Source organism: Lutra lutra, chromosome 5, assembly GCF_902655055.1.
Source record: "Lutra lutra chromosome 5, mLutLut1.2, whole genome shotgun sequence".
NCBI lineage: Eukaryota > Metazoa > Chordata > Mammalia > Carnivora > Mustelidae > Lutra > Lutra lutra.
In genome coordinates, this window is record NC_062282.1 from 138,842,387 (window position 1) to 139,130,744 (window position 288,358).

General features: G+C 38.9%; 1 protein-coding gene, 1 long non-coding RNA gene and 1 other non-coding gene across 13 annotated transcripts; 1 reads left to right on the plus strand and 2 right to left on the minus strand.

Moving 5' to 3' along the window:
- Window positions 1–100,871: 100,871 nt before the first annotated feature.
- On the minus strand, window positions 100,872–218,428 carry CSNK1G3 (casein kinase 1 gamma 3). 11 transcript variants are annotated; one of them, XM_047729989.1, is made up of 14 exons: window positions 217,981–218,428; window positions 180,651–181,078; window positions 173,166–173,206; window positions 168,622–168,691; window positions 146,340–146,488; window positions 144,459–144,693; window positions 130,517–130,602; window positions 130,312–130,396; window positions 128,356–128,504; window positions 126,862–126,957; window positions 123,054–123,143; window positions 112,534–112,640; window positions 111,902–111,925; window positions 100,872–103,325 (listed from the first exon to the last, which is right to left on the minus strand). In XM_047729989.1, exons 2-14 carry the CDS (start codon window positions 180,826–180,828, stop codon window positions 103,271–103,273), a joined length of 1,365 nt encoding a protein of 454 aa, XP_047585945.1. In that variant the 5' UTR covers window positions 180,829–181,078; window positions 217,981–218,428; the 3' UTR covers window positions 100,872–103,270. The 11 variants fall into 11 exon arrangements, with proteins under 11 accessions (XP_047585945.1, XP_047585944.1, XP_047585942.1 ...); XM_047729988.1 differs by having other exon boundaries at window positions 123,048–123,143; window positions 128,356–128,501; window positions 217,981–218,427; XM_047729986.1 differs by having other exon boundaries at window positions 123,048–123,143; window positions 217,981–218,427.
- A 32,122-nt stretch (window positions 218,429–250,550) lies between these two features.
- LOC125099949 (uncharacterized) lies at window positions 250,551–254,099 on the minus strand. The gene is made up of 3 exons (XR_007127405.1): window positions 254,015–254,099; window positions 251,624–251,721; window positions 250,551–250,663 (listed from the first exon to the last, which is right to left on the minus strand). It is a non-coding gene; the product is annotated as an uncharacterized LOC125099949 (long non-coding RNA).
- Window positions 254,100–256,316: 2,217 nt separating this feature from the next.
- On the plus strand, window positions 256,317–256,389 carry TRNAK-CUU (transfer RNA lysine (anticodon CUU)). Its single transcript has one exon. It is a non-coding gene; the product is annotated as a tRNA-Lys (tRNA).
- Window positions 256,390–288,358: the final 31,969 nt, after the last annotated feature.

Sequence of the window (288,358 nt, forward strand, 5' to 3'; positions counted from 1 at the left end):
TAACTTATCCTAAAGATATTTGCCGTGGCTAGAGACAGTCTTTGTGGGGCAATTGGCCTTTAAATAGAGAAAATAATGATCCAAGTTTCAGATTCCTGCATTAGGGTTTATTACATGTAATGTCTGGGTTATATTAAACTCCTGGAAATCAGGGTTTATAATGGAATGGCTGACAGACCCTTAACTTTAATAGCCTTTCCAAGTACTGCAATAGTGAGCATTACTTTTTAATGTCATAAAATGATGGTTAAAACACTACAGAATTTTCTCAAGACAGATAAGCAGGTGTTCAAGAGAGCAGAACTATTTAAACTTCATTGATTTATGGTCTATCTTATATTGAAGGCCAAAAGTTTTATTGAATTCCCACAATAGATACCCTGAACCTAATTTCCCAAAATAGTAGGACTATTTCAGCATTCCCCATATGTATTAATTTCTTCATTTGAACGCTTGTGCTTCTGTGTTTTTAAAGTTACTAGGCATAATGAAACAGAAGCCACAGCCAAACATAGAATAAGTTGTTCTATGTTTTCTTTTTATTGGTTGACTTTTCCGAGCACATTGTGTATAATAAAACCCAAAGCATAGCTACTAAATCATATAATCTAGGAACACTAGCCGCCATCTAATCATTTAATCTTCACAGTATTTCTGTCACCCTTTGAATTGTGAATATGACCTAGCTTCTTATTTAGCGTGAATGAATGTCAAGGCATTTGTCATAACCCCTTCCCTCTCCCAATACCCATTCAACCCACCCCGATCCAGTATCTACAAACTTTATGCTCCCCGACAGAAAGCAAAGTGGCCATCAGGAAAGCCCCCATAAACTATCAAACATTTATATGATGTGTTAGCACTTTCTGCTGGTTTACATAAAAATCAATACTCTTATAACTGTAGGACCCAACCCTAGTGATTTAGTGAAAGTTATGTTTACTGTGGAAGGAAACAGAAATACCATTAGCTCTCACAACCAAATTATATTAGAGAAAGCTAGAAGCAAAATAATTACTATTATGTAGACATGTGGATACGAAAGCACCTGATATCCCAACTTATCTTTAGTACGACTTCAATAGCAATAAATTCCTTTTCTGGAAAAACAGCCAGAAGGCAAGGCAGACGGTGTTTGAAGAGATACATGGCTCACCGTGCCTTCACTCCTTGGCTTTCGCCTGACGTTTCCAAGCTCAGGGAACAAGAGTCAAACGAAGAAAATAAAGGTGCTAGAACCACAGAACCAAGAATAAAGTGGCCACAAAGTGAAGGGTTTTGTAATCACGTAATCATATTGTAATCATGATACTGTAATCAGACAGTCTCTACACTTGTGGTGACCAGAGAATAGTGTAGAAACCTGTCAGATCACTAAATTGTACGCCTGAAACCAATGAATGTTGTATGTCAACTCTACTCAAAAACCCAAAACCAAAAAAGACAAAAAAAAAACAAAAAATAAAAGAAAGTAAAAGAAAAGAATAAAATGGCAATATGTAATCAACAAATGGAAAACTTAGCCAGGAGCAGTTCAGGAAAACTTAGAACACAGTTTAATCGACATATCTATGTAATGTCCACCTGTGTGAACAGATTTGTAACAATCCAAGAAAACTGCCAAAGACGTGTCCCTTTAAAAATAAATACCAACATACAGTTGTTTAAAAATAATGCACTCAATGCCAGAGTGCACTTTGATACTCTTTTAACAAAATCATTGGTAATATTTACTCAAAATCAATCTGTTACATTGAAATTTCTCATAGTTCATCCAATTCCAAGAACCAAGCAGCTGCATGGAAAGGGAAGCCTCAGTTTTGAATAAATAGGAAAAGTTACATAAAACTGTATAACTTTCTTCTTGGTCAGATCGTAAAACATAAAGCTGATTGATTTAGACACATGGTTATTCATTATTGTTTATAAGATTCTGTGTCCGATTTCTCTAAAAATATCATGCACCACGAGTTAAGATCAAACTGAGCTGTCGTCCCATAGAAAGAGCCAGTCGTTTGACCAAATTCAGATAACTTTATGTTCCCATCTGCCTTGTCCAGTAAAAGGTAGGCTTCCAGCACAGTGAGAAACCCACAGGTACCAGAAGCTGGAATTCTACCCCTTGCTTCCTCAGCGTCTGTTATGGGAAAACCCTGCAGGAGACCAGTATCATTTCGCCACCTAACAATACTCACTGTGACCCAAATTTTCAGCTTTAACACCCCTCTCTTCTACAGGCAATTTCAATAGTCAACTGCGCTAAAACAATCCTCCACTTTCAAAATTGTGCTTGGATACTTAACTAGCAAAAGTTTTCCAGCTTAATAAACCTTCACTCTGCTTTTTATCTCAAGTGAAATTTCAGACTTTGACCATGTAAGTCTCATTGTTTGAACTTCAGTGTGGAATTACTGGGGATGGAAGAAGGGCTAGCTTGCCTTTTCGCTTTGAAAATATATGGAGAAAAGAATGAATAGCCACATTTGCTATTTATCTAATTTGAAATAGGTAATTATATAATAATTCTATAATCAAATGCTGACTTTATATGCATATGCTTTTGAAGTTTAGAAGTGTATTGTTGTCCCAGAGGACCCACATTAATAGAAGTAAATTTTAATAGCAAGTATGCAACAGGGAAGACTTTCTTCTTTGGTATCCTTATCTAGGGTTTTCAAGATAAATAGAAAGATAGATAGACAGATAGATAGATAGATATAACAAAAAAAGAATGAAAGAATGGAAGGAAGGAAGGAAGGAAGGGAGGGAGGGAGGGACAGAGGGAAGGAGGGAGGGGGGAAGAAGGGAGGGGGATGAGGGAGGGAGTGGAAATAGATACATAAATATTATAAACAATTGGCTGAAAAGACTATAGTGCCCCTCCAAGAGAAACAACTGTTGCTAATCTTTAGGAAACTACCTTAACAACTGATAACATCTGAAGAATGGGCTCACTCTATATGGACAAACTTTAGGGGAGAAAAGGTCTTAAATTACTCTGTGTCATGAAGTAAGACAGAACTTGGAGTTACCCACCTGTGCATTGAGAAAGGAGCTAGGACCGTGGAAGAGGGAACTGGAACAAGGGTCAAGAAGGTGGTAGCCTACCACATGGCACAGAGCCAGGGTACCCAGAGGGGCATCACTGTGCAAGAATTGTAGGTAAATTTCCAAGAATAATATTGTGATTGGAAAACATGTTCTATCTATGTGATATGGCTTCTTTTCTCTCCCCTAAGCCTTTAGCAAAAGGCTGTTCTAAGCAGGGACACTGGCAAAGTGAGCTGGGCCCCAAGGAAGAGCTTCGGGGATGGACCCAGGAGAGAGTGGTGCAGGCAACAAGTACAGTGAGTTAAAGTGACTGAAGAATGGATGCGGGATCATCCAACCCCCCACCTCCCTGCAGGGGGGCGGGTGTCCAGAGGGGAGGGAGAGGCTACATCCTGCAATCCAGAGCTACAGTCATTTTAGTCAGCAGAAAAGGAAGTTATGAATGGGGAGAAGAGGGTCCTAAGAAGAACCTAAACTATGTCTTCTCCTGGAGCTGAGAAACATCTCCGAGTGTTGGGAAAACCAGGAATGTAGGCATGAAAGAAACCAATCTTTCTGAGGAACTAGTGTGCCTTTGACTTCTTGTCAGCATATAAACATGCTCACATATCCACCCCCTTAAACACACACACACACATTCACACCCCACTCTATTAAGACTTTAAAAACCATATTGTTCTGCTCTTCATCAGAGTCCAATGTTTAATTTTTTTAAGATTTATTTATTTATTTGACAAAGAGAGATATGGGGGGCGGGGAATGGGCATGGGAGAGAAGTCAAGTCAAGCAGACTCCGCACTCAGCACCGAGCCCAATGTCAGGCCCTATCTCATGACCCTGAGATCATGACCTGAACTGAAAGCGAGAGTCAGATGCTTAACCGACTGAGCCACCCAGGCACCCCCAGAGTCCCATATTTTAGAAGAGGTGTCTACAAAAGCTACCTCCACTTCCCCATCTCACACCCGCTTTTTAATCCATAGCAACCTGCTTCCATTATCATTGCTTCCCTAAAATTAATTTCAGTAGGTTCATGAAATGATCACCTTTGAAATTCCATACAGTAAATACCATTTAGTCATTGTCTGTTTTCACATAAAGACAGAGACTCAAACAATTAATTTTTAAAAATAAAAAAGTTACTGATACAATTTTGTATTTATATAGTAGGTTTATATATATATATATTTGTATATATATAGTTATATATATTTCTGTTCACAAAAACTAACAGGCACCTTTTCATTCTTCTCTTACTTTCCCTCTCAGTTGTACTGAGGATTGTACTGTACTCAGGACCCCTCTATCCTATTTTGAAACTCTCTCTTCAACTTGTTCTAATCATCTTAGCTTCTTTTTTTTTTTTTAAGATTTTATTTATTTGACAGAGATCACAAGTAGGCAGAGAGGCAGGCAGAGATAGAGGAAGGGAAACAGGCTCCCTGCTGAGCTGAGAGCCCAATGTGGGGCTTGATCCCAGGACCCTGGGATCGACCCTGGGATCATGACCTGAGCCAAAGGCAGAGGCTTAACCCACTGAGCCACCCAGGCGCCCCTAGCTTCTTCTTTTCAACTTCATTTAACTCCTCTTGTGTAGAGGAAAAGAAGGTAAGGCAGGACTTCATGAAAGACCAGCCGGATGGGATAACAGAGGTAAGCCCCTGAGGATGTTATAAGATTAAGATAGTCAGGTTTTTCCCTCAGATCAGCGGGTAGCCGTTGCAGTAGGTGATGATAAATATGCAGTAAAATAATGAGATTTCTTATTTTGGAAGGTCACTCTAGAGAAAGTACTGAGGGTACAGAGATTAGAGGTAGGACACCAAGGAAAGAAATGTGGCCATGGTGCAACCGTGGTCAGGACATACATACATTCTAGGGAAATGAAGATTAAAAAGTGACAGACTCAGGAGATATTCTGGATAGGGTACCTGGGTGACTCAGTCGGTTAAGCGTCTGCCTTTGGCTCAGGTCATGATCTCCAAGTCCTGGGATGGAGCCCCACATCGGGCTCTCCACTCAGCAGGGGGCCTGCTTCTCTTCTCCCTCTGCCTTCCAATCTTCCTATTTGAGCTCACTCTCTATCAAATAAAGAAATAAAATCTTAAAAAGAGAGAGAGAGATACTCTGGGAGCAGAATAGATAGAAATGGGTGATTGACTGAATAAAGAAAAAAAGAGTAGACAAAACACTGATGATTCTGACTCCTGCTGAGGGTAGCCAAGTAGATATACGGGCTACCCACCAAGATAACATATATGGGAGGAGGAGGGGGAGACTCGGAGAGGTGGGCTTATGATTAATTAAGTCTGGGCATGTTACATGTAAGGCCCCTCCACCCAAGTGGAAATGTCTGGTAAGCAATGGGACATGTGCATCAGAATCTCAGGAGAGTTATTTGGACTAGAATATACTTTTGGAAATCATGAAAATAAGTAGAGACATGAATCTGATGATTGAGTCTCTCCTTTCCTGTATTTACCTCCTTCGTGTGAAACTAAAGAACATAACCATGGTTGAGTAGGACTCAAGACTCTCTAAGTCTTGGGGAGGAGTGAATAAAAGGGATCCAACTGAAGCTTGAGAAGCCAAATCTTGACTACGTTGCAGATACTGCATACATGCATCTATAAACATCGAGAGGGGCCAGAATGAACCAACAGAACAAGGACCTCAGAAGGACCAAAGATAATTCATAGTGAAAAAGAGAAATGTTCTAGAAATTCTCAGTGATATCATCAAGGCTTTGAGAGTATATCATATCCCTTACAAAGAAACAAATTAAAAGCAGAAGCTGCTATGACAGGAACCATCAGAGAACAAGAAAACATTCCTCAAAATGAGAAGTATTAGTATCAAAATTAAAAATTTAATAGAAATTCTGGGAGAAAAAATTTGAGTAAATTTCCCCAGAATGTAGAATAAAAAGGAGGAAACGGGATATATGAGAAAAAGCAGTTAGGAGACATATATGATCAGTTCAGGAGGTCCAACATCCAATTAATTTACTCAAAAATACATTCAGATGCTCAAAGTAGCTTCTTTATTTCTTTATAGATAAATAATGTGACCACCCTCATGCAACCCTATCTCATCAGTTGCAGAAACCTATATTTTAGTCCAAATCAATAAATTCAATCAAATGCAACAATTTTAAAGCTCCTTGGGTAAAACTCCACCCTTTTAATTTCCTCTCCTTCCCTCTGTTCCCCCATGATGGCAGCTGGGGAAGGAAAAGTGTGACACATCTGGGGCTTCAAGGCAGCGTGAGACCAGACAAGATGGCATCTTTACAGCCACAAGCATCCCCTAGACTTTTGTTCATCTCTACTACAGAGTACCAGGATTGGGGGATCCTGGGGCTGCTCATCATAATGGTTGTTCTTATCATGTCTCCAGGTATTCTAGAATCTGCTCTCATCCATTCCTTGTGTCTTTTAGCTAAGTGGGGGCCAGGCCTACTGATGCTCCCTGGCTAGTGTTGCCTCACTCCAGGTCTTAAAGACATGGAATTCCCTTAGCCTCCTTTTGTGCCTGACTTGGATGCTGGTCCTCATAGCTTCTGGACCACATGGCTTCTCCTGCTGGGGATCCTACCCCTTGCCACAACAGGCCAGGTCTGCAACTCAACCAACTTCCATATTTCCTTTGGGAACTCAGGATTGCTCAGAATATAAACCCTGGCTACATTCTCCCAACCTTGTTGGGACCCTGAGCTTATTTTAGTGTTGTGAACCCCCACATTGTTTCCAAAGTTCATGAACACCTTGTTCTACTGCCCCAATAAGGAACAAGCATTCACCTCAACTATTTAACACGATCTCCCCACTGCACTGACTTGCCCAGTGTCTTGCAAGTCACATTGCCTGCTGTCTCCTGTACTCGGCAGTCAACCTATAGGAACCAGAAGAACAGGTTTGGGGCATTCCCTCTTTCTAGCTGGACTCTCCTTTGCCCTGTTTTAGGCATATAACTCTCTATAGTCTTATCCACCAAGCCCACCTTCTGATGTGTGAGAAGAGTAAGTAAAGGAATTTAGAAAGTTTCTATCTCTCTGAGATCAGTAGATTTCAAGCCTGTCACTTTGCTTTGACATCAACTATCCCTTGCTAAAGTTCAGGAGCTGAATAAAGATTCATTTTTGTCTCTTTGCATTTCTACTGTAAAAATTCTAATCCTACTCCCCTAGGCAATTTGATACCTCAAGTTAACCAGAGAAAGGGCCATAGACACAGAACTGTAAAATGGGAGAGAATATTAATATAGTTCAAAAGAGGGCGCCTGAGTGGCTCAGTGGGTTAAGCCTCTGCCTTCGGTTCAGGTCATGATCTTTGGGTCCTGGGATCAAGCCCCACATCAGGCTCTCTGTTCAGCGGGGAGCCTGCTTCCTTCTCTCTCTCTCTCTGCCCGCCTCTCTGCCTACTTGTGATCTCTCTCTCTCTGTCAAATAACTAAGTAAAATCTTTATAAAATATACATATGTAGTTCAAGAGATAAACCCCTTTCATATTCATATCCTCTCTTGAGAACCTAAAATATTTTCTTGAGCCTTGATGGCTACCTCTGGAAGTCTGGCTGACAGGGAGCAAGAAACAATAGGAGAATTTACAGTCGGAAATTTTTCTTGTGCTTCATAATATGCCTTACTTTAATACTTTACTTTTTTAAGATTTATTTATTTATTTTACAGAGAGAGAGCGCACACTCATGAACAGGGGGAGGGGCAGAGGGAGAGGGAGAGAAGCAGACTCCCTGCTGAGCATGGAGCCTAACACAGGACTCGATATCACAACCCTGAGATCACGACCTGAGCTGAAATCAAGAGTCTGACGCTAACCGTTAGAGCCACCCGGGTGCCCCTTTTAATACTTAAATTAAGGGTTTTGGACCAGGGGGAAGTGGGAAAATATGCGTGCCCATACATTGAGCAAAGACCTCTTCCATACCAGAAAGATGGCGCTGAGGGTGGGCCGTGGCCCACAGCTCCAGTGCTCAGCTAGAATAGAAGAGCTGCCATTCAGAGGGGAGATCATGTGAATATGATGAATAAGCCCAAACAAAGACCCGAGGTGCCCCTTCTTGAGCACATATGGCGACATATCCTGGCCTTGTAAATAGCTAAGGGACATGTCTCAGATACGTAATCCTGACATGTGAACTACTGTGGGCTAGCACATCTATAGTTTGCGTTACAATCTACCCTCTCTTCTAGATTAATCTCAAAGTCCTCTTTTTATTATCCCTCTACCCTTACTACCACTCAGGCCTTTATCATTTCTCACCATCAGTGGGCTGTCTGCCATTCCATGCCTTGTCCCCAGCTTCGCATCTGTCACCCTCCAATGGTACTGAACGAACAAATGAGCAAAAGGCTACTGACTTGCATTCATCAAAATCTATTTGGGACTCTCCAACCTCGTGAACCTCCAAGTTATTCAATCAAGAAAGGTAACATTCATCATAAAGCATTTCTTCAGTACTTGAGACTTTGTTTTTCTACTATAAAGGGAAATTTCTACTTAATAGGTAATACACATTTTTAAAATCACATGAGCATATTTTCAAGACTTACACATGTTATTAAATTATTTACTTAAGTACATAGATATTTCTGTACTCTTTTCTTGATCATTACCTCTCCCAAATAATTCATTTGACCAATTAATATAAAATTTAAGTAAAGGGGAAAAAATATATCCAACCAATTTTTTAAGTGTTGAGATAAATCAAACAGCAGCTCTGGAAGATTTAAAGTATGCTACCTCATAGGCTGTTATCTTGCTTTGAAATAAAATGATTCCTAAATCTGGGCTAGATAGTAACGTTTCCTAGCAAACGAATGGAATTACCTTGTAAGAGGAGTAGAAATAACTCAGCAGGCTTCTGAATAAAAACAGACTTTGAAAGTGGCTTAGAAATTATTATTCTACTGAATTCTGCTCATCCCTGCAGGAACACATCACATAAGCACTCTCTCTCCATTTCTCTCCCTTTCTCTTTCTCCCTCTTTCTCTCTTTCTCTCAGTCTCTCTTTCTCTCCCTCTATTTCTAACTTTTTCAGGTTTATAATTTGACATTTGGAATTTCCCTGTGACCTTCAGAAAAAATTCTCCAGAGGGCTGGATTGGGGAAATTGAGATTATTAGTACTATTCATAGAATGAAACATGTAGAGTTGCTCTCAGAGTTCCATCAGGCCACAGAATTAGTCACTAGACTTGCTGGCAAATTCTCAAATCGCAAGTCCTGATTCCAGGACAGAAATATAGACTTATTGAATCACCATTCATAGGTAAAGGAGTCAAAGGCTTTATCCTTTCCATACTCTAGTTTTGAAACAATACGTGGCCAGGTGATTTTTTTTTTTTTAATCTGTCGGTATGATGTTTCTTATTTTTATAGGACACTTTCTGCCAGCAGGGGGATTAATGATGCATGTGATGTGTAACAGCTATCCCCAAAAATCAGCATAGCTGGCAATAACTGGGGAGTAATTTAGATGCCTTGAAATCTCTGACATACTAAAGCCATTAGTTCATCCAACTCTGACATCATTCAGTAACACTATTCTTTTTTTTTTAAGATTTTTTTTAATTTATTTATTTGACAGACGGAGATCACAAGTAGGCAGAAAGGCAGGCAGCGAGAGAGGAGGAAGCAGTCTCCCTGCCAAGCAGAGAGCCCCATGCGGGGCTCGATCCCAGGACCCCGGGATCACCACCCAAGCTGAAGGCAGAGGCTTTAACCCAATGAGCCACCCAGGCACCCCAACGCTATTCTTTTTATCAGTGAAATCGCTTGGTTCCTTCCAACCTCTGGCCTCCCACATACGCTATCGAGTATTCTTCAAAACGTGTAGAGATTTTCTGAAAGATAATTACAAGAGTCTCAAGCAAACCGTGATGCTCGGCCCTGCACACCAATCTCCCCGTGATTGAATTAATTATGGTGTTCTTTTCACCTTCCCCAAATGGTCTCTATGAGGCTGCCTCTTCTTCAGAGAGGAAAACCCAGTTCAGAACAATGACATGTGCTGATCAATACTGGGTTAAAAACAAAAACAAACAAACAACCGCTGAGACTTCAGATATAAGAACTAAGGAACCTGGACCCTACCATGGAATCATCTAAATGTAGGAATGGGAATTCTGATTAAAAATCTCCTTTTGAAAAAAAAAAATCTCATTTTGAAATTTGAGCTGAATCAAGTACATAGCTGTAACTTCCTGAGCATTTGTCTGGAAAACTAATTAGAAAATCTGGAGATAGTACTTGGTATTCCTAACATGTCCTGGAAGCCTTTGTGTGAGTTCTTTCGATTCCAACCTCCCATTTGGAAGCAATCCAGAATCTAACAATCAGACGAGCTTGACTCACCAAGATTCACTTTCTCAATGTATATCACTCAGCGAGGACAAGAGGACAATAACTTGGGGAGCGGCGTGAGAGGCAGAAAGTAAGAAAAGGTATTCTATTACAATGACTGTAAAACAGATCCCTTGTCAAGAGTACCTTTGGCTCTTTGTAAAACAAATGTGTTGTTCCTCTGCTTTTGTACACAGAAATGTCTTTAAACATGCAAGGGGAACCACACGGAGTAAGTGGAAATCAATCATGTCAACATTAGGCTCTGCTTAATTCTAAACCACAGGCTGAAATTCGGCTAACCTAAACTTGACGGAATGTTCATGTAACAGCTGGCAAAGGGAACGTTGGAAAGAAAAAAAAAGGGACTCTGAGAGTAATGAAAATAAAACTATAACCCATGACATTGATCTAAGTTTTGACAGACGTTTTTGGTCAGCATGACCTATGAGCTCAGAAATGAAGCTCCAGCCATGTACCTTTCAGAAAAAGACTTCCTGTATAAATAATGTTGTTAGAAAATGACTAGCAGCATCATACCCTCCGCGTCTTGGCCAATAAGAAATTGAACATTAATGGAAACTGACTCTTCCTTCCATGTCCCCATGAGCTGATAGATAAAACATCCAAGGCATCTGGAATTACTTTCTCTCTTATGGGCTGTCATGCACTTTGTCATCCCAGAGCCAACTGGACGTGGCTGGTGCTCTTAGAAGCCCCAGGAACTCTTCGGCCAAACTCAAATTCCATTGGGAGCACAAGCAGCATGGGCTGGCCATCAGGACAGGTGGAAAGAGAAGAGACTTGAAGAAAACTACATATCTCTCTGCAGTAATAGGCACAGAAGAGAAGAAGGCACCCGGCTCATTTTTCTTAAATTGTGTTCAGGCAGCCTGTCAGTATTGATTGAAGAATCCAGCGGCATTGAAAAGAGTCATGTCTACATTCACAGATGAAGGGGCAGACATCCACTCTCGTCTTTGTCACCCGGCTGGGTCAGTCTCTCATTTTTTAAGTCAAAGAATAATAAAACTCATGAGCTTCTTAGGGTACCTCTAAAGAAAATGTCACTACCACCACAACCCCCAACAAATGTAAAAAAGAAAAGAAAGAAAGAAAGAAAGAAAAACCTAATAGTCCTCCTACCCTTCATGTAAAAAGGCAATCTGACGTGAAAATGTTTTTTCCTAAGTGATGGAATGTGTGGTCATGCACCAGCAACCCAGCCCTGACTATCAGCTCGCCTGTTCTGGAAGAAACCACTCTGGGGTTGGGCAGCACGCACGGGTGCTAAGAGAGACACGTCAGTACTTGAGGGGAGGCTGTGCACTCGATTTCAGAAGATGGAGGTTTATCTTCCTGCGTCGGGCTTTGATGTTATTCATATGCTAACAATATCAGCATTTCCTCACAGCACTCCATACACAGGGAATAAAAGACATCATTTGCTGACATGGGGCTCAACACTCGCCGTCCAGCATACTGATCAACAATCTGTATTCAGCTTCCGCAGCTAAGCCTGCCACGTAACCTTTAAATGGTTCTCTTAGCACTCTCAAATTCTGGTCAAAATAATTTCCCATTTTATCGAATGAAATGATGAAACAAAGAATCCTAACTGCATTTTTCTCTCCACTCCTCAAATGTCGCTTCAGGGCCCCGAGGGCTCCTTTCATCTCATCTGAGGGCTGGCATATGATGTGATTGTTACCAGAGCTGGCCACCAGATGAAGCAAATTCTTGAAACGGCCAAAGTTCCCACTCTCTTTCCAATTTAAACATCAATTTAACACAGAAACTGAAGGGTATTATGAAAGCTTTAATAGGAACCATTTCAGACGTGAGGAAAAAAAAAAAAGCACTGCAAGGGTTTTGCAAACAGACAAACAAATATGCAATTTTTTTATAAGTCGGGAAAATGAATGGAACAGCAGAGTGTACAGGGTCTGAGCTCTACGTAACAGTGATGGAGAAGGACTCCTTTGTCTCAAAGAAACGTGCTTTTCAGAACAGGGGAGGATTTGACCCAAGGCAATAATCTGGGGGAACTGTTAGGTCATTAACTAAACACAGTGATCGGGGGCAAAGTGAAGACTTCTGATGTAAAACATTTCAAAATGCGTCTCATCAGTGTGGACAATCTGGAATGTTTTTCATAGTCTCCTCTGAATTATTAGGATCCTTTTCAATAGATGACTCACTTTTCTTGTGAAAATGGTTTTCTCCGTTTGGATCCCTAGCTGTTAACAGAATGTGCAAGCATATGTACTACATAACTCTTTGGAAATGAGACCACTTCATAGTTACTTCATAACAATAGAAACTGACGCTCTCACACACGAAATAGAACACTTCTTATATTCCCCATAAATTAAAGCATACACATTTAAGCCAAAATGATGTGAATTACCAATCTTTTGAAGACTTCACAATACAAATGGCATTAACATGCAAGATGCATAGAGAGATTTATTCACAACTCTACAAGTTTGCCCTTATCAAAATATGAGATTGGAAGACTTGAAACAAGATTTGAAAAGTCATAATTAACTAAGATTTGGTAAAGTACAAGTTGAATATGTATGATTTTGTCAGCCAAAAACATTCCTGAAAGTTAACAACATTATTATAGATTTTCCTCTAGAAAATAGTATTCTTTAGAGTCAATTTGTTTTAAATAGACAGATGATAGATAGATAGATAGATTGATAGATTAGATGATAGATAAGTTAGCCCTTTTACCATACAGAACTGCTCTAATCATCATTTCCATCTTAAAAGTACAATTTGGGAAGGCATAAGACTATTAGAAACACATGCAGTGATTGTACAAAACATTAATTACACTCTAGATAAAAGTAAACAAGATATCACCATATAAGGATTGCATGGCTGTTCCCATATGGATTACACAGGGAATATTATTGACAAATTCAGAACAACCATATGCAATACTTGATGGCACTTCCAAACACAAAATACAAATACAGTACTTAATACATTTACAGCATGTCGCATACCAAATGATCAAGAAATTTACCGAAGATGAGCATCTAAGAAGCAAATAACACCACAAATACCAGATGCACCTGTTAATGATTTATTGTTTATGCTGGTGATATTCATGAGGTTGATCGTATGCTAAAAACAAGTTTTCAGAGAATTTTCTGGCCCAGCTCTCTTGGTGGTAAATTAAAGGAAAATTATAGAACCATCTTGCCAAAAGGGACCTTTGAGATCATGTGGTCTTATTTTAAGATGGAAAAACTAAAGCCCCAAAGTGTCAAGCTGCTCGCCCAAGATTACAAAGTCCATTCATGGCAGAAACCCAGGTCTCCTGGTTCTGGGCCAGCCCCCAAATTAAAGCTACCCTAACTTGCTCATGTTTACTCAAAACACATATGTATTTTAAAGTCTTCATAAGCTCATCGGTTGTCCAGCACGTCATCTGAGTGCTGGGGAACACCCAACTCTGGGCCTGACAGCGTAACAACAGTGCTCCCTTCCCAGTGTGATTTCACTGACAATGACTCACACTTCCCTTGGATTCACTGGGGAAGAGAAGGAGAGGTTGACCTCAACAGAAAAACAGACATGGCTCTATCAATATCATAACAGAGCCTAAGAGTGTTTAATCCTAAAACGAACTCCATGGAAATTGCCTTTAAAAGGATGGGGGTTTTTTGTTTTTTGTTTTAATATTTTATTTATTTATTTGACAGAGAGAGAGAGAGAGAGTCCAAGCAGAGGCAGAAGCAGGCTCCCGGCTGAGCAGGGAGCCAGATGCGAGGCTCGATTCTAGGACCCCGGGACTACAACCCGAGCCGAAGGCAGACACTTAACCACTGAGCCACCCAGGCACTCCAAAAAGGATGTTTTGATCTTCTCCAGAGCACTTTGAGAAACATAGTGCATAGGCCAAAGCCCCCTCCCATCCTGCTGCCACCACTCCCACAAGAAGCCACAACTAGAAGGCAAAGAGAAAAAGCCTGAAAACTAAAGCGAATGTATGGCTGTCAAGCGCGCTGTCAAGCGCGCATCGCACCACTATGTAACTCTCCATCCCTCCTCTCTACTAGTCCATCTGCCCCCAGCATAAACAAGACAAGCTTCCCCCCGGACCCACCACCCCTGAAAAGTGTTAAACCAAATCACTCAAGTGAAATTACAGACATCTACCCAGATATAAAGTATCAACTTTAAGGAAACCTGGCCAATCACTCAAAATGCATTTTTTCCCCAACAGGGGAACTTTCTTAACACTGAAATGTCAAGTATCCAGACAGATTCTTAGTAAATTAAATCAGGACAATAACTATTTCCTCTTGAACATCATTTTCATTTCAAGGCAAATACAGCTCCAACCTAGAACATTCCCTCAAAACCAGGATTATAATAGGAATTTAGGGTGTTCAAACTGAACCAGTGAAAAATCATGCCTGAGTTTCCAGTGTAGGATTTGGGGAGGGAGAAAGTTAATTTTTAAATATTACCAAAGCAGATGGTTTTTACATTTATTACAAAAGTACCGGGTCTTCTATGGATTGTGGAAATTGTGGATCCTTTACAAGGCTTACAAGGACTTGTTATTAAGTTATAAAATCATTTCCCAACCATCTAATAATTCAATATCCAATACTGTTCATAAGATTCTAAGTGCTGTAAATAGCCAGATGTATAACAGGGCTCTGCTCCCAGATTAATCACTCTAATTCCTTCCCTGGCTCAGTAAAAACCACTCTTCCATCAAGCCAATTGTAGTGGAAATTATCCTGTTACTTTAACTTTGAATAAGATATTTCTAATAGATTAAATATAGTGCATAGAAACATCTATAGGAACCAAGCTACGTACTATCTATGTTGTTATACATTGACAGTTTCAAAAAAAAAAAAAAACAGTAAACCTGAGAGTGTAGCAATTATATGAACAAAGCATGTACCAACTTTGCCTGCTAACAGAATGCAATCGCTACACAAACCAAATTTAATGTTAATCATCAGTAATGGGACACTGACCTGCTTACACAACAACGGCACTGCCATCTAGGCCCTGAGATTTCCCTGACCAGTGATAGCTGTTATATCCCTTTTTGATGTGGTATACAGTTACTACTCTGGGTTCCTTTAAGTCAAAGTCCACAGGGCAACAATGAGATCACAGGTGTGGATATAGCCATTTCGAAGACAGCAGGTCAAGTAGGGATAGATGACATCAACAATGTCAGAGGTACTATGTAGATTCAGACAACTGGAAATGGAAGGGAACCATGCTCTCACAGATATCTTTCTAGGGCATTCTCCAGATCAGTTCTGATATATCTTCCGGTTAATTATACTGAATATTTCCTCAAAGGAATACGGACCAATAAGCATTGCCCTGGCATGGAGAAATGGAGGTTTAGAAAATGTCTCTGAAGTAAGGTCCAGGAAGAGACATGTTATAGATACACATTGATCCCCACCACCATCTTGTTTTTCACGTATCTGTACTTGGGTTTCACTGATATAACATTGCATCGATATGATTTGTTCTGAATATTGGAGTAATAATTAACTTTTGTTCTCAAAGGATGCAGAGAAGAGACTTTCTTAAATTCACCATATTCCTTGGCAAAAGAGGAACAAACTAGCATTCTGTATATAACTACCTCCTTGCTAGTTGAAGTGTGTATCCAGGGATCGGCACTGCGGACATCACCTGAGAACATGTTAGAAATGTAGAATCTCAGATACCACTAGATCTCTTAAAGCAGAATCCACTTTTTAACAAGATCCCCAGGTGATTTATATGAACACTGAATTGTGAAAAGCACTGATGTGGTTGTGTTTATGATGTTAGAACCAAAGAGAAGTATTGAACCCAACATATTATCTTTATTTCTTTCTTATAGCCCATGGAAAATGTCAACTTACATTTGATATATATCATAAAAAGTCCCAGGACTGAACAAATAAAAGCCAAAAGATCTCCCTGATACCACTCAAGAAACCTGTTTTCTCAAACCATCAAATATTTTGAAACAGGAAATGCACAGCTGAGGATCAACAGATCCAAACACCAGCTCTCTCTTGCCAATATCTATGGGTTCTTGGGTAAATCAGTTTCCCTTTCTGTGTCCACTCTGTACTTGATACTGTGCAGGGTTCTTGGGATTCAACACTGGACAGGCCAGACATGGTCTCTTTTCTTCGATTTTTCATAAGCACAAGAGGATTTGAGGCAAAAATGAGCACAGATATAAAATGTCATGAATAGTTCAAAGAAGAGTAAGCAATTGTTTTGTGTGGTGTGGGATATATGGTACATATTCTGGCATGAGAAGACCTGTGTGTGCTTTGTTCAGAAGTTTGGTCTCGGGCAAAGGGAGAGCCATCACTAGAGTCTAGAAATAGGAATGAGATGAGAACAACCTGAAACTTAGAGCTATTTCCCTGGCACTGACTGGAAGGATCCACTCAAGAGAGAAGAGGCTGAACCCGGGATATCTGGTTAGGAGGACACAGAAGTACACCAGTGAAGAGAAGGTAAGAACCTGAAGGGAGACAAGCGGCCCGTATGGAATAGTAGGACTTCAAACTTAAGGCAAGTGTATATGCGGGGTGGGGCTGGCAATTGGCGGGGGGTGGGGTGCTGAGGGTGATGAGTAGAAAAAGGAAGAGTTACAGATAAGATCAAAGATTCCAGGAGAAATTTCTGGCAGCAATTGAAAAGAATGATGAGGTCGTTAGCCGGGAGAAAGAACACAGTAGGAGGAATGGGTTCTGGAGCAAGAAAGGAAAGGACAGAGACCATCAGTCATGGAGTCCACAGACTTTGAGAGGCCTGAGGCTATTTCAGGGGTGACGTCAATAGACATAACGGAATGAGCTTTTGCTCCTCAGACAAGATGACAGATGAAGGGCAAACCAAACCAAACCCCAGACTGGAAACCAGACATTCTAAAGAACAAAAATACGGAAGTGTGTGTGTGTGCAGACGTCTCAGAAAGAGCAGCAAGACAGGCAAGGTAGCACAGATTCTTCCACCTCTAAGGAAAGGACCATGAAAACAGGAGTGAGAGGAAACAAAATCAGAGTGACGGAGACAAGGGGAGAAGCAGCGAGTAACCACTCCAGCAACGGCAACAGCACAAAAATGTGTTCCACAGACGTCAAGAGGGATGGATAGAAAGCTTTTATTCTCTCTGTATTCTGTCAGATAATGACTTGTGTTTTTGTAATTTCTAGACTTGAGAGGTAATAATCTCAATGTGGCACACCTTTACATTTGTGTGGGGTCGCCAAGTGTTGGATGTTTTCCTCTCTCTACAAACGATGAAATACGTTCCGAATGCCCAAACCCCCATTTCCCAATAAGGCGCCTTGTCCATTAGCTATCACTATATTGATGCACGTGTGCCCCTCTGAATACTAAGCCCACAGGGTCTTCACTGAATACCAATGACTAAAGGGGAAGTAGGAGAGAGGACTGCGAAGAGAGATAACCTGCTCCAATTCCTGGCCCAGACATGGACTCATCTCCCTTACTGCGGAGCTAGAACAGGGGGGACAATATGAGAATCCCTTGCCTATTCAGTGCAGAGATGCAAAGGTAAACCCATTTAGGATAACCTGATGTTCTTTCCAGCTGCAATCTGCCTCTTGATTCACAATCTCAGGGCCCACCACTAAAAGGACTGCAGAAGATCGGATCTGATGAAGCATCACATCCAGCATTTTATTTAAAATTACCACTGTAGTCAGTCACCGAGCATTATCTGCCCGTGCAAATCCACTACGTACATACACTTGCTTCAGGTTGAAGAAGCACAAGACCCTCTGTCCTCAGAGACAGTTTCAGGACTCTCCCTGGGACATCAAATTCTGATTCAGAGTCTTGGGGGCAATAAATACCTTGATGGGACTTAGAGAAATATGCCACAGTTTTATCTCTTGCTTACCAGCTTTAAAGCCTACTTGGACTCCTACAGAAGAAACGGCCATTTGGTCAGCCACCACAAAAACTCATCACAAGGGGCACCTGGGTGGCTCAGTGGGTTTAAGCCTCTGCCATCAGCTCAGGTCACGATCCCAGGGTCATGGGATCGAGCCCCACATCGGGCTCTCTGCTCGGCAGGGAGCCTGCTTCCCCATCTCTCTCTGCCTACCTCTCTGCCTACTTGTGATCTCTCTCTCTCTCTGTCAAATAAATAAATAAATAAATCTTTAAAAAAAAATCACAGGTACTGAGTATACTTCCAATGGGTGAGCTAAAGAAGGGCAGTTTCTCTCCCCTTCCCCAGCCCCCACTAACACACACACACAGTAAAGAGGAATAGGAACCATGAGAAATTCTAAGGGCACCATGGGAGCCAGAGTAGGTTGCTTCTGTCTCTCATTCGTGGGAAGGAACAGACAGTAAGGAGGAAGGAGCAGAGAAGAAAAGCAGGGGGGGAAGGTAGCAGGACCTGGAAGGCAAGTGGGGGACAAAGAAGTGGAACACCGCAATAGCAGAACCCTGACCCCCTCACTAGTCCAGAAACAAGTGGTCATAATGGATTAGTGAAGAAAAAAGCAAGTAGCTTGAAGTCGTTGAGATCCACAGTGACTATGAGACCAAGTGCTGAAGTCAGCAACGAAGCAGGCGGAAATCAACTCCACAGACACTATTTTTCAATCTGACGTTAAGCTAAGCAGAGGGAGCAGAGGAGCCTTCCTCTTTGCTCCTTAGTCTTGCCGCCCTGTGGCCGGCTGCAGAGGGAGGGTAGGGCGGGAACCCATGTGGCAAGGAGGGGCCGCATGCAGACCTAGATGGGGAGTCCTGCCTGTCCACTTCCTAAATAATTGTCGGACCCTGGATAACTCACTTTGCGCCCAGCCTCGTCTTTGTTGCGCGGCTGAGGCCTTAGAGGCACAGAGAGCCTTAGTAACAGTCCAGGAATTGGACCCTCCAACAATTTAGCACTAGAGTCCGCGTTCTAAAAATTATGCTATATTATCACAATGGTCCTTAGAGCAAATCTGTTCAACTTCGGCATTTTACAAAAGAGGAAACTAAGGCTTTCGTGGGTGCTATTCTTTCTTTTCTATGACAAAGCTGGTCAGGACCATCAGCCCTTTGCTGGAACCAGAGAGCCCGGTTCAATCAGAAACACTCCTCAACCCCAAACGAATAATCCAGGGCCCGCCCTGAAGGCTGACATGCTTGTCACATTTTATCCAGTCACTTTCCTCCGCAGAAAATGCAATGAGTCATGTTATTTATTCATATCGGATTCATAGTTGGGATGGCATCTTAGTCACAAAACGTGATGAATTTGCAACTGATGATATTTGATTTTATGCTTAATCTAAAAGAACGGGAAGAGAGGAAAGGAACCAACTTTTATTAAGCCATCACTGAGCTTGGCACTCTGTGCACCAAGCCTCACAGATACAGAAAGATCCTGCGGCCAGCAGGGTCTAGTAAGAGTAACAAATTCTTCTTTCAGAGGCTACAAATAAGGCATAAGCAACTGTCTTCTTTAGTTACATTTAGTTGGCCAGGGCAGGGCGGAGACAACCATTTCTACTGAAGTGGAAATCTGGTTATCACAGCCTTTGGAATTCACTCAAATTGCGCAGCTATTTGTTGGTTTAGAGGGTGAAGAAGAGGAAGCTTACTTGGTACAGGGCACGTTTCTTCTCACTGAGCATGCTCAGTTACAGGGCGCGTTTCTTCGCACTGAGCATGCTCAGTTACAGGGCGCGTTTCTTCGCACTGAGCATGCTCAGTTACAGGGCGCGTTTCTTCGCACTGAGCATGCTCATACAAGCCGCAGGAGCTTTACCTCAAACCGGCACCCACCACCACCCTCGCAGGAGGCTCTCAACTTCCAGGAGAGAATTTGTCTCAGGTCACAATGTAGGCAAAGGGACAAAAAGAAGAAACAATTCCATCCAGAGAGGTGTCTGTCCTCAAACTTCCTTGGGAGAAACAGTTCCAAATCAAGGATTATGTCCTTCTTCAAGCCTCTCCTTGCCCAACTTCCTATAAATCAGGTCCGTACCAGTAGCACTGAATTTTCTAAGCTGAGAAGGCACCAAAATTCAGCCTCAGAACCTCAAGGGATACTTCCTAAAATAGAGACTCCAGACTCTCTGCACAAACCTCAGATGGAGCCTTTACAAGCTGGACCCCCATGACCCCACTGACCCCGGCCTGAGACAAGTTACGACTATGCATGCAATCTGTTTCCTGCTGTTGCTCTATCCTGTCCATTCACCTCGAGTGGACTTCCCCCTGAGCCATTCCCTTAATCTTCTGCATTCCAGCTCAGGTGTAACAGCAGGGGTGTGGGTGACGCAAGACAATCCGAATATGACGCACCAGTACCCTACGTCTCCACCAGTCCAGGAGCAACCTGGAGGGGCCTCGGCAGGGACCACCCCCCCCCCCGCCCGCTGGCACCCCATCTTATGCACCCCGTGTCTTCCACCAAAACAGGAGTGTTTCCAAGTGCTGACTCTGCCGAACCTCAAGACCTCACCGAGACAAGTGTTACGAAGAGTGATTGATTGAAATTCAGAGCACTTTGCAGAATGATTTGTTTGACATTCCCAGTAGGAAACTCTTGTTTGTTGAACTTATTATTCATTCATGTATTCATGAAAAAAAATACAATAAATGCATAATCTCCGCATAGTGCCTCAATGATCACATTGAAATGAACCCGGAGCTTTGCAGTGCTAAGCAAGGTCTTTAGTTTGCAACAGAACGATTTTACATCGCAATATCATTAACTGTGTCTAGAGTTTACATTATGCTTATAAATCAGCAAGGGAAATTTAACCTGCATTGTAATTTAAGGTTATACAGAGAATCAGACATTAAAAATGCATATGCATAATAATAACTCCTTGTGTGACTTTTTTTGTTGTTGTTTTCCTCTTACTGAGCGATTTAACAATTACCATGTTGAGATGTAACTGAGTCTTTTCAGCTAGTGTTTGTGTTTTGACTTTTTGACAACCAGAATACAAGCCAGGGGAAATGCAGAAATTATTTCCAACATCCATGGGTAACTTGGGAAAATGGCTCTTTAAATAAGTTATTAGAGGAGGGGGAACATACTATGGTATTGGGAAAACATGAGCTGTCAAATGCTGCATTTTAAAACAACAGCTCTTTCGAAGGCCTAAAACAGTGAGGTCAAAGTGTTACGGCGACACATTCTCAGTCTGGTCCTTAATGTCTGCTTTTGCAGCTGCTACGGTGACAGTCACTGGTCCTCCTAGGGAGAGCGAGTGCAGGGAATAAAGGAATGGATCGTCACATCCTGGTGACCTCCTTTCAAAAGTGAACGTTCCTCTTGGTCATCAGAAGGCTAAAAAGAACTGAAGAGCTATATCACGCACACTCTTACCCTCAGCTTTCTTTCATAAAGATAGCCTTTATTCTCAAATATCCTTCGTGAAAGCTGCTAGAGACCATATTCTTTTTTTAAATTTTTAATTTCCCTGACATTTCTCCTGTTCACATGGTAAGAGACACCTGCAAACGTCATCGCCCACTCAACTTTCAGGGTAGAAACAGCCAAGAAGAGAAAACCATCACCCAGAAGTGCTCTCTGAAGCCTGAGGTAGCCAGACCCTTGAGGTCCCTGGTGACCCTGACTATGGTCCTGCATTTGATTCATGTCTCAGGAATATCTGTAGAATTGTGCACTTACTATCTCATATCAATAACACCTCCTGAGCCAATCCCAGCTAGCCCTGCACAGTCTCCATCAGGCAACTCTAACCAAATTCTACCCAAATTCTTCATCCATATCAATGATGCCACTACTCGGTCCCCAAACTCTTGCCACTTTTCAGTGGGCTTCTTCTTAAAAGCTCCCTTTTCAGGGCACCTGGGTGGCTCAGTAGGTTAAAGCCTCTGCCTTCAACTCATGAAGGGTCCTGGGATTGAGCCCCACATCAGGCACTCTGCTCAGCGGGGAGCCTGCCCCCCCCCCGCCTGCCACCTCTCTGCCTTCTTGTGATCTCTGTCAAATAAATAAATAAAATCTTTAAAAAAAGAAAAATTCCCTTTTCCCCACCCCTAACCCCACACACACATATTCAGAGTCAGTACACACCACATACTCATCACTAACACATTTTGGGTCTGTCTTTCCATTTCCCAAGTGACTCATTTCCCAAATGATGCATTCCCAACCCATGTTCTCCCCTGACCTTCTGCAGCAACACTCCAAGAAGACATCTACGCCTTCAAAAGCTGCACAGGTTGATCTACCTAAAGCCTGTGAATATAACCAAAGTCTTGTTCTGCTATATACCTCTGAAGCTTATAAACATTGCATTGTTGTCATTATCTAATATTTACATTTAGAAATTTCTTCCCTAACTTTTCTTTCTTTATGGTATTTTATTTTTTATTATTTATTTTCTTTTTTAATTTATATTTTATTTTATTTTAAAGAGAGAGAGAGAGCATGCACACTTGAGTGTGGGAAGGGGCAGAGGGATAGGGAGAGAGAATCCTCAAGCAGACTCCAGCTCAGGACCTTAAGATCATCACTTGAGCCAAAATCGAGTTGGAAGCTCAACTGACTGTACCAGCCCGAAACCTCTCTTCCTTAACTTTTAAGATACTTCTCAGAATTCTTCACCCCACTTCCTTCTTGGCCCCAGCTCTCCCTCCCTTGCCCACATGCCTGTGTGGGTGTTGACTCTCTGCACATAATCCTGTCTTCCCTGTTCAGCCCAGCCAGTTTCCTGAACTTCACTAAAAAACACTCATCCACTTCAAAAATATAAAACTGTATGATCTGAGAAGACAAACATAACCGGCAAAACTGTGGAAAAAGCAGAGAAGAAAAAAAAATTAAACAGATTTTAAAACATTAGAAATGAGAAAGGATCCTATGTGGAGAAGTATTGAAGATTTTCAAAATAATGAGGGAATTCTATATTTAAATACATAGGAGTGTATTTAAATTTTAAAACAGATGAAATGCAAAAAAAATTAGCAAAAAATGTTAAAAAGAAGAGATAGAAAATCCAAATGTATAAGTAATAATATATTTCAAAGGTAAGTGAAGATATCAAACCTCTTCACCTCCTAAAACCTTTGATGTAGATATTTCATGGGGAACCTAATAAGCAACATATAAATCCTATGTTTTGTTTTGTTTTTTAAAGATTTTATTTATTTGACACAGAGAGAGAGAGATCACCAGTAGGCAGAGAGGCAGGCAGAGAGAGATGGGGAAGCAGGCTCCCCACCGAGCAGAGAGCCCGATGCAGGATCCCAGGATCCTGGGATCATGACCTGAGCAGAAGGCAGAGGCTTAACCCACTGAGCCACCCAGGTGCCCAAATCCCATGTTTTTAAAAGTATTCCAGAGCGCATGAAAAACTTTTAGGTGCCCTAAATAAATTTACAAATTATCAGAAGTGATAGAATAGTCAAAGAAAAATAGGATTTAAAAATACTATAAGCCAATCTCACTTACAAATGCAAACACAAAAACCTTCATTAAAATGCTAGCACAATTATCTAAAAAATGTATTAAATGAGTAACAGATCATAAAAAGTAAGATTTTAAATATCAATGTAATTATTAGCAATGGAATTCAGTACATTAATAAAATTAAAAATCAGGAAGTATACTTCCACTTCTGCAGGGAAGGAATAATTGGTAATAGAACTGCTCTCTCACAATAAAGAGAAAACTGGAAAAATTCCAAGCAACTGTCTTCAGACACTGGGTAACAGGCAGTACATGAATGTGATCCCCAAGGAGAGGAAAAATTCAGGTCACTCTGTCTTTCTGCCTGAAGACACTTTGTGGAGCACAGAACATAGAGGGGAAATATAAGCAAATCACACTTAATGAATTAAGGTAAACATCAACCAAACCAGGCAGCAAAGAAGTGGGGGAAATTCAAACCTAAACAATCTCCAAGCCCATGCAGACCTGAGAAATGTTCAAGTTCTGGTAAGTCTTAGCATGGAGACCTCATTGAGAATCTCCCAACATGTTGAGGAAAGATTTCCAAGGAGTTATACCTGAAGGGCGGGACTGAAGTAGTTGAAAGGCTACTGTAGGTCACTGTGGCAGAGCTTAAAGTAAGCCTGGAAAAGATCAAGGTGAACACAAAATCCCATACCTTTGAAAGGAAAACTAGAAAACCAAGAACTTCAACAAAATGTCTAACATCTAATAAAAAATCACTATACAGGTGAAGAAGTCAAAAAACCATCCACTTGAAAAAGTTCTGTTTTTATCTCACATCATTCATAAAAATAAATTCCAAATAATCATATCTATGATAAATACATAAATATGAAGATAATATAAAGAATTCATATATCTGAGGTAGAATATACTGAATTATAAATATTATATGAACATCTAATATTCATAAAATACTGATATTATAAGTAGTTATAAGGAATATATCATATAAATAATACAATGAATTCATATAAAATAACACATATAATACATTTAATGACATGAATATATGAAAATATAAAATGTTTTTAATAGTCTTGTCATAGAAAAAGCTTCTCTAAGCAAGACATAAAATCTAGAAATGTAAAGGAAAAATGGACAAGTTTGACTGCTTAATTAAAAAAAAAAAGCTTATAATAGGAAAGATGGATAAATGAATTTAAAAGACAAGAAAGGAGGTGCCTGGGTGGCTCAGTCATTGGGCATCTGCCTTTGGCTCAGGTCATGATCCCAGATTCCTGGGATTGAGCCCAGTGTCTGGCTCACTGCTCAGCAGGGAGCCTGCTTCTCCCTCTCCCACTCCCCCTGCTTGTGTTCCCTCTCTTGCTGTCTCTTTCTGTGTCAAATAAATAGATAAAATCTTTTAAAAAATAAAAAATAATAAAAGACAAGAAAGACATTAAGGAAAATGTTTGAAACATCTGTAACAGGCAAAGGTCTTCTGCAAACTATTGAGAAATAGGACAACCCAATAAAAGTGCTCAAAAGTATAAACAGGCAATTGACAGGAAATAAATTCAAATGGCCAATGAACATGAGAAAAACTTAACCACATAGCTTATTAGAGGAAATCAAATTAAAATAAGTTATGTTTTGGGGCACCTGAGTGGCTCAGAGGGTTGAGCCTCTGTCTTCGGCTCAGGTCATGGACTCAGGGTCCTGGGATCGAGCCCCGCATCGGGCTCTCTGCTTGGCTGCTTCCTTCTCTCTCTCTGCCTGCCTCTCTGCGTACTTGTGATCTCTCTCTGTCAAATAAATAAATAAAATCTTTAAAAATAAATAAATAAATAAATAAAATAAGTTATATTTTATTTTCATCCATCAGTTTTGACAGCAACTGAAAGAATTAGTAATATCCACAGTTGACAAGACTGTGAGAAAATGGGCAATTTCATAGAACCTGAGTGAGCATATAAATTCATACTGTTTGAAGATCAATTTGGTCAATATCTACCAATATTCCGAAATGCATATGCACTTTGACCCAACAATTGTACTTCTAAGACTCTATAATATAGAAATGCTCTAATGTGCACACAATAATAAGGCAATATTTAATTGAGGAATCTATAGTATGAAAACTTTATGTTCAAATCCTACTTCCAACTCTGGTCAGTGGTGGGACCCTGGGAGAGATACAGCATCTCTCAATCTCACTTCTCTTATCTATAAAATGGGAATAGGAATAGGATCTAGTTTACGAGCTCACTGCAAAGAAAGAATCAAATAATTCACGTGAAGGACTTAACCTTTTCTGAACCTTTTCCTCCTTCTCTGCTGCCTTTCCCAGAACTTAACACAGTGCCCATGATAATGGAGCTTCATAAATATTTGGTGAGTGAATTTCTTATTATTTCTCCTGTAGGCCTCATTTCCTGTGAGAAGTCATCTCCATGGTGGGAGCTGTCATCTCTCTGATGTGTCCCTCAAAACCCTCTCTTCGAGACCAAAAGACTCATTATCCCAACTCTGGGTGATGCAACCAGCAGTCTGCCCTTCACTGTGGATTCGCCCTAGCTGGAACTTCCTTAGCTGAAGAAAGCTACCTGGTCCAAAGGCACACCCCCACCCCGGGGCAATCCACATCAAGTGACTTAATGACAGGAGGACTAAAAAGCCTAGACCTCCCATCCTAATTTAGCAGAGCCGACATCCCATCTTTGAAACTCCCCAAGGGGTCACCTGAGGTTTCCAACGAGACAAAATTACAGTTCAACCTTTCGCTCTACTGAATCCTGCTTCCCCGGTGCTGACCCCATGCAGTGCCCTGATCGAGCTTCTTTAACTAACCCAACCTTGGGACAGTGTGTGACGCCTAAATCTAAGTTAGCAAAAGTGCCTCTTTTGTAATACTCTTCTTTCCCCTTCATAAGCTGTGAATCATAAGTTTATGATCATTCCATAGCTCCTTGACTAGGCTGTAAGCTAAAGAGATGTTCTGCTTTTGTTTCAAATGTTCATATTTTATCCACAGTTACAAACACTTCTTCTCATCCTGGTCCCCATTCTGACGGGAGTCATCTCTTTATTATTCTCATTTCGTGCTCATTTTTACCACACCTAAGGTAATGTCTGACACACAGTAAATGGTCAATAAAATAACAAAAAAACTAAATGACTGAAGTGAGTGCAAAGTTCTTCACTGCATTGCTGTTTGTGACTAGAAAAAAAAATCAATCAAGAAATGAAAGTTTCAATACTCTGCTATGTAAATTTCTCAGAGAAAACTGACAAGATCCGCCCACACTCACATATGCTCACATGAGAAGAGCTCTGATACATACCGACAAGTGAAAAAGCAAATTGCAGAATAATACCTATAGTGGGACATGATAGATAGATTTATACATAGAAAGATAGATATCTGAATAAATACATGGTGTGTTCCAGAGTAAGGCTCCCAGAAGTTACCTTCAGTTGGGTGGAAATGTGTCTGAAGAAGGATGGGAGGGGAAAGTGATATCCAGTAGTATATATGTAGCTCTTAATTGTCTAAACTTTCAAAGAGCGTGCACAGTAATTTTTAAAGTTTTATAAAAAAATTTAAGAAAGGTTTACCGCCTTTAGGGACTCTTCGTGGGTGGAAGTTTACTGCATACCTTTAACTGGGAGTCTCCTGCCATGGAGGAAGAGGCCTTCACTCTTTTGCAAGATGCACTGGAGGCTCAAGTAAGTCACATCTAGGTATATTCTGTCTCCCCATCAGACTGAAAATTCCACTGAGTCTGAGGCTGAGGTTCTTTCCAATAATGTCTTTCCAATAAAGCAGTTCAATACTATTCTACCCAGTACTCTACTGATTACCTTATAAACGTGAGGCCACGTGGGTCTGATTCATTGTATTTGTATATGGTATGCTAAGGTGTTCCTGTGGGATTTCTCTTTCTGTGCACACGAGAAATTACAAGGAGTACTTCACTGAACCAAAGTTATAAAAACAAATAAAAGCCATACTTAAATAATTCTGTAGGATACCTTCCCACAGAAGCTTCTATGCACCAATACCACTTACACTTAAACGAATACAATACCATAGGATACCAACCTAATGCCAAGCTTTAAGAGACAGGACTTATGATACAACATTCAATCAAATATGGCATCAAATAATCTCTTTTATCTACAAAATTTTCCAAAAAGTATTGAGTCACATTAAAGACAACAATAACTGATGACAGATTTTTCATGACCTCTCTCGCCCTTTCTTCTAATTTCTGACTCTGGAGGTAGTTCAGCAAGTTCCTTGAGATCCTGGAATTCTCAGAGGGCATGGATGGGTTTACGCCCTATAGGCAGGTCTGTGAAGATTCTGAGAAGACAAAACTGGCTTCCAAAGAACCAAAGCCACGGAGCTTTACCTTTATGTTTCCCTTTGTAAATTTCCCCCAGCTCCTACCTATATTGAATTACACTGGGACCTATTTCTTCCAAGTTGACATATGTTTGTACACAGCCTGAAGGGAATGGAGCAGGTCCGGACATGGGTTTAAATCTCTGAATGCAGAGAGATTCAAGGTAATTCAATCTGACTACAATGTTACCTGTTGGCACTGCAATAAATTTAGAGATCAATTACCTTTAAAATGTCACTGTTCCCAAGCTTGCATTCAGAATTAGACAATCCTCTCATCTATAGATTGATTGTAAAACTATTCGGATTCTAAAATTTGTAAGGGAGGATGGGGCGGTGGGGGGTGGGGGGAGAGAGTGTGCTAGAAAAAGGAAGTGGGGGAATTTTACAAATCTGGCCTCTGAAAGTTATAAATCTTAAAAACTCATTTTAAATTCTAGCTAACACTAATCATCTTTATTTAATGCTCCTATTAAAAATGAATGTGATACAACTGCAAACATGCTAAGATTAACACAGATACTTAGGACAGCAGAAAACAGTCACAATTTTCTGGTTTACAATGAAATAAAGATGCTTCAAAAATTTTTTTAAGGAAAGAGTGTCACTTGGCACCAACCCTTTATTCATTATCCATCTGTCATCACCGTACTTACTGTTTTTCAAGCAACCCAAATTCCTTTGTACATTTTACATTTCTTTTCCTGAAAGGTCAGTGACAGTGCAGATGGTTAAGTCCATACAATCATAAAAGCACAAAGAGAACAGATAGCCTCTAACATACCATTTACCAGCCAAGGCCCAATGCTGCTTGGAATCCCTTAGACCCAGTGTCACTCTGAGAAATTCTGGTTCATTTGAATAAGACTCATGGCATAATCAGGCTGGAAAGACAGAGGAGTCAGACAAAAAGGAATGTGAGATCAGATTACAAACTGGAGAAACCCATACTTCTCAAACAAAAAGGTTGAAAGGCCATGTTTTGGATATACCGTGTTTTATAGGAGAATATGCAAAAAAAAAAAAAAGGCTAGGGTTCTACTTTACAGCTGAGGGTTTTTTGTTTTTGTTTTTTTTTAAAGATTTTATTTATTTATTTGACAAATATAGATCACTAGTAGGCAGAGAGGCAGACAGAGAGAGAGGAGGAAGCAGGCTCCCCGCTGAGCAGAGAGCTGACATGGGGCTCGATCCCAGGACCCCGAGATCATGACCTGAGCTGAAGGCAGAGGCTTAACCCACTGAGCCACCCAGGTGCCACACAGCTGAGGGTTGTTTTAAGTGTCTCTTTCCCTGAATGATTCAAAGTAACAACTGAGGGATTAAACCTCTCCGCCCATCCTTAAGACAGTAAAGTTAATAAATAGGTTTACAAATAATACAGCCCAGAGAACATTTCTAAAACCTCCTTCCCACCCTCTCTACAAAACCCTCAACTTATATCCTGAGGAATAAGGAGCCACGTTTCTCATGTTACCGGAAGCGAATCCTAGATGCAAGATAACACACCCCTTGAATAGCCATTCTACCTCCCCATATACGGAATTCGTTCTGGAAACATGATGTAGCAAAGACTGAGTAAGGACTTTGGCATCAGAAAAACATAGGGTTTTTGCTTTTACAGTTTTCTAGTCTTCAACCAGTCATTTGCCTTCGTGAAGCCTCAGTTCCGTCATCTGCGAAATGGAGCAGTAACACTTCCCTTACCACACTTATGGCTCCCATGAGATGCCCACACAGTAAAGCACATTCATGCTACCTGAGGTTGCTCAGCAAGGCTATTTCTTCCTCTTGTTTTCTTTTTCTGGGATTCTGTCTTTCCATAACATGGTGTATTTCTTCATACCGACGCCACCAGCACTGTGTGTCAGGCTGGGAAAGTTTCACAAATATTAGGCAGCATCACAGAGCACTAAACTGGTGAACTCTGAATCACCAAAGAGACGAACAAAATAATCCACTAGGATAAGGGCTCAAGCCTTTGAAACCAAATTAACATTTTTCTGTTCTAACTAAGGGTGCCTGGGTGGCTCAGTGGGTTAAGCATCTGCCTTCGAGTCAGGTCATGATCTTCAGGGTCCTGGGATCGAACTCAGCATCCACATCGGGCTCCCTGCTCAGTGGGAAGCCTGTTTCTCCCTCTGCCTGCCGCTCCTTCTGCTTGTGCTCTCTCTCTCTCATGTCAAATAAATAAAATCTTTAAAAAAAAATCTTCATCTGTTCTAACTAGGTAACTAAATGGATAAATTGTTGGGGAATGTTGAAAGAAAAGAAATTGCTATTAAGCAAATATGATTTTGATGAAATGAGCTGAGCGTCTGTGATTTTTGCTTTATGATGTATGCAAAAATATACAAGTCAGTGAATTGCTGCTAGGCTCCTTAATGTTCCATTTTGGGGATCCTTTCTCAAGTGGTCCTTCTTTATAAAACTCCGATTTTAGCTTGCTGCTTAGGACAAAATGTCATAATGACAGTAAAATATTGCAACCCTCCATTTATTGGGAAGGTAACAAACACCACCAATGAATTCATAAATAATACAAACCAGAAAACATTTCTGTAAATTTCTTCCTCTGTTCCCACTGAACCATCACCTGTCTTCCCCGAGGCATTTGAAAGAATGACCGGGGTATTAAAGAATAAAAGTGGAGCAAGGTAAGCAAAAGAGAGACAGCTGACTGCCCTGAAAAACACAGGTGTCAGCATTCACCGAAATATGTGTTCCAACGAGCACACACCAAAGGAAACTTGTGCAGGGTTCTTGGCTTTCTAAATACGGAAAGAAAGGAGACGGAGCATGCATTCGCCAGTCACACACGTCTCGTTAAAAGCCATTTGGCTCGGGAAAGACAAGGCACTTCCAAAAGAGCAAATCCGACCTTTTCAGGCCCGGCACCCAAAGTCTCTCTGACCCAAGAGGCCACAGCATGCCTGTTGAAATGACGTGCTTCCCACCTAGGAAATGATATAGATGGCCATGCCCAGCTGGGTTTAACAGTGGTCTAATGGCAGGTTCTGAAGGCTGCTTTATTTGGTAATTGTTTGGGAATAGGTCTCTATACTAGCTACATAATTTCTCACAGGGTTGCTATATCATCTGAGGGCTTTAAGCTCTATTCACCTGGAAAATGTAATCTACAATGGGGGGAGGGGCGGCATACAACAGCATGACCATGAGTCTCTACAAGGCAAAAATGCCAGCAGTAAAAAAACCACACACTGATTTAAGCGCTCCTATCAACATTTGCTTCCCCGGGGGCCCTGAGGACCAATACACTCTTGCAGGGAAGCAAATTTGGGTCTTATAGACAGACAAAGCTTCTAGAACTGATTATTCAGTCAAGTCCCCAGGAACTCTTAACACATTTCTTATTTTTCAATTTGGAAGAATGGTACTACTTATCTAGAATAGTAGTATTCTCCTTTCTCCTAGAAATATAATCCATCAACAAAAATAGCAGCAAACATCAGCAAAAAAGAGGTGGGAGAGGAGAATTAAATATCGGCCTATTTACTGTTTTCTTTTCGGTGGTGTCCCACACATTGCTATATGACTAATATCCAGCCATCCATCTAAAACAAGATCATTGCCTCAGCAGGGAGCCTGCTTCCTCCTCTCTCTCTGCCTGCCTCTCTGCCTGCTTGTGATCTCTCTCTGTCAAATAAATAAATAAAACAAGATCATTGCTTGGTGGAATCGTTCTTGCCAGGTGCAATGAATGACTCAGTAAAATGTTGCTCAGCTGGGATCTCAGATTTTACCAATTCTGAGAAACAGCTTCACAACAGGAATCATCCCTGGACAGTCTGTGTTTAGAAAATGGATCTAAGGCAAAGGCACTAAAAGAGCTGGATATAAAAATTCAAGTGGTTCAGATGGGCTTTAGTTCTGATATCCAAGTTCTGAGACACAGGTTAACTTAAAATGTGGACCATGACTTTTGATATTATCACCTGGAATTCACCAGTTGTTTTAATGTTATAAATTGTCCTGATGCTCTTAGCCAACGACTCAAACCATGCTTCCAGAAGAAAGAGCCTTAAATACATTGTCACTCTTTAAATCTGACATATAGACCTACTCTACCAAGTTCTACAAACATTTAAAAAATCTGAAGCAGAAAAAAACAAGTAACAATGAGAAACGACACATATAAATTGAAGTGAGAGGGAACTGATTGATCAGAGAACTCTGGTCTGGGTCACAAGAGAGTTGATAGAGCCCAAATGAACGATTCAGTGGACTGAAACAAATTTTTGCATCATTTCACTTCACATACTCGGTTCCCTTTAGGATCCACCATTGTCCTAGCCCAAGGGATACATATTTGAAAAATGCCTTACTCTCAAAAAACTTTCAGTTTACTAACAGAGAGGAGATGAAACACAAACCTTTTTAAACCTCATTCGAAGGGTATTAAGAGAGGACCATCCGAGTAGTGAAGGAAGGAGACAGGAGGGAGACCTGACTCATTGCAGAGGACACAGGAAGTGTATGAAGATTTTTTTTTTAAAGATTTTATTTATTTATTTGACAGACAGAGATCACAAGTAGGCAGAGAGGCAGGCAGAGAGAGAGGAGGAAGCAGGCTCCCCGCAGAGCAGAGAGCCCGACGCGGGACTCGATCCCAGGACCCCGAGATCACGACCCGAGCCGAAGGCAGCGGCCCAACCCACTGAGCCACCCAGGCGCCCCAAGTGTATGAAGATTTAACCAAGCCTCAAGTACAGAGGAACTCACGCTTCTCATGTCATAAGGTAAGTAAAGACTCTGCCTCGGAAAAGTGATAAGGGGATCAAATGATGTCATTTGTAGCAATGGATGAACAAATATCTCATTGTTGACTTAAAACCTGTGAGCACAGTAACGTGACCAGATTGCCTGGGAACAGGATAGGAGCTCAGGGTTCTGCACGCCCAATCCACCCTTTTCTACCAGGCACCATGAAACAGGTACATCATCAGGTCTGGCCAAAGCACAGTGAGCTGCCTTCTTTTATGCCACGAGGTATGTGTTGGGATGTGCACCCAGGGGACTCAGAGAGATCTCACTGCCCAACCCAAAATGTCATTGAAACAATGATGCTACAGAGATCATACTCTATCTCCTCCTTTAGCTCCTCATGGTGCTAATTTCTCAGACATCATGGCAGTGATCTCATTGGGTAGAATTGTTTGATTAAAGCAACTCTTTCCAACTGAAGTCTTCACTTAAGTAACTCACGACAAAACTTGTTGATTTTCCTCAGTAAGCTGCATTGTATGAACCCATCACTATTTTTTTCTTTCTCCCTACCATTTTATACCCCCCAAGGAAGCCCTCATCAAGTCATGAGCAATACAGAGTAAACTCAAGAAAACCTCAATTTTAGATCTGAATGAAGTCCCTCAAGAAAATATTTATGGTGATTTCCCATAAGATTGTGACTGACGTATGGAGCACGCTTATCAAGCTTATCCTTCCCTCCCTGTCTGCCAGTCATCCCCTTTCAGGACAACCATTGTGATAATATGCTCAATTATGATCCCTAAAAAAAGGAAATAGGAGATAGAGATAAAAGTCACCAGTGGTGGGTATTAAGGAGGGCACGTATTGCATGGAACACTGGGTGTGGTGCATAAACAATGAATTTTAGAACACTGGAAAGTAACAAAATAAAATAAAATGGAAAAAATTAAAAGCAAAACAAAACAAAAAAAAAAAGTCACTGGATATTCCCAACCAATCAAATTGCACCATTTACCCTCACCCATTCACAGTCATTTCCATTATTATCACTAAGATCTCTTTCTAAAGGCCCATGGTAATGGGCCCTGTGACATACATTACTGAAATGAAACAATTTTTTCATTTTCACAAGAAAAGATGGGGCTGGTGTGAGTTTTGTTCTCATGTAAAGTATTATAAGGTATGTGTGAACTTATAGAGACATGAGCTGACTCTCAGAAAGAAAAGAACAATGAACACTTAAAACTCCTAATTAAAATCCCCTTGCTTAGAAATCATGCTTACTCATGCTCTACACCAGAAATCCCATTCACACTTTGACTCATTCATTAATAAAATTAAATAACTATTATGTAGTAGGCAGTGTCCCAGATGCTTGGGGTAGACCAGTGAACAAAACAGACCAAGATCTCTGCCAGTAAAGAGCTCTTCCAGAAAACAACTCTGGGTTTAGGACAGAAGTGGAATTACGAAGAAAAGAAATGATAAGCCCATCAATAACTAGTGTGGGAACCATTGTTCATCCACCTGAAATAAAATAAAATTAGATCCCTGACTCACACTAGATATAAAAACAATAACAATAACAAACTTTCAGACTAACGTGTGAAATGTACTCTTTATAGGAACTTAAAGTAGGAAAAAATGTCTTAAACGGGAGACAAAGCAAAATCCATATTGTTCTATTTGATTGTATAGTAATATAAAGGTTCTGCAAGAAAAAACAACAGCAAAAAAATCAAGCCACAGGTTGGAAGAATGAACATACATAATCAGGAAAGCATCTGTATTCAAAATACACAGAGCGGTCCTACAAATCAGTGGGAAATGAAGATTAAAAGCCCACTTTTTAAACTGGGAAAACAACATGTGCAGTGTATTCATAAAAGAGAAAATCAGGGGAGCCATAAACCTACAAAAAAGTGATCAACCCCTAAAGTTACAGGGAAAACGCAAATAAAGCAACAAGGAGATGTAATTTTATACCCATTAAATTGGCAAAAAAAAAAAATTTAAGATTTTATTTATTTGAGAGAGACAGCAAGAGAGAGTATGAGAAAGAGAGAGCATGAGCAGGGGAGGGGGAGAGCGAGAAGCAGACTCCCCAATGAGCAGGGAGCCTGATATAGGGATTGATGAGGGGCTCAATCCTGGGACCTCAACATCATGACCTGAGCCGAAGGCAGGCGCTTAACTGACTGAGCCACCCAGCTGCCCAAATAGACAAACATTTTAATGTCAGACAATACCAAGCATGGATGAAGATATATAGCTATAGGACAGTGACTGCTGTGGAGAGAGGAGACTGGTAAGGATACATCTTGGAGCAACTTGGTAACATCTAGGAAACAGCTGACTCAGGTGCTCAAAGAGACCTGCGGCAGAATGTTCTTTCCTTCCCACTACAGTGTAATTTGAGCAAAACGAGAAACAAATTAAATGCCCCATGAGCAGGAAACTACAGAGATTATACCATATTCAGCAATGCAAACCTGCAGCTATTAAAATGAATAAACTGGAGCCATATTTAATTAACATGGAGAGTCCTCAGAAACACAATAGTCAAAGACCATGAATTGCAGAAGGAAAGACAGAGTATGATAACATATCCTTTCAAATTTTACAAAAAAGAGCTAAACATTTACAGAGGTTCAAGTTTCTATAAAAGTATTTATAAAAGGAGCATCTGGGTGGTCTGACTCTTGATTTCGGCTCAGGTCATGATCTCAGAGTCCTGAGAACAAGCCCTGCATGGGCTCTGTGCTGGGCGTGGAGCCTGCTTAAGATTCTCTCTCTCCCCTCCTTTTGCCCCTCCCCCCTCAAAAAGTGTTTCTGAAAACCATTAGCATGAAAGTCATTAAATTCATAGCAGTGGTTATTTCAGGAATGGAAGTCAAGGAATAAAGTTGGGGAGAAGCATACTGCTGTCCTCAACTCTAATTGCAATGTCTAAATGCATTTCTTCTTTAAAAATATCTCAAGTAAAGATCACAAAAATCTTCAGATTTAATAAATCTGATTGGTAGATACATACATGCTCCCAGTGGTAGCCTGTACTAGTCTATACTTGTCTACAAATGTGATATATTTCCTAACAACATTATCAGTTTTTAAAGAAGAGGAAAAATAAAATTAAATGAAATTTGTTCCTTCTGTCCCTGAAATGAGGTGCGTGCACACACACACACACACACACAAGGAAATGAGACCATGGCCTCACACTGTCCATTCAGAAATAAAACAAATTAAAAGAACTGGGCTATGCTTTTTCTACTGTCCGCTTCCCCCTGCCCTCACTCTCTGAGTATCACATTCACCTGCTTGTCCCTGCAGTGATTGGCTGCTGGTGGCTGACTGGGCACAAAAGGCCTTTGCTCACGATCTGTCAGCCCAAGGACTGTCTGGACCTATGGAGAAGCCCACCGTCAGGAAGAATGTGGAAGAAGACAGGAAATAGTCTGCTAATACTCAACCTTGCAATTAATAGGAAATACAAATTTCATTGAGCATTCTGTCTCTCGGTGTTTTTTTAATTCCTACTTTGTTGCAATTATAAAAAGAAAGAAAGAGAAGTACCTGGGTGGTTGTTTGTTAAGTGTCTGACTTTGGCTCAGGTCATGATCTCACCGTCCTAGGATCGAGCCGCACTTCAGGTTCCCGCTCCTCAGGGAGTTGGCTGCTTCTTCTCCCTCTTGTTCTGTCCCTCTCCCCACTCGTACTCTCTCTGTCTCTCTCAAATAAATAAACAAATAAAATCTTTTTAAAAAAATATATAACATGATCTTGGCTTGAGAGAATAAACATGACGATGATTTTTGGCAAGCCATGGAATAGAAACACAAAGTAATAAGACTAAATCATTTGCTCCCCCATCTTCTTCTTTTCAGACATGTGTTTCACCACTACTTAAAATATTTTTTTCTACAATGGTTTTATATATTCCCTTTAATTTCTATAGCTAATAAGTTCATGTGTCATCTTGTCTTAAGCACTTCACACCATTTCCTTTGAAAAATGATCCCACTCTTAGAAAGGTGAGGAATTGAGCACAATATTTTCCACACGATGCTGATCTTGGCCAAAATAACTTAGGATTTAAACATAAATTACAGTTTTATTACATTTTTATATTATACATAGTATCTTCCAAGGATAATTTTTAATGCTCAAGCATTATCTAGACAGTTCTTTATGTTTAACTTGTACCAATGAATAATAGAATCCTTTTTTACTCAGATCTCCTCAATTTTTACTTCTTATTTTTTACTTTTGATCATTAGGAGCTGTGCTTTCCAAACTTTAATGTATGTAGGAACCACCTAGGGATCTTGTTAAAATGCAGATTCTAATTTTGGTAGTTCTTGGGAGGGGCATGATACTCTGCATTACTAACAAGTTCCCAGGTGATGCTGATGCATCACTTTTGATCAGCGAGGAGCTCAAAGTAAATTTCTCAGTGATACATAAGTAGTGTGTTTTTGCATCTTTGTATATTTGGGAATGTCTTTCTATTGTTCATACATGTTAATAACATAATCACTAACAATAGTATACATGAAGCACAAATGTTTTCCACACATCTCTTTAGTAGATGATCTATTATCTTTCAGGGTTCTGCATTGCAGGGAATATCAAGGCTCACCTTACTTGAGCCCTTGGAAATACAGCACTTTTTCCCTGCCTGGAAGCTTGCAAGAGGTTTTCTTCTATCACAAGAATTCAAAATTTTGCCATAATAAATCTAGCCGTGTTGCTACTTTCATTTCATTTGGTGAAGATTACAGTGAGTATTTTTAATTTTAAATATTTTCAAGCTTATGAAAATACTTTTCTTCATCCCTGATGAAGACATGTGCCCTATACTTTTTATGTTTATTTATCTATTTATCAATTCTTATTTTCCTTAAATTGGATCATCTCCTTTATTCTTTATATCTATAGATTCATCAATTGTAGCTAGAGATTTTAATACCTTACTTTCAATAATTGATAGAACTAGACAGAAAGAGAGTAAGGTTATAATAACCTGAGTAGTATCAACCAACTTGATATAGCTGACTTTCATACAACCAACACTATACATTCTTAAAATAAAATGTTACAACATTGAAAATGAAAATGACAGATGTATGGCTATACTTGCAAGCATCATTGAATCTTAGAAACAAGGTTGAGGAGGGGGAAAGTGTTTCATAAAAAAGGGGGGGCTTCACTATGAAACTATTTTCATAAAAATAAGCAAAACTAAATAATATATTAAGGACTATATATATATTTATATATATAAAATATGTACATATTATATGCATATATATTATATATAGTAAATTTACTATAAATTTATAGTAAAACATACTTTATATATAGTATAGCATGTACTAAATTTACTAATATATAGTCTAAATTTACTATATATAATAGTAAATAGTAAGGAAAAGCAAAAAAAAGAGGAATACAACACAGTTCAGTATACTATCTACTTCTGGAATACATAGTATATTTCAAGTTCTTAAATGTTCTACTCCTTAAAATAGGTAATAGATTTGTTATTTTTATTCCATTACTATCATAACCACATTCAAACATTAAAAATGCCAATCATGGAATCAACTCCTACTAAGATAAGGGAAAGTAAAATTCAGAAAGCGGTGGATGGAATGATGGCATAAAAATCTGTATAAATCAGAGCACCTGAGTGGCTCAGTGGGTTAAACCTCTGCCTCAGCTCAGGTCATGATCTCAGAGTCCTGGGATCAAGCCCTGCATCAGGTTCTCTGCTCAGCAGGGATCCTGCTTCCCCTCTCTCTCTCTCTCTCTGCCTGCCTCTCTGCCTACTTATGATCTCTGTCTGTTAAATAAATGAATAATATCTTTTTAAAAAAAAAGGATCTGTATAAATTTGCTTCTGCATAAAAGCAGAGAAAAACCTAGCACAAGTTGTCAAAATTAACTTTTCAGAATATGAGAATTTAATCAAAGGCTTGCAACCATCTCAGGAATGTTCACGAAACAGTCAAAAAGTATTGCAAAATCACAGTAAGAATTACAGGAATTTTAACTTGACTTACTCCCATCCTCTTTCCGTTTGCAAAGAAACGGAAAAGTATGGCCAATACACAGGGAACATAATAGTTGTCAGAAGCTGATCTGAAGGGACCCTAAAATTAGATGTACTCAACAAAACTTTCAAATTAGCCAATATAAATAATTTCAAAGAAATAAAGAAAACCATACATAAAGAATTAAGGGACCAAGAGAATGAGAAGACAAACCATAGGCTGGGAGGAAATATTTGCAAAAAGCACAGCTAATAAAAGACTATTATCCAAAAACAAACAAACAAAGACTGTTATACAAAATATATATGAGAAACATTAAAAGTCAACAATAAGAAAAGTGACAACCCAACTGATAAATCAGCAAAAGATCTAAACAGATATCTTACAAAGGAAGGTATACAGATGGCAAATAAACAAAAGAAAAGATGCTCAACGTCATATGTCATTAGGGAATTGCAAATCAAAACAATGGTGAGATACCATTACACACTTAATAGCAGGGTACAAATCCAAAACACTAATAATACCAGATGCTGGCAAGAATGTAGAGCAACAGGAACTCTTTCATCTGCTGGTGGGAAAGTGAAATGGTATAACCACTCTGGAAAAAACAGCTTGGGACTTTCTCACAGAATTAAGCATACTCTTGCAATATTACCCCACAGTCATGCTACTTGTTTTAACCCAGATGAGTTGAAAACTTATGTCCACACAAAAACCTGTTTGGTTTTTTTTAAGATTTTATTTATTTATTTTTAAGATTTTATTTAGTTATTTGACAGACAGAGATCACAAGTAGTCAGAGAGGCAGGCAGAGAGAGAGAGAGGAAGGGAAGCAGTCTCCCTGCTGAGCAGAGAGCCTGATGTGGGGCTCGATCCCAGGACCCTGAGACCATGACCTGAGCCAAAGGCAGAGGCTTAACCCACTGAGCCACCCAGGCGCCCCAAGATTTTATTTATTTATTTGACAGAGATAACAAGTAGGCTGAGAGGCAGGCAGAGAGAGAGAGGAGGAAGCAGGCTCCCCACTGAACAGAGAGTCCAATGCAGGGCTCGATCCCAGAACCTTGGGATCATGACCTGAGCTGAAGGCAGAGGCTTTAACCCACTGAGCCACCCAGGCACCCCTAAAAACCTGTTTTTTTTTTAAATATGTGTTTATAGCAGCTTTAGTCATAATTCCTAAAACTTGGGAGCAACTAAGATGTCCTTCAGTAGGTGAAGAAATAAATGCACTGTGGTACATCCAAAAATGGAGTATTATTCAGCACTGAAAAAGAAACGAGCTATAAAGGCACTAAAAAACATAGATGAACCTTAAGTACACATTACTAAGTGAAAGAAGACTGCATACTATATGATTCCAACAATGTGACATTTTGGAGATGATAACACTGTGCAAACAACAGAAGAATCACTGGTTACCAGGATTATGGAGGGGAAAGGGATGAAGAGGTAGAACAGAGGGAATTTTAGGGCAGGGAAACTGTATGTGATATCACAATGGTGGATACATGTCAAAATATAAATTTGCCAAAACCCTTAGAACATCTAACACCAAGAGTGAAACCTACTGTAAAGTGTGGCTTTTGGGTGATAATGATGTGTCAATGTTGGTTTATGGAGTTTACACTCTGGTGCAGGATGTTGATGGTGGAGAAGCATGTTTGCTGGGAAAAGGAGGGAGTCTATGACTCAATTTTGCTATGAAACTAAGACTGTTCCAAAAATTAAGACCCCGTATAAGACAAACAAAAAAGAACTAAAGGAAAGAATGACAACAATGTCTCACAGAAAAGCAAATAGCAATAAAGGATCAGGCATTATAAAAAAGAATCAAATAGAAATTCTGGAGTTGAAAAGTACAATAACTGAAATGAAAAAATTCACTAGGGAGAGTCAAGAGCTGATTTTAGGTGGCAGAAGACAGAATCAGGAAGCTTTATCCAGTCTGAGAAACAGAAAATAAAAAGAATGAAGAAAAATGGACAGAGCTGCAAAGAGGGGAAACAACAAAGCATACTAACATACGTCTAATGGGAGTCTCAGACGGAGATGAAAGAGAAAAAGGGGCAGAAAAAATATATGAAGAAATGATGATTTAAAACATCCCAAATTTGATGGAAAAGATTCATCTACAACCCAAGAAGCTCAATGAATTCCAAGGAGAAAAAAAACTCGAGGATATCCACAGCTAGACACATCATAATTAAACTGTTGAAAGACAAAAACAAAGAGAAAGTCTTGAAAGCAGCAAAAGAGAGACAATTCAGGATATACAAGGGATTCTCAATAACATTAACAGCAAATTTCTCATCCAAAACCAGACAGGCCTCAAAACAGCCTAATGACATAATCAACCTGCTGAAAGAAACAGATGGTCCACCAAGACTTCTACATACAGAAACACAACCCTTCAAAAGTGAAGGAGAAATTAAGACATTCTCAAGTAAATTAAAACAGAGAACTTTATTAACAGACTTGACTTATAAGAACACTGAAGGGATTCCTTCCTTAAAGGAAGGAACAGGAGAGTAACTTGAATCCATATGAAGAAATAAAGAGCACTGGTGAAGATAATTACAGCAGTGAACATTGGAAGTATAAATACATTTTCATAACATTTTCCTTCTCCAATGCTACTTACAAGACAACTTCATAAAAATGGCAACTGGCTTAAAATTTGTGGAAGTGTAATGTGATGAGAGTGGCACAAAGAAGGGGGGCCAGGATGAAATTACGTAAAAGTTAAGTTTTGTGTTTTCCTGAAGTTAAGCTGGTACTCATGGAAACTAAATTGTTTTGAGTCAGATGTTAATTTTAATTCCAGAGCAATCACTAAGAAAATAAAAATATCAGATATTTTTAAAATATATATATTTTGGTAGAACAGATTTTTTAAAAATATGATCCAAATATATAAAACATACTTTAAGCTCAGAGGCAAAAAAATTGAAAGTAAAAGAGTAGAAAACAATACCACACAAGCAGGAATCAAAAGAGAATGAGAATGGCTATAGTAACATCATACACAATATACCTCAAGACAATAATTGTTGGTAAATTATCTTAATTTCACTAGTAAGGGAATCAAAACATAGAGAAGTTATCTAAGTGGTCCAAGATTACAAAACATACAAGTGAGAGGTAGGGAATGAAATTGAGGAAGTCTAGCTTCCAGAGACATGATGAACTTAGAGGAACTTAGAGGAAAAGATGCAATTCTTGGCTTCTGAATTTTCAAAATGAATGTTTAAAATTCATACTGTATATACCAGGACTTGGCAAGCATTTGACCCTGGCCTGTTTTTATAAGACCCATGAGCTAAGAATAGTTCCTAACTTTTTAAACAGTAAAAAAAAAAAAAGTGAAGAACATTTCAGGACACATGAACGTTGTGTTAAACCATTGTCAGTTCTCTGCATTTTGTCAGTTTTGCAATCAAAGTTGAATATTCTCACGTCATACCATACAGCAGTTCCATGGTTTAGTAGAGATGAAGTTTCATTTCCATTTTTTTTTTCATTTAAATTCAAGTTAGTTAACATATAGTGTGTTATTAATTTCAGGGTAGAATTTAGTGATTCATCAGTCACATATAACACCCAGGGCTCATTATATCACTTGCCCTCCTTAATGCCCATCACCCAGATACCCCATCCCCTCACCTCTCTCCCCTCTAGCAACCTTCAGTTTGTTTCCTAGAGTTAAGAGTCTCTTATGGTTTGTCTCCCTCTCGGTTTTTATCCTATTTTATTTGTCCTTCCCTTCCCCTACGTTCACCTGTTTTGTTTCTTAAATTCCACATATGAGTGAAATCACATTGTCTTTCTCTGACTTATTTCACTCAGCATAATACCCTCTAGTTACTTCCACATCATTGCAAATGGGAAGATTTCATTCTTTCTGATGACTGAGTAATATTTCATTACACACACACACACACACACACACACACACACACACACACACACCACCTCTTCTTTGTCCATTCATTGGTTAATAGACATCTGAGTTCTTTCCATAGTTTGGCTATTGTGGACATTTCTGCTATAAATATTGGGATGCATGTGCCCCTTCAGATCACTATTTTTGTATCCTTTGGATAAATACCTAGTAGTGTAATTGCTGGGCCATAGGGTAGTTTCCATTTTCAACCTTATGAGGAACCTCCCTACTCTCTTCAAGAATGGCTGAACCACTTTGCATTCCCACTAGCAGTGTAAGAGGGTTCCCCTTTCTCCACATCCTCACCAACATCTGTTATTGCCTGAGTTGTTAAATTTAGCCATTCTGACCCCTGTGAGGTGGTATCTCTTTGTGGTTTTGGTTTGTATTTCTCTGATGATGAGTGATACTGAGCACTCTTCCAGGTGTCTGTTAGCCATTTGTATGTCTTCTTTGCAGAAATGCCATTTCTATTTTTTGAGCTCAAGGCCAAGACTGAAATTTTTCTGAATGAAAGGAACTACCTCCAACCATGATTATCCAACACTGAATGGCTTTTGAAATTAGTTTTGCTGAAGACTCTATCATGTTTTTACAGGTAAAAGCTTTCCCTCAGATTTTTAGCTCTGGCTGTGACAACATAGATGCTACTGGACTAATCCTCCTACAGAACATAATTATGTAAGCAGGACGACACAATTTAAAATTGTTTGAAGGCATTATAGACAGTCAGTGCAGGCTCTACTTAAAGGGCTTTGCTTTCCTTAAGAAAAGGAAAACATAGGAAATGAACTCTACACTCACTTTGGCTTTTTTTTTTCCCCCCCTATGGCCACTCAGTTTACAGAGGTAAGGAAGGAACGGTGCTCAGGCTAAAACAGGGGTCTTGCTGGGCTGACAAGGCAGAGGCCCAAGTCAGAGCAGCCACAGAGGCTAAAATATAAGGGCAAAGTTTCAGAGGCCAGGGGACTACAGAGAAGAGAACTTCAAAATTTGTCAACCAATCTCCCTTTTGTAGTCAGCCCGAGGTTTTATGTGTACAGAATTACAGCACACATTCACACGCATACAGCAGAAGACAGTAGCTCCGAGTCTAGAAAGCTAAGCACAGAGGTGAGCAGCCTCTCAGTGCTGGGAGACAGGTGTTAGAGTTCCAGGCTCACGCCAAAAGAGAAAGGCTAGAATTTCTGTGTACTTAGAGAGCTACACCCTTACTAGGAGTAAGGGGGAAAAACCTAAGCCCCAAAAAAGACAATTTATAGGAACAAAATGATTTGCTATACGCATCTCCCTGCCAAAAAATTTAAGCCACTTTGATTCACTTTTTAGCTCATGGTCTATCTTGGTTTGGTCTATTATCAGTCATGTGCAGGTAAAAGTTTCACAACCAGCTCTCCAAGGGCAAATAATCCTGAGTACTAGCATTTGCCCATTTCTACTGTGTACATATTCCCACCATGACCCATTTCAAGCTACCAGTATGCCATCACTGAACACAGATTTGGGGAGAGATGTACAGGAGTGACTCTCACCAGCCAATGTGAGAGGACCCCAGCACGCTCCTGAAACCATGCAGCCTAATCCCTGGAATTCACTTCAAACTCAACAAAGAAGTAGGAATGACTTCATAAACCCAAGTACATCTCATAATTCAGCATTTGTTTTAACAGTTGGAAATGTTGAATTTATGTGACTGTCTCTTCAGAGATTTTCTTTTCTATAAGGTAAGACCTGCAATATAACATTACTCTTGAACATAATCTCTTCTTTGGACTGCACGATGAGTCTCTCTCATTCAAAGACAAACAAAAGAAGTGTGTTGGACACCAGTGAAAACTCTTTTCCGTGGGTTTTACCTTAAACTCATGCTGATGGAACATAGTTGGATTCAAGAAACACTATGGATCGTGTTCTCTAAAGCACTCTGCGGCGCAGTGAAGGGTCTCTTACCTCTTCAATTGTTCTTATCAAAACAATATTCAACGGTCTAAAAGAAAAGTCAACATAAGGAAATTTGTACTTTTCAAGACTATAGGGAGTGGGGTCTGGGGATGCGGGGAACCCAAAGCAAAGAGCATACATAAGGTTGAAAGATTAGAAAATGAAAATACTGGAATCCAAGTCTCCATCTCTTGTCAGTTTAGTAGCATATGAACTCAGTTCGAAGCCACCTCCACAATGACCCATGACCAACAGGGGACACATTTCCTTTCTGGCTTCATGAATTGGGGATCGAATTACCTTACTTGTGGCTCTCCTCCCCCACCAGGGAAGAGTCAGCCAAGTTCTTTTGGGCTGTTCTCATATGTTTAAATCACCCATTTCCTGGCACTTAGGAAACGTATTCTTTTTTCTCCTAAAACCCTGGTCTTATAATGAATTTACGCCATAACATAGTGTCTCTTTGAGGGAGGAAAAAAATCTTACATGATTCTCTAGAGGTGATGGCTTCACTTCCCTTTGTATCTTGATGTATAAAAACATGTATTCTAATATTACATTCTTTATCCTGCTGAAATGCAGTATTATGTTTGCCTTGGCTTATACAATCCTGCTTGGGCTAACTCCTGATTAGCTTTCTTAAACTTAGTTTTTCAGACATAATAATATGCGAAAGTGTACTGGTTTCCTATTGCAGCTAAAAGAAATTACCATAAAGTTAGTAGCTTAAAACAACACAAGTTTATTATCTCACAGTTCTGGACATCAGAAGTCCGAATTGGTGTCTCTGGGTTAAGACTGTGGTGTCAGGATGGCTGAATTCCTTCTGGAGGCTCTAGGGGGAGAATCGTTCCTTAGCTTTTTCAACTTCTACAGGCCATGTGTCCCATTCAGCTTACCCATCTTCAAAGCCAACAATGACCACCAGGTCTCTCACACCTCATATCACTCTGACAGTGACTGTCCTGTCTCCATTCTTCACTTTTAAGGATCCTTGTAATTACACTGGATCAACCAGGACAAACCAAGATAATCTGCCCAACTCAAAGTCAGCTAATGAAAACCTTCATTCCCTCTTTGCCATATAACAGAACACATTCATAAATTCCAAGGATGAGATGTGGACAGTATAGGAGGGCCATTATTCTGCCTACCACCAAACAGAAGGGAATAAAAGTTAGAGAAAGACCAAAGAAAATGGAGAACATTTTTACGAGTCCATTTGTTCTCAAAAGAAGTCATGACATACTGTCATCGCAAAACTAAAATATATAATTTTTAATGGTCAGTCACTCTCTCCTATGTTTGTGTGACTGAGACCTGCTCTTTTCACAAAAGGAACATCCTTAAGAGTGTCTCTTAAGCATTTCTACAACAGAGAGGTGCTTTGTCTGTTGGCTAGACTTCAAAAGTTGCCCCATGCAACTCCAAAGTTAAAGCATAAAAGCCACTCATCTCACAGACAATGAAACAGTGGTCCAAAGAGGTGAGAAAACTCACCTACATTTTCACACTAAGCAAGCCAGAGATGGCCTCAGAAACCCAGTCTCCTGATTCTCCATTCAGGGTTCTTGTCCTATCCAAGGCCACACGCCAGTGGACCTAGGGTCTTCAATAACTTTCCTACTGTCAGCGTGAGGGAGAAGTTGAGCATAAAACTCATCATTCTTAAAAATGAAAATGATGCCATTCCCTCCAGTGTGATAAAAACTCATCCCACTCTCATCTCAAAGCTAGACAATTTACAGGTGCAAGGAGATTGAGTAGATCATAAATTATTTCCCAACATTCCTCTGGCAAACAGTGTTGACTCTATAACAGTTGACTCTATAACAGTTATCCCACATCCCCTCAGAGAAAAGAGGTTGGAAAATACAAATGCTGTTTGTTTGGTTTTCTTTTCTTTTCTTTTTTTTAATGCCATTCCATGAGAAATAGGAATTCTGCCAAAGGGATCAATGGTGCCCTGTGAAAGCTTTGCCTTCATGATAAACGGACAGTCAGGCCTAGGTTGTGTCGCCTTTTGTATTCCTACATGGAGGACAAGAGCTTTTGTGTTCGTTTGCTGCTCTGTTCCAAGCATTAGAAGGCACCTAGAACACACATAAATATTTTCTGAATAAATAAATATGGTTGAACAATGCCAGCAGTTACACCATCGATGTGAAATACAGAGAGAAAATCAGATGAATCTCAGGGAAACCATCCTTGACATCACTATGCCACTGAATTAATACCAACAGATTCCTGTCTCCCTGCTATTATATGACAAGATTTAATTCTACTTGATATTCACTGGATGCCAGGTTTTCTGTTACTTGCAGCCAAAAGCCTTACCTAGAGAGTCACTTTATGCACCACAAGTCTGCAAATCAAACATATGAAAACAACTGTCTAGGGCACCTGGGTGGCTCAGTTGGTTAAGCATCTGCCTTCTGCCCAGGTCATGATCCCAGGGTTCATTCCGTCAGGCTCCCTGCTCAATAGGGAGTCTGTTTCTCCCTCTTCCTCTCCCCCCTGCTTGTGTCCTCTCTCTTTTGTTCCAGCTTTCTCTCAAATAAATAAAACTTAAAAAAAAAAAAAGAAAGAAAGAAAGAAAAGAAACAGCTGCCTCTAGCATAGGGCAAATTTATAAGGTGACATCAAACTCTTGATGGGGTGAAAATGTTCAATATCTTGATAGAGGTTCAAGTGTGCAATTTTCAAAACTCAGTAAATGTATATTTAGGATTCATATATAATTGTTTCTAAATTTTAATGAAGAGAATAAAAGCTATAAACAAATGTCACACTCTGGCTAATGACATGCACACTAAAGTTTTATACACCAGGCAGTGTGCTGATATCTGCAATTTGCCTTGTAGGGCATCAGAAGATAAAATACAGGGGCATCTGGGTGGCCCAGTGGGATAAAGCCTCTGCCTTCGGCTCAAGTCATGATCCGAGGGTCCTGGGATTGAGCCTCGAGTCGAGTCGGGCTCTCTGCTCAGCAGGGAGCCTGCTTCCCCCACCCTCTCTTCCTGCCTCTCTGCCTACTTGTGATCTCTGTCAAATAAATAAATAAAATCTTTAAAATTAAAAAAAAGAAGATAAAATACAGATTGACAGAAGGATTCGTGTATGGTAAAGCAAGTACAGTCGAATGTTAGAGGCAATGAGTGGGTACTTAGGAGTTCACCATCCAATTTTTTCAACTTTGAAAATATTTTAACTTTGAAAATATTCTTAACAGCCCTATCTTATTAATACATGTGTCATACCTGAAAGAAATGGTGGTTTTGAAATTTCTACTTATATGAGACAGAGTAGCTCTCTGACTAGGGGGTAGGAGGACGTAGCTAGAGGACATCTCCTCCAAGTGTGTTGCAATCATAGTGTTAATGCAATAATGAAATTCTTGATGGCATTTTCTTTTTGACCTTGACAAAATTAAGACAAAATTTTCCTAAAAGAATGACCAGATAATAGTAGTTAGTAATTTGGGGTGGAGGGGGAATCAAGTAATGATGAGGAATTTATTCAGTTGCCTACTGAAACAAAATAGAAAGCCAATAAGGAAGCATGTACCCTGACTGAAATTTAATATACTCCATTTCTGGAATTATGGTATGTAGGATATATCTTTTAAAAGCACGTGGGAATACTGGATTAAACGTAGCTAGCATCACCTTACAGGCATAGGTGAGATATGAAAGTCTCCAGAAGTCAAACTAAGAAACACCTGCAGAGCCCTCACCATCTGACAGAGTCAAATACATTTGGCCAGTGATCAAGTGTGAGAACAGAGACACCGAAAGGAGTAACTATAAAGACAAATGATTTCATTAAATACACTATATACTATAACAAATATCTGGAAAATAGTAACAGCTTTATGGGCAAGTGCAGAGATGATTGTTTAAATAAGTAATCTTCAAAATATCTGAAATTACACTTTGATTAGGAAAAAACAATTATTGATCATGACCTCTGTAACTGTCAGCATTCTCCACGGCAACAGAAGCAATAGGATAGATAAAGATATAAAGATATAGACATAGATATGCATATATATATACATATATACAAATACATATATACTCATATACATATAGAAAAAGCTTTATTATGAGAGATTGGGTCAAACAGCTGTGGAGGCTGAAGATTCCTTTGACCCACCTTCTGCAAGCTAGAAGCCCAGGAAAGCTGGTGTTATAGTTCCAGGCCAAAGCCCAAGGCCTGAGAATGGGGAGGCCACTGGAGCAGGTCCCTATGTGTGTCTGAAGGCCCAGCTACCAGGAGCCCAGAGGTCTTAGAGCAGAAAGAGCTGGATGTGCCAACCCAAGCAGAGCAACACTTCCCCCTTCCTCCACCGCCTCATTCTACCAAGACCCCAGAGAAGGGACGGTGCCCACCCACTTTGGTGAGAGCTGTTGTCTTGATTCACTCTACCAATTCAAATGTTAATCTCTTCTGGAAACGCCCTCACAAACACACCCAGATGTAATATTTTATCAGTTATGTGGGAATCCCGCAGCCCAGCCCAGTTGACAAATGAGTCACCAGCATAGCTCCTATATGTTTATTTATATATCATATACCTATACTAAGTGCTAACAAACTATCTGTATAAAACAATACCCAGAAATGTTAAATTTAAGACATGAGATCGGATGTGTGTCTATACGTGCATGTGTATGTACTCTTTTTTTTTAAAGATTTTATTTATTTATTTGAGAGAGAGAGAGAGAAAGCATGAGCAGAGGGGAGGGGCAGAGGAAAAGGGAAAAACAGACTCCCCACAGAGCAGGGAGCCCGATGTGGGGCTCGATCCCAGGATCCCGGGATCTTGACCTGAGCCGAAGGCAGTTGCTTAACTGACTGAGCCACCTGGGGGCCCCCCGTGTATGTATTCTAACATGGATTATCTTGAGCACCTTCTGAGATACTCACGTCCCCTCCCTCACTTTGAAAGCAATTGGTCTACATGAGTCGCTACCATATGAAGTAAGAATGAGATGGTTAGAAAGCCCCATGTCCTTCCTCCACTTTCTAGGTGATGCCCAAATTTCTATTCATTTCCTTAGTTTTAGGACTTAGCATAAACGGCTTCTAGTTCCCTTTCAGAGAGCACTTTTATTTAGAGAAGTGGAGAGCACAAGAAGACAGCAGCTAACTCCGTGGGGAACAGATCAATATGAAATGCCAAGGGGAGGGCTAGAAGTTATAGAGCTTCAGAGAGTAAATATCCCTCTCTTAGGGACATGAAGCCATTTACTCAGAAAGAATTTATAGCACATACTTAGTAAGACTGGAATATTGTTCAGTTCTTACAAACTCTGTTTTTAAATAAAATGTTTAACAATCTGCCCACTTTCTTATTCCAAACATAAAGTGAGTAAGCCATAATGTCTTCCACCCCAATGATCTAGAAGATGAGTTCTGTGCAGCTGGCTGGACCAGCCCCCTCTCCCACATTTGTCATGCACATTCTCTCCACACTGCTCACCTGGTCAAAGACAGACAAGTCCCAGAGGAAGAAGGGAGTTCTTTGCTCAAGACCTTCTAAGTATCATGTTTCTTTCGCACCAGCTAAATTGAGGACATGGGGTTGTTTTTTTTTTTTTTTTTAATTCTGGAATTTTCCATACTTCTAATCCTCCATAATCATTAAAAACAATCCTTTAAAAAGCAATCTTTGGGTGATTTCAAATCTACATGCTTTCAATTATTTTTTGTGCTCATTTCTTTATTAGATAAACAAGTACGTGTCAATTATATTTGCTATTTTATACCCATTTTATACTTCAGAAGATGTAGTTTTAGTTTTGAATAAATGTTTTGAATAAAACCAAAAGTAAAAGCTAATAATTTCTGTAAGCTTTTACAGAAAATGTAATCCTAGTAACCAAATGAGGAGAAGAAATGTGGGGCAGGGGGGCAGAGTTTGATTTCTTTTTTCTTTTTTTTTTTTTTTCTTGTTATTTGTTTGTGAATATATAGAAATCTCCATTCTTATTTTCAGGTGTGATCCTAAAGCAAATGGTACAAGTTCGGGCTGGAGCAGGTGGAGTGACATACTGGAAGCTTCCATTCCACTGAAGGTACACATCTGTAGATCAAATATAGCCAGTTTGAGCTGGTTTCCAACCTCTCCCTTTAGCTGCTCAGGAAGCCAAGTTTTGTAGGTAATGGACAGTATAACCCTTTGTGTATTCAAAAGGTTTTAATTTTCATTTATTTGAGTTATTGGGTTGCCACACTTTCCCAAAATGGATTTCATGTTCTTTTTTTTAAATAATTTTTTAAGAGATTTATTTATTTGACAGACAGAGATCACAGAGAGAGAGAGAGAGGAGGAGGAAGCAGGTTCCCCGCTGAGCAGAGAGCCCAATGTGGGGCTTGATCCCAGGGTCCTGGGATCCTGACCTGAGCCGAAGGCAGAGGCTTTAACCCACTGAGCCACCCAGACACCCCTGGATTTCATGTTCTTAGTCAAATGATATCAAAGGTAACTGGACATCTTCTTGATAAAATCAGCACAATCATGATGGCTACCAATGTCTGTATTCACCCCAGATACCTGTTATTCTTGAGTTCACATTTACCTTCTACCTGTTCTTGCCCCTTGTCTCCCCAGAGCTGCAACACTGTAGGCTTCTCTTGTTATGAAAGTCCTTGTGGATAATGTATCTGATTGGAGTAGTTCTCCTACCAGGCAGAAATCCACACCTTCCCTATGAGACCATCACTTAGAAAACAAAAGCCATCTTATTATCAATTGTAGTGTATTGGCCTTACAGGAGAACGTTAAAGGTGTTCCCATAGGAAGAGTGCAAGGGGCTGTTACTTAATTCGGTTGCTTATCCACTTCTTGGTTCTACCGGGTTTTCAGGCATAATACCAATATGTGAATGCTGGGTAAGTCAACTATCACTTCAGGACTAACCCTCGGAATATTCATGTAATAGCCCAGAGTGTATCAGTATTTGAGTGGAAAAGTCAAGGCTTTGAGCAAAAAGTTCCTTATCCAGATGACATCAAGTCCATTAAGATACTAAAGACTGAACTCATATGTATGCTAAGTGAATCTGTTTCTACTTGGAGATTAATAGACACTGTGGATTCTGATTACAAATTACTCAGTTTGCAAATCTAACCCACAATCTTTAATACCTCATTTCGCTCCGTGCCTTGGAATTTCACTAAGAGCTCCTTAGACATGACTGTAATGCCAGAAAGCCAGGATGAGGTCAACCCCTAAATAGAGATGTAAGCAAAAGAAACAAAGAGTGGTGCACGAAACTAGCGGGGAATAATCACGTATCCTTGAAACCAGCACTTTACTTCAAAAGGTTAAAGCAATTTTTTCCGTCTACTGAATTACCAAGATCATAATTCCAACTCTTCACTTATTTCTACTTTGCCAGATTTGGTTCCAGACAGAATGGTATTGATGCAAAAACACCAAAGCGAAGTGACTTGAAATTCAAGCATTGAGAAAAGCATCACAAGTAACCAGCAAAAAGGAGAAAAAGAAAAAAATCCCTCACAAAAAAATAACAAACAAAACCTTTGCTATCCATTCCCTGGATTTCCAGAACACGTAAGCAGTACGCAATTATAAAGCCAGAGAATCCTTCTATATAGTAAAACTCTGCCCCCCCCCCCCCAGGGAATTTCCACACACCAAAAATAACCCACCTGACAAATTAAAAAGACAGAACTGGGTTGCACAATTCTAGAATGGGCAGGAAAGCATCAGGTGTCATCTGTGTCATTAAGACGTTTAGGTTCTCAAGACTAACCAATCAGAACTTTGACAGATGCATTTTGCTACCTTCCTGTCTTTAGTAGAGTTCTATGTTCAGAAAAAAATACCAAACAAAAGTATTTTCTATTTATCAATTTTGGAACGTTTGTAGTATATAAAGTACCTCTTTGTTGCACAAAAGCAGACTCTCTGAAGGGTGGGCTTCAGCCATGAAATGCAAAGACTGCCCACTGAAAAATATGTAGTATATGTGTAAAATGCTATGCCCATAATGTTTAAGAGCGGAGGACTCGTGACTCATCCTACATCATCTTCAGTTCTTATCTCCCTAAACAGTACTGTTAACCAGACTCTCCTTCCCGTGCTGCGATGGAGAATAAACTAAGTATAACATAACGTACAGGAGCAGGGACAAGGGGGGTCGAGGAGGTCCAACCGAGCACAGTGGCTGCATTTCAGGAGGCTGCATAATCCAACACCAGAACACGCACCTCCGCACGCCAAGAAGCAAAGGGCAGCCAAGCCATTTCGTTCAGTGAAATAGGGTCTTTTGTCCTCCAAGCAAGACTATGGTGCAGAGTAAACACATTATAGGGTCAGAGTTTCAAGGAAGAAAAAGGATGCTTTTCCCTAGGGCTGGAAAACAAGGTGATTTAGACATACGTGAAAAGCCCAAAGAACCTGGCTGACTCTTTCCTGACAGAAGGACAGCCACAAATCAGGTAATAAAATTCCAGTTTCATGAAGTCAATGCTAGAGAATGGAAAGATGGCCTATTTTCACTGTGGGTCCCTGGCGGGCGGCAGGGTTGGTGGTGGTTTCAAGGGCCAGCACCAGGGAATTCACACAACCCAATGGGAAGAGTTTCGAGGGCCATCGTCGGGGAGTTCACACAATCCAACAGGAACAACAATGAAGACTTAGAGTGGCAGTATTGCAAATCCTTCATGGGAGCTCTATTTGCTTCAGGGATCTTTCTTCCTCTTCTGGGCAATTTTAAGTAAATAGACTCTTTCTCTAAAGTTTCTTACATGGTAGCAAAACATAATAGCTTGGTAAGAATAAACGAATGAATTAAATCTCCTCCTTACTAACGGAAGTGCCTCCAATATATGGAGTGTTCCATAAATATTCATGGACTCCAACTTCACTAGATCAACATCTGTTTGAGGCCAATAAATGGAAAAGGTGTTTATCAGGACCCAGCCCATACCCACTGTTTGACTTTGGAGGAAATTCGCTCCTGCTCTAGTCCAAAGATGGTTGTATTCATGAGTATTTATACACATACCACTTATTAGGGGGAGAAAATTAAAAAGGAGAACAGATGGCAGGTGCTCTCAAAAACCTCACCCTTCCCTCCATCTACAATTTCCAACACAAATTCCATCTCACAATTCTAACCCGCTGACTTTTAAACTTCCCCCCATGTGGCACTGAGCGTGGATTTTCTGCCACAGTCCCAGCCCAGCTCTCTTGAAGTGTACCATGCTGTCCCCTGGAGAAGGGAGACCTAAGGACACCCCAGGCCCCGTGGAGCCTGGGTTTCATCCACTGATGATCTCTACCAAGTAGATCCATTTCTTACGATGTGGGAGGGAGACAGGAGACAGGATCTGAGCTCCAACATGCACAGCCATGGAAGGTCTTGATTTTTCTATAGCAGAAGCAATAAAGAACCCACTGTCTGGTCCTGAGAATTGGGAATGTGAAGAAGAAGGACCAGAGCATCTGGTTTCAAGGTTTGGATCATGCGTGAGGTGACAAAGCCCAGAAACACCTTCGGGGCTGAGTCCTCATCAGCTACAATGATGAGCAGTTCCTGGTACTCCTCTGATTGATTCCTGGAAGCTCAAACAGGAGTTGTTTCTGGCCCTCTGGCTATTTCCTAAGCACCTAATTAAGCATTTTCTGCTTAACTAGCTATTAAAACAGTTCTCTTCATGTCTTTTTCCTTCTCCTTTTTCTTTGGTTTGAAATAGTCAGGCAAGCTAAGGAGGGCACAAAAAATATATTTTTTTTTCTAAGAAACTCAAAGCATTATACGTCAAGATCTAAGCATAGGCAACTGTAGCATAGAATTTTTACAATGACTCATACAATAAGAAAAAGGAGGGTGTGAAGTAAAGAAGTTCCTGCCACAAAGGACCCAGTAAGCCTCTCCAGGGACCAGGAGAGAAGCAGTGGGCAGAAGTCAAGACAGAAGGTATCCAGACTCCAGGTTCCTCAATCACTATCCAGAAGGTAAAACAACTAGAAAAAAATCTGTGGAAAGAACTGCCCAGATAGTTGAGGCCTGAGCTGATAAACATCAGGGCTGATGCCTCTTCTCTAATCTGGGAAGACAGCAAGCTTCTTAGAAAAGTCCCACCTTCAACATTAAAGAGTTAGAGCAGCAACTGCTGAGAGCAGGTGGGCATAAGGACAGCCATGTAGCTTCTACTCTAGGGCTGCAGAAAAAGTTATCAAGAGTTCTTGACCCTGCCCCCCAGGAGGGAAGAAGAGTTATATGGGGGTTGGGGGTGGTAGGTAAGCAGGAAGCTGTCTGAGGTCAAGAGAGGGATAGCTGCCAATGTGAGAGCTTTTGCAGTTGGAGGCAAAGGCCAACTGCCACCAAAGCACCCCAAGACCAGCTGAGCCAACGACACCTCAGCGGATGCCAGGCCGGGAAGTTCAGGGAACAGGCTCACTAAGGAACCCCACTGCAGGTGCCACAGTGACAGAAACGGATGTCCCAAGTCCAAGCAGGACAAGAAAACTCAAGCAGAGGCCAACACACCATATATTACCTTTCTCAAGCCAGAATAACACATAACCTCTTTTGTGAAAATAGATCACCCGTGAGTGGAAAAGAAGGACAAAAAGGAGGCACAAAGACAACATAGCAAACTGAGACTATACACAGGGTGGGGAAGGTAGAAACTGGACACTGATCCAGATAATATTTGAGTTTAGCTGAGAAGTCATGAATTGGACTGAAAATACCTGAGTGGGAAAGAGTAAGTTGTCAGGTCAAGGCTGGGAGACTCAAGGACAAAGCGTGCTGAGTTATACAGAAAGCAGAATTTTCTTGTGGAAAAACCCATCAGTCATCATGTGTAAATTTTGACCCCACTCTAAAAGCTAGAACTGATTGAGCGGCTGCCATGTGTCAGTCACTGCCCCAATTAAAGGCAATAAACGTTATTTCATTTAATCTTGGTGCAGCCTAACTACCTTCACTTTACAGGTAAAGAAACTGACTCTCACACATACCAAATAGCTTATCCAAGGGCGAACAAAACAGGATATATGACAAATATTTGATAAAGCCATATCTACAGCCAATCCTACAACCAAATCTACAGTATTTCACAAATGACCCCAATGAGCAGTCAAATACTTCAAATGTTTTCTTCCTTCCTATTCCATCTGGCCATCAGACACTGTGTAGACGGACCCTGAGGACTGCTCTCTGCATCGTGGGCTGGAAAGGAAGAAGGAAATTCATCTCACCAAAGCTATTTTCTTCCCATAACTGGAGTGTGATTTCCTGGCCCTTTTCTTAACTATATTTCCAACTTAGTAGAAGCAGACACTAAATAGAAAAAAGAAAAAAGACCAAAAATGCAGGTATTTGGATCTGGACAGGTGGCAGGAGCTATTAGACATCTCTCATGTTTCCTTCTAGACCAATTCACTATGTGGTTAATTCACATAAAAGGGACTGGCTATCAGATATTCTTCAACTCTTAGTTCTGAAGCAAGATTTATGAAATCAAGCACACATTTTTTTAAAATCCTATGCAACATAATTTTGGCGTGCCATAAAACTTAATATCAAAGAACTTGCCTGTGGCATTTCCTTTTCCTGCCACCCCTTGGGACTAAGCCCAGATGCAGTGTTTTCCAGTGTTCTCTAATGGAACCCACTCACTCATTCCTGTTCCATCATAATTCTGGAAACCATTGCTTATAGCACCCAAATCCGACCACACAGGCTTACAGAAGATATCCCACATTGGACACATCTTATCCTGCCCTGTCATCCAGATTCTATTCTCTCGTTCTTTGCTCACCAAGCCATCCCTGAAGCTCGGGAGGCAGTCCTTGGGCACTAGGAGCCAGCTCTGGATTGAAGAGCCGGACCTGGCTCAGGGCCGTCTAGGAGCCCAGCCACCAACCTTCCCCAGCCAAGCAGGGCCTGAACACTCTGCTGAAAGCTTCCAGGGCACAGCCAGTGCTATTGGGTATGGATGATTGTCTCCATAACCTGTGTTGCTACCGCCATACCACTGGGCTGGGAACCCTTCTCAGGGGACCAAAAGCACATTTCACCCCAGTTTCTGTGCTCTTTTGCTGCATTTACCTTGGCACTCAAAAAACCAGGAATTCCTACACGTGTTTTGTTGCCTTTGTATATCCTTAATATAGAGCCTGAAATAGAATAAGCACTCACGCCGTTTATTTGAATGAATGAATGACTTAATGAAATAATGAATGAATGGTGGAATTAATCAGAAAAGCAAGCAGAACCTTGTAAAAGTGGATTTAATTCTAAAATAGCTTTTCTCCAACCTGACATCACTGTCCAGATGCCAAGGATTGATGCCCAGTGCTTCTCAAACTTCCATCTACTGAAGAATCACCCAGAGATCTTGTTCCATAGGGCAACATTTGATTCAGTAGGTCTGTGAATGTGCATGAGTCTCTGTGTGTCTGAAGGTCTCCCAGGCGATTCTATTGGCTCAGACCACTTTGGAGTGGCGATATCCTAATCAGCATCAACTAATTGGTCCTACCATCATTAAAATCTTATTGACCTTCTCCAGCGAGGCAAACTTACCTATGATGAATAGTATAACATATGTGTCTTTGCACAGTAAGCAATCAATAAAAAAAATTAAATCAGAATTTCATCAGGAAGACAATGAACTTGTTTCATAGAAGGGACAAGGAAATGGACCTAGTAATTCAAGAGGAGAGTTTAAATGAAAAATCTTCTCATTCCTATGCCTTAAAATGAATTTCAGAACTTTGTATCAAGTTAACACAGTGCGGTGAGCTTTGAGCCAGCTTAAATATCCAGCCAAACCTTTGTTGTTTTCTTTTGTTTTGTTTTTAAGTTTTTATTTATTTGTCAGAGAGAGAGACAGAGACAGAGAATGAAGGAGAGGGAAGTGGCAGGCAGAGGGAAGAAGCAGAGGGAGTGGCAGGCAGAGGGAGAAGCAGATTCCTTGCTAGCAAGGAGCCCAGTGCGGGACTCAATCCCAGGACTCTGGGATCATGACCTGAGCAGAAGGCAGACGCTTAAGCAACTGAGCCACCCAGGTATCCCCAAACCTTCAGTTTTAAAATATCCTCAGACCAAGGTATAATTCCTTCAAACTTCTTTGTGAACTTCATTTTCAAGAAAATGGAAAAACTAGTGAAAACCTGATCATTAGCCCACAAGAGTTTTAAAATGTTAACTTTGGTCATTGACAAGGAGTAAGAAAGTACTGAGCAAGATGAACTTCAACTGAGTAAAATCACTCACAAAGTTGATTATGGTTCTCCAGAAACCAACACCTTAAGACAGAATGCAAAAGAAAACATATTCCCATCAATAATTTAAAGCATGATTTTAAGGGCCCCTGGATGGCTCAGTCAGTTGAGTGTCCAACTCTTGGTTTCAACTCAGGTCATGACCTCATTGGGTCCTGGGATGGAGCTCCACTTGGGGCTCACCCTCAGCAGGGAGTCTGCTTGAAGATTCTCTTCCACTGACCCTCCCTCCCCCTCACTCAAATAAACAAATAAATCTTCTTTTAAAAAAAATAACAACAATGATTTTGGAAGAAGGTACACATTTGTTTAACAATGACATCAGAATTCTGGTATACAGTGGCTTCTAGAAATTAGGACAGGACAATCTCTACTTTAGGACAATCTCCACTTTATTTCCTGGCAACAATATATAAAATCATGGCCAGGTACATAATTTGGAGCTGGTGTGCAAACAAACATCTTAATGGAACTTAGCTAATGAGAAATGCAGAGAACTGAGCTGGTAATATTCCCAAGCTCCTGACACAGTCATCACCAACTGGCCATGCAAGGCCTCCATCTTGATTCGTGTTCTTTTTCTTCCTTTACTTCAATCTCCTTCAATCCACTCCTCCATCTGTAGGAAATCACTCTAACGTGTTTAACATTTTTCCTGGACCACTTACGTATATCTGAAACATGGTACTGTTTTTTTTGTGCGTGTCTTAAATTTGCCTAAGTAAATCATCTTATAGGTCCTGTTACCTCGCCTTTTCCTCTCAACATCATGTCTGAAAGATTTCTCTCTCTAGAAAGATTTCCTAATGCTATTTCTAAGTTGTTGCCTCTATAAGTACCCACAATACTTAACCCATCTATTTCCCTAGAAATAGATACCTAGATTATCAACCATACCCTGCCCTACAAATAATACTTAATTGAACATCCTTATATGTGCCTCCTTAGGGACCGGAATACAAACTCCACAGGAATGGAATGAACATGACATGAAATCCATGCAGACTAAATTAAAAGAGTATCTCCAGATCATTCTCCAGGTTAGCTTTTTGAGTCTACAGTCTCAGCTTTAGCCATTGTTCTGGATTTCTCTTTTGTGTAACATTTTTAAAAATATTATAGATATTATTCCTTGTCAGTTTTTGACTTCTCAGATAATGTTTCCTAGCCAAATCCCTGCCGTTCATTGAATAGAAATTCAAAAATGTTTACATAGCTGGATTTATCATTTTTTTAATCTTGTGCCTTGTACTTTTGGGGTCCTATTTAATAATTTTTCTACAACTCAGAATTACAGAGATATATTTTCTGATGTACTTTTTAAAATATTTTACTTATTTATTTTTGAGAGGGAGAGATCACAAGTAGGCAGAGCGGCAGCAGAGGGAGAGGCAGAAACAGACTCCCCGCTCAGCAGGGACATGGGGCTCGATCCCAGGACCCTGGGATCATGTCCTAAGCTGAAGGCAGATGCTTAACGGACTGACCCACCCACAAGCCCCTCTAATATACTTTTTATTCAGTTTATGGTTTTAACTTTCATTCTTAAGCCTGGAACTAATCAAAACTATATTTTTGGGAACTAATTTTATCTTTCTCTAATACTGGTTTGTTTTCCCACTTTCATGTAATAAAAAAAAAAAAAAAGAATCATCCTTTTCTATTAGGTCCACTTCTACACGTATCAGATTCCCATGTAAACCTTGTTTTTGAGCGCTTAAAACAAGACTTGATTTTGGGGCGCCTGGGTGGCTCAGTGGGTTAAAGCCTCTGCCTTTGGCTCAAGTCATGATCCCAGGGTCCTGGGATCGAGCCCTAAGTTGGGCTCTCTCCTCAGGAGGGAGCCTGCTTCCTCCTCTCTCTCTCTCTCTGCCTGCCTCTCTGCCTACTTGTGATCTCTGTCAAAAAAAAAAAAAAAATCTAAAAAAAAAAACCCCACAAAAACCAAAACTTGTTTTTGGGTACTTAATTCTACTCCACAGATCTACTGCTATGTTTCTGAACTATACTGTTTCTTTTCTATAGTTTTGTAGTAATAACCCCTTTCAAGACTTACTTACATTTTTCTGAAATAAACTCAACTACGTTTTGATTTTTTTGTAGTAGCTAGATTCAATTTACTAACATTTGGGTAAGAATTTTTACATCTATACTCACATGTGAGAGACACAGAAATTACTCTTCCTTGAACTGACATGATTCCCCTACTTGTAACTGACATGATTCCCCTACTTACTCCTGGCTAACAGAACATAGACTCTCACAGAGATAGATCCCTTGATTTTAAGAGAAAATAAGTCTCTCTGACCCCAGAGGATGAATTTGATTGATTTAATCCAATCAAAGGAATTCCCCTCTCTCTACCAGGATTTCTCTGGGTATCAGTGTGTGATCCATTTCTGGCCAAGAGATAAAATAGGATGTGTATTTGAGACCCTCCCTTCTTCCTGCATAAATAGCTTCATTTGGGGAAGGCCTCCCCCTACCTGTTTCTTTCCTTGCGAAGTGTAAGACTGTGAGGCCATAAGTCACAGTATGAGCTAACAACCATGAAGACAAAAGGACAGTAACAAAGTTGGTAAGGAAAGTGAGAAAGAAACTAGGGTTCTAATGGCATCAGTAAGTAAGTAAATCAATTCCATCAACTGCACTTCCTTAAGCACTATCATTTTTGTTATGGGGGAAAAGTAAACCATTATTTTTTTAAGGATGGTGAAGTTTTTTGACTTGAAGCTGAATCCTAAATCATACACTTTGTTTTATTGTAGGTTTTCCCAGAAGTAGACCCTAAAGTAAGGATTCAAGATGTAAAATCCCATATAAAATATTAACAAATTAGGGGCACCTGGGTGGCTCAATGAGTTAAAGCCTCTGCCTTCAGCTCAGGTCATGATCCCAGGGTCCTGGGATTGAGCCCCGCATCAGGCTCTCTGCTTGGCATCAGGCTCTCTGCTTGGCGGGGAGCCTGCTTCCTCCTCTGTCTATCTCTCTGCCTGCCTCTGTGATCTCTTGTGATCTCTGTCAAATAAATAAATAAAATCTTTTTAAAAAAATTAACAAAGTATTAAATGTGTAGATTGCTTTAGGTAGCATAGACATTTTCACAATATTTATTCTTCCAATCCTGGAGCATGGAACATTTTTTTTTTAAAGATTTTATTTATTTATTTGACAGAGAGAAATCACAAGTAAGCAGAGAGGCAGGCAGAGAGAGAGGAGGAAGCAGGCTCCCTGCTGAGCAGAAAGCCCGATGTGGGGCTCGAACCCAGGACCTGGGATCATGACCTGAGCCGAAGGCAGCGGCCTAACCCACTGAGCCACCCAGGTGCCCCACATGGAACATTTTTCCATTTCTTTGTGTCTTCCTCAATTTCTTTCATGAGTACTTTATAGTTTTCTGTGTATAGATTCTTAGTCTCTTTGGTTAGGTTTATTCCTAGGTATCTTATAGTTTTGGGTGCAATTGTAAATGGGATGGACTCCTTAATTTCTCTTTCTTCTGTCTTGTTGTTGGTGTAGAGAAATGCAACTGATTTCTGTGCATTGATTTTATATCCTGACACTTTACTGAATTCCTGTACAAGTTCTAGCAGTTTTGGAGTGGAGTAAAAAGGTCTATGAAAAGGACAATATATCAAGATAAAATCTGGTTTATTCTAGTAATACAGGCTGCCGAATGAACCTTTAAAAATCAATGTAATTCACTACATCAAAAGATTAAAGAATCACATGATCATCTCAGTAGATGCAGGAAAATGATTTTATTAAACATCTATTCATGATTTTTAAAAAGGCTACTATACTAGAAATAGAGGGGAAGAGCTTATTGTGTAAAAAGCTGTCTAGGAATTCTACTGCAAAAATTACATAGAATGATAAAATACTGAAAGCTTTACCTCTGAGAATGAAGACAAGATATGGGTATCTGCGGTCACCACTTCTAATTCCCACTTTCCTAGCTACTACAACAAGGCAAGGCAAGAAAAATTTAAGAAAAAGACTGAAAGAAAAAATTTAAGAAAAAGACTGAAAGTATATCCTACATGATATAATAAGTATATAAAAAATCAAAAAGACTCTATAAACCACTAGAATAAATACAAGAATTCAGAGCAATCACAATATTCAAAACCTGTTTGATGTCTAAATACTAACAAGCAGAAGTTAAATCCTTAAAATTGAAAGAGCATTTATAATAAGATGTGAAAAACACCTAGATTAGAGTAAATCTAACAAAAACTATGCAAAAACACTACAAAATACTACTGACAGAAATGAAAGAAGACCTAAGAAAAGAGTGAGATGTAGTCTGCTCATGTATTGTGAATTAATGCTGTAAAGATATCCATTTGCCTGCCTGACCTATAGATTCATTGAAATTCCAAACAAAATCCCAGGAGGTATGTGTGTGTGTATGTGTGTGTATACACGTGCATGTGTGTGTACACGCACGCATGTGTGGAAACTTGCTGGCTTAAATGTGATATGGAAATTAAAAAGATCAGTAATAGCCAGGACTTCTTGAAAAAAACAAACTGGAAAACTACTACTGTATATAAAGCTACTTTAATTAACACAGTGATGTATTAGTTCAAACACAGATAAAGAAACCAGTGTAATGGGGCGCCTGGGTGGCTCAGTGGGTTAAGCCGCTGCCTTCGGCTCAGGTCATGATCTCAGGGTCCTGGGATCGAGTCCCACATCGGGCTCTCTGCTCAGCAGGAAGCCTGCTTCCCTCTCTCTCTCTCTCTGCCTGCCTCTCCGTCTACTTGTGATCTCTCTCTGTCAAATAAATAAATAAAATCTTTAAAAAAAAAAAAGAAAGAAAGAAAGAAAGAAACCAGTGTAAGAATACAGTCCAGAGCAAGGTGGCAGAATATGAGGCTTCCAACCCTCTTTACCCCCACAGAGACACTGACTCAACAACAATACATGGACCAATTCTCATTTGTGAGAAACCTAGAAACCAATATAGAAATTCCTGTACCCCCACAAAAGCACAAAAACAGCCACAATGAAACCAGTGGGTAAATTCATGTCACTAGTTACCTTAGTTCTTCCCCCTTTTGAAAATGGCACCATCAGGGGAAAATTCCCAGCTCCCAGCTTCTTCCTGGGGAAGAAATGAGAAGACTGAAACATGTGTCTAACATTCAGACTTGTGAAGGGGCTGCCTGAAGGACTATTTCCTCAATTTGAGAACTGAGAGGAGAGAGTACCATATTGGGGACTGAGGAGAACAAAGGTTTAGAGCACTCACTTGGCATATTCCCTTCCACAGCTCAGTGTGGAAAGAGTTGGAACCTATGTCTAACATAGGTTCTCTGTCTTTTCTGGAGGTTTTCTGAGGAACCTGTGTCTGTCTCCTGTGTCAGAGCACTGATAGGACATAATGTACTCTAGATGTGGGCATCTAGATGGAAGAGCTGACCAGCTTGACAATGATTCTGAGGACAGTTTCTACAGCAGATGGGATGGATGATACAACGGGATGATTCCTCTCCTTTGAGGAAAAAGAAGAGGGGGAAATGTGTCCAAAATTCTGACTCAATGCTGAACCAAAAAAACAAAACAGCAACCAAGAATACGATATCCAGCAAAACTATACTTAAAAATGAAGAAAAAATAACACTGAAGGAATTCATCATCAGTAAACTTGACTTCTAAGAAATACAATTTCAACTTCATTTATTCACCTGAGAAAAATTTGTACCTATGTACACCAAAAGCCTTGGAAAAAAATAACTTTTATGGCAGCATGATTATAATAGTTAAAATTTGGGGGAAAAATCAAATGTCTATAAAGAGGAGAATGAATAAACGACAGTTTACATAACAGTGTAAAATACAGCAATAAAAATGAACAGATCTTCTCTACATGCAGCATCACAGATGAATCTCATAAGTGAAACATTGAGTTATAATGGCCAGACACAGAAGAATAATTTCTGTATTATTCTGGTTTTACAAAATTTTTAAAGTCAAAACTAATCTATGGTCCTTAAACTCAGTGGTTACATTTATAAAGGACAGGAAGAAATTATAAGCACAAAGGGAATTTCGGGAGTTGAATCATATCCTAGTCTTAATCTGAGTGGTAGTTACCTGTGTGGATCATAATTCATCAAGACAAAAGCTTATGATTTCTGCATTTTCCTATGAGTATGTTAAGAAAAAGTAGACACTAAAAAGTGTACACATACCACTGACTCTTAGCCACTTGGTGATCATATCTACCATCTGACCCAGATCTACTATCTGACCCACTTTTTCCTTTTTATTGCCCCACTCTGTGCTTTGTTGTTTCCTGTTTTTTTAATTAAGCTTTTTATTTTGATATATAGTTGACATTTGCACAACCTGGGATTTAGGAATGCTGGCCCACTGCAGCCAAAAATCTATGTATAAATTTGGGGGCACCTGGCTGGCTCAGTCAGTTAAGTGTCCAACTCTTGATCCCAGCTCAGGTCTTGATCTCAGGGTTGTGAGTTCAAGTCCTCCAGTGGGCTCCACACTAGGCGTTAAGCCTAGGTCCCACAATGACTTTTACAAATACACCCACTTCCCCCAAGTCTCAACCCGTGGTCCCACCAATACTTTTCTTCATTTCTATAGTTTTGCAGTTTGGATTATGTTATATAATATAAATGGAATCCTACATTACGCAACCTTTTGGGAATAGCTTTTTTTTCACTCAGCATCATTCTCTGGAGATTCACCCAAGTCATTGTATATCAACGTTTCTTTCCATTGTCTATAGTTCTTTCCATTTTACTGTAGAGTAGTATCCACAGTATGGATATTCCACTTACCTGTTATTTAAAGTCCTGGGATGTTCTGAATAAAGCTGTCAGACATACTTGTGCACATGTGAACATAACTCTTCATTTCTGTAGTTTACACGGACATGAGCGCAATTACCAGGCCATACCATAGCTATGTGTTTAGTTTCTTAAAGAAACTGCCCAACTATTTTCCAGAAGACCATTTTAGATTCCCTTAAGCAATATTCAAGTGACCCAGTTTCTCCACTTTCTCACCAGGATTTGATGTTGCCACTAGTTTTTATTTGAGCCTTTCTGCTAGGTGTGCAGTGATAATATCATAGAGGTTTTCATTTGAATTCCCCTGTTGTCTGCTGATGTTGAGTCCCTTTTCATGTGCTTAATTTGCCATCTGTGTATCTTCAGTGAAATGTCTAGGCCTTTTGCCCATGTGATAATTGGACTGTTTGCTTTTTTTCACTGTTGAGTTTTGAGAGTCCTTTATATACCCTAGGTACTAGTCTTTTGTCTGACGTGCAGTTTGCTAGTCCTTTGTCAGATATGTGGGTTTTCTCTGGTTCCATAGCTTGTCTTTTCATCTTTCTAACAGAGCCTTTCCCAGAGCATATTTTTAAATTTTCATAAAGACCCATTTATCAATTTCTCCTTTTAGAGGTTGTGTCTTAGTGTCAAATCTAAAAACACTTGTCTGGCCCTCGATCCTGAAATCTTTCTCTCGTATCTTCTTCGACAGTGTTTTAGTTTTATGTTTTACATGTAAATCTGTAATTCGTTTTAACTTTTTTTATAAAGTGTGAGGCTTAGGTTCAAGGTTGTTTGTTTGTTTGTTTGTTTTTTAACCTATAGCTATCCAATTGTTCCAGCACTATTTGTTGAAAATTCTAAGTCTATTAAATTGCTCTCGCATGTTTGCAAAAACTCCATCAGGCATGTTTGTGTGTCCATGTTTGTGTGTATGTCTGGGTTGTCTATTCCCATGATCTACGTGCCTAACCCACCACTGATAGCACATAATAACGATTATTATAACTACACAATCACTCTTGAGATTGGGTAGATGGATTTCTGCCACTCTATTCTTTTTCAAAATCCTTCTAGCTACTGTAGTTCTTTCTCTTTTCCATATAAACTTTACATAATCTTGCCCACATCTAAATATATATATATACATATACATGGATATCTCATATACATATATATACACACATATCTATCTCACTGGTGTTTACATAGAGTTTGTATTAAAGCTGTTTATCAATTTGGGGAGAACTGATATCATTATTTTGTTGAGTCTTCCAATATAAGACCACAGATAACAGATTTTTCTCCATTTAGATAGATCTTTAATTTCTTTCATCAGTATTGTATACTCGTCAGCATACAAGTCCTGTACAAGTTTTGTTAGATCTCCACTGAAGCATTTGATTTTTTTTTTGAGCATGTGTACATGACATTTTAATTTCAGTGTCCATGTGTTCATTGTTAGTATATAAACATATAATTAATTTTATATGTTTATCTTGTACCCCGCAACCTTGCTGAATTTAAGTTTTTAGACCTTCTATTTTACTTACTTATTCTCATTCTTCTCATTTTTGAACACTGAAGTCCTTAAGTATATAAATAGGTTACTTCTATAATATAAATATCTTTAAGAAATTAAATCTGAACTTCTTAAAGGCCTAATTCCACTGGCCACTGATTCTTATGCATGGTTGATTACTTCCACGTATGTGTTATATTTTAGAGATTGTGATCTCCACTTCAGTGACACATTACTAGCAGGAATTCAATGTAACCTGACTGATGCAGTTTGTGTAATTTTATCTTTTCTTCTAAAGCACTCCAGGGGTGGTATTATCTTAGGACTGATTTTTATGTTAATTAAAAACATACACGTGCATTATAGCACATTCATAATTAAAAATTATTCGAGAAGAATCTTTTCTTCTATGAAAAGAATGTTTCCTTCTATGCTGGTGAATTAACAAAGACTAGAAAATGCCAGAATTTTTCTAGTCCATTTCACACTCAAGGTGTAGCTCTTTAAGGGTTGAAACGTTAAACACCACCAAATTCAAACTTCCTACATCATTTGGCATGTTTGGTTTGACCAGTAAGACCAATTCCCAGGGCGCCTGGGTGACTTAGTGGGCTAAGCCTCTGCCTTCAGCTCCGGTCATGATCTCAGAGTCCTGGGATCTAGCCCCGCATCAGGCTCTCTGCTCAGCAGGGAGCCTGCTTCCCCCTCTCTCTCTCTGCCTGCCTCTCTGTCAAATAAATAAAATCTTTAAAAAAAAAAAAAAAAGACCAAGTCCTTTGGCTAATGAGACTTGTCCCCTGACTAAGGCAATTACAACATCAATGCATATTCGTTTCTTCCGTTTTGCATCCCCACCCACCTTCATCCCATATTTCTAATGATTTCCTTTACTTTCTTAGAGCTCAGTTACCCATTTAGGGTGATTGGTTATACTTTTCCCAGTGTTTCCGGATTTTTTTGTCATATGAACACTTTAATTCTATGAAGATAGATGTAATGCTAGCTATTATTGTTTTGAATACGCTACTAAATTCTCTTAATTGATACTTTACTTAGAATTTACCATCCAGACTCGTAAGTGAAATAGGCTTATAATTTTATTTGGCTTTGTAACCAAGATTACAGTAGCTTCTAAGTGAGTTGGGTGGCTTTCATGTCTATTTTCTAGAACAAACTGTATAACACAGAGATTCTATTACTCAATTTCTTGGTAAAATTCTCTTACTAAGTATTCTGGGTACGAGACTTTAATGGTAGGAGGTCTTTGATCTCCACTGATGGGTTTGTTTGTCTTTGTTTTTTGTTTTTTGTTTTAAAGGATTATTGGCCATTCATATGCTCCTTCCTCATACCAATTCTGGCATTTTCAGAAATGACTCATTCCCCTATGTTTCTTCATAATATTGCTATTGTTTTAAATCTGTGCTACCTGTGATTATTTGAAAGTTTTTTCTGTATTTTGTCTTCTCTCTTCTTGTCTAGTTTAGACCACTCTTGATGGAGGTTTGTCTCTTATAAATCGTTTCTAACCAGCTTTTGATTTTGTTCTGGACTAAAGACCTTTAGACTCAATAATAAAGTTAATGTCTTCCAGACATTTTTGTTATAAAAATGTTTTGTACAACTATAAATCCAATATATCATAAAGCAAATCAAGAACTTACTTAAATCTAGATAGTGCTTGAGATCAATAGGGGTCTCTTTGCTATTAAGGCCAGTATTTTTACTAGTCTAGCCCTTCCACACCCACTAATCACCTCAATCATGCCATATGTATTACCCATTGTTATGATAAAGAAACCACTAGAACACTGAGTTGCTCATGCTTGACTCTGGCAGTTCCCACATCATGATGAATAGCATTTTCTGTAATATAAATCATGTTCCCTCAGAAAACAAAAAACGTCATTTCTATTTTCATTGATAAAAATGCAAGCAGGGAGAGACCTCCCTGTACATACTTTCTTTAAAAAAGACAGAAAGCAAAGTGAACTCTTTCTGAATGTCTTCAGAGGGGAATGAAACTATGACCCACAGGATTTTAAAATAAAAGTGACCCAAGTTATCAGATAGTTCATCACCCTCCTTTTGCACTTGAAGTGTTGGCAGGGAAAACTGACATGCCTGGATGACCCTGGAGAGCCAGTGGCGATCACTGATCACAGACTGATAAGGAACTGAGTTGGTTTTTTCCTTACCGGAACATGCTAGAAAAAGAACAAAATTCTGGGCACCTGGGTGATTCAGTCAGTTAGGCAACCGACTCTTGATTTTGGCTCAGGTCATGACCTCAGGTCAGGAGGTTGAGTCCCACCCCTTTGCGCTCCAAGCTCAGCAGGGAGTCTGCTTGAGACTCTCTCTCCCTCTCCCTTTGCCCCTCCGCCCCTCCCCCCTGCACGCACAGCTCTCTCTCAAATAAATAAAACTTAAAAAAAAAAAAAAAAAAGGAGGGCACCTGGGTGGCTCAGTGGGTTAAAGCCTCTGCCTTCAGCTCAGGCCCTGATCCCAGGGTCCTGGGATCGAGCCCCTCCTCAGGCTCCCTGCTTGCCGGGTAGCCTGCTTCCCTTCCTCTCTCTCTCTCTCTGCCTGCCTCTCTGCCCACTTGTGATCTCTGTCTGTCAAATAAATAAATAAAATCTTAAAAAAAAAGAAAAGGAACAAAATTCTAGACACTAAGGACTTGGTAGTGATCAAGGGAGGATGGAGAATGGAGTGGGGCGGGGGTGGGGGATGACAGAGGAAACAGAACTTAGGGAAGAATCCTACAAAGCAAATTACTGGGACACATTAATTTGAGAACACTATTGAAATTACCGTATGATAGTAAATGAGAACCAACCTTTCTCTTCATGTTGCTTTTATAAATCAAAGCCAAAGGTCCCATTTGTATTTTATTACCCAAGGTGGTATTATCGTTCTCATTGTTCAAACAACGATATCTTTTCCTGCAAGTTATCTTTGTAATTATGGAGGGTGGGATGCCAGAGAGAAGGCAAACAGAAAATAGGCATCACATTTCTTCTACTAGAAAATGCTAATGGTTGCCAGTATTTCTGGTCTGTCACATTTGCAATCTAGGAGGGCAAGGGAAAACATGTAATGCCATTTAATTTAAACTCAGGGCCCAATCATCAATGACCTTTACACTCTGAAACCAGGGAGACTGCCCACATGGTAAATGCAATCATGAGATTTGATTTCCTATATGTTGTAGGCACTGCAACTGTTTTAATTGACACTGATGTATATTTGTAATAACTTCTGTATAAATTAAAAATCAATGTCAATTTCAACTCTCTGGGTTTTTTTCTTTCTTCTTCTTTTTTTTTTTTTTTTTTAACGAACAAAAATTTCACTGAACATCTGCAAATGGCAAAACAACAAAACAAGAGATTTGACACAGGGCTCCTCTGCATGAAACCCAGGAAGGAGCTTCGGCTCCAGGGCTGACCCAACCCACTGGGCAACCTTGCAGGACCTGAGCAGGCTTCAGGCTTCAGGGAGGTTTCCCAAATGGCATGACAGGTGAGGGCCCCTGAGGGAGTCCCCTGCACCGGCTCTCCACCCCCACCCTCGGACTCAGCATGGTCTCGGCTTCATTCTCGTTTCTGAGACGGTTCTGCTCTGCTTTAGCTCAAGTCCAGCTGAGCAGGTAGGCGCAGTCCTCACCCCAGTCTGCGTACCCGTGTTCAGAGCCGGCGCCCAGTTCCAGGGGGTCACCCCGCAAGCACGCACTCCGGGTCCAGCAGCGCAAACGTGCGTACACTCACACACGCGTACACACGCGCGCGCGCGTGCACATAAAAGCACACACCTGCACGCGCACACACGCGCATGTGCGCACACACACATACACATACCCCCACGTCCCTGGTAAGAGCTGCGGTGGCTGTTTCAACTTCCCGCGGGCGTATGCCAGCAGGTGGCTTACAACACCTTGCCTCACTGGGGAGGGAGACAGCACTGCAGGGGGGGGGGGGGAATGCCAGGGCACCCACAGGCAAGAGGAAAAGCAGGCTCTGCTGCAAAAACCACCGCCCCCTCTCAAGTGCATGCACTTAAACTCTTCCTTCCTTTTTACGCTGCCAGCTAGAATTTACAGCACGTTCCCTACAGCAAATGCTCGGGATCGGGAAGGCTGTCAGGGCTATTATTTCCTTTTTCTTTTCCACATTGATTTCATCTGAGACTGAACATATCAGCAATTATGCCTGTCAAATCCAGACCAAAACTTCCTATACAATTTTTAAACTATCCCCTGTTGACACCAGGCCATCTGGAGTTCGGTCTTCTTTAGGAATCCTCATACGTACACAATCAGACCCGGCGGGTGACTGCAGGGGTCTCGTTTCAGGGCTCCTCCTCCAAGGGTGCAAGCCAGGTAGTGCTCCTCATAAGGATAAAAACGAAAATGAGAAGGACGTGCTTATGAGAAAAAGAAAAGGAAGACCAGTAAATGGTGTGGCAGTAAAAGTTGTATTCAGCTGGGTCGGGAACACTTGCTCAAAACGAATGTGTGATCCAATGTTTGGTGTGCGTGTGTGTGTGTGTGTGTGTGTGTGGTGTGTATGTAGACACACATATGTATAACTAGAAGACTATAAAACTCAAACAAAAGCATGTTAAACGTTAGGTTTTTAGGGGCGCCCTGCAGGGAGGGGGGCACAGTCAGTTAAGCATTGGAGTCTTGATTTCAGCTCAGGTCATGATCTTGGGGTGGTGGGATTGAGTCCCCAGGTGGGCTCTGTGATCAGCTGGGAGTTGGCCTGAGATTCCTTCTCTCCTTCCACTGCCCCTCCCCCCCCCACTCACTCTCTCTCCCTAAAATAAATAAATAAGGGGGAGCTGGGTGGCTCAGTCCTTAGGCATCTGCCTTTGGGTCAGGTCATGATCCCAGGGTCCTGGGATGGAACCCTGCTCAGCGGGAGGCCTGCTTCTCCCTCTCCTTCTGCCCCTGCTTGTGCTCCCTCTCTCATTGCCTCTCCATTGCTGTCAAATAAATAAATTAAAAATCTTTTTTAAAAATAATAAATTAAATAATAGTAAATAAATCTTTAAAAAGAGAGAGAGAGATGTTTCTATGTACTTTTCAAGGCGCCTGTTTTCCAAGGTCTCTATGGTAACCTGTATTGCTTTTGTTATAAAATAACAGAAAAGTTTTAAAGGAGCATGAGATGGGCTGCAGAGAAAGTGTGTAAGGAACAGAGGTCTCCTTACAGAACCCAAATAGCCGAGTGTATAAAAACAGAAGGAAAAGTACAATGGTATGTAAATAAACATACAGGGAGTTCAGGAAGATAGAGCTGAGCTGGTGAAACTGGTAGAGCTGGAATCACCACCCCAGAATATTTCCATCCACACCCACAATGATATTTACATAAACTCACCATCTGAGACGTCTCATGTTACTGTCTTGCCATTTAAGCAGCCCTGACACTCCAACAGAGTCTTCTTTACAACCCTATATTGAGCACCTTAACCTCACTCTGGCAGATTAATTCAAACGGCAGTAAATTATAACACGGGGAGTCTCTTTTGGTAACAGCTCAGAACAGAAGAACTCACCAAACTTTTCCATATGCCCTGATTTTTTGCAGAGAGAGAAGGGACCAAGGGAAAAGACGAGATGGTTTAAAACAAACACAAACAAAAATACCATTCCCTCCTTGCAAGCCAATAGCACTAAATCGTAACTGCCTTGTAAATCTCTCCCAATTTATGCTCCATGGAAATCTCCAACAGGAGTTCTCTTACTGAACCCTCCCCTAGAAAGTGCTTGACAGGATGTTTATAGAATCATTACTGGAACATTTTTCTCTGCAAGAAAAAAAAAAGTCGTGGCCGTGGTTCCATTCTTTAGGGGGTACAAAAATGTATTTCAGGAGGCAGTAAGCCTTTTCATTTAAAAAAAAAAGGGGGGGGGGGGACTCAAGTTCCAACCGTAATTATATTCTCACAAAGAAATTGAGAAATGGGATTTTCTTTTTTTTTGGTAGATCAATGGCTTTATCCAAGCAACAGCTCATGAATAAATCTCTTTTTAAAGATCTAAAATGTGACACAAGCTCATTATTAGAAAATATTCAAATAACTAAGTATATAGCTTTAAGGGGGAAATTGTGGTACAGTGTTCTGAACAGGAGCTGCATTCTCAATGATTTTTTTTTAATTATTGGGAAAGTACATTTTTGGTTAGATTAAAGTGTATCTTCTCTGAGATCCCTTTTCCTACATATTTCAGCTGTAACAAAATAATGCAACACTAATCTCTAAGACTTTTTTCGGTAATAGATGTTTTTCCTCAGTAAATCAATGCAAAGGCTAATCGGGGTGGAAGGTGACTATCTCTTGTGGTTATAAATACATTTGCATTGCTATCAATCTTTTCCACTACCAACGTTAAACGAGGCTGAACCACCTAGGGGGAGAAAGAAAAAGAAAAAAAAAAGTTCAACGCTAGCACGTAGTAAATGCTGCCATCAAGTGGCCAAATAGAGAGTTGCCGCAACAACAACAAAAAAGTTGTCCACAAAATTGCTAACACAATGTTTCAACCTGGAATTAATCTTACTCAGTATGACGACCATCTTTATCATAAACGGGGGCCTTAAAACTGACCTCTGGGTAAAAGGTGCCCAATAGCCTGTTTCAAACAGACCGCAGGCTAAAAATGTGGTCCAGAGGGGCGCCTGGGTGGTTCAGTGGGTTAAACCACTGCCTTTGGCTCAGGTCATGATCTCAGGGTCCTGGGATCGAGTCCCACATCGGGCTCTCTGCTAAGCAGGGAGCCTGCTTCCTTCTCTCTCTCTCTGCCTGCCTCTCTGTCTACTTGTGATCTCTCTCTGTCAAATAAATAAATAAAATCTTTTTTTTTTTAATGTGGCCCAGAAAGCCAAAAAACAAAAAACTACAATAACTCTCTACAAGTGAATATTCTTTAGGGTATTAGCATTAGTAGCTTATTACTAAATCATATGTCCTCACCGCAAAACCAGTCTAAGGCAATGCTGTATGTTGGTGGCATTGAGCTTGAACTATTAAATATTAAAAGGCATTGAACTCTATCTTCCGATGTTAAGAAAGAAATTGTTTTAATAATGTTAGCACCTAACATGGACAAACGGTTTTAAGAACTTTCATTGTTCATTGTCTATAATTAACATTGAAGAAGATAGAATGTCTGAGTGATGAGAAACACCTTGCATGGAACTCAGCCTGATATATTCCCATAGTGGGTGGTGGGAGGTACAGGTTTTTAATGTGTAAAAGATGAGTTCCCATATCTCTATGATTAATTGTAAATTAACTTATTTTCATTTTGCGTGGTGGGGAAGAAAAGTATGAAATAGAGGTGAGAATTACAAAAACGCGCAAATTTTTGAATCAACAGATATTAACGATGCTCGTGAGAAAATCATTCTTTTCTTTCACGCCAGTGAAAGCACTGAGCCCAAGTGGGCATGTTTATTCTCAAAGAACTTTTTTTTTTAAGATTTTATTTATTTATTTGATAGAGAGGTCACAAGGAGGCAGAAAGGCAGGCAGAGAGAGAAGGGGAAGCAGGCTCCCTGATGAGCAGAGAGCCTGATGCGGGGCTCGATCCCAGGACCCTGAGATCATGACCTGAGCCAAAGGCAGAGGCTTAACCCATTGAGCCACCCAGGCGCCGCCTATTCTCAAAGATCTTCTAAAGGATGCAGGCAATTAGATAGTTCATCGTTGCTCAATGAACAAACACATTTTAAATATACATTTCATAAGCAACAGAATTTTCGAAGAGCTTGTTCTGAGGTTCTCAAAATTCTATAAAACCTATGACATAAAGTAGGGTTCTCAAATTTTGGTCAAAAGACGACCTGCAAAGGAATCACATCAAATACTTACTAAAAAATGGGATTCTTAGGGGCATCTGGGTGGTTGAGATGGTTAAGCATCTGCCTCTAGCTTAGGTCATGATCCCTGGGTCCTGGGATCAGAACCTCACGTTGGGCACCCTGCTCCTCCTGCTCAAGCTCTCTCACTCTCACTCTCTCAAATAAATAAATAAAATATTTTTTTAAAGTGGGATTCTTAGACCTTATCTTGGACCTATGGAGTCAGAATTCCAAGGAGGAAGCAATGGAATCTGAATTTTTAACAAATCCCTTAAGTTACTTTTATGACATTATAGTTTAAGAACCTCATCATTTTAGTAAATGAGAGACAAAAATGAACACATTTTCCTAAGATCACAAAGTTAGGATTAGAATTAGAAACAGAAACTAGTCCTCTGCCCTTCGGCCCAAAATTCATTATCCTATATTATATAAACTGGGAAATAATTTACCATATCAGATCTCAAAATCTTGCACGATGATAGGGAGCTACTGACTGCATACAGAAGAGACACTTCATAAGTATGTCTTATGCTCTTTAATAAGTTTTTTAAAAAGGAGCTACATTATTAATAAGAAGTTATAACAGGGGGCACCTGGGTGGCTCAGTGGGCTAAGCCTCTGCCTTCAGCTCAGGTCATGATCTCAGGGTCCTGGGATTGAGTCCCGCATCAGGCTCTCCGCTTAGCAGGGAGCCTGCTTCCTCCTCTCTCTCTCTCTCTGTCTGCCTCTCTGCCTACTTGTGATCTCTGTCAAATAAATGAATAAAATCTTTAAAAAAAAAAAAAGAAGTTATAACAGCATGAGTTCTCCCTGCTCACTATGCATCACCATTAAAACTAATAATAGCTGACATTTCTGTGAAGACAACAGTACAAAATGGTCTCCACTCCTTTGTTGACTATGAAGCAAACAAAAACAAGGGCAAGAAACAGAAATCAAAAGATGAACCTACACAGGTCGGACTATTTGCCCAAAGAGAGGAACAATAATTCCTTCCGAAACTGAAGACCAGACATAGTGTGACTTTGCCAGCCCTTGAAACTGGAATGGTCTTCTGCCTTGCTTTGACCAGAAGAATATAGCACAAAGGGTGCTTTGAGACTTCCTCAGCTCAGCCATGAGAAGTCTTAAAGCTCCTCACCCTCTCGGAACGCAGAGGGCATCCCACGATGAAGAGAGCGAGGGTGAAAACCATGTGGAGAGGCCCAGGCAAGCCAGCTCTCTCAGCCCTCACAGTGGCATCTCCAGCCTACCACAGCCACATCAGTGAGCCCAGGTGAGACCAGCAGAACTGCCCAGGCAACCAACAGAATGAGAAGCCGTAACACGTGGTGGTTGATTGAAGCCACCCAGGTTTGGGGTGGTTGTTACCTAACAACAGATAATTAATACTCCAAGGAACAAGCCTAATCCTAAACCACAGCATATGAAGCAACAATCACAACTTTCAAGCACAGCTGCTGCCGAGTACAATGAAAGTGACACACACAGAGGAGGGCTCCGGGGAGAGACCCGAGCCCCTGTAGGCTCCAAGCAGAGTGAGGCATTTGTCACACTAGGTGGCGGGAATAGACCAAGACAGTATCACTCTTCACCTGAATGGCCAACTGGGTTTATGAAGAAGCTATGGGACCCTCAGTAAACCTTACTTTATTTGACAGGGTAGCAGAATACCCAGGGTATTCTGGGTATTAAAGAATACCAGCTGGGTATCCAGCTGAGTAAGAAAGCATACACATGTGCCATCTTTTCAAGAGCTACTGCAAATAAAACAGGGTGTTGGAGAAACTCTCATTGGCAAGGAGTCCTGCAGAGAAGCAGGGAAAATCACTATGAGAAAAAGGAAAGAAAGGAAAGAAGGAAGAAAAAAAATTTGTGGATTCACTGCATGCCGAGAGACTTCTGGCTAACTCCAAGAGAGTTGATTTAAATACATAGGGTAGAACATTAGTGAGAATGTGCTCAAAAGCCATGGCCTATATAAAATTCAAATGTCTTGCCGCACTCTACCTGGGCCTCCACTGTACTAGCCATCATCAAAGAGCTGATTCAAGAGTGTGTTACAGATGAATAGTAGAAAAAAAAATCAGCTGGAGCTTATACAAAAGTAGTACCAAAAGCCTGAGAAAAAGAATATGGCAAGCAGAAGGCAGATAAGAAGTTGCAATACTCTAATACACATCAGGCCAAAAATAATAAACACTGTACTCTTCAAATAAGTTACTTCTAAAATCACAACCCTTCTGAAGCAAGAATTTAGACAAGATACAGTAGAACTCAAGGGGGGAAAAAATCACAAAATAAATGTAATGAAAAGTGATGTGTCAGAGTCAAAAAAAAAAGGAAAAGAGAAAAATGCAACTATTACATAAATGAAGGTTACAATAAAGGTATTAAAAGGAGAAAAACAAGCCATTTCTAAAAATACAGAAATACAGAAGAGCATAGGTATTTTTTTTAAGTATATGAAAGGAAATTACTGTTCTGGAGCCAAAGGAGATCCAACACGTATATAATTGACATCGCTAAATAAGAAACATAACAATAAATATTCAAAGACATAATAAAAGAAAAATTCCTGAAACAGAGGAAGAAACAAAGATGTAGATAAGAATGAGGACACTGCGGGACGCCTGGGTGGCTCAGTTGGTTAAGCAGCTGCCTTCGGCTCAGGTCATGATCCCAGCGTCCTGGGATCGAGTCCCACATCGGGCTCCTTGCTCGGCAGGGAGCCTGCTTCTACCTCTGCCTCTGCCTGCCACTCTGTCTGCCTGTGCTCGCTCTCGCTTCTCTCTCTATGACAAATAAATAAATAAAATCTTAAAAAAAAAAAAAAAGAATGAGGACACGCATACCAGAAAAACAGTTGCTAAAGAATGATCAGCACATAACCTGAGAAACTTACTGGAATATAATGTTACAGTATTCTACAGGGGACAAGAAAGAATAGATTTTTCCTAAAAGAAAGAATAAAATTTGGCTGGCTTCCAAGTTTAAAAAAAAGGTCACTGTAGAAGGCAACAGAGGGATATCTACTAAGTCTTCAGGGAAGGAAAAAAGAAACCAAGAATGTTCAATCTAAAAAGTTTTCATTTCAAGTATAAAGTCATTGACAGCTAATAAGAAACATACAAGAAATCAAGAACACAGCTCTTTTGAGCTCTTTTTTAAAACAATACCTGCAGCATGATATCCTATAAATTTAGAGATAAATGGAGAAATTGTTGTATAGACTGTAAGAATTATCTGTAGAACAGAATAAAAATGTAATAGACCACAACAATTTAGAAATAATACAACAATCTTACCTCAGGTGACATAAGGGAAGGAGAAGTAGAGAAGTTGGAAGAAAGAGAAAACATACTCATCTCTCTCTTTGAAGATGAGTCAAATAGATATTGAATCTTAAAGCAACAGCTCATTAAATCACTATTTAAATATATAAACACTTGGAAAAAATATGAACACCTCAGACCAAGTAGCAAATAAAAATGATCAAAAAATAAAAGCAGATCGGGGCACCTGGGCAACTCAGTCAGTTGAGCGTCTGACTCTTGATCTCAGTTTGGGGTCTTGATCTCAGGGTAATGAGCTGGAGTTCTGCACTGGGCTCCGCATTGGGCATGGAGCCTACTTTAAAAAAACAAAAACAAAAACAAAACTAAAAACTGATCATAAAAAAATGATAGATTCAAAATTAAAACATGATTGTCAAGACATTAAATAGGAAAAAGCAAAAAGTACCCGCTTTATTTCTGTATCTAATTTCCTTATTAGATCAAAAAGGAAAAACCATCCTCTAGGGATCAGAGTGATTCCACAAAGACCAAAGAAAAAGAAAAGGAAAGTCCTGGTCAAGGAGGAGCCAGAAATCTAGCCAATGTCCCTGGATCTCCTCTTCCTTCCTCCATGGTGAGAGCAATAAAGCCCATTCCCCTCCTGCAGAAGGTACATCATCCAGACTAGGAAACCAAAATTAAACAATTATAATAAATCACAGCCCCATTTCAATACACCTCATTGCCTCATTCGACATTTATTCAACAGAATTAATAGTGTCAAAGAACACAAAAGACACTTTTCACTATAATTGTATTCATAAGTCAATTTAAAGTAAGAATTTAGATGAGTCTATTCAGAACTTTTTTAAAGATTATTTCTTTCAACAGTTGCCTTTCAGGGTTGCTTTTACAAAAACACTACCTTCTTTTATGTAATTTTTTTTTTTTTTTAACTATCTTTCATTTCACTGGCACAAGGGTCAAGAGAGGAGAGGACAAAGGAGTTCCTCTGAGAGGTGATGGTACCAGGTTAAGTTTGACATCCTTCCTCTCACCTTTGCATGATTTTCACAACTTCTTTCTTTCTTTTTTTTTTTTTTTTTTAATTTGACAGAGAGAGAGATCACAAGCAGGCAGAGAGGCAGGCAGAGAGAGAGAGGGGAGGAAGCAGGCTCCCCGAGGAGCAGAGAGCCCGACACGGGGCTTGATCCCAGGACCCTGAGATCATGACCTGAGCCAAAGGCAGAGGCTTTAACCCACTGAGCCACCCAGGCGCCCCTCACAACTTCTTTCAATGATTGTTCACAAAGAGTTGGAGTGGTGGACCACCCTGGAAAGCTGTGGTACAGACTTCTAGGAAAGGATGTCCTGATTTTATTCCAAGCAGCCGTGAAGAACTGGTAGGCTTGTGGAAACTATTAGGTGTTCCTGAGACTAGAAAACCACAGGACCCCCAGTGGCAGCTTCCTCGTTCTCCATTAACTTGGGGGTGATGGCTCTTCCTCCTGAGGAAGCCATGGCTGCAAGTGACAATCTAGGTCACCACTTGGAGCCAGCACAGGAAGCCACTAGGATATGAGTGAGGGAAGTTTTCCCAGGGAGATGGCGAGTTCAAAAGAAACCACAAACCTCACAAAGCTGGACATACTAGTAAAGCAAGAAAACCTTGACAGAAAATTCTAATATGTACTGTGTGTACCCAAAGAGGGGAATAAATGGTCTCGGTTGGTTCAAGTAACTAAGGTAATAAATATTACAGTTTTGTATACCTAACCATAAGCTCTTAAAATTCCTTCTAGCTAAGCTCTAACATTTGAAAGTGGATTCACTTCAACATTTCCACTAAAATGGATCCAGCAGGTTTTGAGTGCTGCTGGAGCCCATAAAACAGAGATGAATCACCAGGAAAAGCTTATCTCTTGTGATCCTTTAAAAAATTACGACACAGAATCACACTACTTTCAGGAGCTGATTAATCATATCTAAATGAACTTTGAAAATGCATCACTTGGGTGTTATGCTGTGTGAGATTAGCTAGGAACATTATGTCTCTTGCTGTCTCTAGGACAAGGGACCCAAGCGGCATACTTAAAGAGGGAGGTGGCCACAGAAAGAGTAAAGGCAAAGACATCAAAGAATGACAAACTCAACAGTGAACTAACACTTGACTTTCCCTTACCAGCTAGACGTGCATGGAGCCAACAGTTTACTTTTAAGCCATGAACACCTTTATCAGAATCACCTGCTTGAGAAATTGCTTATGCCTTCATTTCACACAGTTCATCACACTAGAAAGAGAAGGCTAGCTGGATTTCATGTTCTCAGGTTTTAGGGTTTTCCTTTTCTCAAAGGAGAGCTAAGGACCTTTATTTTGAAAATACTAAGACAAGTGGCAAACGATGATCATAATGAAAACATGGAGGTGGGGCGCCTGGGTGGCTCAGTGGGTTAAGCCTCTGACTTTAGCTCAGGTCATGATCTCAGGGTTCTGGGATCGAGTACCGCATTGGGCTCTCTGCTTGGCAGGGAGCCTGCTTCCTCCTCTCTCTCTCTCTCTCTGCCTGCCTCTCTGCCTACTTATGATCTCTGTCAAATAAATAAAATTAAAAAAAAAAAAAACATGGAGGTACTGCATGTGGCAGTCCTTCTCACACACGCTACCAGCGTGTAATTCACAGTGAGCACATTCAAGGGCTTGAAAAGGAAATGGGGTTTTGTTTTAAGGGGTGGGGTTGAGGATGGGCAAGGGAATGACTGGAAATCTCTAAGTTAGGGATAATGGTTTTCTCGAATAGAAGAGACCTCCAACACAGTACCTTGGTAGAACAGAATGTGGAAATGATTAACTATAGGAGCTATGGCCTTAGGGGACCACCAAAAAAAATGTAGTGGCTTAGTTTTTCCTAGGGGAAATAGATGTTCTGAAGAGCACACTAATTCCCTTTTAAACGTTCCAACTGGCCCCAAACCATGAGCAGCTTCTGATCAACTATGAAGACCAACTATGAAGACCAGAGCCCTTACCCCCAGATTCCTGGCCTAATTAGACTTCCAAACACTTGTTCAACCCTAGAGTTGGGAAGAGCCTTTCAATTAAGACTGATAGTGGATATCTTGCCAACCTTTGTAAGCAGGGGATTTAATTTGATTTAGGAAAATAAAGCAATATCATATTTTGTTATCTTCTACTTAACATAATTTTAATAAAACTTGCTGCATTTTAATACCTTACATGTGAGTATTATAGAACAAATACATCTCTACCTCATGTGGCTTTCAGTGATACAGTCGACACAACCTTTCCCTCAGCAAAAATGTGTTATGCTCAAATAACATCACTGCATTTAATTTAACTACTACCCAATGGCTTTAGCATACCATCTTTCTATTTGGACACTGTCCACAACATGGCTACTAAATGAATTTAAGTGTTAAGAAATATTGTGATCTAATCGCCATGAGATGGAATCTAAATGAGAGTGGGACAGAATTCTAAATTCCAGGTGAATCACTGTGCCCGCTTCGGACTTTCTGAAACCGACAGTCAATATGGTGGATGTGGATAGCTTAATGGTGCTGGTAGGCACTTCCCTTTACAAGCCAGCTCTATCTATGTATAATGGCTCACACACTTGTTGGGAGCAGTTAAACTATGTCACGGGCAAAAGATAGTAACACTGTAAGTAAGGACAGTGTCTTCTGACCTTAGAGCATCCCTCTAAGCCATACCCAACCTGATTCCCAGAACCTGTAAATGTTCTCTTATATGACACAAGGGACTTTGTGGATAATCAGGTGAGGATCTTGAGATGGGATTACCTGGGTTACCCAGGTGGACCCTATGTAATCCTAAGTGTCCTTATGAAAGGGAGTTAGGAAATCTGAAGGTGAAGTTAATGTGACTTTGGAAGTAAAGAGGGGAGAGATGTAGCCACCGGCCAGGGATAAGGGGCAGCCTCTAGAACCTGGAAAAAGTAATGAATGGCTTCTCTCCTCGAGCTTCCAGAAGAAACCAGCCCTGCCAACAACCTGATTTTACCCCCATGGACTTGATTTCAGAATCCTGTCCTCCAGACAACTATGGCAATAAATTTGTGTCATTTTCAGCCACTAAGTTTCATAATCAGTTACAGCTGCCATTAAGAAACCAGTACATATCTCTCCTTTCCCATATGCATTCAGAGTACTGAATCCTGACTTTATGGTGCCTAATAATTTACATTGTGCTTTTACATGGCTGGCCTAAGAGTTAAACTCGTCTAATGCTGAGATTAAATTATCTTTTGGGGGTGCCTGGATGGCTCAGTGGGTTAAAGCCTCTGCCTTCAGCTCAGGTCATGATCCCAGGGTCTGGGGATCGAGCCCCGCATCGGGCTCTCTGCTCGGCGGGGAGCCTGCCTCCTCCTCTCTCTCTGCTTGCCTCTCTGCCTACCTTTGATCTCTGTCTGTCGAATGGATGGATAGAATCTTTAAAAAAAAAAAATTATCTTTTGGGATTCAAGCAAGTACTAGAGAGAGAGAGACCAGAAACCCATCCCCAGTGATCGTAATGAAAACATGGAGTTCCACCTGGGCCGGGCTTTCTCACACATACTGTCTGATGAGATCCTTGCTAGACCTTTGAAAGGCAGGAGCTACTTTCTCAGGATTTTATAGAAGAGTAAACAGGCCAGAAATGGAAGAACCTCTACATCCCCCTCAAACAACACCCCTGCCAAGGAGCTTTCCCTGAATGCCTCTCCTCCCTCCGAGGGTTGAGTAGCACCAGCTCTGCTTCCCTGAGCTCCCACTGCAGCATTCTAATGAGACTGAGTCCTCAGAGCACTCTGATTTTTAGTTAGTGTACCCTCTGGCTCCCCGTGCCCACCTTCTCTCTTGACACAGCCTTGGAGACAATAACGAGGCTTCCTTTATCTCTGTATCTCTAGATGAGCAGCTGGTATTTGGGTGGGATTTAATAAATGGGTGACAAAGGTAAGGATTAAGTAAGGAAGTACAAAATTCCCCAAAGGAGGAGGACGACGTGTGATCGCTCATCCACCTTTCCAGATAGGACATTAAGGATCTTCGGGTTCTCCTCCAAGAATTCAGGGCTCCAACCAGCCTTCTCACTTAGGAACAGATCCAAACAATATACTTCAAACTCAAAAATCGGGCAGGAGGGTGCCTGGGTGGCTCAGCGGGTTAAAGCCTCTGCCTCCGGCTCAGGTCATGATCCCAGGGTCCTGGGATAGAGCCCTGCATCAGGCTCTCTGCTCAGCTCAGACCCTGCTTCCTCCTCTTTCTCTCTGCCTGCCTCTCTGCCTGCTTGTGATCTCTCTCTCTCTCTGTCAAATAAATAAATAAAATCTTTAAAAAGAAAAAAATCCAGCAGGAGATTAAAAACAAGTAAATAGATGGGGTGGGGGCACCTGGGTAGCTCAGTCAGTTAAGCATCTGACTCTTGATTTCAGCTCCGGTCCTGATCTCAGGACCCTGAGCCCTGCCTTGGGCTCTGCGCCCAGCAGGGGGTCAGCTTGAGGTTCTCTTCCTCTCCCTCTGCCCCTCCCCCCTCTCTCAAATAAACCCATGAGTCTTTTTTTTAAAAAAAGATAAATAAATATCTCTGATTCTTATTTCCAGTTGTTTCTAGCTAATAATAACTGTGGCTAACTTCAACATTACGTCAATTGTCCCTCCTAGGCGGTCCCCTAAGATCCCCAGCACTTATCTAAGGGAGACTATATACCATCTCTAGATAAAGTGCTTACACTATTTTTTTTGACAACCTACCTGGTTGATAATATTTCTAGTCATTAATTTTCAGGTTCGGGAAGAGGCAATTCAGCCATTTTTCACAGGCCCAGAGAAGTCATACACATTTCTGCTGAATTGAGCACAAGATAATGCTGCAAGACCCACTCAACTGAAACCCATCACCTCCGCCACCATACGTTGCTAACTATTAAAACAAAATGGGAATCGGTTTTTCAGCTGATAGTTTGGCTAAAAGTCTCTCTTAGGCAGGTTTGACCTTTACATTATGAATTTCATTTTGCTGCGAGCTCTTACATTTAGATTACTGCTTAACATGCACTCTTCATAGAAACCTGCCCTAACAATTCCTAACTGTATTTATTCACGCTGAGCATTCTGCTTAACTACTCGCCTCAAATGCAGTACAGCCAGCAGAAAAATAATATTTCCTGTTATTTCGGAACAGTGAAGGTCAGACCAGCTTCATGCACCTGGAAATGAAATGTTTTGTGTCTTTAGGCTGTGCGGTCTAATTTCAATGCTCTCCTTGCCGTCCATGGGAGTGCCTTCACCTTCACCGGGTCCTCCTTTCACTGTGTTCTCTGTTGTCCTCCTCTGCCCTCTCCCCGGTGCCTTTTTAACTGAGCAAGGTGACTTCTAACGCCCCACCGTCCACAGGAGGGAGGCAACATGCACAGCACCGAAAATTTAGGCTAAGCACGGCCTTTGTTACCAGAAAGCAAGAATTACGTTCATGAAATGGTTCTGCAAAGTTCTCTAATCAGCGAATTAAGCCATTCAATAAAATAAGTTATTTCCTCCTCTATACTATTCAGAGGAATGAGATGATCTCACAGATTGCCCCCTGTTGGTTTCCAATTAAACTTGCACGCAATGGTGACATAAGCCCATCCCCAATTTAAGGGGCCACCTTCCAAAGAGCCTTACAGCATAGTGGCTCAATGCTTGGGCTCAGAAAGACCCAGACTGGAGACTTAGCTCTAGTCGGTTATTTGCTGACTACCTTCTTGGTGCTGCATTCAGCAAAATGAATGCCCACTGTTTTATTATGGTGACCCCTTTGCTTATGGAATTGTGGCAAAATAAACCTCAGCACAATTGCAGAATTTGCAAATATTTTCTCCATTGAAAAGGCACTCTGCTCTGAAATCAGGTCAGGACCCTCAGAATATGAGAAGGGAAGTTCTATAGGACCAGGCAGTGTGTTGAAGTCTGTGCCCACACACAGGGTTGGCAACCTGCAATGCAAAAAGAACAGAGCAAGCTTAGATGGGTCGGGGACAAGGATAAAATCAGGTGGTTCCAACCTTGCCTGAGAGGCAAAGCAACAAGTAAGATCCCAGGGATCTTCAAAGACAGGCATGTAAGTGGCCTGACAATCGTCCACTGGCTTCCAACCCCCACTATCACAATTCACTGTTAGGTTAGAGATCAGAGGGCAAGAAGGACCTGGGGCTGTCACTACCTCCTTAAGAATTTGATCTACATCCAGCTTATAACTCTCCCATACATCATCCTATTACGTATGGACATGAAATGTTCTCCAATGTGTTTTCCACAGTGGGTTGAAGTGTGGCTCCCAAAATATCTATCTACCCAAAACCTGTGGCTGTGACCTTATTTGATAAAAAGAGTTCTTTCCGTTGCAGTTAATGATCTCAAGATGAGATCATGCTGATTGAACAGGTGGGCCCTAAGTCCAGCAACAATGTCGTTACAGAGAAGAAGACAGAGACACCATATGGAAGGCCATGAGACAGGAGGCGCACGCACAGGGTCCCAGAGGAGCTGTGAGGCTGGAAGCCTGACTCCAGTCCTAGAAGGGAATCCAACTATTCCTTTATTCAGCAGGTCTTTTATGGAGGGCCACCTTTGATGGGTATGCTCCAGTCATTTCATGTAAGGTGGGGAGTAGGAAGCTGTTTCTGCGATTTGTCAACCACCTGAATACCTTGGACAGCACTCCTAACTCCAGGTCTTACCAAACAATAGATCTGAGAAAGTTAACATCTCACCTTGTTAAGGATTGTGTCAGGAAACACAAGTACAGCCGTTAGGAGAACACCCAGGTCTTTCACTGGGAGAGTCCATGCCTGGAGCAAAAAGGCAATACTTCTTCCCCTTCAGGCAGTTGCCTCTCATGCTTCCCTGGCACTTTTCTGTGGCCGATGATATATGGTAAAAATAAATTCAGACTCCAGTGTTTCTGACTTCAAGTGCCGTCATGTCATTAACTCAGTATCTCCCTTCTAGGAGGTGACAAGGACAGTGAGTATCAGTCCTCAGTGAGAGAGAAGGCTGAGATTAGTCACAGGAGTTTGCAAACCTCCAGCATTACGGAGAGGTCATCAGATGAGGAGTGAAATCAACAACTCCTTCCTTGCAAAGGCAAGATCTGGGGACATGATGAAGCACTGGAGAGTCCCTACAGCCTCCTGACAACCAGCCCTAGCATGACAGATGGGCTAAGTAAGGAAAAAGTGACACACCCAAAGAAAAATCTACCTGCCAGAGTGAGAAAAGACAAGAGAGATGGAGGACAGGAACCAGTTCCTGGTGAGATGAGATGTACATGGGAAGTTAGAACGTGAGAAATCCTGGGGCACAGGAAATTTCAGTGCAACACATCAAGAAGTTCTGCAAGATCACGGAATCCAAATCACAAGCGGTGGTTTGGATTGTATACATCATCTGCGAAGCCCACGAGACAATTAATTAATCCAGCTCACTCTTATGGCCCTTCCACTCTACTCTATCGTCAAAGAAATAGATGGCCCACTAGAAAAAAATGGAATCCCAAGGCTCTTCTATTCATCACTGACTATATTTTCATGCTGTCTACTCTGTTCTTTGCAGTGTCTAACATTGTCTTGATTTCTCCTAGGGCTTTATTTTTCTCTCCCATTTCTTTTTGAGCTCTACCAGTTCACTATTCATCTCTTCCTGCTGTTTTATTATTTTGCCTTAGTGCTTTTTCATCTCTTTGCAACACTCCTATTTCAAAAGCTCGTATCTTCTTTATTTTGCCAAGTGACTCAGTTTTCCCTCCCCTTTTTTTAAAAGCCTTAATTCCAATATAATTACTAGAAATAAGCCAACATGAAATATGTAAAGAGATGTTCCAAGAAAAAAAAAATCCTAAAATATATTAAAACTCTTCAAGAAGAAAATGTAAAAGACAACCAAATACTACACCAGAAACACCATACCACAAAATATATATATGTAATGGTACTATATATATATATATATATACATATATATACACACACACACACACATATATGTCACCATATATTTAATATATCACTATATACACACATCACCATATATTTTTATCACTATATATACACACACATATGTCACTATATATCACTCTATATACACGTATATGTCACCATATATATGTAACTATACATATACACACATATGTCACCATATATATCACTATATATATAAACACACACATGTATGTCACTATGTTCACTATATACATGCATACACACATATGTTACCATATATACATCACTATACACACACACACATGTTACTATATATATATAAACATATATACACACATATATCACCATATATATACATACACCTATATGGCACCATATATATATACATACACACATATATGTCACCATAAATATAACTATATATACACACACATATACGTCACCATATATATATCACTATATATAAACACACAAATATTTATCACTATATATACATAAACACATATATCACTATATATACACACACATATATGTCACCATATATCACTATATATATATATACACACATATATGTCACTATATATATATATATATATGTCACAAAACAAGCAAGCAAATTAAAAAAAAAACAGATGAAAGTCATAGGGACCTTTTATATAAAATTAATGAAATAAACAAAAAATAAAATTGTACATTTTATTTTAATAAAATCTAATATTTAATAAATAATAAATATTCAATAAATACTATTTAGTTAATAGTTAATAAATATTATATTAATATATTATATAATAAATAAATTTAATATTTTATAAATGTAAAATTGTACGTTTCAAATGTAAAACATACATTTACATGTATGAAACATGAGAAGCATCAAAAAAGAGCCCTAACATGACCGAAAACAAAGTCATGAATAGGGAGAACCACACTGAGAACACCGAGCAAAACAAAATGAAAAAGACAAAACAATGCACCAATAGGAGACTGAAGATGAAAGAATATGACAAATAGACAAAAGAGTTCCGAGACAGGAATCATCGATGCTGCTGAAAAAGGAAACGAAACAAATAAAACAGAAGTTTGCTAAAAGGAAAAAAAAAAAATTTTCCTAAAATAAAAGTTTGAAAAGGTGTGTTTTAGGGGCACTTGCATGGCTCAGTCAGTTGAGCCTCTAACTCTTGTTCTGAGTTTAGGTCATGATCACAGGGTCGTGAGATAAGGCCCCTGTCAGGCTTCATGCCCAGCATAGAAACTGCTTGAGATTCATCCTCTTCCTCTCCCTTCTGCCTCTCTCTCTCCCTCACTAAAAAAAAAAAAAAAAAGAAAGAAAGAAAAGAAAAAAATAAAGATATATTTTGCTCCTCCAAACCTGACATAAAAAGATGAACCCCAAGATTTCAAAGATGAACTTAAAAGATTCTATGAGCACCAGGCAAACAAACCCATCAGGTCTCCTGTGGGGGGTGGGGAATGGAAGAAACTGAGTCCACTTCCCACGGAGCTTCCTCCATCAACAGAAGACAGTGAGGCAGGGCTAGACGGCCCAGGGGCCAAAGGCTGATGCAGAAATTTTTTTCTCCATCAAGCTATTTTTCACAAGTTAAGGCAAATAACATAAATTCTCAAATGTGAAGGGACTCGAGAATAACTTGAAAAATAACAGCCAAGGAACTAGCGGAGTAAATTGATTGCAGTCAAATTTTAAAACTGTGGAAACTTTGGTCAAAGAAAAGAACACAGATGTTATACATCATGAACATGTTGGAAAATAATGAATACTGAGAGGAAGAAGGAAGGAAAGAGTACGGTATAAGGAATATAAGCACATAGATTTTTTTACAATTTTGCAAGATTATCACCAGATATTGTTTCAAGCTGACAAATGGGGTAATGGAGATCATCTTATTTTAGAATATGAAGGGAAACACTTTAAAGATGATAAAAAATTAATGCGACCAGGTAAATTAAAATAATATGCATACCCCATTTTATAAGACTCTTATTTTAAATCTCCATCAAATCAACTCAAAAATTAAGTGTGAAAAAAATTAAGTGTGAGTTCAGAAAAAGAAAAGTCATAAAAATTTTTCTACGCCAAAAAAGTGAATTTTAAGGTCAAAAATTATACACACAAAGGCCAACTGTATGGTGATGAGTAGTAAGTAGACTTCTTGCAGTAATCATTTTGTAGTGTATATAGATACTGAATTACTATGTCAAACATCTGAAACTAGTATAACACTATATGCCTCAATAAATTTTACCTCCTAAAAAAATTCACCCATTAAAAAGAAAAGAGTAAACATGCAAGTAGTTAACCTAATTTGACATTAAGACATAGTACAACAGCATGGTAATTAAAAAGCTAAAAAAATTAGGTGATTAGACAGAATAGAATCCAGAATAGATATAGATATAGATATATGAAATTTAGTATATGTTAAAAAACATACATTTTGGAAAAGCAGAGAAAGACTTCCCCAATAAGAGAGTATTGGGGAAAATTTGCACCCATCTGGAAAGGGATCAGGCTAGATGCCTATAACACTCCTATCAAAATAAATTCAAGTAGATCAAAAGTTTTTTAAAGTTGTAAATAACATAGTTGGGTGTTTTGGGGGTTTTTTTAAGATTTATTTTTTTGAGAGAGAAAGAGAGGGAGAGTGAACGTGCTCAGATAGGGAAGGGGCCAAGGGAGAAAATCTTCACTCAGACTCCCCACTGAACGTGGAACCTGACACAGGGCTTGATCCCATGATCCAGGAAATCGGGACCTGAGCCAAAACGAGGAGTCGGACACTTAACCAACTGAGCCACTTAGACACCCCATATATATTCTTTGACCCAGCAAGTCCAATTCTAGAAATCTGTCCAACTTACATAGATGCTAATAAGTAGTCCTTATGCTAAAATGAAATAATTTCTAGGATCTTATTTTTAAATAAAAAAGCAAGGGACAAAACAGTCGGTTCAGTATGCGTCTACTTAGAGCAATATGAGATATATGATATGTGTTTATGTAAATGTGTATACACGCACACACATATATATATAATCCATATGTATAAAGTTTACACATGCATAGAACATTTCTATTTAGGATAGGCAAGAAACTTAACACTGGTTGCCTCTGGAGAGGAAGTCTGGTGAACTGCTTGTCTGGCATCAGAAGGAGACTTCCCGTTCCCCGTACAAGCATCTGTACTATATGGGTTTCCATCACTGACATATATTGCTGTTTGATTTAATAAAGGACACTTAGACGCTCCAAGGAGCACAGATAAGCTGGGTCCTGAGCTGTACTTCTTGGAATCCTAGGACCACAGTAACAATGGGCTCGTTAACGTAAGTCATTAAATGCTTGGCTAATTATAAAAGATGCATGGAGTCAGAGTAATATTATACTGTTCTAATATATCATTTTCCAAAGAGTTAATTTCAGAGTCAATGGCCTAAAATCTTAATACCAGGTTGTGAAAACAGAAGGATTATATTCATTACATGTACTCTAAAAAACAAAATACAGTTTAGGAAATTACGGAATTATATAACTCACTTCAGTGTCATATGTGATCTTCTTTACTGGAGATAGATGCTGTGATTTCAAGACACAATTAGGATAAACTGTGAAAAACATTTGGTATATCTGAGGTCCCCAAATACAAGTATCACAGCCAAAATAACTCTTGTGTGACCCAATTAACACAAATATTTAATTTTCCTAATCGATTTACAGGTGCTTAATGAGAACAGATCCTAGTCAAGGATCAGTTAAGACTGTCACCATCCTTAGTGATACCTCCTTAGACATCAGGACTCCCAAAATAAACTCGAAGCCATAATTTGACATGAACTTAATTGGACCCAGAAAGAAATTAAGGCCTATAGTATAGCCCACATGAAAATGACATTCCCATTCACTTATGCCTTTTTGTCCTGAAAACATTTTGCAGAAGAAAGCTGAGTTTTTAAGGCATACGATGACAGAACATTCAACTTGGTGAAGGCAAGAGGAGTGCGGGGCCTCATCACCACTTGGGTGTAGAAATCCAAAAAGAAATCTCTTGAGAACTTTCCACAACTTAACAACCCGTCATCTCCTAAGGGGACTACGTTTACAGAGAGAAGAGCCACTAGCTTCACAAACACGTATAGTGTAGGGATTCCAGAGGTGAGATGCAGTAAAAAGCAACAGAAATGATCACATGATGAAATGTTACCAGGCATCAGCTAGGCATAAACTAGGGATAGGCATGAAGTAAGCATGAGCTAGGAATGAAATACTGATATGTGGTACCACAGGGATAAATCTTGAAGACATGATGCTGAGGGCAAGAACTATTTTCAAAAGGTTGTGTGATTTCAGTTGGATGAACTATCTGGAGTAGGTAAGTTTACAGAGACCCAAGTATGGAAGAGGTTTGCCGGAGGCTGGGATCAGGGGACATGGAAAGTGACGGCTTAGTGGATGTGGGGTTTCTCTTTACAGTGATGAAAATGTCCTGGAACCAAGTAGAGGTGTTGGTAGCACAACACTGTCAATGTACTTACCCCCACAAAACTGTACAATCTAAAATGCTCAAAATGATAGATTTTTGCAACGTGAATTTGCTCTCTGATACATAGGTAGGTAGGTAGGTAAGTAGGTAGAAAGAGATAGGTAAGATAGATAGGATTATACATCTATGTTCGCATAGAAGAAACCTACAAAAATTGGCCTATTTTCAGGATTTTTTGGTAAAATCCGACAATAACATCCTTCCAATGACAAAATGTCTAGTAGGAAGAACACTTTCAGATTAGCAATTAAAAGCACTCCTCATCTGCATTCATATTCTTTTTGACCCCCAAATGTCTTATCTTTATTTAGCATTACCCATGTGTTATTCACTCTAAGTATATTAATAAAGCAGAAAAGATGGAAAGAGATAAGTAAAATTTAATTCTGTCCCCAGTTGAAGAAATTTCTTATGTGCAAAATATACGAAACTCACTTGCCTTGGTGACTTAAGACTCTAGCTCGCTAAAACATACAATTTGTTTTTTTTCTGAGACCAAATGAAATTTCAAATGTATATTTTTAATCGATAGAAAGCATATAGCAGAGTAATCAAGTTAATTTCCTGTTCTCTTTCATTGTTTTCCATTATTTTCTTCCTCTACTAGCAAAATCAGAAGCAATAGAATTTTGTGCACTTCCCTTGTTTTCATTTTGGGTAACATCAGATTTAGGAAAGCTTTATCCTTCGTGTATAATATTCACAATGTAAATACATGAAGATCACAATTTATGGTCTACACATACCTGAAAGCAAAATATTACGTTGTATCGGCAGAGAATGTTTCAGTCTCAAGCTAACTAGATTTCTATATCCATGCCAAAAGCAATGGAAGATGATTAATATGAAACATTTATAAAATGTCACCAAGATACATAATACAACTTATATTACCAAGGACTCTTTTAAAAAGGACCAACATGCTTGCATAACACTTCTTAATCAAAAAGCTCTTTTTAAAAGTGGATTAGCATTAAAACAGCATGGGAAAGAGTTCTTTCACTTAAACTACAAGTTCGTAATTAAATAATGCGTATGTCAGTAACTTTACACATTGCCTAAAGGAAAACTGAAGGTCAGGGTAGCAGATATTATACAAAAATGAAGTTTGAAATAATTACGTTTGGTCTTTGACTTTTTTGAGAACCCCCAGTCTCCTGATGGCTCCATTTTTCTTCCAGATAAAAAGCAACCCACAGGGAGCCTCCTCTCTGCCTCACCCACATCTCAAGCCAACAAGGACAGTAGAGCCATTCCTTTGAATAACTTTCTCACCCCCCTCGACCCCACAGACAAGTCATCTCCACAAAGCTTAATCTGATCAGCCCCTTCTCCCTCACTTGCCCCTTTCTTTGGATTCTTAGCTCATCTCCCCAGAGATTTCCTTTCCTTCATGTCATTCTTCCTCGCCAGTGGCTTCTGCCTCATCCCAAGGATTGATAGATTCCACCCCCAGTTAAAAAAAATACCCATCCAAGCTCCCCCAATCCTAAAGCCACAAGCAAAACACTCTTCTCCCTTGATGCTGCTCCCCTATCCAGTCCTTTCTTCATCACCTAACCACGCCTTCCAAAACAAGAGTCTGTATCCAAAGTCTGTTTCCTCGTCTCTCCACTCCTTTCAAGGCTTTTAATCCTTCATTTGCAAAACACTTTTTTAAAAGTCTAAAACACAAAATTCATTCATGACCTCACTTTTTAAGAAGAGCTATTTTTTTTTAAAGATTGTTTTAAATGTATTTGCCAGAGAGAAAGCACAAGCAGGGGGAGGGGCAGAGGCAGAGGGAGAAGCAGGCTCCCCGCTGAGCAGAGAGCCGGATGCAGGACTCAGTCCCAGAACCTCAGGATCATGACCTGAGTGGAAGGCAGAGGCTTACCCTGACTGAGCCCCCCAGGGTGTCCCAAGAAAAGCTATTCAAATTAATAAACAAAATCTCCCCCTCTCCATCCATGCCGATCTCTGTCAGGGGAATCTAAGAAAACCCTGCCAAAGCTGCTAGACCTCTAGACAAATGGCCATCCTTCCTTACTCTGGTATAAAGTTAAGCCATCTCCTGAAGCAGCTGTAACACACAGTGTATGCTTTGTTCCCCAGGGCTAACGTATCTAGCTTACAACTAGGGGAGGCAACAAAAACATGCAGTCATTGTCAGTCATCTCAGCTTTCTCTCTTGCATGAGAACTGATGCACGCTTGCCTGCTTTGAACATTTCCATTAGGGAAGATAGGAAATTGACTTCTTGGTGTTCTCAACGTGAAAGGGAAAGTTGGACATGCATGTAGTCATTGCTGATGATCTCTGCTATAGAAAAAGGACAGCAGGGACCAGATGGTATGCAGAAGCTTTATCACCAACAAAGGTTCGTCAGACCTAATGTTTAACACCTTCGGAGAGAAATCTTCCTACCTACTGTTGACTATGTAGAATACAGTTTTCCATTTCCTTAAGCACCACGTAAGGAATAAATGTATTTCCCAATTTAGGGAAGCATTTATTAAGCATTTTATTTTAAACAGACCCTTCATTCCAACAAAATTATTCCTAGAACCCCAAGGGCTCAGTCAGTTTCAGAGAAGGAAGGAGATGGCACAAAAAGGGGTGGGAAAGGAGTGTCCTAAGTGGACTATCGACAGGGGTGTGGCAGGGCTGAGGGAGATCAGAAGGAGCTGAACACAATACCTGAGGTGCGGTCCCTGTGGGCAGGTTGTGGGTGGCCAGCTGCCTGTGGGAACGTGGCCACAGGACTGTGGCACCTGCCGTCCAGCTGTCGGCCACAAGTGTGGGGCTGTCACTGATGTGCTTGCCATCAGAGAGCTGGAGTGAGGCTGCCATCCACCTCCTTGTTTTCAGAAGTATGGCCACTGGTGATGTCATCGATTTGGCAGAGCTGGTGAATTAATCTGAAGGTATCTTGAATTAACTGTATATGTGATATATATATCACATATACATATGATATATATGATACATAAATTATATATGTATATATAAAATATATATGTTGATGTATCATATAAATTTATAATTTGTAATTTTTATCATTTTGAAAACAAAGCTGCATAGAGAATATCAGGGCATCCTGACAAGGTAATATGGGACACAGGACAAAATACAAAGTATAAGAACTGAGCGCTTTTCCTACTCATACAATGTTTTAAAATGGGATTTTTCATTTCCAAAGCACAATTTAAGATGGCTTAGAGTGTTAACTTCATGAGTTCCGAGGAAGGGCCTATTTGACTTGTTAATGTCATTTTTAAACTGAAAGAGGATGAAGGTGAAAAGAGCAGATAAAAGCCACGGAAGGTTAGAGATGGCCAAGTAACTCACTCAAGCAGAGACTTTAGCGGTAATCCTAAAAATCGTACGCAGCCATCCTCACGTGAAAGCACAGATGGAAGCCACAAACAGGAAGAGTCCAGTAAAAATGGAGCACAGTAAATATGACCTAGGAGTCACTGCCACTGGGCGTAAGATTTCTGACTGGAACATTCACGTGAGAAGGGAGGCACAGGGCAGTCTACTGAGACAATACGCACCTGCAGTGAAGTTAAAGACACCCAAGGTAAAATCCTGGGGCAAAGAAGAGAGGAAAAACTGGGTCACAGTTATAAAAACATAGTACAGAATGCCACGACAGAGAAAGAAAGTCAGATTGGGCACTAAGTGTGGAAAAAAAAGGAAAGAAAAACGCTAAATACATCAACTTTAGTTAAAAGAACACAAAATACAGAAACATAAAACTTAGTAGTTGATAGAGAACTCCCAATGTCCAAAGAATATCTTTTCTTTTCCCTAAAAGCAGAGCATCTGACAATTTTTATATGCCAGAAACCTAATCTTTAGGAAGTGGAGATAGCAAAAATCTACTCTAGACCACAAAAATGACCGGCAATAAGGAATTGAGTGATAAAGTGGAAGTGTCAGGCGCCCAGAGAGAATGTGAGCGACTCATGTTAAGATCTCTGATACCTCATGAAGGGAGCTCAAGACTGTGATTCCAGCTCTGCTATTAGAAATGATCCTGAAAAGAAAAAAGGAATAAGCTTGCCAAAAAAAAAAAAAGTGTCTCTTCTGACAAGCTCAGCTTTTAAAAGCATACATACAAGAGCTGAAACAGTGTGCATTGCCAATGAAAATGAAAAAAGGTAAAATCTCAGTTGAGATTTTTGGAATTAGTTGAAGATGTCTTTTAAAAAAATACTGAAGCCAACAAAAAAGGGTTTTATAAACCACATGTCAAGCCAGTTGAAGACAAGGGGGGAGGATGACAAAAAGAATATAAGGCTTAGCCTATTACAGTTTCATTCTACTATCTTTTTTTTTTTTCTAATCAAGAATAACCTGCACCTAGGAAAGTTAAGGGGGAAGATACACGGCAAGAAAATGAAGCCCATCACAGGCACAGATATTTAAAAAGGAAATACGTATGGATATATTTGCAGATACACAGATATTTAAAAAGAAAAACTGAGTATCCAGACCTGGACAGATTTCATACAGAAAGACTGTGTGGGGGGTAAATGGAACAAGACAGAAGAGAGATGAGACATGAAATTTTTATTTTAAAAAATAAATTAAAAGATGGATTATGTAGCTTACAGATTGATAAATAATGTTGATTCTAAGTAAGATTAGACTGGATTCGTTAAAAGTCAATTTGTAATATTAGTAATAGAAATAGTGATTGTTAGCAATAAACAAGGATTCATTAGAAAGGGTCCTATCAGACTAAATCCAGGCCCCCACTCCCCCTTTTTTTTTGGATGGGATAATGGAAATGGCCAAAGAAATTACCTAGCTTGCTCCTCTGGATTTCCACAAAGCATCTGTAAGAAACCAATGGCAGTAATGTGGAGGACTGTCTTACATTAGAACACTTAGAGGTTGTGATATCGGTTCAATGACTTAATACTAAACTTCAGCTAGGATTACAGGGACTCGACGCAGAGTCCGGCACTGGCTCTCCGCAGACTGACATTTTCATCCATAAAGGAATAGAGTTGATAGCTAAGAATTTATCAATGCCATTAAGGGAGGCAAGATGGCTAATGGTGCAACATGACAGGATTAGGGTACAGACATTTCTCAACAGATGGGAACGATGGCTTCCACCCCAGACAAAGTTTGATAAATACCAGGCCTCATTCTTGTCTCAGAACAGAAGCACACTCTCTGGGTGAGAAGTCAAGGTGTCGCTCAGTTGTAAACTCTACTTCATTATAAGGGTGAGGGTAAAAGGTACCTTGAATTAAGAGCAATTATGAACATTATTGCTAATCCTCAGAGCCAGGCTGCAGAGAAGGCATTATCCACAATTTGAGGGGAGGACACTGATGTTAAGAAGTCAAATCACTTTGCTGTTGTTCTTGCAAGAGAAGTGAAGAAGTGAGATTCAAATTAAATCTGTCTGATCTCAAAATCCATGCTCTTTCCTGCTTCAACATCTAACTTCGTAGGGCAGACAGACACCTCACTGGCTTTACTTCCAACTCCCGCCTACGCTGTGGTGTATTTTCTTTACTGCTATCCTCGTTCTTGATGTCATTGAAAAATGGCCCTTTCTTTCACAATGGGAGGATAGTTACCTTTTGGTAGGTAGTGGCATTCAATCAGGGACCAAAATAATTTACTTCAAATACCCAATTCTGTCCAACGTGCACTAGAAGAGAGGTTGGCCAACGATATCTGCAAATCAAATCCAGCCCACCGCCTGCTTTTATCTGGTCCACAAGCTAATGGTATTCACATTAATAAAAGGCTGGGGCGGAGCGGGGGAAGAGTATTTCATGACACGTAAGAATCGTATGCAATTCAAATTTCAGCGTCCATGAATAAAGTTTTATTGTAACACAGCCAAGCTTGTTCGTTTACATAGTGTCTATGGCTGCTCCCAGGCTACAAAGGTAGAGGTGAAGGATTGTGACAGAGACCATCTGTGGCATTCTCATCACTACACAGTGCCGTTCAACACACTCCAAATCTCCATGATGCACTTAGAATTCAACAGCATTTCAAGTGCCACACAAATTGTCACACAGACATTTTTATTATTTATTATTAGTGCATATTAATCATGTAAAAAAAAAGGAAAGGAAAGTGAACTTTAAGTGTAGCACTTTTAAGGCACAGTGGACTGTGATTATTTGTCATACAATTACATGGCAAAGCATCCCGTTTATTATGCAATGACACTTCAGCTGTGTGAAAAGAATACAATTTATTGTGACATTACCAGACTAAGCACTCATCACAGTATCCCCAGCTTATAGGAAAGCAACAGTCAGAAGAGAAAACTTACAACAGAGGATCTCATCACAATAGGAGAATTCTTTCACACACTCGAAAAAATGAGAACAAGGGGGCGACAAACCAGTTACTTCCCACGGGGCTCACTGTTAGCCAAGCAGAGCTATTTATGGATGGTGAGTTCAGGTTAATCGTATTGCAGCAGCCAGAAAGCACGCGCAGAGAAAATAAATTTGTCGAAGGCTAGCTTTTTAGGAAGGACAGGTGCTTGAAGCCTCAAAGACACCAACAGGCAACTAAAAAGCAAGGCAAATGATTTCAAGCAGCTCTCCTTAGCTTGTGATGAGCCAACAGACATTAGCAATACTGCCCAGTCTTTGTTTACTAGAGAAGTCAGTGCTGAGCTTGAAGTGACTCAAGAATTAGTCTTTAGGAAGAGCCTCTCTAGAACAACTGTTTTAAAGAATATTTTTGAGGAACTTGGGAAAACACCAACTCAGTGCAGAATCAAGTGGACTTTGCTAAGATGTGTTGCAACAGAGGGTGGTAAAAATGTGGGCAGCGGAGACAGGTGTACTAGACAAATTCACAAAGCTTGTCAACATGTAAGATGCTTAAAGTCAGTGTTTATACTTTGTACCACTTGTCAGCAGGGGTTTTGTGGACTATACCTGAATCTGTCAGGTTACTGAACCAGTAGTCAGTGGTGTACTTCATTCACCCTTGTGGCCTTAGCCACCATCGCTTCCATGAAGTCGTACCAGAAACAGAAACTGAGGAACCTGATTGGCCCAGTCGTACAGCAGTTTGATGACAGCGGTAAAGTGTTATGGCAATTTTTTTCAGCTCAGGACCAAGACTGCAAACTTGCTGAATGAGAATCACCTCTGCCTATTATAGATGAACCCTGGATTCTGCCTGCGCTGCAGATCTGATCATGCTTCTTAATAAATTCAACTTAAAACTACAAGGCAGAACAGCACTTCTATGGGAAACTTACACTGCAGCAAAGTCAATATGGTGACAACTCGCGTTTAAATCATGAGTGATGTCAAGCTGCTTTATATAATTTCCCACATGGTCAGATTCAAAGGGAACAGGAGTTCCATTCCCACACTAATTTGTAGTATATCCACTTTCCAAACTGAACCACAGTTCTGGCTGGACTTCTGGATCTCAAAATCCATGTAACTGTACGACTGAAGAACACTTACTTGGCCTTCAATTGGAAGTGACTGTACCTGCAAAGGAATGATCTACCAAAGGCCAAATATCAAGAGGGGAATCTAATGAAGTTCTGTAAGTACCTTGCAAGTGATAAATACACTCAATGAAAATCATACATGTGAGAACTGGTAACAGTATTTGATAGTGTCTATCTGCGGGAAGAAATTTTCAGAGGAAATATGGAAAGTCACATTACCAATTAGTATTTAACAGACGAATATTTGCCATTGATTTCAAACCCCAGGTAAGTGAAATAGTATTCCCTCAAAATAATTCAATTCTTACCATTACTAGACTTAGATTTTTTTTTAAATTGTACTCAGGCATTAATATATAATTTGGATTCCATTAATAAAAAATTAGTGGAAATCTGTTTTCTTTCTAGTTACACAAGTGTTTATGAGTCTCAATTTTGCCTCTTGGCCCACAAAAAGTTTGCCAACTCTCGCTGCAGACGAGTACAGGTGTGTTTTTACATTTAAATACAATTGCAATACAATGAACCTTCCTCTGAACAACTGGTCTTTCTAGCAAAAGCATTTTCATATCCCAGTAATACTACCAGATGATACCTACTTCTTTCCTTGGTTATGATCATGTATTCTCATTAAGTCAATTTCCTAAGAAAATAACATGTCAGTCTATATAAGATTTAGGCAGAGAAGAAACTAGTTATCCTGAACATCCACAAAGCTCTGTAACTCCACTTACTTGTAACCCTGCAGGGAAAAAGCAGCTTTTTACTCTACTAATCCAGCTCTATCACCAGCACCTTTCACGCTCGACAAAAACAAAAGCACGCCAAAGATACTGGGGACCGCCGTCTTTACCGGAGTCTAGAACATTTTTTCAAATCTTTTTACTTACTATGCATCATTTCTAAGAACATATTCAGATTAGTAGAAGTCCGGTAACAAGAACGTTTCCGAATTTAAAATCGTTAGGTTTGCCTTTCGCCTCTCCCGTTTTTCTCATCAGGACAGTGGCTGCCTGTGAGTTTTGCCTCAGTGGTGCTGGTTCGCTCTGACTTCTGGTACTAAGGCCCTTGCTTCCTCTTGGCTAAAACCCCCTGCACCTCACCTCTCAGGCCAGTGTGTCCTCTGAAGGTGGGCAAACAGCCTTCCCTTGGCCGCAGTAATTGGCTCGGCATGGGCTTGTTAACCGAGGAAGCAACCAGTGTCCATCTTGGGGTTTTGTTAGGACTGCCGAGAGGAACTGCTGTCTTGGCTGAGGTTATGAAGATGCCAGACATCTGAAGCTGCTGGGTGGCCACTTCTCTGTCACACAGAAGAAGTGTCCCTGGCGATGAAAACAGCCCGGGAGGGGTGCAAAACAGAGACACAGGGCAATCCCGACTCTACACCAGCATCAAGCATGTGGGAAGCTGTGGTGCTTCCACCGGACTTCTCAGCAGGATGTGATGACAGACATCCCCACCGCGGGAGCCACTCACAACGCACAGCACACTGGCGGATGCAGCGACTGCGTCCTTCCCATGGAATCCCCCTCTTAAATCAGCTTTTTCTACATTGGGCCTTTTGACCGTTACATTTCCTCTCCAGATCTATGGTCTCTGAATGCTAGTGCTGAGCGTGTGCTGCTTTGCCGTATCTTACCTGGGGCGTCTCTCCGCGAGCACAGCACTTTTAGCACCATTTTGGAAAACTCCTCTGCTAGTTCCTGGCACAGGATCAGCTGTGAGAGGCTGTCCCAGATAGATCCCTCCGTCTGCGATGATAAAGTCGTTCACTGAAAAGTGGATTAATCGTGTTCCATCTCTGTGCACACCCAAGTATGACTTCATTTTTTACGAGGAATAAAATGATCCTGCTTCTTTTCCTGGCTTTATTCGTGGCATTAGATTTAATTAAGTGCTCTATTAAATGGTTCAGGGAAATATAAAAGGCTTTTTCTTGAACTGTGATTAAAGAAAGCCCAGCTACTTCCTGGTACGTACTCTTTGCGACGGGGCTCCCAGAGAACAAAATCCCAACAGAAACACAAAACACAAAAGCGTATCCCTTTAGCTCGGCTTCTCACGTACACAAAATTCAATGAACCGCATTTTTGAAGTTCCTGTCTCAGGTTAATACGAGTAGCATCACTTCACCCGTGATCAGAGGAAGGGGGGAAAAGCGAGTTTAAAAAAACTACTTTATTTTTTATTTCTTTTTCAGTTACATACTTTTAAACAGGGATGTGTTTCATTATTCAGACATTCAGGCAATGTTGACTTCATTAGTGTTGACAGAAAAGAAGCATAAAAATGCAAAACATTGTTGGCTTAACCTGAACATACCTGCGTTACCTATTACTGACCAGTTTGTGTTGCCAAAAGACTTATTCCTTGGCATTAAAATGGAGCACTTAAAAATATTGCTAAAAAGCAAATGTCTACACACTGGTCTTTGCAGCAAATAAGGGTATTTATACTTTTAAAATATTTTAAGTCCATAATTGGATTAATATACACACCTTCTTATGTATAAGGAGTTCAGATCATATAAACACTGTACAGTCCAAAAACCCTACTGAGAATAAAACTAAATAGGCTTATGATAAGAAATACAGATATCGCATGTATTTACAAATATCATAGACACACAAATTTGGTCAAATACTGTAAAGAAAAAAAGTGGTTTCACATTATAATGGCCAAAACATCCATCTACCTTGCTCAAGGCAAACAAAAAATGAAAACTCAGTACGTAACTCCTGTCGTTTAAGACATTGTGACAGTATACAAACAGAATGGAAACTGCTGACCAAATTATACAGCAAATGTCTTCTATGCTGAGCGTGGGCCTTTAAAATCAAGAACTTGAAAAGGCCATTGAGACGATTCAGAGCAACGGTGATAATGTCCTGATTTGCAGTATTCATATGGGCGCCTAATTCATCAAAAAGCAACACGCTGAACTTTTGGCTAATAAGAAAAATAAGTTACAAAGTACAATTAAATCCCTGCAAATGCAATAATGAAGTCAAAAATGTAATTTATTTCCTTTAATTACACATTTCAAATGTTACCTTGAGACAACAAAAATAAATAAGCACGCCGGAAGGCATGCATTTAAGGACAAAGAAAGGGCTGCGTGGAAAGAGCAAATAACAATCTTATCAATGACAGGTGAATGCGAGATTTGGAAAAACTCGTTCTCTTTCTAGCCAGTCTTTTTGTCTTAACTCTTCTTGAAGAATCTGGCTTGTAGAAAGAGACCAAAGAATACCTGTGTCTTTATGGCTTCAAACAAACTAGACTTAAAGAGTGGCATGGGTTTCCTTTTTCTTTACAGAACTGTTACTTTGTTCATATCCAGGCACTTCAAAAGACTATGGAGGCAAAGCACCTGACCCATCCTTTCCAAAATAGTTTTCAATCATCAAAATTACACTAAAAAGTAGGAAAATTCCAGAGAACCAGCAAAGTTGAATACAAGAGACTAATGTGCACAGAGAGCAAGAGAGTGACCCAGTTTTTATTGCTGGGGGTCTTTTCTTTTTCTTCTTATTTTTTTTTAATCAAAAAGCAAATAATTAATAGACAGACACCACTGCATGGCACATCCAAAATTTTCTGCTTAGGGAGAATGTAATCATTCAGCAGTAGGTTTCAGTGGGATCTCCTCAGACTTCAACCTTACACATTGCAATGAGATTCACATTGATTTCTTCTCCTTAGTGTATTTAAAACAAAAACAAAAAAAACTCCAACATATTTCATTTCTCAAAGTATTCATTTCTTGCTGTCTAACATACATTATTATCTGGAAGCATAAAGTTACATTATACAAATATTTTGCTTTTTTTTTTTTTTCTTTTTTAAAAAAGCGCTTCTGCCACTTGAGCAACACTGTACTTGGCGTCGTGGGGCCACAAAAGCAGAGCTCCTACCTAGCGTGATTCGTTCAACCGCTACCATCTGCTGAACCCATAGAGCTTTTCCCTCAGTACCTCTGGGCAGTGACTGTACCATGATTTCACAGAGAGAATGTCAGTATGACTCATGAATAGCAGTACCATCAGTAATACTGAAATCAATGCAGATGTCACACAAGAAATGAACTTCTCACAAAATAACTTCTTTTACATATTTGGGCGACTGTGTCTTCTCTGTTGCATTATTCCATTGGGGAGAAAACTCCTGCTTGATTATGCTCTTACAGAAGTTATAAAAAAAACCAGATTAGGCATGTGACTGTTTGACACTGAAGACACTGTACTGCTTTCTACAATAGGAGGAGAGCTTCTGGAAAATGTCCTCAGAACGGTATCCGTCAGTACCACCTCCTTGGTCCATTCCATTCATTGATGGGCAAAGCACTCATGTTTGGACAAAACTTTAAAGCTTCCATAAAAGTTAAATTAGAAAAAAATATGAATGTAAGACAACCACAAAATGAAGTATGAAAGTATGACATTTTGTTTCTAAGAGTGAGTCCTCGAAAATGTATGTGGTCACTACAGAGATGATTTTAATCACAAGACAGCAGATGAACACGTAAGTAACTCCCCATGATCTGTCTGTGTCCAGAGTCATTTGTGACGCTGTATGGTTTTCCTTTTCCTTCGTTTGAAAAAACAGCAGCACCTGCAGACGGAGGGAAACACTTCTTGTATTATAAAGGTACTAGAGGATCACAGAGTAAAGGCTGAGTTTAGCGTATTAATTTCAATGATCGTAAAAAGCAACAGACTAATGCAAGATACACGATGAACATGCCAGGGAAGCAAATATATTAGTGAACCTAAGGCAGAGTTATTACTACTGCGGAACCAGCGTGCCTTTTAGAAGATAGGCAGACAGTCTATAGGCAACATTACAAGAAGCCACTAAATTGGAAAGGCTCTGCATCAAGACTCACTGAGGAACTAGAGAATTCTGAATGCTCACTGACCCACCATCTTTTACTCTGAATACTTATTAACCTCTGGCAGGGGCGTGCTTTATAAAATTCATCTTACGCGTTCTCTCCCTTTATTCCTGATATTTGTATATGATTATTAAAGTCACTGTCAGAAAAGCAATAATGATCCTAATACTGAGGATCCGGTTTTCGCCAAGAATGAGATTCTAAGAAGAAAAAGAGAAAGCCCAAACAGACTCTCTTCAACAAACCTTCTCCACCACATTTGACGAACTGGAAGAGAGAAAAGGCATTAACTAACATGTCAAGACAGGCACTTTTTAATTCTTTAAGGGTCAAGGTCAAACCGATCCTAAGTTAATTAAAGTAAAAGCTGCGCTTAACATTAAAAATAGCATAATCAAGGTGATTTAATTCTGCAGTCTATGAGGGGAAAGCATACGGAGTTTCATTCTTAAGTTAAAAAAAAAAATCTAGAGATGATGCCTGAGAGACCTGATTTTTTCCATGTTAAGTTCTCCTAGTCATGAAAAGATGAAACACACGCAGCACGTGGGGAGCGATGGTGAGGCTGGTACCAACTCACAGGTAGAGGAGAATCACTGAGCAGAAACTCACACCAAAATATATACACATGCATACATCTATTCTAAAAGTCCAGCATTCCTTCAAATACAGGTCTGGCTCTTCTCCCCTTCCACACTTAAGGGAAAGTCCCTCTCTCAAAATGTGACGAAGACAAGCAACACACAGAGGCTCTCTCCTCTATTCCATCAAAGTCTAGTGTGTGTGCGTATGTAAATATGTAAATCCTGTCTGTAATTAAAGAAATATCTATATACGTGGGGATTCAATCAACAAAATGCAGCCAATTCAAAGCTTGTACAGAAAGTGACCTTCTAACAATGTTCCTCTAATTCTTACCAGCCCGCCTGCAAAGAAGGATATTAAATGAGTAATTTCAAGCTAAGCATAAAGGAGACCACGCTAGCTTCAAGTGTCCTCTCCAGCAAAAGACTGTGGAAGATGAAATAACTGTTAGACACCTTTTATGTCTTTCTGTGAAAGAAATGTAAACAGAAACCCAGCCTGTCCATCTAAATTACATAATCTCTCCACCCACATTATCGTCAGTCCAAAGTAATTTCAGACCATTTACTGTGATTTATGCTATGACTATGAAATCACTGTGGGGCATTCGAAACCAAATTACATGACTGGATTTTTTAACCCCATTCAAACAGCACAGAATGATTAGACCATGGAGTGTGAATAAGTCAAGCCTTTATATGTCAGCTGCCACAGATGCAACTGGAAATCTGTGCAGTTATCAATCGTTATGATTTTTACTCTTACTATGGTGATCACCAGAACAACCCGAAACAAATTATTCAATCAAGGGCCTTGAAGAGAACTACTTCTGTGAAAGAAGCCTCTGGGTACAATAGCTTTTTCTGGATTTATAAAAACAAGTCAAATTTACTTGTAACTGTCAGTTACCTAAGTACTTTCTCAAATCTGTTATATAAATTTTCTGAAACAGTGAAACAAAATATTATTTAACTCAGATTTTAAGAGATGAAGACCATCGTTCAAAAAAAAGGAAACCTTGGGGCGCCTGGGTGGCTCAGTGGGTTGGGCTGCTGCCTTCGGCTCAGGTCATGATCTCAGAGTCCTGGGATCGAGCCCCGCATCGGGCTCTCTGCTCGGCAGGGAGCCTGCTTCCTCCTCTCTCTCTGCCTGCCTCTCTGCCTGCTTGTGATCTCTCTGTCAAATAAATAGGTAAGATCTTTAAAAAAAAAAAAAAAAAAAGGAAACCTTTCAATAAAAGGATAGTCATAAAATGTTCACATTGTAAAAAAAAAAAAAATTTAATTGGTATTTAGAAGAAACAGGCCAAATATTTAGAATATTAAGTTTAAGAATATGACCACATTTCAATGGAAATTTGTTATTTAATACAAAATTCTATTAATAATGTTCACTGTTTCCAACTACTGTATTTGTGTCTTCAAATTCGAAACTACAATCTTCTAAATTTTTCTGCTGAAAAGGTGTTTTAATAAGTGTTTATTAAAAAGTGTTTCAGGGGCGCCTGGGTGGCTCAGTGGGTTAAAGCTTCTGCCTTCAGCTTAGGTCATGATCCCAGGGTCCTGAGATCGAGCCCCGCATCGGGCTCTCTGCTCATTGGGGAGCCTGCTTCCTCCTCTCTCTCTCTCTGCCTACTCATGATCTCTGTCTGTCAAATAAATAAATAAAATATTTTTTTTTAAGTGTTTTAATAAGCCTTTTGGAACAGGGAATTTAATGTAATCCATGTTTTGATCAACAAGTTCCAGATTTTCCACACTTATGTTAGCAATTCACCTTGTCTGATTTATTTTTCTAGTATCATCAATCTGCTTTCCAACTCAAGACAGGTAGTCTGTCCTATTTCTTAGGTCATCTTTCCTTCAATTCTGTATTATTTAACACAGAAAAGCAGTCTAAGCATTTACCTGAGACTAAATAAAACTTTCAAATGAACCATGAGTATAGAAGCCTTTTAATTAAAAGGCCACCTTAAAAAAGACATCTATTTGTTAAAAATAAACCCACCAAATAAAGAGTACATACACCCTTGAAACAGATTTGACAGAGAAGCTGGCATGCTATTAAATGGACAACCACCAGAGGGCAGCATTGCTCTAAGCAATACAAATGCATCCACATAAAGGAGAGATGCTCTCAAAATAGACTATAGTTATCAAAAGAAGAAAATTGTGGCTGGTTTCTTAAAACTCGTTACCAAAGCAGGTGATTTACAGCCTGTGATTCAGAAATCATACCAACTGTCCTCCATCTAAAGCAAGGCTGCTTCCACATGGCCATTGTGTCACATGACCCTTTTACGCTCCTCTCAGTCCTCAGACTAATATGAATTTATCTTATTTATTTACTGATTATCTCCTCCACATAAAAAGTAAGCTTCGTAAGGACTTTTGCACAGATCCATCCCACAAACGGGCACACAGTTGGGACTCATTTAATATATACTGAATAAATGGATGATTTGCTTCTTAAGTGCAACTCCTAGAATAAGAACCTAGTCAAAAGGTTCTTACTACATTATACCCCATGTTCTAAAGCTGGAGTTCTTACCTCGAGCCCACAAGCCCTAGGGAAATCTCACAAAATGCAGATCTGAGTGCCTGTGGAAGCATCCCTAGAGAAAATCAGTTTGCATCATGACCTGAGCCAAAGGCAAACACTTAACTGACTGAGCCACCCAGGTGTCCACCACAGCTCTGCTCCTAAATTCTTTCCAAATAAATAGTAAATCCTGTTTCTGGTGAACTTGAGGGCTGTTGCTGTAAATACTGTTTAGGTGCTAAACAGGAAATCATAATGGATCAAAGTCCTCAACTATGTCAAAAACATACAGAAGGGCCGAGGCTTTTCTAAGAGATTTGACTGTCTTCCTGGATGCCTGTCTTAGACCTCCTTCTCGCATACCTCAAACTGACACACGTGTCTCCATCTGGCGGAAGTTCCTATGTGTCCTTTCTCTAATGACTCACTGGCTCCACCTTCAGTAGAGAGACTGTTCAACAGGTGCTGGGCCCTACCCACCTGGGACTCCAGAGCCTTGCTTCTCCTTATCTAGGTTACTGGGCATACAAAAAACAGCTTTTAAGACATCTGTCTTTAATTCTTTGACAAAGGATTTGCCCCCTTCAAGTCTATACATGCAAATGTAACTTTGTATCTCTGGACATCTTGGTATAAAAACCCCGTAACTTATCAGTCAAGCAAGAAGAGTTCAGACAGAGGCCCAAGACCGTCCCATAACTAATCCAACTGGAAACCTGCACATCCAGCCTCATCTTCAATTTCTTCCTCTCAATCCACATGCCATTAGTCTCTCTAGTCTGAAATGACATTCAAAGTTGTCCCATCCTCTCATGCTGGCTTACTTCAGAAAGTCTTGCCTCCCTCACTGCTAAGAGCCTCTTAACAGACACCCAGGCTAAGTGTCCTCCTCTCTCCAATGCGCCATCCCAACTCACCCCCACAGAGAGATGGCCTTGCCCTCCACCTTTTAAATCTCTCCACTGTTCGCCGCAGTCTAGGGCATTAGGTCCACACGGCTCTTATAATTTGGTTCTGATCTATTTCCCTCTCCTCTTAGTCTCATCTTGCATCAGGCTGCCTTTCTAGGGAGTCAGTACTATAGAAGGGAGAGAAGGAGGGAGGATGAATTGATTTCATGTCATCTAATGAACCCCAGGAAATGACACAGGCCACAAAAGTGCTGCCAAACTAACTATCTCAAGGCTCAATCTGATTATACCACTTCTTGGCTTAAAACCCACAGCTTGCTTGCTTGTGTTGAGAAGGATCATGTCTTTATTGTTGCTGTTGTTCACCTGCCTACTAAAGCCCTTTGCGATCGGGCACTTAGACTATCTCAGCTCCCAGGGGGATGCATTCTTGTGTATGCGCGCACGCACGCACACACACACAGTATACAAGTGGATCACTTCTCAGACCTGCCTCACTCTGTCCCTGCTCCCATGTTGTTCAGCCACTTCTCTCGGACTCCTGCACCCAACTCTTTAGCCAAGCCTGCTCACCTTGGAGAACCAGGGCAAATGTACCCTGAGCCGTGAAGATGTCTCTGATCTTCCATGTTCCAATCTCTTAAATCCAGTCACACTGTATCCTATGAACTAATCCTTTAATAGCTGGTTTTAGACCAATGACTCTCAATCCTGGTTGCTCCTCAGAATCAGCTTACAAGCTTTTTAAAATTACTGTCAACCAGGGGCGCCTAAGTGGCCCAGTCAGTTAAGCATCTGCCTTTGGCTGGGTCAGGATCTCCAGGTCCTGGGATCGAGCCCCACGGCAGGCTTCCAGTGAGGAGTCTGCTTCCCCCTCTGCTTACCCCACCCCCACTCATGCTCTATCTTTTTAGAAGTAAATAAAATCTTAAAAAAAAAAAAAAATACTGTCAACCAGACCCCAACCACAGAACGATTTAATTGGAAACTGACGGAGCTCAGCCCAAGTGTTAGCGTATTTTTGAAACTCCCCAAATGCTTGTGACTTGAAGCCAGGACTGGGGGTCACTACGTGAAAGTTACTTGTGTACTTTCTGTCTTTTCTAAGAGAGTGCAGGGGCCTTGACTTCGTAATCAGTAACTGTTCAGTAAATGGTGGAAAGGGGACACAAAGAGAAATAAAGGTGAAAAAAGATAATTACAAACTACCTTAAAACTCTGTAACTAAACCAAAGGAAGCTTTGTTTTCCTAAATTCCTGGAAGGAATAATGAGGGTGATACCCCTTGTGTCACCTGTCTTGAAAAAAATTCTTAGGCACAGTGAGGAGAGCAAAATCTCATTACTAATGAATGAGCCATTTTATACACAGGACAAGAGAACATTTTCCATCACTTGGAAATTATATATCAAGCCCTATAAGGTACTATTCTAGGAAGCCTGAGCCTCTAAAATGTCCAATGTGAAATACATTATAATTAATGGGGTGGGGTGAAAGGGGCCTCCTCCAATTACAGGTAAGAAGAAAGAGAGGGAGTTGGAAACCCATTTTGAAAGGGAATTCTTGTCAGGTTCTTAGAAAACTATAAAAAGGTGGGAGAGAGAAGAGAAGCAAGCATAAGATGCAATTTAGGAGAAAACCACACTCACAGCCCCTCACCACAGACTAAGAAGGTATGAGGAATGCACTAACAAACTTGCAGGAATGTGAGAGTCACCCTGATAAAAGGGAAAGCAAATGCGATGTGCTGGAAGTTTTTAACCAGTGACGAGGCAGGGAAGGTGGGAGGATTTCTGTAACCCATCTGGAATTGGGCTTTACCGAAATTACGGGTTGCTATCCATGTTAAAAAACAAACAAACAAACAAACCCAGCTCTATTAAAAGAGAATTAAAGTTATCAGAAAATTAATGCTTTTAAAGTATACAATTCAGTGGTTTTTAATACATTTACATCCCTCACCACTACCAAACCTGGAACCACTTCCATCACCCCCCAAAAGAAACCAGAGAACCTAATCTACTAACAGCTTCTCCCACCCTCCTCTCCCCTGCCCTAGGCAATAACTGGATCTTCTCCCTGTGGTGGCCTATCCTGGATATTTCATATCAACGGAATCATAGAGCACATGGCCTTTTGTGCGGGGCTTCTTTCACTTAGCATGTTTTCCACCTCATCATTTTACACTGTTGAGTAATACTCCACTGTATAGATACACCAAATGATTCAGTCGTAACCATTTAGTAGTAAGTCACTGAGGCCTACTGTTTTGGGTACCCGGGATCTGAAGATGAAAAAGGCCTTGCATACAAGAAATTCAAAAAGTTTCACAAAGTGGGACAGAGCTAAGGAGGATAACATACCAACGGCAGACTTAAGGAACCCAGGGAGTATAGGGTTCGGAACAGAAAACGGGGCAGGGCAAGAGAGGCAGGGGTTGGACTACAAGAGGCACGAAGGGCCATGGGCCGCACCAAGGAATCTGGACTCGAGGCTCCAGGCTATGGAGGACCTCTCCTTCAGGAACAGCATTCCCACCACACGTGCTTTTTTCTCATCTTCCAACACCTATGATGAGAAACCCAAACCCACAAACACCCACACCATCCCAACTAAATAAATCAGTATGCCATTCTGCAAAGCCACCTCCACAAAGCATTCCCTGATCAGCCTGTCTGTCAGTCATCTTGCTCCTTAGAAGATCTCACATGTTTTTTTCTACCTTTCCATGGTAGTTACCATATGCAAATTATGAACGAGTACTAAGACACCGCCACCTTCCCTATGGTGTGCCATCTACTGAAGGGTTGGGACAGGTTCAGACTATTGCTGAAATCCAGGTGGCATAAGTGGGGGTCCGAAAAAATGGGAAAAGGGAATGGAGTTGGCTCAAAGCAGGTGTCCAGGACAAAATGGACACAGAAGAGCCAGTCTCAGCAAAGAGTAGGGGTATGGATGTAAAAACAGGGGACACCTGCTGGAAGGACAAGGCTGAGGAGAACAAAGACTGGAGAGGTCATTGGCAGCGAAGAGACAAACAAGGTGGGACTAGCTCCCAAGCACCTGCCACGTGCAGTACTTTATCAGTTAATTTCCTCAATGACCTGCGGAGCGGATATTATGAGCCTCAGTTTATAGAGAAAGAAACAAGCTTGAAGAAGGTAACTCTAAATGGAGGAAGCAGGGTTCTTCGACCCACGCTGGGTACACAGGACGTGCGTGCCCTGCTCGGCCACATCACTCTGGGAACTCCGCATACGACTGCACAAGCAGACATCAGCGGTGGTATTTGCTCTCACTGTAAAAATGCCCGAGTACAGAGCTGATTGATTACATCCTCAAATCCACTAGGTCACGCTGTCAATAAATTCCACAAAGTGATAAAAATGGATATTTGACCACTGCTCTTTAAAGAGAAATCTCCCCAACAAAAGTCTCCGCATCTTACGGGCCCGCAAATGAGCATTATTTTGGAATTTATGTAAAGTTTCTTTTGGATAGGAGTAGAATGTTCCAAAGTGTGCTAATAAGCAAAGCAACTTTCTCTGTTCACTCCCAGGCTCACTCAAGATTTGTCCTGAAACTGAGAGGAACTTATGGAACGTGGCATTTCAACTCGAGGCAGATACCACAGAGAAGCTTAAATCCAACACTGACTCGACTTAAGGGGAATCTTTTTGACACAGTATCTGCAATGAGCAGGACCTTCTTAGGTGAGGACTTCCGTAGCGCTCTCTCACTACCGTTAATCCTGAGTTTATCAGCGTACGTACCCCACGTGCACTCAATTGCGATGCAAGTAATCAATGAAATACTCTCTCAGTGATACTATCGGGGTGGGTGGGGGTGAAGGACCTGCTGTGTGTATTTAATCATCTTTCCAACAGGGAAAAAGAGAGCTTAAAACTCAAAAACCTTTCTATTTCGAATAGCAAACGAAGCCTCTGGGTTACAGAACAAACGCACGAGCACAAGCAGAGTGGGCGTTACCAGCGACTCACTTAAAAGGTGCCCCCACATCTGTGTCAGATGAACAAAAAGAAAAAAGGTGCAGCAGGCAAAAGAGCTCCTCAATTATTTCTTGCTTTTCAGACCTAATGTAAATGACACCAAATATTTTTGAACAACTTCGACCAACTGTAATTTCTAGGTTGAAAGTTTTTGGTTGTTTTTTTTTTTTAAGCGCAAAATGATGCTAAATCTTCGAAATTACAGTCAAGGGAGCTATTTCTGCCTGCCTACACTTGAAAACTCACCACATGTTCAACACTTTCTGGCAGCTATACACAAAAACAAAAACAAAAAACAAAAAAGGAGAGAGAGAGAGAGGGAAAGGGAGGGAGAGAAAGAGAGAGAGAGAAATCATCAGATGTAGCCCACAATGAAAAATCACATTGTTTTTATGCTTACTTTTTTTCCCAAGAAGCATTATCATTTACATTCACAGAAAAACTACTTTAAAACTAATAAGAATGCATGCAGCATATAAAATTAATATTTATTTTTTTTCCAGATAAACAATGCATACTTTTTATTTTTTTAATTTTCTTTTTTAGTGTCCCAAAATTCATTATTCTTACCAAAAAAACTGAGCATCTACCCTACCAAAATAATTTTCATGCATCGATACTCCTATAAACAAAAAGCCAAAACTGCACTGTTACTTCTAAGAAATTGAGCCCAGTTTTTAAATAATTATTTTTGTATTACAAAATATTTACTAAAACACAGCGCTACTTTATACAAAGTGGTCGACTGAAAACATCACTTGTTTTGCATGCACCAATTCCCTGAAAAAACTTCCTGGGATAACTGTACATGACTATAAATCTCAAACATGCACAACTGAAGCACAAAAAGCTACTAAAAAAGTCAAGCAAGTACATACTTGGTTTCATCCATCACTTCTACTTCCGTAGGGGCTGTAATGGGTGCATTGGAACGTCCTGCAGTAGGGTCATCTGTGTTCAACTCTCCATTTGTAGAGCTTACAACCTGCCAAAAAGAAGAAAACATATATATATATATATATATATATATATACACAAAGTAACAGGTTATATACAATGATAAATATTAAGGTAAAATTAAGGTTAATTTAGAAAGTTAATATGCAGAACATAAAACAATTAGTATGTAGTTGAGCTGTTTGTAACTGAATATAGTAACAGGTCTAATATTTTATTAAAATTCAAGGTCATCCAATATTTGCCTTTCAACTTCCTTTTCATCTTGAAATTTCTGTCTTGTCTCTTTCCCTCTGCTGTGTAAGACTAACTCCTACACTTTGGTGTCAAATCAGCTCCCCAAGGTGTGCCCATCTTGCACTGGCACCTTACTAGGTCACGAATTATCTCCCATGCAAACTTCAATCCTGCTCCTTCCGACGGATTTCGGTGTGTAACCAACCTTATATCTCCCTCGCATACTGCTCATTTGTCTACCCATTTGTTCACGCTCAGATCCTGGAATCACAGTGATTCCTCTCTTTGACTGAAACCCCACATCTCGTCTGTCAGCGGGGCTGGTTAAATTCCACCCCCAAAACTCATCCCCAATCTAATCAGTTCTCCCACTTCTATTATTACCAGGACTTTAGTTCAAGCCACCATGATCTCTTGTGTGAATAAGAGCAACAAACTGTAAACTGGTCTTCTGCTTTCACCGGCCCCCGCCCTCCATGAATGTATTGTCCACACAACAACCAGAGCGCTCATTTTAAGACAGAAATTAGACCATGTATAATTAACCTGCTCAAATCTCTCCAAGTATCAACTTCCCATTTCACTTAAAGATCCATATTCTTGCCCCAATTTACAAAGCCCCACAATATCTGGATTCTGCCCACCCCTCCAATCCCATACTACCTTCTCTGATGATCACTAGCCTCCACCCAGTATGTCAAACTTATTCCCACCGTAAAATCTTGGCATTACCTATTCCCGATGCCTGAACTAACTCTCTTCCCGCTGACTGGCTATATTCTTCTCTTTTAGATTCTCAGAGAACATCTCAAAAGCAGTCCTTTTCCATCATACAATCTGAGACTTCCATACAGGACATCCTATGGCATGTTATACTCTACTGTTAACTCTTTGTATGGCATTTATCCAGATAGTTTTCTGGACTGTGTTTCTTGACACCCACTCTCGCCTACTCCTGCTCCATGACAGCAAGGACTTTGTACTATTCCCCCACCGTCTCTCCCTACTAACCCTGGCAGAAAACAGGCAATCAATAAATATTTGTTGAAATAAATGAATGCATGCATGAGTGAAGTCCTAAAACAAAATAAAAATCATAGCAAAATTCCCACATTCTCCCAAATCCTCTTTGTCCAATAAAGTCACCTCACTGTCCTATTTCTTGCTTTCCCCTCAACTTCTCAAAACAACAGTCTTAACTTATCACCTGCATTTTTATAAAATTTTCCACTCATTTATTCCTTAATCCCTTGCAATCTGTACTCTGTCGCTACATCGGAACTCTAAGTAAGCATACTCTTGCAGGTTACCAACATGTCCTAGAAAAATATATTTGGTGGCCTTTGCTTTCTCCTCATTTTCCTGTACATTTCTGTATCACTTAGCACCAGCTGATACTCTGGAGGAGACGGGTCTGGAAACAAAGCCTAGCTCTAACGCTCACCCACCATGTGACCCAGGAAAGATACCGCATCGCGCTAAACCTCGGCGTTCTCAACTAGGAAATGGCAAACGGTAGTACCTGTTGAACAAGACTGAGAGGAAGAAACAGAAATCAGTGTGTAAAGGGCAGTGACTGGGCTATTCTAAGCGCTCCAGGAATTGTCGCCCTTGTTCCTCAGCCAGTTTTGCCCACATTCAGGGTTTCGGCTACAACCTCTACATAAAGGACTTGCTGAACCCCACCGCTCACCCACATGCCCACCTAGGCCACATGTGGTACCTCAAACTCACTACTTCCAAAACCGAATTCCTCATACTCCTCTCAAATGTGTTACTCCTCCTATCTATGGTTCCAATTCCTAGTAAACCCTACCATGTTCCCAGACCTCCAGGCTCAAAACGTAACAATCAGCTCTGCTGCTTTCCCTATCTGAGCTCATCATAAGGGAAAAAAAAAAAAAAATGCTAATATATCAAAAGCCTGGAGAGCAGACTGACAGCTGACTACTAGACTTAACAGGTCCATCTACAGAACCCCATTTTACTGAAACTTAACTAATTCTGACATTCTTACTGAGAGGCCACAATGTGCCAGGCACTGTCCTGGGAACCTAGAAAACCACAAGAAAAACACCCTGGCCCTTGTGGGCCTGATATTCCAGTGCACAGAAACAGGCCTCTCACCCCACAACTCCAAGAAAAGTCACTAGAAGTCAACCAACAAATCTAGACGAATGTAGGATTATAGAGGCTGAGTTATCTGTACCCCATGAACAAGTACTTAGAAATAAACACTGCAAATGTGCCCACAGCTGAAAACACACAAAACGGCCTTGATCCTTGTCAGAGCAATCAGGCCAACAAGAGAAATACCCCTGGGTCTCAGTCTGCTGCTCTGCTTCCTCCTTTCTGCCATTCTACTGAGTTCCATGTCAATTTTTTCTCTTTATTTCTCCCTCTTTCTGAAAACATTTAACAATCATTATTGGTTCTAATTATCAAACTTAATTTGGTTCTTTATTCTTAATTTTTAAAATGTCAGCACTCCTCCACTGTTTTGGAAAGGAGCTACAAAGCAGGATTCTTATCTTATACTTTTGTATTCGCCACTATCTGTAATTAGCAGAATGCTTTGCATGCAGAAGATAAACAGCTCATGCAACAATTTCCATTGCTCTTCCCTCAACATGATATTCACAGGTTTCTTTTCCTCCTTCGAGTTCAGTGGCCAAAGAGAGCTGGAGGGACCCCATCTCAAACTACAGGCAGCTCCTTGAACATGCCTCCCCTTATGTTCAGCGGCATAATTGAAAATTCAAAACCCAGGTGTTCTAAACTTCCAGCAAGAGCAACCGTATGAACACGGTAATTATACAATCTGACTTATTTCAGTTCACATAAAGTCACACCTGACTTTAATAAGCTTTATTTTAGTAAAATGTTTCAAATCTCATTTGGCCTCATTGATCAGAACCAGACTAGAATGAAATAATATCTTCATTTATGTATTTTTTTAATGTAATTTCTCTTTGGTTTCCCAGATTCCCTAACTCTCTTGAGTAAAGGCTAAGAATAGAATCGATGTGGTAAAAGCGTTCTCCTGTAAAAGTGGCCTACCTAATACTGGTGACACGAGAGTGTATCAGGGCATTAAAATTGTTTCCACTTAAGAAAACTAGTATCTTTTAGGAAAGGGATTTTACAAAGAAAAAACAAAGACAAAATATTATAAATAGCACATGTCATTACATTCCTAGAAACCTAAATCAATCAAACAAATGTATACAAATTATTTTTATAAACCAAATTCTAAAGAATGATTCCATTTAGGTAACATCTCTAGAATTATAACTTGAAGTAGAACATAGGAGTCTCCAAAATATTGGTGTGCATCAGCTAATTTTTCTAATGACAGTATCCAAAATGGACGGCTGCTCAATGTCCACAACAGCCAAACTGTAGAGAGCCGAGATGCCCTTCAACAGACGAATGGATAAGGAAGATGTGGTCCATATACACAATGGAATATTACTCAGCCATCAGAAAGGATGACTACCCAACCTTTTCATCAACATGGCTGGGACTGGAGGAGATTATGCTGAGTGAAATAAGTCAAACAGAGAAAGTCAATTATCATATGGTTTCACTTATTTGTGGAACATAAGGAATAGCATGGAGGACATTAGGAGAAGGAAGGGAAAAATGAAGAGGGGAGAGATCGGAATGGGAGATGAACCACAAGAGACTATGGATTCTGGGAAACAAACAGAGGGTTTTAGAAGGGAGGGAGTAGAGGGAACAGTCTGCCTGGTGATGGGTATTAAAGGAGGGCACAGACTGCATGGAGCACTGGGTGTTATATGCAAAAAAATGAATCATGGAACACTACATCAAAAACTAATGATGTACTGTAGAGTGACTAACATAATTTAAAAAAAATTACAGCTGCTTTGAGGTTTGACATTTAAATTAAAAAATTCAGGTGTTTTACAGGGTTTTTGTTCTTATTTTTCTTAAAGAAATTTTCTCCGATATTCCCACTTTGACAAGAAACTTAGTACAGTTTTTAAGATGTTACAAAGAAAAAAACAAATAAAAAGGCATCCAGATGCGGTGTTAGTTTTAGTGTACCAGAGTTTAAGAGTAGGAGGCCTTGAACCTGCAGCTAATGATGGGAGAGAAATGATGGCTCACTTGATGGCTGCCAGCCATGTCTAATTCCAAAAGAAGTCATTCGCAAAGACTTCTGAGTACAAAGATAACACATGGTATCTTTGTAGTCAATGATTTTATAAGGCCAATTAATTTACTTTCCACATACAATGAATTCATACAAATTAGAGTACCACCTTCCTCATTTCCACATGAATTATTGAAAGCATACTACACCAAGTACACAGTAGAGGCTCACTATGTTAGTTAACCAGATCTCCTTCTATCCAATAAATACACTAGAAATACTAAAATGTTATCTATCTTACTTATGCCCTAAGCTTTTTCTAAGAGCCATCTATAAGAAAGCACACTAACAAATGAGATATAGGTAAGAGTAATTCCCGAAGAGTCTTCTGGACCTGTGCTAGGGTTCCCATGTATTACAAGAAACCAACTTTCTTACATATTCTAAAACCCAGGGGAACCTGGGCGGCTCAGTCAGTTAAGCGGCTGCCTTTGGCTCAGGCCATGATCCCAGGGTCCTGGGATCAAGCCCCACATCGGGCTCCCTGCTCAGTGGGAAACCTGCTTCTCCCTCTCCCTCTGCCTGCCTCTCTGCCTCCTTGTACTCTCTATCTCTTTGTCAAATAAATAAAACCTTTTAAAATTTAAAAAAAAAAAAAAAAAACCAGAGCGAGCTAGAGTTATAACTGATCTTCCTGATACTCCAACTGACAACTGGAAGGTACAGTGAGATTCTCACTGACTTTCAGCAAAGAGAAACCAAAATGGATTTTTGATCTAATTTTCACTTATAAAGTACTAAACAGAACACTATACTGAGTACTCCAGTCTTTGAGACGTTGCTGTAAAGGTTACTATAAAAGGGTATGAAAATAAACCTGTAATGGTGAATTTCCCCAGTGACCCCTGGATAAGACACTTCCCTAAGCTAAGCAGACGGAGCGGAGCCGGACACTACTCATCTGCTAAGGGCACCCAACCCCTCTCCTCAAACAAATGCTCCCTCACAGACCTCAGCACCCTGGAAAACGGGACAAAAGACATGACTGTACTCATCACTCAATCCGCGCCCCCCCCTTTGTTAGTACCTGTGTGCTCTGCAAGATGTGAGAGAGCAGAGTAAAGTGGTGACTGGCCATGTTTTAGAAAGAGAAGCATTAATGACGACGAGCACAATGGAGGAAGGGCTGAGGCATGGCACCTGCTATTCCCAACTTGTCACTACACTCGTCTCCTGATCATTCCGAAATGCATTCGTCCCATTCTTTTCTGCTGTCCTCACCCGCATGGGTATGTGTCAAGTGAGGCTGATGAAAATCCCTGCGTGCCCAGCACAACAGGTAACGTTTACCCTTCCCTTGCAGGCACAGCAGCACTGTGTGGAGTCAGCCCTTTTCCCTTTCAGGGGCTCAGATGCAACAGTGTTCCTTTAACCACAACCAAAGGCTGTACGACCAGCCAAGATTCCCCAACGACTGGCACTATACCAGTGCACGTGAAGCAGTCTTCAGTAGTGCCCTCGACATCTGTCTTCCTCCCTGTGCTCAAAACTGCCTCTCTACTTTCCAGGACCGGGGTTCCAGTCGACCTTGAGCTCAAAGGAGCCATGCTCCAGCAAAGGCACAGTGTCCGTGGGATTCGAGATGAACACTACCTGCCGTCAGTTGTAAAACCTCATTTTGGAGATTCTGGTTTGCAAGGCAGAGACACATCAAAAAGGCAGATAAGTGACATGACCTTCCCCCTCAGCCCTGACACCAAACTAAAATCTGCCTTCTAATTATCTTGCAAATCCTCTCATTTCATTTCGGCTACCTATCACTTTCCCTCAGCTAGAATTCTGAGAGCTGTGTCCCTGCCTTAGACTTGTTTTCCCTTCAGTCTAGGCTCCAATAAAAGTCATCCCTAGAAAACACACTAATAGAGTTACCTTCCTTATCTAATTCTCGTTACGGCTACCCAACATCCTCAAATGAAGTCCAAACGTAATAACAAGACCTATTAGGTTCTTCATGACTTGCCTCCTGCCTACCTCTCGGTCCTCTTTCTCAATATACACACTGGCGTGACTGGACTGCAGCCAATTGCTCAAAACGTCTCTCTCTCTCTCCTCCGCCACCTTACGTGTGCTGCCTTCTTGTCTGGGACGGTCCTCTCTAGACCCTTTCCATCTGCTAACTCCTCCTACTGAAGCTCTACTTTAGAAACAGGTGAAAAACAGAATACAGAAAGGTTTTTGCTTTTTCCAGGAAATCTTAACCCATGAAATCCAAGTTAGGTGCTTCTCTATATGTTCTCATAGCACACTATACGTTCTCCGCTTACCACTCTGCCTGTTTCACTGACTTTCCCCATTGGCTGGACGCTCCATGGGAAAGGCACCCTATCTTTGTTATTCTTCCTTCTATTCAAAGACTCCAGTACAATGCCTAGTACCTCCTGGAAACACATATATATATATCTGCTAAATAACGACTGGCCCAGAAACTGAAAGTGCTAGGTCTAAGATTCTTAGCCGTATTTATTACCAAGGATGCTAAAGGTAATTTTATTACCAAGGAGCAGAGAGGAATATGCCTGATTGCCCAGGTGCTTTTCCAAAACACATATAAGCCAAGAACAAATTCAAATTTAGTCTTCAGGTATTTGAATATAATTTTTAATCTCTTCTGTGGGAAAAGTTTATCAAACATGTAGCTGGATCCTTCAGGTCAGTGGATTAACATGATTACACTAAAGATATAGAATAAAATTGGATAAATTCCAATTTGGCAATACTTCCTTTGGGCTGTACCACTAGACTTCACTTCCCGGAGATTAATCAAGTTTCTTAATCTGAAAAAGCAATAGATTATTCTAGTATTTAGTATTTCAAAAGGCCCACCTTCTATGCTATTCTCACGACAAAACCATGAGGTAGAAGTATTATTATATTTCCATTTGCTGGAGCATCTGGGTAGCTCGGTCCGTTAGGTGTCTGCCTTCAGCTCAGGTCATGAGCCCAGGGTCCTGTGATCGAGCTCCGCAACAGCTTCCCTGCTCAGCAGAAAGCCTGCTTTTCCCTCTGTCCCTCGTATTCTCGCACTCACTGCTCTTTCTCCCTCTCCATCTCAAATAAATAAATAATCTTTAAAAATCTGAAAAAAAAAGTTTCCATTTTACTGATGAATAATCTATGGCATAGATTTTAAACTTGAATTTGACTCTAGGGCTTGCACTCTTAAACGCAATGAAATTAACCTGGCAAACCAGATGTGTGACCTGTAATAACATATTGTACTTCTGGGAGTGCCTGAGTGGCTCAGTCGTTAAGCGTCTGCTTTCAGCTCAGGTCATGATCCCAGGGTCCCGGGTTCAAGCCCTGCATTGGGCTCCCTGCTCGGCGGGAAGTCTGCTTCTCCCTCTCCCATTCCTGCTGCTTGTGTTCCCTCTCTCACTGTGTCTCTCTCTGTCAAATAAATAAATAAAATCTTAAAAAAAAAATACATATTGTAATTCTGGAAAAACAAGGAGTTCAAATTTAGACTCCACCATTCAGTTCCTATTAAAAGCACACCTGAAATAACGAATATCCTAGGATGCTTTTGTAAGTCAAAATAGCAAGAGGTTTCATCTTGTAGGTCAACTGGAAGCAGCCCAGAATGCTTTGTGGGGCTGCACTGAGAGCCATTCTGAGCTCCAGGAAAACACTGCAGTGAGAGATGAGGGATGAATGCCATGGGCCCCAATGGGCTTATTTGGGCTAACTCCTGATTCTGTTTCCAAATATCCTAAATCTGCACCATATTTATTTCTTACCAGATAGCTATCAACTTATTATGGTAATGCCTTTTCTAAGAAACTATCTGATGACAGGACCTTAGTATTTGCTGAAGGCTAGTTTTTTAATTGCCATATAAAGTTTCTGCATCTCCTACAAAGTCAACACTGGAAATTGTCCAACAGGGAGTGTAATGATCGTCGTGGAAAGAATCTCAAGGCAAATTAGTCTCACACTTTTGTATTAATAAAAAGATTTTTCTCTTTCTCTCTTCCCTTTATCAGAATGAGAATGACTGAACACATTGTTTCACTTCCTTTGTTCAGAATCAAATGTAGTATTCATTTATTATAATGATCACATTAGCTTAGATTTTAGGCACTTTTCTTTCCTCTTCATATTACTAGTTTTAAATTACAATTTTATTAGCCCAACTATACAAGTGGCATATTGTAACTTTTCAAACTTTTTACATGCGTAAGTTACTAAGCATAAATGAAGTCAGTATTTTAGGACAGAACAAGATTCAGGCATGAGCCTACTTAGGCTGCCGGTACATTTTTCACAGGAGTTAAGCTTGCTTAATGTCCATCATGTCAGGTTAGTTAATGGTGTAAAATATATTCAGGAAGTCGATAGAAATAGTGTAAAATTCTTTGCTTTACTTATGTATTACTAAAATTCTAGTAAGTAAAACTGATCACATCCTGAATATTAGGAGGAAGCCAGGTGTAGTCTCCATAGGCAGAGAAGCTTTAAAGAGATGGTGAGAAAGGAATAGAGTGGAAATGTCTCTCGAGGAACATATGAAAAAACAGAACATACAGTACTAGACTGATGAGTCAATAATCACCCCTTGATAGTCTGGAGATCCCATGAACCACCTCGGGGAATCCCACAGGGTAAGAAGAAACTAAGAAAATAACACATTTGTGGTAATGGTGCAGAAGTGGCCGGAAAGCTTTCTCATACTTTCATAACTGTTGCAGATATCCCTAAACACTGAGCCAGACACCTGCTGTTGTAACATACAAACACTTAGAAACGTGTAAACGTGTACAGACACACATACCATCCAGTTTGTGTTATGGAACCAAATATAATTTGTTCTATTAACTTTTTCCAAGGATATGAATTGGAGTCATAAAAAATGTTTACAATTCAGGCACCCTTGCCTCTAAGTTCTCTTCAAATACCTCTGTTACACAGGACTGAAAGGTCCACAGACTACAAAGTTCTATAAAAATATTTGGTTACATACTTAAATTACCTCTAAAACTTAATGGTGAGAAAAACATAAGAACTTACAAGATTTAATCAAGAACTGACTTTTAGAATTCAAATCAAGAAAGAATAAAATCCAGAGCAGAGATCCAATGGACTATATATACATATTCACTAAGAAAAATGCAAATTTGGTAAAGCATAATGGAAAATTATTCAAGTGGAAATATGTGGAGAAAAAAATCAAAATTTTTAAAGGAAGTTCTAAATTGAAATGGATGGAGATAACATTTATTATCTCAATTACTTTGAACCGGCATTTAAATTACCTTAAGCTAGCATTTTAAAAGAAATAAAAGACTTGGTAACCTTCCCCTTTCTACAATTCACATAAAAGATGAAAATTGAGGGGGCATGGGAGGGTAAGATAAGGTATTCTAAGGGTACAGAGAAGTGGGGGGGGGGAATGAACACTTCAAAAAAATAAAGGACGGCTTTAAATTTTTAGAAATATCCAGAAAATTGAGGGGAGTATTTAATAAATACTTCTTCTTGAAATTATTTTCTCCATCTGATTTTCTAGAAACAAAATATACCATTGTAACAGCTGGGGTCATGTTCATTTGACCAATTAATCAGAAAGTATATTCTGAGTACTAAAGATAAAAAATGTCCTATCTATTCAACTGATTAAAGTATAAAGAAGGAAAAAAAAAATCAATGAAAAGGCAAAGTTATAAAAGTGTTCTACTGCTTACGACATTTAAAAAAAAAAAAGTCTGATCTTATTACTGAAAAATCAAGTTTAACATGTATTTCAAGTAATACAGTTTATTTCTCTAACCTGTTGTATGACTTACTTTAATATTGTTCTGTGTACTTGCAAAAATGAACAAAGGCAAAATCGTAGTATCCCTGGTGGTCTTTCCAGACCATGTTAATTTTGCTTTTTGGTTAAATACAAAGGAAGAGAATTATGGAGAGTTCAGCAACAAGTTTTTCAGTAGGATATGAAGTCATGCCATGAGTTCCAAAAAAGGGTTAGTTGTATAAATCTGGGAAATAATCACTCATGCAAAAATCAGAAAATACCTGTACCGAGCCACCATGTCTGTCTGCTGCAAGGTGAGCTCTCAAATGGTGGGGATTTGCCTGCTGGGAGTCCCAAGCTGCCCTGTGGTCTGCCGACTGCCATTTATTTAATGCATGTGGCATGCATGGAAGAAGAAAAACCCAATATGTTAAACATCTCATCCTTATAATATAGAAAACAAACGTATAAAGGAAATTTAAAATATCCTTGCTATTCTGAGTCACAGGTGCAGTTAACTTTGCATACTGGATGTGGAGAGGTTTTCGTCACATGGATACCATAGGTAATGATCAACCACAGAAATAAAACAGAACCATAGAATTGAGAAGTGAAAGGGCTTTAGATATGATATGATCCAGCCTCCAATTTTATAAATGAAGTTAACAAAGAACCAGGGAGGTAAAAATGAAGTGCCCAGGAAAGCATTCCAAATAAATCACCAAAGTACTAAAATGCCATCCACTATATTATCTTACGGTAGATGTCCCCCTTGGTTTTCTGATGAGGAACTACTTCTAGCAAAGGTTTTTAAAAAAAAAGTCTTTAAACAGCTGTACTTAGATCCTAGAAAACTTTCCTCTCTTGCTTAGTACCGTGTTTCTGATTGAGAGGTTAATATGAGAAAACAGAAGAGTTCTTTAAGAAGTGACAAGTGTTATATAGAACACTATGAGGATATGACAAGGATTTTTTTTTTATTAAGTGATAATCCTACTTTATATGAATCCCTTTGCTTCCCTAACCTCTTTTTATCTGGTTCAAATTAAGGAACCCATTCCTATGATAGGCTGATAATTCTTGATGCTTTTACATGACTTGGCAAACTGGCATGACAATAACCACAAAAAATAATCTACCGGCAGAATTAGCAGTAGCTGCTTAACAGGGGTCAGTTTTTGTGGACAGCACTAATAAAAAGATCGGGAAGGAATACAATATTTAAGATTCTTTTACATATTCGGTTCTGCATTAGCTGCTTTGCATGTGTTATCCCACTATGAGATAGACAGTATCATCCTCACTCCAATGATAAAGAGACTGAGATTTTAAACACTTGACTAAGGTCAAAGACACTGCAAGAAGTACAGCAGGGATTCTAACTCAAGAGCCAACTGCTCTGCCAGTAGTACTAACTAGTAGCTCATTAAAACAATGACGTATGTTTATAGTCTTTGGTGCTCTTTTCTTTCTTTTTCAACCTAAGTCATGAAAAACTTGCCAAAAAAAACTTGCCACAAAGTGCCAAGTATATTGGCCCCTCGGGAGCCTGAGCCCATCAGTAGCCAGAGCAGGCCTATGGGAGAAGAGATGTTAAGTCCAAATAGGCACAGTGAATAAATGTTCTGGCACTAAGCCTCCCAAATTAAACTGTACAATGCAAAATTACACCAGAAGTCTGAAGAGGCATGAGGTCTATCATCAAAGCACTCACAACAGTTCTAGGTCTTTTTGTTAAACCCTCCGTGTTCAAAACCAGAATTTAGCAGCTGTGTAGCTTAAACTAAGGTAAATTCGAAGAGATTAAATCTGAAGAGGATGAAAGGATGAAAATGATGCTAAAATGGAGACGAACACCTAAATACTGCCTAGAACAACAGGTAACACGTAAGGGTCATGGACCTCTTTAAGAAGACAGGAACAGCTCTCCAGCCTCTCTTCAGAAACAAGTTACATGCATCTAACTCCTTCTCTGAAATGCCAGGAGATTCTGAACTTCAGCCACCAGCTGTATAGTAAAAACTGTTTAACTGGGGATACTGCAACATATCAGTCATTTAACTAAATGTTCTTTTGCGATCGTCAATTTTGAGTTTCTCACACACCTGAAATGTTTACTGCTTCAATGATGTTTACGAAAAGTTAAGATATACAACTTTTCTATTATGACCTGGATATGCACATATCCAGGTCTCAGATTTAATACATAAGCTGCCCTACAAGGTTTCCTGAAAAAAACACACAATGAAAAACAAAAATCGACTCCCTACATTTAGTGCAACAAGGACTACGTAAATAAAACATGGTTCCCGCCTTAACTTAGCTCACCATCTAGCTAGGTAGACAAGTCAAAACACACAGGAAGTTCAACTTGAAGACATCTGAATTATAACTGAACTCAAAATTAAGAGAAGAGTTTCACTTATTACAATACCTAACAGCTCAAGAGGACATCTCCAAAGAACATGAATTATTGATCATCATCCAATTGAGAAATTAATTCTGATTTATAAAACACAAACTCCAAGTCTTCACTTGGAGCCATTTCTTTCTATATGCGGATCTTTCCAGAGTATTCAAACTATCAACTGATACTAATTTATATCTGAAGAAATTTGTATTTAAGATCCTTTATTGTCCCAATTTTTCTAAGGCAAAATTCTAAAACTACTCTGTTTTAATTGGCTGTACTTTAAAGCATAATATTGTTAAACATCCCCTAAATGGAGCATTTTATTTTGCTATGATTTTTATTGTGTTGTGTTCTTTCCTTTGATTTTTATCTCGTTTATTAACTCACTTGAATTCCAGTGGGATAAAAGATGTAAGAGTAAGAAAAGTTAGCACATTATCCTTCCCCAGAAAGAGTTAAAACTGAAAATTCCAAAGACACCATTTAACTCCCAATTAGCAAAATGTTTTATGTCAAAGATGGATTAAATCAAGCTTCTTTTTACAAAAAAGAGAAAAGCAAGAACACCACTCAAAAATTTCAATAGCTTTCAATTACCTTATCCAAGAAATACAAACTCTTCACTCTCTATTTATCTGCTAGGCTTGCCTGGAACCTAGTCTCTGCTCAATGCAAACTAAAATGCTCACTATTCCTCAAACAAACTACATTTTTAAACTTCTCCTTCCTATTTTACACTGTTCACTCTCCCCCAAATGCCCTTTTTCTTTCATCCACCTTTAAAAAACTCCATTCATTCTTCAGGCTCATCTCAAAAGCCACCTTCTGCATACAATCTTTACAGATCCCCATACTCCAATGACCTTCATGGCAGTTTACTAATATGTTCCATGTGACAGAGGTTACACTGTTTGGTAATACAGTTACTTGTGAGTTTACTGTAATAATCCTAACAGTAACACCAGCCATGAGACCTGAGATTTACTGAATGCTTATAGGAATTAAGCATTTTTCTGTTTCACAGATGAGAGAACTAAGGCTTTGAAAGATGGAGTAACTTTTCCAAGATCAAGTTATACCCAGGTGTGTCTGATTCCAGAGAATGAGCGAGCTCTTAACCACTCATTACAAAATAATTTCCTATAGGTTATGTTGTTTTCCTTCCTTGTGCATTTCTGCAATATGCAGAATAATAGCTTTCAAATAGGAGAAACTCAACAAATAATTTACTGAGCTAATTTAGACTGCAGTTAGAAAGATCAATTGCTATCATAATTTACTCCAACAAGATATTCAAACACTTCCACTCTCATAGAGTATCAAATATTGCTGTTATACTAATTTACACCACTAATTAAAAATTTATCATTAAACATTTCATGTGATTTTAAACTAGTGAAGAGTGAACCTGAGGGGAAACAGTTCATTTGCTGCAAATCTGTGCATTTTCAATCCTTATTATGCATGTGTATATCATCTTCATCTACTGAAGGAAAAAAGATGTATTTCAATCCTTCAATATGTATCTATATGTGTGGATATGTGCTCACATACACACATCCACATGGGCACACCTATAAGGCTATCATCTGGGCATGGTAAAAAAACAAATTTATTTTTACGCTGTCAAAAGGTAATGCAGAAGCAAATCAAGATATTTCATATCTGAAAGAGCAGCAAACCTGGTTTTTGGATTGTTGCATTTTATCTCTGTGCTGATGTGCTTCTCTGTTTGATGACAGAGCAGGATCTTGCTGAACCGCACCCACTGGAGTTGGCTACAATACAGAATGAGCATCAACAGTAAGACTATTGCAGAAGTCTTACTCATAATTATTGAGTTGCTTCGTGGAATCAAAGAAATAATAAAAGACACCTAAAGTAAAGCCTTACAAAATGGGATCATTCTCGAAATACGTCACTAAAAATAAGAAGTTAAACCAAGAGAACATAGCTACTTTTTGCACTATTTTCAAAAACGTTTAAAGGCTTTCTAATGCTGTCTTTACTTTCAGGTTACTTTTTTATATCAGAAGAATAAAAGTGTATTCATGTATGTCTCCCATTTTCAAAGTCAAAGCATAAACAGAACAAATCATTTTAAGAAAATAAGAAAATTATTTTCAAAATAAGGTAATAAAATGGTTTGTCGTCAATATTTTGACCCAGGTGAGACTTACATAGTGAGTTCAACTTTGGATCTAAGAAAAATGTAGATTAAACACTTAAATAAGCCAATTGTTCAAAAATACCTGAATCTGAGAGTTTGGTAGTTCCAAATATGGACAAAAATTGGCCAACAGCAAGCCACGATTAAAGTTTTGTAAGACATTCTTACTTATCAAAAAAACAAAACAAAACAAAACAAAAACTAGTGAGAATAAACATTTTAAAAGTTGTCCCTTCAAAGAAAAAATTTCATGATGTGTCCCTTTAAGTGATGAGTACCAATCCTACAGTTACAGTTAAGACTAATTTTTTTTAAGTTACAAAAACTTAGAACAGTTTTGAAAACCCAAAACGTGCTCTAATTTTTAAGTACCAGTCTACTTAAGATTTAAGCTAAATAAAACTGCTAGTATAATTAAAACCTATAATTTAGAATTACAAATATTTTGAGAAATGGCTGAAATAAACAAAACACAAGACAAACTGATCTTTCAAAATAACAGGATATTATCCAAAAAAAAAAAAAAAAATTTACACTCGACAGTAAGAAATAAATCAGGAATGAAAAGTTGAAAGTAACTCATTACTTTAAAAAGCAAGGAGTCCAGATATGGGGTTTCTATAAAATTCAAAGAATAATTTTAGTTTTATGCTGCCTAAAATGCCCAGGAAGATGAAATAAAATGAATCCTTTAAAAAAATTATTTGTGGGTGCCTGGGTGGCTCAGTGGGTTAAGCCTCTGCCTTCGGCTCAGGTCTTGATCTCAGAGTCCTGGGATGGAGCCCCACATCCGGCTCTCTGCTCAGCGGGGAGCCTGCTTCCCCCCACCACTCCCCCTGCCTGCCTCTCTGCCTACTTGTGATCTCTCTCTCTCTCTCTCTGTTAAATAAATAAATAAAATCTTCTAAAAAAGTTATTTGTACTCAACTCTTTTCACTGAAGAAGCTGTACTGTGGGGAAAAAGTTACTACAAATAATCTTTCATTATATAGCACAGAGTACTCACCAATTGTTTACCAATCCAGTCATACTCATAATCAAACATATATCCTTTTCGATCAAACAAGTCAGTAAAAAGCTTTCTTAGGTAGTCATAGTCTGGTTTTTCAAAAAAATCTAGCCTTCTTACATAACGAAGATATGTTGCCATTTCTTCTAGAAAGGAATAAAAATTATTCTGATTATACTTTCCTATATATTCATTAATAATAAAATTATTTAAATGTCAAAAAACAGTGTTACAAAAATATGAAAAAGTAACAAAATTCTACTAAAATTTAAAATTTAAGGAATTTAATCACAATGAAATTAAAAAGGAGAAGAGAAGGGAAGAAAAATATAGGGTCAAAGGTCAAAGGAGGTTTTACTTAACAAATTCCTCTGCTTCATTTCATTGGAAAAGCTAAAATTATTTTACATTGTTATTTTGAGTAAAAAACTTGGATAGTACTAAAAATTGAATTAGTAACTTAACACATAATTACTTAAACACAAGCACCACACTCTACTCATAAACTCAAAAATTCCTTTAAAATACTGATGGGAATTGATTTATATATGAAAGCATCCACACTAGCATGATGGATTTCTTCTACCATCAGGCACATTCAACTAACTGACCAACAGAGGATTCAAATTCCTAACTTGGGCCATGAGTGGAATGCTAACCAAACAAAGCTAAGCGATCTCTGAAATAAAACCGCAGCAGAGTTTAATTTTTCATTTAATTTCTGGTCATACAACAATTATTTGATAATATATAAATTTCTCTGTGCCACTGTAATTCCCAAATGTATTAGAGGTAAGTATTTTTCTTAAAGAGCCTACTTTCCCAAAGGAAAATAAAGAAAAAGCCATAAAAATCAATAGACAAAATGGTGAGGAATCAGTAAAACAGGGTTTTACCATCAGGACACAGAAAATCACTGTAGTGAGAGATGGAAGGTTACTCTCGGGTGTTTTTCTGATTCAATTCACTGACAGTGGCCAGTGAGAACAGAATCGTGCATAGCCCAACGGGCAATGAGAATGGCACCCAATGACCTTCCTCACAGGGTGACTCTCACTATTCTACATTCTAGCTAATTACCTGGCTAAGTGACTCTGACACCCCCATTCTATCCGGCAGAAATCTGTATACGCTTCATAATAACACAGAGCCAGTCTGCCTATACCTACACTGCTAGTGTGAACCAAAATCTTTTTTAATTTCTGGTTCTAGATGTTAGAGCAAAGACGAAAAATATGCAATTAAAGTTTGTTGTCCCCGAATAACGAAAGCAAACTCGGAGGGCTCCCTGAGATCACACTGCTTGCTAATACTCCAGCACTGATGCCAGCATTGGACAGGAGGACACGTGAATATTGAAGTGAGGCATGATCTCAGTCTTGGACCTTCCAGATTGGTTCACTTTTTACTTACCAACATTAGCAACACATTATTCTTACTCCTTAACTGATTTAGGAATCAAGAAAATTTTTGTTGGCTTAATCTGAGTTGCCAAAACTCTGCATGGAAGTAAAACTATTTTTATAAAGCTCCCCAATGTAACATTAGCTTGCCAGTACTAAGGTTTGTAAGATCTTAATGTACTTTGAAAACTAAATCATGTATCACACACCTCCTTTGAGTCTGACAATGAGACTCAAGTGACTAACAGTACGCACCAAAACTTTACAGCGGCATTGCTCAGCAAGTATTTTAACTTATTAGAAGTATGTCATGGATATTTTAGCTGATATCACTCTCAACACTATCAAAAAATAGGATTTTCTTCTATTAATTCCATCTTAACAGAGCAAATATACAAACTGTCCCTGTGGTCTATACATCAAAGGCTGACATCTTTTAAATCATACTTTGAACTCGTTTCTTCTAAGCATGAAAACCAGTCATTACAAACTTGAGCAATGGAAGTTAACTGCTGTGGTTTTCTGTGTATAAGCACATGTTACTCATTACCTGGAAAATTTTCACATAACACTTCTATTGGTGTGGCTCGTTTTGTATCTCCAATTTTCTGATACCTCTCTTTTAATGTGTCAGCCTAAAACAGAAAGGAAAAAAGTCCTGAGAAGCTGGTGATGTTAAAATTAACTACTTGGAAGACAGACCCCTGACATATTAACAATTTATAAAATTCGAAAGGAAACACAAAAATAATTACCTTTAAACCTTGCCAAGGAAGACTGCCTCTCAGAAAATACATGAACATATGACCTAAAGCTTCTAAGTCATCTCTTCTACTTTGTTCTGAAATACAAGAGAAACATCAATTTCACTTTCCTCTACCAGTTAAGGATTCAAGAATGGAGAACTGACTCTTTTGTTACATATACATTAATTCCCAAAGTTCAGTATATAAACTTAAACTATCTAGCACTTACAAGCAACAAATCATGTCCAGTTAAACAATGTTTTTAACATTAAAATTATTGTGCATCTTTAAAATATGCCACTAGACTTTTGGGGGTCTTTTTGTTTGGTTGGTTTTTTTTAAGATCCCACTGGGCACTCATTGCTCTCTTTAGATATCTATCCACAGAAGTATAAAGCAAGTCAGAAAGGGTTCCATGATCAAATACAGAGTCACTGTGTACCAGAGCTCCATCTTGAAGACCCAGGATATAACATATTAAAGGTTAAAGAAAAACCCCAGAGATAAAAATTATTCACTTCATTTAACTCTGAATCTCCTGAGCTTATATGAGCACAAAACATCCATCCTATATACTCTCCATTAATATTAAATGCAATTAGATTTTATGTAATATATTCTTTAAAACACTTGTATTTGACCTACCCCAACATTAATAACCCCTCTGCCACCACCAAAAAAAAAAAGCTGCTAGAACAAACTGCCATTTTCAAATTACTACTGCTGTTTTAGTAACAAAATGTTGCACAGCATCTAACTGAGTGACAATCACAGAGGAGGACTCAAAAAGGTACTTATATTTGCTAAGTGAAATTTTTTTCCAATTTTTTTGTCACTGAAGTTAAATGTTTAAGATTCCTTACTATTTTAAAATAATACAAAAACTCTAACAATAAGAGGAAAAAATAGTACTTTAATTATAAATGTGTAAGATGTTTTATCCAAATGAGTCATCATCATACTACCTAAGCAGTACTGAATGCTTCTGAAAAAGCAAACTTTTCAAAGCATGGCTCTGAACTAGCATGAACAGGACGGGAATGGTTTTAATTTCTACTATTTAATCTCATTCCACAACTGTCTTCTGTAACACTTGCTACAGTGTGTGTGTGTGTGTGTGTGTGTGTAGTTATTATCTAGTCTTTATCTATCCTCCCACCAGACGGCAGATTACAGGACAGCAGATGTCACTTGGCTCATTATCCTCAGGACCAAGTATAACGCAGCCACAGAGCAGGCACTGAACACAGACTACTTAAATAGAAAAATGAACATTTGAAAACACATCATACTAGATATGTGTCCCTTTCCTACAAGGAAACAAAGATATCCAAAAGAAAATGCATCACATTGTTAGTAATTAGGGTTATGAGATTGGAGGATTAGACAGGACATTCTACCTTCTCATTTCATATACTCAAACTGCAGCATAATGGCAAATTTTTCTCTTCTGCTTCAATTTTCTATCATAACAATGTACACATATGCTATTAAAAGCAGAAAACTTTCAAAATAAATAAAATAGACTCAAGGTCTTTTTAAAGCCATTTAAAAAAAAAGTAGGGATGTGAATAACATGAGAAAGATGAGGAATATATTTTATATATACAACTTGACCATATTAGATCCTGGGACCCTCAAGAATAAAGAGTCATGCAAAGAAAAAAATATACATATTTCTGAACTCCCACTGAGAGTCAGAATCACCTCTGAAACTTTTAAATGCCTCAAATGAGTGACTGATTCCTTGAGTATGACATGAGCTAAAAGAACACACATTTTAAAAAGCTTAGCAGATGATTCTGAAATACAGCACTAAAGTTGATAAACACTAAAAAAAGAAACTCTTTTCATTGAAGTATACTTTACACATAATAAAATACATCCTTTGTAAGGGTATGGTTTGAAAAATGTTAACAATGTACACGTAAGTACTACCACAATCAACAACTATTTCCAACACTCCAAAAAGTTCCCTTATGCCCCTTGCCAGCTATCCTCCCCTCCCCTGGCCTCAAAACAACCACTTATCTGCTTTCTGTCAGGCTACATTAAATCTGATTTTTTTTATACAGTTTCATATGAAAAGTGTCGTATAACATGGACCCTTGGGTCCAAATTCTTTCACTCAACATAATCTTTTTATGTTGTTGTGTGCATTGGTAGTTCATTACTTTTTATTCCTGAGTAGTATACTACAATATACTTATATATTCACCAGTTGCTGGGTCATGAGTAACTTCCAGTTTGGGGCTATTGTGAATAAAGCTTTTACGAACATTCTTGTACAAGTCTTTGTGTGAACATATGTTTCCATTTCTCCTGTGTAAAGTTTTAGGAGGAGGATTACTACTTCATATGGAAACTGTAGATTTTACTTTTTAAGATACTTCTACACTGTTTTCCAAAGGGATTGTGTCATTTTATATCTCCACCAGCAACATCTGAGAATTCAATTATATATTGAACTTGTATCCGGCAATCTTGCTAAAACTCATGTACTGGTTGGTGTATTGCCCATTCCACATTTAGCATGGTCACTCTTTTATACTTCAGCCCTGCTAGTGGCTGTGAGGTGTTAGCTCACTGTGATTTAATTTTAATTTCAGCAGTGACTAGTATTTTTGAACACTGTTTCAACTGTGCTACTGCTTATTCAAACATCATTTTGTGATGTTTTACTCATTTTTTAAAACTGTACTATGTGTCTTGCTATAAAGTTGTAAGGGTTGTTTGTGTATTCTGGATGTAAGTAATTGTCAGATGTAAGTTTTGCAAACATGTAGCTTGCTTTGTTTTCTTAACAGCATCTTTCAAAGAACAGAAGTTCACATTTTGATGAAGCCCAACTTAACAGGGTTTTGTTTGCTTATGCTTTCTAATGTCCTATCTGAAAATCTCTGACTAGTCTAAGGTTGCAAAGATTTTCTACTTTTTCTTCAAGAAATTCTACTGTTTGGGTTCTTAAATTTAAATCTAGGATTCATTTGAGATAGTTTTTCTTTTTGCTCCATGTGGGATAAGGGTTTAAACTCATTTTCTTCAATACCAATACCTTGTTATTATCATATAGTTTCTTTAAATACTATGCTCTCCACCCTTGATTTAACTTTGAACCCTTCTCAAAAACCAACTGAGATCTGTGTAGGGGTCCATTTCAGGACTCTGTAATGTGACCCATTTATCTATGTCTAGGTCAATACCACCAAATATAAGACGAAAGGGAAAAGTAAAGATAAATGAGGAAACCAATGATGACAAAAAAGACAATCAATTGAGAAAACCACAAAATCAAAAGCTGGTTACATGAAAAACCCAATAAAACTGTATCACTAGGCTGGCAGACAGAAAACACAAATTACTAGCATCAGGAGCAACCAGGGGGCACCAGGACAGATCCTACAGACTTCAAAAGAATGGTAAAAGAGTATTATGAACAAACATTATGCTAGTAAATTCAACAACTCAAAGAAATGAACAAATGTCTTAAAAGATAAATTACAAAAATGTGAACAGTTCTATGCCAATTAAAGAAATTTAATTTATAATCTAAAATCTTCCCAAAATATAACCAAAGGCCCAGATGGCATCACTGCTGAATTCTATTAAACAGTTACGGAATAATACTAGCTCTACACAAAACTCCTTCAGGAAGCAGAAGGGCATCTTTCCAAACTCTTTTCATTAATGATGTTACCAGTCAAAGGCATTTTACAAGCAAAGGAAAATACAGGAAATGTCTCTCATCAACACAGTCACAAAATCCTTCAAAAGTTAATACACAATGACTAGTTCATCCCATGAATTTAAGGTTGGTTTAACTTTCAAAAACCAACTATGTAATTCACCATGTCAATAAAATATATAAATCATATGATCACCTCAAAAGATATAGAAAAAGTACCTAATAAAACATAACATGCATTTATGATATATTTTTTAAAACTCATTAAATAAGCAATAGGAAAAAAATTCATTCTGACAAGGGACTTCTATGAAAAATCTGTAACATAATTCTTACATGACCATAATTCTTACTCCTACAATCAAGAACAAAACAAGAATGTTCACTTTCACATTATCTATTCAGTGTTTATACCAGAAGCCTTGCTAGTACCAAAAAAAAAAAAAAAAAAAAAAAAAAAAAAAAAAAAAAAAAAAATCAAGAAAAAAATTAAAAGGTATTCAGATTGGAAATAAAGAAGTGAAACTAGTTTTTTCTGCAGGCCATATGACAATATAGGTGGAAAATCCAAAGTAATCTACAAAAAAAGAACCTATTAGAACTAGTACATGAGTTTTAGCAAGGTTACAGGATACAAGTTCAATATATAAAAAATAAATTGCATTTCTATGAAAGCAATCAACAACTGGAAAACAGATTTAAAAAGCAGTACCATATGAAATACATATGAAATAAGCAGCATATGAAATACTGTAGAGATAATTTTAAAAGACTGAATGATTTGCAAATACTGACCTCTCCCAAGTAGCATTCTTTGTTAAGGAGAGGAACACAGTATAAAAGGCAATTTCCCTTTAAATTCAAGGTGTAGGGCCTTAGTTACCAGAGTGCCAACAAGCCCTGATCATAAGGTAATCTTGCCTATATGATAGTCTCAGAAAGCAGTATTAGTCTCAAAACCTACACAGTATTTAAAAATTCAAGTCATAAATACAACCTAATAAAATAAACCACTTCTGTAACTCAGCCTGAAATGTTCCTTACCCTCATAATTCTTTTCTTTGTGTTCTTTCATCAACTGACAAATCTGGAAGTAAATTTCACCATGTAGTGAGTAACAGAAGTCAAACACAGTAGTAACTAAAGAATACCTCCTCAGGTCTTTAACAGATCTGTTTCATGGGGGTAAAAATAATTTCCCAAAGGTAATCTGGCCCTTATTAGGCCCTGTTCACATTTTATAAAGCACTTAACTACAAAGGCCTGTTTGAAAATGGATGTTTCCCTGGAAGCCAAGAATCCTCATTATAGGACCCCTTACTATGAGAAACTAAGAAATGAGAAAGTGATGATTTACTTTACAACAGGTATCATTAAAGAATCTTCTAAAGTAAGTTTTCCAATAAGTTTAAAAGTTATGTAAAGAGTCAATTAAAATTTTGCTATTTAAGAATATATGTATCACATAAAATACATAGAATCAGCACATATTAAGGGCCTGGTATGGGTGAATGTGTGATACTGATGACTGTTTAAAATTCTACCTACACTTAAAGCAGCAGTAATCCCAAATAAGAAAATAAAGGCTCAGAAAGGCTAAGAGACAAGCCTAAAACTATGCACCTAAAAGAGAAAGGCAGAATTCTAAACCAAATCTGTACTTTTTTCATTTCAGAAAGCAAAGGCAAAGTAGAACCAATCAATTAATCAAACATTTACTGTACATCTTCTGCAATGCTTTTCTACTTAAAAGTCCTACTCTTTAACTGAACATTATTTTCCTCTTTTTAAACTACTTTTATTCCTCACCTGTTTAGAACTATTTCTATTTTGACTTAATTTCAATTTAATTTTCAGCAACAGAAAAATATCCCTTCCTTATTAACTCAAATTTACCTCTGTCAAAGAAAAAATAGATCAAATGCTTAGAAGCAGAAAACTTTCTAATATATACATAAGTATTTGCAAAAAAATCCTCATTACTGCATTTTCCTACAAAAATGAAAAACAATGAGACCAAAAGACATGTTAGTTAACACTAAATACAGGCAAGACAAGAGAGCTCATAAAAAATCAAAAAAAACCTCTCAGTGAAGAAAATTTAAATCATTCTTTATATACAAACAACAACAACAAAAAATTATTACAAGCAAAGGTTTGACTTTATATTTCCTTCTAAAATGTTGAAAATTATTTTTCCCTAACAGCACCCCCCACAAAAAAACTCTTCTTCTTCAAAATTCACTGAGCTTGTTTACATGTTCCAAAATTACATAATTAAGATGTTTTTTGTTAAATGAAAACACAACCTATTTAGCAAAAGAAAAGGCACAATTATGAAAGACAATGTGCAGCAACAGCTACCAATCCAGTTACCCAATGTTGCAATAACCAGAATGCATAAAGAAAAAAAAAAAAAAAAGTTTTCAGAGCAATGGAACCCAGCACATGCATTCACCTGATTACTAAAGAAATGCTCTTGAAATCCAGTTCTCTTAATTTAGATTTAAAATCCAATAAATTTATCAGGAGAAGCAAACCAAAAAAAGAGAAGAGTGAAGTACTGCCAGCAACAGTACTACACATGATAACAAATAGTACACTATGAGACATTTAAATACCAATAAAAGCCTTTTAAAAAATAACAAAATAACTACTCTCAGACTATAAACCTACAGCAATCGACACGTAAGAAAAGATGATACACACCCTACGTCATCAGGAAACACAAATTAAAACAATGAGATAACACTACTGCCACATAATGATTTATAAGAAATACATATTTGGGGGCACCTGGGTGGCTCAGTGGGTTAAAGACTCTGCCTTCGGCTCAGGTCATGATCTCGGGGTCCTGGGATCAAGCCCCACATCAGGCTCTCTGCTCAGCAGGGAGCTTGCTTCCTCCTCTCTCTCTGCCTGCCTCTCTGCCTACCTGTGATCTCTCTATCAAATAAATAAATAAAATCTTTAAAAAAAAAAAAAAAAGAAAGAAAGAAAAGAAAAGAAATATATATTTGGTCATTCAGATGACCAGAATATATATCTCAAGATACATTAGGTCTTTAGCCACATTTTGTGAAAACACTTCAGAGCCATAAAGGTGAAATGGGTGTTTGGTAACTAATGAAGGTGAATCTTGAACCCACCCTAGATCACGGGCTGATTGCCAGGGAGATCAACCTCATGATTAGAGGGTTGGGACTTTCAGTCCCAGCCCCCAACCTTCAGGGAGGGAAAAGAGGTTGGAGGTTAAACTAGCCAATGGCCAATGCATTAGTCAATCATGACTATGTAATGAAGTCCCCATAAAAACCTAAGAGGACAGCTTTCTGGCCCTTTTGGGAGAGCTTCCACACTTGGGGATCCAGAACACCTACATGTGTCACCAAGCCAGGGCCCAAGCTGCACAAGGACAGAAGTTCCTTTGTTTGGGCTCCTATCCTACATCTGACTGTTGATTTGTATCCTTTATCATGTCCTGTAATAAAATCGTAAACCTAAGTAAGTGCTTCCCTGAGTCTACAAAACCACTCTAGCAAAGAAACTTGAACCTAAGGAGGAGGTAGCTGGAGCCTCTAATCTGTCCATGATCAGTCAGAAGCACAGGTAACACCCTAGAGTTTGCAAGTGTTATCTGAAGCAGGGGGTTGGTGAGTGGTCTTGTAGGATGTAATCCTTAATCTTGGGATCTGATGCTATCTCCAAGTAGACAGTATCAGAATTTAAGCTGAACTTTCAGACATGCTGCTGGGGTCTCAGGGCTTCTTACAACATACTTTTAACATACAATCTAGCACTGTCCTTGGTATTTACCCAAAGGAGATGAAAACTTAGGTCCCACAAAAACCTGCACATGGATGTTTACAGCAGCTTTATTCATAACTGCCAAAACCTGGAGGCAACCAAGATGCCCTGCAGCAGGTGAACTGGTGAATAAACTGTGCTACATCCAGACAACGGAATGGTGCTCAGCATTAAAAATAAATAAGCTATCAAGTCATGGAAAACCATGGAGAAACCTTAAATGCATATAACCAAGTAAAAGAAGTCAGTCTAAAAGGGTTACATATTGCTTATTTCAAATTATATGGTATTTAGGAAAGGCAAAACTATGGAGACAACAAAAAAGATGTGATTGCCAGGAGTTTGGAGGGTGGGAGGTGGGAAGCGAGGGATGAATAGGTGGGTCATAGAGGATGCCTAGGGAAGTGAAACTCTCCTGTATAATACTACAATGGTTCATGCACGTCATTATAAATGTATCCAAACCCATAGAATGTGCAAGACCAAGAGTAAACTACGGACTCCACAGAGGATAATGATGTGTCAGGGTAGGCTCATCATTTGTACCTAATGTACTACTCTGGTGAGGGATGTTGACAGGCGGGGGTGGGGGCGGGAGGGGTGCTGCCTGTGTCAGGGCAGGGAGTATAAGGGAAATCTCTGTACCTTCTACCTAATTTTGCTGTGAATCAAAAACTCTTCTTAAAAAAAAAAATGCTCTAAAAAATTACATTTAAAAAAAGCACTGCTATTTAAATGCATTTTCTCTTAACTTATTTAAATCAAAGTATACATCCTAACATTCTCTAACTGAACTTGAGGGTATCACCATATAGTAGTAATCACACAAAATTTACAAAGCTGAGTCATCCAGAAAATGTAAATTATGTTCATCGTATTTTGTTTAAGAAAGCGATGAATTGTGCAATTCATTTTTAAACTGTTAAAACGTAATTATAAAATGTAAATACATGTTTTTCAACTGCTAAGAAGCTGTCTGGGAGCCTAAGAGCAGTCCTCGAGAATTTGGGCAATTAACATAGAAATTATATGAATCACACACCATCAGATGACAGCACAGAAAGAAGACATTTTTGTAAAATCATAAATTCTATGATCCCTTCACAGAGCTTACCACTTAGAGGCTTGAAATATTATTCTTCTATGCAACACAGATTTTTTTATTAACATTTACAAAACAACTGGCAGTTTATTCTTCAAATCCTAATCCCTTAGTTCATGAATATTCAATATTAATTAAAAAAAAAAACAATTCTACTATTACTTAGTAAAGAGAAATGCAGAGTATTTACTTCAAATGACTTCAACAAGACCAGTTTTGTCATGAAAGGAAAAATGAGTGATCCAAAGGAAGATTATAAAATGAGGTTCAGGGGCACCTGGGTGGCTCAGTGGGTTGAAGCCTCTGCCTCTGGCTCGGGTCATGATCCCAGAGTCCTGGGATCAAGCCCCGCATTGGGCTCTCTGCTCGCTGGGGAGCCTGCTTCCTCTTCTCTCTCTGCCTGCCTCTCTGCCTACTTGTGATCTCTCTCTGTCAAATAAATAAATAAAATCTTTAAAATGAGGTTCAACGGAGTTGACCAAAACAAAAAAAAAGTCTTGAAAAAGTATTAAAAATAAGACACTCAAGCAGACACAATTTTAAAATAACATTTCAATATAAAAGAAGGCTTCCACTAGAGCAGACCATAGAAATCCACGTGTCACACACAGCTTTTATAAGATTTCATCTTGAACAGTGACTCAAGAAGGTATAAGAAGGTACACAGTGAATAAAGAAATCTGCCTACTTAACATTAATCATGCAGTGAAGATATATATAGATATACATATATATCTATATATATATCTCTCACAGGAATAAAGAGGTTAAACCCCACACTGTGATTTTACACTATTCCAGCTTTTTCCTTTTTAAATCTGATACAGTGCACTAATCTCCACAAAGGAAAAATACTTATAAACGTGCACAAAGGTCTGTCTGAACAAATTCTCTCTTTTGAAATGCTCATGTGTGTACAAAGTCCTTGAATGCACAAGAGTAAAGAATGAATAAGAAGGCTTTAATTCCTCTTAAAAGAGTAATCACCAAAGTCCAGGCAAAGCCAAAAGGAAAAAAATATATAAGCAAATTAAAATCACTACTAGAAGATTCCATTTTCACTACTTTTTCTTTTCTATCTGTTCCTGACTCCACACAAAGCTGGTGCTTTAAACTCAAAACATCACTAAAAAGCCCATGTTCACAGCCATCTCACTTATAAAAATGCTTTAACTCTTCAGCACTTAAACTCACGTGACTTAAGCTTACTCTTAATTTCTTAAAAAACAGGAAATCATGTAATCTGGGAAACAAATTTTCTCTGCCCATCTACTTCCCAAGTACTACATAAAAATTAAGAAGCAGGGCTTTTGTAAATAGGAGAAAGTAAGGATTAAAGCCTTTGTTCTTTGCAATACTTGCCAAAGAAATATTTTATTTGTTTTCTTGCTGAAAAAGGAGTAAAAAGGTTACTGTAATAGTTAAATGCCATTTCCCAAGCTCTGAAGGCTTTTCCTAACAGGGACAAACATATCAGGTTTGCTTTGTCATTTCTACAAATAGAATGCTGTTACATGTGCCATTGTTTGGATAAAAAAAACATCAGGCCATAAGGAAGTTGTGACTTCATATCTCACAATAAAATGGTGGTGAACCTTTGTTAGTTGTTATGCAATAGTCTGTTAACAACTACCATGAAATGAAAATCTCTCACGGACACTGTTCGTCTAAATACAGGTGCGCCTGATTTTAACAGAAGACACAATCCAGAAAGTTGTGTATCTATGCAATCTTATTTTAAATCTGTCATGAAAGTTTGCTATCAAAAGGCACTCCCCCCAAAAACACTACCTGAATGCAACTAATTTTAGATATTTGAAACTTACTTTTCTTAAAGTAAGGCAGATTTATATTTTTCAGGGATTTCCGACAGCTGAAGAGAAAAAAATACCACAGCTCTTCCTATCAGGAGCCTGTCAGGGAACACACTTTCAGTAAGCAAGTGCTATTAGTTCCAACTGAGAGGAAGAAGCAGGGAATGCCATAGAGAGCAGGTAAGTCTCCAAAGAATGGTCAGAGAAGAAGCTATGACCAGGAGTTGAAGCCTGAGTCATGTTACTGCTAAGGTCTTGAAGAAAAAGTGACTGTATACCACAAGGTACATTTAAGCAGGGATGATGGGTAAGTGCTGATTGGTTTATGTTTCTATTTTTCTTTTTGAGTGAGATGTCAGGGATGGACTCTAAAGGCAGAAAATAAAGTCTGACTTTCTCTGATATGAAAACTGACCACGGTTTGAGACTTCAGAATAAACTACTACAAACATAACCTAGAACTGACTTTTTTTAGAAAGGCAAAGAGGTAACCCAATGGGAAAGAATAGGGTATCATAAAAAGAACCTCAACCCCTAATTCACACCATATGAAAATTAACTGTAGACTGTAGAAGAAAACATAAAATGTCTTCATCTCCTGGGGACAAAGATTTCTCAGGATTCAAAAAGTAATGATCATGAAACAAAAAACCGGATAAATAACTGATTTCACAAATATTTACAACTTTTGCTAACTACTGACATCACTAAGAAAATGAGTAGGTAAGCCACAGACTAGAAGAATCTATTCACAGGACATATATCTGGGAAAGAATTTATATCCAGAATATATAAAGAATTCCTATAAATCAACAATTAAATGACACACAAGTCACAAAAGAAGATACGCAAATGGTCAATAAGCACAAGTAACAGAGCTCAGAATCATTAGTCATGGAGAAACAAACCACCACCACATATCCACTATAACAGCTAGAATGAAAAAGAAGGACAACTCCAAATATTGTCAAGACTTAAACAAACTGAACCCTCATTCGTTACTGGTGGAAACAGGAAATGGTATGAATGCTTTGGGGTACTGATGGGCAGTTTTTGATAAAGTTAAACGATATCTACCATAGGACCCAACAGCAATTCCAATTTCAAGTATTTACCCAAAAGAACTCAAAACATACACCCACTGAAAGATTTTTTAAAATTCCTTATAGTAAAACACTTAATAATCAAAATGTTCATCAACATTAGAATAAATAAACCATTTGTGTGGTATATTTGTGCAATGGAATACTACTGAACCTCAAAAAGAAACCTCTAAAAAAAGTTACTGATACTTGAAAAACAAACATTAATCTCATAGTGAGCAAAAGAAGCCAGATGATCCCATTTATATGAAGTAACAGAACCAGCAAAACTAATCTATGGTGACAGAAATCACAACAATGGCTAGTTTTGGAGAAAGTGGGGGAGAGAGCACAAATGAAGTCTAAGGAATGATAATAATGTAACTCCTGACAGGGTTGTGGGCTACCCACATGTGTACATATGTCAAAAATCACACATGATATATTCAAATGCTGTAAACTTTACTCAATGTAAATTTTATTTTAAAAAATGAACTTTTCGGGGCGCCTGGGTGGCTCAGTGGGTTAAAGCCTCTGCCTTCGGCTCAGGTCATGATCCCAGGGTCCTGGGATCGAGCCCCGCAAAGGGCTCTCTGCTCGGCGGAGAGCCTGCTTCCTCCTATCTCTCTCTGCCTGCTTCTCTGCCTGCTTCTCTGCCTACTTGTGATCTCTGTCAAATAAATAAATAAAATCTTTAAAAAATAAAATTTTTAAAAAAATTAACTTTTCAATAAAATAAGAATTACAAATACTGTCAATTCTAGTAAGCTTGCTTTACATACTGCTATTAGTTACCAATTCTGAAACAACATTCTGAGAATCTGAGGCTTATAACTATGAGTAAAATAGAGTAATGGTAGCCATAGTTCTCATTATTGGCAAAGGAAGACATATAGAGAGAAAAGACAAAGGAATTACACATATGGAAATGGAGGTACTACTTTGTGGTCTTAGAATGAAATTTAAAAGTATAATCAACTCAGGATTCTTAGTAGATAAGTATTAATATATGTATGTGTGGACATGTATTTCACATACACATATGCAGAAGGGGCTTAGAATAACACACCAGTAGCAATGAGTACACCCAGTGCCCAGATCTTGCTTTCTGTATAACATTATTCAATAAAAGAACCCAGGGAAACTTGAAGAAATGTCTGTTTCTGGGTTAGAGCAGAGAAACTACAAGATGAATCTGGAACAAATTGTAGCTCCAGAACGTAAAGTTATCAAAGAATCATGAGGATAAGCCAAAGGACAGAGCAGCCAGCTGGACTGGGCAACCAATGGCCAAATCTGGGACAACATGAGTATCGAAATAAATAATGACAGCAGTGAACTATACTACTTTCAGTAAGAATCCATGAGTCCTTCCTTACTTTAGTCAATAAATGGGAAAAAGAGAAAAAGCTTCTGCTTACATTAGATTATCAATAAATACATAAGGACTGATGAATTAGAAAATCATCAATGGATGGTAACTAAATCTAGTGGGTAAAATTTGATGAGGAGCAACATATTTGTATTTACATAATCTCACAAATTCACTTACAAAATACTTTTGAATGGCAAAGGGAAAATAGGAAACTTGTTAAGTATAACTGAGCAGACACTACACTAAGCAAGGGATGAAAACTACATGCAACCAACTGACATCATATACCACCTGACATGACACACTGACAACACTTCACTTGTGATTTTGTGCTACAGATGCACACTCAAATATAATCATGAAGAAATTATGAGACAGACTCAAATTGAAGACATTCTATAAAATATCCTATAGATACTCCACAAAAATATGAAGGTCATGAACCAAAAAGAAAGGTGAAGGAGTGTTCCAGACAAAGAGACTAGAGAGATGTGACAAATCAATGAAATACATGTTCCTGGAATGAATCCTTGACGGGGGGGGGGGGCTGTAAGAAACTCTGTGAAGTTGATATTATTTTATAAGGAACCCTCTTTAAAAAGTTAAATAATTTGTTTCAAGTCATACAATTTCTATACTATAAACAGAACCACTACGCTATGTACTCTCAGCATTCAATGTATTGGGCAGGATGCCATCTCCTTGGCTGGCTGTATAGAAAGCCAAAGTCTCAATCAAAAATCTTCACACACACATTAAATGCAGTTAAAATTAAGTATTCTCTCATATTCTTTAATAAAACTAATCTTATGCATCTGCCTAACTGTATCAAAGTTGAATATTTCAAGTTGTCATATTAAAAAAAGAGTGAATGTAAGGATCTGTCATTCATTTACTCTAGAGCAACTTACTTTAAAAGAATTTTATTAAATATAAATCAAAGAAAACTCTAGTCAGATGTGATAAAGAAATTACAATAGAAGCAACTGTAATCCCCCCAAAATTGAACCATAATAACAAATAAAAACTCACACTCTTAGGATAGTTACTAATTCAAATTTCTGTACTTATGAAAGGTACACATACCTTTTCCTAAATGTGTGTTTATGCTCATATATCTAGCTGTTCCTGTAAGGCTCTTGTGTTCTCTGTATGGTATGTGTTTCTTTGTCTCTGGATCAATATATTCCTTTGCCAAACCAAAATCTATAATATGAATAACTTGCTGGGTTTTGTTTCCTGGTCGTCCTATTAAGAAGTTCTCAGGCTTTACATCTCTGTATATCAAGTTCTTTGAGTGGACATACTCCATGCGAGAGATCTTGATTCACACACCAAAAAAAAAAAAAAAAGAGAAAAGGAAGAAAGAAAGTTTTATTTCAGGCTGTCACTAGCATAAAAAAGCATGATAGAGACAAAACAAAATTCTCACAATGAAAACAACATAAAGAAGAGACCTATCAGAAAATAAAAATAATCTTACGCATCTGCCTAACTGTATCAAAGTTGAACATTTCAAGTTGTCATATTAAAAAAAAGAATGAATGTAGGGATATCTGTTTCAACCCTTTAAAAGTAATATAATATCAGTCTATAGTTTCTCAAAAATATATCCAATTAGGACCAAAAGTCTTTGCTTTCACTGTATTGGTTAGTTACAAATCTAAGTATTTGAATTTCATGAATTCCTTTCATACTGGTGAGCCGGATTCAGCCAGCACTTACAGATGATCCCACCTCAGATAATCAAAAGCGTTACTAATACCAAGTCTTGAACTGATACTTGCAAAAACATGTATTCATAAAGTTGCCATTTGTTCTTCCTTATCAATTCAATCAGCGAGCAACTGTTACAGTTGTATTAAAGAAACTGAGATCTAAACCATTAAATAAAAATAACACAGTACCCTTTAGGATATCTTTCTTTTTCTTTTTTACAATGTATTTGTGTCTTTCCTTAGGTATTAAACGTTTTAAAAGATCCTGAAACCAGAAAATCTTGGAAGATCACTTTAACGATAATACAGCACGTTTTCACCAATTCTTTTACACATTTTCAAATAAGGTTCATTGTACAAAATGTCACAACGTAGGACATTACAAACAAGAAAACAAAATTGCTTCGTTTAGCAGTAATAATAGTTGACAACACAATGTAAACATACAGTCACTTAGGCCATTTTCATTTGTTAACAAATTCTGGATCCTAATATACAATATTTCTATGACCCATACTTTTCAGTAATGATATACGTTGAGCATTTTCCAGGTTATAAGACCTTTTTTTAATATGTACTTTTTAATAGCTACTTATTATTTTATATCTATTAATAATTTACTGAACTAATCCTGTAATTTCTCTACACTTGGGTTGTTTCCCTCATTATGAAAAACATCCTTGCACAAAAAGCTTAAGGATATGTGAACAGTTCCACCAGCTATATTTGTAGAAGTGGAATTAATGAGTCAATGGAGAAAAACAACTCGCAGATTTTGCAACATACTACTGGCAGAGATTTCAAAACTGCCTTAAATCATCCTCTGAGTGGTTTCCCCTCAGGTTCTCTGAAATTTAAATATTTTATAAGACTCCCTCACTGTTTCTTCTTTTCCTGGGCCATTAGAATTTATTACTACTAACATTATAAATCCACATTTCTGCGAGTTCTCTTTTCTATGCATTCATCTTCTCTATGAAAACAGAGCTAGAAACAACTCTCAAACTTGAGAACGTTCTGACTTAAAGCAGTAAGGTATTAATTCTTTCATCCAAATAAAATACAGTTGGCTCAGTTATTTTAAGTTCCATGCATCCTAAAAAGACAGTGAGATGATAAGTAGAAACTTCATTAGCTCAAATGTTCTGTAAAGGTAACGTCCCAAAGCCTGAAACTTGCAATACAAATGTGTGACCAAAAGAACCATACAAACCGTCCAAACAGCTTCAGAACCTCCTGCTTGACTTACCAGCTGGATGGCGATCATGAGAACGGTCTTAAGAGAAAACGTCCTGTCACATAAATCAAACAAATCTTCCAAACTAGGTCCCAGCAGTTCGAGCACCATGGCGTTGTATTTACCACAAGGGCCAAAATAGTAAACTTGAGGTATACCATCTGGGAGAAAGAAAAATGATTTTAATCACTTCCTCATCTTAAATGTCAAACTTCTCTTCCTAGGAAATTAATAAGCAATTTAAGAAATAATTTTGTATTTTTAAGATGTGCAGCAGTATTTGCGCTTTTTGCCTACACGTAATGAACTTTTTCTGAGCCAACCTTCTCCCTCCCTGTACCTTCTGCATGTTCCACAGGCAGCCTGGTCACACCTGTCCTGTAGCTGCATTACTGAACGACATCACAGACAGTGCCTCCGTGTTGGTCTCCAACACCGCACCAGAGACAGGAACGGGGTCTTTTAGCCTCATATTTCCATGGCCTAGAGAAACACTTGCCGCACAGGAAAGATCCAATTTTTTTTTTTTTTTTTTTTTAAAGCAAGTAGTCACTGCTCTCTTAAATAAGTCTGAGGGAAGCATAATGCTAGCATCACCCTCCCAGATTCCCATCCTCAGGTATACACACACACAGTACACTTCCTTCCCTATGAGTGCAGGTAAAACCCCCAATTTCACTCTTGCGGGTAGGTTACGTTATGTGACAAAGGTGATGACATCAAGGCCCCATCAGTGGGCCTGATCTAATCAGGTTGAGTCCTTTAAAAAAGAGGGTCTAAAGGTCAAAGATATTCAAAGCAGCAGAGAAGCTCTCCTGTTGGTTTTTAAGATACAAACTGTCCTGTCATAGAAGGCGCCATGTGCCCTGGAATGGTGGGCAGGCTCTAGGAACTGAATCCCATAGCCACAAGGAACTGAACTCTGGAAATAACCAGTGAGCTTGGAAAAGGACTCTGAGCCTCAGGCCAGACTCTTGTCCAGGCTTACACCTTGATTTCACCCTGGCAAAACCCTCAACAGAGGACCCAGTTCAGCCATCCCCAGAGTCCTGGCCCAAGGAAAATGAGAGATAAGGGTCTCGTGCTCTATGCCACTAAATACTAGGTAATTTATTATATGAGAATGTAAAACAATACAAACTCCAAATATGAAGTCTAAATGCACAGAAATCATCTGTACTTGATTTTTTTGAACTAAAAGTTTCACAATAAACGAACATATCATCAGTGATCAATTTATCTTAAAATACATTTATTTATTCATTTGTACAAAGCAAACTTCTCCCATCTTCAATGTCTCACTTTTACTCACAAGTGATTTTTTTTTTCTGCTTACTAGTTTGATTCTAGTAATTTCAGAAGGGAAAAGACTCTCTCAAGATGTAACTTCCCTATTCTTTTTTAAAGTGTCCTCTTCTTTTTTAAATATATTTCAGTTTGCTTCTCCATAACATTAGTAGTTTGGATAAGACCAGTTTTTCTCAAATGTGACTGAGTGAGCCAGCAGGCCATCTGGGGACAGGAAGACAAGATAATAAATCATGGTGGGGGTGGGGGAAGGGGGATAAGTTCAAACTGCATACATGACATCCCTTCCCAGAAAGATTCCTGACCAACCCCTCCATGTGTGTATATCAGCACACCCCACACACACACACACTTAACACTTCTCATCATCACAGAGTATCACTATTTTAGTGTAAGCCACTCTTATCAGAGTCTGTCTTGCATTCATGTGTCAGATTTACCCCTCACATGTGTAAAAGCAGGAAAAAAAAAGTTCAGAAATAGTGAATGAGAAGCTCACTAGAGTTTATTCTTTAATACTGCTTTTATTATGCTATTAAGAGCCTGGAGATGCAATTAAGACATTAAAACTTCTCAGCTACTAAGTTTTTAAAATTATTTCCACAATGCCTTTTATCCCCCCACTCTATCCCTGAAAGTTAATTTTCATGCTGTTAATTAAGCAATCTCTAATAACTCACTTCTACTCTTTAGCTTATTGCTTCTGATCTGTAGGACGAAAGCAAACCAGATCAATCAAGCTTGTTAGAACTATATATGGAAGGTAAAATAAACAGGTTCTGAGGTTCTTCCATGAAAGGACTGTCAAGGGGCTTTCTGACTTCTTTCTGAGTCACCATCTGTATTCCTAATAATTAAAGTTGTTGTGAAATGACCTCTCAATAAGGTAGCAATATACTTTGGTTGATTAAATGACTGACTTAGGGATGCCTGGGTGGCTCAGTCAGTTAAGAGTCTGCCTTCAGCTCAGGTCATGATCCCTGGGTTCTGGGGTGGAGCCCCCATCGGGTTCCCTGCTCAGCAGAAAATCTGCTTCTCCCTTTCCTTCCTCTGCTGTGCACATGAAAGTACACTGTCTCTCTGACAAATAAATAAATAAAATCTTTTTAAAAAAAATAATAAATGACTTATTTATTCAAATGTTTTCAAAGGTTTCCAAAAACAGGAAATCGTTTCAGAAATCTCACCATCTTAAGTAATTCAATGAATGCTTACAGAACATCCACTATATCCTTATGCACATAGTGGGACACTATGGATTAGGGAGGACAAGACACCATGATCAAGGATAATTTAACCCAGGAATGCAACTTTAGGTAAACATCCAAATATCCACCAATGCAACTCACCACAGTAACAGAATAAATATGAAAAACCATCACATCATCTTAATAGATACTAAAAAAGCATGTGACATTAACTCTCAGCAAATCTGGAATTGAAGGTGACTCCTTCAACCTGGTAAAGGGCCTCTATGAGAAACTCATAACCAACATCATACTTAATGGTGAAAGAATGAATGTTTTCCACTTATGGCTGTGATCAAGACGAGGATGTCCACTTTTACCTCTTTTATTCAACAGTACAATGAAGCAAAAGAAAAAAATAAATAAAAGGTGTTCTCAAAAAATGAACAAAGATAGTCTGTTACTTTAAGAAAAAGTGAAATAATTTACTTGTTCCTATTTGTTACCAATAATAAAATTCAAGCTTTCACATGAAAATCAGATTTTGGCTAAATTCATATCTGCCAGGATGACCTTTGAAAGCTTCCCAATACTAAAAAGAAGAAAAACAGAATACCTTTTCTGATGAAACTGTGGTGACATTAACTATTATGACTTAATTTTAGGTAGTGAATATGACAATAATTGAAAATCTAATTCCGTAAACCAGTATTTTCCAAGTGACCAATGTATGTGTTTATAAAACCATGCAAAGGTAAATGATCTAAAGTACAGTGGGTTTTAATGTAAGAGAGAATAGGAAAAGGTTTTTCCATGTGGCTTCTAACTCTATACTGCAACTTGAAGAAACTACCACTGGTCAAGTTTTAGTGTAGTGTCAAAAGGATATTTATAATTTAAAAGTTAATTAATTAGCCTAGACTAACAAGGCTGTGAGTTAAAATCTTGTTAGAGAAAAATGAACTGGGACATTCTGGGCAGGGGGGCGTGGAGGACGACTGCCCTAACCTTTCCAAAATAAACAAAAACATGCATACAACAATACTGAAGCTGTGTTGTTGGTAACAGTGAAAGAAGAAAGAAAGAAAGAAAGAAAGAAAGAAAGAAAGAAAGAAAGAAAGAAAGAAGAGAAAGAAAGAAAGAAAGAAAGAAGAGAAAGAAAGAAGGAAAAGAAAATTAAAGAAAAAGAAACCAAATGGGAACCACCTAAACATTCATCAACTCCAGACTAAACCAACTCTGTCATCCCACACTGTGGAACTTAAAATAGCCTTTAACTACCTATGGAGATAAATTGTGAAGGACAAAATTCTGGTTTTTACATCTATAAGTCTGAAGTGATCAATTTTGTCGTTTACAACAACCATACATTACTTTTAAAATAAAATGTTTCTAATGAGTCATTAAACACAAATACGAAAGGAGACTGGAAGGAAAAACCAAAAAGCTAACAGATTACTGAAAGTGTAGGTGATTTCTATTCCCATATTTATACTTTTTAAACTTTTCCAAATTGCTATGAACAACCCCATGCTATTTTTACAATAAGGAATAAAATACTCATTTTTAAAAGATTCTTCTGGGACCACAAAGAATATCTTGAACTGGAAAATGATTTAGACTCCGTTTATTTAATCCATGTATTAATTCCCTGAGCAAGTATTTCTTAAACATTCTCCCAAATACTGAAGATTATGCAAGGGTACCTCTACTCTTATTAACTCTTAGCTTCATTCCAGAGCTTCTAAAAGAAAGCTAAGTATACCATTCTGACTCTGTGGCCTTATAATGTGTGTGGCTTCCCCAGCCCTCCCAGCGTACCCCACTAACACAAGAAACAGACCTATTCAAAGGTTCTGATTTACTCTGCCTTATTTTGAGCTCTTCTAAAGCTACATTTCAAAAAATTTCTACTCCAGTTCTACCATCCAAGTTGCCAAGTTCAATTTTTACCCGACTTTCAAATCTCCTCTTATCAAACTATCGCTATCAAGCATGACATGATTTTTTTTAATTATTAACACACAATTTCCCATAGATGAGGCAAGGCACACGTAAGTAAATCTGCTTCGCTCTATTTCATACAAGCCAACTCGTTGCCAGGAGAAATACCATGAACCTAACATGCACATTCAATCAAGTTATTTACATAATATACCTTTGGGTGTAATAACATCATAAGAAAAACCAGCAAAGAGACAAGAACTTTGTTTTCTCAAAAACTCCCTTAAATGGCTTCAAAGTGTCTCAAAATTACATAGCTCTACCTTACTCATGATGGCTAAATTCCATAAACAGCATTACATTTTATTGAGTAAATTTAACACTTAATCTACAATTTGAACGAAAATACTTCAGCTTTATCATGCAACATAATTTTACCTTAAAATATGACTCAGCATAAATTTCTGAGGGAAAAAAAGAAAAAATAACTCTAAATGACTCTTCAAGATACATGCTGTTCTATGAATCAATGAGTGTACAAACTTCTTAGGTAAGTATTAAGAACGTATTTCAATACCAATTTCATGTCACTGAAGTAAAAAATCAAGAGTTATAAATTTTCCTAAAAGATCAAGAACATAAAGCAAACACTGTAAAGGTCAAACTAGAATTTCATTTCCCAGGACAAGTCTGGGCAGTTTTCTGAGCAAACAAAATTAAGTTGTTAGGAGTCAGGAAACGTTGCGACCAACGAATAGGAGCTGGGGAGTACCCCAAGCAGCAACAAAACAAAACCACCCCAGCCAGTATGAATATGAGAGGCAAGACCACCAGGCAGAGGATTTATGGAAGGAGAGATGAAGGAAAAGAAGGCGAGAGAGAAGAGAAAGGCAGAAAGAAGGCTTAGAAGGAAGAGTAATGAAGTGTTACATCATTACCCATGCCTCTTGATCACAGTACCTGGCTACTTAATTGCAGGAGGGCAAATCAACTAAGAGGCAGGAGCAAGCTTTGTACTTGGTATTACATCCAGTGAAGTTTCAACTATAAACGCACACTGCACCCAGTTTGACTTGTTCTAAAATTCTTTGTGAGACTACTATAAAGAGCCATCCATGTGAATTTATGGAAGTTAGTTCTGACCATTTCCAATATCACTAATTTTCAGGACTGCTTATTAGCACCCCTCATCTTCAAGACAAGTGTATCTATTCCCAAGAAAAGCTGAAGAGTGGGCAAAAATACAAAATTCATACATTATTTGAAAATACAATCTCACCCTTAGTCTCCTAAAATTGATTTTAGGAGAGTACATCTGCTCTGCTCTACTTCATATGAGCCAGGAGAGTTACCGTGAACCTAACATGCACATTCAATCAAGCTATTTACATAACATACCTTTGAGTATTAATAATGAATGCCACGAGAAAGATCAGCACAGGGACAAAAACTGTTTCAGTTTTCTCAAAAACCCCCTTACTTTAATGGCTTCAAAGTGTCTTCATTTTCTATTTCAGCTTTCCATTTAAGTGATAAAACATTCATTAATTTAAGTCACAGAACAGTATCAGCAGGTCTAACAAACACTCTTAAAGACTGCTTAGTACTTTATGCCAGGTGTGGAAGTACTTCAGTTCCTTAGAGTTGGGTGACAATTAAACATTATCATTAAAAGAAATAATATCATGATGTTTCTTTCCATTTTTCAGGTCTGGTATTATTCTTATGGGAAGGATTAGAACAAAACCATTAACATTCTGATTAGGAAATTTGAACTCCACAGATGTGCTTAAGAAAACTTAAAATCTGACTAGAAATACTATACAGAATTATCACGCAGGGTATGTTCTTTTCCAAGGAAGTTTTACTTTAAGGTGCTCTTAACCTTTACCATAAATGCTTTCACTCTCAGCTCAACAGTTCTCAACATGTGCTCTGGAGATACACAGTTGGGGGGTAGGGGTGGCCCACGAGATCCTTTCAGGAGGTCAATGACATCAAAATTATTTTTGTAAAAACACTAAGATGTCATTTACCTTTTTCACTCTCCTCTCACAAGCGAAAAGTCGAATTTTTCAGAGGTTACATGACATGTGATATGGCCGTGGACTGAACGAAGAAGAAGAAAAGGAGAATCTAGGTGTTTTTTAGTAAGCCACACATTAAAGAACTGTACAAATTTGTAAAATAAGGACACTTTTCTCAGATATTTTTGATTTGGAAAATATGGCAAGTTGTAATTGTAAAATGTCAGTGATATTTAAAAATGAATTAATACAGCAACATATTTATATTTCTGTTTTGAGTTCTCATAAGGTAAAATATCAATAGCTATTAATCACAACAAATGGTCTCTGGGATCTTCAGAAAGTTTGAAGGGTAAAAAAGGATCCTGATAACCAAAAGTTTGAGAATTGCTGACCCAGCTGTACAGCAAGCTCTAATGTGAACAAGCAGGTGCACTGAGATCCAGACTTGGTCAACAGTGGTTCCATTACATCCAGCACCCACACTTAGTAATAAAATTCTACCATAACCCCAAATAAAATAAAGCCACCTCACTGTAAAAAGAAAAAATGAAAAACAAAAAACAGTCCTTTCTGTGATAATTCTATTTACACACTGAAATTATTCTAAATTTCAGAGAACATTAAAAAAAATAACAACAGAGGGAGGAGTCAAGATGGCGGAGAAGTAGCAGGCTGAGACTACTTCGGGTAGCGGGAGATCAGCTAAATAGCTTATCTAAAGATTGCAAACACCTACAAATCCAACGGGAGATTGAAGAGAAGAAGAACAGCAATTCCAGAAACAGAAAATCAACCACTTTCTGCAAGGTAGGACTGGCGGAGAAGTGAATCCAAAGCGACGGGAAGATAGACCGCGGGGGGAGGGGCCGGCTCCCGGCGAGCGGCGGAGCAACGGAGCAAAATCAGGACTTTTAAAAGTCTGTTGTTCCGCTGAGGGACATCGCTCCAGAGGCTTAACTGGAAGCCCAGGCGGGGTCAGCGTGGCCTCAGCTCCCGCGGGGTCGCAGAAGGATCGGGGGTGTCTGAGTGTCGCAGAGCTTACCGGTATTAGAACGGGGAAGCCGGCTACAGAGACAGAGCCGAGGAGTGACTCTCAGCTCGGGGTTGCCTTGAACCGGTCGCAGGCTCGGTCAGCTCGGAGCGCGGCCGGAGGCCAGGGTGGCGGGAGACATTGGGCGCTGTTCTCTGAGGGCGCACTGAGGAGTGGGGCCCCGGGCTCTCGGCTCCTCCGGGCCGGAGACCGGGAGGCCGCCATCTTCATTCCCGTCCTCCGGAACTCTACGGAAAGCGCTCAGGGAACAAAAGCTCCCGAAAGCGAACCCGAGCGGATTACTCAGCGCGGCCCCGGGTAAGGGCGGTGCAACTCCGCCTGGGGCAAAGACGCTTGAGAATCACGACAACAGGCCCCTCCCCCAGAAGATCAACGGGAAACCCAGCCAGGACCAAGTTCACCTACCAAAGAGAGCGGCGGAATTCCAGAGGAGAAGAAAGCAAAGCACGGAACTCATGGCTTTCTCCCCATGATTTTTTAGCCTTGCAGATAATTTAATTTTTTTTTCTTTTTCAATTTTTTTTTTCTTTTTCTCTTCTTCTGCTGAATTTTTTTTTAACTCTTACCGTTTTTTTTTAACGTTTTTTAAATAGTTTATCAAATATATATATATTTTTTTCCTCTTTTTATATTTTTTCTTTATCGGCTTTCTTTTTTTTTAATAGTTTCTTTTTTTTTTTTTTCATTCTTTCTGAACTCCTTTTTATCCCCTTTCTCCCCCCTCACAATTCGGAATCTCTTCTGATTTGGCTAAAGCATATTTTCCTGGGGTTGTTGCCACCCTTTTAGTATTTTACTTGCTCCTTCATAAACTCTTATCTGGACAAAATGACAAGGCGGAAAAATTCACAACAAAAAAAAGAACAAGAGGCAGTACCAAAGGCTAGGGACCTAATCAATACAGACATTGGTAATATGTCAGATATAGAGTTCAGAATGATGATTCTCAAGGTTCTAGCCGGGCTTGAAAAAGGCATGGAAGATATTAAAGCAACCCTCTCAGGAGATATAAAAGCCCTTTCTGGAGAAATAAAAGAACTAAAATCTAACCAAGTTGAAATAAAAAAAGCTATTAATGAGGTGCAATCAAAAATGGAGGCTCTCACTGCTAGGATAAATGAGGCAGAAGAAAGAATTAGCGATATAGAAGACCAAATGACAGAGAATAAAGAAGCTGAGCAAAAGAGGGACAAACAGCTACTGGACCACGAGGGGAGAATTCGAGAGATAAGTGACACCATAAGACGAAACAACATTAGAATAATTGGGATTCCAGAAGAAGAGGAAACAGAGAGGGGAGCAGAAGGTATATTGGAGAGAATTATTGGAGAGAATTTCCCCAATATGGCAAAGGGAACAAGCATCAAAATCCAGGAGGTTCAGAGAACCCCCCTCAAAATCAATAAGAATAGGTCCACACCCCGTCACCTAATAGTAAAATTTACAAGTCTTAGTGACAAAGAAAAGATCCTGAAAGCAGCCCGGGAAAAGAAGTCTGTAACGTACAATGGTAAAAATATTAGATTGGCAGCAGACTTATCCACAGAGACCTGGCAGGCCAGAAAGAGCTGGCATGATATATTCAGAGTACTAAATGAGAAAAACATGCAGCCAAGAATACTATATCCAGCTAGGCTATCATTGAAAATAGAAGGAGAGATTAAAAGCTTCCAGGACAAACAAAAACTGAAAGAATTTGCAAATACCAAACCAGCTCTACAGGAAATATTGAAAGGGGTCCTCTAAGCAAAGAGAGACCCTAAAAGTAGTAGATCAGAAAGAGAGACAATATACAATAACAGTCACCTTACAGGCAATATAATGGCACTAAATTCATATCTCTCAATACTTACCCTGAATGTTAATGGGCTAAATGCCCCAATCAAAAGACACAGGGTATCAGAATGGATAAAAAAACAAAAACCATCTATATGTTGCCTACAAGAAACTCATCTTAAACCCGAAGACACCTCCAGGTTTAAAGTGAGGGGGTGGAAAAGAATTTACCATGCTAATGGACATCAGAAGAAAGCAGGAGTGGCAATCCTTATATCAGATCAATTAGATTTTAAGCCAAAGACTATAATAAGAGATGAGGAAGGACACTATATCATACTCAAAGGAACTATCCAACAAGAAGATCTAACAATTTTAAATATCTATGCCCCTAACATGGGAGCAGCCAACTATATAAGCCAATTAATAACAAAATCAAAGAAACACATCGACAAGAATACAATAATAGTAGGGGATTTTAACACTCCCCTCACTGAAATGGACAGATCATCCAAGCAAAAGATCAACAAGGAAATCAAGGCCTTAAATGACACACTGGACCAGATGGACATCACAGATATATTCAGAACATTTCATCCCAAAGCAACAGAATACACATTCTTCTCTAGTGCACATGGAACATTCTCGAGAATAGATCACATTCTTGGTCCTAAATCAAGTCTCAACCGGTATCAAAAGATTGGGATCATTCCCTGCATATTTTCAGACCACAATGCTCTAAAGCTAGAACTCAATAACAAGAGGAAATTTGGAAAGAACCCAAATACATGGAGACTAAACAGCATCCTTCTAAAGAATGAATGGGTCAACCAGGAAATCAAAGAAGAATTGAAAAAATTTATGGAAACAAATGATAATGAAAACACAACAGTTCAGAATCTGTGGGACACAACAAAGGCAGTCCTGAGAGGAAAATATATAGCGGTACAAGCCTTTCTCAAGAAACAAGAAAGGTCTCAGGTACACAACCTAACCCTACACCTAAAGGAGCTGGAGAAAGAACAAGAAAGAAACCCTAAACCCAGCAGGAGAAGAGAAATCATAAAGATCAGAGCAGAAATCAATGAAATAGAAACCAAAAAAACAATAGAACAAATCAACGAAACTAGGAGCTGGTTCTTTGAAAGAATTAATAAGATTGATAAACCCCTGGCCAGACTTATCAAAAAGAAAAGAGAGAGGACCCAAATAAATAAAATCATGAATGAAAGAGGAGAGATCACAACGAACACCAAAGAAATACAGACAATTATAAGAACATACTATGAGCAACTCTACGCCAACAAATTTGACAATCTGGAAGAAATGGATGCATTCCTAGAGACATATAAACTACCACAACTGAACCAGGAAGAAATAGAAAGCCTGAACAGACCCATAACCAGTAAGGAGATTGAAACAGTCATCAAAAATCTCCAAACAAACAAAAGCCCAGGGCCAGACGGCTTCCCGGGGGAATTCTACCAAACATTTAAAGAAGAACTAATTCCTATTCTCCTGAAACTGTTCCAAAAAATAGCAATAGAAGGAAAACTTCCAAACTCATTTTATGAGGCCAGCATCACCTTGATCCCAAAACCAGACAAGGATCCCAACAAAAAAGAGAACTACAGACCAATATCCTTGATGAACACAGATGCAAAAATTCTCGCCAAAATACTACCCAATAGGATTCAACAGTACATTAAAAGGATTATTCACCACGACCAAGTGGGATTTATTCCAGGGCTGCAAGGCTGGTTCAACATCCGCAAATCAATCAATGTGATGCAACACATTAATAAAAGAAAGAACAAGAACCATATGATACTCTCCATAGATGCTGAAAAAGCATTTGACAAAGTACAGCATCCCTTCCTGATCAAAACTCTTCAAAGTGTAGGGATAGAGGGCACATACCTCAATATTATCAAAGCCATCTATGAAAAACCCACCGCAAATATCATTCTCAATGGAGAAAAACTGAAAGCTTTTCCGCTAAGGTCAGGAACACGGCAGGGATGTCCGTTATCACCACTGCTATTCAACATAGTACTAGAAGTCCTAGCCTCAGCAATCAGACAACAAAAGGAAATTAAAGGCATCCAAATCGGCAAAGAAGAAGTCAAACTATCACTCTTCGCAGATGATATGATACTCTATGTGGAAAACCCAAAAGACTCCACTCCAAAACTGCTAGAACTTGTACAGGAATTCAGTAAAGTGTCAGGATATAAAATCAATGCACAGAAATCAGTTGCATTTCTCTACACCAACAACAAGACAGAAGAAAGAGAAATTAAGGAGTCCATCCCATTTACAATTGCACCCAAAACTATAAGATACCTAGGAATAAACCTAACCAAAGAGACTAAGAATCTATACTCAGAAAACTATAAAGTACTCATGAAAGAAATTGAGGAAGACACAAAGAAATGGAAAAATGTTCCATGCTCCTGGATTGGAAGAATAAATATTGTGAAAATGTCTATGCTACCTAAAGCAATCTACACATTTAATGCAATTCCTATCAAAGTACCATCCATTTTTTTCAAAGAAATGGAACAAATAATCCTAAAATTTATATGGAACCAGAAAAGACCTCGAATAGCCAAAGGAATATTGAAAAAGAAAGCCAAAGTTGGTGGCATCACAATTCCGGACTTCAAGCTCTATTACAAAGCTGTCATCATCAAGACAGCATGGTACTGGCACAAAAACAGACACATAGATCAATGGAACAGAATAGAGAGCCCAGAAATGGACCCTCAACTCTATGGTCAACTCATCTTCGACAAAGCAGGAAAGAATGTCCAATGGAACAAAGACAGCCTCTTCAATAAATGGTGTTGGGAAAATTGGACAGCCACATGCAGAAAAATGAAATTGGATCATTTCCTTACACCACACACGAAAATAGACTCAAAATGGATGAAGGATCTCAATGTGAGAAAGGAATCCATCAAAATCCTCGAGGAGAACACAGGCAGCAACCTCTTCGACGTCAGCCGCAGCAACATCTTCCTAGGAACATCACCAAAGGCAAGGGAAGCAAGGGCAAAAATGAACTTTTGGGATTTTATCAAGATCAAAAGCTTTTGCACAGCAAAGGAAACAGTTAAAAAAACCAAAAGACAACTGACAGAATGGGAGAAGATATTTGCAAATGACATATCAGATAAAGGGCTAGTGTCCAAAATCTATAAAGAACTTAGCAAACTCGACACCCAAAGAACAAATAATCCAATCAAGAAATGGGCAGAGGACATGAACAGACATTTCTGCAAAGAAGACATCCAGATGGCCAACAGACACATGAAAAAGTGCTCCATATCACTCGGCATCAGGGAAATACAAATCAAAACCACCATGAGATATCACCTCACACCAGTCAGAATGGCTAAAATTAACAAGTCAGGAAATGACAGATGCTGGCGAGGATGCGGAGAAAGGGGAACCCTCCTACACTGTTGGTGGGAATGCAAGCTGGTGCAACCACTCTGGAAAACAGCATGGAGGTTCCTCAAAATGTTGAAAATAGAACTACCCTATGACCCTGCAATTGCACTGCTGGGTATTTACCCTAAAGATACAAACATAGTGATCCGAAGGGGCACATGCACCCGAATGTTTATAGCAGCAATGTCTACAATAGCCAAACTATGGAAAGAACCTAGATGTCCATCTACAGACGAATGGATAAAGAAGATGTGGTATATATACACAATGGAATACTATGCAGCCATCAAAAGAAATGAAATCTTCCCATTTGCGACGACGTGGATGGAACTAGAGGGTATCATGCTTAGCGAAATAAGTCAATCGGAGAAAGACAACTATCATATGATCTCCCTGATATGAGGGAGAGGAGATGCAACATGGGGGGTCGAGGGGGTAGGAGAAGAGTAAATGAAACAAGATGGGATTGGGAGGGAAACAAACCATAAGTGACTCTTAATCTCACAAAACAAACTGAGGGTTGATGGGGGGAGGGGGTTGGGAGAGGGGGTGGGGTTATGGATATCAGGGAGGGTATGTGCTATGGTGAGTGTTGTGAAGTGTGTAAACCTGGCGATTCGCAGACCTGTACCCCTGGGGATAAAAATATATGTTTATAAAGCTGTAAAAAAAAAAAAAAAAAAAGGAAAGAAAGGATGAATCCCCAAGTTTTGTAGCAACATGGACGGGACTGGAAGAGATTATGCTGATTGAAATAAGTCAAGCAGAGAGAGTCAATTATCATATGGTTTCACTTATTTGTGGAGCATAACAAATAGCATGGAGGACAAGGGGAGATGGAGAGGAGAAGGGAGTTGAGGGAAATTGGAAGGGGAGGTGAACCATGAGAGACTATGGACTCTGAAAAACGATCTGAGAATTTTGAAGGGGTGGGGGGTGGGAGGTTGAGGGCACCAGGTGGTGGGTATTGTAGAGGGCACGGATTGCATGGAGCACTGGGTGTGGTGCAAAAATAATGAATACTGTTATGCTGAAAAAAAAATAAAAAAAAATTTAAAAAAAAAAAAAAAATAAATAACACCTACAAATAAGTATTGTTCATTATATTGAATATTGAATATTACATGAATAAAGAATATTGTATGAATATCAAATAAAATTATATTCATTATGTAAAGTTCTATTATTCATTATTTAGTTATTATTCTCTGGGCCTAATTAATTAAGGAAAAAAATAAATTCTCTGTATCATTTTTACCCCCAACCTTCTAGTTTGCAAATGTTTTTCTCACAATGGGATACTTGATATTTAAATCAAAAATTAAAACAAAATATGAAATCATACTGTTTTTAATGGCCTTAAACTTTCAATCTTTTTACTATTACATAGAGAAATTTAAAAATGATGCTGCATTTTAGAAAATTAAATCCATAACCATTTAGTCCTACTCTATTCAAAGTATTTTTTAAATTTAAGATTCTTATGTGATTAATTTCTCATTAAAAATACTATAATTACCACATCACATACAACTATTCTAGTATCTGCACCATATAAACCAAACTAAAACCACTAACAGTTAACCCTTCCTTCTTATATTGATAATGTACAGCATTCTTTAAATGTACACATTTTCCATCAACTATAAGGGCCTGAACACAAGAACTTTGTACACTTCTATCAAAAGTAGCAATATACTTATGTATTAAGAGTTCAACATTCCTTAAGTGACAGAAATTCCCATATAGAGAGGCCTCCATAAGGAATGAGGAATATTATGTATACTTGCGAGGACTTCTAAAAGCAATTCAGCTAAGAGAGAAAAGGGAACTCTCAGAAGCTGCTACATCAACTGTTGGTTATCTAAGCTGAGATTAAGTCTACATTAACCACTGGCTCACCCATACAATATTCTTTATTGTGTTTGTTAATATCAAAATACAATAGGTGACATCCTAATTAGTATATTCACTTCACATTAATAGTTTTTACAGTATTTTCTCTGTTTTCTCAAATAGACGGAAAGAGTAGATACACGGAAAGATACACGGAAAGAGTAGAATTTCTTAAATTTCTTCAACACAGAAAAACTCTAATCAGGCTTCTCTATGAATAAATGAAACTTCAGATATTAACAAATGGATATAGCCAGGTTTAAAAGCTTTGTACTGTTACAATCTTTCTTTTAGTAAATAGTACAATCAAATTTCCATACATTATGGAATCACCAACACACATTCAGCTAGCAAACAGACCGAAACTGCCTTGAAAAGATGTGAAAATGGAGGCGTCTGTAAACCAGTGCAAAACACAGAGGCAACAACTAAATCCTGACTTTTTAACAAGACACAAACCAAGAAGGCAGAGGGGTCAGTACAAGGCAGGGAGAGGAGCTCTTTTAACAGCCCCTGAAAGACAATACTATGGATAGGTAGGATTTCTGAAAGAGCCACTGCTGCTATTATCAAATTATTGTTTAGAACTACATAGTTCAGAGCACATCAAAAAGCCAAGGCACTGACTTAGAAACAATGATTTAACATATGCATGGTCTCAAACAGGGTGTTTAGTATCACTTCTATAGTTGCAGTTTTCCAACAACAGTAATTTATAACGGAAAAAAGATTATTCTACTTCCTTTGGTAAGCAATAATTTATGACAAAGAAAGGTTGTTTTAATCTCTGCGAGAAAGATTATCAGCTAATAAAGAGATTCTGAGGAATAAATAATTGCCCCCAACAGAGGGGCCTTTGAAAACCATTTGATGTGAAGAATTAACATAAAGAAACAATACTCAGGGGCGCCTGGGTGGCTCAGTGGGTTAAGCCACTGCCTTCGGCTCAGGTCATGATCTCAGGGTCCTGGGATCGAGCCCCGCATCGGGCTCTCTGCTCATCAGGGAGCCTGCTTCCTCCTCTCTCTCTGCCTGCCTCTCTGCCTGCTTGTGATCTCTGTCTGTCAAATAAATAAATAAAATCTTTAAAAAAAAAAAAAAAAAAAAAAAGAAACAATACTCAGAATCACTGATCCTCAGAGAAAATTACCCCATAAATTTCAAAACATAGTCCCTGCACTCTCATCAAGTATCAACAACTCAAGTAAATAAAAAACCATATTATTCTAATAATTAAACCCTATCTTCTCTAGAAAGTTATTATTTTTAGATGGCTGAACTATACAGTTCAGTTAATTAGATAACTATCTGGCTATCTTCTAGGTTTATCATTTCCATTATTTTAAAAAATACTTATCATTGTTTTTTTTTCCTTCTACTTCCAGATTCCTAAAATGAGGAATTAAATTTGCCTAATTAGAGAACAATACACAAATGAAATAAGTTAAAACAAATAAAATTTTTGAAATGGTATGGCTATGCTTCTGTGTCAGAAATGAAATAACTTAAAATTATAATACTATAACAATCTTTATAATACTGATATATCAAACTTTCAAAACCAATCACAGAAGTTTAAAAAAAACACTACAAGAAATTCTGGGAATTCTATATCACAACTTCACATCTAGTAAGAGAAAACAGTCCCTCTCATTTAAGAATTTATCAGTTCAATCATCTACCAAGGAACTACAATTGTCAAGCATTCTACTCAGTTTTAAGGATTAAAAAGGCAAATATATCATTTTATTTGCCTCAAAGAGTTCAACTGTTAGTGAAGGGGAAAAACATAAGCAAACAATAATGAAATATAGTATGATACATGAAAAGCAAATATATATTCAAACTAATGTCAGGTCAAAGAAGAAGCATTTTTGTAGAGAGTGGAAAACAATGTCAGGAAATGCATTGCAAGAGAGGTGATATTTAGCTAGGGCCTAAAGAAACAAATTGTTGAGAAAGAAAGACATTCCCAAAGGAGAATATATACAGATGAAAATACAAAGATCTTTTCAAGGAACAGTAAATTGAGAGCAACCAGAAAGTGGATTCCCAGAAAGACAAAGAAATTTTATGCTAAATGGTAAGACAGAACTCTGTGTTCATCCTAACCGGCCAAAATCAAAAGATAATCCAAAAGAGCAAAGGGGCCTTTGAGAAGAGAGAAAAATCACTGGAAAAGTGAGGAGAAAAGAAGGGAGGGAGCGAAATTCTAAGTATACAGAATTTCTCATTCCACTAGGGACAAAAATGGATAACTAAATTTTAAGAATGGAGGCAAGAGGTAAAGAATTGGAAGTTATGGAGCACCTGGGTGGCTCAGTGGGTTAAAGCCTCTGCCTTCGGCTCAGGTCATGATTCCAGGGTCCTGGGATAGAGCCTCACATGGGGCTCTCTGCTCGGCAGGGAGCCTGCTTCCCCGCCACCCTCTCTCTCTGCCTGCCTCTCTGCCTACTTGTGATCTCTGTCAAATAAATAAATAAAATCTTAAAAAAAAAAAAAAAAGAATTGGAAGTTATCCTTATTTAGACACCAATTTCATCTTTTTCTCCCTCCTCCAGTTTCAAAAAATTCAAGATCTTAAGATGAAAGCCACATACGAAAACAGGAGGAGGAAGCTAAAGGGAGCCAATGCCTTACTTTTGAGCAACTCTATCAACCCTACAATGGTCTACCTGAGAACTTCTTGTTTATTTTTCCTCACAAAACATCCCTTCACTTGTGTAACTACTGCTGTCGTGATTCCTGTTACCAACAAAGTCATTCGTGCCCAACGCCGAGGTCAGTGTGGTTTTATCTCTGTTCCTCTTCTCAAGTCACACTCTACTCTCCCCTGGGGGATCTCAGCCATTCCCTTCGTCTTAAAAACCACCTATGTGCTGATGACTCCCAAAACTAGATCTTCTTTGACTCAGTAAATGCTGACTGGATATGACAAAACAAGACTATTCAATATATCACATCTTCACCATCACAGAAAGTGATCATGGTATCAAACACAATATTATAATCCTATGGAAAGCTAAGTAGTAAGAGAGAGGCAATCCCTCATCTATGCACTAAAGCTGTACAGTCCCACTGTCCTAAAGCTGTACAGTCCCACTGTCTGTAAAGAACAGATTCAATGAACAAATGAGAGAGAAAACAGGGATATTCTCTGGGCAGTTAGAGAAAGAGAATGAGAGACATAAGGATTTACTGGAGGTTCAAAACCCACACAGGCAGAACTAGAGAAATTATGTATGTTTTCAGAGACAGCTCAATAAATAATTCTAAATCTTTTCAAATCTGTTTTTAAAATATTTTTTTTTAATTTATTTACTTGATAGAGCACAAGTTGGCAGAGCGGCAGGCAGAGGGAGAGGGAGAAGCAGACTCCCGCTGAGCAAGAAGCCCAAGGCAGGACTTGATCCCAGAACTCTGAGATCATGACCTGAGCCAAAGTCAGACGCTTATGACTGAGCCACCCAGGCACCCCAAAATAAATCCATCTCTTAATTTTTGTTTTTACTGTGGTCAGGCATACATGATAGAAAATGTGTTATTTTAATCATCTGTCAGCGTGCAGATCAGTGGCACGAGGCAAATATTCACACTGCTGTGCACCCGTCACCACAATTCAGCTCCAGAACGCTTTCATCACTTCATACTGAAACTCCATACCCATGAAATAATATTTTCCCATTTCCCTATACCCTCAGGCCCTGGCAACCACCATTCTGCTGCCTGTCTCTGTGAATCTGACTATTCTCGGTACCTCAAATAAGTGGAATCACATAGTATTTGTCCTACTGTGACAGGCTTATTTTAGTTAGCAAAATGTCCCTAAGGCTCACCTATATTGTACCATGAGTCCAAACTTCCCTTCTTTTTTAAGACTGAGTAATATTTCAGGGTGCCTGGGTGGCTCAGTCAGTTAAGCGTCTGGAGTCCCAGGATCAAGCCCCACATCTGGCTCCCCGCTCAGCAGAGAGTTTGTTTCTCCCTCTGACCCTCCCCTTTCTCGTGCTCTCTAAATAAATAAATAAATAAAATCTTAAGGAAAAAAACTGAATATTTCATTGTATGTATAGATCACATTGTTTATCCGTTCAACCACTGATGGACACTTAGGCTGTTTCCACCTTTTACTGCAAATCATGCTGCTCTGAACATAGCTGTATAGATATCTGTTAGCAGGCAATCTTTGGTACAGATAATAAGTGGGATTGCTGCATCAAATGGTAATTATAGGTTTAATTTTTTTTTTTTTGGAGGAACTGTTTTCCAAAACATCTGCACCTGTACCATTTTACCGTCCCCTCAGCAATGCACAAAGATTTTTATTTTTCCACATTCATACCACACTTGTTGACTGGTTGCTGCTGTTTTTCATTTGTCTGAAAACAGCCATTCTATGGGTATGAAGTGGTATATCTCTGTAGTTTTGATTTACATTTCCCTAATGATTACTAACACTGAGCATCCTTTCAGGTGCTTATTGGCCATCTGCATATATTTGGAGATGCCATCTGCATCTACTCAAGCCCTCTGCCCACTTTTGAAGTGGACTGCCTGTTTTCTCGTGGTTGAGTTTAGGGGTTAGTGTAAATATTGATTAATTATACCTTTTTTAAAGGGAACACTAACAAGCAAACTGCTACTTAAATAAAACTTAAAGTACATTAAGAGAGTTAAAGCTAAATTACTTTGAATGGCTAGTTTATGACTAAGAGTACTCTGAAAATATAATCCTTTCAAGTATCAATTCCAAAATCCAACTTTTTTTTTTTTTTTTAAGCAGGCTCCATTCTGACTGTGGGGCTTGAACTCAGGACCCTGAGATCAAGAATCACATGCTCTACTGACTGAGCCAGCCAGCATCCCCAAAATCAAACTATTTTAAAAATCATCAGTCCCTCCCCAAACAACTGAAGTCTTGTTTTTCTACAAAGATCACATGGGCACTCACAAATGTTTTCAAAATTCATGATTGATTTAAAAAACTATGTAGTAACCTAAATTGACATGATTCACATAAAATACTCAAAACTATTCACACTTGTAAGCTTCATGCAATACCATTCATATTTCGATCTGCGTAAATGCTATGCCACGGAGCACAGGGGAGCACCTGATATATAATGGAGTGTCTTCTACATGGTGGGCCTGTCACTTGCAGCCCTATGGCATTCAAGGATAAAGATGTAGGCTTCATTTCTATTATTACTTTGACATAATCTTTAAAGTTAAAAAAGGCAAAGAATACAATAATAAAATTAAGTGTACCTTTGTGTTTAATTCAATGACTCCCTAAATTCTAAACTGACTTATTCATTCTTCTCTAATTAAAGTGTTCAACCCGAATTTTTTAAATGATAGCTTTACTATGTAAGTAATGATCGATCTGTTGTCTTTAAATCTCCCCAGCATCCAATCTTCCTTCTGATTAACACCCCAGTTTCCCAACAGGCAACCCCCTTACCCCATTCTCAGTCCCGGGGTTTCAGGTAGCTACTGAGATGAGCAAAAGATCTAAGTTTGGGCAATCAAAATCATAGCAATTAAAACAAGGAAAGTCATGGGACATAAAATAATACAGTAAGATTTGGTCCTGGAACTTTCGTAAGAATTTTCAGGAAAGACATGACATTATAGGGATGCCTGGGTGGCTCACTCATTTAAGCACTGCCTTTGGCTCAGGTCATGATTCTGAAGTCCTGAGATGGAGCCCCACACCAGGTTCCCTGCTCAGCAGGAAGCCTGCTTCTCTCTCTCCCTCTGCCACTCGCCCTGCTTGTGCTCACTCTCTCCCTCTCTCTTTCTCTCTCTGTCAAATAAATAAAATATTTGAAAAGAAAAGAGAAGAAATGACATTATAATTGCTAAGTTCAGCTACTGGTAACCACCTCTGCCATCTCATAAAAAGGGCCAACCAGAAAATGAAGCTTACACACACACACACACACACACACACAGAGGCAGAGCGCAAAAACAAATTCAAGAATGTCCCTCATGGCAGTATTTGAAATCCTGGATACAATAATGTCTTATAAATAGGTCCCTTCTCTGAATTTCCAGGAGATGAGCCAATAAACTCCCCCCCCCTTAGTTTCTTAGGGCTTTCTATCACTTGCTACTTCTAACTAACATGTATGGTTTCACATATAATTGGTTTTATTCCCCCTATCCTTTAAATCTCCGTTGTCAATGATAATTTTGGTAACTCCTGGAGGGCTCTCTGTATCAGACTTAGATGTGCATTATAAGAAGCCTACAGTGATAAAAACATTAATACTAAATGTCAATTTATTGTCCCCACAGTGACTACTCATTTGGAAAATATGCTGTTAGGAAAAAAAGAATGTGCAAATTAATAATGCGTTAAGTGCTCAATTCTATGAATTAGAATGTAAACATGTGCTTACAAAAAGACACATGAAAAAACTTCATTTTATTAAACCTGGGGAAACAAAATACCCTGCCTGATAAGAAACTATACATAAAAAATCATTACAGTTAGCAGAACAGAAGTAAACAAAAAGCATAGTTGTGAGAGGCTTCCACATAAAGGCAATGCAACATACTATAAGAAATTTTCTCATTAGTTTTTTTTTCCCCCAATGGCCAAAAATATCCATTCTCACTAATTTTAGAGTTTACATAAAAATACACCTGTACTTTAAAAAAAAAAAAAAAAAAACCTGTATTAACTTCCTACAGCCAGTGAAATTACTGCACACTTGTAGCTTAAAACAGCAATTTATTTTGTCACAGATCTGGAGGCCAGAAATCTGAAATCAGTCTCATTAGATTAAATCAAGGTGTTGGCAGGGGCAGGTTTCTTCTGAAGGTTCAAAGGGAGAATCCTAGAAGCCTCTGCCAGGTTTTTGTGACTGCCAACATTCCCTGCTTATGCTCTATCACTCTAATCTCTGAGTTTGTAGCCATTCTGCCTTCTCCTTTCTGTGTATATAAAATATCCCTCTGCCCCTCTTCTACAAGGACATTTGTGGCTGTGTTTAGGGGATACCCAGATAATCCAGAATAATCTACCCATCACAAGATCTTTAACTTCATCACACCTGCAAAGGTAAATTTACAAGTTCCAAGAATTATGATATAGATATCTTTTACGGGGCCATTTTTCAGCCTACCACTATGTCATAAGTCATTTCAACAACTATTAATACCACCAGAAAGGCTAAGGCTATAGAAGTCATATGCATCTTGTATTCTCAAACTAAATTTTTTTCACAATGTTCTCTATTTATATTAGCAGCAATGCAGTAAGCTCCAAAAACTGTCATAACTAAAATAAAAGGAGGGAAGCCTGAGTGGTTCCATTGGTTAAGAAACTGCCTTCAGCTCAGGTCATGATCCCAGGGTCCTGGAATCAAGTCCCCCATCAGGCTCCCTGCTCAGCGGAGAGCCTACTTTTCCCTCTGCCTGCCTCTCAATCTCTCTCTCTCTGACATAAAAATAAATAAAATCTTGAAAAAAATAAAATGAAAACATTAAGAATCTAGTGAAAAAATGTCTTATAAGCATAGCCTTAAGAAATGATTCATTTTAACCAAATTTAAAATACTATTCTTTGAAACCAAAGAGTTATGATAACAATTCATTTTATTACAAATGTAAAAAATAATATACGACTTTACCTCCAGATCCTAACTGTTTGTAGAATCTGTATTCCAAATGTAGCTGTGGTGCTCTGGATTTCATGGGCTCCTAATTAAAAAATAAACAAAAATAACAAAAAAATATTTAAATTATTAAAACATCACTAGGCCCCAATCCCAAATGTCATAAATCTTGGTGTCAACTCTTACATAATTTAATATTCTAGTAGGGATCTTTCTCTAAGGTTATATCCAAATAAAAATCAACTTTACATTTAAGTAAAAACAACTGATACCATAAATGTACATAATGTCAACTGGCTAATGGAAGAAGCAGAAGCAATAAGGAAATCTATATGTCTGACTCTTTAACCCTGAAGAAAATTATACTCCAAACATTCATGACTAGGGAAAATGGTGGCCCTTACTCTTTTTCTCCCATTCCCAAGAAGTGACCTCTGAACTGTGTATTTCTCATGTAAATGTTCTAGGTTAAAGGGAAGTCACAGACAAGTGAGAAAGAACAAAGAAGAAAATTTTGACAGAAGGAAGATTGTTTTTTTTAATTTTTAACTAGGGTATAGCTTACAATAAAACATAGAGTTCATTAAGTATTACACCCATGAGTTTAGGTAACTACATACTCCAACAACCACCACCTCAAAAAACCTTTAGAACATTTCCATCATCCTTCCCTCAGAGGTGGTTACTTGTTGACTTTTATCACCTTTGGATGAGTTTCACCTGTTGTTGGATTTCATATAAATGGCATTACACAGTCTATGTTCTATATGTGTGTGGCCGGCTTTTTTCACTCAACATAATGTTTTTAAGAGTTACACACACACACAGAGAAACAACATAAACAAAAGCAAAAGACACTCTAGATATAAGTAATAAACAATAAATGTGTGAAAATATCTGCAGAAAGCAGGAAACTATTTAACAAAGTAACAGGCCATCTGTATAAGATCCAGTAGGAAATTATAACAATGTAACAATATTTAAACAAAACTAACAGAACTTCAAATTTTTTTTTAAGACTTTGATAAGTGAACTTGCAAACTCAGTCTGCCAACAAGTTAACACAACAGAAGAGAGAATTTGGAAACTGGAAGATATATGGGAGAATGTCCACAGAACTAGAAAATGATGTAGAATACCTCTAAAGAAATTATATGGAATAAATGCATTATGAAAGAAGAAAAATGGAAAACATAGGGGGAAAAAAGATCGATACCTAGACAATACACAGAGAAAGTCTAATAGACATTTGATAAGAGTCCCAGGATGACAGGAGGAAAAGAAGTGAGCAGAAGCAACAATTGAAGAAGTAATTGCTATGAATCTTCGAGAACCGATTAAAGACAACAAACCACAGACTCAGGAGGAATATGGATCCCAAACAAAAGAACTAAAAACAAATCTATACTAAGACCTATCATAATGAAAACTCTAACCCATGACAAAGACTACAGATAAGAAATGAGTAAAATCCCAGGGGAACAATTACAGTCATAAACTATTATTGTGAGAGAAAACAATGAGCTTAGCTCTCGAGAGGCAGGACAGAATAGTTAAAAGAACAGACACTAAAACTACACTGTTCTGAGTTTGAATCCTAAATTTGCTATGTATTAGCTGAGTGGTTTTGGCAAATTACTTAACCTTTTTGTACTTCTCAGTTTCCTCCTCTACTAAAGAGGGATAAAACTTTATCCTCATCATTATATACACATTCATATAATTATTTATATTTTATATATATATATATATATATATATATATATATACACACACACACACATTTACATACATGACTTAAAACAGTGCCTTCCATATAGTGAGTGCTATAATACCTATAAATTCTTCACTTAACTCTACAGAAGTATGTAACCATAAAATGTAATGAAAGATGCAATCACCAGTGAAATTAAATACGCAACTCACTCACTCACTAAAACTCCCTAGATAAAAACAGAAACTCCCATCTAATTTAGGTGAGTCAGTTCAGCTTGATTCCAGTACTTTACTAGAAGTAAAATTTTATTACACCACCATATAACAAAAGTCTAATAGGCTGACATTTTCATTATTCATGAACACCAGGTTAATAGATGAATGCAAACAACAACAGATGAGGGTACCAGTTGAGGTCAGATTAACAAATTACCCAGAAACAAACTACCAATCTGAACTAGGATAACATTAAGTAAATGTGAAAACCTTTCTAAGAGACAGAACTGAAAGTAGTCACTGAGATCTACTCTCTGAACACCACTATTATCAAAATGCCCCTGTTTGTAACCAAAATATAGAAATCAGATAGCACTGAAGGTAGACAGACATAACATTTTCAAGTGATTGCTTTTAAGGCAGGTCCTGAACAAAATTACATTCTATGTTAAGAACAGATACAATATATATAAATAAGAAAATATATAAGGAAATATTATGCATATTTTGTATATAAAAATATTTAATAAACTAAGTACCAAACTATGGTCCAGTAGTTTATGTGAAATGCCTTCTGTCCTACCAAGCTATTTTTCTGTCCTACCAAGCTATTTTTTGGGTGAATTCAAGGCAAAGGTGCCTCTGTACCATACTTAAACCTCAAAGTATTAGACACAGATCCAAAAAAATTGCCAGTTTCACAAGGAAACCACAATTATTATACGTAGCACTGATCATTGTGCTTTATAAAAAGGGGCAAATCAGAGCAGAGGGAGATTGTTCAAAAAATAAAAGGAAAATAATAACTAAGGGGATAGTGATACACAATAAAGATAAAACTAAAAAGAGTTGTACACACATGTGTATATGTAAGACTGAGAGATGACATACTAAACGTTTACTAAGGCATCAGCGGAGCAAGCAGAGTAAACAAGTCCCGAATCTGAGAATAACAAGACCCTAAGAGTTACCAATTAATGCCTGAAACAGACAAGGGCAGGTGAGCCGAGAAGAGTGGCTCCTGCTTTGACACCGTGGTTGATGCGCCACAGTGTTATCAGTTCACCATCACAGCTCCTGGGAGCTGCTCACCGCAGGCTCCTAGAGCAGTAACACCGAGTATGGGTGTTGCCACATTCCTGTCCTTGCATGCCACCCCCACTCCCAACACCACACAATGTCTAGATGCTAGGCTGCTGGCCTAGAACATGGAAAAAGGAAGAATTCCAAAGACATGAAAGTCAGCAATGCCCTTTCAGACACTGTCCAATGCCTGCAACCTCAGCCTCCCTCTGTGATTCATACAAACTCATGTCTCTTGTTCTGATTTCATGATCAGAAGAGAATCTTGTCATTTTAACTTGCTTTCTATGCAGATCGGCCTACAGAAAGCAAACATGTTTACAATGATTTGGGGATTCTGGGCGTGTTAGTAATAGTAAAATAACTCATTTTAAATTAGAAGTTAATTCTTCCAAATATTTATATCTCTGAGAGCTTGACTGATGGTGTGAACTGATGGTTAATGTAAATCCACTTTTAGTTGCCAGTGACAAGCTTAACAGATGACCTAACCAGATTTGCTACCATAAAGCCAAAGAGAGACCTTAACACTAAGGTGAACTCATCAAGGCCAAAGCCAGTACCAAAGCACATGTCAGCCAGCCAGTCTCTCCTGGTGGAATCAGAACCCTATTGTGCATCTTTACTTCCCAGTGAAAATAAACAGCTTTGTTACAGCCAAACTTCGTCTATAATCACAGAGACACTTAAAATTAAGTAGTACAAGTTTTCTATCTCATCTCCAAAGTTTTTCTATTTCTCTGCTGCCTCTTCTTCTGATAGTCTCTGCTTATATATTAATCTCACATTACCCTAATAACAGTGGTTCTTTTGGCAGAAGCAAGATTGACAATGGCAAGAGGACTGGAAAACCTAAGCCGTGCTTAACCTCAGGGAAATCTGGCTGGCAAGCCAGAGAGAAAAGTTGTGCCTGAAGAAAGTTGGGTCTCATAAAAATTCCCAGATCCCAATTCCTCCAGAGAAGAGCTACCTCACAGCTGTCATAGTTGGCACAGTCAGAACTATAGAAAGGTCCCATGGGACACTGCTTTCCCTGCTATCCTCCACTCACATCAATAATTTCTGAATCCCTGAAGGTCAAACAAGAGCCAGTATTACCATACAGAAAAGATCGGTAGAAAGAGAGATTTTGGAAGCTACCCGGAAATATATTTTCAAAGAATGTAATCCTGAATACTAAGGACACTTCTGTCCAAATGCTTGACTCATTAAGAGAAATTTTGTTTTCTAGTTTTTCAATAGTTAAAAATGCCAATGTGTCAGGTTCTTTAAATGAAAAACTGTGCCAAAACTCGAAAATGAAATTCTAAATTGCTATCAAAATAAAGGGACTGTGTTCTTGTGGCATAGAAACACAGACATCTATACATTATCACATACTTGAGGGGTGTGCTTATGCCTGCAGCTTAATGACAGAAAATTCAGTTATGCATATCACTTTCCCAGGAAACATTCAAATTACAAATGATATGAAAACAGAAAAGTAAGTAAAATATAAACTAGGCATCAAAGACAAAACAGGAAAATTAGAAACATGAACTTACCAGTTTAATTGCCACATATTCATTTGTATATAAATTTTTCCCTTGAAAAAGAAAGAAAAAATGTCAGATTCTATCAATAATTAATTCTTAGAGATATATTATGTAAAACTCTACTCTGGGTGAAAAAAAAAAGCACATAATCTATTTACATAAAGCAAAGGGGGGCACCGGGGTGGCTTAGCTGGGTAAGCATCCAACTCTTGAGGGTCCTGTGATCCTGGGCTCCTTGCTCAGCGGGCCATCTCCTTGAGAGTCTCCCTATCCCTCACCCTCCTGTGCATGCACAACCATGATCCCTCTCTCTTTCTCTCTCAAAAATATCTTTAAATAAAGTTAAGGTCTTCACATCCAACTATGTAGCAAAAACCTCAATGACAAGGAAATCTTACATTTATCGATTCAATGACGTATTTAGCATTTCACCTGGATTCAGAGTAGAAGGTGATACTATTAAATACATTAGCCCACTTACAAAAATGGAAAGATTATTATTTTGCTAGAACACTGCACACAACTCAGAAAGTAAATCAATAGTCAAACACATGCTAAAATAAATGTCAAAACCAGAACATCTATATAAAAAGAGGAATACAGAATTTATTTTCCAGTCACCGGCTCATTTTAAATCCTTCATTATTATAAAATGTGTTCTCATTAGAGCTCATATGTAATCCAGTAAATACATTAACACAGAAAAAATCTGGAATATATTAAAAATGAAACAAAGAAAGAAACATATTATTCAATAATTGCCTTTGACAAACTAATTAACTACTTCGAGGGGAACAAGGGTTTTTAACATCTTAGCTCATGACCACATTAAATTCTGAATATTTTAAAACGTAGATATAGACTATAAAATAAGAAAAAAATATCACCCAATATATAGGAGTCTTTCTGAGCATTTTAAAAAGGTAGAAAAAGTTAAGATTTTATACGGACTGGAAAGCATAAAACATGTTAACCTCTGTATGTTGAAAAAAATTTACCATATACAAAGAACAGGCAAGTAACAAACCAAAATAAAGATTTAATATCTTCGATAAATTAATGTTCCTTCACAAGTACAGTAAAAAGAATAAAAAACAGAAGGTGATTTCTGAATTTCCAGCACTGTTTCCATAAGCGTGTCTTATTTCTATAATAAGAAATGCAGAAAAATGATAGCTTTTATTTTTTTTTTTAATTGTGACAGTAACCGGCCCTGCTCACATGGCTGCTGAACAGAGAACAGGCAATGTTCACACATGGGATTTTCTACCATAATACCCCTAACTTCCTTTTCAACAGTAACTAATGAGTGGCAGTAAAACTAGGCACAATTTCAGTGTCAGATACCCACAGCAGTGTTTGTTCATACAAATATGATAACACACTTCTGAATTTTGTCCTTATTTTAATAAAAATGAATGACAAAAAAAGATTTTTTTTTTTTTTTTAAAAAGCATTTGTACCCATGCTAAATAAATAGCATAAGGCTCCAAAGCCATGAGACCTGGAACAGAGATGGACTCAGTAAGAGTGTACATTCATTCAAGTTATTGGCTGATCCCATTAAAAAAAAAAAAAAAAAAAAAAATACCAAAAAAAAAGTAACACACTTTCAGTCGCTTGGTTCAACATTTAGAAGTGCCTTCGTCTATACCTTCCAGAATACAGTATGTATGAAATTGCAGGCTTCCTCGAATAAGCACAGAGTAAATCATTTAATGATACAGTGAGGAATTCGTCTTGAGGAACTGATGTCTCACAAAGGAATAATTCTGTTTTGAGTTCAAAGAGAGAACTTGTATATCCTCAAGACATTATCATCTTTTCACAACTACGCATGTGATGCTTAGTCACAGGTACCCAAGGGAAAATATCCACGGGACAAGAAGTGAAGTTAAATACAAAGAACACAGAACCAAAATATACCAAATTCTTCCACAAGTACTGTTTTTTTTACTGGCATTTATAAGACCAAATGTCTACTTTTAGGTCAGAGCAGAAAGCACTAAATCCTTAAAGCGTCATCTTTTTTTTGAACACTAAAGATTTTGTTGAACTCCGAGGATTATATTTTTAAACATGAGCAATGAAGAAACAATACTACCAATGCATCTGTGCTACCTAACAGGCAGAGCCTCACAGTTGGCTTTTAATCAATGTTTTATGCATGAACAAACAATGACACGCTAAGTATGTCTTTGTGTGTATAGTATGAGAGAGAGGGAAGGAGTAGTATGTGTAGAGGTAATCCAGTTAAGACAAGGCTCCAAGCAGACTGGTTCCGATTAACTGATGTTTTAATCCCATTTCAAAGGACATTCCCGGTAGAGCTCTGTGCTATACTTAACTTGAAAAGATGGATTTACCAATTGGGTGGTACTTGGATACTTGGGTACATAGAAACCTATGTTCTACAGAAACTATGTATATGTTTATAGCAGGAATTACTAGTTGCCCACCAATATCCAAGCGCTCCATTCTCTAACAACAGAATGACTCAATTTTAAAGCGGCTGTCCAGCCAGAGACATTTCCAGCCTCTCTTCCAGCTTGGTGTGGCCATGTGATTAAGTTCCAGATATGAGCGGACAGAAGGTTTGTCACTCCTCACTTCCAGAATGAATGTGTGTTCTCCTGGCCCATTTTCTTCTTCTTCTTGCTGGCTGGCTGGCTGGCTGGCTGGGAGAGAGCAACCAAAGGGGCAATCACCTTACATACAGAGACTGAAGCCATATACTGAGGATACAGAGGTGCCCTGACAGCCTGAGGGCTCTTCCTCTGCTTTGTGTTACAAAAAACAACAAAAACCTATTTTGCTTACTACCACTGTATTCCAGGATCTCTTTGTTAGAGCATCACAATCTGTTCCTTATTATGACATTTTTCAGTTAAGTTCCATAATATGCTTCAGTTAGTAGCAGTAGAAAATCAATAAACATAAAAATGATGAATGCACTCAAATCTGCATTATTTATTTGAAATATTATCATAAGGCCTGCAGAATTTTCAATAAAACAATTCTTAAATAAAAACAATCAAACAAGAAGAATTATCAAGTATATAGAAAAGAAATAACAGTAAGAGAAGTTATTGAAACTCCTGTGGCATACTTCATTATGTCAAAAGCTCCAATAACTTATTTCAGAAATAGTATCCCATAAAGCTATATGTAACAACCTTGTTCTGTGTACTTTTATGCAGGCAGGGGTAGCCAAGAGAGCCAAGAGAAGAGGCTCAGGAAAACAAAGTTTATTATCCTCACAGACAAGAAGTCACAGGAGAAGTATCACGTTTTGGTCAAGTGGTAGGAGACAGAAACAAAGGAAAGGGAGCTTAGGCCAAAGGCTTTATTGGAGTTTCTGCAGAAAACCAAGGCAAGGCAGGATCAACAGTTCAGGATTAACTAGTTTGGATAATTCTGGTGGCAAATAATTTAGGGTCTTTGGGCTATAAAGGTGCTCTCTCATCTTATACCTAGCCATGGGATGATTAATGAAGACTGCCTTCTAGAACATACAGGCCAGACAAAGGAGGTACAGCTCTGGACCAGTTATTCTGCAGATCAAAGGCATGCTCCCAGCTTGAGTCCTTTGCTATCACTAAGAATTGGCTAGCCCCAGCAGGAGTAGTCTCTCCCCAGGCAGAAAGACTTTTTTAAGGTGTCAAAACATAATAGAAGAAAAACGAAAAAAATACATACAATAGAACACTGTATTCTACCTAGCTATGTTTGTTCTCATTCAGTGCCTATCAATATTTCCAGGGGTTTCAGATGGCTATCGAAGCTAGACACAGATCTACAGATAGGAAGAAGGCAAATCTTACCATCAATACATATAAAAATAAAATAAAACCAAAAAATATTAATTCATCATTTTACAATAAATAAATAAAAATGTACAATCAGGGATGCCTGGCTGGCTCAGTCAATTAAGCATCTGCACTTGGCTCAGGTCATGAGCCCAGGGTCCTGGGATCGAGACCCACATGGGGCCCCTTCCTCAAGGAGGGAGTCTGCTTCTCCCTCTGCCTGCAGCTCAGGACTTGTGCTACTTGTGCTCACTCTCTCTGACAAATAAATAAAATCTTTAATATCAATGTACTATCAATTACTTAAGTGTAATTTAGATTATTTACAATGTTTACCTACTCTTTTTAAAATCTCAAAGCATAAAATAAAATAAAATAAAATAAAATCTCAAAGCATCTGGACAGCTTTATGCCAAACTTTTTTTTTTCTTAATAATTACCCATAAGAGAGCAGTTTCAATGGTGCATAATACCTTGGGCATTTGAAATTGGCAGGGGAAAGGTATTTGGGGTTGTATGTGCAGGTACACCTTTTATTTAGTGCCCAAGAAGGACATTCTAAACAACATGAAGTATTTGAACAGTCCTCTACAAAAAAACAGAACTGTCCAGCCCAAAATGTCAAAAGCATCTTTGTTAAAAGTTACTTACCTATAACACGAATACCTTATATTCTTTCTCACCCAATACTAATACAAACATTTCAGGGTCAGGAATCAAATTTTCAAGATGTGTCTATTACTATTGTTTTAAAGCAAGCACTTTTGGAATCCAAACCAGCTTTTAACATTAGCATGTTTACCCAGGTATATAAAGAATGTGGCTCTGAACAACTTCTTTTTAATACAGAGAAATTATATGGGGCCCTTAAAAAAGGAGTAAAATGCTGCCTTCTTTAGTATCCTATCAATAAAAATGAACAAAATTATTAAATCAGCTATATAAGTATGTTATATTACAAACAACATAAAACAAAATTACAGTGTACAGATCATACATTTAAATAAATATATACAAATATACAATAAATAACCATAGATTAGATACAGATACAGAGCCAGGTGGATGACAAATGGATGGATGGACAGGTGGATGGACAGCTGGACTAACAAATCATTTTAATCCTATTCCTGATTATTCAGCATTATTTTGCTATTTTTTCACTATATGTAACATATACAGGTTCAGTATATGGTACACATAGTTTCTCATATTGCCCCAGTGAAAAGGGTCAGCTAGCTTCATTGTGTGTGTATACAAACACACACACGCACACACACACACGCACAGAGGTATACATACACATAAATGTATTTATAAACATATATATGTAGTCATTTTGAAATTAATTACATAAAACCACTCTTAAATAAAAATGGCCAATATACTATAGTCCTACAGTCCTATCTATCCACAAAGAGATAAGAATACAAATACGTATATATGAAATATACCTGTAGAGCTAATTTATACATATAAATTTAAATAAAAATACATAGAACATGTCATCAATATAATTTCAAAACAGAACAAATATCTTGATACCATCTTTTAAGGAAGCAGAACAATCATTGTGTTCCTAAAATATGCAGGTACAATGCTGGTCCTTTACATTATCATCTAAATTTCATCTCCACAATAAACTACAAAGTAGAAGTAATTCCATTTTAAAGTTGAGGAATCTGAGGCCCCAAGTAGTTCCCTGACTTATATTTTCCATGACAGAGGGGACAATTTTTTATTTTTCCAGTATTATCAGTGCCAAATCATGCCTCCTACATGACAGACAAGAAGTACGTTTGGAAGGATGAAGGGTGCTAAAAGTTACACAGGTAAATAACCTCGTTTTTCTAATCTAAAATCAGAAACAGTTTAAGAATTTCAAGACATCTAACTTGGAGCGCCTGCGTGGCTCAGTGGGTTAAAGCCTCTGCCTTCAGCTCGGGTCATGATCTCAGGGTCCTGGGACAGAGCCCCGCATCAGGCTCTCTGCTTGGCAGGGAGCCTGCTTCCCTTCCTCCCTCTCTGCTTGCCTCTCTGCCTACTTGTGATCTGTCAAATAAATACATACAATCTTTAAAAAAAAAAATCTTACTCAATATCCTTGAGAAAATGAAGTGTAAATCATTCAGCCTTTCAAAAATATGAGTCCCTACTCAAATGCAAGAGTCTGCCAGGCACATCAATCACAGCTCTTTACAAAGTGTATCACTGCCTTTTATTGGCTTGCTTCATGAAAAGACTTAATGCACATTAACAACACAAAATAGTATTAAAATGAAGGACTAACTACAAATTAGGGTGTTTTACAAGATGAAAAGAAGTAATTGAGTAGATAAACATACAATTCGATTTATTTCTAATAAGTGGGGTTGTATCTAAGGAAAATTGTAAAGCTAAGCTTTACCTTTTTACATGGCAAGTTTTCACTCTTGGTGGGCCAGTGATCAAAGAGCCCTCGAGCAACCTCAGTACTGACAGCCATATAACCATGCTGCCCTGTTCTTATTTCTCTTCATTCAGGATAGCCATATTTCTACTTTACTAGCAGTTAAAAGCCTAGATTTTGGTCCCGAGTCTGTCATTAAAATGCTGTGTGACATCTGGCAGGCAACCTTCCCTCATGGAATTTCAACTGCCTTAAATATAGAGTTAGGAAGTTTAATTAGACCAATGTTTACCAAACCACCCTGATTACAAAAACAAACTGAATCAGTACTCTGTGTCCCTTGTTAAGAATATAGATTTCTTGAGGTGCCTGGGTAGCTCAGTGAGTTAAGTGTTGGACACTGATTTCAGCATAGGTCATAATCTCAGGGACATGTGATCAAGACCTACCTAGGGCTTCAAGCTAGGCATGGTACCTGCTTAAGATTCTCTCTCTCCCTAGCCCCATCACTCCCACTGGGTCTCTTAAAAAAAAAAAATCCAGATTTCAGAGCCCCAACGTGGAATATACTTGGTTAAATGGTTAGAGAGGGGTTGGTGACAGAATCACAATGTAAATTTCACTGAATTTTTTTTTTTTTTTAGGTTTATTTATTTGAGAGAGAAGGGTGGAAGGGCAGTGGGAGTAGGACAGGGAGTCTTAAGCACACTCCGCAATGGATGTGGAGCCCAATATGGGGGTTCAATCTCACAACCCTGAAATTATAACCTGAGCAGAAACCAAGAGTTGGATGCTTAACCAACTGGACCACCCAGGCTCCCCAATTTCACTGATTTTTATGCAGTTTCAGTATATTACCTTGGCTTTAAGCCATACATACCCTCCTAAAGGGGTCAGTTACTGCATGTTTTCAAATATGAAAAAAGCCTAAATACCATTCTTAATACACTGCAAATGGCTCCTATGGGTCCTTTTTTCTTCTCCCACCTTGTTGGGGCTTTTTAATTTACTTTCTTTTTTCTCATATTCCAAATGGGTGATCTCAAGTAAACAGACATTCACATACTATTCATAGACTATACTACATATACATATATGAATACACGTTCATATACTAGGGAACTCCTTACAAATGAAAACACAAGTACAAAAGAAATTTCCAACGTTTATATTCTTTAAAATTATCACAACTAAACAACTAAACAATAACTGTATCATTTTCATTAGAAAGTACGTTCAGTTTAAAAAAAAAAAAAAAAAGCTTCCAGCATAATGGAATAAACAAAATAGTCTTACCTAATCGTAATTCTCCAAAATTGCCACATCCAATTTTTTTTCCAACTCTAAAGTTAGGTCCAACCATTAAAACTCCAGAGGATGAAGACCCAGTTCCTCGAGTGTTGTGTCCCGACCGACCACTAGGTCGTGCCATTCTATCATCTGATTTGTCCTTGTCTTTCTTTTTATTATCCATATCAAGTTTGCGGTACTCCACTTTGAATTCTTTAATCAAGACAAGCACAATGAAAAAGGGTATTGTGAGAATAGGTACATCACTAGGTTAACTGTACCAGGTGGGTAACTGTTAACATTCAAATTGCAGCAGGTAGTCAGTTAACTGAAGCGTGTTCATCCCATTCGTGAAATTTTTCTCAGTTGTCTTTTCAGCAAAACACGTCTTCAAAATTATCTCTTCAGTGATGTAAGCTGATATTGATAGAGAGCTAGAATATTAAGAAAAGAAAATTAGTTAACCTGAAGAATTTAAAAACATATTTTGGGGATATTAAAAACATAAGTTCAAGCAATGGATTATTGCTATTTGTTGATTCCCACTTAAATCAAACCACAGTAGACTTAGAGTAACCATTAGCCTCTTCCTATACTTTAATAACAAAGAGATGATAAAAACAAAGGAAATTTATTAAAAATTAAAAATATTTCAAAAATTTGCTATTTCATAAGCCAGTATACATTCACTAACCTAGACCTTACAACTTAAAACCATTTCAGTTTTACCTGTAAGCCAATATAAGATTTTCTACTTAAAAGCAAAAAAGAGAATACATTTTGCAAATCAGTAAAAGATTTTAGTAAAACTGTCTTCCACATGTCCATATACACATACATACATTTTCAAAATCTTTTCAAATGTACATTCTCATTTGAACTTCATTCATTCATGTATTTATTAGAAATTATACAAGGCACTTGGGTGGCTCACTTGGGTGGCTCTGTTGGTTAAGTGGATGCCTTTGGTTCAGGTCATGATCCCAGTACTCTGGGATCAAGCCCCACATCTCTCCCACAACCTCTCCCTCTGCCTGCTGCTCCACCTTCCTGTGCCATCTCTCTCTCTATCTCACTCTGTCAAATAAATAATAAAATCTTAAAAAAAAAAAGAATTCAAATACGGGAGTCTGGGTGGCTCAGTCTTTAAGCATCTGCCTTCCAGCCCAGGTCCTGATCCCAGGGTCCTGGGATACCCACATTGAGCTCCTTGCTCAGCAGGGAGCTTGCTTCTCCTTCTCCCTCTGCCTGCTGCTCCCCCTATGTGTGCTCCCGCTCGTTCTCTCTCTCTCTCTCTCTCTCTCTGTGCCAAGTAAGTAAATAAATAAAACCTTTTTAAAAAGAATTCAAATACTATTTATTAATAAATAAATAATAAATATTTATTATTACTTATAACTATATATGGAAATGGGCTTCAGAAATGGTAATGCAAAGAACACTCTTGCCACCCATCATGGGAAACAATTCTTATGTAACATTTGAACTAGGCCTTAAAAAAAAATAAAAAGTAATTTCACAAGGTTAAGAAATACTGGCACCCATGAGGTGGAGAAGACTGGTTTTTATATTTTCTAATAGATACATGAAAACACTCAAAGCTCAAAAAAAGGCTTCTGGAGGAGTCTTCCCCATTCATCTTCTCTGGGAATTTCACCCATCTAACATACCTCAATTCTGCAAGCTTAAGCAATTCTCCTACTTTTGTTTGAACAATTTAAGTGGATTCCTATTCTCTGCAATTAAAGAAGTAACTTCAAAACATAGTCACTAATAAGGAAACCTGGATCAATATCAAGGACTTCTTACTCGTATTTCTGAAACTTATTATATAATGCAATTGCAACAAGAGTTGAAACAAACAGTATCTTCCGATTAATTCCCAGCAATCCCCCAAATAGGCTTTTAATCCTAACCCCCAATGTGTTTAAGTTGTTTCATAGTATTTCTGCCATACTCATATTTTGCAAATAAAACTATAAGCTTCTCTTCAGTATCTGTAAAAGACATGCACTGTTTATTCTGTTTCCAAATATAACAGAACAACTGATACTGAACTGCCCATCCTGCTGTAAATAACTATACAAATGGATAAAATTTATAAAGCACCCATTTTCAGGTATTGAGTAACAGGCACTATGGTCTATGATCTTCGAGAAAAAGCAAACACATAAGGTGAGTCCCTCCTTTACCTAAGCTCTCGAGGGAGGGATAATTTTCCGACCATAGTACAGGGAGGTAAGACACAGGTACAACACAGTGATTACAGATCAGTCACTGCTGAAACAAGTGAAATTTGTAGGATGTGGTACACAAGGTGAGGCAGTGGTACAGTGCTGGGGATAAAGAGTGGTAGGCAGAAAGCTAGACTACATGTGTAGCAATATTCTGAAATACCTATTAGACAATGGCTACTATGGGGTTAAATGAATAATGAACATACTTACTAACAGCTGCACAGTGCTGGGAGAGATTTAAGTTCATATATAGTCATGGTGGAGGAAACTCATTAATATCCCAGGAATTCAGCTGAGACACCACAAAGACCAGGTCTTAAGAGTAAAGACCATACTCTAAAGACTACAATACACGGCTCAACTAAAGCCTAAAACCAAGCCTAGATCTATTAAGAAAAGCATCAGCTAACCTCCCTCCATTCCATAACAAAACTGAACATACTTAAAAAGACAAAAGACCCAGACTCTTAACAATGTTGGACTCCTAATGTGTAGCATACAATTAAAAATTACCAGACATGCAAATAATTAGAAAGTCCATAGCCAGGAAACCAAACTGTCAAAGAAAACACACTCCAAAATAATCCTGATAGTGGAATTAGAAAACAGAACTTTAAAACTACTAAATAGTGGTTAAAGTCCTAGTAAATTGAATAAGGAGAATGGGACAGAAAAAATTTTGAATAAATAATGGTTCAAACTGTCCCAAATTCAGTGAAAAACATTAACCTATAAATTGAGGAAATGTGAAACTTCGAAAAGAAATCAAGAGCACTGGAAATAAAAAATGCATGGGTATTCATTTCCTTAAAAGATACATTACTGATTAAAGCACAAATAACTTTTTAGTGTCATTAATAACAAAAAATGGAAGTAAAATTTATGACAACAAAAATGGGGGCAAGTATATGGAATTGCATTATTTTAAGATTGTTATATTTGTGGGGAATGATGTGGTTCAATATTAAGTGGCCAATATCAAGCAAAGAATGTTTATTTTAATATGCAGGACAAATACAAAAACTTAACTGAATAGGAATAACTAAACAGCTAAGGCAAAATATAAAAACAATAAACAACATCTGATTAAAACAAAAGAGAAAGAAGACATGAGACAAAAAGAAAATAAAGAGCAGTACACTACAGTCAAAAACACACAAAGGCCTATGAAAATAGACCACATTCTCAAAAGGGAAAAATTGTCAGACTGTATTTAAAAAGCAACATCCAGGGGCACCTGAGTGGCTCAGTGGGTTAAGCCTCTGCCTTCACCTCAGGTCATGATCCCGGGGGTCCTGGGATCGAGCCCCACATCGGGCTCCCTGCTCAGCGGAAAGCCTGCTTCTCCCACTCCAGCTCCCCCTGCTTGTGTTTCCTCTCTCTCTGTTAAATAAATAAATCTTTAAAAAATTTTTTTAAAAAAGCAACATCCAACTATATTCACCTCTAAAAACAATTTTAAATACAAAGACAAAGAGATTGAAAGTAAAAGAAGAGACAAAGATACACTATGCAAATTGCAAGTGTAAGAAAACTTGAGAAGCTACAATATTATCAAAGTAAATAGCCAAACAAAGAAATATCTCCAAAGATACAGAGGTCCATTTCATAATGCCAAAAATCTCGATTAAGCTGAAAAACATAAAAGTCATAAATACATATGAGCAAAATAAAAAACTAAAATGAAGAACTAAAGGAAAAAAGACGATCAAAGGTGAAAATGTTAACAATGTTTCAATAAATGATAAAATAGAAGACAAAAATATCTAGGGGCGCCAGGGCGGCTCAGGGAGTTGAGGGACTGACTCTGGATTTTGGCTCACGTGGGATCTCAGGGTCATGAGATCAAGCCCCACCACATCAGGCTCCACGCAGAGCAGGGAGTCTGCTTGAGATTTTCTCTCCCTCTCCCTTTTGCCCCTCCCCATGCTCTTATATGCTCTTTCTAGAAAATAAATAAATCGATCTTCAAAAAATTTAAAAGGAAGCAAAAATATCAGGATTATATTGACATAGATCTAAATAATACCATCAATACCCTGCACTTAACTGACATTTATAAAATATAACATTCAATAACTACTGAATAGTATTTCCTTTAAATGCTCACCAAGAAAGATCATATGCTGTGTCAGAATTTAAATCTCATAGAGCTGAAGTATTACAGAGCACATTCTCTGATTAAAATAAAATTTAAAAAGCAATTATAAGGGTGCCTGGGTGGCACAGTGGGTTAAGCCTCTGCCTTCAGCTCACGTCATGATCTCAGGGTCCTGGGATGGAGCCCCGTATCAGGCTCTCTGCTCAGCAGGGATCCTGCTTCCCCCTCTCTCTCTGCCTGCTTGTGACCTCTGTCAAATAAATAAATAAAATCTTTAAAAAAAAAAAAGGAATTATATACACTTTTGTGTATGAAGTGGAATGGGGTGACTGGGGGATGGGTATTGGGGAGTGTATGCACTATGGTGAGTGCTGTGAATTGTGTAAGACTGATGAATCACAGACCTGTACACCTGAAAAAAATAATACATTACATGTTAATATAAATAAATAAATAAATAAGTTGAAAAATAAATGTGAGAAATTAGAAAAAAACTGTAACAAAATAATAATAAAACATTAAATTTTGTAAGCTATATCTAGATCAACACTTAGAACAAAATCAGAAGCTTTAAATGCCTAACTTAAAAACATTTTTAAGCAATGATCTAGGTTTTCTTCTTTTATATTTTTTAAGATTTTATTTATTTATTTGACAGAGAGAGAGATCACAAGTAGACAGAGAGGCAGGCAGAGAGAGAGGCGGAAGCAGGCTCCTTGCTGAGCAGAGAGCCCGATGTGGGGGTTGATCTCAGGACTCTGAGATAATGACCTGAGCTGAAGGCAGAGGCTTAACCCACTGAGCCACCCAGGTACTCTAGGTATTCTTTTTAAATAGCTAGAAAAGAGCAAATTAGACATCACTTTAAGAAATACTTTAATATGGTGCCTGAGTGGCTCAGTGGGTTACGCCACTGCCTTCAGCTCAGGTCATGATCTCGGGGTCCTGGGATCGAGTCCCGCATAGGGCTTTCTGCTTGGCAAGGAGCCTGCTTCCCTCTCTTTCTCTCTGCCTACCTGTGATCTCTCGCTGTCAAATGGATAAATAAAATCTTTAAAAATAAAAAGAAAGAAAGAAATACTTTAATAAAGCTATTATTAATATCCCATGGACTTATATGAAAATATAGTCTTAATAAGTGAAAACAGGAGTGTCAGCTCATAAATGCCAAAATATCATTAAAAAAAATGGAAACTCTAGAACAAAAAGACTCATATCTGAAATGAAAAGCTTCACTGGATACACTTAAAAGTAGACTAGATAAAGCAGAATAAAGTGTCAATGAACCTGAAAGGAAATTCAAAGAAATTATCCAGGGAACAAAATCAATAAATGTAGAAAATAAACAACAGAGGAAGTAAATAAAGCCAAAATACTCCTTCTCTGAAAATTAACAATAAAACTGGTAACTCCTAGCAAAAATGATCAAAAATGAAAAGAGAAAATATACAAATAACCAATAACAATACTGAAAGAAGGCACATCACTGAAGATTTTACAAATTTTAAAAGGATAAAGGACAATTATGAGCAACTTTATGCCAATAATTTGATAACTCAGATAAAATGGACAAATTTCTTGGGGCACCTGTATGGCTTAGTCGGTTAAGCAACTGACTCTTGATTTTGGCTCAGGTCGTGAACTTCAGGTCATGAGATCCAGCCCCATGTTGGGTTCCAGGACTGTTGTGTAGAGTCTGCTTGTCTTCTCCCTTTCCCCTAAGGCTTGTGCACACTCTCTTTCTCTCTCTAAAATAAATTAATTAATTAAAATCTTTTTTTTTTAAGGGAAATGGACAAATTTTTTTTAGAAATCCAACATAGGGGGGCGCCTGGGTGGCTCAGTGGGTTAAGCCGCTGCCTTCGGCTCAGGTCATGATCTCAGGGTCCTGGGATCGAGTCCCACATTGGGCTCTCTGCTCAACAGGGAGCCTGCTTCCCCCTCTCTCTCTCTCTCTCTCTGCCTGCCTCTCTGTCTACTTGTGATCTCTCTGTGTCAAATAAATAATAAATAAAATCTTTTAAAAAAAAATCCAACATAGGATTATGAGATGAAAGAGAAAATATCAATAGCTCTGTATATATTAAAAGAACTTAATTTTTTTTTTTTAGCAAAATATCTCACATATTTGAGTGAACAAAGTCAGGAACGAATGAGTACATATTATATGATTCCAGTTACGCGAAGTTCTAAAATCAGCAAAACAAGCTGTGGTGATAGAAATCACACCAGTGCTGCCTAGGGTGTTGGGATATCTGAGTGAAGAGTAGCATGAGGAAACTTTCTGGGAGAAGGAAATGTTCTACATCTTAAGTGGGAAAGGACTACACAGATGTATGCATTTGTCCAAGCTCATAAAATGATACTTAAAACCTACACATCATAGGTCATAGTACCAAGAACACTTCAAAATGTGACTTTTAGAAATAACCCACACCCAAAAAGCAGTGCTACATCAGAAAGCTCATGTTTTTTTCCATCCTATAACATTATTATAAGTTATCTGAAAACCCTACTTTTCTTAAAGTTAATGAATATATCAGTACTTTACTTTAGCACCTTAAAGAGCCTTTCTATATTTCTATACTTCTATTACTTCTAGAAGTAATTTTCCTTTTGCAATCTTTTATGTTATTTTCAATACATAGTTTTTGGTTTACATTTAATCAAATACCCAAAACACAATCTACATGTAATTAAGAATTCAAATAATAAAGATGAAGTAAAAATACCCCTTGGGATACCCACACCCCTTGTCTTCCAACCCACTTGCCTATGCAGAGGTTAACGACCATTACTTTCAGTTTGGTGCGTATGCTCCAGACCTTTTTTGTAATGCATGTAGGCACATATTTGTGTACAGCAATATTTAGAGCTTTGTTTGTTTTACAGAAGTCCTCATGAAGCCTCTGACAAACCAGAAGTGCCTCATGAAAGAAAGAGCCTATGAACGTGTCTCATATGTGAAAGGACTTTTGCCCTCTCGTCTTCATACCTCTCTACCCAATATGAATGGTAGAGGAGCAAGGGCCAGCATAATGGGGGTGGGGGGCAGGAAAGAGTCAAATCTCTTCCCCAAACAAAGTTCCAGAGCCAAGAGCCAGGCCTGAAAGTGAGAGGTAGGGAGACAGTGGTTGAAAGAACAATGAATTAGCTTAAAACTGAACCTCAAAACCAGAACAGGTATTCTTAATACCTGAAAATAAGTCCACTGCCAAAAGTGAACTTATTCTTATAAATATGTGACAAGATATCAAAGGAAACTGACTAAGATATCATCTATGAGTGGGGAAGGGAGAATAATCAAAGCAGATACATGATAATGTGGTTAGTGAGAAAGGAAGCTCTTTTTTGTTTTAGCCTTTCCAGTTCACCACATTCAAAAGAAACTCTTCATGAACCCGTAATAAGATTTTTTAGTCTTTAAAATATTTTTACAAAATACATTTTTTATTGAAATATTTTCTTATTAAGGATCTCAAACAGCACTAGTACTTTCCCTATTATAGCAACTATCCAATAGTACTAGTATCGCCTACAAGTCTAGCTATTAACTATAGCCACAAATTCCAGCCTACAGGTTAAATTCAGCCTGTGGTTTGTTTTGTACACCACAAACTAAAAATGGTCTTTACATTTTTACATGGTTGGGAAAAAAATTAATAATAACATTTTATAACACATTAGAATCATATGAAATTCAAATTTTATCATTCATGAATAAGTTTTTGTAAGAATGAATCCAGGGGCGCCTGGGTGGCTCAGTGGGTTAAGCCGCTGCCTTTGGCTCAGGTCATGATCCCAGGGTCCTGGAATCGAGCCCCTCATCGGGCTCTCTGCTCAGCAGGGAGCCTGCTTCCCCCCCTCCCTCTCTGCCTGCTTGTGATCACTGTCTGTCAAATAAATAAATAAATAAAATCTTAAAAAAAAAAAAAAAGAATGAATCCATACCAATTCGTTTACATATCTTGATGGCTACTTCAGGTTACATGAGTGGAGTAGTTGTGAGAGAGCATACGTGGCACACCTGTCATTTCGAACTGTTGCACAACACACCACAAATTGCTATGACCATGCTTTTAAAGCACAGGACAGGGTGGACTAGGTATTTCAAATTAGATAGTAAAGCACTGTGTTCATTATAACACTATACTAAAGAATACAATATACTCGGACATGACCAAAAGTACTAGCTTTCCAGTGCTGTGTAACAATTTAGCAAAAATGTCAAGGCTTATAGCAATACACACTTAACTAGTTCACAGTTTTCATGGATCAGAAGTCTGGGCACAGCTCAACTGAGTCATTTGCTCAGGGCTTCATGGCTTCATTCAAGATATCAGCCAGGCTGCATTCTCATCTGGAGGCTAAAGTAGGAAAGAATTCTCTTCCAAGCCCTTTCAGATTATGGGCAGAATTCACATTTTGGCCCTGTAACAGTAAAGGCCCCTGTTTTGCTGGCTCTGGGATGGAGGCTACCCTCGGGTCCTACACAACACCTACAGGTCCTAGAAGGTGCCTATAGTTCTGTGCCATGTAGGCTTCTCCTACATAGCCACTTACTTCAAGTCCCCCAAAAGAATCTCTAACTCCAATTTTCTAAGAATGAGTTTTATGTAAGGTAATATAACCTTCTCTCCTACCTAAGTTCCAGTCTTTGTACCCTGCTCTAATACAACAGTTGTGTCAGGTCTGAGGACCCTCACTACATGATTCCAGTCCTCTTTGATGCTACCTGCCTATGGAGGATAATTAAAAAAAGAGGTCTTGGAATACCAACTAGTAGCAAAGATTTGGGCAAGGATTGATATGGCTATCCTTATGTTAATAATTATAAAATAGGATTAGACTAGGAGATTTCTAAGGATGCCCTTATATTACGGACAGTATTAAAATTGCCTGTTGAATTTGATGACGACGACTCATATATAACTTCATGATCTCTGAACCTAGTACACTACTGGGCATGTAGGGCAGTCAATAGATATTACAGATTAATAAATGAGTTATTCCTATCTCTAAACATTTCCAGGTTTTAGGTGTATAATTTCTACTTAGAGCCCCCCCCAGCTACTTATCACCAGACCCCCTAACATCAGGCTCTTCGTTCACCTGAAAGACCTCAATGAGGATTTTTTGCATATGCCAACCAGTCTGCTACCCATGCTCCCAAGAATGTTCTGGATGAGACAGCATTCCCTTGCCTGAGTTACTCTGTTAATACTATCTGCTTTTCTGTCTTCCATAGTGATTCATCCTAGCACCAAAGAAAAATCAGTTCTGAAAACTGAAGATATTCTTTCAGCTCTACCTAACACCAATAGACCATGAGTCACAAATCCAAATGCCCAAACAAGTAAGGCAGGTAAATTGTATGAGTGAATCAAGCAGAGACTAAGATCATAAAGAATACTAGGGACTACAGCAAACTAGAAAGCAAATACTCCACTTGAAAGGGGCAGTTATTACTCAGCTGTAAATATTATCAGTGCCATTGAAGAATCTAGACATACCAATTTTTCCGGAAAATACAGAAGCTGTGTGTGTGTGTGTGTGTGTGTGTGTGTGTGTGTGTGTGTGTAATCTCTGTAGTTGGTATTTGCTGAGCACTTACTACACTAAGTATTTTAAATAGATTAATTCATAAATTCTCAAAACAGTTTTTTACCAACAAGGTAACTAAATTTTAAAGAAATCACATGGCATGACCAGCATCATGAAGTTAATAACTGATACGGTGAGAAATTATTTTAAAAAGGAGAATTCCTGAGTTCATATTCTTACCCACTTTACTTTCTCATGTTGTTCTTGCTAACTGTCTGACCTCTCAAAATACAGACTGTTCCCTTCTAGCTGGATCTGCAGCCTGGGACTTCCTTCTGCCTTTTGCCATCCTATATTCTCAGTATTCTATAACACCTCAATACTGGCCAATCCTAATCTGAACCAAACTGGGCGGGGTGGGGGGGGGGGGGGAAACGACCCACCACTCAACAAGCCCCATTCATGTACACAGGACTCCAAGACATTTCTGAACAAAAAGACCACACACACACACACACACACACACACACAAACACAGAAGAAAAAAATCATTAACCTACAAAATTGTAACATGGTGTCTGACTATGATATATATATATACCTTTCTGTTTAAATATCCTATTTTTTAAGAGTTAACAACTGTAACTATGTATATTCTTAACAGTAATACTTGGAGACATGAAACATTAATAAACTTCTGGAAGATGGGAAGAAACGAATATACTACAGGTGAAAGAGTGAAGGAAGCAAAATCCCAAACTAAGTGCCAGAAAATACAACAGGTAAGTAAAGAAGTGATCTGCCCAACTAGAAGTCCACAAAGGCTTCCTAAAGGAAGGTGAAATAGTGAGCACGAAAGAAGAAGGGACAGGAGGCAGGGGTAAAATGGGGGAATGGGAAAACTGTTACTAAGATTAACTATCTCCTATGTAAAACAAAACAAAGCAAAACAAAATAAGAATAGACGTCTAAAGAAGCTAAAGGAGGGTCCAAAGGAGAACATGGGGAAGGGAAAATTATACTCTGGCATCACAAAATGAAACCTATCCCCATCTGGCATTCTGAAGAACTCCTTGCCTACAGACTGATGCCCTGAGTACTCATTCTAATGTGGAAACTCATAGTCAATAAGCACCATCGTGTATACATGACCCCAAGAGACTAATGAACTGACAATTCAGAATTACTATATTTGGGAAGAAAGCTAATTATATGAAAGAAAAATACAAACAAAAAAAGCAAGTAAAAAGTCTGGAAAAAAAAGATCACCCACACAAAAGAAGAGGAAAACTACCAAAAATAATAACTAGATCCGGAGAGGCTTTTGAGAAGAATAGTAATATAGAGGGAGAATGACAAAATAATGCTACATTAAATGGAATAAGCAAAGATCAAGAGGGGAAACAATCTTAATAAACAAAACAAAAATAAGAAAACAAATAAAGGAAAACACACAGGATGAAGCAATCAAACACCTCCAACTTCAAATTAATAATTTCTTTTTTTTTTAAGATTTTTATTTATTTATTTGACAGACAGAGATCATAAGTAGGCAGAGAGGCAGGCAGAGAGGAGGAAACAGGCTCCCCACTGAGCAGAGAGCGGATGTAGGGCTCGATCCCAGGTCCCTGAGATCATGACCTGAGCCAAACGCAGAGGCTTTAACCCACTGAGCCACCCAGATGCCCCTCAAATTAATAATTTCAACAAATGCAAAGGACAGAGAAAATTAAGAAAACTTTTCAAAGAAAATTTTCCTGAACTAGAGCAAAAAGGGCCCAAAGAACACTAATCAGGAAGGATACCCTCCGTTTATGGCACCGTTATTTATTTAAAACAGTCAAATTATGGAAGTACCCAAGTGTCTATCAATAGATCAAAGGGTAAAGAAGATATGATATATGTATTCAATGGAATGTTATTCATCAATAAAAAAATAAAATCTTGTCATTTGCAATAACACAGATGAAGCAAGAAAGTTTAAGGCTAGGCAAAATAAGTCAGAGAAAGACAAATACAGGATGTCACTCATATGTGGAATTTAATAAACAAAACAAAACAAAGGGAAAAAAAGAGCAAGAGGGAGACAAACTAAGGAACAGATTCTTAACTACAGCAAACTGATAGTTACCAGACAGGAGGGGGTGTGAGGATGAGTGAAATAGGTGAACTAGGTGATGGGGAAGAAAGAGTAAACTTACCACTATGAGCACTGAGTAAAGTACAGAATTGCTGAATCACTATATTGTATACCTGAAACTAATATAAAACTGTAGGTTAACTATATTGGAATTACAATTAAAAAACAATAAAAAATTCTTAATCCTAGCATAATACTTGGTTCTCCAGCATGTCCTAACAATGCAAGCACGGTTCATTGATTTTCAGGTTTTAGAATCAATCCTGCCCCAAAAATGCAAGATAAATGTTACAGAAGAGAATATAAATTGTCCAACCTTGATACAATTGACAAATGCTCAGCTGTTAAGTGGAAGTAGAAGTGGTAAAAGAAACAAGAGAAATAAGAGTATCTGTACCTTACAAAGTGTGGAGTAAAGACATAATGCGAAAAAAAAAGAGAGTGAGAGAATGTAAAATTGCTAGAATAAAACAGAAATGTAAAAATGTTATTTAAAATGTCAAAGGTAAGCTATAGAGGAAGTAAAAATAGTAACTTTCCAAACATTTAAAGACAGAAGGGTAACTGGAAATGTGTAGGCTAAAATTATATCACTGTTAGTAGAAAATTCTAAGATAATACATGTGCCAAAAAAAAAAAAAAGACAATTTTGCTTCCTCTGTTCTAATTTGAATACCTCTTATTGATTTTTCTTGTCTGACTGCTGTGGCTAGGACTTCCAGTACTATGTGGAAGACAAGTGGTAAGAGAGGGCATCCTTGTCTTGTTTTTGATCTTAGAGGAAAAGCTTTCAGCCTTTCACCACTGAATATGATGTTACCTATGGGCTTGTCACACATGGCCTTTATTATGTTGAGGTACTTTCTTCTATACATAATTTCTCAAGACTTTTATCATGAACAGATGTTGAATTTTGTCAAAGGCTTTTTCTGAATCTATTATGGTGCTCACACAATTTTTATCCTTTATTTGGTTAATGTGCTGTATTACATTTATTGATTAGCAAATGTTGAAGGATCCTTGCATTCCAGGCTTAAATCCCACTTGATCATAGTATATGATCCTTCAAATGTTCCAGTAAATTAAGTTTGCTAGTGTTGTGTTGAGGATTTTTGCGTTTATATATATTAGGGATACTGGTGTGTAATATTTTTTTCTTATAGTGCCCTTATCTGGCTTGGCATCACAGTAGTACTGGCTTCGTGAAATGACTTTAGGAGTATTACTTCCTCTTCAGTTTTTGGAAGAGTTTCAGAAGAACTGTATTCATTCCTCTTTAGATGTTTAGTAGAATTCACCAGTAAAGCCCTGTTATTTTGTGGTGGTGGTTGTTGTTGTTGGGAGATTTTTCATTGCTAATTCAATCTCCTTAGTAATTACAAGTCTATTAAGATTTTCTATTTCTTCCTGAATCAATCTTAGTAGGTTGTTTGTTTCTATGACTTTATTTTTTTAGATTACACAATTTTTTGGCAATAATTGCCTACAAGAGTCTCTTACAAGCTTTTGTATTCCTGCAGTATTAGCTGCAGTATCTCCTCTTTTATTTCTAATTTTGAGTCTCCTCTTTTTTTCTTAGCCTAGCTAAGACTTTATCAATTTTATCCTTAAAAGAACAACTCTTCATTTTGTGATCTTTTCTGTTGTTCTTCTAGTTTCTATTTCACTTAGCTCTACTCTGATCTCATTATTTCCTTCTTTCTGCTAACTTTGAACTTAGTTTTTTCTTCTTCTAGTTCTTTTTCTTTTACCTTGAACTATAAACTTTAGGTTCCTTTATATGAGGTCTTTACTCTTTTTTTCTTAAAGATCTTATTTATTTATTCATGAGACAGAGAGAGAGAGAGGCAGAGAGAGAGGCAGAGGGAGAAGCAGACTCTGCACTGAGCAAGGAGCCGAACACAGCACTCAATCCCAGGACCTTGGGATCATGACCTGAGCGGAGCACAGATGCTTCACCATCTGAGCCACCCAGGCTCGCCTTTCTTTATTCTTAATATAGGCTCTTATCACTATACATTTCTCTCTAAGAAGTATTTTTGTTATATTCATTAGTTTTGGTATGCTATATGTCCGACAATTCTACCAAAAACTGTTAGCTATAACAAACAAATTTAGTAAAGTTACAGGACACAAAAATCAACATACAAGAATCATTGAACTTCCATATACTAACAATGAATGCTCTGAAAAAGAAATTATAAATGCAATCCCACTTACGATAGGATCAAAAAGAATTAAATACTTGGAAATAAATTTAACCAAGGAGGTGAAAGACCTATACAGTGAAACATGTAAGACATTAATGAAAAATACTGAGGAGGCGCAAATACAACAAAGAGAGCCAATGTTCTTAAATTGGTAGAATTAGTATTGTTATAATGATTAAATAACCCAAAGTGATCTATGTATTCAACACAATCCTTATCAAAAATCCAAGGGCTTTTCTTACAGACAGAAAAAACAATGCTAAAATTCACAGAGAACCACAAAAGACTCCAAATACCAAACCAATCCTAAGGAAGAACAAGGCTGAAGGCATCACACTTCCTGACTTCAATCTATATTACACAACTCCAGCAATCAAAACAACATGGTATTGGCATTAAAATAAAAAAAAGGACACATAAATCAATAGAACAAGATAGAGAACCCAGAAATCAATCCAAACATATATGGTCAACTAATCTTTGACAAGGGCACGAAAAACATAAAATGGGGAAAGGATGGTCTCTTCAATAAATGGTGTTGGGACAACTAGACATCCACATGCAAAAGAATGAAAGTGGACCCCTATCTCACATCATTCACAAAAATTAACCCATAATGGGCCAAAGACTTAAATACAACACCTGAACCTCTAGGAGAAAACATAGAAAAAAATCTTCCTGACACTGGTCTTGGGAATGAATGTTTTAAATATGACACCAAACGAATAGATAACAAAAGTAAAATGAACAGGTAGGACTACATCAAACTAAAAGTCTTCTGTAGCAAAAGGAAACCTCCAATGAAATAAAATGGCAACCTATGGAATGAGAAAAAGTATTTGCAAATCATATGTCTGATAAGGAGTTAATGTCTAAAATATATATGGAACCCATACAACTCAATAGTAAATAATGTGATTAAGTAATAGGCAATGACCCAAATGTTTATAGCAGCAATGTCCACAATAGCCAAACTATGGAAAGAACCTAGATGTCCATCAACATATGAATGGATAAAGAAGAACTGGTATATATACACAATGGAATACTATGCAGCCATCAAAAGAAATGAAATCTTGCCATTTGCAACGACATGGATGGAACTACAGGGTATTATGCTGAATGAAATAAGTCAATCAGAGAAAGACAATTATCATATGATCTCCATGATGTGAGGAATCTGAGAGGCAGAGTGGAGGGTTTGGGGGGTAGGGAAGGAAAAAGTGAAACAAGATGGGATCAGGAAGGAGACAAACCGTAAGAGACTCTTAATCTCATAAAACAAACAGAGGGTTGCTGGGGGGTTGGGATGGTAGGGATAGGGTGGCTGGGTTTGTACATTGGGGAGGGTATGGGATATGGTGAGTGTTGTGAATTGTATAAGCCTGATGATTCACAGACCTGTACCCTTGGGGCAAATAATACATTATATGTTAATAAAAATAATTTAAAACAAAAACAAAACAAAAAAGAAACTGAATTTGTAGATAAAAAAGCCCAGATGGGTTCTCTGGTGAATTCCACCAAACACTTAAGTAAGAAATAATACTCACTCTACACAAATTTTTCTAAAAAATTAAAGAGAATTACTTCCCAACTCAAAAAAAAAAAAAAAAAGAAAGAAAGAAAGAAAAAAGAAAAAGAAATAGGCAATGATCTGAATAGCCATTTTTCCAAAGAAGATATACTAACAGGTATACAAAAAAGGTGCTCAACGTCACTAGTTATCATGCGAGTGCAAATCAAAACCACAGTGAGATTATTACTTTATACCTGTTAGGACAGTTATTATCAAAAAGGTAAGAATTAACAAATGTTGGCAAGGATATGGAGAAAAGCAAACCCTTGTGTACTGTTAATGGAAATATAAATTAGTATAGTCATTACGGAAAATAGTAGGAAGGTTCCTCAAAAAATCAAAAATAGAAGTACCATATGATCCAATAATCCTGTTTCTGGGGATATACCCAAAGGAAACTGAAATAAGTATCTCAGAGAGATATCTGCATTGCCATGCTCATGGAAGCACTATTTCCTAATACCCAAGATATGGAGACAAACTGTGTCTGTCATACATGAATGGAAAAAGAAAACAGGCTATATTCAATGGAACATTATTCCGCCATGAAAAAGGAAGTAAGTTCTGCCACTGGGACACCATAAATGAAACTCTAGAGCATTATACTAAGTGAAATACACTAGACAGAAAGACAAATATTACAGGGAACTGCTCATTTGTAGAATCTAAAAAAAAAAACAAAAACATAAACAAAAACAAAAAAGTCCAACTCATAGAAACAGAGTAGAATGGTGGATGCCAGGCACCAAGAGAAATGGAGAGAAGTAGGTCAAAGGGCAAACTTTCAGTTATAAGATCAGTAAGTTCTGAGGACCTAATGTACAGCAGGGTGACTACAGTTAGTAATATTGTATTGTATTTTAATAATACTGTATTGTATATTTAAAATTTGCTTGGAGTAGATAACTGTCCTTACCAACCATCCAAAAAAAAAAAAGTAATTATGTAATGGATTTGTTAATTAACTTGATTGTGATAATCATTTTACAATGTACACAAAACATATTGTACACTTTACATAAAATTTTGTCAACTATGCCTCAGTAAAGCTAGAAACAAATAAAATTAAAATTAGAAAAAAAATTTTTAATTTGACATAGGGAGCACCCAGGTGGGTCAGTTGGTTGAGCGTCCAACTCTTGATTTAGCTCAGGTCTTGATCTCTCAATAGTGAGTTCAAGCCCTGCATGCACTGAGCTCCATGCTGGGCATGAAGCCTACTTAAAATAAAATAATCTGAGATAGAATCAAAGAGAATAATATATGCATATTATTTTTAATTATAGAAATACTACCTAAAGCATTTAAAACACTAAAATGCATTTAAAGCATTAAAAAAATTTAAAGCATTAAAATGATAGGCTTTTAATTCTTCCTCAAGGGTTAAAAAAAGTGGTTTTATCTACTAAAAAATTCAAATATTAGAGATATGAGGAAGACACTATTATTTATACATCTTTCTCTTATTTTAATATTCTAGCATGCAGTCATTAATTTAATAAAAATATTAATTCTAACATGAATAAATAGACTTAGTCCTAAAATAACTTAAAAACACTGTCAAAACCTAGTAAGAATATTTCAAGTTATTGAAAAGTAAAGTAGTAAGTGCCTCTACAAATCATATTTTTTGTTTTGGTTTGGTTTGCTTTTACTTTGAATGAAAATAGAGTCCACTAGTACTGGAACTCTTAACCTGAAATCCATGGACCTCCTGAGCATTTTCTTAAGACAGAATCCATAAGTTTCAACAGATTGTAAGATTATATGACCCTAAAAAAGTTAAGAACCACTGAATAGTATATCATTTTCTCACTAAATTATAGATGCATTTTTAGAAACAATCTAACCTAAAAACTAACATCTCTACTTTATTTAAAAGCCAGCCTTGTTAGAAAAAAGTATTTAGGGCAGTTTACAATATACACAATACAAACCAACAGAGAAAATTTTCAAGTTAGGAAATCAGGCAAGCAGCTAGGTCATGCTAGAAATATAACTATGTAATACTAAATACAAAATGGATACCACATAGTTCAGTACCCATACTTAACAAATTTATTTTTCTGATTTCTAATAGTCAAGCAAAAACAGAAATATAAGCAGATACAAGATTCAGAATGTCCATTAAAGTCACCCCAGTTGCTAAAAGCCCACAAATAATCATAGTACTATTATACCTACAGATACAGTAATACTAGCAAAAAAACATGTCTCTCAGAAGTTTTAAATTTAAAAACTACAAGGAAGAAAATGGAAAACACAACATGAAAACTTAAAAATTTGGCATCCAGAGAAATAAAAACTACTGAGAGAACAAGTATCATACAAATATGCCTAGCATACACCTTCTGATAAGGCAAATTAAATAATGATCCATATGGCCTAAGGATTTTTTTTTTCTTGCCTAAGGATATTTTAACTTTTATTTAAAAGATACTATCCTTTTAACTGAAACCCTAAACTATCTATACCAAAAGAATGGACAAGAATTTAGTTAACGTGCATGAAGCTACATGAATGTGCATAAACACTAGCAAAATATTTACAAATTATGTTTGATTCTGTCACTATTTTCAGCATACTGACTTAAATACCTACATTTAAAAGATATAATTTATTAAAGGGATGTATTTTAAAATTATCCTCAAGAACTGATAAACAAATACAAATAATCAATTGTTTTGCTTTTATGAACAAATACAATTTTGCTGTAACATCCACTAAGAAAGATTAAAAAAAAAAAGACCTGCTAAATACAGAAAACATCACACATAATCTGATTTAGATGAACAGAAATGTAGGCCACTGGCATACTCCTAATTTGATGATCAATGATGAATCTTCAAAACATAAAATAGAAAATCAGATTCTCTAATCTTCATGGGCCAATGATTTAATACATTACAGAGCCAACTGGCCTTCTTTAGATTGCGACCACATAAAACAGAGTAAGTAGTCTGAGAACATGTCAATATAGTATGTTGTACCTCATAAAAAAAAACACCCAGAGCTAGCAAAAGCTTTCAAATATTAATGAGCCGTTCTAAATTTTTTAAAATGCTTATTAATACTCCATCTAGCTTCCAAAATATTGCTGTAATACATATAGAATTGTTCCATGTATCTGTAATATTAAGTATGAAAATTTCCTGTGGTCATCTTTTCATGTTCAACATGTCTGTCAGTGTTTTTTTGCAAATACAAAATTAGAAATAATGGAAATTTTAAAATTAATTGTTTTTCATGTTACTTGTCACAGCATTGATTTCTCAATGCTTTATAACTTAAATGAAAAGTCCATATTTAGTATATGAAATGACCCATTCAGCATTTCAAATGCCTTATTCAGTCTCTAAAAATTACATTACAATACATGTCTGCAGGCTTCTCCAAAATTTAAATGAGTAAGGATATTTGCGATGTGATGGCTAGCCGGCACATCACATGCTTCTATTAGCAGCAAGTGTCCCAGTTACTGGTTTCTGGCATGAGCTCAACTGTGGTTGTCTAAGAAAAGACTAAACACTTATTTTTAAAAGCTAAATCATTAACTGTAATGTCAAAAATGGAGATTAATTTCTGTAATTACATACTACAGAAACTTATTTTGTCTCGGAAAACATTTAGTAACTATCATCAACAACACTACAGTTTTGAAACCTGACTTCAGTGATGCCCCCTGTATATTCCTCTCAAGATCCAGGAAACTCTAGTCTAAAAATTGCCCCCATTTCTATTAGAACAGGGTTTCCCAAAGTGTTGATCATAACCCTAAATCAGTGGGTTGTTCAACTAATATAAGAAGTCTTGAGCAGCACTTTTTTAAATGAAATAGTATTATACAGAAAAAAAAATGGAATACACAAAGGTCATAAAGATAGTTTTGTTCAGTGAAATTTTGTTTTTGTTCTTTTTATCAATGTGTATGTATCCATGGGTCACAATGGAAAATACATCTTTACAGGTTGTGATAAACAGATTTCTATGAGTTATGGTCAGAGAAGATTTCTAAGTTTGAAAGCTGTAATAAATATGTAACAGCACAGAAGTATCAAACCATGCTAGGTTATAATCAGCTATAAGTGAGTCAAATTTTAAAGAGAAATTTTATTAAAGTCTAAATTTTCTTAATATACATAAACATTACCGAATATCAAATTCAGTAAATTTTCTATCTAGGTGTGACTCTTTTCTAGTAACTAGGATATGACTGTATCATAGGTCTTCAAAATATCTTTTGTGCCTCCTCTCTTCATTTTCACAGGTGAACTTATACTCTCATTGGTAATACTCCTTATCATAGCTAAGGAGTCTCAATGGTTGGAACAGGAAGGAAGTTTAATTTGAAAATATCCAGGCCCCTAAACATTTATTACATGTGCAGCCAGAGAAGCATAAGTTACCCTCATCTCCTGCCCCTTTAAGCGTCATGGGAATGAAAAATCAAGCAGAGGTCACAGTAAATTTCTATTAATGAAAAATTCACAAGATCAATCTCTATGAGCAGGTCACCTCACTGTAAAATTGCAAACACGGTTGCAAATCCCAATCATAGGAACAGTATTAAATTTAAACTCCAAGCCATCAAGGAAAAGTCATGTTCTGTTTTGAGGGACTCACTTGCATTCAACAAATACTTACTGAATATCTACCCTGTACCAAGCACAATCCAAGGGTCTGGGGATATACCAATGAACTTGTCCCAGAACAGGTCTCACCATGCCCTTTTAAGTCTATCTACTTCATGAATTCCATGGCACAGTAGTATACTTTTTATATCGATTAAAAAGGATATCCTTCTGTATCCGAGCAAAACTAAAAACAGTTGGTTCCCAGGAGTTATGTTCTATAAAGCTGCAGCAAACTCTGAAACAAGAACAACGGACCAATGCTCCTAGGGAAGATAAATGGTTCAGTTCCTGCAAGCCTCTGGTCACAACATTGTCAGCAAACGATTAATATACAACCTTGTTCACGAATGTTTCTGTGTAAAGATGCCTTATTTTAATACATCTTGTTGAGTCATTAACATTGAACTTGGAGCCAACAGCACTAAAATTCACACCTGAAATAAGCCCATGTAACACATTTTCTCAAGAAGGCATATCACACAGGCTTTTTGAGTATAGGGAACACTGGGAAGCACTTCCATACTACATTTGGGGGTCATTTTAAAAAGCAAAATCACCCCCCAAAAATCATTAAATATGCCCCAAAAACCAAAACAAAAAGGCAGAGCATCACCTTGTTCAGTTTTGGGTGGGAACATGCATGTTGGATAATTCAAATTTTTTGCCACTCTGCACATGTACATGTACATATCATGAGTGCCTGGGAAAGCACCAAGAATGTTGATCTGGGGGCTACAAATAAATTTCAGCAAGTACAGAAATCTGCAAATACAGAGTCTGTTAATAATGAGGATCAACCCAATTGATGAGGAGAATTTCCTCTCTTTAAACATATTTCTGTCTAATAAGTAAGAAATGACAGAATTCAAGTATCGTCATTATGCAACTCCTATAATGGAAGTAGGTAAGTATCAACTTGCTGTTAACGTCACAAAAAAAAAAAAAAAAAGATAACCTTTGAGCTTCCTGATGGAAGAAAAAAAAAATTAAAGTGAACCTAATGAAACCTCTACATTTTACAACCAATTTACAGGAAAGACAAGGCACAATGCTTTTACTTCTCAAACTTAAGATAGCCCATTTATTTTATCTGATGTCCTGAAGGGCAGGAATAGTTTACTGAACTCTATCTCCCCATTATCTATTATAATACATAATACATAGCAGACATTTATTAAATGTTTGTTGAATAAATGAGTAAATGAATGAATGAGTGAACAATCTACCTCTTAGAAGTTTAGGAATGTTAATTTATAAGATCATGTCTTTTTCAAGGAAAGAAGAAAAGAAAAAGGTATGGACAGACAGGCCATTTATAGCTCAAAGTGGGGTAACACCTCATGAATCAAAGGTCATTTATACTGTAGTTTCTAATCTCCAAAACGTAGCAATGAACCAGAAGAAAAAAAAATGAATGTACTAAAAGAGGTCACAAAATGCATATTTTGCTCATTAGACAAAAAGAGCCCTTAAACTATATTTTACTTTAATCTTAAAATAATTCTAGTACGTTTATTATTAGAAAATCAAACACAGCAGGAACAACTGAAGTGACTAGTAAAAATGTCACAGAAAACAAAGACAACCTTATACACCTTGATAAATTCAGACAATCTATGCATCACAGGACACTTTGTAACTGATGTGTAGAATGAGAACCCTGACTCAGCAGATCTAAACATGTTTAGAAAACACTGAGTAGTAACCACTTAAAAAAAAATACTAAAATAAAAAAACTTTAGTATAAATTCAGTCTTCTAATTTATCTAACAGGTCATTGACCGATAAAACCAGATAAATGAAAAGGTACTTCAGAAAAGTCAGTAGCTGCTTCATACATAGTTCTCCTAATGAAATTCTATTTTTCTTTTTAACTTCAGTGCTAATTTCTAAATTTGTAAAAATATATATAATTATCAAGTGTAGGCAAAGGTCACAAAATTAAAAGGTTCACTCAAGAGTATCGACATCTGAGGGATGCCTGGCTGACTCAGGCGGTTAAGTGTCGGCTCAGGTCATGATCCCAGATTTCTGGGATCGAGCCCCACATGGGGGAGGGATCCTTGCTCAGTGGGGAGCCTGCTTCTCCTTCTACCCCTCCCCCTGCTGCTCTCTCTCTCTTTCTCTCTCTCTCTCTCTCTTTGACAAGTAAGTAAAACCTTTAACAAAAAAGAGTATCAACGTTTGATAATTTTACTTAGGAAGCCAATATTGTCAATTCTCATCATAGAAATAACTTAATATTATAACTGACAATAAATCATAGATAACCAAGTTAATTTCTACTAAATTCTATAATGAAATGTGCAACAAGTGATTGAAAAGCTTAAACTATCACTTCTCCAGACTAAGGATTTCTTTCTGCTTGGACCAAACCACAGGAATCTTTCTCCAAATAAGTGCTGTAGCCAGAAGACAGAGACACAGAATTGAAAGACACTTTAAGTCCCAATATGGCACCAGGGTTAAGGCCTAGTTTTTCTTTTCTTTTCTTCCTTTTTTTTTTTTAAGATTTATTTATTTGAGAGACAGAAAGTATGGCGAAGGGGCAGAGAAAATGGGAGAGTCTCAAGCAGACTCCAGGCTGAGTGCAGAACCCAATGATGTGGGTATCAATCTCACAACCCTGAGATCAGGACCTAAACCAAAACCAAGAGTCAGAAGCTTAACAGACTATACCACCCAGGTGCCTCAGGCCTGGTTTTTCTTACAGAGATCAGGGACGGCTCATTTAAGCCAGAAAGAAAAGCTCCAAAACATCATGAAGATTGCATTCCCTAAAAACTGAGGTTCCCCTAAATCACTATCTATCTGATAGGTGTACAGCAATGAAAATATCATGTTCAGGCTGAATATTATTGCCATGGTATTTTGGTATGCAATCAAATTAACAAGCTATTATTAAAAAGTAATTCAATACAGGAAATTTAAAGTTCAGGAATTACTTATTACTAGAACTCTTCAACATTACTGGTGGGACTACAAAACGGTATACAGCTGCTCAGGAAAAGTTTGGCAGCTTCTCAAAAAGTTAAACATACACTTATCATATGACCAATAATTCCAATCCTAGGAACTTAGTAAGTCAAGTGAAATTTTCAATTCACCAAAAAGGGAAAAAAAAAAAAAACTGCACACAAAAATGTTCAGGGCAGCTTTATTCCTAACTGCCAAAAACTGGAAACAAATGCTTCAAATGGTGAATGGATAAACATGCCCAGGTACATCCATATAATGGAACAGTGCTCAGGAGCAAAAAGAAATGACTGACACATGCTTCACCGTGACTGAATCTCAAATACCCTATGCAAAGGGGAAGGAGCTAGATTCAAAAGGCTGCATACCACACAGTTCCATTAATATGCTATTCTGAAAAAGGCAAAAGTACCGAAACTGAGAACAGATCAGGGGTTGTTAGGGGCTGGGAGTGGGAGAAAGGGTTTACTACAAAGGGGCAGAAGGAGGGAAATATTTGGACCTAACGGAATTGTTCTGTGCACGGATAGCAGGGGGGGAGTAAACTTTAGTGTGCAAAAATGTAAAAACAGGAAAAAGAAAAAAACTTTATCTAATATAAAAAAAAAACCTTGTAACAAAATCATAATTAAGTGAAATGTTCCAAAAATTGAATACTTCCTTTAAATTTTCTGGCTAGCCCATAAATGCCTTTAATTTCAACTCCTACCATTTAAAAAAAGAAAACCTTTCTATAAAGTATTTCTCTACTTTTAACCTTAAGTAGCTAAGTCAGATGCTTGTGTTTATTAGGATATTTAAAGTAGGGCCAATTTATTTGTGTGAGATATCTCATACAACAATGAAGATGCCCACTAAATTGGTTTGGAGTGAGCACAGTGCCTCAGGAAGTATTTAATCAAGGTTCTTCCATGTTAATTCGCCCTAATAAATAAGATGAAATGATTAATCCATTCATTCAACAAACAAGTAATCACGAGAGGCCTATCATGTGCCAAATACAGGAAATGAAATGGCACACGAGACAATCAATCCCTGACATCCCACAGCATAAACAAACAATAATGTAAAGTATGCTATGTACAAGAGAATTACAGCACTTTCCGAGCACACAGCAAATGCATATAACCTAACTATGTAAGCTCGAAATCTTCCATTAGTAACTATACTGTAAAATACCTACCATCTTGGTGAATTCAAAAACACAACAGAAAAAGCATGCACAACCGTGCTCACCACCCCATCATCCCCTCAGTGTTTAGGGAGGGAAACAAAGCAAAAGACCACGTACACAGAACACTAATAAGCAATTCAATATTCATTCCCCTATAATAAGGTCCTCTTCAGGGAAATTCCAAAATATGCAGATTTATTTGTCACCTTTCCCACCAGCAGGGCATTTTTTCCTGATTCAGAATACCATACATAATCCTGAACTTATCTTGTTAAGAAATAGGATTTCAAAGGAGGGGAGGGTGGAGTAATAAAGAAAAGGAGAGAAAAGAAAAAAACAGAAAAGATGGTCAGGGAGTGGGAAAAAAAAAAAGCCAGTTAAGTATATAGATTTTTGCAGTGAAGTCTTAAAAACAAATTAAGGAAGTTTAAGGAAACTAAAACAGAGGCATTACAACCACACCTCTGCTTTTTTCTGTAATGAAAAAGGAAGCCAAGAGGACTGCCTGCAGGTGCTTTGGTATGAAGTTACCATGTGCAGAGGTAAAATTATATAACCCCAAGGACTAAACAGAGTGTGTGATGAATACTCGGCTACACCAGTTACCCGAAACATTTTCCATCCCAAGCATCCTAATTACACAATGCTCCTGGGACCACAATGGGGCCCACAGGACCGGGGTTAATAACTTAGTGCCAAAAAAACAGAAAAGCTTTCAACAACTGTTGAACAAACACAGATTAAAATAAAGTGCCTCTTGGTATGTATGTATTTACAAGAGAAAAAAAAAAGCACTAGGAATTGACTAGCATCTTACCGAAACTCCATTTCAGAGGAATAAGATGTTGAGTAGTTTCAATGAAGAAGCAAGAAGTAGAAGCAAATTAATGCAGTTTCCATAGGTCCCTTTCCAAAGTTCTTAGAGTCAAGCATGTTCTGGAATCCTGAATTTTAGGGGATTTTTGACAGGTGATACAGTGTGTATGCACCACATAACTTGTAAAAAGGTGGTGATGACACACAGAAGTCTGGAACAGGACATTATAATCAAATTTACTATTTCAGCAGTAAAACCAACAAATCTGGGACGCCTGGGTGGCTCAGTTGGTTGGACGACTGCCTTCGGCTCAGGTCATGATCCTGGAGTCCCGGGATCGAGTCCCGCATCGGGCTCCCAGCTCCATGGGGAGTCTGCTTCTCCCTCTGACCTTCTCGCTCATGCTCTCTCTCACTGTCTCTCTCTCAAATAAATAAATAAAATCTTAAAAAAAAAAACAAACAAAAAAAAACCAACAAATCTATGAAATAAAGACACAACAGTTCAACCTAAGTTTTACGAAAAAATCAATTTATGCCAAACATACAAGAAAATATTTTTGGTTTCCAGAGCATTATGGATGTTAAAATTGTTGATAAGGAAACAGTACCCATTGCTCAGTCACTGTGTGTGCAAAGTGTTACTGGAAGCCTTATAATCATGTGATTTTCTTGTGGAATTTTGGTGAACACAAAATAATTCTAAAAGTCTTCTCCAGGTTCACAAAGAACATGTCCTCTACAACTCCATCCACTTCAAAATTTCTTTACCACAAATTGTTTACAGTTTACAAAAGTCTAACGCTTGAAATTTACAGAGGAACTGCAAAACCCAATTTTGCCACCATGCAAACAATGTTCCTTGAGTGGAATTTAACATATTAAACTCATCATAAAATGGTCCGTCAGGGCGCCTCGGTGGCTCAGTGGGTTGGGGCCTCTGCCTTCAGCTCAGTCATGATCCCAGGGTGCTGGGATCGAGCCCCGCCATCGGGCTCTCTGCTCAACGGGGAGCCTGCTTCTCTCTCTCTCTGCCTGCCTCTCTGCCTACTTGTGATCTCTGTCAAATAAATAAATAAAATCTTTAAAAAAAAAAAAAAAAGGCCTGTTCTCATTGTATCACTGGTAGGGGTGTTTATGACCCAGGAAGCTACACCAAATATGGCACAAAAGAGGACCCTGACTGTCATAAATGACAAGATACAAAAACCACAAAATCCTTTTATCATAGTACATCTACATGTATACAATCACTGACTAAATAAGTCATAGACAACATACTATATTACACAATGTACTATAACTGAAGTAAATTATTTCCACATAGGGGAAAACAGATATTTCTCATTGACAATGGTATAAAAAAGAGGAAAGCAGTACGCATGCAGTTAAACTCTTAATGCCTCTTTCAACCTTATGTTCCAGGAAAATACAATACAGTGATATTATAAATATGATAAATATAAGCTATGACTAATAAGCTTTTTTTTTTTTAAGATTTTATTTATTTATTTGTCAGAGAGAGAGAGGAGTGAGAGTGAGCACAAGCAGACAGAGTAGCAGGCAGAGACAGAAGGAGAAGCAGGCTCCCTGCTGAGCAAGGAGCCCGATGTGGGACTCGATCCCAGGACGCTGAGATCATCAGCTGAGCCACCCAGGCGTCCCAACTAATAAGCTTTTGATTAGCAACAATTCTTGTCTTATACTTTAAAGATACAACTGTTTTTATCACTTAGGTTTCTTAAGATTCTCAGAGGCATCTGAGATGATGCTTTAATTTATTCTTGATAAACTTCCCTTTAACAAATATTCAAAACTTCAACAATCCTCTAATTTTGGGGCTGTATGTTGCAAAAACTGCTAATAACCAATGAATATAGTGGCATCACTAAGGATTCTGGGTACGAAACTATGAAGAGAAGTCACTTTGTAAACCTGGTCCTCTTGCAAATGTTTCCTATACATTTCTTGTCTCACTTTGACACCCTTATCTCAATTAAAAAGAGAACCTGAAAGTTAAGAGCTAAGAGATGTGTAAAAGGGGAAAGAGAAGAAATCAGACATTTTCAACCGTCCCACACACTGGAATCACTTATAATAACCCTAAAATATATCAGCACCCCACCCCCAGATTCAAATATCAATTATCAGGGGTAGAGTCCCTTTACCCATCATGTTTTTTAAGATCCCCAAAATATGGTTAATGTGAAGTCAGGGCTGAGAACCACCATGACACATAGCCCTCCTCACAAACACTTTCTCTTATTTCTAGTCAGTGGTAGCTGGATTATCTTTAAAATTACCCCTTTTTGTTCTCATTTACTCCGTCAGAGAAAAAAATTTACTAATCTTGAATTAGAAGATTTTAAACAAGTGCTTATAATAAAATACATTTTGATTTATCTCACATTCTCATTCCCAATCCTCAGGATTTTATTTTTCATCCAGTCTTCACAAACAACTTCATCAGTACTTGGCAACTAAAATGTGTATCAACGGGGCACCTGGGTGGCTCAGTGGGTTAAAGCCTCTGCCTTCGGCTCAGGTCATGGTCCCAGTGTCCTGGGATCGAGCCCCACATCGGGCTCTGTGCTCTGCAGGGAGCCTGCTTCCCCCTCTCTATCTGTCTGCCTCTCTGCCTACTTGTGATCTCTGTCTGTCAAATAAATAAAATCTTTAAAAAAATAAAATAAATAAAATAAAAAAAATAAAATGTGAATCAACAGTGGAACATACAATAAACATACATATGACACATACTGTTATCAACCTGTAACAGATTATCAGAAAATACCCATACCCAAAGGAATGATTCTAAAGAGCTGACTACATTTGGATATTTCATGAACTATAAACTACTTTCAGAACTCAAATGTACAAAAGAATATGAGCCACAATATGCTCACATTCATATGACAGAAAAAAGAACTCAGTACATCATCTACCATTTTTTAAATGAAAATTGGTATTACAAGATTCCACATCTTTAAGATGTATATTTTTTTTGATTCACATTATTTTCAGATCTCTAGAATAAAAGAATATAAAATAATACCTTAAAAATATGCAACTACAAATACCAGTTTCTGAAAATGTCACCAACAACTGGCATCTACTAGTTTCACCTCCAAAACAATACTAGGTTATGTTTGCACTTCAAATCAGGATTTTATTAAAAGGTCTTGTAGTCACATATTTGCACATCATAAAACTAGAAGAATACCAGGAATTTTCCTTCTTCTCTACCTATGTCATTACCTACTATATTTGCCTGCCATTTGGAAGTATTCATTGCTGGAATATAAAATAAGTATTTCACAAAAACAGAAAACAGACATGACACAGACTGACTGTGAGGGAAAAAACCATTTTCACTTCCCTTTTTACTAAAGGAAACTCTATGACTTTGACTCTCATACAGTGGCCTCTAATACACTGCCAAGTGCGCCACCTGAAGTCAAAAACACCCAAGTCTTAAAAATAGGTAACACAATGAGAACTATTAAATACTCAGAAGTCCAGTACTTTCATACAGTACACTTGTATCAAAAGGTATCATATGGCCAATTTCAACTTAAAATTTTAAGGTAAATAGTTTTAAAAAGTAAAATCCTAAAAGTAAAGACAATTACAAAGCAGCCCTGCATTCCAGGCATACTTTACCCAAGCTAATATACAAACAAAAGCAGAAGTCTGTTAAAATCTAAGTTGGTAAAAACATCCTACCCCAGGATTCTCTTCTTTTCTTCCTCCTTAAAAAAAAAACTTTACTATTTTTCCTGACGGTAAATAATAATGATTAATTATAGCGGAAGATCCAAACAATATAGAGAAGTAGAAAAAGTGTAAAAATAAAAATCACCACGAATCTCACTATTTACAAATAACTGTCATTAACATAAATACCTTTGCAGAGGATAGACAGATCTACTCTGTATATATACCAGTGCCACAATGACAATGAGAAGAATTACAACAATTAAAATCCTGTGTGTGTGTGTTATACACATACACATATATATGCATGTATCTCAATATATATGTATAATACACACGCGCGCGCGCGCTCGTGCACGTACGCATTTTTTTACATACGCTACAGGTACAAAAATCTTTAATATAACAACTTTCTTGAATTTAAACATACATAAATTGTTTCAAGCACTCATTCTGCTTCTGCATTTTCATTTAAGCAGGCCGGGTTTGAGGTTACTTGTCTGTGTGTTGCTGTGCTTGAGGGAAGATTAAAAAATGTGTCAGTTTATTTGACTTAAAAAAACAAACAAACAAACAAAGAAACAAAAAAACAATCTCTAGCTAAAATTTTCCAAACCCTGGAAATACATACCTGTACTAACAGCAGTTGGCTGACTGCTTTACAGAACTACCTCATGGTCCCAAGCAAAACTGTAAAGCAGACAAAACTTTTCAGAGCCTCCTATCTCTTGGGTCAGAAAGAGCATCATACTAGCAATTAGGAAAGGAGAGTCCACCCACCAGGAGTGTGCTGTGAGAATTTCACTCAACCTTCCCATGATTTGTTTTATTTCAATTCCAAAATTCTATGATTCTCTCCTGTTTCCCCATTCCCCCACCAATTTTGTGCTTCTCAAGATAGGTAAAAATTATCCTTTCCTCCTATTTCACTAGGATTCCATGATTCAAAACAAACCCTTCCTCTGACTGACAAATTCCCATTTCCTCAACTCACTTATCGTCCTCTAAGTGTGAAAAGGAAAGAAATCTGATGAGATCAAAGGCATGCACAATTTTTGGGAAGGAGGAACGGCAACAACTCAGAAAAACATTTAAGTAAGTTTACAGGTACGAATTTTTAATTTAAAGTTATAATGACTTTATGAGTTTCACGGAAAAAAGATATAATCTTACAACTTGAATAACTGCTTTTATTGATGCAAAGATAGTCAATAAAAAAACATTGTTTTAAGCTGCTAAAATATTCATCCCTGAGCATATTAAGGAGTGCAAAACAGAAGCAGCTTTCTAATCTTTCATCTACTACATCTGTACAACACTTTAAAGTTCAAAGTGCATTTATATGCATTATTTATTTTCATTCTCAAAACAAGCAGATGTAGTGGTCACTAGTGATTGCCTCTCTAACATCCATTTTCCCCATATTCTTCCTTCCCACAATTTTTTAAAATATCCTCCCTCCACAATGTAACTCAGGAAACCGCGACCCCATCCCCAATGGCAGGGGATATATCCTGATTAACAGAAATGAACCATGATAACCCTATTCCCCTTGTCATGACTGGTTAGGAAATACACATGACCTAATTCTGGTCAATAAAACATGAAAGGAAAAGTATGCTGGCAAGCTTGTGCAAAACATTTCCTGGCCAATGCATGTCTAGATGTGATCTTGCTATCAGCCTGAGGATGAATCCAACACAAAGAGGAGAGCAGAGCCAAAAAAATCAGAGGCAGACCAAAGCTCTGAAAAACTAGCCCTACCTCAATACTTCACAGTTCCATACCGGAAACTACTGCATTTCAGGCATTAAGATGCAGAGACACCAAGATAAATAGCAAAACCTGTCCATCTCTCCTTCCCCAACCTGGACCTCCTTTCCTATAACCTGAAAGTTTTCCTTCACACTTGAGCTCAGCCAGGCAAGACAGGAGGCCAGCTCTTTCTTGTAAGCTGCTAGACCAGCATGCTTTGAACCAAGCTCAACCGCTCCTGGTAGACATCAAGCGTATGGCATTTCCTCTTCCAAGGGACAATTTCCTCTACCAATTCACTCCAGTAGTCCTTACTCTGGTTGAGGAGATGCTGGGATTCTAAGAAGGCTCCTCTCTATGTAAAAGCTGAAAGGTAGAACACAAAATCAGATCAAGGACCACATAGGGAAATATGTGAAAACCACAGGTTTATCACTTGACTAGATAATTAAACAATTCACCCTAAGGTATGAATGAATATAGCAGAAATACCAGAATTTCTTTCTTTTTTATAAGAGGATGCTATTAAATCAATCTCTAAGGGTATAAAAATAGATGGTATTTTAGAAGCAGATACTCTCTTTAATATATAATTAACCAAGAGTTTCTAAGTTAACTAACTTAGAAAGGGGAATCATGGGGTGCCTGGGTGGGTCAGTCAGTTAAGCCTCTGACTCCTAGTTTCAGCTCAGGTTATGATCTCGGGGCTGTAACACTGAGCCCCAAGTTGGGCTCTGTGCTCAGCACTGAGTCTGCTTGAGATTTTCTCTCTCCCTCACTGTCTGCCCTCCCCCTGCTCTCTCATACTCACTCTCTCTCTCCCTCACTCTCTCAAATAAATTTTTAAAAACTTAAAGAAAAATAAAAAGACAGGAAACGGGGTCATGAAAAAATCCACATATCTTAAACATTTTCTTGCAACTAAAACATAAAAAAATGTACATTCCCAAGACAGTATGATTGGTCTACAGACCACTCTCTTCTAACTCTTCTTTCTTGCAAACACCACACCTATTGTACATCACCTGTGATTTCCAGTTTCTGTTTTTTTTGTTTGTTTGTTTTGTTTTTTATTTATTTGATAGAGAGAGAGAGAGAGAGATCACAAGTAGGCAGAGAGGCAGGCAGAGAGAGGAGGAAGCAGGCTCACTGCTGAGCAGAGAGCCCGATGCGGGGCCCGATCCCAGGACCCTGAGATCATGACCCGAGCCGAAGGCAGAGGCTTAACCCACTGAGCCACCCAGGCGCCCTCCAGTTTCTGTTTTTTAAATATGGATGGACATCTTGCAAAACTTAGGCGCAATCTTATTGCAGATTCTTTCTAGATTTTTAGGGTTTAATGAGGGTTCCCCTCATGGTTTAAAGTCTTCTCACCCACACCTATTTTAACTATAATTATTTTAGCTATTCACCTGTTTTCAAAGGAGCCAGAGGTTCTTATACAAATAACTTTTTGCCTCTATACTTCAGTAAATAATGTTTCATTATAGTTACAACATTAAGTACAAGTGCCATCAACAATTTGTTGAGGGTAAACACAAATAATTCTTGGTAAGTAGTGGGATTTAAAATTGAAAAACAAACTAGAGAATATTCTACTGCCATTTAATACCACATGGGCATCAAGCAGTAAATGAATGAAGAATATCAATTTTTTGAGTGGGTTGAACAGGTGAGTTAAAACAGAGTCTCCTCAAACAGGCTGTTCCCAAGTCTTTGCTTATTCTGCCCACCAATCAACCTTCTGCCAACTCATCGGTATCATTTAAATTTTTTTTAAGATTTTATTTATTTATTTGACAGAGAAAGATCACAAGTAGGCAGAGAGAGATGGGGGAGAAGCAGGTTCCCTGCTGAGCAGAGAACCCGATGCAGGACTTGGTCCTAGGACCCTGAGACCACGACCTGGGCTGAAGGCAGAGGCTTAACCCACTGAGCCACCCAGGCACCCAACTCATGAGTATCTTAAGAAAAAGAGTAACAAAAAAAAAAAAAAAAAAAACAAAAAAAGAAAAGAAAAGAAAGAAAGAAAGAAAAAGAAAAAGATTAACATGAGATTTTACTTACTTCCAGTGCAAGCTATAAAAAATGTGGATGTGATTTAGGCATATGTGGATATAATTCAGCTACAGACTTTCATTAAATTAAATTATAACTGTGTGATCTATTATTAGTCAAGAAAATGACCAAAGTGTGTGTCTTCTCTACCAAATACATAAACACTGCAGGATCATTGTTAAGAATTCTTTCTTATAACAAAGATGATAGGCAAGGAGTGGTAAGTGAGAATATAACCAATCACTTACTATAGTTTAAGAACAAATCACTACACACCTTCCTAAGGTCCCATAATTGGAAGAAACTCTATGGTTTAGGAAACATTTATGGTTCTAAATCCCAGCTCTGAGAAGGGAGCTAGAAAAAACATGGCTAATAGCACCTTGAAAAATGTGTATAGAACTTATCTCTCCTTATATCTCTCTCTCATTCCTTATTTTCTGAGTAATGCAGAGCATCTTCCCAAGTCACTTTACACTCATAGATAATACTCCCTTGATTGCTACCTATTAAGAATCCCAAATACGGTTGTCTTATAGGACATCATCACAAAAGGATACTCTGAGTTAGCTTAGTCACTAGAACCACACTGTCCATTCCTATGCAATCTCTACAACTAAAGAACTACAGATACCCCCAAAATTGCCATTTTGAAAAAAGTTCCATCTTGAAGAACCAACACCCCAACATATACTAACAATACTAATCAGTACCACTAAGTGCCAACCTCTCAAGAAAACACAAAGAAGGAAAAGGATGGAAGACTAGAAAAAAAAGGGTATTTGGTGGTTTAAGACTCTGAAATCAGGAAAAAAACGACTTAAATAAGCACTGTGCTGTATCTTTAAAAGGTTGCTTAAACTCTAGTTGACTGTTTCCTATTGTCAAAAGCAAAGATTATACACCATATAACAAAAAAAAGTTGTCTTGACAGTATCATCTATGGTCCCTTTCAAAGCCGGCAGTTAATAAATTTTAACAAGTATTAGTGTTTTAAATGGAAGGTTCATGATAATTCAGTTATACTCGGGTTCATAAATTCAGTTTATATATACCACATATATATGTGTATATATATGTATATATGTATATATACCATATATATGCGTATATATGTATATATATCATATATGTGTGTGTATGTATATATATCATATATATGTATATATATATCCTTTTTGGACATCTAAAAAGAACAGTTAGTAAAACCCATCAAAAACCTTCCCAGAGGGGGGGGGCGCCTGGGTGGCTCAGTTGGTTAAAAACCTTCCCAGAAAGGTGAGTCTACATAGACATAAACACTGTTATTGTTGAGGGTGGTATTTTTCTAAGTATTTCTTTGATAAGGATATAAAGTTTGGGGTTAAATCCTGTTAAGGGTCATTTAATATTTAAGATAACTAAAAACCTTACACATATTATCTGGAACCATGAACATTTCCCATTTTATCATCCCATTGTCATGGTCAATTCTCCCTGTATGTAGATTCCTTATATTTCACTTTATCTATAGCGAATCTCACCTTCAAATGCATTCAGAGTAATACAACTATACAATGGCCTGTGTTTTGTTTTGTTGTTTAATATTGCAGCATTCCCTCAATTTAGTTTGAAATATCCTTTTAGGGAACCCTCTAAAACTTAAACAACCACTTGTTCCCTTCTGAAAAACTCTGAATCAATAAAATACACCAGAAAAAAAGAGCCTATTGCCAATACAGAGAGGATTACAGAGGGGACAGAGAAATAAACAGAGAGCTTCCCATTTCTTCCAAAGGCTCATTTTTACAGCCTGGATTCATTTCATATACCACCAATTACCAGACACACCCATATTCAAATTCAAATACAGAAATATGACCAAGCCAGGTATGGTGTTGTAGATTATATACTTCTCTGCTTTCCTCCATCAGCATAAATGATAACACGTTGATTATTCTGTTACACTTTGTCTCCTTGACCTTAATATCCTTATTTGCCTACCTACTTCCTAGAAGCATAAAATCTGGACATTTGGACCTTTATACCTCAAACTGACTCAGTTTTAAATACAAGGCATTCTGGACTTCCATGGCCCAATCTCCACCTATTTTCATAGCTTCCTTTCCCACAAAGACATCCCAGCACAGCAGCCTCATGTGCAGCTCAACAAGCCCATAATACCCAACCAACATGCCTCTGCCCCGAAAACTACCCCCCACACACACATCCCGTTTTGCCCATTCAAATATTTTAATGCCCAAATGGATTGTTACCAGATCTAAAGTCATTCATAACTCCCCAGTTAAAAATTAGTATCTCTCTCTCTCACACTCACACACACACAGCCCCCACGCTTCCATTCACCTCTAATAAATCCCACAGGTGTTTTGTGTTGCCATCATTTCCGTGCGTGTCTGCTTCTCCCCTTTAGGACGGCTACTGGGTCTGATTCATTTTCATATTCTAACCACTCTTCCATCCTCACCAGAGTAAAGGTCCTTTGCTGATGGTAAAGGTCCAGGCTGAATTGAACTATTCCTTGATTTTAATTCCAGCCTTTTTATTTGAAGGAATAAATGAATACCATGTGTTGAAGATTTTGGTAAGAGTTATCGCTTTGTGAATCTAACAAAGACAATGTCAATAATTACATAATGCATTAACTTCTGAGTTCAAGAGTGGCAGAAGAGGTCAGTGAACACAATAAATCACCACTGAAGATTATCATTTTCTAAGATTTCCCCCCCCAAAATTCTCATATATATCAATATTAAAATTAACCTTTCTGTCTCCATTCTAATAAGAAGTGCTAATAACTGATGCATATGCAGGAGTGCAAGCTCTCTGGAAGCTGAAGTGTCTATTCATTCCAGAGAATCTATGCCAAAGCCATGCAGTTTATTTGGTAATACCTTCCTTTTAATGCCAATTAATGTGATTTTTCACCTTACATGCAATAATAAGGGCTAATATATACAAAGGATACTTTATCTTAGCTCAGAATACAGACGGGACAAAGTATGGGAAGAGTTATGAAATACACTAAGCAGAACCCTCCACCCCACCCCGAAAAAGTTATGAAGAATGTCACCAACTGTATTTGATTTTTGGTGGAAAATGGTTTCTTAAACTGGCCTCCTATCTTTGTAACCCTAACTCATTCTTATAATTTGTATTATTTTTCCTCCACTTTTTATTTACAGGGAAAGCAAATATTCCTCAAAAATATATCTGTGGGTTTAAAAATTAAATATTTTTTTAATTTTAAAAACTATTCCAACTCAGATGTAGTTGAACATCTCTTACTGTGAGCAAATGCCATTCACCAGTAACTGCACAAGAAATAAATATTGACTTATTTTCTTAACCTATTAAAATCAGAAGGTTTTTCATTTTCCAATTAAAGTCCACGTTTTAAAACAAAAGGTTAAAAAGGGGTCACTTATTGGCCAGCCTCCGTACTCATTACAACAGAGTTACAACTAATTCGCACAGTGTAGCAACAGTAGCCATCTCCCACACACACACATACTCTCTCTCTCTCTCTCTCTCTCTCTCTCCCCCACCCATTAACTTTTCCTCCTTCCTTGGGAAAACTAGAATGATCCTAATACAGGCCTAACTACCTACCCCCACCCCATGAGCACACACACATCTCCATCACCGCCCCACGGAAAAGAAATGTGGTAGCTGTGGACCAAGAGCACCGACGCTTCGGTGTGTCACTTCCCCTGCATGTGGGATAAACAAACAAACCAGCACCTTAACAGTAGCCAGCAGAGAAATTTTGTTTCCCTCGACTAATGCCTTGGTTAAGTTTTAAGCTAAGTCAAAAGCTCTAACAAATAGGTAAATCCCAGCCCCCACCACCAACAGACACCCCAGCGGGAAGTTTACCCCAGAAATGAATGTTGGCCCCTGACACCTCCTTCCAGCAGCCAGATGCCTCCCTCCCTCCGGCCCAAACCCCCACTCCGAGCGTAATTGTCTGGACACAATCAGGAGCCCCAGGGCTGCGCTCCCGACCTCAAAAACCCCTCCCCGCAGAAGCCCCCGCCTTCTCCCGGCTCGCCCACCTTCCCCGCGTCCCCAGTCGCGCGGCACCGCTCGGCAACTTCTGCACCCGCCCGGCCCGCCGCCTGCGCCCCCCTCCCCAGCCGCCCAGCCCTCGGCGCCCTCACCCCCCGGGCCGCGGCCCCTCCCGTCCTCCCTCCGCGCCGCCAGCCCGCCGGGGTCCTCGCCCACCCCTCCTCCTCCGCGGCCCCCGCCTGCCGCGCCGCCCCCGCCGCACCCCAGCCCGGGACCCCAGCCCACCCAGCCCCACCCGGGAAGGAGGGATCCGCGGCCGCGTTGAGGCTGTCGCGGGGCCCCGGCCGGCCGGCCGGCCGCGCGCCACCGCGGAGGGGGCTTTACCTCAGAGGCGCGGCCGCGAGCTGCGGGGTCGGTCCCGGGCGCGGGCGGCGCCCCCTGCTCCGTCAGTCAGCGGCGGCGGGGGCAGCCGCGGCGGCACATCACACCCGCCGGCGACCGGAGGAGGAAAGCGAGCCACGCAGGGAGGGAGCGAGCGAGGTAGGGGGGGAAGGAACGAGCGAGGGAGGGAACGCCGCTTGGCTCGGACTCGCTCTCTGCACTACTGCCGGTGCCTCCTACCGCCGCCTCTGGCCGGAGAGTCGCCGCCCGGGCCGCTGCTGTCGCCACCGATGCAGCCGGGAATGAATGCACAGCGGCGCCTCGCTTATCCGGAGGTCAAACATCCTTCTGCCTCGGGCATCCGGATCGGCGCCGGACCCGGAAGTGAACACATGGAAAAAAAAAAATAAAAAAGAAAAGCGTCTCTCTAGCGGCGGCGGCCCCCAAGCTCCCGCATCAGCGAAAAGAGCCGAGCAGAGCCGAAGATTACAGCGGCCTGTTCGGATTGGCCAGCTCTCCGACCGGAAGAAAGGCGGCACGTTCATTGGCTGGCGAGGTCCATAAAAGCCAAGCCACTCCTCCATCCCCACCTCCGCGCGAGCCGTGCGTGAGGGGGAACGTGGAGTAATAGTGGATACGGGTATGTTCCTCTGGGCGAGGCTAGGAGAGGCGAGGTTTGGCGAGGTGTCTGGGGGAGCGCTGGAAGAAAACGCTCCCATGATTAAGGACAACTACTAAAAATTCCGCGGCTTGGGTGAGCAAAGAGCCTAAGGGCGCCATTGTGCCAAGTGAGGTTCTGGAGGCTTCGCTGAGCACAGCCTCCAGGTGCAGAATTTTAGGGCCCTGGCCTAAGGGAGTGACCTCACCGGGTTGACATTTTCCCCCGCTTTCTTGTGACCTCGGTGCTGGAGCAGGGATGCAGCTGCTTGGAGCTCTGAGCCCTTGGCTCACGTTTGCATCCCATTTACGGTCTGCAGAGAGCTACGTTTGTGAGCTCAGGTTATCAATCCGTGGAGCTGTATAATGTGATAGTTATTATCTCGATGTTTTAAATGAACCTCCTGAAGTTTCGCGAGGCCAGACCTCCCTCAGGTTATCAGACTGTAGAACACAAAGTGGAACCGGTGTTTTCTCACTCCACGCTGCCGTCCCATCTGCCCACACAGAAAAGGCAGAAGATTCCATGCTCTGTCTTTACAGATGGTTAAGTAGGAGGAAGATACGTCACTTGGAAAAACCGCTGTGGAAATCGATCCACCGTAAAGGCATTTGTAGAGGACTCCGAAAATGTTTATTAATGGTTAATTATTACCTAATATTATGTCTGAATTTCTTTCAGAAGTCAGGCATTACGGTGTGCATGAAGACAGATCACAGCCCAGTTTAAAAATTCATTTATGAAACATTTTTATGTTTTGATACACTGTATCCAGAAACTTGAGTCTCTCCAACCATCTCTTTCAGGAAAACATAGAAGTCTCCAGTGAAACAAACGCACTTTAAAATCATGGAGAATTTTTTTTTTTTTTTCTTTCTCCGTACTATGCCAGACTGATGATAAGGTTAATGACTAAAGTTGAGAGGTATAGTTACAGGGAAAGATGCTGGTTTGGTTTTTTTTTTTATTTACAATAGGTTTTTTACATTTTTTTTAACCTCTCTTTTCAAACTCTTTCCTAAACTATTACTTGGTACAGATAATAAAAGTACTGCTTCTGTGTTTGCCACACCACCACCATTTTATTAGAGAGTAAGAAGCAACTAAGATTTTTTGCATGCTCAGACTAATTTGCCTCTCAAATTACATATCCCACAGTTTTGATCTATCCCAGGGTCCAATACCAGACAGGAAACAAAGTTAATCCTATCTCAATAAATGAAAGAAATAGCTGCCATACAGGGAACTATAAATACTGTCATTGACAACCAACAAAGCATTTTATACTCTCTGCCTCAAAAAAACTCAGATTAAGAACACCTCCTACCACCGCTCGAAGTCTGATAAATGTTTAAGAAATATAGGTATATAAGTATATGGTCAAATCGCATATTTAGATAGGGATAGGAGTAAAGGTTTACATTTTTAAACACTCACGACTCTTTTGCTAAACTGAGCCCTAGATATTGCCATAGATTAAAACTGGCAAGTAACCTAAGTGGAAAGCCAATGAGATTTTCATTTTATTCTTTTGTATGAAAAATTTGGCAATATGAAAATCACTTATGTTAGTGAAGGAAAAACCACAGACATCTCAACCAAAACTTGTTTTGCAACATAATGTCTCAACATAAGCAGACCAATCACACTTCTTCATCTGCTATATTAAACATCAAATACAGTTAATTTTTTATGTTTCCTATTATTGCCACTCTTCAGATATTTATAGTCTATTAATATTTTTCCTGTTTCCAAAGCAGTGTCACATTTCTTCCCCCAGAACTTTATTCTGTTCAGTGTAGATCTCTGTTGACACAAATATCGATCGGTCCAACCATTTAGGCATACAACAACTGTAACAATTTCTATGAAAAACAGGATTAAACAGCCACCTCGAGTTTTGCCTATATATTTCTATTAAAATGGGAGGGAACTTCAAAATGACTTCAGTCTAAGACTACCATAAATTTCTTAGAAAAAACTCTGCATTTATCAAGTGGGAGTTTGAAGAAAAAAAAGGTAAAATTTCTGGGGACCTTTAATTTTACAACTGAGAACAGTGTAAATATCCCAGTGTCTCCCTTACATGTTTTGATTCTTTTTCTCTTCCTCTCACTCTTCTTGCATGCTCACTTTGGGTAGCTAGCCTCACCTTCACACACACTCTGGAGAGAGTATAGAATTAAGGCCTTCAATTAGATTTTTAAACAGGAAAAGTATTCCATTTCCTTCTTTAACACACTTGAAGTTTTACTGCTTATAAAAAAAGGAAAGATGGCTAGCTTTACTCTCTACAAAATATATCTATGTTCTCTCTCAAGCAAAGCATTTGTAGAACATGAAAAGAAAGCATATTGTTGGGCACCTGGGTAGATTAGTCAGTTAAGCATCCAACTCCTGTTTTTGACTCAGGGCATTATCTCAGGATCCATAGATCAGGTCTCTGTGCTCAGAAGGAAGTCTGCTTCAGATTCTCTGCCTCTGTCCCTCTCCCATGCATGCACTTTTTCTCTCACACTCTATATTCAAAATAAAAACTTAAAAATAAAAATAAATTGTCAAAAAAAATTGATAATTCCAAGTTCCTAATGTATCCTTAAAGATTATGAGAGCACTAACACATAGGTTTGTACTATGGTCACTTGCTCCCTATGCCTCGTTCATACTATTAAAATAAGCCAAACTTGTTTTGCACAAATTGATCAAGAAATAATCCCAAATACAAATAGAAACCCCAGATGAACCTAGCCTTCTACTTGGTTGCAGTGTATCAACTATGTGACCAGTCTGACTGAGTTAAATACAGGCAGATACTTCCCAACTAACAATGTAACAACCAACACTTGTACAAATTCCATTTATATTATTCCATCTGAGTCTGACATTCTTGTGAACGAATACAGCAGCCGTTATCATTTTTCCATGTTAGGAATGAGGAATGATGAACTCAAAGAGGTCAATTAACTTGCCCAAGATCATGTGACAATTGATAACCGTTAAATATGAAATACAAAATTATGAGATTAAGATATTTGTGAAACCCTTACAAAATAAAAACAAGAAACACTCATTCTCTTCTTCCAAATATTCTATTTAAGTGTAATGGGAAATCTAGGACGGTGATTTACTTATTGACAGAGGGTAGGGCCCAAGGCATGGGCAAACCACTTGTTCATTTTTTATATTATCCTTAAGGTAAACTACCTGGAAGAAAGATATAATTAAGAAAAAATAAATGCTCAAGCAGAAAAAGGAAGGATACAAAATGGGACATTGTAACAGTAGCCAGAGCCTGGGAGCAGAACAAAGTATTTTACTAAGACTGGGAAGAAAACCTCTTTTCTAAGCCAACAGTCAAGGGGAGGGAAAGGAAGGATGCCAGGAGAAAGGGAGTTGAAGACAAGAGTCAAGTACAAGATCACAAAACTCTTCTAAAAGACTTTATCGTATTTTATAATAATAATCTTGAGTAATGTTTGGGCACCTGGGTGGCTCAGTCAGTTAAGCATCTGCCTTCAGCTCAGGATATGATCTCAGGGTCCTGGGATTGAGCCTCCATGGGGATCCCTGCTGAGCAGGGAGCCTGCTTCTCCCCCTCTCCCTGCCCCTCCCCCTGCTCATGCTCACGCTCTTGCTCTCCCTCAAATAAATAAAATCTTTTAAAAACAATCCTAAGTAACATTTAATAACAATCACATTGTTAAGACTCCCTTGTTTTAGCTCAAGCTGACAAAACAAAATACCACAGATTGGGTGGCTTAAGCAACAGAAATGTATTTGCTCATCGTTCTGGAAGCCAGAAGTCTGAGATCAGGGTGCTAACATGGTCAGGTTCTGGTGAGAGCTCTCTTCCTAGCTTTCAGATAGCTGGCTGCCTTCTCATTGTGTGTTCATAGGACTTTCCTCAACTCCTGAGATCTCTCTCTCTCTAGTTCTTCTTAAAAGGGCACTCATCCCATCATGAGGGCCCCACCTTCATGACCTCCTCTAAACCTAGGTATTTCCAAAAAACTTATCTCTAAACACCATCACACTAGGGGTTAGGACATCAACATAAGAATGGGGGGGGGGACACAATTCAGTCCATACCACTCCTTAAAGGAACACTTTCTACATAGAGTATACCATCTATAAATGAAAAAGAAGTTAAAGGTTAGACAAGATATTTATTACGGAAGACAAGTTGTGGGCAAATAATTTTGAAACTTCATATAAGAAAAGAATGTATTCTTAAGAGAAAGAACCTCAATAAAGAAAACTGCCTAGAGAGGCAATCTATAAACACCATGAAAAGTGTAAAAGAGTCTTGCCAAAAAAATAGGCTAAATCTCTAGCTAAGCAATTTAATTTTTGTTTTTTTCCATTAGGTGTCCTGAATTTTGGCAGCTTTTAAACAAATGTGGCTATCTGAAGAATGTTTTGTGATAAATGAAAGAGTTAGCTAAAGCTGTGATATTTTTTTTTTCCTTCTCTCTCTCTCTTTCTCTCTCTCTTTGGCATTGGTTTTAAGAACAGCTTGAATTCTGGGTAATATGTGAATCTAAGGTTTAGAGATGGTTGTAATGACTGGCCCCTGCTCCACTTTCCATATCTTGTTTTTTTTGTTTGTTTGTTTGGTTTTTTGCTCCCCACAGTTATATTTTCCAATAAGTACCTCAGGGGCCCATCCCAGTCCATGAGGCAAATCTGACCAAGACTGAGTGTGTCTCATCAGCCCATGGGAATCATGCAGTCCCATGCCTGAAGATTCAGAGGGCCACTCTGGGCAAGTGTGTAGATGTCCAACTATGCCACTTCCCTGCTTCCCCCTATAATGTTTTCCCAGTTTATAGCCCTGAAGTCCTCCTCTGGTGTCTTCTGATTGAAACTATAGGCTTTCCCAGAACCCCATCCAATGCGGAAAATTGTACTCCAGTCCCAGTTCTGACTACGCCCTAGGTCCCTAGCCAGGGTCCTGCTAGGATGGAACTTCTCCAAATACCACACACTGACTGCGCTCACTGGATTACTATAACCTTCTTCTGGAAAAGACCACGTTAGTACCAAAGCTTGCCTAAGTTATGTCTGACCTTCGTGTGCCCTCTGGACAGGGGATAGGAACAGAGAACTACCTTGTTGGGGTCAACATCTGTGTCTAATTATGTTTCTTTAGTCTCTGTCATGCTTGGTCTTAATTTTATCCCTCTCTTCACCAAGCAGTACTGCTAAATTCCTGACATGTCTTCATCCTCCCACCTGTTCCTATTACACTGTTGTTGCCATGTCCGACAGAACAAGACCGCTAGGTCAACAGAAGTTAAAACTGATGTGGGAGGGTATCTTACTTGAAGCCTCACTTCCTTGTACTTCTCATCCTCCTTTCTAGGATAATCACAGGATCATACTGCTTTTCAGCTTCCTCCTAGCTTCCTTCATTGTGCAATTTAAACCTCCTGAACCTCCGTTGGCTCATCTGTAAAACGAGTCACTACATCAGTGTGAGTCCTACATCACACTGATATCAGGAAGATTAAATGGTCTATCTGTTCTCTACTTACTGCAGGTCTAACACAGAGGAAGCACATGTGTTGTTAGCTATCCTGTAACCATTAGGCACCTGTGTTTTCCAATCCAACATGAACTGTAATACAAAATATCAGGTCCCAGGCTGTTCCCTAGCTTTATTTTATTTTATTTTATTTTATTTTATTTTATTTTATTTTATTTTAAAGATCTTATTTATTTACTCAGAGGGGCAGGGGCAGTGGGAGAGGAAGAGAATCTCAAGCAGGCTCCTCTCCCTGCTGAGGGGGAGCCCAACTCAGGGTTTGACTCTACAACCCTGAGATCATGACCTGAGCTAAAATCCAGAGTCAGAGGCTTAACCAATTGAGCCACCCACATGTCCTTGCTCCCTAGCCTTAAGGACTAAGACGTCATCAGTGGTATTGTGTCTGGCAGAAAAACATTATTTAAATTTGCCTCAGGCCCTATTTCTCTTGATGCTATCATGTATATTTGGATATTTAGAATATAGTGGCTGTTCAGCACCTGTTTATCCCCCGGATTTACTTTTGATGAATTTTCTCCCTGTCCCTATAGTCCCTGACCAGGGGCTCTGCCTTCTTATAAGTGTAGTAGTAGGTGGGAGAGGAGTAATGGGGAACACATTGCTTAAACAATGTCAAATGGATGCTCTCTCGCTGGGTTTGCATCTTGAGCAGAGGGCCATGGAATCTACAAACCTTGGGAATGGCACCTTCACCACACAGCTCCTGCCTTACAATAGTGCCTATGATCCTATATCCTAGACTTTGGAGCATTTGGGTTTTGTTTTATTGTTTTAAGATTTTATCCTTTGTAGCATTTTGGATTCTACCCCAACTACGACCTCCAGCTTCCTCTCAGCTCTGCAAGACTTCCCACCCCCAACTGCCTCTCGCACAACTCTGTTTTGCTTGCATTACACAGAGTGCATTTCTATTGTGTGCAACTGAAGAACCTTGATCACTAGGCTTTCATCCTGGCTTTTGGTTCAGCTCAGTGCTGTCTCCTGCTTATCTCCTTTCTTGTGTGGCCTGGTTCTGTGTCCACAGGAACACTTGAATTCCAAGCCATGGTTCAGTCCTGCTTTGCTTCTTTGGCTTCTCCCTAATGTATATAATCTCTGTCTTGCTGTTGTTGTGAGGTTCCCTGGCTTTAGGCTCATATTCTCCTGATGGACAAAGCCAGACATCCCCTTCTAAAATTTTGTATTTCCATGCAGCTGCCTTCTTTAGTCACCAGGAGCCCTACCTCAGCTTCCAAAGAAACCCTGCCAGTTGCACACCTCACCCTTTGGGCTATGGCTTCATGCTTTATGTTCTGCCAGACATTGATTTGAAACGTCAATCAAATGTCAGTACTCCCTGCTTTCTAGAACTGTGACTCTCATTCATATTAGTATATGTCAATTTATATCCATGATCATAAAACCCAGTCTCTTCCTATATCTCCTTTCCTTCCCATATATTACCTGTGTTCTCTTGATCTTGTTGCCTCAAATCGGCAAAGACAAAACAGCTTGGTCTCTTTACAATGGAACACATTCTGTCTCCCTAAGTTACTAGAGCTATTTCGGTACTTAGGGATGGAAGCAGCCCTTCTTTTGCAAGCCACCTTATCAACTTAGTTCTGACCTTGGAATATTAAAGAGAACCTATACATGCAGTATTTGGGCTACAATCCAGGGCTGCAGTCCTCAGTTTCCTCCTGCATGCCTTTAAACCGGACAATAATGTCTTATAGGAAATCTGTCAGTGGTGTTGAGTAGGCTACTGAATCATGATCAAGGTTGCAGAAAAGAAAATAGAAACTGGCTTTAGAATTCATATCCAGATAATTGACAACCCAACTGTATGTGATTGTTATGGTAACTGTTCATAATAATAATTATTATTATTATTATTGTTGTTAGTACTAAACTCAATAGACTAAAACACTGTCTACAGCAATAGAAATAATTATCTGGCAGTTACTAAGATGATGATTGGTCAATGGAGGAAAAGAAGTATGGTTTTTATCCTGTACATGTTAAATGTTTTTTTTTTAAGATTGTCATTCCAAGTGACTTTACAATATAGTAATTTGAGTATGTATCCCTCATGGGATATATCCTAAGGAAAAAAATTACAAAAAAACAAAAGTATGGTTTTTGTTTTGTGTTGTTTTGATTTTTCAGTAATCATGTTGCTGGTAGCAGTGTTGATGTTGTTTTTCTGAGACCATTATATATATGTACCATGGGATAAAGCAAAATGAGTAATTACGGCATATTTCAATCCTGCCATCCCTGATGTTGATACAGATGGGAAAAAAAAGAATAACTGAACAGTCTTGTATCCTGAATTTGAAGCAGAGTTTCAAATACATTTGCCCAAGGTCCCACACACAAAACATCGTCATGAACTCACAGGTATTTTCTGTAGATAATTTCTTAGCTCAGTGCACTGAATAAGCTCAGAAACAAGCCCAACACAGTTATAATGAACACCTCCGGTCCCCATGCTTTACACATAGCGGAAACTTCGGAAGAAAGACAACCAGGAAACGGCATACTGTTAGTTTCCAACCAATGTTGTAACGAATCTCCAGAAATTTAGAAGCTTCAAACAACACACATTTTAATTTTACAGGTCTAGAAGTCACAACCCCACAATGGTTCTCATGGAGCTAAAATCTCCGTGTTGGCAGGGCTGTGTTCCTTCTGAAGTCTTTCAGGGAGAATTCCTTTCCTTGTGTTTCCCAGATTCTAGAGGGAAATTCTTCGTATGCATTCCTTGGTAAGGCCCCTTTTCATTTTTTGAGGCCAGCGTCATATCACATGGAATTCTGCTTCTTCTCTCTCCCTCCTCTGCCTCTCGCTCTCCTGTCTTCCTTTTTCATGGAGAAGAACTCCTGTGATTGCGTTCAGTCTACCAGGGAGAATCCAGGATAAACTCCCTGTCTCAAAATTCTTAACTTAATCTTAATGCAAAGCCTGATTTGCCATGTGAGATCATATAGTTACAGGTTCTGGGGATTAAGGTATGAATGTGTTTGGGGGCCATTATTCTGCCTGCCACAGGGACCAAGTGAAATAGAAGGGTTTGAGCATTTTATATATTTTTTAATTTTTTTTTATTTGAAAATAGGTGACGCACAATGTTACATTAATTCATTGTGTTGTAATTCAGCTCCTCTATACATTATGCTATCCTCATCATAAGTATGGCTATCATCTGGCAATATATAGTACTGTTACAATATTACTGACTACGTTCCCCATGCTGTTCCTTTCATTCCTGTGACTTATTCATTCCATAACTGGAAGCTTATGGATGCTTATAGACCTCCCATCCCCTCTCACCCATTTGCCCAACCCTCTCCCCACTTGCCTCTGACAACCATCAGTCTGTTCTCTCTACATTTATTAGGCCTGGTCCTGCTTTTTTGTCTGTTTATTCATCTGTTTGGTTGAGTTTGAGTATTTGTTTTTAAAAGGTAGATCCTATCCCCAGTTGCTGGAGGTAAACACCCAGTACTTAGAAACATGACTCTTAGAATAATTTTGTCCCTATCGCCTGTAAGCCTTATGTAATAGTAACTGAGATGCAGTGAAATTAACAACTACTGAGTGCCTAAAGAATGTCAGGTACTTGCTAGAAAATAGCTCTTTTAATTATCATAGATAGGTGTCATTTTGTTCTTTTCATAGATGAGAAAAGTAAGACTCAGAACAAGTTTAAGAAAAGTGTTCAGGTCACTCAGCTAGTAAATGGCAGAGCTAGGATTTGGATGCAGATACGTCTGACTCCAGAATCCTTGTATTTATGCTGCTGTTCCTGCTGTAAAAAGGGAGGTAAGTAAGGAGACCTGGTGCATACCATCAGACTGAGGAATTAGTTACTAAAACTACTCCTCCAGATTGAAACTGGCAAAGGAATGAAGAAGGAGGGAAGAAAGAAGTCAGGGAAGGAGGAAGACAGGAAAGGAAAGAGGGATCCTGAATTAGTAATTTATACCAAGCTGATTTGGAGCAACTCTAAGGACATAAAGGGGAGAGAAATGGAGAAGGACAGGCCAAGGGAAAAGTAAGACCTTTTGCTACGCACAGCTTCGAGAATTGTAGCACGTATGCAGCACTCACAGGAAATAGCATCAGTCAGAGACTTACTGTGGTTTGTCATCATAGTGCTTCATCAACTCTTCTTCCAAATGTCGAGTCCCAAAGAGTGAAAGACTCCTTAAATCAAAGAATCAATATTCACTTGAGTACAGTTGGTTCATGGTATAGCACACTGGTCTTTTCGCCACGTATGTACACGATCGTTATGAATAATTAATTTTAGCAAACCTTCTCCAACTTCTAACTGCTTCAAATTCTATATACCAGGTACTCTTTTCAACTAGTTTATCCTCAAGGACTCAGTAGGAAGTGACATTATTTGAAAGTTAGTGTTTGTTCCAATGTGCCCTGGTTAGACTTGGCTTTGATAAGATGATGTCAGCGTAGTAAAGGGCCTGCCATTAATTAGCAAGAGATGTATTTGTTTGGGAGTATAACTTTAAACTGTCTTGTTACATAATACTTACTGAAAATGAATCTGAAAAATACTTTTGGAGGATTTTCTAAATTATATTCAGTCCTAATTTCTAGAGATGCTCTCAAATGTATCATTGTATTTAGGCAGATAGATCTGGCCCACGGCCCCCCAAAATATACCTTCATAGTCTTGATTTCCCAAACCGCTCCTTTCTATTCCAGGGTTGCTTACATCAAGGGACACTATAAGGAACAGCCCTATGAAATTCATTACAGTAATTACTGTAAGAATATTTGTAGGGACGACGTTTGCTGTATCCCATCACGTCTTCTACATGAGGACCCAAGGAACACATTTCTCAGTTACAAACCCAGGAGGAGCCAAGCTTCCTTTAAACAGCTAGTTGGCTTTCATCTTAAAGATGTCATGAATCAGGGGTGCCTGGGTGGCTCAGTGGGTTAAAGCCTCTGCCTTCGGCTCAGGTCATGATCCCAGGATCCTGGGATGGAGCCCCACTTCAGGCTCTCTGCTCAGGAGGGAGCCTGCTTCCCTTCCTCTCTCTCTGCCTACTTGTGATCTCTGTCTGTCAAATAAATAAATAAAATTTAGAAAAAAAGATATCATGAATCATTTCATTCTCATATTTACTTCTGGTGCTGATTTCTAGGAAGTCTAGAACCAGCTTGGTAACCTATTTCTAAATAGTCCATGTACCTTATGACAGGCATGTTGGTCAACCAACTCTGGAATAATCTTGTTTTATATATTCTTACTCCTCCCTGCCCTTTTTATTTTGTAATACTGTAAGTATTTGCATAAACTGCAGAGTGATAATGAAGCAGAGTATTGAATATACGTGAACAAATTTTCTACTTGTCTATTTGGCACATTCCATGAAAATACGAGTTTTATCCTTTTCCAAATTTGGAGAGTATACTTGGGCTAGTCTGACCTAGATAGGACACTCCTAAATTTCACACCAGGAGTCCCGGAGAGTACCTCAAGGAGAAATGCACTTATTTCCTGAAGGACCCAAAACCGAGGAGCAGGGAAAGCTGCATGGCTGTCATTTAAGACAAATATGCTATTAAATCAAAGTATTATTCACAGATAAAACAGTATTTCCAAATCTAGTCCCCAACAAGGAAGCAAGAGCAGGTAGTCATTTGTATAAGAAGATTCTTTATATATTGCCTCAAAATCTGTAAGAGCTGGAACTTATTTGTTTGGCAATGGCTAATGATTCTCCCAAGCAACTATCAACTGAACCATCACTAGTGATTGAAAAAAAAAAAAGTGTAAGTACAAAATACCCTCAACTCATTACACATTGAGTAAGTACAATACGGATCCTAAATACAGCAAAGATACCACTGACTATCTATTGAATGCCGGCCATTCACCAAGTACTTACTTAATTTTCAGAACCCCAGTAAGTACGGACTTCTATTAAGTGCGTTTGGAAAGTGAAGTATATAAAGGCAAACTACGGGAGAATCCTAGAAAAGGCCTGACATAATTCAGTTTCCATCCGAAGAAGATCTCTCCCGTGGCTCTGATGGGACGAGACTGTATTGTCAGCCATTTTGAAGGCGTTTGTAACAATGCACACACAACGTGCTGGCCAGGACCAGAGAGATAATAACGGAGGGACAGAGAGGGATTGGATTCAGAATATAAAATGTGTGTGTGTGTGTTATGGCACACCATTTTTCTTTCTCAAATCCGATAAACTTTCATTAGGCTAAATGAAGGTTATCATGTCAAATGTTCAGAATTTGAAATGCCCCTGTCATTCCAGTCCATGCCAAGGGTTCTTTTCCTGATGATTTGATGCTACCCATGGGGCTGTCTTCCAGTGAAGGGTTGTGATTTTGTTGTGGGGAGGGTGAGGGAAAAACTGCCTCCCTCCTCACTCTGTTCCTTTACCGTAGATGCCACGTCAGTTCTCCATTGAACAGACAGTCATAACCACTGTGTTGAGGAACACCAAGGAGCGAGTGTTAGGGAGATCCCAACTCACAAATAGCCTAAAATCCAAAACCTCTCAGTTAGTTCTTGACTTTTCCCTTCTCCATTCCTCCCACCCCTCCCCTCCCCCTGCCGAATACTGAGTTTTCTTACTTAATGTAAACCACGCAGCAGGGACTCTAACACCCTGGAAAGTCTGAGGCGAAAATACAAGAATCGGCTTTAATCTTTGTCAGGTCTTGGCCAAAGGCACGTGACTCAAATGAATTTCTCGTGGGTTACCAAATGTCTGCTGCTGAAAAATAAGACATGTCTCTGAATGATCTAGCAGGAAGCTGTGGACACTCCAGTTTCACCAAAGTTTTAATCCTTACCCTCTTCTTGCTTCAAATGTATTTTCTCCCTCTATGATCTCTCCATTGTGGTCTCACTAATATGAGTTTCCCATATAACTCTCTACTGTCTGCAAGGAGATTATACGTTTTGTGGATGCTCTAATGGGGCATGAGACTGCCACCATGTCATTGGGCAAGCCCCAACAGGATCCAGGAGGGGTTGGGCAGTCACAGAGGGTGTCACTCTGAGTTTGTAGCTCTCCGCATTCTAAATGTATGCGTGTGTCATACAATATGCCTTTATAATGTATACATATAATATGTGTTATATAGCATATGTATAATATATAGGTGTGTCTAAGTATGTAACGTATAATACAAAGATAGCTGGTGTTTTGTTGTGGAGCATGGTTGTCTTTGTATTACCATCCACCACCACCAACCCAGCACATATATACTTTTGGTGACATTGACTCCATATTGCCTCATGTGAGCAAGCAAATTAAACCACATTAACCTCCAAAAAACCTCCTGGACCCATGTCCTTTTCAGAGTGAAGTTTTGTTGCTCTCTGGTGAAGTTAATGGTTTTTTTTTCTACCTTTAATTCCTTCCCTTTTTACAAACTAGACTCCCAGATCACTTTAAAGCAGATCTTGGACTGGATTACGAGGACCGGCTTCATAAAATCAGTGGAAGTAAAGCACAGTAAGTGAAGGGTACCTCTGTCTTTGGAGTCGAAGTCAGATCCAAGTGTTATGAAAAGAATTGAACTTTAATCTCGTTTCTAGAACCTGAGCTAATCCCAAGGTCACTCTTTGTTTCAAATCACCTTCATTTTGGGCCTCTCTACATTAGAACAAATTCTCTATGATCATTTCTCCATGACTTCTTTAGTTACCTTCCCTGTTCCTCACAACAACACACTTCAATATACATACAAGCCACCCCACTAACTAGAGTTAGTTAGTTAGTTAGTTGTTAAGGGGACCCTTGACCAAAGTTGGGTCTCTAAATATCTTCAAGGTTAGGAGTAGGAGCAGCTTCCTGAAATTACCCATTTCTAGACATCAGCCTCCCTACCTTAACTGCCAGATCTTATAATACTTAAATATTTTTTTAATGCCTTCAGTAAATCACCTGTGTTTGAAGCCAGCTTTGCCTTTGGCACAATTCCTAGCCTTTTGATATTATAGTTTCTCCTGAGCTATTCACCACTTAAGTATCTGGTACTATTTTGTTGTTCCCTGCTTGCTTGGGAATACTCTACCCATACTAGAGCAGTAGCTCATGCCCTACAACCTTCTCCAGCCCAGATTTCCCAATCCAAACCAAATTAGCCTGTATACCCAACTTAGTGTACTTTGCCTTCAGAAACATGACTGAGCCTGGGTGGCTCAGTGGGTTAAAGCCTCTGCCTTCAGCTCAGGTCATGATCCCAGGGTCCTGGGATCGAGCCCCGAATCGGGCTCTCTGCTCAGCAGGGAGCCTGCTTCCTCCTCTCTCTCTGCCTGCTTCTCTGCCTGCTTGTGATTTCTGTCTGTCAAATAAATAAATAAAATCTTAAAAAAAAAAAAAACATGACATAGACATTTCCTAAAGTTCGCAATGGAAGACCTAAGTTTACCCATTCCAGCATTGGTGTGTGTAACCTTGGACAAGACACTAAATCCATTTGAGCTTCAGTTACCACATCTGTAAGATGAGACTAATCCTAAAACCTGCTTTCCAGGACTGTTGTAAAGATCAGATGGCACCAACCATGTTGAGAGCTCTGTCAACTATACAAGACGGTACACAAGCAATCCTCACTATCAAACAGACTTTCTGGGTCCATCTCTCTATCTCACAGTGGCCTAATGATGATTGTAGCAGACTAGTTAAGAAGTTATTTTAAAAGAGGTAGGATTAGGCCACCTGGGTGGCTCAGTGGGTTAAAGCCTCTGCCTTTGGCTCAGGTCATAATCCAGGGGTCCTGGGATTGAGCTCCGCATCTGGTGCTCTACTCAGCAGGGGGCCTGCTTCCTTTTGTCTCTCTCTGCCTGCCTCTCTGCCTACTTGTGATCTCTGTCTGTCAAATAAATAAACAAAATCTTTAAAAAAATAAAAAATAAAACAAAAGAGGTGGGACCTTTTGGGTTCCTCCTCTCAAAATTGCAAGTGTAAGAGACCACTTACTCAACCGATGTGAGTTGAATCTAGTGGTATGGTGATCAATGTTTAACTACTGGCTCTCTGAGGAGGACAAGGGAGCTATGATTTGCAGAATTTTCTAATTTCCGTAGTGTAAATATTCCCACCATGGCCAATGTCAAGCTATCAATGTGGTATCAAACATCTTACCAAGTTCCTCATTATCTGGCAATTGACTGTCCAGCACACCACCATTTCAGTCTGCCTTATTATCATACTAAGAATACCTCTTGGTATCAATAGAGGTCCTACAAAAAAAAGCTCTGGGTATTGATGTTTGCCAAGAATAGCTTCTTTCCTTTATTCTTTATCACTTAGAAATCACAAAATACTCTTCTATAATAATAATCTTTCTGATGGCAAAACTCTTGCAAATGAAGACCTCCTTTTACTTTCCTCATTAGCAGAATTGTTCTTTGATGCTCAAGATACCATTTCATTCTAACTTAATTAACTCTCAAGGGTTTAAAGACCATGGAGTACGTTTTGAAAAATTAACAGATAATACAATGACTTGAAGGTTGAAGTTTATAATCATACTCACTGTACCTATAAAGTTAGTACCAACTACAAAATATTTCATGGTAGTATCTATTTTTAAAAATGTTAATTATGATCTCTGTATTTTAGATAGTGAATATTGAAGTATCCCCTTGCATTTGCTTTGTCTTTCACGGGCTGATGGTTCTCTGATGGTTGATGTTATAACAAGATGATCACCATGGAGAGATTGCATTGGCAACATGCCCACTGCTTCAATTGCACACATGCTTCTGAGAATTGATGTGGTTTCCACTGACTCTTGGAGGTGGGAGTGCCAGGGGAATTCTGGCTGACTCAGACCATTTCCAAATTGAAGGGCTGTTAGGCATGTAATTTCTGGTCTGCTTACAGGTTTGGATTAACTTCACCAGATTCTCATACATTAATTTATTATTGTTGTTGTTTTGGGACCCCTACTGCCATCTTAGACTTACCCCTTGATTGGACTTAAACCCTTAAAGAATTTTCTGTAGATGAGGGATGAACTGGGGAAGATCATAAGCTCAGAACTAAATTCAAATGGAAATCATATTACCACATTGCCATGAAAACCATATTGTACACTGAGCCTTTTGGCATACCATCAGACGTAGGTTTATCTGTTTATGGTCTGAGCCATTTTATGTATTTATCTTATACAGAAAAAAAGAATGTGAACACAAATTGATATTTTCATTTATTTCCTTTTGTCTTTCTTCCTATCTATACCAAGGGGGACAACAGAAGATAAGATATCTTATAAATCATCATACCAAAAAAAATTCATGTTCGATGGTTGCTTGTAGGAGGACTTTTGAAACTGTGCTGAAAGGACAAGTGATATTTTATGTATCTTGGAATGATTTATATTTTACATTCCTCACGATGACCTTAATTATTGTAAAAAGGGTACAGTTGGCAGTGTAGAAGACTTAATGTCCCAGTGTATTGTATCAGGAATTGGTTCAGCACAAATATGGAAAATAGCTGTAGTATATGACTAAAGTCTTCTTAAAATGAACGCTTTTATTAAAACTTATATTTTCTTGGGGCAACTGGGTGGCTCAGTTGCTTAAGCGTCCGACTCCTGATTTTGGCTCAGGTCATGATCTCAGGGTCCTGGGAATGAGCTCCACATGAGGCACCCCACTCATCAGGGAGTCTCCTTGAGATTCTCTCTCCCTCTACCCCTCCCCCTGTTCATTCATGCTATTTCTCTCTCAAATAAATAAATCTTTAAGAAAATTATATTTTCTTAAGAACACAGAAGTTGAGTATAAGGGAAGATTCTTCCTTGTAAATTAAAAATATCTGTAGGAATTTGAATTTATATGGGAATTTTTTTTCCTCAAAAACACCTCAAAATATTGCCAGTCATTGACATTAGAATTGATACCAGCCAGCTTCCAGATACTGCATTATCTCTGTCAGAGGCACCAAAGAACATATTTTAAAAGACATGAATTCCCCTAAAGCTTAGGTATAGTGATGAATATTCTAATTACCTAGAAGAATCCCTTATGGATGGATCATTTTTTTTTTAAGATTTTATTTATTTGAGAGAGAGAGCAGCAGCAGGGGAGGGGCAGAAGGTAAGAGAGAAACAGACTCCCCTGCTAAACAGGGAACCCAATCCTGTGACTCCATCCCAGGACCCTTGGATCATGATCTGAGCTGAAGGCAGATGCATAACTGACTGAGCCCTGTAGGCATTCTTGGATGGATCATTTGTATAAAATTATCTCAGATTATTTTATTCTGTCCACATTTTTCAGCATCTGAAACTAGAGCAGTAATGTACACCTTACTGCTTCCTTTTAATTGTCCTAAATTTATAAACACTAAGCTTCGGTGTATAAAGCTGACTTTCTGTCTTTTTCTGTCTTTCTGAAATTTCTATTGAAACAATTAAAGATTCACATGCATTTATTTATAAGATAAAATACAGAGAGACCCCTTGTGCTGAGTTTACCCCAATGATAACATTTTGCTAAATTATAGGATAGTATAACAACCAGAATATTGACATTAATAAAACCCACCAATTTTATTCAGATTTCCTCTGCTTCACTTGTACTCTGTTGGGTGTGTATGTGAACTTCTATACAATATTATCACTTATGCAAGTTTATATATCCACCACAGTTGTGGTAACTACACTACAAGGATCTCTACTTTCTTTTTTCTTTTTTTTTTAAGACTTTCTTTGTTTATTTGAGAGAGAGACAGTGAGAGAGAGCATGTGAGGGAAGGTCAGAGGGAGAAGCAGACTCCCCGTGGAGCCGGGGGCCCAATTCGGGACTCGATCCGGGGATTCCGGGATCATGACCGGAGCCAAAGACAGCCTCGCCCAACCAACTGAGCCACCCAGGTACCCTCTACTTTCTTTTATTTTTATTTTAAGGATTTTATTTATTTATTTGAGAGAGAGAGAGACAGAGTGAGAGAACATGAGAGGGGAGGTCAGAAGGAGAAGCAGACTCCCCATGGAGCTGGGAGCCTGATGTGGGACTCGATCCCAGGACTCCAGGATCATGACCTGAGCCGAAGGCAGTCACTCAACCAACTGAGCCACCCAGGTGCCCTCTTTTTATTTTTTGAAAGATTTATTTATTTATTTGAGAGAGAGAGAGAAAGAGAGAGAGAGAAAACAGGGGAAGGGGCAAAAGCGGGGGAGAGAGAATCCCCAAGCAGACTCCCTGCTGAGTGTAGAGCCCAAAAGAGGTGAGAGGGAGCACTAAATTCCAGGGCCCTGACGTCAAATCAAGTGTCAGAATGATTTGAGGAGAATTGATATCTTTACTCAACTGAGACTTCCATTCTATGAATATGGTATGTCTCCTATGTCTTCTTTGATTTTCTTTGTGGTCATTTTAGAATTTTTAGTCTTCTTGTGTGCATATCTAAGAATTTCCTTTTCTTTGGAGCAATTATAAATGATAATTGCATTAATAATTGGGTTTTCTGCATATCCATTGTTAATATATAGAAATATGTTTGATTTTGGGGTGTTGATCTTGTTCTCTTGGATCTTGCTGAACTCCCTTGATAGTTTGTGGAATTTTGTTTTGTAGATTTCTTAGGATTTTCTGTGTAGACAATCATGTTATCTGCCAATAGAGATCATTTTATTTCTTCCTTTCCAAGAGGTATGCCTTTTTTTCTTTTTCTTGCCTTATCACAGTGATTAGAACTTCCAGCACTATGTTGATTAAGATGGTGAGAGTGGGTGTCCTTACCTTGACATTAGTCTTCCGCCATTAAGTTGTAATATTAGTTGCAGGTTTTGTATAGATGCTCTTTATCAGGTTCTGTTAATTACCTGCTATTCCTAACTTGCTGGACATTTTGATCATGAACAGGTATGAGATTTTGTAGCCAAATGCTTTTTCTGCGTCAACTGCTATGATGTTATGATTTCTCTTCTTTAGCCTACTGATATGGTAAATTATGTGGATTAATTCTTGGAATATTTAACCAGCCCTGTAAAACTGGAATAAATCCCTCTTGATCATAGTATATAATTTTTTAACACACTGTTGGAATTGGTTTGCTAATATTTGGATTAAAGATTTTTGCATCATAGAAATTATTAGTCTGTACATTTGCTGTTTCCTTGGTTTTTGGTTTTGACATTGTCTGATTTTGGTATCAGGATAACACAAGTCTCATAAAATAAGTTGGGAAGCATCATCTCCTTTTCTTTTACCTGGAAGATAATGTATAAAACTGGTATGAATTCATCCTTAAAAGAGGTATCCATACTGGTCACTCCCCACCCTGCCTCCCCCTGCTGCACTGGGTATTTCCAAATGAGGGAGGAGAGTTTTAGGCCTGTGGAGGACAGAGAGGTCTCCCAGATCAGTCTACTGGGTCTCTCTTGCTAGCTCTGCCTATCGACCTCAGTATCTCTCAATGGAAAAATATTGAAAAGGAGAGTCCCAGACCGAGCAGAGAAAAACAGTACCCCCTCTGGTATCTTATTTCTGTCAGTGTCCCCAATCTGTTCCCTACTGGTGATGTCATTTGATGTTGTTAGAGGGACTCCAGTGTAATCTAGGGGAAGGAATGAACCTACCTGAGGGGGCTTCAATTTCTGGGCTGAAAGTCAAGAAACTCTGGGTCTGGGTGGCCTTCCTCTGTTGGGTAGAAGTAAATGAGATGCCTTGAGATTACGTTGTTCCTACAGTCCTGGGATCCCAAGCCACCTTTCTTCTAAACACATTTTATGTTTCTCCTTTGGTCATCTTTTGCATCATTTCCAAGGTTCATAGTTATACTTAGCAGGAACGAATTAGGGAGAAGAGGTCTACACCACCTTGTCTTGTTTGAAAATGACCTTCATTTTAAACACAGATGCACAAGGACTGATGCAGTTCCAAAAGGTCTTGAATTACTTGAATTCTGCATAAGCGGGCAAGGATTTACTATGAAGATGAGGAAGACGAGAAGACAGAACCATTCATCATTGGAATTGACCTCAAGCTGATACAGCACAAATGAACAAAGAGGAAAAAACAAACCAACAACATGAAACAGGGAACAAAGGATTTTTCTTTGTAATAGCTGCTAGCCAGCTTGTCTTTTCTTGGTATTTACCTCTCTGCTTCATGTTTTCAATGTGAAGCAAAGTTGTTTATGTCTGATATTGTAGGATGATGTAGGCTGTGAAAAATTTGTGAAACTTACAGGGCAGCTGTAGTGTTCAATCAAATGGGAGATTCAAAAGGTTAGTTTCAAATGCTTAGGCAAGCACAGGACATTTTATCATCCATCAGCCCTAAATTAAATAAGACATGAGGGTAGTGATTAGCAGTAACATGTATTTATTCCTTCTGTTATTACCTTATCTTCCTTCTTTTCTTTTTCAATTATCATTTGTTGAAAAACCCATCTTGGTTCCATGGATATTGTTTCCTACCTGGGAGAGAGCTATTTTAAACCCACACACTCATTATTGATTAACTTTTGCCTGTGAAAGTGAAATCAGATACTATTTATTGAAACTCCTTATTGAAATTTCACTTAAATAGGCCAACATTTGAGATCCTAAAAGAGAGTCACACATCCTTTTGCTCAAGTGGCTTGCATTGAAATAACAGAGAAAATTATTTTAGGTATAGCTTATGTCTTGTGCTTATTGTTTTTGAAGCCAGCCTAATTACCACTTTGGTGATATTTTCTAAAATTTTTATTGATGCATTCTAACTTACTTTTTAAAAAAGATTTATTTATTTATTTATTTGAGAGAGAGTGCACATATGGGGAGTGGGGCAGAGGGAAAGGGAGAGAGAATCTCAAGAAGAGTCCCTACTAAGTGTGGAGCCCGATGGAGGGCTCGATCTCATGACCCCGAGATCATGACCTGAGATGTAACCAAGAGTCAGCCGACTGAGCCACCCAGGCACCCTGCATTCTAACTTACTTTTAAGGCAATCCACCCAATTCAGGGTTGGTGCCCCCATGTGCAGAGATTGACATAGCAGAAGAAAATTACTATGATCAACTTTGCAAAGTTAAATGATACACATAGCTGTTATAATACCAAATTCAGTGTGATGCTAGTGTAAGCACTTTAGATAGAATCATAACAATATACTAGGTAGTATTTCCCAAACTATCAAGGAATGAATCTAATTCACTACAAAAGCCAACTGAATTTTAAGTAATATTTACTGATGAGTATTACTACTCTTAAGAAAATGCTTATAATAGCAACTGTATTTGGGCTCTAAAAATAGTACTCTCCTACTCCAAAAACACTAGCAGCAGCACAGTTTCAACTGGAAATCTTGAAAAGAATGCTTTTGTGTTGTGAAATATCCACAGATTCTTTAGAACTGTGTTAAATTTATTTAAATAGAACATGTTTGAAGTTGTGCTGTACTTACTTCAGAGTTCTTCTGAATCACAGAAGAGAAGAATGTTTGTATTTTTAAATATACCAAGAGAAGCCCTAACAGTTACAGGAATTTGTGAAGAATTAAAAAACATAGTTTAAACCTATCTAACACTGATTCTATGCTATTTGTAAGGTGTTTTTTTTTTATATTTATTTATAGAGAGGTGGGGAGAGGGGCAAAGAGAGGGGAAGAGAATCTCAATAAGTGTGGAACCTGGTACAGGGCTTGACCTCATGACCCTGAGATTATGATCTGAACCGAAACCAAGAGTCTGATGCTAAACCAACTGAGCCACCAATGTGCCCTGATTTGTAAGTTTTTTTTTTTAAGGTTTTATTTATTTGACAGAGAGTGATCACAAGTAGGGTCAGAGAGAGAGAGAGAGAGTAGAGAGAGAGAGAGTAGAGAGAGGAGGAAGCAGGCTCCCTGCCAAGCAGAGAGCCCGATGCGGGACTCGATCCCAGAACTCTGAGATCATGACCTGAGCCGAAGGCAGAGGCTTAACCCACTGAGCTATCCAGGCGCCCCAGTAAGTTTCTAAAGAAATTATTAGACTGCTTTATTTATTATAGCCCTCATTAATATGTTCAGGTAACTTAGCATTATAGCCAAATTTCTATATTCATGAATGAACTTTTTCAATTCCAAGTAATCTTTCTGTTCCAGATGAAAGAAGCCAGTATCTATTTGCTTACACTTTTTTAGTGATAGCCAAGGACTTATTGAAAGACTAGTATATACTAGTTAGTATATGTGAACTTCTTGAGAGCAGGGATCCAGTCTTACTTACTTGCATAAGTAAGTATGCTATGGTACTATGTCTTATATATAACAGTGTAATGGGTATTCACCATGTATTTACTAATTTAATTTTTGTAAAGGAACTATCATTTCTTGAAGTAATACTTATATACACAGCCTTGTGCTAGACCCTAATCTTCACAAAACCCACAAGAAATTCATATATTGGTTAGCAATCTTTTGGTGGCAAGTAACAGAACATAAACCAAGTCCAGGTTAGGTAACAAAAGGAATTTACCAGCTTGTATAACTAAAGAGTCCAGAGGTAGATGAGATTTTAGTATAGTTTCAAGACTCCTCTGGCTGAATTTCTCTATAGTTTTCTTACCTCTGTCTTGTGTGTCAAATTCAATTTCAGCTGACTTCCTTCTGGTAGTATATGGCTACAGTCATTCCAAGATTCATGTCAACACATGGCACCATATATTGGGGTAGAGAATGTCTCTGAGAGCAGAAGGGTTAGCACATATCCCAGAAGCTCCCCCCCACCCAATGTCTTTCCATAGAGCTTTAGCCTGTATGGGATGAAATGATTGGCTTGCACACATTAAACTCAAATCTTAGAGTTAAGATTGGGTTTCATCCTTGCCAAACTTCCACTAGCTGGGAAATAACAGGATTTTCCTAAAACAGCAGATCACAGAACGGAATGCTGGATAGGTAATCAACATATGTCCACTAGACGTATTGTTAGCCCCAGTTAGTCTCAGAAAGTTTAAGCCTTGCGTGACGTGGAGAGTGGTTTAGAATTGGATTCTAATTCTGAAGCTCGTGTTCTTGTCACTTCAAAATTTCGTCAAGTGTTTGGGGGAAACTACCAGATAACAAAAAATGTCATCTTTATCCTAACTTTGGAAAACTGAAACTAAAAGAGTTCTTTAAAAAAAAAAAAAAAAAAAGATTTATTTATTTATTTGAGAGAGAGAGTGTGGTGGGAGGGTAGAGGGAGAGAGAAAATCTCAAGCACACTCGCCACTGAGCATGGAGTTTGACTCAAGGTTGATATCATGACCCTGAGATCATTACCTGAACCAAAATCAAGAGTCAGCCACTTAGCTGACTGACCATCCAGGTGCCCCTAAAACTAAAATCGTTCTAAAATCCTAAGAAAAAATCTGATTTAAATAGAATGCCTTCTCCACCCCATCCCCTAACTCCCACCATCCTACTTCTACCTTCTCCAATACATGGGAATCCTTCCCGTCTTTTAGAACCCCACCAGGTGCTCTCATAGTTTTAAGGCAGTGGGCCAGGCTCCAGAATAATCTCCCTCTCTTAACTTTCATTGAATGTCTATGTCTTTAGGTTTTAGATGAAACAATCCAACATTGATAATAACAGTGCATTACCACTTCTGGGGATATTTGCAACATCTATCATGATACTTGGTGGGTACACCCTTCACACCCTTGCCCACAAGAATCTCTCCAGGAACAATTTCAAGGGGAAGAGATACCAAATGTAGGTGAGAATTTTGTTGCCTTCCCAGAATCCCTGGGCTTAAACTCTGAAAGTGATTGCTTCTCTTATCTCCATGAATGAGTTTCCTGGGATGCCAAATTGTCTTTTCCCCAAGAGCACAGACTTTTCCCTAAGGATCTTGTCTTCTTCCAAGAGTACTCCCACTGGGGTCTCTTCTTGTCGCACTCCCATACATTTCCAAGCATTTTTGTATATTTAAAAATTGTTACTTGATTGATGTTTTTTGTGTGATCATGGTTTTATTTTCAGATGGTTCTTTTCTCTATTGCACTTACCTTAATAATAACTATCCTCCCTTAAAAAAGACTTCCATGGGCGCCTGGTTGGCTCAGTGTGTTAAGCCTCTGCCTTCAGCTCTGCTCATGATCCCAGGGTTCTGGGATCGAGGGCCATGTCCAGCTCTCTGCTCAGAGGGGAGCCTGCTTCCCCCCCATCCCCCGCTGCCTCTCTGCCTACTTGTGATCTCTCTCTGTCAAATAAATAAATTTTAAAAATCTAAAAAAAAAAAAAAGACTTCCAGATTTAAATTGCCCTTGAATATCCTCCCCACCCCTCCAAAACCAATAGGTTTCACTTTCTTAAGGCCTTTAAACACAGTAAGAACCCATGAGAGAAGACTGACTGAATGCACAGTATGCCTAAAAAGCCCAGAGAGTCACCTTTTTAAGAGTAATACATTTTGGAATTTACCTATTAAAATGTCATCTAGCTGTCTCTTCCTCATGTAAAGCCAACCACAGCTGAATTCTAAATTCAGGAACTGGAATGGAGTTGAGTGGTGCAATTTTGTTTAGGTCCCAATGGCTTTGGGGAAAAAGGGAAGTTACAGTATCTCAAATCCTCAAAGTGTGTCTGGTCGGATCTAGTTTGGGCTGGTGAGAGCTGGACCAGGAATTCTTTAGGACTCTTTTAAGCAAGCCAGAATTAGACTATGTGTTTTAGGTTACTAACCCTGGCTTTAAGGCATAAGGGATGACGAGAAGTCTATGTTTAATTGTTTTACTCTCATAAGTGCTACGAACGTTTTCCCCTAGGCTGCAATCACAAGTATGTTTGCCTCTTGGCTGCCTGCATATAGGACATCCCTTCCCACCCACTACCCATGCATAGAAATACTGCTCTTTCAAAATTCTGAGCTGTTCAGCCACTGCAGAATCAACCCACACACAGTAACTGTTAAAGTACTTATTATGTCCTCCTTAGAATCTGATATGTTAAATTCTAGGTTTTTTTTCCTAATTGAATGCAACGTTTTACATATTTACAGACATTTTGCCTAAATTGGGTGTGTAAAGGGCCTTCATAATCTTTTCAAGACAATGTCACAATTGTTAGAATTTTGAGTAATTCTGATTGCTGGCAGAATGGGGTTTCTTTTAAGAAAAAAAAGAAAACAAGTGGTCTTATATAAGCCAGGGAATTTCAGCTATGGGTGGCAATTCACGTGGACTTAACAATTTACACTGAAATTAACTACCTTCTGGGTGTGGTTCTGGCTGCCAGTACTGTAGAGCATTCCCCACCCTCATACTGTGACAGCACCCTGGGGGTAGGGAACAAGGGGTGTAGGTGGAAGGCGTAGGGGAAATTCGGTGTTCCCATTAAGAGCTCCTGCTCTCAGTTACTGGCTGAATATAAAGTATTCTCCCTGCCCACTCAAGAACAGACAAGGCCAGCCTGAAAGAGAGAATCAGAACTGGGTTGTAGCTAATGTTGGAATAACGTTTGGGATACAGGCTAAGGGTTTTAAAATTTATACAAAAAGGCAATTTGACACCATTGTTTGTTTCTATGCCTCACGTGTGAAATTTGATTATTGATTCTTTTTAGTATCAAAGCAGCAGTCTCAGAGCTAGTTTTTTTGCACATGTAATACTTAATTGCTATTTTTATTTATTTTTTTATTTTTTAATTTTTTTTTAAAGATTTTATTTATTTATTTGACAGAGAGAAATCACAAGTAAGCAGAGAGGCAGGCAGAGAGAGAGAAGGAAGCAGACTCCCTGCTGAGCAGAAAGCCCGATGTGGGGCTCGAACCCAGGACCTGGGATCATGACCTGAGCCAAAGGCAGCGGTTTAACCCACTGAGCCACCCAGGCGCCCCTAATTGCTATTTTTAGATCAAAGTGATGTTGAGAAAGCCTGGGTGGGCTGAATCCTGACTCTCCATCTGTCATGAAACAAACATGGATTGAGCACCTCCTAAGAAGTCAGTCACAATGCTGCGTACAGGGAAATGACAACATAAAGGAAGCAAGAACGATTTCTACATTTGAGGGGCTCGACCTAGTGTAAAGGAAGATGTTTAGCAAATAGTAAACATCTAGCGTAATAAATTCTATAATTGAGATGTGTGCGCCAGCAAAGACTGACCCACAACAAAGATGATTTAGTAGGCTGGAGTGAACACTGGTATGAGATGGGAGGGATTTTTTTTTTTTTTTTTTTTTTTGCTTTTTTGGGGGAGGGGGGAGTGAAGGGAGGGAGGTTTAACCGGGATCAGTGTTTCAGTGGTCAGGTTGAAGACGGATCATCTCCTGTTCTGATACCTTGAGTTCTGTATGTAACCTTGTAACTTAGGGGTGGGGAAATGAATCCTCAAATAATGCTCTGTGTATCTTTCTTTCCCGTATCAAAACCCCTAGGTCCCCACTGGGCTCTGCTTTAAGGCCAATCTTGTGTTTGTTTGAAAAGGATTTAAGGATTTCCAGTCCAACTACCTGTGAACATCCCACTTAGGGGCAAAGTGGACTTAAACAGGTTGGTTAAATCTATGGGAAGCAAGTATAAGAGGAAGGGCAGAGTGCTAGACACTCACTGAGAGCACTCAGATAAAAGAACACTTCCATCTATGAGTGCTAACTCTGCTATCATCTAACTTAAAATTAGGAGGTTTGAGTTAAGTCTCAGAGAGGTGTGGTAATCTAAGACCACACTAGCAATATTAGAGCTGAGGTTCTAACACAGTTTCTGTGCACTCAAACGTGGGGAGCGCCCATTCTGACCAGCCAGGCAGAGAATTACTTTGAGAATGACATTTTTGTTTATTGTTTCCTTTGCCATGCAGAGGTTTCTTATTTTGATGTCATTCCAATAGTTTATTTTTGCTTTCATTTCCCTTGCCTGAGGAGACATCTAGAAAGAAGTTGCTATGACCAATGCCAAAGGGGTTACTGCCTGTGTTCTTCTCCAGGATTTGTATAGTTTCCAGTCTCGCGGTTAGGTCTTTAATCCATTTTGAATGTATTTTTGTGTATGGTGTAAGAAATAGTCCAGTTTCATTCTTTGGCATGTTGCTGTCCAGTCATCCCAACCATTTGTTGAAAAGACATTATTTTCCCCATTGGATAGTCTTTCTTGCTTTGATGAATCAAAGTGATGTGGACAAAGAAGGTGTGGTATATGTACATATGACGGAATATTACTCAGCTATAAGGAAGAGCGAAATTTTGCCATTTGCAATGACAGGGACAGAGCTACAGAGTATTATGGTACAGATACCTTATGATTCCATTCATATGTGGAATTTAAGGAACACAGTGAATGAGCAAAGGGGGAAAATAGAGAGAAGCAAACAAAGACACTCTTTTTTTTTTTAAGATTTTATTTATTTATTTGACAGGCAGAGATTACAAGTAGGCAGAGAGGCAGGCAGAGAGAGAGAGGAGGAAGCAGGCTCCCCGCTGAGCAGAAAGCCTGATGCAGGGCTCGATGCCAGGACCCCAGGATCATGACCTGAGCCAAAGGCAGAGGCATTAACCCACTGAGCCATCCAGGCACCCCAACAAAGACACTCAACTCTAGAGAACAAGCTGATGGTTACTAGGGGGGTGGTGGGTGGGGTGATGAAGGAAATTGGTCATGGGGATTAAGGAGCACACTTCTTATGATGAGCCCCTGGTGTTGTATAGAAGTGTAGAATCACTATATTGCACACCTGAACCAAATATTACATTATATGTTTACAAACTGAAATTTAAATAAAAACTTTAAAAAATAAAAATAACAAAACACCAGTATCTAGTGAGGAAAAAAGACAGAGAGAAAAACATTGCATCCTATTTCTTAAACCGAGTGGCTGGTCCTTTGGAGGTCATTGTTTGATATGTCTTTAAACTTTACATAAATTGTCCTTAGGATTTTATATCTATTCAATATTGACTAAAATGAATTTAAAAGGCAGAATTAAATGGGAACACTGGATGAGCCAGACTGTATTAAAGGTGTTTCTGTATTTTTAAAAAAGAGAGAGAATTTGGCAGACAGTCAGTTGGCATCAGCAGGATCCCACCAGGAATATCAGAAGTATTCTGATGGAAGAAGCACCAAGCATGGTGCTGGAAAATCTAGAAGCAATCAGACAGAGAGCTCCTGGGAGTTTTCTGGTAGAGAACAGGGCAGCACATCCAGGTTTTAGTCCTACTCAGATCCAAGAAATAAGATGAGGTCATAGTCCCTAGAATTGGAATCTCAGTAACAAGATGGCAGAACCTCAGGAGTGAGGCAGAGCCTATGCTGAAAGTAAACCACAAGGCATAGCCTCATCAAATTAAGAACTCAACCCACAGACCTCTCAGAGCTGAACTGGAGTTTTAAAAATCCCTTGTGTGGGGTGAACCTATAGTGGAAATGTTGGGGAAGAGTTGAGGACAGCATCAAGAGTATAGGGCTATGAGGCTATGGGGACAGACAATGACTATGACAAGTCCTAGAATGCAAGGGGGAAAAGAATATGGCCGATAGGGGATCTGTTGTTTTTTTCCTGCCCTTCTGATACTAGTTTCCTGTTTTCTTTGGAGATCCCTCCCATGTCCCATGAATAAAGTCGTAGCAGTATGTCCCTCAAAGAACCTTGCCTGCCCTAGGTCCAGCTAGGCAAGCTGTCCTCTCAATGTCTTTCTCTCTCAGCATTTAAATCTCAAAGGAAAGACAGAAGGGATGACAAATAATTGATACTGTTTCAATCCTGAGTCTGGACTTAAGTGGACACCCAGATCATCATCGGTGTTCTGATGCCAGTCCTTACTGAGATCTCTGTCTTAAGCATTTCCTGGATTTTGGAAATATCCATATCCCTCTAGTGAATTGCTTCTCATTTATACTAGCTAAGGTCATTTCTGTTGCCTGCAACTGAAGTAGCATAAATGATTCAGCATTGAAGATGACAGCAAGATTCCTGTTCTTTTCTAAATCATCTTTCCCAAAGGTAGAGTCTGGATCAATGTCCCTGCAGCTTAAAGAATTCCCCCAAAGCCACCCTCTATCTGCAGACTGATATTTCTCTAGGAGCCTAGCAAGGCTGGCAGATTCCTCCATCCCCCTCCTACCTCCCCACTTTCTGACAGCTAAAGAATACATTCTCCTAAGTCCAAAAATGCCTAGGGCTTGACCTAGTTCTCTATGGTCTCTTTAAAATTTAACACATTTCTAAGTTCATAGGTTTGCTAAATATTATTTTCTCATGCTCAAAGCTTGAAAGGAATGCCAGAACTAAAATAAATGCATTATTTTACAATACATTTTTTTTTTTTTAGTACGGAAATAGAGCGAAAATTATTGTGAACAGGTGAATATTTTTACTTTAAATTAGATCAGGTTAAACATGGCCATTTTATTACAAATGTGACCACAAAAATGATGTTTTTCTTACGGAAAAAAACTGAAGAGGAAAATAATTCTTTTTCTGTACGCAATGAAAGATTAAAAAAAAAAAGCACACCATTTAAGAATTTACAGACTTGTACAGACAAGATAATTTTCTTCCACATTTTTGATTCAATCACAACATTTTCATTATAAAAACTCAGAAAGCCATAAATGGGGAAGATAGAACAATGAGCCTAAAACTACAAAGAGGAAACTGAAGTTATTCATGATCACTCTCACAGGCAATCAATATGGTATTGACTTTCTATTCTTGCTACTCTTGCAGTAATGTCCTTGGCTTGAAACTCAACCTAAGCTAGGAAATATTAGCAAATAAAGCAACTCCAACCTAAGGAAATGTGAAGAGAAAACGAGACAGCAAAAGCCTGGATCTACTTCAAAGATTAAAATAACTGTCTGCTGTCAGTTAATTCTGCTGGTCAGAAAAACGTGCCAAGGTGACCCAGGCTAAGAGCAGGACCCATGTGAACATGCAGGTTTGGCTCTGACCTTCAGCTAAAGACGACAGGAGTGTCGTACTGGCAGCATGTTTAGTCCTGAGGAGAAGTGACCGAGAGTGCCCAGGTCTGGATGGATTCTCATCACTAGTGCTACAAAATCTACTCCAAGTGCATGCCCCATGGACCGTGAATCAATAGCATTATCTGAGGACAGGAGGAAAAGCAGAATCTCATTCAAATTTAAAAGGAATTGATCAAATTCGAAAAATTTTAAACTATCATGCGTTAAAGCACAAACCATTTAAGAAGCCCTGGGGAAATTCATTCCAGAAGTGGAGCACAGTAATTTCTTACAAAATGGAACATGTTGGGGCTTACGTTGAGCAATTCACAGATAAAGATCAAAGTCCACATTTTCAACTGGGAAACCTGGATTCTAAATAAAGGAACATCAAATTGCAGAATAAGTTCAGTAGTTTTTGAGCAAGTCAACAAAAAAGACTTCCCAAGGACAAATCTCTGTTTCTATTCTTGATCTTATAATATTGTTTTTCATCATCCTTAATCAAATCCTAGAGACCACACACACACACACAAACACACACACAAACACACACCGAGCGAATATGGCAGAAGAGGAACCGTGTCTGCCTCTGAATCACCAAAGCAGTTGTAAGACATCTGCTGTTAAATACTTCTTTTCTTTAGTTTCTTTTGTAAAACATAGTTTCTGGGAAACATTTTCTGTGTATCAAGGCTTACATCCAAAAGAGGCCACAATTATTTGACTTCAAAGGAACTAAGATGGGCCATTTGAAAAAACGGTCAAAAAACTTTTCAAAATAGAAACATGAAAAGATCATTCAGTTTTCTAGAGGGTAACATTTGGATCCTGAGTCACAGTTCATATTCCCAAGGCGAAGTTTTTTGTAACCACATAGGAAATGTACATCTTGTTGCAAATGGTAGAGTCCCATCCTAGGAAAGGCTTGAGATCCAACTCTGCCTGGAAAGGGTGTAATCCACCTCAAAAAGGAAAAAGCCAACAACACCACACCCAAACTGAAATCTGCAGTGTCCATATGGGTGGTTCCCTCTATTTCAGCATGCTCACTCTCTTGTCAAGCACCTCTTTTCAGAACCTTCCAGACTGGTGACAGAGTGATTTCCTGAACTACGCCTACATTGACTTCCTTCTGCCAAAGCATGGAATAAGCCTGACAGCTCTTTTCCCTCCAGTCCACCTCTCCCGTATGCATGAGAAAACAAAAGCAGAAAAAACACCCTGAGCTCTGTAGGCACATTATTTTAATGAATTGCAATAACTCTCCTTTTCTAACATTGAATGATTAGCTCTTCAGATATTTTTCCATGCTGGAGTTTTATAAACTCATAGAATTACTTGATAATTCACCAAATTCAGTTCTTCACTTATTAATGAGGAAATCCTGTTCTAGAGCCAGAGGATAGGTTGTGATTCCCTTCTCCTCCAAAGTGTGAAAATGATTCCTTTTTGCCACATTTGTGATTCCATTGGCATTGTTCTTTGTTATCTTACTGTACACATTGGAATCATTCTTTTCGTCTAGGTAGTGAAAGCAAAACAGAAAAACAAAAGCTTTAGCTCTAAACCATACAATTGAATCTACAAGTTACCCAGATGTATTGCCTTGGCCAAAACACATTTAAATGACTAAGTAGTATGTCCTCATTAATGCAGAAAGCCAATGCTTTGTGTAAATTTTTTAAAATTAGGCTGTGGTCCTTTAAAACACGTGATAGTAATTAGATGTCAAAAATAAAACTAAATGAGAGCGGTTCTGCCATTTTTGTGGTAGATGTTGGTATCAGAGGCCATATAACCAAAGTTATATGACCCTACATCACATCTTCTGGGCAGTCCAGAATATACCATCCTTTAAGTTGAACAGTTACTTAATGGGAATCCAGGCAGTCCAACACTCTCTGTTAGATATCATTTGATACTAATACCCTAACTGATAAGAAATTGTAAGATGAGTGAATATAGGGAAATTTCTAGCAATAGATCCTGATGGAAAGACAGAGAGTCTGGGACTGGTTGTTTGGTATGCTTGGACTTAAAAATCAAAGTAAGCAAGTATTAAGGCATGCCTCTCTGGCAACCTTTTCATTCAGATTGAATCAAATTGTCATCTGGATTGAAATCTCCACTGAAGATAGTAAGACTTTGGGCAACCACATGGTTAATGCCATAGGACAGTCTAAAGAGCATGAGTTGAGGAATCCTATGTCCAGTGTCTCCTGGATATTGTATGCTTCTTACACCAGCATAATTTTCTTCAGTGTGCCCATTTCACTCTCCAAAGTGTCCCAGTGTGGACCACGAATCTCAGGCTTAACCTAGGATTAGGAGATTGAGAAAAATTGGATGAAATGGTTGTTTCAGTTGGTTCCAGAATGCTTGAGGTTAGTGAATGACAACAAATTCCTAAAGCAGCGCTTACCCCCACCCAAATAAATAAATAAATAAATAAATAAAATAAACACACAAAACCTTTTATCTCTTTAAGGTGCTGGCCAGAATAAAATACAGAATCTGATCCAGTGGGTTGTTGAGTAATATCAGCTAATCCTCAGCTCTTCTTGGTCCCTTGTGTGAAAATTAGAGCCATGATTGAAAAAGATTGGATCTATGAGAATAGGAATAAAGAAATTTGGAAGGAATGGAATGTCTTAAAGGTTTGTCTCTCTCCTCTTTGGAGAAGCGCCTGTAAGAACCCTACCTGAGGAAGTTATCAAGCTAAGGAAATCTGAATTTGTGTGCTGACCGCCACCAACCCTGATCATCTCCAGGCCTATAATTAGAGTCCCTGGAGAAGAGCCCATGGAGGTTCTATTTGATTTCTATAACAATAGCAACACCCCTCTGGGCTTGAAGAGGCCTGTTTTCAGCTCCCACAGCAGTCTCAGCTTTTCCCCTAATTCTCAGACCTGAGTCTATTCACAGGCATTCATTCCTAGCACATTGGGATGAGGCCTGATGCACTTAGGAAAGCACCTTGTAATATGCTAGTGTGTTCCGGGATTTCCTTTCCTGCTTTCCACAAGGAAAGTGTTCATGTACCAGATTGACAGCGCAGTGGAGAAAGCAAATACCAACACCTCTCAGGGATTGTTGGACATTGGCTCTAAGCTTAACACTGATTTCCAGGAATGGGGAGAGACCATCCTCATTGGTGGGGTTCACTGGTTAGTGTGGAGGCTGAAAGAGATCAGGTAGTGGGGGAGCCTGGGTGGCTCAGTTGGTTGAGCATCCAACTCTTGGATTTAGGCTCAGGTCATGATCTCAGGGTCCTGAGATCTATCTTCAACATCAGGCTCTATGCTGGGTGTGGAGTCTGCTTAAGACTCTCTCTCCTGGGGCACCTGGGTTGCTCAGTTGATCAAGTATCTGCCTTCAGCTCAGATCATGATCCCAAGGTCCTAGGATCCAGCCCTGTGTCAGGCTCCCTGCTCATCGGGAGGCCTGCTTCTCCCATTCCCACTCCCCCTGCTTGTGTTTCCTCTCTTGCTGTCTATCTCTCTGTCAAATAAATAAATAAAATCTTTTTTTTAAATGTACTGGTTTTAACGATAGATTATATGGTTACCTTAGCTATTATGGTAGAAAAGACCAAGGAAAACTCTTCTAACTCCCTCTCCCCAACAGAAAGTGAATCAAAATCCATATCATATCCTCAGGAGGAGGCTGGGAAAGGTGGGGGAGGAAATACAAAGTTAAATGCTACCTTCCAAGACTTAGAAGATGCACAGGTAGCTGGTTTGACCTATGCAGACATCACCAGAGTCTCCCAAATGTTTCCTGAACATCCTTATCCAGCTGATTATCACTGGCTGAATCCATTTTCCAAATTCTAATGGCCAGTCCAGATATAATTTCTTTACTGGAGCAAATAAGGACAGTTTTTATTTTACATCTGTTGATCTCAAAAATGTTATTTCAATGAATAACATCAGAAGGTTCTTTTCAGGGACGCCTGGGTGGCTCAGTTGGTTAAGCAGCTGCCTTCGGCTCAGGTCATGATCCCAGCGTCCTGGGACCACGTCCCACGTCAGGCTCCTTGCTCATCAGGGAGCCTGCTTCTTCCTCTGCCTCTGCCTGCCATTCTGTCTGCCTGTGCTTGCTCTCTCTCGCTCTCTCTCTGACAAATAAATAAATAAAATCTTAAAAAAAAAAAAAAGAAGGTTCTTTTCACTTGGCAGGAGCACTAGTTTACTTATCTGGTCTCAGAAGTACGGTAGCTCTTTTTTTTTTTTTTTTAAGATTTTATTTATTTGAGAGAGAACATGAGAGAGAGAGAGGTCACCAGCAGAGAGGGGAGAGGTAGAGGGGAGAAGCAGACTTCCCACCAAGCAGGGAGCCCCGTGTGGGTGGGGCTCGATCCCAGGGTCCTGAGATCATGACCAGAGCCGAAGCCAGACGCTTAACCGACTAAGCCACCCAGGTGCTCCAAGCACACCGTAGTTCTTGAACTGTGTGCCACAGTTGGCCGTTGGGTCCTTGATAGTCCCATCTTTTCACTGGGCATCATGCTGCTCTAATATATTATTGTTTCCTGTCAAAATACCCAGTAATAGAACGTAGCAATGACTTGAGAGGGGCCTCTCACACGTCTGAAGTCCATGGGGATCTCCTTGTCAATATGAAGGCAAGTTAATATACCTCGCATCTGACAGCGATAGAGAAAAGGCATAACTCTCCATCAGCCTTACTGAATTTTCCAAGTAACGTATACTACAGGCGTGCTTCTTCGATTCATTTATAGGATGGCCCAAAAGACTGCAAATTTTGAGTAAGACCCGGGATCTGAGAAGGCTAGGAAAGGTAAGCTTCACAGCAGGCTGCTCTACTATTTGACCTTTATGACCTAGTGAATGACTCAAAAGTCCCACAGCAGATTGGAATGCTGTCTACACCCAATGAAAATTCCAATAAACTGGGGGTGCCTGGGTGGCTCAGTCGGCCTTCTGTTCGGGTCATGATCTCAGGGGACCTGAGGCAGAGCCCCACATCAGGTTCCCTGTTTGATGGGAAGTCTGCTTCTCCCTCTTCCTCTGCCTCTCCCCACCTCTCAGCTCATGCTCTCTCTCTCTCTCTCAATCTCTCTCTCTCTCAAATAAATAAATAATTTGGAAGGAAGGAAGGAAAAAGAGAAAAAAAGAAAGGGGGAGATAGTGAGGGAGGGAGGGAGAGAGGAAGGAAGGATGTTTGAGCATAAGCACACCCTCTTTGGTGAGTAATAATTCTCCTTTTGAGAAACAGCTTTTGGCTTGTGAGCAGCTCCTGAAGGGGTTGAACACCTGTCCTGATAAACTCCATTCATGAACCTCCCATTGTAAATGAGATGTTTGTGATAAAACCGGACATTCCTCGAGATACTCTATGCCTGCAATGATGTCATAAACCAAGCAGTTTACTGTGCATAGAACCTAAGCACGGGCTTGGCTACTCGGAGTTCCCCACCCCAAGGCTGGCCTGCCTGCTATTACTGCTGAATGTCCAACTTGACATTTGCAGGAAACAGACGGAAGCCTCCATTGTGGGACCCAACTCTCATGAGACCAGAAAGGTGCTGGCGTTCCATTGATTACATTTCTTCACATTATGGACACTTATTTTGGATTGGATTTGCTTTTCCTGACTGTCATACACCTGCAGTGTAGCACAATCCATAGATGTACTGAATGCCTGACTCATTCGCAACTTCTCCTTCAAAACATTGCTTTTAATATTATAATTTTTAGGGGTGCCTGGGTGGCTCAGTGGGTTAAAGCCTCTGCCTTCGGCTCAGGTCATGATCCCAGGGTCCTGGGATGGAGCCCCACATCGGGCTCTCTGCTCAGTGGCGAGCCTGCTTCCCCTTCTCTCTCTGCCTGCCTCTCTGCCTACTTGTGATTTCTCTCTCTGTCAAATAAATAAAGAAATTTAAAAAAATAAAATAAAATAAAAATATATGAGATAAATTCCTCAGATAAATCACCTTGAATGATTCTCAGATGACCTGCATTTCTCAAGAGAAATTTCTGAAGAGAGTCTTGGTCTCTTGCCTGAATGGAAACCTCCAGGAAGAGGAAGATGGCTTCCTTGACTACCGTGACTTCTGTACCGGAAGCGATTGCACAGTGGAGGATTCTATACAAATAAGAAGGAGACTGAGGTGCTGGTTGCCCTTCTTTAATCCCACAAAAAGGCAGTAAAAAATCAACTATCTAACATCCCTATAATTAGTATCTGGCATGTGTGTAAAAAAATTCTAACAACCTACAAGTAAAGTAAACAGAAACATTGTTTTAAACAAATCTATGGTGCTGGGAAAGCAATTTATATTTAAAACAAGTTTGTTTCAAGACAACACAATTCCTGCAGTGCAAAAGAATTTTGACAATTCCTTATAATTTACTGAAATGAGATTTAACTTTTGAGGGGTCAGAATATCATGTCATGCTAACAAACGCAGTGACAAGTTCACTATCATATTTCCTTATGATACTGGAGGTGACCAATTATGTGAATTGTTCTTGAACATAGTCTCTGGAAATCTCCTGTTTATTTGTCTAGGTCCCATTGGGGGACTCAGGGTACATGGCAAGGGCTTGCCTGCAGAAGCCTGAGAGGATAAGGAGGCTGAGCAGGGCAAGGTAAGGTGTTCACCTTAAGCAGCCAGAAGCAACATAATCAAGGGGGTGAATAGAAGTCATGATGAAGGAGGGATGCCAGCAACAAGAAAAAAGTTATGAATGAGGTCAGCTGTTGGGAAACCAGAAACAAATTTGAAAGCAGAAGGTTTAGGGGGAAAGCTTTCTGCCTAGAGTTCATACGGTACATCAAAGTTGCTGCGTGATATGGGAACAGCCCAGAAAATGTTGAGGCCTTGCAAGACCAGGCACTAGTCAGAAATCTGGGCCAGAGCAGGGAGGCTGAATTTCCCTGGCCAGGCCACAGCTTAGCATGGTAAAGCCTCTTAATCTCAGCCTGGGCATCAGGAATTAACAAAGCAAGTGGACTGGAGAGTCAAATACACTTTCACCTGCTCTGGTGCCCATAGCATAGTCACTGGAAGGCAGAGCTCTGCCACTGGGGGATGCCTCCCATATCCTTTTCTGGGTCACTGGGCTACCTGTGACCATGAAGAAGAAAGGTGATCCCCCCGTGCCTCCTTAACATGAGAACTCTCAGCACTCCTTCCACCTTTATTTAGAGAAAGAACTGGGCTGCTTACACATAAAGGGGTTTCCTCCACACCAAGCAACTTGTCTTCCTCTTACGTGTTTGACAGATTAGAAATTGTTCCATGACATATGACACTGTTGGCTTTACTTGATCAAAATAGCTTCAAAATTCTCAAGAGAAAGGACAGTAGTTCTGATGGGCAATGCTATTTATAGTATATATAAATAAATAAATATAGTGTATATAAGAAGAAATATAAATAAATAAATAAATAAATAAATATAGTGTATTTATAGTGTATAGTATAGTGTATGCAAAATTCCAACAATTCAGAAGAGAAGGGTAAGGATCCCAAACTCAGACCAGGTAGACAAAATATGTAACAACTTGAAACAAATGAGTGCTATTGTTTGGAAGTTTCTAAACAAAAGCATTTATTTATTATTATTTTTTATTTTTTATTTTATTTTTAAGATTTTTATTTATTTATTTGACAGAGAGAGAAAGATCACAAGTAGGCAGAGAGGTAGGTAGAGAGAGAGGGGGAAGCAGGCTCCCAGCTGAGCAGAGAGCCTGATGTGGGGCTTGATCCCAGGACCCCGAGATCATGACCCGAGCCGAAGGCAGCGGCTTAACCCACTGAGACACCCAGGTGCCCCTATTTATTATTATTTTTTAAAAGATTATTTAATTTTAGAGAAGACAGAGTGAGTGAAGGGGAGAGGCAGAGGAAGGGAAAGAGAGAAAATCTCAAGCAGACTCTGCTGACAATGGTGCCTTATATGGGCCTCAGTCTCACAACCCTGAGATCATGACCTGAGCCTAAATTAAGAGTTGGTTGCTAACCCACAGAGCCATCAATATGCTCCTAAACAAAACTGTATAGGGCGCCTGGGTGGCTCAGTGGGTGGGGCCTCTGCCTTCAGCTAAGGTCAGGATCTCAAGGTCCTGGGATCAAGTCCCTCATCAGGCTCTCTGCTCCTCGGGGAGCCTGCTTCCCCCCTCTCTCTGCCTGCCTCTCTGCCTACTTGTGATCTCTGTCTTCAGATGAATAAATAAAATCTTTAAAAAAAAAAAAAAAAAACCTTTAAACAAAATTCAAGAATAGGAGCACCTGGCTGGCTCAGTTGGTAGAGCATGTCACTCTTGATCTCAAGGTTGTGGGTTCAAGCCCCATGTTGGGTATAGAGTTTACTTAAAAACAATTTTTTTAAGAAATTGGGAATAGCTTTATACACATGGTATTATACCTTAAAGCCAATGTTATTTCTGTAAAGTGATTTCTGAATTCTAAAACAGCTTACGTTTTTCTAGTTTGCCATAGATTCATAAAGACCTTCTTTAAAAAAAAAAAAAAAGGGCGCCTGGGTGGCTCAGTGGGTTAAGCCGCTGCCTTCGGCTCAGGTCATGATCTCAGGGTCCTGGGATCGAGTCCCGCATCGGGCTCTCTGCTCAGCAGGGAGCCTGCTTCCCTCTCTCTCTCTGCCTGCCTCTCTGTCTACTTGTGATCTCTGTCTGTCAAATAAATAAATAAAAATCTTAAAAAAAAAAAAAAGATTTTATTTATTTATTTATTTGAGAGAAAGAGAGAGAGAATAAGCAGGAGGGACAGAGGGAAAGGGAGAGAGAATCTCAAGCCGACTTTGCCCTGCGCTCAGAGCCTGACACCAGGGCTCCATCTCATAACCCTGAGATCATGACCTGAGCCAAAACCAAGAGTCAGACCCTTAACGGACTTAGCCACTCAAGTGCTCTAATTCTCAAAGACCTTTTAAGTCTGAACCATTTAATGTTTGATAAACTCAAAAGCTTTATGTCCAATACTGTATTTCCATGGTGTAGTTCAATATTTTGTTATCATGTTCTCATTAAATAGTTACCTGCACTTAAAGGTAACAAGTAGGCCAAATTAAAAATAAAGGAGACCTTTACTGAAATTTCATTCCATGAGAACCTAAAGACATTACCAACTTCTAAACACAATGTATGGCAAAGGACAAAAACACTTTTTTCAACATAATCATTGATACCTTATATAGTCAGTCAGTCCATATGTACGGTCAATGATCAAAAGAGACTACATTCTTGCTCTCATGGAGCTGACATTATGGTTATCTCTGATTTCTTCCTTCCCTGTATTCCTGATATTTACAAGTTCTCAAACTGCGTCATACTGATCACTGCATGATTTCTAAAATTTGTTCTTTTTTTTCCTGTTCCTCTAATCCCTGGGTTGATTTAGACTTTCATAACTGTTTTTAATGTTTATTTACTTATGACCAGGTACTCTGTACACATTCATTATTTCAAAATATTTTTTTGAAAGATTTTATTTATTTGACAGAGAGAGATCACAAGTAGGCAGAGAGGCAAGCAGAGAGAGAGAGAGTGAGAGGGAGAGGGAGGAGGAAGCAGGCTCCCTGCCTAGCAGAGAGCCCGATGCGGAACTCAATCCCAGGACCTTGAGATCATGACCTGAGCTGAAGGCAGAGGCTTAACCCACTGAGCCACCCAGGCAGCCCTCAAAATAATTTTTAAATGCTAAATGTTCTGAAGTATTCAAGCAGCAAAAAATGTCTCCACCACATCTGTCTGTCTTCCCTCCCTTTTCTTAGAGGCAATCCCTCTCACCAGTGTTTTGGTATATCTGGACAGATATTCAATACATATGTTAGTATTTATTTGTATTTTATACAAACAGTAACATAATATATACTCAATTCTGTATGTTGGTTTTTAAAGTTAATATATTTAGAGGATCTTTCTATATTAACCATCCTAGCCTCATTTTTTTTTATTACATGATTACTGGACAGATCCCAACTCACATTTTGCTTAAATAGTCCCCTACTGTATTAGTCAGGATAGACTAGGTTATATTACAGAAACAAATAATCCCACAAGTCTCAGTGGTTTATTTCTTGCTTACAAAATGTCTGTTGAGTTTCTGGGCAACTATCCAGGGCAAATGCCTTTCCATATGGCTACTCAGCGATCATTTGTTAGCATTTCCACCATCCTATAGCTGAACCATCTGGATCAAGTGTCCTCCTTCACAGATGCAGAGGCAGAAGAGAGAGTCTGGATCCAGAAGTAACCCTCCATTGCTTCAGCCTAGAAGAGAGGCACCCAGTCTTCATGCGACCGATTCTCCAGAATTTATCTCCTGGCCCCCCATCACTGCAATGACAGTAAGAAAGTAAAATTCTCCACTAAGCCAGGAGAGGAGAGCTGTCCATGCAATTAACTACAGAGCCCCTGAAAAGCTATACTTGACAGCCATATTATTGGTCTGACAAGGAAGTACTTCACGTACCTCTCATGTTTAGTAAATAAATGTTAGCTAGCCAGCTTTCATAGAGAACTCATATCCATTGATAGCAGAGCCAATCAATGAATAACATTTTGCAAGTATAAAATGGCTTAGTCAAACAGCATCGTCACAATCATCACAATCATCACTATGTTATCATCACATTTTCAGGAAAGGCAAAGGGAGAAGACAAATGGCACATGTTTGAGGGATTATTTTAACACTGGTTTGGTTCATAAATGAGTAAATTACAAAGCCTTTCAGAAATTGAGAGCAATAAGAAAGATAAGTGAGTATATCCGTGTTTCTAACAGCATCATTCACAATAGGCAAAGGGTGGAAGCAACCTAAGTGCCCACCAACAGTCGAATGGCTAAACACAAGATATGGTCCATCCATGTAATAGGGTACTATTTAGCCTTAAAAAGTCAGGAAATTCTCACACATACTACCACATGGATGAACGTCGCATGAACTCATGCGTGACCTTGAGTCATTACGCTGAGTGAAATAAGCCAGTCCCAAAGAAGCAACTACTGTATGACAAATGAAGTACCTACAATAGTCAAATCCAAAGAGACAGAGAGTAGACTGGTGACTGCCAGGGGCTGGGGGTGGGGAGAGGTGGAGGGAACTGAGGGTTAGCGTTTAATAGGTACAGAGTTTCAGTTTTGCAAGATGAAAAGAGTTCTGGAGGCGGGTTGCACAACAGTGAGAATGTACCTGATGCCACCAAATTGTATGCTTTAAAATGGTCAAGATGGCAAATTTTATGTTGTGCTATTTTAACCGGTAAAGAAAAAAAGAAAAGAAAAGGAAAGAAAGAGAAGAAAAGAAAAGAAAGCTAAATGGGGAAATATCTTTAAGAAAATGGCTGCAAGGGGCGCCTGGGTGGCTCAGTGGGTTAAAGCCTCTGCCTTCTGCTCAGGTCATGATCTCAGAGTCCTGGGATCGAGCCCCACATCCGGCTCTCTGCTCAGCAGGGAGCCTGTTTCCTCCTCTCTCTCTGCCTGCCTCTCTGCCTGCTTGTGATCTCTGTCTGTCAAATAAATAAATAAAATTTTTAAAAAAAATTAAAAAAAAAAAAGAAAGAAAATGGCTGCAAAAATTTGGGAGGAAACTCTGAATGGCTCTGATTCCTTAGAGGAACTTAGGAAGCAGTTGACAGGACAGTGGTGAGCTAGCAAGCTAGGAAACAGTTGTGGTCAGAGAACAAGAAATACAAGTTAATGATTTGGAATGTAAAATAGTTTCTGGGGGCGGTGACTGAGGTCTGGGGATCTGGCCCCAGGAGCAGCAGATTGGTGAGGCGAAGTGAAGGAGAAACTAATGGAAACATTTGCATGTCAAAGAACCAAGAAGCAGACATTGGAAGGGACTTCCATCTGGGTGTTTAAATCACCCAGGAGGATGGCAGAGTGTGAGATAAAGAGGAAGACTGTGAGCAAGGGGTCAAAGTCTATGAGTTAGCAAATAGTTAGGACATGTTGTCTTACTCAATCAGCATTCCTAGACCACGTTTAATCTCTAGATATCCAGGATGCATCGAGCGAGCTGATGGAAGAGGACTTGTATAAATGAGAATGACAGCTAGCTGAGAGGAGAAATGTGGGCATCCCATGGACTTTGCAAGTTTGCAAGAGCAGCACATTCCTTCCCTGTGCAAAATCTGTCCGGGAAAGCACATTACAATCAGAAGCTATTTAATGAACATGGAATGAGAGACAGAGAGCCGTGGTGGTTGAGAAGGGAGGAGAGACAATTGTAATGTCTAAATGCTTAATGACATCCCCCTATAATAACCTGATTTTTCAACCTCTGAGCTGTGGTCACTTGCCGTGGGGGTTGGGTAGAGGAGTTGTAGAACTAGACTATCCCCTCTCCACTGGACATGCTGAGTGGGTATTGCCAAGTTTTTTCTCTGACGTCTCCTTTTTTCTAAGCACTCATGCTGACTACCCAACTTTCAGTGACTCCTTTCTTCTATTAGAAAAACAATAGCATCGATTGATTGATGGGTAACTGGTAACAATAGGATAAAGGAGACATTCTGCCTCTGGAAATTAGGTTGGCATTTGCCGTGGGCTGAATATTTGTGTCTCCCCCAAAATTATATGCTGTAGTCCTATTCCCCTTTGTGATGGCATTTGGAGGGGGGTCTCCAGGATGTGATCAAGACCCTCAGGAAAGAGAAAGAGACATGGGATCTGTCTCTGAGTGTGTGCACCCAGGAAAGGCCAGGCAAGGACAAAACCAGGAAGAGGACCCTCACCAAGAATCTGACCTCTCAGGTACCCCGGTTTCAGACTTTTATAAGTCTCTAGAACAGTGAGAAAGAAATGTTTGTTTTTTAAGCCATCCTGTGTGTGGTACTTGTTGTATCAGCCGGAACTCACTGAGACAGCCTTTTTCTGATACCATTCCTTGGGGTTACTTTCACTAGAGTCTAAGAACCTTGGGTTTGCCTTACTTCATAACAGCACAATTATAATTTTGTCACTGTCAGCTTCTTAAAATTTCTGATGCTTAGGCTGGCCTGTTGGCCATAGAATTACTTATCTAATTATTCTTTCATTAATTCATTCATTTCAGCGAGGCATCCAAGCGAAAGGCACTCCCATAGTTACTTTATACGTTAAGATCCCAAGAATCCTAAACTGAGCTGTGTCCATTATGGAGAGACCCGAATTCCTGAAAGAATGATCTCTGATCTGGAGCAAGGACCACTCTAAGGAAAATGGGTTCTTAGTCTCAATGCTGGAGGAGTTGGATTTTACACCGGCATTTGTCCAGTTTTGAAAGGCTATTTTTATTTACTACATCTCACTTTTCATTGAATACTTAGGTGATGTAACCCTTTCAACTCTCTAGAGACCCATTCAGGATAGTATCACATTAAGGAGAAAATAAGATATGTGGTATCTAAGAATGACAAGGCTTTTCATTTACTTTTCTTAGCTCCAAACTTTCAGTGTATTTTCCCTTTCATAGTGGATAGCCCATTAAACCTGTAGATGGATAGGAATATGGTTATGTAAAATCATGTCAAACTATTTAGATTTGGATTTTTAAGCTTAAAAACCACATTTTCCTTTTAAGAACGATCTGTGTCAATTACCAAGTCATTAGAAAGTGTAAGAGAATATAAACAAGCAAAAATAAACTAGGCAGCAGCCATAATCCCATGTACGGTTTAACATTTGGTTTCATGTCTTTCCAAATAATTTTTTCTCTGGTTGTGTCTCTCTTCAGACATTTATTATGTGTCAGTAAATACCTTTTTCATAGATGGAATCATACACACCATACTTGGTCATTTGTTATTTTTTCTGGATTGCAAAGCACTTTCTATGTTGATACATACAGATCCACATCTCTGAATAACGACTCCATGGTATTTCCTTGTACACATATACCCTACTTTAATTGTTCCTCAAAAAATGGACAATTTTTTCCAAATTTTTTTTTCTCTTTTTAAATAACTCTACCGTGAACATCCTTATACCTATACTTTTTGCAATTCCTTCTTTGAACTTAATATCTAGGCATGGAATTTTTCCAAAGGATATACTTCCTCTACTTATTGCCAGACTGTACAGAGTTTCTTCTGTTTCACTCTCTGACTCCAAGTCCAGAAGAGTGCATATTTTCCCAAACCCTCATCAATGAGGCATTATTACTCTTTTTTCCCCCCGACAACTGACAGACAAAAATGGACAATAATGTTGAACTTATGCTTGAATGTGTGTAGATTTGCCATTCTGGGAGACTTGAAGAGAAAATAAACCACATAAAAGAGACAGAGTTTAGTATTTTCTGGATGTTGGTCAATTTCTCCATTTTATCCCTTGCCCTGCATTTCCTTATTTTTGCTCTGTGGTTCATTAGGGGAGGAAAAAAAGAATTCATCTCTGACACTGAAGCAGAACAGCAGTCCTTTTATTTCTCAAATTACCACCTAGGTTTAAAACCTTGGACTTTCCCTCAGTCCCACCACCTATACTGGCATAATCACAAAGTAAAATAGACTCTTGAAATATCTCTTGCACCAAAACTTCCATCATCATAGTTGACAACATCTTTATTTTACCCATTTCCCCAGGCTTAGTTTATATACCACATCCTCCCTAACCACCCCTGCCATCTTTTCCTTAGGCTAAACTATGTATCTCACACCATATTGTGACATGGGTTCTTCCTGGTATAAGGAAGGATCTTTTCAAGTCCAAGTATATCTAGTTATGGTGTCAGCTCCCTGAAAGAAATATGATTTCTCAGGTTTCTCTGAATCTTTGCAAATGCAACATCTTTCTTATCTTCACTGTTGCCCTCTGTAATAGCCATACTCAAATGTGTTCCTCGTGAAAGCAAATCACCCTATAACTTCATAGCCCCCTACAGTAACCATTTTTTCCTTTGTAACCAAATTAGAAAGTGGACTAGGCTCTTCCTGATCCATGTCTTGTTCTCACACTCACTCCTCAGTACAATTGAACCAAGCTTCTGTTCCACCCACCCTCACCCAATTTTGAACAGTCTCTTTTAAATGCCAGAATTGGGTGTTTTACCAAACAAAACAAAAAGAAATTCAATTTATACTCCCCAGCTCAAAATGTCTCTTTGTTGTTAGAAAAATGGCTGAAATCTTTAGCACGATTAACAAGGACCCATCTGTCTTCCATCTCACTTTATACTTATTTCTCTGTATTCCCGATACATCAACCATTTCTTATTTCCTTGAACATGACATTTCCTATCCGTTTTCCTAACTGAAACTCCTTCTACATATAAGTACCTTAGCCTGAACAACAGCCACTTACCTTTAAGTCTTACTTTAAATATAGTTCAGGTTCTCCTGATATGTGGTCTTACAGCATCATGTTCACATAACAACAATCTATCAAGAATGAAATTAATTCATTATTTGGATAGTTATTTAATGGATCTCTTCTCCACCAAACTGTAAGGTCCATGAGGTAAGAGATCATGTCTATCTTAGTCTTCTTTGTGTTTCCAATACCTAACACAGTGACTGGCCCAGAAGACCTTCAATAAATGTCTGTTAAATGGATTACAGTAAGATGGAAGGAAGAGTGAATACAGATGTAAGTAAGCCCGTAGATGACAAGTTGAGGAGACTGCTTTTGTGATTATGTTAGGAAATGAAAAAATCTGTGGGTGACTAAGAATTTGAAAGTGGGAGAGAGTATCAGAATCTTGAGGATAATGGGAAATGTATTGGAATAATATATGAAGAATTAGAGAGTTGGCTAAGTAACATAAATGTCTTTTTAGACTTTGTGAGAATTAAGGTTAACAGTCATGACAATATGGCAACAGTAACCTGTCCAGTGCAGGAGCACTAGAGTGTAGGAGTGCAGCCTAGTGTTGAAGCCTGAATGGGCCTGGTGAGGAGGGAGGACAGAAGAATAACTGAGTAAAGTAAGTTTAGGATATTGGGAAGAGAACGTTGGAAGTATTGGAGTATAGTAACTAAGCTGTAGAGGAAAAGAAGTAAAGTCAAAGGGTTGATTATTGGGGAAAGATAAAAGCTTAAAAGACTAGAGATCTAATGAAGCTTTAGAAAAATCGTGGTGAGAATATAGTTCAAGAAAAAAATGGAAAAAGAGGAAGCTTTGGTCACAGCACAGAATATTTAAATTAGTCATTCTGAGGGCAGAGTGCTTTCAGTTCATAAAAAGTTGCAAGGAATGACCACAGGAGTGGGTAGTAAAGTGGCATTGGGAGGTCATGGAAGATGTGAGAGGCGGGTAATGGGCCATCCAGGATACTGAATCACCTCAGATGGAAACCTAGCTCACAGTGGAGAGGAAGAGTGAGCGAGGTGCCAAAAATTTCAGATAACGGAAGGGAAATGACCAGGCTGTTGGAAATATGGTTCTGGAGGGTCCTATAGATGAATCTGTGAAAATATATGAAATTGCCTGAGGAGAGCTCAGAGCCCAAGAAAATGAAAAGTCAATATTTACAAAGCAAGGAAAGGAAGCTTGGTACATTAACAGCATGGGAAATCATGGCCAGATAGGGAAGAGGAAAACCAATACAACGCATATGAAGGTAAAGAAAGTGATAGAAATTGGGATGTGCCTTGCATAGATTAAAAATGAAGGGGGAAAAAAGAGGCCAATGAAATCAATGGTTGAAAAGAGATAATGATTATATTTGGCAATTAATAAGTTCTTGGTACACGTGGGGAGTTGTATAGTGAGTATCAGCATCAAATCCAATATTTTAATTTTAGATCTTATTTCAGATCTTCTGAGAAATATAGATATAAGGCATCAGATGAGAGGTTCTATCATTTTTTTTCCACATTGAAGCACCTGTCCCATTATAATTATACATTGGTTTTAAAATTTCTGCAAGGCTCCATCTTCTCTGCATAGGCTGGTGATTTGTTCTGTCCCAGTCCCCCTACCTTCCTTTTTGTCAAAGCTTAAGCTATTCTCATGACAGCACTGAAATTCAACAGCTTTCCTATTGAGAAATTGTCACAAATTATAAAGATGTGGTTCTATAAATTTGGAAAAGCCACCATAGCATTATTAATATTTAGATAAATGTCTTTTGCTGGATATCTATGCTTGGCTCTATTGATTTTTTGCAGTGTGAGTGTGATCTGACTTGGAACAGGTACTGTGTTGTGAAGTATTTACTTGAAGACTTACTATATATATATATTTTTTTTCATAGTAGAAATAGAGTAACATATCAACCATTGTATCACCTGAGATAATCTTTTAAATTGTGTATGAGAGGCTTTTTACTTGAAAACACATGCTATCTAGAGCGCCTGGGTGGCTCATTTGAGTAAGTGTCTGCCTTCAGCTCAGATCACTATCTGAAGGTCCTGGGATCCCGCCAGGCATTGGACTCCCTGCTCAGTGGGGAGTCTGCTTGTCCCTCTTCCTCTGCTCGTCCCATACCCCTCCCACCCGGCTCATTCTCTCACTCTTTCCCTCCCTCAAATAAAAAAAAAAAAAGTAAACACATGCTATGTCCCTCTTCCTCTGCTCTCACCAGCACCCCCCCCACCGCTCATTCTCTCACTCTTTCCCTCCCTCAAAAACAAACAAACAAAAAACCTTAAAAAAAAAAAAAAAAAGGAAAACACATGCCATCTGGACTATATAGTACTAATTTTTGGAAGCAAAAAATATATGTATAAAAATGCATAGAGAACAGTCCTCTTTCCCCAGCCAACACGTGTTAAGTACACACACACACACCCCCCTAGGCACTCTGGATATGATAGTGCCTAGGGCAAGAGACAAAGCTGCTTCCAGAAGATGGCAGCCTACAGGGAAAGCCAAAAGTTAAACTAATAGAAACATGATGACTATTCTAAAGGCAGCAAAATCTGGGCTCTGGACATGTGTAACAGGGGATGGACACAAGCTACCATGTAATAGAGGTTTTTTCTGGAAATCAAGAAAGATTACACATGATTTTCTATTTGTCCCCTTTTTTTTTGTTTGTTTTGTTTTTTTGTTTCAAACTGAATTTAGAACAAGACTTGTGTTACCAGAAAAGACACAAAGTTCATTGAGTGAAAAAAATCAAACAAAGCATTTTGGGTCTGCTTCATCTCTTCTAATCAACAACTTCAGAAATTTAAAGCTTATTTTAAGACACATGAAAATTTAAACTAAGGCACATCCCATGTTTTTTTTTTCCTGGATTAGTCGATGACAGATGCTGGTCTTTTTTTTTTTTTTTTTTTGCCCCTAATCCTGAATGTTCTAAGAGTACTTGAATTAAAGAAAAGATTCATGGCTGGCCTACCAAAATAAGCATGAATTAAGAAACCCAAAGATTTAAGGCCAAGTGTCATGCTCTGCTCATATAGAATCATGAACACTTTTTACCTCAGTTTCTCCAAAGAAAGAAAGCAGTGACTAGGATGGACCACAGAGCCATATATAGGTAGGTTAGGAATCTATTTAAAATTACTGAAAACAATGCTCACATTTATTACCATTAAACCACAGAATTAAAGGACGGTGGAAAATTCAATGTCAGACTCTTCCTGGTTATAACTGTAGAGAGATAACTTTCATAACTATATATTATAACTTTTCCTTTCTGAATTCTGAAATGACCCATTTAATATTCCCATAAAGGAAAAAAGCATGTAGATGAGAACCAAAAAAAAAAAAAAAAAAAAAAAAAAAAACCTGGAGTGTTTAACAACAACTTTGTGCACACAGGGCACTCTATTAAGGAAAAAAGACTAATGAGAGCTAGCAGTTAAAAATATATACCCCCTTAGATTACCTGTACAAAACTTGCAGTACATTTCAAAAGGGATCAGAGAGTAAACGCACTCAACACTAAAAGCACGCCAACCCTAACTGAATGTCCCCGATCTTGTAGACTCTTCAAGTTCATTATGATGAGCATCATTTACTGTAGATCTGTGAAAGTGTCAGATGATAGAAAGCTGAGTAGATACGCTTTTGTGTTACATATAAACCAGGGTGAGTCCTCATTTTTCAAAAGAGCCTGAGTTATCCCTTTGGTCCAGTAACTGGTATATTACTTGAATTAGTTGGTTTTGAAAGCTATAAAGGGACTACTTCAAGATACTGACGTGATAATACGCCAAGTTGTATTTGAGTTTCCTTTAAGGCAACTTTCAAAATTGAAATATGCTGAATCAAAGCATTACTAAAAATAAAGCTCGTAGACAGCATTATATTCGTTTGCTTATTCGAAAGATCTCAGTGATGAATGAAGTTTGGACAAAATAGCAAGTGTTTCAGTGGAAAACAGCGCAACAGGGATTAGGAGAGGGTTACGGCCTTGGCATCTCGTGAATGTCAACGATGCACTTAAGGAACCCTGTGCAAGAAGGCTAATAAATCACAGCTGGCCATCATTAATAATGCATGACAGAAAGGGAAAGGGAATTTAGAAAGAGAAGGAAAGGTAGATGCGGAGCGAGCGTTCTGTAGCAAGACATTCAGCAAAGCACGAAGTGAACTGTAATTAGAATTATTTACATTACCAGAGGACTCAAGAAAGGCTTTCTAGTGACGAGGTCAAGAAGTAACTAGGGGAATTGATAAGCATTTTGTCAGACTGCGAGTTTTTCATTTATTCCATTCCACTGTAAGTGTATGTGTATACGTGCACACAGGCCCCATTTAAAGGCACGTGGTATCATACTGGGCACATGTAATGTGGTCAAGTTCTGACTTCCTTTAGGTTCCTAAAGATACTATAATTCAAAACAAAAGGCAGCTAAAATATTGCCATCTGGTCTGTATTCATCCAAATCCCACTAGGGACCATTTGTCCCTAGTGATACATGATACTAGCTGTTACTTCTGGGTTACCCATATACAAAGAGCTGAAAACTCTTCCAATATCCCTTTGATGTTTCCAGTCAATGCTATTATCCTTATTAGTGGTGCCTGAATTCACAGGGAGAAGTGTGCCATCCTAATTTTAAAGCACTCAATGGTTTATTCAACTGACCATCCCAACATGGTGTGCAAGTGGAATGATAGCAGAAGTAGATGGTGATATTGTCAAGGTGATGATTTTGGAGGTCAAGGAAAGCTTCCTGCAGGAAGTGACCTGTAATATGACACCTCCAGGATAAGAGGTAGAAGGCAACGGTGGAGGAGGAATGGAGTAGAGAATATGATCAAGGAGAGGGAATGTCATATGCACAAACTTAGAGTGACAGGGAGCACAGTAATCTGGGAAACAATTTAATTTATATTGAGTGTAGATTTTGAGTTATGAAGAGACGATAGATAAGCCAAGAGACCCAATTAATCATAGAGCTGTGAGGTCCGAGGAGAGGCAAGAGCTTTAGCAGGGGGACGGCATGATGAAGTCCGTACTAATTGTAGTGACCCAGGTGAGAGTGGATGAAGGTACTCAGCAGTGGTTGTACCTGCATTAGATGATGGTTGAATAGTGTTCCTGAAGGGGATGGGAAGCTGTAAGAGAAAAAATTAACAATATATACAGTTGATTTTCTCCCTTGAATTACAAGTTCCTGAAGGAATTTCGATTGTCATCTTACCTCATATTATGTAGCCCAGAGTAAATATGCAATAAAAATCTGTTAAATAGATGAATGAATGAATGAATGAATGAAACAAATTCAAATTTATTTTCCTTTGCAACCTAATGGGGGAGAGGAATTCTTATCTCTATTTTATTGTATTGGATTTTAACCATTGGCTCTGCCTGGAGTGTTTGGTTCCATCAAGCTACTCTGACTTGTGGAAGGGAAATTAATATTGCTCAATTTTTAATGTGAAAAAATTTTTTAAAGATTTTATTTATTTATTTGACAGAGAGAGAGAGAGAGAACACAAGCAAGGGGGAGTGGGAGAGGGAGAAGCAGGCACCCCGCTGAGTAGGCAGCCCCATGTGGGGCTCGATCCCAGGACCCTGGGATCATGACCTGAACTGAAGGCAGACACTTAACGACTGAGCCACCCAGGCCCCTAATGTGAACATTTTTTAAAAATGTGGAAAAGTGGAAAGAATGGTACAATGAATAATCAAATACCATCTTGTTAACAATTTCATTATTTCCCAAGTTTGTGTGTGTGTGCGCACCTGCACATTGGTGTAGCATTTGAAAGTTACAGACATCACACTTCATGCCTAAATATTTCAGCTGTAACTTCTAAAAATAAGGATATTTTCATGTAAAAGTGTAATAGCCTATTGCTCCTAAGAAAATTAACAGCAATTCGCTAATATAATCATATTCAAATTTCTCCACTTACCCTAAAGATATCTCTTATACTTTTTTTTTTTTTCCAAATCAGGATCCAATCCAATTTCACAGATGTACTTGGTTGTCAGGCATCTGGAAACGAGAGCTTCCTGGGTAAAGAATAAAAGTGACTGAGTTATTTAACCCGAGGCAAAAGCGCTGAGGATAACTTACTATTCGGTAGAAAACACTGGGCAACCAGATTTGTTTCCTAATTTGAAGTACTTTCTTTTTTTGTAACCAGCAAGTTCAGTTGGGAAGTGCATTGTATTTATGAGTCCCAGGTCAAGGGCTCACTGTATGGCTCTCCTCCCACTCCATGAAGAGTGATCTCTAGGTGTAATCATACGTTGTGCTGCATGCCCTAGGTAATCACTTGATAAAAGACTGGACTTTGCCACCAGCGGGAACTGAGTGAGTGTATACAGATGGTTAGGTGAAAAATCTCTTACTCCCTTAGGGGGAAAGAAACACACTCAATAAATTAAAAATTATTCATTTGGTGGGACAACTTCATAGACAAAATAGCCCATTGGTTTAAGACGCTTCCACCATGCATGGAGCACTTTGCATGGAGCCTCCCACCGACTCTGGGTCTGGGTACAGAGGATAAGCTGAGATAAATGCCAGACAGAGTTGGACATTAGTCTCTACCACCACACCTGCCAAATCATCAAAGCGTAGAATATATTAAGTGCAAATATGTGAGCTGACTTTCAAGGGCTAAGATTTTTTTTTCCCTTCCACAATCCTTTTCCTCTCCCCCTCTTCCCTCTTTAGTTTTTAAAAAAACCTTTTAAGGTTTTTTTTTTTCTGTTGTTTCTTGTTTTTTGTTTTAGTTAGTCAAATTTAGGAATTTGACAGTGATGGACAGCCTAGTGGCACCGTAACCAGTCGTTATTTAACCACCGTTTCCAGTCGTCCCCGGGAACTGAGTTAGAGAGGATGGATAACCAAAAGAGGAACATTAGCGATCTCTGAATGATGGGGGTAGTTCCCTTAAGGGCTTTCGTCTTCCTTTTACAGCTTATAAATAATATATTCTTTACTGGATCATAAAATCTCACTTTATGTTAAAACAAGCATCCTGGTTTCTCTCTGCACTGCTGTTTAATGTAGTACCTGAAGTCCTAGCCTCGGCAATCAGACACCAAGAGAAATAAAAGGTGTCTGAATCAGCAGAGAAGTCAAATTCTACAGGTCTTTTTTTTTTAATAATTTTTAATTTTTTTATTAACATATAATGTATTATTAGCCCCAGGGGTACAGGTCTATGAATCGCCAGATTTTCTACAGGTCTTTTTAAAAATAGAAGTGTTTGCAAGGTGGTGGTAGCACCCGGGTAATGATGGGGCAGTGGTAGTGGTTTTGAAAAGCTCGTGCAGGAATGAGTCCTTTTCACTTGTACTTGTCAGTTTTTGGTTTCAGCCTTGCATGGCTGTTTGTACAGCCTGGCCTTGTTGGTAAGCTGATGTCTCTCATCTTAATATCTTTCCCCAGCTTCATTTCAGGCAAGCTGCCATGTTTCCAATTGCTCTATGCCAGGCTAACCCATCCCCCTATCTGACAATACACTTGAATGCCACAAAGTTAGAGGCTTAGGGAACCTCTATGCAGATATAAGGGAAACACTGTACAAAGCATTCTTTCAACATCCCCAGATCACTGGAGTTAAAGGGGGAAATGTACCTTATTGAAATACGGCAGTAAATAGAGTTCCGGACCCAGATTATTAGAAATGCTTAGGGACATTGCCATTTTCTATTGAAGCTGAGTCAGAGATAAAACTCACAAAACTGGAAACACCACCAGATGGGACAGCAACTGAAGGTTAGCTCTGCTTCAGGATATATTAGCAACTGCAGCCATAAATTGTATGGCCGTATGTTCATGGTAGAAAAGATTAATGGCAGGACCCGGAATTCCTAATCACCAGTGTGTGGCAGATTAGTGGAAGGTGAAGAGAGGGACTTAGAGCTTAGCCTTCAGAGTACCGTGTGTGGCCTGCTTCCAAGTGTACCCCTGCTAAGCTTGTAGAAACAGTGGGTATCTTTATTTGTGCATATAAACATTACCCATCAGGAATGAGCTGCAGAAAAAAAAGTTTACTACTCCCCACTACTGTGAAAGCCTTCCTATTTTTTCCCCAGAGCTTTATGCATGTTAACTTCCCTTTCTTCCTTTTAATTTAAATTCAATTAGCCAACATATAGAACATCATCGGTTTCAGATGTAGAATTCAGTATTTCATCGGTTGCATATAAATTCTCTTTGTTTGCCATTGTGATGCACACATTTCAGACTTTTACTGTCCTCTTTCTCGGCAGCATGCTAAAATCACCAAAGCATATGGAAAACTTGTCTTTGTTTAGAAAATGTAGTTACTGAAAACAGCCAGGGAATCGCCCCAAAGGGAGCATTAAAAGGAAATTTTCTCTACTGGTTGCTCAAAGAGGGTGTCAGGATTTCACGAGCATCTTTGTATAATCATGTAGGGGGGATTTCAGAGTCCTGGACGGAGCCTGAAGTAAGATTTGAGCCACCAAGCTCACTTGAGGAACTGCTGGATGGCACTTCCGTGCGTCCATCTGCAGGAGAGTTTCTCACTGAAGACAACGGAGGGTATAGAGAACACAAGGGGATTTGGGCCTCAGTTATCACTATCCCCTTCCCCACCCGACCGCCAGGGCCCCAGGTGTGGAGCTTACGGAGAAAGAGGCAGAAGGCAGGAGACATAAAAGTAAATTCCCTGAGGCATACTCTCCAGAGGGCAGAACATGACATCAGGAGGTTGGTTCCAGGTGAAACAGACCTTAGCTTTGGTGCAGTGGGAATGCAGGATTGGAAGCATCAAGAGATGGCACCTTGGGTCTGGCTAATCAGGCTACCACAGGGCCAAAAGCACATGAGTCAAATGATGCCCTTGGGTAGCTTAGGCCAGCATGGAAGAATATGTGTTTTTTGTGAGCTCACAGGAACCATTATTGGAAAGTTCCAGAAATAAACTGGTGAGACTTTAAGTGGTACCAGAATTCCCTCAACAACAGACAGGGGAATAAGCCAGTGCACTCACATGAATATTAGCTCATGTGCAATCATGACCAAAGACAACTGTATCAGTCTTATGAGATAGATACTATTGTTATCCCTGATTTCTTTTAGATGAGCATAGTACAGAGGCACAGAGAAGATGAATGACTTGCCTGAGATCACACAGCAAGTAAGTGAGAGAGTTCCAGATCAGGCCCACCGAGGCAGTTAGACCCAGATCCCACTCTTGAGCCCTTTATCTCATTGTCTTACCATATTAGCCCACAGTCCAGGAACATTCAGGTAACATATGTGATTTTCTATTTTATTTTAGGAACATCCCCAAGCCCTTATAAATCTAAGTAAAAATTGTAATTTTAAAAAATTTTAAAAATTCTCTAATTTTTAGAATTCTCTAATTCTCTAATTATAATTTTTAAAAATTTAAAAAATTCTGCTTCTATTACTATAAATTACTTGATGTTGAAAGATTTCTAAATATAGTTTGATTTGAGGGGTGCCTGGGTGGCTCAGTAGATTAAAGCCTCTGCCTTCGGCTCAGGTCATGATCTCAGGGTCCTGGGATCGAGCCCCACATTGGGCTGTCTGCTCCACGGGGAGCCTGCTTCCTCCTCTCTCTCTCTCTCTCTGCCTGCCTCTCTGCCTACTTGTGATTTCCGGCTGTCAAATAAATGGATAAAATCTTTAAAAAAAAAATATATATATATATATATAGTTTGATCTGAAAGATAAATGAGTCTTTAACTCAGGGGTGGCTAATCAGTATATAAAAACACTGGTATTATTCCTTAATTTGAGCAGTTTATCTAAATACTCATGAACAACCCTCAAATCACTGAAGCAAAATTTAAAATATAAAAAGTTTTGATGAGGAAGCTTGATGTGTGCGATGAACCTGAAGTGAGACAAAACAAGTCCCAAATTGATTCTTTGGCCACAGTTTTTACCATTTTCACTTGAATTTCCTCTCTAAGAGGTTCTATTAGATGGCAAGAAAGGAAAGACCCCCCCCACCACCAAATCACCAGGAACATGTAAGCAGTGTTGATAGTAGTAAGCTAGGAAAAGATGGAGAGAAAGTAGAATAAGGCCAAACTCCAGGGACTAGGAAGGCCAACCTTCCTCCCTTTGAATCATTCTGCCTTTAGAAAGAAGTTTTACAACTTGAGGACGGGGATGTGCGTCTGATGAGAGAAAGTTCTGCCTGATCATGAGGAACACTGGAGATGTCTTTCAGACACAGTTTTTGTTGTCTTGCTTTTTCGTTTTTGTTTTTGTTTGGAGTTCTGGTCTTTGAGAATTTAGCCTGTTGGGTGAAGACCATCTTCTTCAACCTTCTCATGGAGACTACATTTTGTGTGTGTGTTAAGAACACTTAACATGGGGCGCCTGGGTGGCTCAGGGGGTTAAGCCTCTGCCTTCGGCTCAGGTCATGATCCCGGGGTCCTGGGATTGAGTCCTGCGTCAGGCTCTCTGCTCAGCAGGGGGCCTGCTTCTCTCTCTCTCTCTCTGTCTCTCTCTCTCTCTCTGCCTCTCTGCCTACTTGTGATCTCTCTCTGTCAAATAAATAAATAAAATCTTTTAAAAAATCTAAAAAAAAAAGAAAAAGAAGAACACTTAACATGAAATCAATTCTCTTCACAAACCTTGAAGTACCCAATACCATATTGTTCATTATAGGGGCTAGGCAGATCTCTGGAGCTTACTCATTTAGCGTAACTGAAACTTTATATCCTTTGAATATCAGCTCCTCATTTTCCCCTACCCTCCAGCCTCTCACAACCACTATTGAAGTTTCTGCTTCTACAAGTTAGACTATTTTAGATACCTCCTATAAGTGGAATCAGGCCTTATTTCACCTAACAGAATGTCCTCCAGGTTCGTCTACGTTATCACAAATGGCAGGATTTCCTCTTTTTTTTTTTTAAAGTCTAAATAATATTCCATTGTATGTATATGTCACATTTCTTTGTCCATTGGTCTGTCAAAAACAGTGTGGTCCTGGCATAAAGACGGTCCATTGGAACAGAATAGAGAGCCCAGAAATAAGCCCACACATACATAGTCAACTGACCTTGGGCAAGAGTGCCAAGAACATACAATGGGCTACTTTCCATTTAAGTTTGACTGCAGGCTTAAGTGACAGCAGCCAAAGTGAGTTTACACTGCTTTCTGGCTTCCTGTGATAGGCAAACGATTCAGGGGCAGAAAACCTGGTCTGGGACCAAAATCCACATTCAGTTTGAGCCCGTGTTCAGAGGACCATGAACCGGGGCAGAGACCAAAAGGGAGATAAATACCAATAATTTACAGTGTATTAATCCGTTGTAATGTGCTCGGTGCCAAATTGCTGAATTCTAAGTACCTCCCTTATTAAATGATGACAGCCTCATATATCCTACTTCCCACAGTTGTTTTAAGACTAAATGAGATGATTGTACATGTAAGTTCCTAGAAAACTATAAAAATCTTTTGTTTTTCAAAAGGGGTTATTGAAATATATGATTTTATTATTAATTAATAATTTTGATTATCTTTTATAAAAAGATTTTCTTTTTTTACCAGTGAGAGAGAGAGAGTGTGAGTGGGCTGGGGGAGGGGTGGGTGGACAGAGGCAGAAGGAGAAGCAGGCTCCCTGCTGAGCAGGGAGCCCAAGGGGGGACTTGCTCCCAGGACTCTGGGATCATGACCTGAGCCAAAGGCTGATGCTTAACCAACCGAGCCATCCAGGCCCCTCCCAATAAGGAGGATTATCTTAATGAATAAGATTCTCTATGAGTAGCAGAAGCAGGGTTTTCAAACATATTTTAGAAAGTAAAGTTCTTACAACACTACCACTCTCTGCACTCCTAGTCAAGCCAGGTGACCTTTTATTTGTGTAGTTTTTATTCTTTCCTAGATTTTGAGAATCTTGAATTCAGGGAATATTGGATTTATCTTTATTCTCAATTCGTGTCACTCAAAGAAGTATGTGACACAGCCAAATGACAACCCAGTCAATCAGGGATTCATTAATAGACCCCTTGGTGTTTCTATGAGCAGCAAGTATAATGGAATTTTCATGAAACGAAAAGTGTAGATTCTTTTTTTTTTTTTAAAGATTTTATTTTTATTTATTTGTCAGAGAGAGAGAGAGAGAGAGCACAGGCAGACAGAGTGGCAGGCAGAGGCAGAGGGAGAAGCAGGCTCCCCACAGAACAAGGAGCCCGATGTGGGACTCGATCCCAGGACGCCGGGATCATGACCTGAGCCGAAGGCAGCGGCTTAACCCACTGAGCCACCCAGGCGTCCCACGAAAAGTGTAGATTCTTAAATAATTTAGATTAGGGCAAAAGTTTCGGATTATTTGTTAAAGTACCAAAGTAAATTAAATTATTCAATTCTGGTTTAATATTAAGTAGTCTCCATGTCCAACGTGGGCCTTGAACTCATGATCCCGAGATTGAAAGTCAAAGGCTCTACGGACTGAGCCAGCCAGGTGCCCTCAATTCTGGTTTAATATACATGGAGGAACATAAATTCTTTCACCCTACTAGGATGCCTTTAGTTAAACTAAAACTCTATTGCTAATGGCACCCTAATGACCTGTAAGCATTAATGAATACTGCCTCATTTACACCTGAGGCTAACCCACTTGTCAGATGATTCTGCCCAGAACTATGGGCATGAGGAGAAGGGTAGATCCCTGCAGGAACAACTGAGCATCTGCGCAGTGCCCCAGGATGGAAGATACTGGAAAATACCTCTGAGAGGAAAGAGAAGTGGGTCCTATTCCTGACTCTTCCACCAGCCAGCTGTATGACCTTGGCCCCTCGGGCTTGTTCCCTAATCTGGAAACCAGCAGTGGCTCTCAACCAAGAAAAACAAAGACACAGCCGAGGTGGCATGCCTGCATCTCTGAACACATTCTAAGACGTTATCATACTGACAGAAAGTACAAAACCTTCCCCAAGAATGTTTTGTATTTTGCTTTTGTTTCTGTTGTTCTTGTCATGGTGGGGCCCGGGAGCGTGTGCATTTATTCCACGTGAAATGTGGAGAATGACCAGAACTCCCTAATGCATCTTCCACATTACAGCTCCGTGATCCAAGTCAACTGCTGGATGTTTGTGTGAAAGGAGACAAAGCTGGCCATGAGCCAGAATTGGTTCTAGTTATCAAGCCAAATCCTGCCCCTTAAAATAATGAGCTTTTGAAGAGGCTAAAACTGTTTTTATTCTTACAGAGAGCAGCCTGCTTATAATGAAAGAGCAACTGACTTCAAGTTAAGAATCAAAGCTAATATCCACATCATATGAATCTGCCATACACAATTACGGTTTTAAAAATTAGAAAGGATTGTCATAATTTTCCCCTTCGAGTTTAACCATTTGTGACAGGGAATTTTTTCAAGGTCACCTCCTGTATTTTATTTTGTGTTTTTTTAAAAAATATTTTATTTATTTATTTGACAGAGAGAGAGAGAGAGAGAGATCACAAGTAAGCAGAGAGGCAGGCAGAGAGAGAAGGGGAAGCAGGCTCCCAGCTGAGCAGAGAGTCCAATGAGGGTCTCCATCCTAGGACTCTGGGACCCTGGGACCCTGGGACCCTGGGACAGTGAACTGAGCTGAAGGCAGAGGCTTAACCCACTGAGCCACCCAGGGGCCCCACACACTGTATTTTAAAGAATTACACTTATTCTGAATAAGAGGCTAAATGCTTTTTTGGGGGGATGGGGAATTAAACAAGATAAAATTCTCATTTTCTACATTTCATTGAGGAAAAGAGAAAAAGACCATATGTTCCGATTAGCATAAAGAGACAATAAAGGTGGTCTTCTCCACTGCCCTCTCAGATCTCTGATAGGAGACATTATGTCTGGGACAAGTTATCAAGGGAGCATCAGAACTATTTTGTAGCATGACATAAACAAAAACTCAGCAAGCAGAAGGGAGAAGAAAACTGTAACCATGACAGTAATAATGAAACTGTAGCATCTTACTAACCTTTCAAACCTTTCAGAAGTGGCTCTGAACTAGTGAGTCATTTTGCTGGGTAAAAAGAGAATCAGAATATTTCCTAACAGTTCTAAAGGCAAGAAAAACAGAAATCATGAGAACTTGCAATGATAAAAATATTTAAAATATCAAGGGGAAAAGAGCCAGCATTTGAAAGGGCACGACCTGAAAATAAATAAATAAATAAATAAATAAATAAATAAATAAATAAATATGTATATATACGTATGTGTGTGTGTATATATATATCTTCTGCCATTATATATTACATATTATAACAAATCTGTCTTTATCATGAAGTAGACTAGCCTGGGTAATAAATTCTACCTAGCTATAATTTATATGAATTAATGAATCTAATGAATAATGAATTCTTCATGGAAGGACAAGATTCTTAGAAGGAAACAATTTATCTATGGGCTAGTGTTTTCAGGATTGGCAATTTCGTTCTATACACTTGTTTGGAGATAATCCTCTGTGGGTCTTTCCCATTCCTGCACGTATTATAAGCAAGGTACTGACTGCCTTTTATTCTGGTTAGTCGTTGATAGTTGTAGAGAGAACACACTTGGAAAATAGAGAAAGTGTTGCCCTTTGGAGCAAAGGGCAGGTTTCCTTATAATCTGGAAGAGAGGGATAGTATCAGCTACTGGAGCAGTGAATGGGCAGGCATGCATCATATCTGGTATAACAAAGATAACCCCTCCCTCTAGAGTGAAGGACAGGCATGCTTACTGCCCATTGTAGAAGATGCTGGCTCTCTAGGCTCAGGGTCTTTCTCTTGCAAATCAGTCACCTGTGTGTTACAGCTGTCACCAGGCCCTCTTCATGTTGTCCTATGGGAGATGGGGCTCGGAGAACCTGCAAAGAATGCTGACACATGGCTAAGGCTACTGCTGACCTTCAGTTCTGATCTGGAGACTCAAGTGGTTTCTACAAGCATCCATGACAGTGCAGCAGCTAACTTGGGAACTAGCAAGTGGAGTAAAAATCTCAGAACCGTCAAAGTTCTTGACAGTACTCACATGGCTGATTATCTTGGAAACATAGTGGTCTCTTCTCTGGAGTTTGGGTATGTAATGAAAAATTTCATGTGTTTAAAATAGATTTTTCAGGACATGCAGTTTACAGATGAGATACAGGTGTCTGTATAAAATCAGACTGACCATGCCAATAGGCTCTTGCAGATTTAGAAATTCTATGCTATCTGGGTGTGTAGAATCAATGCAGTTTAAGGGCTAACAAAATTCCTTTGAGTCTGAAACATAGTCTATAAGGCTGATTTGTCCATTTGTATAAAAAATATTTCCAAGCAGATCAAAAGTTTGCTGGAAGAGGGAAGAGCCATGTCCCTTCTATATGCACATCAGGTGTAACGATTACAGAGATAATGAGGGGTTCTCAAGGGTCAGTGTGGTCAAGTCTGACACATACATGAGCACTTTAGGTTTGATTTCAGGTTGACCATCCACAGCCACTGGTCGAGGTCTCTCTCTTGCGTAGATAATTCCGAGTTGCTACATATGTTACTCTGAAGTCTTTTTCCAGAATCTATCCACACCACTTCTTCTCTGTGGATGGCTTTTTTTTTTTTCCTTCAGACACATTGCAATTCAGCTAATCGGGTTTCAACTTTCTATGTCACTGTCACTTTCTAACAATTCCATTTCACTGAAAAGAGCAACCTTTGCACATTGGCCGGACTTGGTTGTTTCCTGATGTTCTCTGTCACACATTGACAGATAATAAAACAACTAGTTTCACCGGTTGTGTTTTCACTCTCGGACAGCTCAGGATTGTTCCACTTACTTTCTGAACATATGGTGTTAGTTGTGGTGGCTGTGGTTTTCATCCTTCGGTTCTCAGAGAGAGAGGCCTGGGCTGCCATAACTACCATCACCATTATCCAGCATCTGCTGGAAATTTTTCTTTTTTTAGGTTTTATTTATTTGACACAGAGAGAGACACCGAGAGAGGGAACGCAGACAGGGGGAGTGGGAGAAGGAGAAGCAGGCTTCCCGCTCAGTGGGGATCCAGATGCTGATGCATTGATTCCAGGACCCTGGGATCATGACCTGAGCCCAAGACAGATGCTTAACAACTGAGCCACCCAGGCGCCCCCTCTGGAAATTTATTAGAACTGCAACTTCTAGGACTGACGGAAACCTAATGAATTCAAAATTTTAGAGAAGCCCAATAGTCTCTGTTTAAATGTGTTCTCCAGGATCCACGTCAGCGAAATCACACTGGGTAGTTAGACTGAATTCCAGCAAGTTGTTAAAATTATTGAAAGATATCCATTTTGCCTCATGAAAAATAAACCGACCATTGAACTAGAGCTTGAAATATTTTATTGTGCATAAAAGACAATGTTAAACTTGATTATTGGAGGAAGCTGTATGAAGGTTGTATGGCATCTCTCTGTACTATTTTTTTTTTATAACTTGCTTTGAGTCTATAATTATTTCAAAATAAAGAGGTTTTCAAAATTTTTGAAAATGTATGACTTTTTAAGTGAAGAGAATTTTACCTTTATACGAAAAGAGTAAAGGGGCACCTGGATGGCTCTGTTGTTGTATATCTGCCTTCGGCTCAGGTCATGATCTCAGGGTCCTGGGATCGAGCCCCGCATCGGGCTCTCTGCTGAGCAGGGAGTCTGCTTCTCTCTCTCCCCCTGCTTATGCTCTCTCTCTCTGTAAAATAAATCAATAGAATCTTTAAAAGAAAAGAGTAATATGGCACATAAGTAAGAAAACAATGATGCTCACTAAGCAACCCGTGTTATATTGAAACTTGTCTTTTACTCTTGTTCTTCATACCTATGAGAGAAACAAATTCGTGAGTTCCCAAGACACAATGTCTACTTGGGACTTGAGTCACAAATAATACACAATTAAACTGATAGTCCTCTGATTTAAAATTACATAGACTATGTGGTTTCCTTCACTAAGAGTTTTGCAATTTCTGGATATCAGAGTTTAATTCATCAATGAGGAAGTGCAGGCTTTATAGATTTTCACGGACTTACTGTGCTTTAAAAGATAAAAGTAGCCATGTGTTAGAGATTGGCCTTTGTATTTGTTCAGGCCCTCTGAGGAGCAGATGCTGAGATGGGAGAAGACAAGCAGGAAATTTATTCATGCAGGGTCAAGGGGAGGAAGTAGGAATCAGGTGAGAGGGAGAGAGAGAGAGTGAGAGAGAGCGGACTGCCATGTAGGTCTAACCCCTGTGAAAGGTGAAGCAAACGGAAGAGGATAGAGAAGAAGTCTCAGAGCGTAGGGGTCTAAGGGAGTTTCGGCCATCCCACGGGTGAGTCTTGGAGTAGATACTGCCTTGTAGACGAGTCTCATGTCCAACAGCAAGCAGTGTGCCCTAGCAAGCCCTCTGTGCTTAGTCCCGGGCTGGGGAACAGCCCAGTGCAAGCGTGTCCTCAGCTTGTACACTGAGGTGCTTCCAGAATGCTGAGCTGCCCATCAACTATGCACACTGCACAGGACTTTTGCCTGGTGCGTTCTCACGGCTACTGGAGTTTTCAGCCAAGTCGTCTCGAGAGCACAAAATGCCTAACTACAAAACCAGGGTATGCGCTCCCTGTTCAAACTACGTAGTCATCCAGACACAGCAATGTCACACTGCAGAATGTCAAAGTCATCTTTGTCATTCCAAGAAATCTGTGAGATGAATACAGGGAATGGCAACTATACTATTTTGAATGTAATTCCGGGCTGAAGTGTTTGAAAATATGGGTTGAGACCAGAATATTGTAATATATCATGCGAAACAATGATGTAATAGTTTGCACATGCACGATGCATGGATGCGCCCATTGTGACACTCATTCTACCATTCATACGGTGCGTTGTACGCTGTAGCACACGAAGCCACAAAACCGGACAGGCAGTGACATTCAGAGCAAAGCTACAGACACTCTGCAGGGCTCTGTGATAGATTTGGATGTTCACATAAAAGTCTTGAATGACTTTTTTTTTAAGTCTTTATTTCAGTGAGCATCTTTTTTAAAAAATATTTTGTTTATTTATTTGACAGAGAGAGATCACAAGTAGGCAGAGATGCAGGCAGAGAGAGAGAGAGGAAGCAGGCTCCCTGCTGAGCAGAGAGCCCGATACGGGACTCGATCCCAGGACCCGGAGATCATGACCTGAGCGGAAGGCAGAGGCTTAACCCACTGAGCCACCCAGGCGCCCCTGACTTTTTTTTTTTTTATTTTTTAATTTATTTATTTGACAGACAGATCACAAGTAGGCAGAGAGGCAGGCAGAGAGAGAGGGGGAAGCAGGCTCCCCTCTGAGTAGAGAGCTGGACATGGCCCTCGATCCCAGGACCCTGGGATCATGAGTGGAGCCGAAGGCAGAGTCTTTAACCCACTGAGCCAACCAGGCGCCCATGGAAAGTCTTTTTTTTTTTTTTAAGGATTTTATGTATTTATTCGACAGAGAGAGATCACAAGTAGGCAGAGAGGCAGGCAGAGAGAGAGAGGAGGATGCAGGCTCTCCACCAAGGAGAGAACCCGATGCGGGGCTCCATCCCAGGACCCCGGGATCATGACCCGAGCCGAAGGCAGAGTCTTTAACCCACTGAGCCACCCAGGTGCCCCTGAAAGTCTTGAATGACTTTTTAAAATCACGATTGGACTTTATATTTTAGAGAAGTTACTGGTTTGTGGAAAATTTGAGCGGAAAGTCCAAAGAATTCACAAGTACCGCTTCTCCTTGCTTCCCAACTCTGTGGTTTCTCCTGTTATTAGTATCTGGCATTAGTGTGGTACAGGTGTTGAGCCAGTCTTGATACATTATTGTTAATAACTAAAGTCCATAGTTCACATCTGGGCTCACTTCTCTGTGTTGTGCATTCTATGAGTTTGGATGAACAGCTGAGGACATGTATTGACCATCATAGTATCATGCAGAAGAGTTCACTGCTGTCAAAATCCCTTGTGCTCCACACATCTTTGTCCCTTCTTCCTCTCCTTCCGAACAACCCCCCCGCAACTGCTGACTTTTCTCAATCTCCATTGTCTCATTTTTCCAGAAAATTCTCACATTGTGGGAATTATATAATGCGCAGCCTTTCCACATTGGCTTCCTCCACTTAGCAATGTGCGTTTAAGATTTTTCATATCTTGGGGGCACCTGGGTGGCTCAGTGGGTTAAAGCCTCTGCCTTTGGCTCAGGTCATGGTCCCAGGGTCCTGAGATCGAGCCCCGCATTGGGTTCTCTGCTCAGCAGGAGCCTGCTTCCCTTCCTCTCTCTCTGCCTGCCTCTCTGCCTACCTGTGATCTCTGTCTGTCAAATAAATAAATAAAATATAAAAAAAAAAGATTTTTCGTATCTTGAAAGCCCATTTATTTTTGCCGTTATGTGGACGTACCACAGTCTGATTATCCATTCACCTACTGAAGGACATCTTGGTTCCTTCCAAATTTTGGCAGTAATGAACAAAGCTGCTATAAACATTTCTGTGGCAGTTTTTTTTTTTAAGATTTTATTTATTTATTTGTCAGAGAGAGAGAGGGAGAGAGAGCAAGCATAGGCAGACAGAATGGAAGGCAGAGGCAGAGGGAGAAGCAGGCTCCCTGATGAGCAAGGAGCCCGATGTGGGACTCGATCCCAGGACGCTGGGATCATGACCTGAGCCGAAGGCAGCTGCCCAACCAACTGAGCCACCCAGGCGTCCCTTCTGTGGCAGTTTTAAACTCATTTGGGTAAATACCGTTAAGTTTAAGAGTTTAAACCATTCGTATAATACCAAGGAGCATGTTTGCAGGGTCACATGGTAAGAGTACATTTAGTTTTGTGTGAAATTGCCAATCTGTCTTCCAGATTAATGACCACCCTCCCACCCTCCAAATAAGAGAGCTATTGTGTGACCCCTTTAAAAAACAAAATAATCCCACTGTGAATTACTTGCTGTTTTTCTCTTGAGACAGTGGGAGGAAATGATAAAGCTGGGAGGACAAATAGAGATTTTTCTCTGCTCCACTCAAGAGACCACCCGCCCCAAACCTTTCTAGTACAAAATAAACCTTTAATCACCAGTGGGACTTTCTGGAAAGAACTTAGTCATTCATGGCTGTTTTCACCTTACCCTAAGCTATTAATTAACATCTTTTTGGCAAGTAAACTTTGGCCCGAGTCAAAGCCTGCATTTGCAAAACTTCACGAACAGCATTGTTGGTTGTTTCTAAATACACATTCCCTGAGAAAAGCAACAGAAGGTAATGCTGGATTGTAAGAAAGGTATTAATTTTCTTTTTCTAGCCTTTCAGCCAATGAGAATATATTTTAAATCCTTTTCCATCCTCTGGAAAAAAATATCTAAGAGGAGGAACAGATGGTCTACCCCACCTGCCCCACCTGTTTTACTGGTTACTCTTAGTCAGACAAAGCTTCAGACATAAAAGACTCACACTGATGTACTAAGAATAACTACATAATTCTAAAATGCATGTGCCTTTACAGAGTGTGAAGGAACTGAGGTGTTTTCCATTTTTTAAAAAAGTACCATTGTCATTAATACAAAAAAAGATTTTTCCTGGAAGTAAGGAGAGAGCGTCTGCTTTTTGGTTCAAACATAAACGTAAGGCATGTTCAATGTAATCATTTTAAGAATGCAGAAAAATATTAAGAATATGACAAAAACCATGCCAGATTTCAGCACCTGGAGATAATTGCCCTTCGTATTTTGTGTAACGTACTTCCAAGTATCTCTCGATATATATAGGCTTATAAAATTAGGATAATACTATATAGGCTGTGTTGTAATCTGTTTTTTAAAATCTGCATGGTCTTCTGTACATCTTTCCGTGTTAAATACACATGCAATTAGGGGCGCCTGGGTGGCTCAGTGGGTTGAAGCCTCTGCCTTGGCTCAGGTCATGATCCCAGGGTCATGGGATCAAGCCCCATATCGGGCTCTCTGCTCAGCGGGGAGCCTGCTTCCTCCTCTCTCTGCCTGCCTCTCTGCCTACTTGTGATCTCTGTCTGTGAAATAAATAAATAAATAAATAAATAAATAAATAAAATCTTAAAAAAAATACACATGCAATTAATTATGATTGCTTTTTTTAATGGCTGCGTGGGTATTCTGATGTATGACTCTATCCTAATTTATTTTACAACCCTCTTATTGATGAACCATTGGACTATTCTAAGGATTTGGTGTGATGTTCCCATAAAATATTCTTGAGGATTTACTTTACTGTCTTCCTGAGATATATTGCTAGTAATATAATTATCAAGTTAAAGCTTATGTAATTTTTTGAGATTGTTCTATTTTGCCAGACTGCCTTCCAAGAGATTTGTACCTATCTAAATCCCATCAACATTACAAAAGAGATGGCATGTTCTCTCCAGCTCCCCAACCATGGGCATTGAAAGATTTTTGGAAAAGTTCTTAGAGGTGAGAAACTCTGTGTCAGTGTTGTATTTATTTACATTTCTTTAAGTTTGAAGTAAAAGCTATTTTCATTTGCCTATTGGCCATTTGTAATAGTTTTATCCTTTACCCGTATTGCTATTAGAGAATATTTTTCTGGCTGACTGAAGATCTCACTATATATTAGATTAAGCGAAATGAATTTATTGAATTTCTAAAAGAGCTGCTTCTTCGACATTTCTATTTGGAAGTTTTGGATATAAAAATGTTATCCCTACATGTACAGGCAACTCACTAGAATTCTGCGAAGAGTATAAAAAAAAATAAAAAAAACATTGCTAGGACAAAATGCTTTAAAAGGCTTTGTTTCACTCAGGAGAGAGTTCAAACGAGCTGCAAAAAATAATTTCTAATAGTCATTATCTAAGGAACTCGGTTCGTCAGGAGCAGTGAAAATCAAGGCAAACCAAAGAATGGAAAACCAATCTAGGTCTGCATCCGTACACTTTCAGGCTACGGTCCCCGTGAGTTCTTGTCTAGCTCTCTAAAATGGTAGGACGCAGTGTCTACTTTCTGTCTCATTTACACAAAAGAACCTGAAACTCAAGAAGTAAATGAGGACAATGGGATGCTGCCTTTGTGAAAATCATGTAGCCACCTGTGTCCCCACTTAGGCTTTAATTAGCAGGGTCACATCCCATACTGTCGGGAGAGCAAGCCACCCTAAATGAATGCTCCTCCAGTGATTCCTGAGGAACATGGTCAATTCAGGCGTCTGTTCAACTAAGTCTCAAGGTTCTGCATTGTGCCAGGGGCTCTAAAGAACGCAACGTAGAGGCAGACGAAATGTTCTTATTCTCTCTGAGCCTTAAAATCCACCCCTCCAGGCTTGCAGACAGGAGTCAAAAAATAGAAGAATAAGATACGTGGGGTGTAATACAATGTATGCAGGTTTCTCAAATAGAAACAGGGAGTAGAGTCTCAGGTTTAAATTCTAGGTCATTGAGAAACAGATCTACAGGAGAATTTCTTAGACCCTATCTCGAGGAGAGAAGGAGTGTCTTACTTAATCTAGCTCTGTCTTCACCCTTTCAGTGGAAAGAATGAGCTCTTCACTCAATGGTATGGCTCTGACCCAGTAGACGTTCAAAGAAAGATCCTTGAAAGGCATGGCATCGTTCACGGGGTCAAGCCACCAGTAATGCCAGATGAAAAATGAAAGTGCGATTTTTTTCTTCCTTTAACTCTTTTAGAGGGGGACGGGGCAAATATTTCTATAAACTCAGAATAAAATACAAAATGTGTGAATGTGCAAATCCTGTCTTGTTCACAGGGTCACTGCCGGTTTTATAAGGCTATCTTATTTCCTAATCAGATTGACAACTCCTTTTGGGCGGGGATTTATTTCATACTTTTCTTGTATTCCCTCGCACCATATAAAACAAGTATCTCTTTATAGATTGCTTTGCAAGGCTTTGGGCCAATGAGCTAAAGGCATCTACGGTTGTGTGATACAGTTGACTTACGATTGTGCCTCGAAGAATATAAATTCCATCAAAGAATTCTGGGAGACAGGATGGATTTCAAAAGAATTGAAGAAAGCCACATTTAATAATCTTCAGAGAGTACGGTGAATCTCCTACAAAATAGGTCATTTGGTGTGTATTGTGTGTGTGTGTGTGCGTATACATGCACGTCTGTGGGCTTTCCCTACCATGGTGGAAAATCAATTTTGCGGGGGCCTGGGTGGCTCAGTGGGTTGAAGCCTCTGCCTTCTGCTCAGGTCATGGTCTCAGAGTCCTGGAATGGAGCCCTGCATCGGGCTCTCTGCTCGGCGGGGAACCTGCTTCCTCCTCTCTCTCTCTCTGCCTGCCTCTCTGCCTACTTGTAATCTCTGTCTATCAAATAAATAAATAAAATCTTAAAAAAAAAAAAAAAAGGAAAATCAATTTTGGTCCCAGACACGATAAACAGTCAACAATATAAACACAGCATTTTGCAACAGTTTGAGTCGTAGGTAAGAACACATGATGAAAAACCTTTATTTTTTCTGCAAAATCAACAATCTAAATGGCCATTTGACTGTCAGCGATTTGTTCTTGCATGAAAGGCTGTCGTTAGACATATCTCTGAGGCTAAACTGGAACTTCGAGTTTTGTTAGCCTCCCTTTGTAAGTACAACCCTTTATAGTCAGAGGACCCAAGAGTGTCTTATGTTCCTGAAATATACACCCACACGCCCACACGGGCTTCTAGATAACAGCCGATTACAAGACATTGACTGCTTGCCTCTCTTTTTGTTACAGAAGGGTTTCATTCAGACGCTTATATAAATCAGTTATAATCTGAAGTTTTTGTAATGATTTGCATGAACGTCCTTATCCTTTATGGACATTTCATAATGGATAAAGATATGGAATGTTTCATTACATACAAAATAATCGTAAAAACATTGAAATGCATTGTATGCTCTAAGAGACTGCTTTCTGTAATTATATGCAATAGTCTATATATTGAGTTATGCATTAATTATAAACAAAATATGCTGACTAGATTTGAACACCAAAATTCTAAAATAAAAAAAGTAGACTGATTCTTATAACTACTACAGTATAATATTGTGAGAATTTCTAAATGTGTTTTGGCTGTCAGGATTTTGTTTAAAAAACTTTTTATGATTTATTTGAAAGAGAGACAGAGAGAGAGGGTGATCACGAGTGGGGAGGAAGGGCAGAGAGAAAGGGAGAAGTAGGCTCCCTGCTGAGCAGGGAGTTGGATGTGGGGGCTCAATCCCAGGACACTGAGATCATGACCTGAGCTGAAGATAGAGGCTTAACCCACTAAGCCACCTAGGCGCCCAAGGAATTCAGGATTTTTTTTTTAAATAAAAATCTAGGGGTGCCTGGGTGGCTCAGTGGGTTGAACCTCTGCCTTCCACTCAGGTCATGATCCCAGGGTGCTGGGATCGAGCCCCGCATCGGGCTCTCTGCTCAGCGGGGAGCCTGCTTCCTACTCTCTCCCTGCCTGCCTCTCTGCCTACTTGTGATCTCTCTCTGTCCAATAAATAAATAAAATCTTTAAAAAAAATTAAATTAAATTAAAATCTACAGGGCACTCAGGGAAAAAAAAAAAGTAGTGAAACCAATGATTTGTACGATGTACTTTGGCCAAACACTCCATTCTCTGTCAATTAAATGGATTCAGTTTTTCTGTTATCTTAGAATAATTATAATGATATTAATATTTATTAGGCAGTTACATGCCAGGTGCTATGCTATACTGATTTCTTAAAACGGCACTGTGAAGTAGGTTTTCCTCCATCCATTTTACAGATAAACTGTGGCTTGAGAAGAGTCTTGCCCAAGGTCACAGAGCGACTTGAATGACCCGGTTGAGATTTCCATCTAGATGCTCTCGCTTCACAGTCTATGCCCTTGGCTCTTATCATTGCTTCGAAAAGTACTAATTGAGCATAGACTATGTGTCACACACCCTGCGAGATGCTGAGGATAAAGTAGTCAACTGAAAAATTCTGGATCTCAATGGGGATTAGCAGGAGGGTCCCAAACAAAAAGTTAAAAATACAAATGGTGAAAACGATAACGTCTGTGTGATATGTTCTGAGGC

Bases quoted from the DNA above. Each gene is read 5' to 3' on its own strand.
- CSNK1G3 (XM_047729986.1), bottom strand. From the start codon at position 180,828: ATGGATAATAAAAAGAAAGACAAGGACAAATCAGATGATAGAATGGCA. The intron at 146,489-168,621 runs GTAAAGTCGTAT...TCTTTCTCCCAG, and splicing joins CAAACAGTTAGGATCTGGAG to ATGGTATACCTCAAGTTTAC. The intron at 128,505-130,311 runs GTAATGAGTAAC...ATTCCTTTCTAG, and splicing joins GTTATGTGAAAATTTTCCAG to AAGAAATGGCAACATATCTT.